Raw genomic sequence first — 274,765 nt, 5'->3', positions numbered from 1 at the left:
AAAGGCGAGGGTCCGGGTGGGATCCTACCAAGTCGAGGAGGTGGGGGTGGTACAGGAAGCAGCTGGTCCTGACCCTAGGGTTAAAGGTGAAGCCTGTAAGAGGAGGGGAAGCCATAGACCTAGAATCTAAAACCTAAAACCAGCGCTGTTTACAACACAGCATTTGTTATATGTTACCACCAGTCCCCACCAGTGGACCAAAACTCTTTTGGAAACAAAACCTCCTTTTAAAATATGTTGTGCATCTTTTAGTCTTATGCTCTGTTAAACCATGTAGATGAACACTGATTAAGTACATTCCAATATCCTTTTGAATGGTTGTTATGACTTCTAATAAAGGTGTCCAAGAAAATCAAAACCAAATAAACCTTGGCCAGGAAAACGAAATAGAATTTTTCTTCAACTAGGAGTTCTCAGTCACAGATTAGGGTGGGCTTTGTTCATCGTTGGGGCTGTAATTTTTCAGAGGTTAAGTGACTGGGCTGTACTTTGTGACCTGCTATTCTGAAAACACATCCTGCAGCGCTCAAGGAATTCAGACCTCGGGGCTGAGAACACAGAGGGTCAGGTGCGGTCCTGCCTCCTGCCTTTGCATGTTCTGTATCCAAAATGGCCTGCCAGGGAGTACGTGCCGGGCAGCATGAGTGTATGGTGGGGCTTACCAGTTCCTTCAACAAACATTATTGCCAGTCCACTGTGGGCTAGCGTGATTTCTAGATAACACGACAGCAAACACCAAAAAGCAGTTCTTTGAAAAAAAAATCATGACTTTGCAATGCATTCAATGACCCGTGCCCCAGATTACTGATAAACCAAAAATTATTTTCGTGGAACTGTCTACAAGGTTTTATAGCAAATTATTTTGCTCACTGTATTTTTTTTTTGATATGGCAAATTTTGTGTGTTTGGAATTTTAGATCTCTTTCATCCACTGTGTTAAAGATTTCATAAAAGGTGGATATGTCTGTTTTGGGTCTTTCCAGTGCAGTGTGCCATTCCTTGTCTTAATTAATGATTTGTTGTCTTTTGCAGAAGATAAAGTGGTAGAATTATCGCTGCTCTGCAGAAACGTTCTCCCACAGGTGTGCACATGTCCCCCCAGGAATGCACCCACAAACACCCAGATTCTATACACAAGCACACTGTGTTTTGTCACACTACCAAATAAAATTGCATTTTCAATTTGTGTCTACAAACCCTGGACAATTCAATAGGCACTTGGGGAAAGCCAATCCATTTGCATGTGGAGGGCTGACCCTCTGAGAAGTTCTCAGGTGTCTGAACTAAATCACATTCTGTTTCACCCTGCAAGGATGAGTCTGGATTCTTTCTGCAAGTAGCCCACAAATGGAGGGGATCCAGTTGCACTCACTTGGTCACAATATGGGGTTCCTATGGTACCAATGGAAACTGGACTGGAGGAACAGCATGTTAGTATGACATCTTGAAAAGTCCTCAGACATCAGTAATAGGAAGCAGTTTTTTATTTATCTTGAGTTGCAAACTCTCAGGAAGATTCACTACATCTCTCCCTCATCCTCAAGAGAGCAATTCCTTGAATAACAGCAGATGAGGGAGAGAGAGAAGATGGGAGGGGAAGGGAGTGGGGATAGTAGGGGATAGGAAAGGTAGCAGAATACAACAGTCACTAATATGGCATTATGTAAAAACGAGGATGTGTAACCGATGTGATTCTGCAATTTGTATTTGGGGTAAAAATGGGAGTTCATAACCCACTTGAATCAAATGTATGAAAGATGTTATGTCATGAGCTTTGTAATGTTTTGAACAACCAATAAGAAAAAAAGAGAGAGAGCGATTCCTGGCTGGAGACAAGTGAGACTATCTGAAAGACAAGAAGGATAAGACAGAAAGTCAGTAAATGGACTGTACAAACTCACTGTAACCTTTATTTTTAAAAAAAACTCTTGATTCTGCTGACTCTTGACCAGCCTGACACCCCAAATTCAAATTTCATATAAAACCGTCATTGAAATTACTAAATATTTGATGTTCTGACTGACACACAAATTGCTATAAACTTTTCAAATGCATTATAGAAAGGCTCCTGGTTGATAATTTGGACAAATGGTCACGGCAAATGCTCCATGTGGCAACTTGTACTAGGTGCGGCGGTGATGGGTATGTGGATACAGTTCCTGTCCTCGTGAAACTGGCTGTGGTGGGGAGAGAGACATTACCATACGGGTAATAGATGAAAACTGTGAAAGGTATGGGGGCCTCCCAAAGCATGTGACAGGGACCCTGAGTGAATCTGAAAGGCTAGGAGGAGGTGAAGGAGTGAACCCGGGGAAGGGGAGGGAGCAGCCCCGGCAGATGGAGGCCTGATGGGAGGCCTGGTGCTGGGAGGAGCTTGGCTCAGTCAAATGAATGAGGCACCTGGGGCTGGAGCCAGAGGCAGGCCATCCAGACAGTGGACAGAGCTGTGGACAGCACCCGGCCCTCTGTGACCTTGACCAGCACAACGTCAGTAGGAGGCAGAGATGCCAGGAGGAGGCAAGAGTAACTAACAACAGCAGGAAAAAGGAAGAGTTGAGCTTTGGCCTTTTGATGAAAAAAAGCATCTTTTCTTTTGCAGGGTGAGAAATGAGACTCACCTAAGATGCAGAAGGCAGGCTGAATGTGTTTGTTCCTTCTCTAATTTCTGAAAGAAAAAGCAAAGACGGTGGAAATCGCTGGTTCAATTCCTGCTTCTCAGCTTGCCAGAGTTTGAGGCCCATTTCCCCTCCTGCTTCTCCGTGTTTGTGAGGGTCACATGAAGACTCTGTGCCCTGCTTTGCCCCCTGGAAACCCAGCTTTTTGTCCTTGCAGTTTGAACAGGGTGGTCCTCCAAAGACCCAGCATAAAAGACAGCTGTAATTATGATTCAGAAGGAAGAGCCCCGGGATGGAGGACACCAGCCTCCAGAATTGCACCACAAATGTCTTGGAACATGACAGAAAGTTCATGTGTGCCTCACACTGAGCCAGAGAGAGGCAGGGGAGGAAGGGCCCCCGAAACGAGGAGATCTTTAACAAACCTCCCTGATTCTCTTATTTTGCACTATAAAACATAATGGAGATTTCATCAACTTGGCAGGAGATCTCGAGCTAATAAAAGAGCCTTGTTACAAAGATCATAAGAAGACAAAGTCATAAAAGAGACTTGGCTGAGTTCTGGCTTCAGGCCTCACTCTCTCCGACTCTGCGGGGACCCAGGCTTCATCAACTCAGTTAATCGAGTGGATGGTCAGGCATTTGTCCTTTCTTGCTTTTGTTCTTTCTTCACATTCCAGGGCGCTTCGCCCACAGGGTGTGCCTCGAAAGGCAGTTAGGACGTGCTGTGGTGTGAAGCCTCCCTGTGCCCGTGCCTTCTGTACCCCTGCTGCTTTAGCTCGGTGCCGTCCCCTGAAGGAGCTGGGCAGCGACCCTCCAGCCAGCTCTTCTTCCCTGGATGTCCACCCTCCCACTGGCTTCCAACCAAAATATCAGCTGCCTTTTCTCTCCTCCTTCCCTGGAATTTGGGACCCTCCTCCCTGCTCCAGTTGTGGAGTTTCTCCCAGGCTCAGCCCAAACCTTCTGAATCAGAATCTACATGTTCACAGATTCCCTGGTGATTCCCGTGCACCTGGAAGTTCCAGGGGGGCCATCTTAGAGTGCCAGGACGCACACCTTCGCCATATCTGCCTTCAATGCTCTCTCAGTTCTGGAAAAGGACCATAGGGTGAGGGTGCCTTCAAGCACAGGAGACCTTGAACCTGCAGGTAAGCACCAAAGCCTGGTCTCAACCTGCTACCTTCAATTGGACAGCAGTCATTGGACTTTTAAAAAGATTTGAAAGCCAAAGTTGGAGGCTGAAGGGGTGAGTTGGCCCCATGTGTATCTAGCAAGCTTTCCCTTGGAAACTATGAAACTCTGGGGGACACCATGGCCACCTTCCGGTGCAGTCTGATGTGGACGTATCAGAAGGAAGTGGATAATGTACTCCCCGGGGGGGTCCTCAGACGGGCTACTGCCCTGCACAGATACATAAACAAGCTGCAGTGTGCTTATCTTAATGTTTGATTTAGATTGCTGCCCCATTGATTCAACTTTGGCTCGGGCAAATGGGACTAAACCAAATTCATGGACTTGCCATGCCGTGGTCCAACCGTTTTTGACTGTACAAGAATGACCACATAAGGGCTGTGCACCTAATTAAGCACTCAGTCAATAACCCACTCCCTCTGGACTAAGTCATTTGCTTTATCCATTGCGGGAATGAGATCAAGCTGGGCAGTGAATGTGAGTAATTCATGCAGGAAGAACTCATTTAAGGTACAGCTGGATTGATTGGAATTAGTTATTGCAGGCAGCAAGAGAAAGTGGGTTCCCTCCTCAGGTGATTCCAATACTCCTTTACAAATGGCCATGCAAGGTCTGAATCCAGATGCCCAGGACCACATGTATGTGAGGGGACCCTAGAGGACCAGTATCCCAATGCAGAGGAGATCGTCTTGCCACAAGAAGCTCAGATACTTGGGAACAGACTTTGCTATTGGTATGCATGGAGCTGGCTGCTGTATGATTTTTTAAAAGTAATTTGATGCGTCTAATTGTTCTGCGGTGAGATAAGAACACTCCATTTTATCTGAAGTCACAGGACAGCTTATTGACTGCACTGTCTTACTGCTGCAGCACATAATGGCATTGTTAGGGGAAATGTCAGCGAAGGCACTGGAGGGTGGAAAAACACGAAATCAAATTTCTCACATGACAATAGCTTGAATATCTGTTGGGCTTTTGCTTCCACTGAATATGGCTGAGCATTCTTCTCCAGCTGATTCGATCAGCCACGGTACAGTGTTTGTCCAGCCAACCTTGCCAGCAGTTACACATTTTAACAAGCCCCCTACTCTCCTGCCTCTCAGGAAGAGGTCTGGACCCTCTTCCCCACACTTTTCCTCCCAGAGAAATCAGTTTCCCAACATCCAGTGTCTATAAGTTCATGCTGTATTCTTTTATCAGCCACCTACCAGGGTAGATGCATCCGCAAGACGTCTTCCTTCGCAGGCATAATTAGAAGAGACTCTCTCCTTTCGAATGTTGTGTTACATTTACATTCAAAGTTATTTTGCCTTCTCTTTGCCCTTGCCCTCAAGGAATTGTGGGAATTCAAGTTAATAGGCTTTTAATGGTTCTGTGATAACTGTGATTATAAACTGTGAATCAGATCAGGGGGAGCATCCAAGTTCAGCGGAATTTCATGCGAAGACTCCACCATTGCTTTTGATCCTTGGTGGAGATCAGTTTTCAGTGTTCAGACACCACCAACCTTTAAAAATAAAAAAAATAAAAATTTAAAGTCACCTCATTTGCTTTGCAATTGCTTTGATAATAATTTTAAAGCCTTTAACTACAATTCTCCTTTTGATATGTTAGCAGTATTTAGAAACACATCCTGTTGCTAAAAATTAAATTTCAAAGTCTACAATTGTATTTCCTGCTTCCTTTTAGAGGGGAAGATGGTGAGTTTATTTAAAACACATGCAACATGTTGGGGTCACACCACACACACACACACACACACACACACACACACACGCACGCACACACACACATGCACACATACCGCCTTCAACCTTTCACTGCCAAATATTTAGAAATAAATTTTTACTGTGTTCTCTGAACATATAATTATTGCTTTGAGGCTAGTTAATGAAAATACACTTTTCTTTGAAACATGTTGGCTCTACTAAATGAGCCTGTCCTTGTGAGTCCATAGATGAATCGGTTGTGAGCCTCCTTGAAAAGAGAGGCATCTGATCATTGTTGCCAGATGTCTCAAGAAAGCCTGCCAAGCTGGGGCTAGAAACGCAGCCTTAAAATAGTAGGCACGTAATTGCACCATCAGCCAATTAGGACCCTTAGAGCAAATTAGCTCTTGTTGCCATTGGCCAGAGCAGCTGCGACTTTTGCCTGGCTAGCCCAGGGCCATTCCCACAAGCCTCGCCTTCTTTGGCCAATTACTGCTGGCATCTGAAGAGGCCACACAGCATGGCAGCCCTTGGTTTTAAAACCAGCTCCCTTCCCAGAAAAATCCCTATGGCCACCCCTGGAGTCCAGGCCATTGTCAAGGCAGAATAACTCCTGTGGGTAGAGTATTCCCCAATGGGGAAGGCCTTGGAAACCAGAGCTTGACTGCAGGGGTGCCCTAAGCTGCAGCACCCCCACCCTCTTGGAGACCTGGAGAATGAGAGTTGAGCAAGCAGCACAGTACTGCCTTCTCCGTGAGCGGGTCTCAGGTTGGAGACTGCATCCCCACAATTTTGAAAGAGACATTTGAATACAAAGCAGTGGGGAGGAGGAGAACCTTCCAGGCGAGTTCATCTGTAGGGAACAAAGAGCACTGAGAGCAAGAAGCCTCCTCCAGCAAGTCTGGCTCCCAGAGCACAGGGCCACAGGGCAGGGAGGGGCACTGTGCAGTTGTTCTGCCAGAAGTGGCACTGGGACCAAGAACCAAGAAATAACTATTGGCAGCAAGGCTACTACTGGTAGCAAAGGCTCCCCAAATCCTTTATGATCCAGTAATTCTACCTCTGAGAATTTACCCCAAGGAAATACCCATGTATTTGCACAAAGATTTATCCCTGAGTATGCTCATTACAGTATTTGTTAGGAGGAAAAATTGAAACATAATATAAATGCAATTGAACCCAATGCAGTCATGAAGAATATGAAAGAATGGGACAGAAAAAATATATTGTTCCATAAAAGAGAAAGGTAAATACACATATAGAATGATCCTAGTTTTGTAAAAATTATATATAAGATCAGTGGAAAAAATGAAGATTACACATATACTTTAGGATTGTTCTTTTTTTCTTTATTGGGACTTGCCAAATTTCTAATAATGAATGCATTTTGCTATTGAGATCAAAAAGAAAGTTAACTTTTTCATACTGGGTATTGAACTCAGGGGAGTTTTACTATTGGGCTACATCCCCAGCCCTTTAAATATATATATATATATATTTTTTTTTTCAGGGTCTTACAAAGTTGCCAGGGCTGGTCTTGAACTTGCATTCCTCTTGTCTTGGCTTCTGGAGTCTCTGAGATTATAGGTGTGCACCATCATACCCAGCTCAGCTTTTAAAAGAAAGCTTTAAAAAGACTTCTTTTTAAAAGAGACAGCGATGGATCAAGCAATAGATTGCCAATGTCTTGCCATCATTCGGGATCCAGACAGGAAAGCCACATAATTAAGCTGCCACATACACAGAATCGATTACGTCTGCTAAGAACGGAGGGCAAGACTGACTACGGTCAAAAAATGAGTTTGCATGAGTCCAGAAAAGTGTTCTGCAGGTAATCCTCCAGATTGCCCCAGGATGAGAGGTGTCCCTGCTCTCAAGGACTCACTGTCTGAGGAATATGTCCCCATTTCCATGGGAGCATTGTCACTCCACCCCTGTGGTGCACAGAAGTTCTCCCGTCAGCTCTTTGGAACCCACTGTGATGAGTCTTGCATTATGGAAAGGGAGATCATGAAAAGCTTCGAGTCTGCTGAGGCATGACACTTGGCTTTGCCCCAGACTCTGAGGAGAGAAGACTTCAAGTCCAGCAACCAGGACTAGCAAAGCTCTGAGCTCCAGCAAAGCCTCTGACGAGAGGCTGAGGCTGGAAATCCAGGACCTCCCAAAATCTCTCCATGGGTTTCTCTGAACACAGTTGTGACACTTTTAAAGCTTCCGCCCTTAGGAACCAGACCCCCAAATGGTATATGTTGTTTACTTTGGAGGGGTGTGGGTGTGTGTGTGTGGGGGGGTGTCCTCTCCCATACTGAAAAACTTTTGCAGCTTTTGACACAATTCTTTGAGTATCAGCACTAATTTTTATAATAATTATATCACCTGATGAATTCTTCCTTATAGGGTTTTGGGCAGGCTACGTGGTCAAGGCCAGGGATGAGTGCCAGGGACTAGATCTTATTTATTTATTTGATATCAGGGATTGAACTCAGGGGCTCCTAACCACTGAGCCACTTCCACAGTCCCTTTAATTTTTTTATTTTGAGACAGGGTCTTGCTGAGTTGCTGAGGACCTTGCGAAGTTGCCGAAGCTGGCTTTGAACTTGATCCTCCTGCCTCAGCCTACTGAGGTGCTGGGATGATAGACATGTGCCACCACATTCAGCCCAGATCTTATTTAAAGGGCAATCGTGGGTCACTTGGAAGTACGAGAAACAGGGGTAACAGGGAGGGTACTTAGTGACTGCCTCTCCAGCACCCCTCCTTTTCCCAGCCATGACCCCCATTTCCTTCTCACCCCCATCACCCTTCCCTGTGGTTTAGGCAGAGCTAACTCTGCCACTTGCTCCCAGACCAGCCAATCAGAGCATTGCCTTCCCCTGAGATGGTTTGTTTACAGAACCAGCCCATGACCCAAATCAGAGCAAGGCAGACTGCATTCCAGAACTCTTACTGGAGCAGAGAAAGAATCTCCACCTTTCCTGACAGGGCTGGCTGCTGTTTCTGCTGCCACCTTCCAGCCCACACCTCCAAGCCTTGAGAATGAGGCCCACTCAGGGGACCTGTGGGAGCCGTGGAGGAAGCTCGGGTCCTGGCCACATGGCTGGAGCTGCACCAGAAGCCAGCGGCTCCCATGAACTGTTCAGGACACGAGGCAATAGAGTCTCCTTCTTGCTGTCAAAAGAGAATTAGGATTGAGGGAGAAGTGGGTAAAGAAAGAAGGGGTAGAGAGAAGGAAGAAAGAAGGAAGAAACTGCAGGTTGGGTTCCTAGATACTGCGTCTCCCCAGGAACAATGCCTGTAGAAGGCTGAGCCTCTATAGGGTGGGAGGAGGGAAGGACTCCCAGGTCCTGGGTGCTCACGGACCCTCCACATGCCCGACTCCAACTCCAGCCCATCTACTTTGGGTTTGAACTCATCCCCAAACACCATCTGTTTCTCCCTGGAAAGGACTACTCTTGGCAAATCCCAGGCCTCCATGACAGCCCCACTGTCCTGTGACTTTGGCTTTTCCTCCAGCTGGCACAGACAGCCCCAGACACTCGCCCCAAGGATGCAACGACCCCTTCTTATTCATAGCACATACTCACTTGTTGGCCACATGACCCAGTTTCTGCCTCTGGGACATGAGCGGCGGGGTATGGAAATCACAATGACTTTAAAAGAGCAAATAGCAAAAACCCGGCAGTCCTGTCACCGAAGGATGTTAAGTTCCATATTAAATTTATTTCCTTACTAATCTTCATATCAGTATCATTAACATAAAGTTGAAATTTTTTCTGTTAAAAAATAGGCACTTGCATGCTGCACCTTTGTTGATCATAAAATGTTCTGGATTTTAGTGCACTTGGACTCTGGTCTGACCCAGTCTCCTGTGGAGGTTTATGCAGAATTGCCTGTTGTCTGTTCTCCAAGTCATACTTGGAAGCAAGCACCACCTGGGTGCTGATGCTTCACTATTTCTCTGAATAGTGGGAAAACCTTCCAGCCTTTAGATAGCAAGCAGAGAAAGCCCTGGGAAAAGCCACCCAGGACCTCTGGGGACAATACCACCCTGTGGGGATCAGCTCGAGTTTCAGCGGTAGACAGCCCGGCCCACCCCTGGCAGTGCCATTTTTGAGATGTACGGTCTTGGGCAGGTTACTTACCCTCTTCCTGCATCAGTTTTCCTGTCTGTAAGATGGAGATATCATAGTGCTTACGTGGACACTGTCGAGGCTGAGGGCAGAAGGCGCAGGGAATCAGAGAGGAGCAGGACAGTGCTGGGAACCTGGTCCAGCCAGGCGGCTCTAAAAGTCTGTCCTGGGTCCAACTGTGAGGTATCAGAGGCTGGGCAGAGGCAGGTGCCCTCCACAAAATCTGAGGAACCACCTAGAAGGTCCGGGTTTTCCTTTCGGGCTTCTCTGCCGGCCCTGCTTGGCCCTGCTCTGGAGTTGCCCCCTGCTCTCATTCCCTGTGGGGCTCAGACACCAGGCCCCTGGCAGCATGGCAGCATCTGTCTTTCTGATGGCTTGGGGCAGGGGGCTTGCAGCCAGGTATCTGGGAGGAAGGCAAGAAGACGTCCTATGGAGAAGTTCCCGGCAATAAATCAGGGGCCCGGAAGTCTCTCAGGCGAATATGGATTCCTTATGGCTCTCCTAATGGAGAGGCTGGTTTCAGTCTGAATTCAGGTCCTACGAGAAGCCATGAGCAGTGACAGGCTATCTGATATGTGTTTCAGTCACAGGCCAAAGATCAAGCTTTGCTGCACCAGAGTGAAGAAAACAACGACCGTGAAACATCTTTGTGGGCACATGGGCTGCAATGGGCTGTCCACAAGGTCATCCTGGAAAGCCAAGGACAGCGCAGACACCTCCTGGCTCCTGCTGTAATGGACGGAAGCAATGGTGCAGATAATCTAGCCAAATGGCGGGTAATCAAAAGCCATTTCTATTTGGCCTTGGGAGAAGTTCCTGTGCTCATTCTGAGTGTGGGTGGACGGGAGCCTCCCTGCCAGATGGGTGTGCACACAGAGATCTGGGCACTGCCTCACATCCAGGCTGCTCTCCAGGGCAGGTGGCCCTGGCCAGCAGCAGCTGGGGGGTGGGCATGGCAGGGAGCAGGTGAGGAAGAAGGGGTTCAGGAGGTGCTTCTCCAGTTGGCCCCCTTTCCTGGCCATTCTCATCCTTTTCAGCTCTGCCCAGAAGTGTAACCCCTGTGGGGAGCGTGGCCTGGGCACCTTTGCTCTCTTGCTTCCATATTGGTTTGAGCCACAGGAGATGGGAGCAAAGAAAGAGAAGCTAGGGCATCTTGCCCTACCTCCCTCCCTCTTCTGGCAAGACTCTCTAGGTGCCCCTGTTGCCCTCCACCCGTCCCTGGCTTGTTTTCAATGGGTATTAGAACATCGTTCTTCCCCATATCCCTTTGGTCTGGGTGTGGTAACAGAGCCGCGCCACTCATAGGTCCCCTAACCTGCCCACACCTTCACCAGATCTTTTCCACTGAGGCATCTGAGGCAAGCTCTAGTTCCTGTCCACGACCTGATGGGAGTGGTACAGGGTAGGACTGCAGGTGGGGCTAGGGAAGTGGGACTGTTTAACCAGACAGGGACCACCTAGGGACCCTGCTTGAAGGGCAGCCCCTTACTACCTAGATCTTCCTGAAGCCCAGGGTCCCTCTTTGTTCCATACTGAGTCAGCCTGCCCCATGTCCCATACAGGTGGGGTCAGGTACCTCCACCTGCAGCTCCATCCAATGTTGGAGGCTGACTCACCTCCTCCTTTGAGTCACCAAAATGGATGCAGCCCTCCAGTATGCTTGGCTTCCCTTGAAAATGATGGTGTCAAGTTTGAAAAGGAGGAATTTTCACAACATCCTCAAAAATTTTCTTTTTCAGGAGCCTCCTCCTCCCATCCTAACCTCTCAAGACTGGAATTGGGAATTTATCAACTGGCCCCTTGGTCCATCCATGATCCTGACACTGACCCTGTTTCTAGATTCATGACTCACATTCTTCCTCCCTGGTCTGTTCGCCTTTCTGTTGGTCAAGGTCATGGCTGCTTCGGTTTTGCTTCTATCATAGTCTGTTTGATCTTGTAATTCTGGTGATAAATGATCCTGTTGTTTCTGATAGTTGTTAAATCTGGTTACTTTCTAGTTACTTACTCCTCCTGGGTCACCACCATCTATACACCAAAGACATCGGTATCATCCTGTCTTCTCCTCCACGGCCCAAATCAAGTCATTCCCAAGTTCTGCTATGTCTCCCGACCCAGCTCCTGACACTGGTGTAGGTCACTGTTGCTTTGCCGCTGCATGACTACCCCCTTCCTAGAATCCCTCTCTTCACACCATCCTCCCCACCAAGCCATGCTTCACCCTGTGGTCTTGGAAAAATATGAATCAGACCATGTCAATGCTCGAAAATCCTGTCAGTGGCCTCCACGACACTGGGCGTTAGAGATGCATCCTGAGCGGGGTGTGTGTACCGTGAGGCTCTGGGCCTGCCTTGTCCTGGCTGCACCTCCAACCTGGACTCCTTCATCATTGTGCTCTCTGCCTGTGCACCAGAGCTCCCCTCCCTTTATCTGTCCCGTGCATCCTTCTGCAGAGAACTGAGAACTCCTCTAGACCAGGTCAAGGGCCCCAGGTCAGTGGGGAAACCCAGACCCTCCTCCGGGGCAGCTGTCACAGTCTGTAATGCGACATGCATTTACACTCCACTCTGGACGGTGAGCGCCAAACCAGAGCTCTCCCTGGTTTTGCCTGCACCAACACCTCCACCGCCTTCTCAGTCGTCCTGTGTGAGTGGTGTTTTTCCATTAAAAACATACCTCAGAGATATTTCATGGCACATTGACCACAGGCTTCTCTTCCCTCTCCTTCTAGAAGTCCTCCACCAATGGGAGTTTTCAAAGATACAGACCCACCAGGACTAAGAAAACCAAGCAGGAGACCACAGCGAAAGGAGCTGAGCGAGTGGAAATGTCAAACGCAGGCAGAGAAACCGTAGTTTGTGCAGAAAAGAACAGCCATATCCCAGGAGCCATCAGGAAGGTAACCAGGAGATACCCAGAGCCCAGGGAAACTGAGACCTAGTAACACAGCAGAGGGGAAGTCAAAGCTGGGCTGAAATGGAAAGTCGCCTAAAATTCTGTGGGTAGAGTAGTTAAGCCCTCGCACCCCCTCGCCCTGTGGAGACAAGCACCCTTTCTCCACCCTTACACCCCCAGAAAGAAAGCAGAGGCTTATTCTCCAAAGAAAAATGAACCTGAGAGACTCCACAGGGGAGAAGCTGAGGCAAAGAAATGAAAGTGCCCGCGGCTGCATGCAGAAGTCAAGCAGGATGGTCGCAGCTGGGGGAAGAGCCCTCAGGTACCAGCCAGAGGGCGCTGAGGGCTGAGAGCTGGCCACAGCTCACAGAGTGGACTCAGCATAGGGGGCAGCATCGTGCCCCTTACCAAGAGCAAAGTTTCCTGTGGAAGCTCAGTCCTATCCTGGGTCAGAAAAAGAGGCAACTATAAAGGAGGACCTGAGAGCTTCTAGGGAAATTGGAATTTGGCCTCTATATTATAAATAACTTGCTAGGATAACACTATTGGGGAAATGTAAGAGAAGGTCTGTGTCCTTTGAAGAGCCACATGGATGTGTTTAGGATGGAAGCCTGATGATGTCTGCACCTGTCAAAAGTTCAACAAATGGATTATGTAATGCAAATGTGTGTGAATATGTGCATAGATAGATAAAGAGACAAAATGGCCCTAAGAGAGAAGAGAACAGAGGAAGCCAATGTACCAAAATGTTGCAATAATGAATCAAATGTGTATTCAGGTGTTCATTGTTTTTTTTCTTTAGTTTTTTTAAAATTAATTTTTAAATTTATATATGACAGTGGACTGCATTATCATTCTTATTACACAAATAGAGCACAATTTTTCATATCTCTGATTTACACAAAGTATATTCACACCAATTCATGTCTTTATATATGTACTTTGGATAATAATGTGCATCACATTCCACCATCATTTATAACCCCTGCCCCCTCCCTTCCCCTCCAACCATTCTGCCCTATCTAGAGTTCATCTATTCCTCCCATGCTCCCTCTCCCTACCCCACTATGAATCAGCCTCCTTATATCAGACAAAGCATTTGTCATTTGGTTTTTGGGGATTGTCAAAAGTTCAACAAATGAATTATGTAATGCAAATGTGTGTGAATATGTGCATAGATAGGTAAATAGATAATGCTAACTTCACTTAGCATTATCTTCTCTAACTCCATCCATTTATCTACAAATGCCATAATTTTATTCTCTTTTATTGCTGAGTAATATTCCATTGTGTGTATATGCCACATTTTTTTTATTCATTCATCTATTGAAGGGCATCTAGGATGGTTCCACAGCTTAGCTACTGTGAATTGTGGTGCTATAAACATTGATGCAGCTGTGTCCCTGTAGTATGTTGTTTTTAAGTCCTTTGGGTATAGATGGAGGAGAGGGATAGCTGGGTCAAATGGTGGTTCCATTCCCAATTTCCAAGAAATCTCTATACTGCTTTCCATATTGGCTGCACACATTTGCAGCCCCACCAGCAATGTATGAGTGTGCCTTTTCCCCCACATCCTCGCCAACACCTATTGTTGTTTGTCTTCATAATAGCTGCCATTCTGACTGGGGTGAGATGAAAGATTAGTTTTGATTTGCATTTCTCTAATTGCTAGCGATGATGAACATTTTTTCATATATTTGTTGATTGATTGTACATCATCTGAGAAGTGTCTGTTCAGGTCCTTGGCCCATTTATTGATTGGGTTATTTATTTTTTTTGGTGCTTAGCTTTTTCAGTTCTTTATATACCCTATAGATTAGTGCTCTATCTGATGTGTGAGGCGTAAAGATTTGCTCCCAAGATGTAGGCTCTCTATTCACCTCACAGATTGTTTCCTTTGCTGAGAAGAAACTTTTTAGTTGAGTCCATCCCGTTTATTGATTCTTGATTTTAATTCTTGCACCAAAGGAATCTTATTAAGGAACTTGGAGCCTAATCCCACATGATGGAGATTGGAGCCTACTTTTTCTTCTATTAGACTCAGGGTCTCTGGTTTTATTCCTAGGTCCTTGATCCACTTGAGTTGAGTTTTGTGCATGGTGAGAGGTAGGGATTTAATTTCATTTTGCTGCATATGGATTCCTAGTTTTCCCAGCACCATTTGTTGAAGAGACTTTCTTTTCTCCAATGCATGCTTTATGACACCTTTGTCTAATATAAGATAATTGTCGTTTTGTGGGTTTGTCTCTGTGTCCTCTATTCTGTACCATTGGTCTACCAGTCTGTTTTGGTGCCAATACCATGTTGTTTTTTGTTACTATGGCTCTGTAGTATAGTTTAAGGTCTGGTATAGTGATGCCACCTGCTTCACTCTTCTTGATAAGGATTGCTTTAGCTATTCTGGGTCTCTTATTTTTCCAGATGAATTTCATGATTGCTTTTTCTATTTCTATGAGGAATGTCATTGGGATTTTTATCAGAATTGCATTAAATCTATATAGTGCTTTGTGTGTGTGTGTGTGTGTGTGTGTGTGTGTAAGTTTGAAATTTTGCAAAATAAAACAGAAAAAAATAAAGAGTAACATAAGATTTCTCAACAGCAAAACTGAGAGCTTAAGACCAAGAACAAGGTTGTTTTATAGGATACTAAGGAAAACTGATCTTCAGCCCAGAATTCGATTCCCAGCTATGCCATCTACCAAAATAGTGAAGCAGAACAAATACATGTATATATATTTTGTTTGTTTTTGTGGTGCTAGGGATTGAACCCAGGACTTTGTGCATGCTGAGCAAATGCTCTACCACTGAGCTACATCCCCAGCCCCAGAATAAATATATTTTTAACACATTTGAAATCTCAAAATATTGATCTCCTGTGTGCTTTCCTTATGAAGGTATTAAGAGATGTAGTTTGAACTACAAAGTTGGGATGCAGGAAACAGCGTCAAAGAAGGGAAGTCTTGGGACACTGGAAAACGGGAGCCACAAGATGGCATTAACACAACTCATACATGCTGGTGGGACTGCAAATCGGTGCAACCACTCTGGAAAGCAGTATGGAGGTTCCTCAGAAACTAGGGGTAGAACTACCATTTGACCCAGCTATCCCACTCCCCAGTTTATACCTAAAAGATTTTAAATCAGCATACTACAGTGATGCAGCCATGTCAATGTTTACAGCAGCTCAATTCACAATAGCTAAGCTATGGAACCAACCCTAGGTGCTCTTCAACAGATGAACAGCTAAAGAAAACGTGGTGTATATACACAATGAAATATTTCTCAGCTACAATGCAGAATGAGATGATGGCATTTGCCAGGAAATGGATGGAGCTGGAGGCTATCATGCGAAGTGAAATAAGCCATCCCCCCAAACCAAGGTTGAATGTTTTCTCTGACGTGCAGAAGCCAATCCAAAATAAAGTGGGGGAATAAAAAGGAATAGAAGAAAAATCAGTAGAGATAGACAAAGGGGGATGAGGGAAGGGAGGAAGAGTGTGAAGTGAATCTGACCCAACCTTCCTGTGTCCATATGTGAATGCACCACAGTGAATCTCCACATCGTGTACATCCACAAGATACTCATTAAAAAATAACTATAGGCGGGCTGGAGATGTGGCTCAAGTGGAGGCGTGCTCCCCTGGCATGCATGTGGCCCGGGTTCGATCCTCAGTACCACAAACAAACAAAGATGTTGTGTCCGCCGAAAACTAAAAAATAAGTTAAAAAAGAATCTCTTTCTCTCTCTCTCTCTCTCTCTCTCTCTCTCTCTCTCTCTCTCTCTCTCTCTCTTTAAAAAAATAGCTATAAGTCAATAGAAAGATCAGTAGAGTAGAGGGGAAGAGAACCGGGAGGGAGCAGGGAAGGGGAAGAGGACGTACTGGGGACCGAATTAGAACAAGTTATGTTCCTCAGGAATTTTCCCACAGCTGGACTTTCATCCACGAACACTCTTGCTTACCCACCGGCAAGACCACTTGGAAGTTAAGCACATGGAATAGTACTCTGTGGTCGGTGGACATTCCAAAGCAGAGAGAGGCCATGGGGCTCCTTTCTGAAGACTTCCATTGACTTGAGCATTTACGGATAAAGTGGGAAGCCGAAGCATCTGTGGTGCCCACCCCTTCTCCCAAATGAGTGGACAGTAGGCTGTGGGATGCTCTGAAGGGAAGATGTGGTCATTTTGACTTGGAAGAGATTTTTCACAATTATTCAAAGAATGCGGTTTTTAATTGAATACATCCATTGCCCTGAATCCACAATCACTTGATTCTTTTGCTAAAATAATTGGTTTCAACAATTTGCTCCATTTGATTTTTTTTCCTTCCTTTTGAATGCTTTTTTTTTTTAAAAGAAATGGAATTAATTATCACAAAAGTGCTCATGGGATAGAGTCAAAAGTCATTGAAGCTAAAGCGGTGACTGAGATGGTCAAGCCTCCTGGGACCCGGCCACTCCATGGTGAACACCAGGCCGGCAGTGTTTCCGGAGCCTGCGCCCTGTCTCAGAGTGGCGACCGGCGCTGTCAGTGGCGTTTCTTTCTATTTCACAATGCCCCCTTGGGTTCTCAGGGTCCTGCTTGCCACCTTTTCACTCCCATAATGCTTCCACAGGTGCCTTGAGAGCCACAGGGTCACACAGAGGAGGGCCAAGAAGATCATTAAGTCAACAAGTTCCCTCCTGGATGGCTTTCCCCAGGAGGAGCCGTTTTTGAGAACGTGTGGGGACGTGGTCTCCCAGGGCTCACCTGGAGCCGACAGGATCAGAGCTGGGTTGGGACCCTTCACAGGCTTCCCAGAGCTCCCAGGGCTCAGTGGAGTCACCACCCTGGATCAGGCCACCCCACTCAAGCCACTTTGGGTCCCTCTGGATGAGACAGCCCAAGCACTGACTCTCCCCACTGGTCCCCAGGAACATTCCTGAAGACTTCCAAACCCACTCTAGGATCCAGGGCTCAACTGACAATCCAGAGGCCCTGGGAGCAGCCGACACAGGGTCCCACTCTCTGCTCACCAGCCCTGGGATGCACACTTAGCAGTGCAGTACCAGAAACAGGGGTCCTGAAGTCGCAGGACCACGAGAGAATGTCTGCTTTAGCAAATCCCTTCTTTTAGATACTGTTTTATACAAAAGACCATCAAACATAAGACACAACATTAACTTTCAATTCTGTTGTTGAAATTCTTAAATGAAAAAAAAATTGACGTTTTCCAAGAAATTCTATTTCTCATGAGTTAACTTGGCAGAAACAAATATATAAACAAAAATGATGTTCACTGTTTAATCTTCACAAAGAATTTCCTAAATACTTAAGATAAAGTAGCTTGGTCATATTTGACCACTGCTAAAAACATAAATGCTACATTAACACGGCCCTCAGGAAAGCGCCCATCCACACCACCTGACAGAAGGCCTCTGGGGCTCTGGAGATACCTGAAGGACACCACCTGTCACACTTGGCATCCTAGATCTAGGCTGTCACATTTGATACCATACCCTAGCTTGTGATATGAGTATCTCAACATTTCTGGATGTTGTTGACCTTTAAACCTCTAATGACGTACCTGTTGATGAAGCAAGAAATGGGAGCATTGATCATAATCCCAGAAATCCTGGGACCCTTCTTGGAATCTGTAAACTCAAGCATTCAGAAAAGGTCTTGGGCTTAATTCTGTGTCTCCCATTCTTGCCTTTGAGAGGCTGCAGTGGTAACAAACATAGAGACTTGACAGAAATCACCTTTCTGAACTAAGCAGAGTGAGGGTTCAGCTGTCATGGCCCAGGGTGGAGCACACACCAAGTCTGGGGTGTAGCCATAATGTGATCTGAAGCCAGGCAAGACGGCACGGACCGGCCATGGACTGGCCAGTCTTCCCTGCCTGGGATGAAAGCCCAGGCAGGCCCAGTGACTCTCTGGATTCACAATAAGCTACATAGTGCCAGCTCAGAAACCACAGGAGTGACCTCCTGACAATAACCACAATGCTGACCTTGAGGAAGGTCACGTCTCACCCTGTCTCCACTGTGGCAGGACAGTGCCAGGGGGCCGTCCTCGACCTGTCTCCTCTTTCCCTCTCCCTCCTGAGTGACTAAGAGCTGCAGGCCCTTTGGGGACAGAGGACAGGAGGGGAACCACAGAAAGGGGGATCCAGAGGTTCTGGAACCACCAAGCCAACTGGTTTGTCTCTGCCTAGAGAATGTCAGAAATCCACGCTGACCTGGGGTCTTGGGGGTGTCTCCCCCTCCTACTAGGCCTCCACTGGTCCCACCCCAGGATGAAGCCCTCTCATAGTGGCTCCTCCTGGCTGCCCTTGGCCCTCAAAAGGGCCCAAACCCACAGCCCCCATGTTGGGCTCTCACTGCCCCCACCCGGTCTCTGTGGGCAGGACTTCCACAGGTCAGCCTGTGTCCCAGGAGGTCACCTCTGCCTCACCCTCAGAGAAAACTGTCATTACTTCCAGGCGCAGCTCCCCTCTCTTGGCCTCTAGTGCCAGGCAGAACCCTCGGGGGAGAAAACTGCTGGGCACTATGTCTCCTCATCCTAAGGCACCATGGGCTTTATGGGTAGCTTAGAAGGTCCTGCGGGCTCGAGGTAGGTGGCTGGGTCTCAGCACTGCTTTCCCTAGGAGTCCTCTTCACCACCTCCCTCCACACCACCAACCCTCACTTTCTCCATGCTCAGGGCCCCGGAGTCACAGAAACCATCTCTGGATCGTGCATTCAGAGGACTTGCACTTGCTACCTGATGTCTTTCTGCAGCCACCTCGGTCAAAGCTAGGATAATGAGAAACCCATTTCAACACTTGGATCTCCTTCTGTCCACCCCTGTGAGTGAAGACATGAAGCCAGCAGCTACAAGCATGCCCCAAATATTTAAAAAGTGAATAAAAATCACCTAGCCTCTCCTTTTTTAAAATATTTTTCTAGTTGTAGACGGACACAAGACCTTTATTTTATTTATTAATTTATGTGGTGCTGAGGATCGAACCCAGCGCCTCACTCGTGCAAGGCAAGTGCTACCTCTGAGCCACAACCCCAGCCCCCTAGCATCTCTTTTTAAATGAAGGCCACAAGCTTTTGAAATCTGTTGGCACCCTTGTTTGATCTTTGCATTTCTGCTTGGTGTTCTTTCCAGACCAGAGGCACAAAGGGTGAAGAGGGTGGGCCTCCTGCTGCCTGCCCCTGACCCTGACTGAGGGAGCTGGTGAGGTGGGAAGACGTCAGTTGCTGAGAAAGGGTAACAGGAAAGGATCTCACCTTCCTTCCACTTGCAATATTGGAAGCTGTACGTTCAGTTAACGCAGGGTCAATCACTAAGTACGCAGCTTGTGGAACACACTGCCCTGTGCCCAGCATCACAGAGTTGAAGGATCATCTCAGGACCTCCTGTAGCAAGAGTTCTCCTTTCTGCTCATGCTCCTCCCTTCTTCTGGAAGCAACTGCCTTCTACATGGGGCAGGGGGGGGAGCTCCCCTCTTGTCCTCCCCAAAGTTTCTCCCTAGTGACTGTCCCAATCCTGTATGCCCTGCCCCCAGCCAAAGATGCTCCACCCGGGGTGGACACCTGATCTTCAGAAGGCCCACGAGAATCCTTCCAGGGGTGCGGGGGGGGGGGGCAGCAGCAGTCCTGGAAGAGCCCTGCTCCAGATAGGGTAATGGGGAGAGCTCTTCCCACGGAGGGCAGCAGGGACAAGGAAAGTCAAAGGACATTTCTGTGGCATTGGAATTCTTGGCTCTAACTGCACCGATGCCAACTGTATGTCTGACTTTCCTGCAGCCACACAAATATTCTAGAACTTCCTTCTCTGTGTCTAAACTAGTCTGTGTTAGAGAGCTGTGACTTGGAGCCAATAGTGCCCTTGTGGATTTGTGTGTGACAAAATAAGCCCTATGTGCTTATTCCAAACAGAGTTAGAGGCAGGTTCAGTAATATATGTAATGATGCAACCACTCCATAGACATCTAGAACATTCTCACCAAACTGGAAGTGGAATCAAGATTCATCAAAAGAAGCAGTGAGGAAAAGGCCACTTGATATGGTGACTTACAAACTGGACCTGGAGCTCACATCTCTAAGAGGCCACTTATCAGAGGTGGGGCGGGAAGCCACGTCAAGCCTCATTTGGCTGAGGAGCATCTCCACTCCAGAACCACCCATCGGGGCGGAACCAGGCAGGGCCCTTCACCTCTGCGCCTCATTTAAGACAGGGGGGGTTCTGTGGAGACCCACCAAGGTAACTGCCAGTTCTTCTTAGTCCCCAAAATACCTGCTTAGGGAATTCTCTTACCTCAAACAGCCATTTTCTGAGAGCAGCAACTGGCAACATTTCTGGTTAATGAAAAAGAAACTCTACACATAAACATGTGACTGAGAGGAAGCCTGGCAGGAGTCATGGGTCCGTCATCCTCAGGGAGGAGGCCCCCTGCCTGGGCTCTGCTCCTCCTGCACAGGCAGCCCTGAGCAGGCCTGTCAGGACAGGAGCTCCAGGAGCAAGTCCCCGGTGCAGGCGGGGAAGCTCACGTGTGTGAGTTGTGCACCTCACGGGAAGTGGGCTTCTCAGCATGTGGCCCCTGCCACAGCCCCTCCTCCAGCCCTCGAAGTGCAGGAGGACCACCGGTGACGCTATGATGAGTCCACCACTGCGACCCTCAATCAAAGCGCCTCAACATGGAAGGGCCTGAAAGGCCTCCAGCTCAACTTCCCACCGTAAGTCCCACCAGACTCCTCCCACACAAGGCAACCACAGACCTCGGGGAGGATCTTTCAGCAGGGAGCAGTTCACGTGGAAGACGGGCCTCCCTTATTGACCCCCCCTTTCTGATAGCCACTCCCATCAAGTCCCGTGGGTTCTGGGAGCCCGGACACGTCTGCCACGACCCCAGTCTTCTCCCCGTGCAGGCCGTTGTCTTCCCACAGCTGCTCCAGACTGGTGTCCCACTCTCCATGCTCTCACGCCCCCTTTGCCTCTGTTCCCATAAATGGCTGTGGTGGAAAGTCCCACGGGGCACCTGTCCTCTGGTCTCAGAAACACCCAGGGCGGGGCGGGAGAGCGTCTCTCACACACTGGAGTATTTCATCTGCCACTTTGTTGGTGGCTGTTCTAGGAGGTTGTGCATCTCCCAGCCACAGCTGTGGTCCCCAGGCAGCCCTCATGGTACAGGACAATCGCATGCCCCCAAAACACTGGGGGAAGACTTGCCCTTCTAACTTGCTTGGCCAATCATGAGAGCAGCAAAAGCTTGCAGCACTGCTATGTGGACGGCCACCTTCTCTTCTCCCTCTGCTGTGAGGCCGCTGTGCCCAGTACCAGGCTGCCCCTCAGCCCACCTACAACCAAGAGGGCTGCCGCAGAGAGCAAGCAAGAAGCCAGTCCTGCTGCACATGGCTGGCTGGGGTGGCCCGCTGGGTGCTGAGTCAAATGGCATCTCCTCCCTTTGAGGACCTCTGTTCTCTGTTGTGGTTCATGTTTCAGAGACCACACTCCTAGGTGGGACCTGGATGTGGCTAATGAGGTCCCTCCCCTTGCACAGTGATTGGCACTGGGGTCCCAGAAGAACCAGGAAGAGAACTTTAGGATCCTCACAAGGAGTGACTAGGAAGGATAGATATTTTTCACGGAATCCCGCATTCATCTGCCTAGAACTGCCACTCACTGTCATCTAGCAAAAAAACAGCTTGACAAAGAATGACAAGGACAAAGAAAAGAGGACCAGAAATGGAGAAGGCCATGAGATGTGGCCCCTGGGACTTGCCACAGTGGGGGAAGTACCAATGCACTGCCTACTGTCTTGAATCAAGACCTGGTTTTGTTTCTGAAACTTGCAACCCAAACCAGTCATGGGTCAAACCACAGCAAGCCAGAATCGAGCTGCGTGTGCTGTTTGACAGACAGCGTCTGGACTGGAAGGGAATGTGACAGTCTCTGTCCTACCCTGCACACAGCAGCTTAACCGGTCTCAGTTGATGACAGCGTATCCGCTGTCACACATGTCCCCAGATGTCTAATCGCGACACACGTCCACGTGTGCCCTGCAGCCCAGTTTACCTCGTCTTTCCTGCTCATGATGATCTCTGAAAGCTTCAGGTGGGAAGTGCTGACAGGATCCCCCTTCATCATGTAACTGCCACCTTCTCCACAGTGCTGAGTCCCACCAGGACCACAGAGGTCGGAAGCAGCTAGGGAACAGTGTCCTGGGCCGCCTGAACAGGGGAGCATCCCGCTGGATGCCAGAGCTTCTGGAGGTCTGGCCAGAAATCCCCATGACTGACAGAAATGAGGCAGCAATATGTAAGCGGGACCCGCTGCTGACAGCCAGCAGCACCTTGGGATGAAGCCTCCCTCTAGGAAGAGTCAGCTGGAAGAATCCACGGCCCAAGGGACTACACTCACTGCAGAACAACCTAGAGTCTTCTGTGGGGTACCTGACTGATGTAGGTCATCCTAAGGGTTCATTAAAAGCACAAAAACCTTCTATTTACCTGAGATGCTTAAGTTTATTTTCTGGCACATGGCAAGACAAGTCATTCCTGAACAAAATTTTAAAATTTCTTTTGGTGACTGTGCTTAACCACATCAGAAAGGCTACCTTTAGCCCAAATCTCCTGTGGCAACAGACCTATTTCTGTCAACAGTCCTACTCCTCATGAGCACTCGGGGACTGCCCTCCTGTACTGTGTGTGTTCAGTACAAAGAAGGTGGCACCCCGGGAATGCTTCAGAGAGAGACACTGCTTCCCCGGGAGAGACCACCTGTTCATCCTCCCTGAAACGTCTTTGGGGAGAAGCGGCCTAGGAGTGGATTTGTTGTGAGCAGCTTTTAAACACTTGCATTACTGCCCTGGGGCTTGCTGTGGCTCCCTAGGTACTGGACACAGTAAAGGAAACTCAGCCCGGGGCATCCAAAATCCTGAGGATGGGGACCACTGTGCCGGATATCAGTTAACAGAGACACTGGGGAGGGCCGTCCATGTGCTTTTCCTCCCAGCTCAGTATGGTGGCTCTGTGCAACCTGGTGGGCATGGGGGAGGGGTGAAAAGCCACCTCAACTCTGCCACAGAGAAGGCCTTTCCAGGGTGAGAAAAGCTGTGCATCCCCCCACCCCCACCCCCGCCCCGCCGGCACCTGTGAGGCCGCTGTGAGAATCTGGGGCTCAGCGGGCGAGCTTCACGCCCTGAGGATGGCCCTTCTTGCTGCACCCAACGGCTTGCCCTGGGCTTCCTGTCTGTGCCAAATACACCAGAAGGCATCACGGGATCACTGGCCCTGGGAACTCTGGGGGAAGGCAGTGAACTGAGAACAACCTGAGGATGTTGAAGTATTTGAATAAAACAAATATGACAATCTAGCACTCAAGAGAATATGTTCCTGCTTCTCTCCAAGTAAAGTGTGCACCCATTTCACAAATGTCTCTAACAGTTTATGTGAAGTGTCGTGTGGGCCAGTTGTTGATTTTGCTCACAGCCACCCTCAGGCCAGGGCCCTTCAGAACGCTCAGCACCGGGGAGACACGGGCTTGGGTCTGCAGAGCTCAAGCACTGGCCCTGCCCGAAGGCTCAGCAGCACTTCATTAGGATGCCCATGGTGTCCCCTCAGGTGCAGATGAGTCCTGGGATGAGGTCACAGGAGGATGAGAGCAGCTGGTGCTGTCATTTAGTTGCGAGGACCAACACTGACACCAAAGCAGAGGGCAGCAGAGGACTTCCTTAGAGCTGCTGCGAGAAGTGGGAGCTCAGATGCACACATGTGGCATGTCAGTGTGCACTGGGGACTTGGACCTCGACCTACAGGGGTGCAGGTCCGGGAGGAATCAGCCAGCGGGTTGCCCAATGTCAGAATGCCGAGGTGTTCTCACTCACTCACACATTAAACAACTACGGGACTGGATACAAGACTCAGGGCCACTTTGTGCCACGTAAATGACCTACGGGAAGTTCTCATGGAATCTCTGTGTCCAGTGAACAGCATCAAGGTGCTCTGGATTTCTTCAAGGAAAAATATGAAACAAATAAATGTGCCTCAAGTAAACATCACCATATTTTGATTCTAAAAAACAGTCAGAATCCACCTGCAAAATTTCCAAGGGAAAGCCTCACGGTCCAACAGCTGAGCAGAAGAGCGGGTGAGCAAAAAGCACCAGAGTAGAACCCACATTTTGTCTTCAAGTCCACAGCACATTCTCACCAGAAGACTTCCTCTGTTATCCGCAGTCATTTGCAGGAACCAGCCCCAACACCAAAATCTCTGATGCACATACCCCACGAACATTTTCCTGTACACTTTAAATCACCTCAAAATGACCTGTCATACCTATCACCTACTGTAAATGCCAAGTATAGTACCTAGTACTGTAATGCCTAGTACATTGTAAATGCCTCATACTTAATACCTAGTACATCATACCTAGTACTATAGTACCCAGTACGACGTAAATGCCTAATATGTAACACCTAGTACATTAATACCTAGTATCTAAGACCTAGTACTATAATACCTAGTACAGTGTAAATGCCTAGTACATACTACCTATTACTATAATACCTACTACAATTTAAATGCTTAGTACATCATATTGAATACATAATACCTGATACCTACCTAATACCTAGTACTACAATACCTAGTATAATGTAACTATCTAGTACTTAATACCAAGTACTATAATACCTAGTACAATGTAACTATCTTAATGCCAAGTACAATGTAAATGTCCAGTACATAATACCTAGTATATAATCCCTCGTACATAATTCCCAGTAAATAATACCTAGTGCAATGTAAATGCCTAGTGTATAATCCCTAGCATAAAACTCCTAGTACATACATAATCCATAGTACATAATACCTAGTACTTTAATACCTAGTACATAATACCCTAATACCTAGTACATAAACCTAGTTCTATAATACCCAGTACATAATACTAGTACTATAACGCCTACTACCATATGCCTACTACATGATACCTAAAACATGATGCCTAACACTATCGTATCTAGCACAATGTAAATGCTATGAGAATAGCGATACTGTGTTGTTTAGGGATAATGATAAGAAAAATGTCTGCACCTATTCAGTACAGACACATTTTTTCCAGACTTTTGATCTGTGGCTGGTTAGGCCCCATGGCTGCAGAACCCTCAGGTACAGAGGGCTGATGATGCGTTACCTGACTTTATTCCCATGCCCACTCTGTAATGCTAAGTGAAGTTAGCCAATCCCAAAAAACCAAATGCCGAATGTTTTCTCTGATACAAGGAGGCTGATTCATAGTGGGGTAGGGAGGAGGAGCATGGGAGGATTAGACAAACTCTAGATAAGGCAGAGGGGTGGGAGGGGAAGGGAAGGGGCAGGGGATTAGAAATGATGATGGATGTGATGGTCATCATTATCCAAAGTACATGTACGAAGACACGAATTAGTGTGAATATAGTTTGTACACAACCAGAGATATGAAAATTTGTCCTCTCTATGTGTAATAAGAATTGTAATACATGCCGCTGTCATATATAAAAAAAATAAATAAAATCTGAGATAAACCACTAAAAAAAGAAATCCCTTTATTTAAACAACAAAATAAAGAGCCCTCATTGCTTTGCTAAGACTCAACCCCCGTGACATTCTAGCTCCTGGGGCTTTTATGAGGGTGCTGGGGAGTTAAATTTTAGTAGTCCTCTCATTCACCCTGCGTAGTTGTCTGGATCTTTCTTCAAATAAAACAGGGCTCACGGCAATGGTGGGATGAAACTGCTCCACTGTTTGCCAGAGATGCAGGGAGTTGGGGTGGGGTGGAGATAGGCTCAAGTGATCTGTCCCTTGGCCTCGTCACAGAGCCCACCAGGTCTGACACAGCACCCTGCTGTCCCTTCTGACCCAGCCTGGCCCTGGATGCCTGCCCTGGACTCCAGCAGTGGCTCCCCTCTAGGTGACCACAGGCAGCTCTGGCCCACTCACACATTTTCTTTGGAACACTCAGTCTTGGCCAGAACAGTGTTTTAAATTTGAATTAGTTGCCAAGACACAAAAGCCCAGGAGAGGCCGGCTGTTTGTGGTCCTCTGGTGCTGCTGCCCCTGGCTTCCAAGGCCTTCGCTGTGCCCCAGGTCAGGCTTGGGCCCCAGAGTCCTCTCCGTGGGTCTGAGTCAGAGTGACACAGGAGGCCCTGGGCTGACTCAGGAGGGAGGGAGGCCTAGTGGCTGCCAGAGCAGCTGAAAACAACACCTGGACATACAGGTCAGAAGACAAACATGGAGGTCTCCGAGACCCGTTCCCCTGGGCAGTGCCTGCTTCAGCGATGGCCACTTCAGGCTCATGAGCCCTGAGACTGCAGAGCTGCCCAGAGATGAGCTTCTGACAGGAGCTGTGAGCAGCACCTGCACCAGGCGCCTCCTCCAGCGACCGCCACCATCCAAGAGTCTTCCTGGACGTCGCAGCCCGCTCTTCTGCAGTGGTGCGGACCCACAGACCCTGTGCTAGAACACTCTGTGCTTGGAACCCATAAGGTAGCTTTTATCTCCTGACCAAGCCCTGCACTGTCATGAGAAGATTTCTTATAAAAGTCGTAGATTTCTGTTTCTCTTGAAAAAAAAAAAAAGTCTTTCAAAAAAATTATAACATCTGGTAAAATCAGGCTCCCACACCTCATGGCAATAACTGACAGACACTTTTGGAGAAGGATGCATCCTCCAGGGACCAGTGGCCACACATGTGTGACACTAAGCCTCTCTAGATCACAGCCACCTGTGCTGTCTGCAACCCCAGAGGCACCTGAACCTTTGGGTGTAATCTGCTTCTTGTCCTCCCAACCCCGCTGCCTCCCTCCTGCTCACGGGTGACGTGGGGTCACATGTGCTAGACCCTCACAAGGCTTCCAGAAGTGCAGCAGTGGATCCCAGGGGACATGCAGTCTACCCCGAGCACCCAAAGTCACGTCCCTGAGGCCTCGCTTGTGTTATCACCAGCTCATGAGAAGCAGCTTCAAGTATTATTTTTATGACAAAACAACTAGGATAAAGTAGACGAAAAATGTGTCTCTCAGAAGATTAAATACAAAAATTCATTGAAATCAGTATCTGGGGCGGTCCTCCTCCGTGGTTCTTGTGTAAGAAAAGCTGAGCCTGAAGGTTTGTGTCCTAAGCGGGTTGTGGCAGGGAACTCCATGACTGAGGCAAACAGCGAGTCCCCTTGGGTGAATCTCTGGGACAACGCCCATTTGTGTATATGTTCACATTGAAGTATACAATCAGAATATAATAGTCTAGATATTTACTATCTTCAGGATCCGACATCTGGATGTTGGATCAGAAAGGGTCAAGGTTGCTTTTTGAACTCTGAGTAATTGAGGTTGTTTTTGTTCATTTGGGTTTTGGGTATCAGGAAGATAGTTTAAAATCGATTAAAATAGCTGTCAGAAATTACCACCGTGGTGGATTAGAGAGAAGCTGATCTGTCCATCAAGGAAAGGCCCAGGCACGACTTCCTGAGAGCAACCCTCAGAACGCACAGAGGCCGGCCACGCTGAAGTAGGTGTCACCAGCAAGACATGCTCCAGTGACCTCCTTTAATCATAGGGCACCACTGAGATTCCAATCTCCAAACTTCACAAGGTCCCCTGGAGGTCACCAGGGTCATGGTGCTTGACCCTGCTGCAGCTCTCAGAGCCACATGACACAGCATGTTAGTGACAGCCGCACAGGAGAGTCGCAAGTCCTGGAATCAGCCTTTGCCAAATTAGGTACAGAAAAGAACCTAAAATAAATTTTGAAAAATGATGCACAGAGTGTTTTACTTTCTTTTGTGAAAGGCCCCACGCCCTGGAGTCCAGAGGAGAGGTGGGTGCTGTCTGCCTTCAGCTGACAGCACACAGCCCAAGACAGCACCCTACAGAGAAGGAGCGGCTGGACCTCTAGGTGCACACCCTGCAGGCTTGGGCCACCATGTGTGAACTGCTGACATGAACCGGCTGATTCACACAATGCAGAAGTAGACCTTTGCCAGGAAGGACAATGCTGGTCTTCACCTGAGCCCTGAGCTCTGTTGATGGAGACCCTCTTCTTCCCCTACCTCATCCCCAGATGAATCCGTGTCTTCAGGAAACAGGTGATGGCAAAGAATCCCCTCCCCACTTCCCCACGTGGCCCAGGTGGGACTCCAGACACAGCCTGCTTACCTAAGAGGAGGCCAGGTGCAAGCCCTCCATGTTCCCAGCCTTTGTTTCATGAATTTATAGCTGCACGGCTGGACCAAGTGGCTCACGATACCCACTAATGAAATGGATTAATGGATCTCATGTTTTATTTGACAACAGGAACCACTCAACCTTCATCAAATAGGTCATCCTCTCAGCACATTCTCCTGAGAAGGGAGGCCCTCCTGGCCACACCCCAACCTGCTTCCAAGGCAGGATAAAGAGGAAAGCCAGGTGCAGAGGTGCCCACGCCTATGCCCGGATATTCTCAGTGTGTGCCTGACAATACAACCTTTTCAGACAGAACTATTAGCATTGTCCTTTTCAATATTTATCAGACCATCCCCTGACTATGATGAAATATTCATGGGGTTTCAGAAGCTACAGCAAAGCCAAGGCTAGGACACCCTGGGTAATGTACGTGGAGCCTCCAACATTAATGTAATGGATGCACCGGGTGATCAAAGACCTTCCAGATTGATAATCTTCAAAAACTATGTGACCAGCCTAATTTCATTACATAACTTAGAATAGAACCTTAAAAATGTTGATGAAGGGAGATGCTATATCAAATAAATGCTCCCTTCAAAGTTTTTAGCCCAGCACACAAGGTCCTCAGGAAACTCCCTCCCAGATGACTGTCAAGCTTCTCTGTTAGGACTCTAGCTATGTTACAGTGGGGCTCTTTATATAACCACAAGAGAGAGGCTCACACAACTACATGCAGTGATACAGGGTTTTTTCAAACTATCAGAAAAAAAAAATGAGATCATGTGGGAATCACCTTCTTATCCCCAAACACTGGATGCCAAGCCTAACAGTTCTCATGAGAAATCCAGACAGCAGCCTGACAGCACTCAAAATGCCCCATTCCTGGGTGAATTCTTCTCTTTGCACACCTCCCATTTGGAAACCCCCAAAGAGAGGACCCCTTCAGACAGCTTGTCACCACCTGTGTGGATGTCTCCAGGGGCCGGCACTCTGTACCAGGCCACTCGGGAGGCATTGCACATACGGCTGGCCTAGGTACAGCTGTCCTCGGGTCAGGAAGGAACCACCACATGATTGGCCAGATATAGCTGTGGAATTGGTCTTCACCTGAGCCTCAAAGGATCTATGCAGGAAAACATCCTGTGGTTCCTTTCAGGAAGCAATTCATGGGTTCATTTCTAGGATGAAGGGTCTCTCATTCCTGCCTTCCTTCTCACCCGTTAGTCCCAGGCAGGTAGGAAAACAAGCACAAGCTGCCCCTCCCACTGCCCACTTGTCTGGTTCCCCCAAGCCCTGAACCCCACTCGGTACTGCTGACCCCATGTGTTGCCTTCTTAGGATAGAAGTCATCCACTTAAAGATTCCTCTGCTCTCACCCACCACCTTGTGTGGTTGGTCTGTTTATATGCACCTTGCCTTCTTCCTGAAAGGACTCACGAAGCCTAGATGTGAGCACATTTTCAACATCATAAACAAGAATGGCTGGACACCAAACAGAAAACACTGCAGGTGGCCACAAGTTTACTCAGCACAGAGGAACAAAGATCAGAATCATTACCATTCATCAAAAGTTCTTGAGGAAGAACTCACTTACTCAGTTATTCGTAACACTCAATCAGGAACAAAGTACTGACCAACATCTCACTTCAATAAAAGTGCCAGTGTCACAGTAAAGTCTATTTTATTTTAGATGAAATGATCAGCCACCTAAAGATCAAAGCTATGTCTTTTTTCTTTACGTGAGCCGCCACAGGGCTGAGGACATAGCTCAGTGGGACAGCACTGGCCTCGCATGTGCGAGGCCCAGGTTGATTTCCTGTACTGCAAAACAAACACACACCTCTATTAGCCATAACAGCCGTCAGCATGGAGTAATGAGCACCTGGGTCCAGTGGTCACAGCACTGGTGTGTGACTCCATGGGCACCTGCAAACCTTGATATGGCTCCTCTGAGTCACCTCTTCTTCTATTTGGATATAATTTGACACACATTTGCTGCATTTCTTATCCTTTTTGTCATTTATCACCATATGGGTAGGCACACTATTTAGATATCATCTAATCCTAATGAGAACCTATGATACGATTATTATTCTTATTTCCATATCAAGAAACTGAAGACAAGGGCTGAGGTTGTAGCTCAGAGGTAGAACGCTTGCCTAGCATGCATGGGGCACTGGGTTCGATCCTCAGCACCACATAAAAATAAAACAGAGATATTGTGTCCACCTATAACTAAAAAATAAATATTAAAAAAATGAAGACAGAGAAGAGACTCAGAGTGGTGGGAACCCTGCTGTGGATCATGCAAATAGTCAACTGGAGCCTGAGATCTGCCTGACTCCAAAACCTGTGCTCTCCCCTCCGGGCCTCTCTGCTTTTCCACCTTGTAAATGGGTCCAGGAACACACAATGACTTCTACAAAGTCTCCCTGAGACAGTATGTCTGCATCCCATAACTCTCCACCCATATTACAGATTATTATATCATAACATACATAAGCATCATAAACACAAATGCCATGTACATGACTAACGAATTCAGACCAATAATTCACAAATGGGGTGCTCAGACATGCATGTTTCAATTGCTCAGGAGAATGGGAATTTTCTTTTGTCCCAAAAGTGTGCATAATCCAGATGCTTCCATGCTGTAACTCAGTCTGCACCATCCAGGTAGGTCCAACCAGTGCTGAAACTTAGGGACCTTGCTACAGACAGACCAAAACAACATTTGGTAAGAAAAAAAAAAAACCGCTGTCTGTGGCTGTCTGTGTCGAATTCAATTACAGCAGTTAGTTATTCTTAACAAATTCCCTAAGAAAGGAAATAATTAATGGCATATCAGTATTAAAAGATCTGGGGCTGGGTTTGTGGCTCAGTGATAGAGCACTTGCCTAGCACATGTGAGGCAATGGGTTCCATCCTCAGCACCACATACAAAAATAAATAAAATAAAGTTATTCCAAAAAAATTTTTTTAAATATTAAAAGAGCCAAAATAAATCGGGAGTAAAATGGATTTATTCTAAAATGCACTATTAAAATTAATTTTTATAAAAGCACAGGAAAAAGAACATATGATTGAAACATTTCAGAAAATTTAATCCTCCTAAATACATGAAACAAAAATAACTGAGAATGCCATTTCAAATTGACTAAGTCAAATTTACTGAGTCTAAACAAGAGCTTAGACGACTCAAAGTGTTTGCTTATAGCATTGGATAAATGAATCCCTGGCTGGGTTCCTGATATCTCTGACTCCTAGACTCCTTCCTCATCAAACTGATATCCACTACATACTTCAGAACTAAAAATTTTCTAACTAGTGTAAAGATGCTTTAAATTGAACACTTATAAGGGTGAGGAGTTTATTAAACTTTTCTATGCCTTTATGTGGAGATTTACTTTGTGAGCAATTTTATAAAAACTTTACTAAATATTTTCACTTTGACTGAGCCAAAGTGTTGGAATCCCCAACAGTGAGGGCACACTCATACGCAGAGGGTCGAGTAGAAAACTATGTCATATTGTAACAACAGAGGAAGATCTATTCTGATGATTAATATTATACTTATGATTTTTTAAAATTTGACATAATGTAAACAATGAGCTTTGTGTGATAACGGTGTATCAATGTAGGCTCACTAGTTCTAAACAAATGTACACCTCTGTTCACCTGTGTGCACCTGTGTACACCTTACAGTCCCAGGGGAGCTATGTGTAAGAACAGGGTCACATGAGAGTTCTGTGCCTATGCCTTCATTTTGCTGTGATCCTAAAACCGCTTCTAAAAGATAAAGTATATTTAAGGAGAAATAAGTTTCATGTACAGTTATAAAAACCAGATATCTAAACAGACCTCCTTCCATTGCTTTTTTATGCTCAAGATATTTCAGACCATGATCCCTGATTGAAGACCACACAGCCCAAGATTGTTTCTCCCACAGTCCTTCTTGATTGGTCTTAAAGTTGAGGAGGAGTTTTTGAATACCCCTACCTTCATTTCCTGTCAGTGGGATTGAATTTTTATATAAGTGGCAACGTCAATTCAAAGCTAACAGAACAAGGAGTCCAAACTCTTTTCCTCCCCCTAAAGTTTTCAGCTGAGAGAGGAAACTTGGCCAGACCTATGTTGAGATGCTCAAGTCACTTGGAGCCCTGGCAAGGCAGGGGCTGGGCTGGTTCCCACCTGCTAAGAGCCACAGCCAAGTAATATGATGCATGGCATTTTTGGTTGAAAGGTGACGCCAGCAAGCCATTGAGATGATATAATTATGTTAAGATCTGCAGTCATATGGATATTGGACTCCTGCTGTCCACCTCGGCCTGCTAGGGACTCCTGGAGAGTTCCCATTGGTTGGGGAAGTGCGGTAGGAGGGAATTCCGGAGGAGGGACTTCCTGTTGGGGTCTGGGAGAATGGCTGCATGAGTTGGTCGGCAATCTTCCCGGGAGCGTATGGGGCATTGGAGGCAGTTTCAAAAATAAAGTTTGTTCCTGCTTGAGTGGCTCATGATTTTGTGCCCAGCCAGACTGCAGCAATTGGTGGCCCGTATGGGGATTGAACCCTCGACCTTGGCGTTATCAGCACCAAGCTCTAACCAACTGAGCTAACCGGGCCAAGGTGGACAGCAGGAGTCCAATATCCATATGAATGCAGATCTTAACATAATTATATCATCTCAATGACTTTCTGGCGTCAGCTTTCAACCAAAAATGCCATGCATCATATTACTTGGCTGTGGCTCTTAGCACCCAACCTTGAAGCCAGCAGGGCTGGGTGGGCTAGAAGGCACATTCCCAGCCAATGCCAGCAGGTGCTGAGACTCCTGGCTCAGAATGGAGACACACCATCTCCTAGGCCTCCGCTGGCTCTCTGCTTGTAAATGAAGCAACGAAATTCTGTGGATACAATGGATACGGTGGCGATCAAGAGAAAATGGGGTTTGTGTTTGGTTTTTGTTTTTCTTCCCCATTTATCTGAAAAAGACAGCGAGTGTCAGCAACAGGTTTTCACATATCACAAATTATCACCAAGAGTAAAAAAAAAAAAAAAAAAAAAAAAAGCTTGAGGGGCTTCAAAGCCATCAGAGAAGCTCAAAGAAACTCACAGGCTGGTTCTGTCAATTCAAGGCCGAAAGTACTGCTCAGGTCACACAGCACCTGGAGCAGTTAGAGTGACTGAGCCAAAGTGTTGAAATCCTCAACAGTGAGGGCACACTCAGAAACCCAGAACCACTAAGACAGGTCCCTCCCCTCCTTTTATTCATCTGCCACTCTCTAGAGATGATGCTTTACAGGTTAGTTAGCTGTTTCCTCTGGAGTATTTAAGAGCTTTGAAGTTTTGGGACATCTGACTGGACAATGACATTTCAATAAGTATTCATCAAAACATGGAATTCAGAAATAAATGCTCACATTCTAAGTGCGTGAGATAATCAAGTCAATATGCTCGTGCATTATAATACTTATGAATTAAGTTTCGTAAGTGATTATTAACACTAAAATAGCCCACAAAAAGTTACTTTTAAAATTTTTCAAAAGAACAAAAATCCTTGTTTAGATTTATCTCTGTCCCTTCAAAATCTTTTTGAATTCAAGAAAGTAGAGCTTTAAATTAATTAAATGAAAATACTTGAAATATCCAATATATCTAAAATAGGGAAATATCGATAAGCATGGGAATGAGATCATGGTAATGGTACACAGCCATTGAAATTAGAACTCCAAAGCCCACTTAGCAAGATAGAAGTAGTATTATGAGATAATACAAACAGAGAAGCGTGCAAATTTTACATAAGTATTGATTGCATTTTTGTGCAAAAATCTATGAATACAGAGGATATCACATGTAGCCCTAAGTGTTCAAAATACTGCAAGAGTATATAGTATGCTAAAAAAAATACATATGTATATGTTGTTTTTCTGAAATTCAAATTTATCTGGGAATCTTTTATTTTTTTCTGGAAACCATGATATTAGACAAAATTCTTGCACTAAAACATAAGCATTCCAAATACTTCAAGTGCTGTATTTAATTAAATTAAGTTTGTGTTCCAGTAAAGTATATGAATAACCATCACAGCCATTAAAAAGAAGCTGTATGCTTCAGTTTGATAAATACAAATACCAATGTGCATTTTGAGAAGAAACTTCAAGGATCAACAGATATTTCACTTCTGTGTTAGTTTAGGATGAAAATCTCAGGTCTAATTTCAGGAGGAAATATCAATAACTGAAAGGAAAGCTATTTCTACAACTTAAAGCTGAATAATAGACACAACAGTAGGCTTGAGAAAGTACTTTATAAAATGAGTCTCCATGTTAACTGCAGTTTTCCAACATTCACCATAAAGATTTTTTTTTAATAATTTTAAAAGTGAAAATATGCCCAATGTTGTCAGTGCCTAGCCTGGCAGATCCCACGTGGTATTTGATTTTGGGAGTTTCTTAAGAATAGTGGCCCCCTGAGAGTCTCCTGAGCCTCTGAGACACTAACAGGAGATATACTTAAGACCCCTGAGTACAAGGCTTGTTTGGCTTGTCCCTTGGGTGTCCATAAATAAATTTGCAAATTCCCTTTGCTACCCAGTGACTCTGAATTGAAAGTCCTTTTTGCTGTAGAGCAAAATATGATTCCTGAAGTTAAAGGAACTCTAGTTAAATGCCAAGGAGATCTTCAAATTGGAAAAACTTCAAAATTCACCCTGGGATAGACACTGACAACCTAAGCTGCAGGAAAGAATGGACATGGATGAAGTGTCATGGGCCATGATTTCACGGAGCACTTCAGGAAAAAAAAAAATGACACTGTCACCCAAGGGCACTATAAAAAGTTGTTCCAGGATACAGGCTTTACTATATGAACCATAAATAACCACCACTAAGGGTTTGTCTGATCGGCTGATAAACACTCACTCAATTCTTTAGGAACTCCCAACTTCACAGCCCCAAACCATCAACAGAATAGTCACAGCATTCCTGAAATTAAGATGCAACTAGTGGCATTAACTACAGCTTTACCTGTGAATAAGGAGATACTGACCATGTGCTGACTTATATAAATGCAACATGCAAGAATGATTTTGTTGAGAACGTTTTCCCCAGCTAGGCATGGTGGCCCACCCCTGTAATCCCAATGACTTGGGAGGCTGAGGCAGAAGTGTCCCAAGTTCAAGGCCAGACCCAGCAACTTAGCAAGTCCCTGCCTCAAATAGAAAAAAAAAAAAATGGGGATGTAGCTCGGTGATAAAGCACCCTTGGGTGCAATTTCTAGTATGCCCCCCCCAAAAAAAGTTTTCCCTAAATTTTACTTATTACTACATCAGTAAATCTTAAAGTTCCCAAATTGAGATGGACAGAAAATTTGCTTTTGAATGTTTGCATATGGGATAAAAATGTGGTATTGACTTGAAAGATACAAGCAGCATTTTTAAAAGGTTGAGGTTGCCAGGTGTGGTGGTGCACACCTGCAATTCCAGTGACTTAGGAGGATGAGGCATGAGGATCCCAAGTTCGAGGCCAGCCTCAGCAACTTAACCATGCCCTAGCAACTTAGCAAGAACCTGTCTCACAATACAAAATAAAAAGAGCCGGGCACTTGGCTCAGTGGTTAAGTGCCCCTGGGTTTAATCCCCAGTACCAAAATAAAAAAAAAAATTAAAAATTAAAGGCTGGGTTTGAGGAGCTGTTGAGCAGAAGGGGTTCTGAGGTGTCATCTTTACCAGGTGCATCAAGGGGTCTGACAGGGCTGTGCAGCAGGTGCCTCTGCCTCCCTGGATGGAATTCCTCTAGGATGTTCCTGTTCCAGGGCAGCTGCTGCAGAACCAAAGGACACAGTGGCTGCATTGAAAGATCAGCATCATGGCTTCTAACTCTCTGAGAACACTGGGCTTCCTGTTTGTTTACTAGTTACATGGCTAAAACTTTATGTTGTCGGCATGCATGTGACAATTTTTATATTTCCTTCAGTCCTTGCAAACTTCTTGACACAGTCCACAGCAGGGACATTATTTTTACCTTGGTTAGGGTCACTGCCTCTCCTTGTACTTGTGTAAATGACTTCTTGGGGTGCTATTGTCATGTAAATAGGCGTAGCTGAAGCCCAGCTAGAGTGAAGATCCAGCCCGCATCTCACTCTCCAGTGCTTTACCGGGAGGGCCAGAGATGCCTGTGCTGTCCCAGGCCAGACCTTCCTGCACACCTGCTTCTTTTCTGATCCCACTGGAGGACTGACTGAGATGCCAGGAGACAGGACTCTGAGATGTGCTAGCACCCTTCCCTTCCCAGTAGCCCTGAGGAGAACAGGCTCTTCCAAAGGGCATCAGGCCATTAGACAACACAGGAAAGCACAATCGATTGCACTGACCTGTGGGGTGCATTTAAATGCCACCCCAGTGCCAAATGTTTGAGAACAAAATAATGTTAAAAGAAAGTAAAAGGAGGGGGAAGAAACAAAAAGTATGAGGAATTTCGCACAAGCCCTGATTTTATTGTAAAATAATTTCTTAAGGATAAATAACTAAAAAACATACATTGTTTAATTATGAGTTTTGCAATGAATGAGTTGGTCAAATAAAAATCATTGATCCATCAGATCAGGTTAATCATACCAAGAATAGCCACGAGCCTGACAAAGAACATACAGTTCAAGTAATGTCTTGGTTGTGATCACAGGCAGTTAGACTCAAGGCAAGAATTTCCGATTATCTATCTTGAGAATATATGGAATATAGAAAAGCCACCCTGGGAGACACCTGTGTCCTGTAGTTACATAGTTGCAGTTTGTTGGTAGAATCTCTAAAAGGTGATAATTTGGTTGGCAGGATGAAGTTGGAATAATCGACAATTTCGCTGAATTATAATAATGCTAAAAAGGGGGGAAGGAATAGTTCTTTGTGAGAAGGGGAAAAAAAACCCAACAGAACAATATTTGTATTTGATTAAAAATAAAACCAGGTTTTTGTGATTCCATTTAGAAAGCATCAACTTCTGTCTTTGCCTAATTATTCTTCAAAAGAACCATGACTTATATGACTTGCTCTGCTAACAGCTGCTTTGACCCCTATGGGTTACATTAGCACAGTGAAATGTTACCCAGCAGCCAGCCGGGTTGAGAGCAGGGGCAAGCCACAAAACTGGGTTCTTCAGCATAAAGGCAAACTTGGCTCACTTGCATGTAGCCCAATGCTCTGTTACAAATACATCTAAATGTTACCTCCTGTCAAGTCCAGCCACAGCACAGGAGGGAAAGGATGTGAGAGGCAACTCTTCAAAGCAACTTTCCTCTCTATGGCTTAAATGTACTAAGCTACTCGACTCAGAGTTTCTTACAGCAAATAAACAATTGTGTAAATACAACAGCAATGAAAAATCAACTGCCACTTAGAATTAGTGACTACTGGATGCTTCATGATCTTGTAGTGGATTTCGTTTCCAAAGACAAGCTTGAGAGGTCAGTTTACCTCTGTATCATCATTTTAAGGGTTACCCTCAAGATAATCAAATTGAACCCAACGGCACCAATCAACACTACATAGAGCCCCAAATGCCCTCAACAAAGTGGTTGCCTCGAAGTCCAAGTGCCAATCAGCACTCCAGAACCATCCATGGTTACAATGACGACAGAGATGGCCTACCAGAGAAGATCAATAGGCCACTGCCCTATGTTACACTTCACATATGTCACAAAGCACCTGCAAGGTCATATCATCACGAGCCATGTGCAAGCTGAAGAGAAGTCTCTTCATTGAAAAATATTTGCCACAAAGTAGGTTCTCCTTGAAAAGATATGTTTTGTTGACTTACATCTTGGCTAAATCATCTGCAGTGCATTCCTCACCTCCCAAGGGAAGCTGGGCATGTCCACATTTCAATAGGATGAATGCATCCCCCCTTCCTGACCCCAGGTCTCAGGGGGCTCCTGCTGTGCACCTCACCATGCCAAAGCAATGGGCCAGGGCGTGTCCAAGCAAAAAAACAACTGATTCCACCCACCACTGCCTGAAAGACGCTGATCCAAGGACTTAAGGCCTTGAGAATAAAATTTTTAAAAAAGAAAGCACCAAAGTTTCATCAATATATGGAAATTCTATTTATCTAAATCTATAGACAAATTTTCATAATCTTAGAAACAGGATTCTGAGGATGTGAGAGTCGAATGTCTGACTATGCCTGGCCATGTGGCTGTTCCTATAGAGTCTGTAGCTTTGTAACCTGTAGTCAGAGAGAATATGTGTTTCCTCTTCCTAAATGTACATTTTAAAAAGTTCAAATATATGCCAATTAAATCCCGTTCAGTTTGAACAAATCACCTTGTGAAGAAATATAAAATTATATTAAAAATACAAAACTCATATCATTAATCAATAAAGTTGATGGAGTGTTTTTTCACTTTCACATATCTGAAGAATTCACTCTGTTCATTAGCTGCTTGCATTCCCCGACATTCCCAATTACCTCTTGGCCAGACTTTCATTGGAATTCCAAAAGGCTTTACAGGTTAAAGTCTTCCCTGATCCCACAGGTAGGCCAGCAGTGGACATGATCTCTAGCCCAGACTCAAATCCAGCAATGAGTGGGCATCTTTGCACCTGCTCTCATGACCAAAATACCAGTGACTTCAACCTCCCTTTAATCTGCAGGTAAGTCCTCCTTGTTCTGTTCCCAGGAAGCCTAGCTATGATGTCCACTGAACATATAAGCACCATCACAAGTTCATGCACCAAACCAAAGGTCTTCTTCCCATCTCACGCAGGCATTTGCAAACCCTCAGTAGACAGATATTACTAAGGTCCAACTTCTGGTGGTCTCACTATAAACAATTAGCCAGGGAATCTTTCTGTAGCCTTCTCCTCAGCAGGTGCAAATGATAATGAATGCCATCACTAAGAATTCTATCGACAAATGTTATCTAAAAAGCAAAACGATTCCTCTAAATACAGACTCAAAGACAACTATTCACACCCACAGCTTCCCTCTCTAGTTTAGACCTGTCATATTATATAGGAAACAAACCAAAGTTTTGAAAAAAATTCAAAGTAACTATTTACAATAAGAGGCTTCTAGTTTAAAAAAAACTGAGGTGCAACTTGTTAGTAACAATAGTGAGCAAGGATGTCTCCTAGACCTTGGCCTTGAATACAGCAAGGTTTCTGCATAAGATGCTTGGATGACATTTCCTTCATCTGGAAACAGCATGAAGGGTCTTTCTAACAAACTGCTAGCTTAATTTTATGAAATCCTTAGACATTAGACAAAAATGATAAATCTTAGCCATTTAATGCCCTGAGAATTAAAGTCAATCAATATATATATATATTTAAAGTAAGCATCATATTTTAACAATATTTTGGAATAAACATGCCTGAATTTACCAAACTATTCTAAGAAAATGTCATTTACCGTAACATCTCTAAAGTAACTCACTCCTAAGAAACTCAAAGTAGTGAAAATTAAGTCCAACAAATCACAAAAGTTTATTGTGGGTTAAGACGGCATAATCATTTATTATGTCAGGCCACGGAAACCCAAGAGCACTGTACAACTGAAAAAAGAATCCAAAAATGCTGTTGAAAATGCCCGCAGGGAACGCAGAAGAGCACACATCTCCTCTGAAGAAATGTGCAGAACATTCAGCACCTCGACCCCGAAGAGCTGAAACTGATGGTTTCCTAAAAGTGGAGAGTTGTTCAAGAGGAGGCACTTCTAGGACCCTGGTATGGGCACCCTTGGACCCAGGAGAAGCTGAATTTTGCACAGGATTCAAACTCCTGGTGGAGTCTGAGAAAACCTAGGAGACCCAGGGCCCTTTGCCTGCCCCTCAGAATAAATGGCACATACCCTGCTCTAAGCATTGTTCTGAGCATGGTCAGACATACACAGTCAGAGCTTATTTTCTAAAAGATCATTCTTGCAGAAATGGAGAAAACAGGTGGGAAGATCCAGATTAGGAGCATTTACAAATACCAATACTTGAGAAAAGCACTTGTGTTGCTAAAAGTATACTAGATGAAAATTGAGTATCTGATGTCCAGGTTCTAGTCCACCACCTTTCTGATAACTGACCCATCAAATAAATAAATGTCACTTAATTTTTCTGAATTTCTGTTGTTGTTGTGAGAAATCTATTTCTTCATTCCACCCTTACCGCGTAAATTCAAGAGTAGTTTCTGTTCTGTAGAGCATTTGCAGCTATTAAATGAGATACCCACCCACCACATATATACACACACTAATATAGTATGTGCATACCCCCCATCTGCCAGGCATCTAAGAGGGGATGCAGTATCCTACAAAACAAGAACACCACAATCCTAGCCCTCTTGAGCTTACCATGCAAAAAACATGTGAACATGTTATAATCTGCAACATGCCCAACAAATAAAGGGCATTGTCTTTAAGTCCTCAGTGTTGTTACAGAATTCACAAAGCTGAATACAGCCTTTCAGCAACTTTAAAACCCAGCTCTGTCTCAAGATGCTTGAGGGAGGAAATGAGCCATTGCTGTCACAGCACAGTTGGGGGACTCTGTTCAGCTGACAAAACGCCTGTGTAACACTGAAGACGGCACACTTCATAAAGCTGTTGAATCGTTTCCTCAATCTGTCTGAGGAAATCAAGACACACTCCATTCTAAATGAAGGACAAACCTTCAGGGAAGAGCGTCCTGGTATTTATAAAGTCCTGCTGTAACCACAATGAATGAGAGAGAGAAAGAGAGAGAGAGAGAGAGAGAGAGAGAGAGAGAGAGAGAGAGAGAGAGAGTCTTCAAAGTCAGGATTGAGAAGCACTGTGCCAGAAAGAGACTCTGGCCCAAGACAGGACATTATAGCTCTGGCTGAAGTAATTTCGTACTCTCTCTTTGAACAGTGCCAATTTTTCCAGAGTGTTTAGATGTCCCTGCCAACCTTGGCTTTCATCGACTTGATTGCATGAAGTGGCTAGGCATGTCCAAGATAAGGCAAGAGAGATATAGGAGAGCCGTTCCATCACCGGTTCATGGGCTTCCAGGGCAGTTACAGTGTACACTGTGGAGGAAATATAGCCACAGGAAGACCAACAGACAAGAGGCACACAGCTAGGGTGGCGTCCAAGTCTGTGTAGTGACTGTAGCTATTCCCCAACGACAATCACCTTCAGCCAATAGGTACTCCTGGGTCTAAATTAGAGTTCTTTTATTGCTTTTTAAAATTTGGTGCTGGAGATAGAGCCCAGGCCCTTGTGCATGCCAGGCAGGTGCTCTACCACTCACACCTGCAGCCCCCAGACTGATGTTAAATCTAGCAGCCAACTGGTTAGGACATCAGGGCTAGATGGAGACCAGTCTGCTCCTTCATTCTGTGTCCACCAAAGGCCAACAGCACAGAGAACTGGCCCAAACAACTCCATGCACAGTTTGCTTTAAAGATTGTCCCCTATTTAAACATATTACCAGAAGTATCAACATATTTTTTTTTTAATTTTTCGGTCACAGTTTTGTTTGCTGATCATTTCTGAAAGTGGGTTTTGATGGCAAGGGGTGGCCTCTAACTGGTCCAGCAGGACTCCCCTCCATCTTCTCATCCTCAATTCAGGACACACCTCATTGCATTGCTCCAGACTGACTCTCAGCTTACTGTGCCCTGGGCCTTGGAAAGAGCCACTGTTGGCTCACCAGGAGCTCTTCCTCCCTCTGCAAAGACCAGTTTCTCCACCACCTCCGAGATCATTCAAAGTGCTGAAGGACAGAAGGCAGAGACCTGATGAACACCACCTGCAACTTTCCATTCAGACTTCAGTGGAGACCCTGGGCTACCTTAGGTCTAAAAGGAATCTCAGAAGCACAGACCAAGCCTTACACATTTTTTTGCATTGTCAGAATCTAGCCATATTCATTGACCAAAATTGATGGATGAAGCAATAAAAGATCACCATCACAATAATTTTTATATTAAGTGCTTAATAAATGCTACCTAGTGTTTAACAACGTGTTAAGGGCATTAATTTTTAATTTTATATTTTTGTGGTGCTGAGAATCAAACCTAGGACCTCATGCTTTCTACCACTGAGCTTCTCCCCTGGCCCCAGATCAATTTCGGTTAGCCTCCCCAGTGATCCTATAAGGTAGGCAATATTATTCCCTCTGTTTTACAGATGGGTAACTGAGACTTAATTGAATGGAGGAATGAAAGAACATGGCAGTTGGGTGGTCATTTAAGGCCAGTGCTGAGTGTGCGCCTGCTTCCCATGGGCCAGACCCCACCTGAGATACTCAGGGCAGAGCCGGGAGATAGCAGGGAACAGGTTCTTCTCTTCTGGGCTCAGATGCTTCAGTCTTAGGAAATCAGAGGGAATGGGAGTCAGAAAGTGATAAATAAGCATGCATTGGCATGAAAGAAGTGAGACAGAACCAGCATGGGGGAGAAGGACAGAAGCAGTGCCGTGAGTGAGCAGGGTGGCCTGGGTGGTGTGCAAGCACAGCCCTGAGTGGGCCATGTGCAAGCTGAGGTCCAGGGAAAGACTGCTCATCAGATCAAGGAGCAAGTACAAAAGCCTCAACACAAAAATAGCTTCCTCTGAATAACAGAAATAATGCCAGGGTGGCTAGAGGGCCAGGGAGCCCTGGGCTTCACGGGCCAAGTTAAGGATTTAGTGTTTGTTGTTTACATTCAATGAGAAAGCACTGGATGTTTAAAGTAGAGGAGTGACATCTGACTTGAGTGTCCCAAAGTCCCAGGTGGCCTGGATGTGGACAGTGGACTATACTACACACGTATTTGTCTTTTTAAATAAACTACAGTACATGTAAGTCAGCAAGCAGGGGTTAACAGGGGAAGTCCCCTTCTTTCTTCTGGTAGTTTTGACAGTGAACATCAGTCAGCGTTGGCTACTGTTCATTTCTACCCCTCTAAACAGATCCAGGGTCTTCTGAAAGGCCACCTTATTCCAAAAATAAAAAAATAAAAATAAAACCATCCTCATTTCCATGAGCATAAGGCTCCAGAAATCCAGAAGGGTCCAATGTACGTTCCCAAAACATGAGCGCCATAGGAGGGAGCAGGAGTCCAGCAGTGGGACGGGGAAGCACACCTCAAACTGACTCAGAGAGATTCCCAACTGCAGCAGACACAAGCCTCTGACCAGCCTTGCTGTGCAGAACATCTGATTTATTTAGCTGGCACTTCTCACAAATACCTAATCATGTAAGTTTCTTAATCTCTCGCTGACACAAAATGCTGACTTAAGACATTGAAAGTCTTCGCAAAATAAAAATGTTTCCCAATAGGAATTGCATCATAAATTCAAAGAGCCCATGAACAATGACTTGGTGGGGAATGGAGAACACAAAATCCTTTAGGGCCTCAGCTCCGAGCTGCAGACTCCAGGGTACCTCATCAACCACTCTTTAAATCCCTCTCCTTATATTGTTTAATTTTGAAGGAGAAAGAAAAAAACAAGGCATGCAAAACAAAGCCTTTTTCTTCTGTTTCTATTAGGAACCAAGATAGGAATAGTGCCAACCACTGACCCAGGAGTCTGAAGATGGGAACTACAGAGATACCTGGAGACCTTCACAATAAGATTTGTAAAAATGGTAAAATTCCATGTACACCTAAAAAATAAATATTAAAAAAATAAAAAATTTAAAAAAGGTCAAATTCCCCTTGAGCAATAGCCAGAAAAGAAGCCTAGAAAACATCAATGCCCACAAAGACAGAGAGCAATCAAGAAAGAGACCTGGGTTTCCACTGGTCTTTGGAGTAAAGAACAGCCTGTTTTAAGATAGCAAAGGAGGGGCACGCGTATTGTCTTAGGTGACTGCATGAATTTTGACAGATTCTGGAAAATGCACATGGATCCCATGAGAGGAGCAGGAAAAACTTGACCAAAACCAGACAGAGGATGATTTTTAAAAACAGACTGAAAGAAACAATCAGCAGTGGACTATCCAAGCCACACCTCAAAAGTGTTCTTGTAAAGAGAATGCTCTCCTTGCATGTTCAAATCTATGGAACATCACAGTGTGGCTCCTGTTACTCAAGTAGCCCAGACAGGTTGCCTGAGCAGCACACTGCTCTGCCCTGGGAAGATCAGCATTACATTTGAAATTTGCATTCTAGGAAGAGAGTTAACACTTGAGAAGGAACATATTGGAACAAATGACCAATCCATACCATAAGCTAAGATCATATCTGCAATTTGTTCCCTTCTGAATAATTTGGGGGAAGATATGCCTTTATTTTCTAGAAATAATTGCTAAAAATATTCTTTTATACGATTTTAAGACATGCCTTTGAGGACTACCTGGCATCCTTTACAGTAGCCCTAGGTGAGAGACTGGCATAACATGCAGGGGGTTCTAACGTGGGAGAACAGCCCAGAGTTGTCTGAGCTGAATCCAGAAAACGAGCTGGTGGTCCGGCAGTGCCCCTAAGGATGGACACTGCAGTGAGCCCTAAAGAGATGCACAAGCAAAGCCCAGAAGGCTTTGAAACTACTGCTGAAGGTGGTTTGTGGCTGTTAATGAAAAATTCTAGGTAGTTGGAGGCTTCTGGAAAACACTGGCTCACAAGACACAAATCCCACTGAATGACTCTCCCTCTTCCCAAAGCCTTGTAACCTGACTCTAGTCCTCTCTCCTGGCTGAAGATGGGTGATCAAAGGCCTGGAGCCACAGCAAGCCTGTCTGGCATGCAGGTAGCATGCCTGGCTTTAGCAGAGAACATTCCAGTGCTTACCAGCGAGACTGACCCCAGGACCAACATAAGTTAGAATTAGCCTGGTGCGTGTGAACCAGCTCTGATTTTTAGTCTGAAAGAGGAGGAGGACGGTGGAGGGCTTTGAATTCAGGAAGCTCACACTCTGTAGCTGGTGCTGAGGCCCTGCAGCACACCTACATGGGGCCTCCCCTGGGACTCCTTTCTATGGGCATCTAAGGATTCTGAGCAGCCTCCTCTTTCTTTCATGAATAATGGAATTATCTAGCTAAGTTCGCCCGAGGTCTACAATGTCATTGTAATGTCATGCTGATTAAATTCAGTGTATTACTCAAAATTTATTTTCCTGACTCAAATCTTATTTAGATAACTCTATGTTTCTACAAGACCATGCAGCCTTAGCTACCCCACACTGTGGCTTGGTTGTCTTCACAGGCATGATTGAGCACAAGCTGGGCACTCCAAGTCCTTTTCTTTTGCAGAGACGAAATGCAATCATGCCTCTTGTTGCTCCTGTTGCTGTCACTGGCGAGGTGAGGTATCTTCCACGCCTGAACGCAGAGCAGGTGAGGGAAGAGCTGCAAAGCCTGGACCAGAATGTCTGTCCCCATGACCAGCTCTGTGTGACATCTGCACTCCCACAGCTAATGGGATAAAAAGCTATTTTACTTAGCAGTCCCTCACCTTCCTTTGAAGCAAGTCTTTAGCCACATAAGTTGGATGGGTATTAGAGACTAGAAAAGTTAGATGTAAAAATGCTGGCTATGAAATGGTGGTTTGTGGTCGCACCTTTCTCACATTAAAAAATGCGTGTGCAGAAATAACCCTGTTAAACCATGAAAGTATTTCTTAGCTTTGAACATCTCATTCTATAGATGATGTAATTGAAGAATGGAGAGTTTCCATGACTTGGCAGAGTAATGAGTGTATTATAAACAGGATCCAGACTTTCTCACTAGACCTGCAGACCAGGGTCCTTCCCAGATTCTTCACTGCCTGTATTTCTAACAAGGGTCCATGTTCCTGCAGCAATGCCAAGCCCAGCACAGCTGGCACACAGGTACAGTGGGGGACAGAGAAGGGAAGGGTGTGACAACTCAATGTGCACACTCCATGGCACTCTGGTTCTGAATCACCATCTTGTTAAGGCTCTGTGTTCTTCCTCCTTTACTGAATCTGTGGCCAAAACTGCTGACCTAGAGGATTTGACCACAAGAAAAAACAGATCGATTTGTGTGGTTCCAAAAGAGCTGAAAACATTTTAAAAAATAATATGCACTTCAAGGATGATGCTCCGGTCAAACTTTACATTGTCAAATGGGTTTTTTCCTTCTCTCCTCACTGCAAAGCAAGTAAAATGCATTAATTGCAATACTGATAAAATTCTCATTTATGAAAGTTAGGGAGAGTGTTACACGCTGTTATGAATTTTATATTCAAAGACTTAGAAACCAACAGCTATAGGAAGGTAGACCTTAACTCTAGGTTCAAATTTCTGAGATATTCAAGAGAAAGAAATTTAGCCAATGAATATTTTAATTAATCAATTGGAAAATATGTGTTCAGTGCTCAGCCCTTATACAGTAATCAGGCACAATAGAAAAACCTACAATTCAAAACCGGCATTTTTTCAAATGGCTGCTCTATGTTAGGAAGTCATTTAGTGCTGGGGATAGCAACAAGAAGCCCCTTATACAGAGTTCCTGAACTTGCCAACACAGAGAAGGGAAGAACTAAGAAGAGAATTTTGTAAGGAGTGTGAACAAAGCACCCTATTGCTAGGCAAGGGAAATTAAGATGTCACAGTTGTCACATTATTTCAAAGATAAAAATGAGCAATGGCACAGAGACCTTCCAATGTGTCTGACTGTGGGGAGGGAACAAGACAGGGCCATCCTCAGCCTTCAACAGTGTCTCAAAGCACCACTTACACTGACTGTGACTCTGAACTCCGCCCATGGGAAGGGGCTGCTCTTGATAGACAGGTCCTCAAACTAGCCCATAAATTCGACCCAACTAACATAATTGCTTAGCATCAGACTGCAAGAATAAAAGCTGCTATTTATTGCACACTAGCACACATTAGCTAGTTAGCACACTCATGCAACTCCCAAGTTGCAGCCTTACATAGTGGAAAGAAGGGTCCTTCCTGCATTTGCTTCCTGCATCCTTCAGCTTGATATGGACCTAATGTCAGGCTGCCTTGAGCATGTCCTGCAAGATGGCAGAGCAAGTACTACATCCCTGGGATGTCTCCTGGAGCAGGGCAAGCGCACCAACTTGACTGCCTACACCTTCACTTCATGTTGGTCTTATCTGCCTCATGCCCTGAGGAACGCATATTGACAAGAGAACTCAGGAACACAAGACCCACCTCTGCTTAGAACCATTTGTCAGTAAAAGGAAAGAGCCCATCTGCTGCCAAGACAGGAATACCAGCTGGTAGGCCACTGGCCCGGTGGTGGGATTGCCTGCTTTGAATGAGGTTCAGGCTGAAAAGCACTCAAGCCCTCAAAGAAGCCCAGGCCCCTTTGCTGAAGAAATTCCTGGAGAGCTCAGAGCACAGGAAAGCACCCTGGGCTTCACACACAGCAAAGGTAGAAAGGAGCCAAGAAGGAGGCCTGAGACTCTCCCTGCTCTGGGACCCAGAGGGGAAGCCACGGCTCCCTGGTGGGCCAAGAAGAAAGAGCAGAATGAACCTGGAGGGACGCTCTGAAGGCGGCTCCTGGTTGGAAAGGGCCTGCCCTTGAGGGCAGGGGCATCGACAGGCTCCTGGCAAACGTGCAGGTGAAGGTGTTGAAAATGGATTGTCCACTCCACTCAGAAGGCCTGAGCGGGCAGAGGAGGCTGCAGGGGACACGGTGTGCTTTGTGTAGTCCCCATTGAACCTGAAGTAGGCTGTGGAGCTCAGAGTTGGAAAACTAGGAGGGGGGCAATCATCTCAGACTGGGTCACAAAACCATTAACTTTCTAAGGAATCAGTTAGTCTTTGAAAAAATCTTCACCCTCAGATAACTAGTGGAATGATACCAGAAGGCCCAAATACTAACTGGCAGAAACAACACAGACCAGATCTGCTTCTGCTTTAATAAAATGTTTTTAGTATTTGCAAATTCACATACAAGAGTCTAAACACGTTCATCATAATAATATCCTGGCTTCATGCTGAATAGTGTGCAAAGAATTCAAAAAAGCAGGTCATAATCAGAAAACTTCTGCATGCTATACATGTCAAATCCATTCAGTTATTTCCATCCTTTCAGTTATTTTTGAGAGTGGGACATAGTATCTACTTCTACAAGGCCGAGAAGGTATGGCTAAAAGCAAAGTTACTTTAAATGCTTTCCAGGGATCCTTCAGCAGCTGGAACCACTGAACAAGGTGGCAGCAGCAAGCCAGACTAACACTGATCAAGAAAAAATCCATGCTGATTAGATTCAAATTAGCTTCATTTGTGAGTCTTGAACTGTGTTTAAGTGGGATTTCAAAATTACATCTGGAAGCCAGGTGCAGTGGCGCACCTCTGAATTCCCAGCAGCTCTGAAGGCTGAGGCAGAGGATCATGAATTCAAAGCCTGGCTCAGCAACTAAGCGAGACCCCTGTCTCAAAATAAAAAATAAAAAATGTTGGGGATGTGGCTCAGTGGTTAAGTGCCCCTGGGTTCCATCCCTGGTATAAAAAGAAGAAGACGGAGAAGAAGATAACTGCTACATAGAGAAAATAAATATACTATAGAAAGAAATTGTGTTTAGAGAGCTAGACCTAGACATATTTCAAAAGTGACAACATATTTTTACTATGATTTTAATGCAGCTATTTCCAAAGGGAATTTTAAAGAATATTCCTGGAATTGCAATATTTTCCAAGTATAATTTTTCCTGGGAACACTGTAGCCTAGGCAGCCCTTTATTTCTCTGCTCTTTCCTCACCTCTCACCCTCCATTTAGGGGGAGCAGGAGCTGGGGTGGGGAGCTACCTAGGTCTCTGTCCTCTGTTCTCCCTTGGTACTGTCCACGTCCAGTGTCCTCCCTTCTCTTCCCTCCCTGAATGTGAGTATGCTGGCTCTTCTGGACAAGACCTTGGGGAACTCCAAGCAACCCTAGGCAAGATGGAATAAACCGGTTGGAGCCAGTGATCAAAATATCCCTAGTCCCTCCTAACCTTGGAACAAACTCAGTCATGTACTTAAAGATGGGTGGGAAAACAATTGTGTAAAAAGAAAAGATATTTGTAAAGTGCTCAACAAAGACCATTTATTGCTATCATTATGAAAGGCTGCATGATATTACAGAAGGTTTTTGACATTTTCATATCTTATGCATAAGGAAAACTCTGAGGGCCACCAAGAAGTCACAGGTCTTTTGGAGATATTCAAATCTGTGGTGGCTATAGATATAGGCACATCTGTCAGCACATGTTCATTTTGGATGATGAACACCACATTCTGTTATGGTTTTGTTTGCTTTGAACACTCAAGAATCAGATAACACCTGCATAGAAGAGCCCTGGTATCACTTATCACTGCCCTTTCATTTCTTTCACAGGGGAAAAAAAATTAGCAACAGATTAAACACAAGACAGTTGGTTCTCACCCCCATCATTAGGTGAAGACATGAGGGCGGAGGCTTCCACATCAGTGCTACAGAAATGGGGGTTTAAAGGGAAGCCAGCCGCAGGATTCTGCCAGGGCTTGACTTTGAAGGCTGCCTTGCCCAAGGTCAAAATAGATGGGGAAGGTGTGAGATCCATTCTAACGGCAAGCAGATTGCTGCACTCCCTGCCCAGGGTGTTAAGAAAGCTGCATGCTTGATTTAGCAGCCCCCTGTGAGTAGATAGATCAGAAAACCCTTCAATAACCTTGAAATCTCCACTTCCTCAAGAAGAGAATCAAGGTGGCAGCCACCACCCTGTTGAAGCTCAACCATTGGAAGGCACCATTAGGCTTCCAGGTGTGGGTTGTCTTCCAGACAGCAGTGAAAGTCCAGCGGAGATTTAGGGCCGCATCCCCAGATGCTCTCCTCCTCCGCCTTCCTGGGGCAGCCAGTCCCTGCTCTCCCTGAACCCACGCCTTGCAGGCTCCTGGGGAAACAACAGGCTCTAGGCTGAGCTGGGGACACCACTAGGCTCCACACCACACACACTCAAAACATCCCCACACACTCCCACTCGTAACATCTCACACACAAAAAACAACACACCACATATCCATAACATCTCTCAAACACTCATAACACTCTACACACATGCTCACACACACAGACTCACACATTTATACTCAAACACAAGCTCACTCAAATGCACACACACATACACTCTTACACTCATAAATACACATGAACACACGCCCTCCCACAGAGAAGTGTGAGCAAGCAGGAAGGAGCAGACCATGTTAAGGCTGCAACATTCCCTGGACTGACTCTGTGGTCCAGGAAACAGAGGGGGCGGGGTTACTATCCCGGCGCCTGGGAGCCCTGCTTCTCCCAAGAAAGCCCGGGGCTCAAGGTGGACTCACATCTAAAGCCCGCAACCTGCGGGCTCAGGCGGGTAGGAGGTGACTCTTCCATGGTGGGTGGGTGCCATGGAAGAGGCGGGATGAGGCAAGAGGCCAGGAGGAGGATGACCCCAGACCATGGGCAGCAGCCCCTGTTCTGCCTCCCCTGGGGGCTCTGGAAGCTCTGGGGCCTCCGCCCAGGGCTTTGCACCGCCCACTCTGTGCCAGAGCAACAATCCTGGTAAAGGGCCTCTCGGAGTGGAAAACCCCAGGTTAGTCAGGATAATTAGGCTCCAGCCTCCCAGACTAGGGACAAGCAAGATGTCCAATAGGAGCCAATGCTTAGGGAGAGGTCACAGGCAATCAAGGGGTCATTCCCCCTGTCATTTGACAGAATGGACCGAACTGGCTGCAGATGACCACGTCTTATTCTTCTAACAGTCACAGAACCCAGCAAGTGCCCAGGGAGAAGGAGGAGGGGAACAAGGAGGAGATGGTGGGTCAGAGAGGGGAGGGAGCAGCTTCTGACCCCAGAGCCACTCCTGAGGACCCCTTCTGGTCAGCATTGGCCACAAGTCGGCCCTCTCTCTAAAAGCACCTCCTTAACTCAGGCACTAGCTTCCAATCAGCAAATACGAAATGTACCGGGCACTCTGCCAGGCTCCAGATGCAGAGGTGACTGCCAAACAGACACCCACTGTGCTGAAAGTGCCTAGAGAACCTTTCCCAAACCAACCTCCAAGTCAGTTTCGCTGAAGATGAGCTCCTCCTGTATGTGAGTTTGTTGACAACAAAGATCCCTGGAAAATGGTCCTGCCTTTAAACTTGAAATGCAGTTTTGAGGATGAGGCCAGCAAACCCCAGAGGAGTCCCTCCTGCTGCCCAAGCTGGCTTTTCCATGGAGGGTTCTCCTGCTCAAGTCTCCCAGACACTTTGCTATCTAAAGGTGTTAATTAGTACTCCACTACAATATCCTGTGGATGGCTTGCCTCGGGGTTTCATACTTTTGAACAAAGAAAACATTTAACACAGGTGTGATTTCGAGTCATTAACCTCTGGCAAGGGGCACAAAGGTGGCCTTTTGTGCAAAGACCACCCTCTCTTTGTAAACACAATTGCTACTTGGTAAAGTGTTCTATTCTCTAGCTCTGGAGTGGGAAGAGGAAAAGCCAAGCACAGTCCCATGGTCCCATGATCAGTCTTAGGAGTGGGATTCAGCATAACATGCAGGATTTGAGAAGAAATTCAGAAACTCCCTCATTACTAGAGGTTGGCTGGTCCTTAGACCAACGCCTACATCCTTTCAACACCCTGCCAGCCTGTAGAATAGTGAGGCACTCCTCTGGGCATCCCTGAGGCTCTCGGTGGCCGGGTCTTCACCCCGCCAGTCCCAAGGAGTTCCAAGCCTGCTTCCAACCCTCTAAGTGCCCGGAGAGGGAGGGCAGGACTAGATAGGTTCTCAGCCTCAGCATCCAACACTTCCCTTGTAAAAGGGGCTTTCCTGGTGCCTAGTCCCTGTTTTTCTTAAAAAAAAAAAAAAAAAAAAAACTCCATTGGATCTTTCACTTCTCCCTACAGGGTGGCTGGGATATGGGGTAGGGAAGAGATGGCCCCTGGTGGTCTGGATGGAGCACCATGTGCTGCCTGTCCCAGGACATCCTGGAGGAGGGGGCCTCAGGCCTAAGCTCAGGTTCCTACCGCGGGGGTCACTGCCGCCTTCCAGGCGACTTGCATCCTCTGTGCACAGGCAGTACTCTGCTTATTAAAAAAAAAAAAAAAAAAAAAAATCCACGCGTGGCTAAATTCAACACAACGGTCTCCAGCACCTGCAGCAGATCTCTGTTACCGGGACTCTGCAGCTGGACGTTGAAGGGAGACACCGGTCCTTTGCCCCAGAGCGGGAAGTGAGAGAGACTTACTGTGATGCCGGGACAGCGCGGCTGTCGCTGTTGCCACCTGGCCCACGCTTCGGGAATCGAATCCGGGAGCACTAGTGCCCTAAACTTTGCTAGGAAGTCCCCACTAAGAAGCCCTCCTCACAGTCCCCGAGTAACCTTGGGGAGCCCACTAGACTCACCTACTGCCAGGCATTTGGGCAGCAGCAGCCTGAAGACCAGCCCGCACACCACTTCCGAGGCCATCGCGTCGGTTCGGCGACTCCGAGCGCAGGGGCGAGGCTCGAGGGTCCCTAGGGCTGGGACGCCAGGCCCATGCCCGCCTAGGGCCTCCTACCACCAGCAAGCCGCCCAGGCATCGCCTCTGCGCTGGCCTCCGGGCTTTCCGCCCCGAGGGCGCGCTCAACGCGCTCTCAGCTGCCCCTTGCCCGCAGGGCTCTGGGCAGCCGCTCACCAGGCTCTTGGCAGCCACCTAGCCAGGCGCCCGACCCTCTGCGGCCGGCCCATTAAGTGTAGAACTCAGGCTCCGGTGGCGGCGGCCTCTTCAGGGGCAGCCAGGGCGGGGGCCCTGGAGGAGGACAGTTTGGGAGAGTCCTAGGGGTCTGGAACAGTGCGGAAAGGGGGCGAAGAGGGAGTGCAGTCCTCTGGCCGGGCTCCGGGGCGTCGCTCAGGGGAGGCCGGGGAGCCTTTTGCGCAGAACCCTTCTGAAGCCAACGAGTCTCTGCCAAAGAAGTTTCAACTCTGAACGGGGTCTGACCAATCCTAGCTAGCCTTTCTCCAGAATGCACAGAAAAACTCAGATGTGCATCCACTTTGTATATCTTGGGGAACTCTTCTTTTCTCTTAGGCTTTGTTTCTTGCTGGTCCTAGCTCTAGAGGAGAGTATGTTGGCACCTATAATATTCCAAAAACCTCCCTTTGCTTATTTGCGAAACAACATCTAGAGAAATCAGCTGAAGCTGCGAGATTCGAATTTGTCCCTTCCCTGGTGTTAAGATTATCCAAGAGTTAGGGATCTGCTGGGGCCAAGGGGAATCTCAGGACCAGGAGGCAGAGGATCTTAGGATTTGTAGAGAGGCCTAGGGAGAACTGGCATTTCCATCCAGGGAGTGGTGGGAGCATTTAACCTCCATTCAGGACTTGCACCTGGGATTACATTGGTTGGAGAGGAGGGATCCGTGGATCCATGAAAAAAGCATGCAAACCATGGTTTTGTCCTGACTCCTTAACCATAACAACTACCTGTGTGGGTACTGATTTTTTGACATAAAGTAAGCATGTGTTTTGAACTCAGATGCCCTCCCAAGTTCTCTGGGAGCTACAGTGCACTTTGTAATGTGATCCATTACCTTTTCTCCCTCCCTTCCTTCCTTCCTTCTTTCCTTCCTTCCTTCCTTCCTTCCTTCCTTCCTTCCTTCCTTCCTTTCTTCCTTCCTTCCTTCCTTCCTTCCTTTCATAAAGACTCAAGATAGTTTAAATCTTGTGCAGATACCCTGAAACTTAATCCACCTATGTGTGCTGCCACTTTCAGGAAACTTAAGGCTGTAGCACTGAGTTCAATCCTTAGCACCACATAAAAATAAACAAATAAAATAAAGGCATGCTGCCATCTACAAAAAAAAAAAAAAAAAAAAAAAAAAAAAAAAACACCAAACACATTTAAAAAAAAAAAAAAGAAACTTAAATAGCCTCTAAACCCAAACTCATCATAAGTCTAATAGTGGGATCAGAGAAGAGGACAGAGCTTTAAATTAGCAGCTAATTACTGAATGTGAATAAGAAATATTTATTTTACAGAACGCTGACATAAATACATCGCTAATTTTGAGGTTCGGAGCTTGTGCTTGCCCCCCCTCCTTCCCTCTCTCTGATATAATTCATTTTGGGGTCCTAACTAAAAGGTGAAGAAGCACTCCTCAGTTTTAAATAATACTGTGTTGTTAATTGACTGTTGTTTTCTCTGAATATCTTCCATGTTCTTACCAGGCTTAACGACTGCCCAGAGTTTTTCAAAAGTTACCATTCTGGAGGCCTAGTGAGGAGACACAACCGTCCCAGCAAACAGGGCACCTGACCAAGCATCCTCTCTGCTTGCCCTGTCTCATGCCTACCAAGCTAGTCCTTCAGTTCCAGAGATGTCAAGAGCTCCATCCCAGTTTTGAGACTTCCAGTGCCTACTCTCCAAGGAACTTCAGTTGTCTGGACAATATTTAATACAAAGTGTTCAATCCCAGCCACATGTTGCTGTCACCTGGGGAGTTTTTGAAAATCCAAATGCTCCTACTCCACACTCCCAGAAATCCTAACTTCACTGGTCTGGTCTGGGGTCCCACACCTATATTTTTTTAAGGCTCTCATGTGATTCTCAGGTATGCAGCCAGGGTAGAGAACCAGAGTCCTCTTTCACACATCAGAACTCAGAAAACATTCCCCTAGATTTCAATACCAACATCCACATGGCCGGACCAAATCCAGCCTTCTGGTTTCCATATCGGATTGACTGGAGCACACCAGTCATTAGCCAGTGGCAGTGTTTTTTATTTATCTTTTTATTGGTGCGTTACAGTGGTGCAAGTGGCAGGCTATGCCACTACATAGTAGTTCATGAACACAATGTAACAACATAATTTGACCAATATCCCTCCCCATTGCTTCCCCCTCCCTCCACCTCTCCCACTCCCTGGTCTCTGTCCTCTATTCTGATCGCCCTTCAGTGGTGTTGTGTTTATAACTGCTATTTTCTCCTCTGTCTCGCCTACCTTGAGGGGCAGGACTGGTGTCTCCACAGGTCCGTCTTGAAGGACCCCACTGGCTCACCAGGGTTCTGATAACAGTGTTCAGGAGCTCTGCTTGCTCTGCAAACTTATCCCCAACCTGAGCATGATGGGAATGAATTCTGAAAGAGCTAGAGAATGCTCTGGTGAGAAGACAAAGTGCCTGCAATGCTCAGCCACATGAGTACACATTTTGATTGGGTGAATACCTGCTGTTTGGGATAAGTGTCCCCCAAGGCTTATTTGGGGGTACACTTATAGACACTTAAAGATGGTTTCCCCATCCCGTAGGACTCTAGAAATATTGTGGGAGCTTCAACAGTTGGCCATGGGGAGAATGCCATTGAATTCATACCAAGCCCTGAGTTGAACTGCCTTCCTCCGCCATGTTCTGCAGCCATCATACACTTTGCCTTCACAGACTCAAAGCAGCAAGACTATTGCTCATGGACTAAACCCTCCAAAACTGTGAGCCAAAATAAACTCTTTTTATTTTTAAGTTGAGTTCTCTTAATTATTTATTACATTAACAGAAAGCTGACTTACATAGCCCTTTGAAGTACATGACCACCAGCTTAGCATAGAGAATGAATTAAATACCAGTTACTCCATGTCTCTCTGAATCTACACTGTCAAATGATGACTTCTTTGCATCATTACTGACTAGTGCCTCAGTTTTTTCATCTAGAAATGGAAGAAATAATCAAACCTATCTAATATGGAGTGCTAACCGATGAAAACCATATATACAGTCCTTAGAGAAATGCCTGGCACATAGCGATTTTTCAGCAAATACTGGCTGCTATTATTACTATAATAATTACTATGACTACTATCATTGTTATTGGAAAACAAGGTCTGGTTCTACATTTTTGAAACTGATCTGCTGAAGCTTTACCTGCTGTGACACTTCAAGAAGGATACACTGGCCCCTCAGGTATGTTCAGAAACTGGTCTAGAGGAGTGGTGGACATTTTCCCAAGTGTTGAAGTCTTTGGCTGCAAGGAATGTGGCGCTTCATGCCTGGTGCAAGTTGCATTGCACCTATTATCTTTTGCCTTTTCTGAACTTGCTTTAGTGCTGCACTGATTGACGACGTTATTCAGAAATGCCATCTTTGTCCCATATGCTAATTTTCTCTATCCAGCTCAATAAGGCAATACAGAGCTAATAATCTTTTTCAGTCCCATATCATCTTTAGTCCCATTATCTTCAATTATCCTCTCAGATACTCTGAGATCTTCTTTTGAGAGATCTCAGGGATGGATATTTCCCAAATGGCAACCTTACAAAGCAATGTCTCCCACAGGGAACATAAAGCTTGTCAACCTGGCATTTTCTTCCCCCAGTGAGATCTGCCAAGATCCATGGGTGCCATCCAGCCTGTGGAGACTGTGGGCCTCTTGCCAGCTCAGGGAGGGTGCCATCCAGCACTGGCAACGTGTCTGCCTTAGTATGTACTAATAGAACATTTTAGATACATTCATTTCCACTTTCCATCTATACTCAGTTTTATTTATGTTATAAGGCGCATTTACTTGGAAATCAGTTTTGTTACGGTCCACATGGTTTGGAGATTTTATACTTAAGAGAATCTGGAAGCTAAATGGAAGCCTTTCCTTTTGCTGACAAAGTTGATCTTCCATACCTGTGAGCTCCACACCAATGGATTCAACCAATTCCAGATCAAAAGTACTAAAACAACAAATCTCATCCATACTAAACATATTGAGACTTCTTTACTTGTCATTTTCCCTGAACAATATAGTAGAGTCATATACAATGTTTATATTGTATTAGGTATCATAAATAATCTAGAGATGATTTAAAGTGTTCAGGAGGATGTGCATAGGTTAAATGCAAATACTGTCCTGTTTTCTATAAGAAACTTGAGCATCCACAGATTTTTGGCATGTATGTAGGGTGGGAGTGGTAGTCCTGGAAACAATCACCCATAGCTACCAAGAGATAACTATCTATTCTATGATTGTAATTTTTGAATGTATCAATTTAAGATATATAGCAGTAGTATTTACAAGATCCCCAAAATGTAAGGACTTAGACAACTTTTGATAATTTGCAAGATGCCCCTCATTATACTTCTGCTAAAGTGGTTATTCTTACACAATATTTGCCAGAGTAATTGACAATGAAAAATCACATCCTGCTGGCTCTACATTAGATTTATACTGTGGTTTTAACTATAATGTATGTGTTACAATATGGATCAGAAATCTGAAGCGGACCACTGATTTCATGTCTGCTGTTTTAAGAATTTTGAAAGTCAGCTAATGGATGTGTATGCACTGATGTGAATGGTGTATGAGAAGATACTTCCCAACTGGATTGTAGGCTTTGAGGACATGGACAAGATTTCATTTATAAGGTAGATCACAAAGCAAGATTTCAAATGAATTGTATTATATTTATGTTTCCAACACATACACACAAACACGCACACGCATCCATAACTTGATAAGAAATGACACCTATGAAAATAAAGGAACATGTAAAATTTTATGTGTTGTTTTAAGGTAAATGCATGGAGGAAGAGATAGTGAATCTGTGGGGAGGCTGCTCTGTTGAAGATCTGACTTGCCTTGGGCACTGCAGGCACCCAGGTGGCAACAGTAAAGTATGGAAACCACTATTCATTATTTATAACCAACATCACCGCAGATTTTTATCTTGGGTTTTCTATCTGCTTTCTGTGTATTTGCTCCTGAAACCTTTGAAGAGGTTGCTGGTTTTAACATGATTTTGTCCAGAGAGGCTATCAAATTCTGGGAAGAGTTTTGCAGAAGGGAACTGGAATTGGGGGAATAATTTTGCAGTGAAATGTAGTAATAATTCAAAGCAAGTTACTAAACAAAAAATATAGCAATACTTTTCTTTACCTGTAACCAATGAAATAAGAAAAATAGACTTTTCTGTCTTCTTAGATATTTATTTATTAATAAACACATGTTTCAGATTAATTAAAATGCAAGTAAGTCACACTACCAGGATTTCTTCCATGATCATGGCAATGTTAATGTATTAGTAAGTCTAGGTGATTTTCCTGTATTGGTCTTCTCAAGGGATTTCAGATGTGTGTAAGCACATGAGTGTGTATGAGGTGGGGAATTCTCTATTCCTAGCTGTTCACATTAGCCAATAACTAGGACCACAGCTGCAGGCAGCTAGTCTCTGGTTTGGTTCATTTTCCTGCAGTGCCACCTTTTGGCTAAAAGTGTATTTAAAAACATGCAAGTACTCTCAGCAGGAAGCCTGCAATCCAGCACAATCCACAAACATCCGAGGCAGCCAATGACAGGCCGAGAGGCTCAGAAATACAGCAGGGGGGTGGAACCAACACAGCGCTGCCCTTGTAAAGTGGCCATTCACCAGGAAAGTCAGACTGTTTGCATCAGTGTAAATAATTAAGTAAATAGGAAGTTGTGCAAAGAACTATAAAGAAGCATTAAACATCACAGAAGAGTGATAAAAGTTAATCTGAGCTCCTCCAGGGAACTAGAGGAAGACAAATCCCTTGGGAAGATGGTGCTTCCAGAGAGGATGTGGATTCCAGGGAATGTCAGCTCCAGGAGGTCCAAGGCTTCTCCAGTGCTATATCCCCAGTAAGACAGGATGGGGCCTATAGCAACCATTGTCTAATATTATAGTTGAGTAAGTAAGTCAGTCAGTCTAGGTGGGAAGGGATATCATTCCCAGCAAGAACAGGCAGCATCCTGGAAGCAGCAGAGGACATGGCCTGGTAAAGAATGTCCAGATTCCATCAGCTGTGATCCTGTGCATCTTAATTTGTTGGATGATACAGTTTCTATGCGTTGCCTGTTTTCTACCACTTATTAAGTCCAAGCAGAATACTTGACAGAGGCAGGCATATCACAGGAATAAGGACAGCTGCCACAGGAGTTTACCGGCCCCTCCCACTATGGTATTCCATCTTTGCAATGCTGCTGGTCACTGCAGAGACATGAGAAGCAGAGACCACTTACAGAAAGTCAAGAGACTGGGGTCACTTCAGCTGGAGCAACTTCTTGCTGATGTGATACTAAGTAAGTCCCTTCAGCTCTCTGAGTTTTGTGTTCTTTTACCATTGTAAGGTTATCTGTGTTTAGTTACTTTCTTTTAAGCCTCCTTGAGCAACTCCCATTTGGGCCTGGAGTGGTTTTTATATTGTCCCTTTACTTGTGCAGAAGGAAAGCAGTGTGGTTCTGAGTGAATGCTCTGCTACACTCTCCAAACAGTCACGACAGCCGTTGATGAGCCTCTTGACTAAGAAGTCCGACACTTCTTCTCCAAGGCCAGTGTCTGGCTTGCTGGATGATGCTATAAACATCACAGCATATTCCAAGATTCTTTTAGGTCCTTCAAATAAGTGTTTTGCTTGTTTGTATTGGGATGTGTGCAAATGGCCCCTCTTACTAAAATAAACATAAGGCATCAGTATCCTTTCCCCAAGTCTGCAGAACGACTTCCCAGGTCAGAATCCATGGGTTGAAAGGGGTCCCCAAGCCCTTTTTTCCTGTATTACACTGTGACATGGCCCTAGGGTCATGTCCCCCATTTGCTATGCATGGAGAAAATGACCTTTCTTAAATTCCGCTAACACAGTTGAGCAAACTAAGCATTTCAAAAAACAATGTGCAACAAATTTAAAGGTGAATGGACCACCAATGATGTGTCTTTCAAAATCTAACTCTCAAAACAGGACGACTTTTTGAGATGCCCCAAGATAGTTGATCTCCCACCTAGGATGAATCCAGGGCCAGCTACAGTTTGTGGGCCCCAATGTAAAAGGAAAACATTGGCTCCTTGATCAAAATGCAGGAACTAAAATGAAGCTATAAGCCACAAAATATAAAACTTTTCCCTTTGTGTCATGGACCGTCTATCTGTCCCTGTCTGTCTCTCTCCTATCAAATTGTCTTACCATTTTTATTTGCCATTTGATGTTGTTCTGGGTAATGAAAAAATAACAATACTTAAATTATTAGCATAAATTTTACCATAAATCTTTATATGCTGCAAATCTAGTTTTAAGTGCAAACACAAGAACTTTTAACTCAGGCAAAATTGTTGAAGTATAGTTTCTATTTTGTGGCTTGTACATTCATGTGTGCTATGTTCTCAGCAAAATGGTTGAAACACTGCATGAAACTAACTCAATAGTTTTTATTTTACTTCTTGACTCACTCCTTTCTACTGATATTCTGCCTTTGATTTACTGATAAGTGAGAAGCAACTGAAATGGAAAGGGACTATGGGTGTCCTTCCCCTCTTTCCTTCCACAGTCATTGTTTTCCCCACAAGTGGCTAACACTGGACACAGGTAAGGCAGGCTATGATAGGGTTCTTCACTCCTTTGTGGTCCTTAGGAACCCACTGCCTTCTTTCTACATTTGAAGAGATTTCTGCTTCAAAGGGACAAGTTTGTGTCCTGAGGCTGGGCTGCCACTGCTCCTCCATCTTACTCAGTCGTTGGTAACCTGTTTACCCTCAATTCCCAAGCATCATGGGTCCACTGGAGTTCTGTAAGCATGCACATCTGGAATGCCACATGGTCATGCAGCTACAAGGAGTACCTATTGCAGTATCACTTCTGCTGCTGCACATGCTCTATTGTCCTGTGGACTTATCTTGCAAAACATTAGTTCAAAGATCATTTTTAAAACGTTTTTATTGACATACATAAATACAATGGTGTCAATAAAGTGCAGTGACATTTGATGTATAGCAGTGTCCTTAAAGTGTACATTTAAAGGAGGTCCCTCATCACTTAGTTTTGCTCATTTTTGAAGTTCATATGAACAATCTGGCATTGCTTTAGGTACTCACTCTCATAGCATCATGTAAGTGAAACTCATCCGTGTTGACGTGTGCACCACGGGTCTTGCTTTCTTATTGCTTTGTAATGTTATTCCATTCTGTAAAAACTTTAAAAACATTTATTTTCTCCTGCTGATGGCCCTTTAGAGTGTTTCCAGTTTGGGACTCTAAGGAACACAGTGTGATCTTTAAGGAGAACTGAAAAAAAGTGTCACAAGTGGCTAAAGGGACTAAAATTCACAACTGGAATCTGATAGCTGGGTCGACCACAAGCTAAACTTTGCCGCTCTTGCCTGGGAAAGTTCCTGTCCCCAGCTGCCAAGATAAAGGCCTGGGAAAATGTCATTTTCCTGTTGAGACCGGACCAATGAGGTACCACCTTCAGCCCTATGTAAATACCTGCCAATCAGGAATGGACGGTGAGGAACACAGGAGACAGTGAGGGCAGGGGGCGGGGCCGAGGGCAGGGGGCGGGGCCAAGGGCTGCGGCTGAGCAGGTGCATAAAGGAACCTGTGGCTGGAGGGAAGCAGGAAAGGTGGATTAGAGAGGAAGGGTGACGCGCACAGGCACAGAACAGCAAGGGAAGGGAATCAGTGAGGGCAAAGCCAAAAATAACTCCCACAGGAGGGAAGCCCTCTGGGAGTGGGCAGGGCCACTGGCTCCCCGTGAAGCCGCCCAGTGGCAGCTCTGCCGACACCCTGGGGAAAGCCGGGCTCGCCCTTCCCCGGGGTCACACTGCCCGCTGGCCACCGTTCAGTGTCTGGGGCGAAGTACAGGAGCATGGAGAAGGAGGGGGCCTCCGTCTCGGTGACCCCCGAGTCCTGAACCTCTATAACCTGAGGAAACAGGCAAAGAGATCTCCCCACCAAAGTCACAGCCCTCCACTAAAGGACCTCACAGATACAGAAGTGGATGACATTCCAGAGAAATATTATGAAAATCTGAGTATTAAAATGTTCAATGAACCAAAAGAAGATCCAAGGAGTGAATTAGGAGAGCAAATAGAAATATGGGATAGAAACCAATTGGAATTCCTGGAAAGGAAAGACACAATGGATCAAATTAAAACTTCACTTAAAAGCATCTGTAACAGATTTGACAGCATAGAAGATGAACCTTCAGTATTAGAAGACAGAACCTCAGGCTTTGAAAACAGGAGACATGAATTTGAGTACACAGAATACAATTAAATGGAAAAATAATAGAACAGATCAGAACATACAGCAACTCTGCCACAACATGCAGAGGCCAAACCTGAGAATCACTGCCCAAGAAGAGAATATGGAGATACAGGCAAAAGGCATAAAGAACATTTTTGGTGAGATAGTTATAGAAAACTTTTCCCATTTCAGAACTGAAATAAACATTTGCATACAGTAGGACTCCCTATTGACTTAACCAGAAAAGTATTCCAAGACACATCATAATCAAAATGTCTAACAGAAATAAAGAAAGAATGTTAAAATCTGAAAGAGAGAAATATCAGGTCACATTTAGAAGCAAACCCATAAGGCTCACTTCTGATTTCTCTGCTCAGACCCTAAAATCAAGGAGTGCCTGGAATGAGATATGCCAGCCAAGATTATTATGCCCATCAAAGCTCAGTTTCAAATTCAAGAGGGAAATAAAAACTGTCCATGACAAGAATAGACTGAAAGAGTTCATGACCACCAAGCCTGCAATACGGGGAATACTCCAAGATAAACTGCACACAGAGGAACCCAAACACAAATCCCAAGTCTCCCAAATAGAGTAAGACCAAAAGAAGAGTGGTCCACTAAATGAGTAAGACAGTATCAAATATAGCAAACGATTCAAAATGGCAGGAATGCACAGACACATGTCTGTACTGATGTGGAATGTTAATGGACTCAATTCCCCAATCAAAAGACATGGGTTAAATCAAAAACAAGATCTGACTATGTGCTGTTTACAAGAGACTCATAGGCAAAGACACCAACTGGCTAAAGGTAAAAGGATGCGAAAAAGTATTCTTCATAAACTGACTCCAAAAACAAGGAGGAGTAACTGTTCTCCTACCTGACAAAGCAGATTTCAGATAAAAATTAATCAGAAGAGACAAAGAAAGCCATTAATCCCAGTAAAGAAAATGATTCAATAAGAAGATATAATGATAGTAAATATATATGCCCCAAATGTCAATGCACAGAATTACATTTAAAAAATACTAGTTGATATTAACTCCCATATAGACCCTAATACAATAATATTGGATAATTTCAGCACACCCCTATCACCAATAGACAGGGCATCAAAGCACAAATCAATGAAGATGAATCCAAGCTAAATAATACTGTAAGTCAAAGGGACCTAACAGACATCCACAGAATATTTAACCCCAACACAACTCTATTTACATTCTCAGAAGCTCATGGAACTTTTTCCAAAAAAGACCACATTCTAGGCCACAATGTAAATCTTAGCAAATACAAAAGATCTGATATAACCCCATCCTATCAGATCATAATGAAATGAAAGGAACTCAACAGCAATAAAAATATAAACACATGAAGATTTAACAATATTCTTTTAAATGAAGAACGGATCAAAGAAGAAATGAGAGAATTCAAGAAATTCTTAGAAACAGATGAAAACAATAATATATCAAAATTTTGGGGACAGTATGAAAAAAAAATTTAATAAAATCTATTGCTTTAAGTGCTTACATCAAGAAAATAGAGAGATTCCAAATAAGTAAGGTAATGCTCCACCTCAACGCTTTTGGAAAGAAAGAACAAACTAACCTGAAATTCAATAGAAGACAGGAAATAAAAACTGATCAAAGCCAAAATTAACAAAATTGATAATAAAAAGCAATACACATGATCCAAGCAACTCAGAGCTGGTTCTTCAAAAAGATAAATAAGGTTGATAAACTGCTTGCCAAACTAGCTAAAGAGAGGAGACCCAATCAACAAAATTAGAGATGAAAAAGGAGATATCACCACAGACACTTCTGAAATCCAGAGAATAACTGAAAACTGTTTTGAAAAGTTATACTCTGATAAACTCGGGCTGGGGATGTGGCTCAAGCGGTAGCGCGCTCGACTGGCATGCGTGCAGCCCGGGTTCGATCCTCAGCACCACATACCAACAAAGATGTTGTGTCCGCCGAGAACTAAAAAATAAATATTAAAAATTCTCTCTCTCTCTCTCTCTAAAAAAAAAAAAAGAAAGAAAAGTTATACTCTGATAAACTGCAAAATCATTGACAAAGTTTTACACACATATGACCTGCCCCAAATGATCCAGGAATATACAGGAAACTTAAACAAATTAATATCAAGTAATGAAATTGAAACAGCAATTAAAAGCCTATCAACAACAAAATCCCATGACCAGTTGGATTTCTCAACTGAATTCTACCAGATCTTTAAAGAAGAACTATTCCCAGTCCTTCTCAAATTATTCCATGAAATGGAAAGAGAGGGAACACTCCCAAATACATTCTATGAAGCTAGTATCACTGGGATACTAAAACCAAACAAAGACACATCTAGGAAAGAAAACTATAGACCAATATCCCTAATAAACATAGATGCAAAAATTCTTAATCAAATATTAGCAAATCACATTAAAAACATTAAGAATATATTACACCATGACCAAGTGGGCTTGATCCCCAGGAATGCAAGGTAGGTTTGACATTCACAAGTCAATAAATGTAATTCACCACAGAAATAGAACTAAGAATAAAAAATATATGACAATCTCAATAGATAAAGAAAAATCCTTTGATAAAATACAGCAATCATTCATGGTAAAAACCTGCAGAAACTAGGGCTAGAAGGAACTTACCTCAACATTATAAAGCCTACTTATTACAAACCCAAAGCCAATTTCATACTGAGTAGAGGGAAAAAAAATGAAAGCTTATTCTCTGAAGTCAAGAACAAGACAAGGGTTTCTACTATTACCAATTATGTGCATTACAGTTCTTAAAACTCTAACCAAAGCAATCAGGCAAGAAAAGAAAATTAAAGTGATACAAATAGGAAAAGAAGTCAAACTGTCAGTGTTTGCTGATGACATTATCCTATATTTAGAAGACCTAAGAAATTCCATGAAGACTTCTAGAGCTAATAAATGAATTTAGTAAAGTAGCAGGATATAAGAATCAACATTCATACATCAATAGCTTCCCTATACTCCAAAGGCAATTCAGCTGAAAAAAAAAATAAGGAAAACATCCCTTTCACAATAACCTCAAAAAATTTGGGAATTAATCTAACCAAGGAGGTGATAGATCTCCTCAATGAAAACTGTAGAACACCAGAAGAAAGAAATTAAAATGACCTCAGGGGCTGGGGTTATGGCTCAGTGGTAGAGCGCTTGCCTTGCACACTAGGTTTGATCCTCAGCACCACATAAAAATAAATAAATAAAATAAAGGCATTGTTTTCATCTACAACTAAAGAAAAATTTTAAAAAAGAAGACCTCAGAAGATGGAAAGACCTCCCACGTTCATGGATAGGCAGAATTAATATTATTAAAATGGCCATATCATTAAAAGAATAATACAGATTCAACACAATCTCCATCAAAATATCAATGACATTCTTCTCAGAACTAGAAAAAAAATGGTCCTTAAATTCACTTGGAAAAATAAGAGACCCAGAATTTTTTCAAAATGAGCCTAAATACTATGCATAATTATAATACTCTAATCAAAATAGGTAAACAAAATATAAAACATAGTATATCAGATTATAAATGTTGCTATGAAGGAAATTTACATTAAATAAAAGATAAAAATTCTTAAAAATGGTCTCCAAACTTGTTTGCATCACATAGATTCAAAAAATATTTTTGTGCATGTGCTTCAATGTGAATAATTATATATTACCAAGTTACAAGTTATACATAGATAGTATGCCTTTTATCTATATGAGGAAACAGTTATATGTATATCATGTCTTATATGCATTGGTGTATGTGTGTGTGTGTGTGTGTGTGTGTGTATAAACTATCATCAACTAATAAACTCACTGAAAACTTAGGGCAAGGATCATCATTAATGAGTCATATTTTAAAAACTTCTTAATAATGTTGAATTTTTGTTGAATTCTTATGAGAGCTGATGAAATTATAGTGGCTTCATTGAGCAAAAATGAATGTTTCTCACCTGCCCAGTGTTCAGATGGGCATCCTTGACTTGAGCAGCTGTACCTCCAGCATCTCAAACCACAGTGGGTTTGTGTATCTGTAACTTTCACATCCACTGATTCAAGCAAACATGAACTGAAACCATTTGGAAAAAAATGTATTCATACTAAACACATACTAACATCTTGTCACTGAATTCTTTTGTGGGGTGGGTTACCAGGGATTGAACTTGGGGGACCCGATCACTGACCTACATCCCCAGCCTTATTTTGCATTTTATTAGAGACAGGGTCTCTCTGAGTTACTTAGTGCCATGCTTTTTGCTGAGGCTGGCTTTGAACTCACGATCCTCCTGCCTCAGCCTCCCGAGCCACTGGGATTGCAGGGGTGTGCCACAGCACCTGGCTTTGTCACTGAATTTTAACAAATTGGTAATTGCTATTTACACACCTTTTACATTGATTAGGTGCAGTAAGTAATCTAGAGAAGTTTGACATGTGCAGGCGGATGTGTATAGCTCATGTGAACACACTAAGTCATTTCATACAGGAACTTGAGCATCCAGGGATTTGGTGGGCTGAGGATGTGTGTGCCTTGATGTTGATCCCTGGAGGGAACTAGGGATGACTGTCCTTTGGTCTTTTCTTCCTGTCAGTGTGAGCCACTGACTTTCTTCTTCATTATGACTTCCACGTGCAAGACGGATCTGCCCCTAGCCCCACATCTTTTCTCAGGGCTGGAAGAGGACAAGGGAGTGGTGTATTCATCGAGAACTTAGTGTGCTCCAGGTACATTTTGAGAAGCAGACTTTAGGTTAAGAGGTTATGTTCTTTCCTCCTTGCTTCCAAACTACTTTTCTTCTCATTCCCAACTAAGGTGACACCTGGAGGTTGACAATTTGGTCCAGGTCTCACAGCCAGTGTGGGACAGAACTAAGCCCAGCCGGCAGGTGGGCAGACCCCTAAAGGAGTCCTTTCTACTCACCTGCAGGACAGCAGGCATGATGTGTTTCCAACAGGAACTGACCACATTCTGTAGGGCTTGGGCCAAGCTCAGCTCCCACGTCCTGGCTGAACCTGACCCTTGAGAGCTACACGGCATCTGCCCCATGTCACTTCTCTGCAGCAGTGTTTACAAACACACCTGTGCAGCTGGAATTACTCCACAAAGTCATTCAGCCTCACCGACTTCCTTCCAGATCCTCCTCACAATGAGATCAGTGACATCAGTAAGCCATTTCTCCCCCTCCGCCCTGGAACCCTGAGAACGTGGGCATCTGCAGGTCTACTTTCAGGTCCCAGTTGTTGGTGTGCTCAGAAACGGTGTGACCTAAGTGGCTCACCTACAACCTTGTGTTTTTGTTTCCCTTAAAATAAAGAAGGAGAAGTGTGACCACCGAGAACAGTAAACTCAGTACTGATGAGGAACAAGGATCTGGCCACCTGTAAAGTAAAGGACTTCAGGAAAGAAAGCCACCGCATCATCTTTTTCCCAGAAGTGTGAAAGTTAAGCAGAATGTAGCTGTGATAACGACAATACCTTGCATTTATCTGGTTCCTGTCTCCCAAGAGCTCAAAGTGCTTCTCAGACATTATCTCATTAGTTTGCAAATCATTCCTGGGAGTTGTAGGAATGAAGCCAGACAGAAGTTTCTAGCTTACCACTTCACTATGAGCCAAAGGTTGAAATGTCCTCTCCTCGAAAGCCAGCACATCCTGCGTGCAAACGTGAACTGTCACTCAAACCCCAGATGTGGAGTATCAAAGTCCAGATTCTAGGTATCTTTAATATAGTCTACCTTTCAGGTGAGTTATTGTAAGAAAAATCTTCCTCTTTTCCTTCTTAACCAATGAAAGTCTTTATACAGTTTTACTCTCAGGAATGAAATGGGCAACCAGTGAAGTTCAAAGCTATTCCTGGATTTTGTGTGCATAAATGTGAACTCCCCACACCCAGCACTGACATGGGGATGCCTGGGGTGTGCCTGCACATTGAGAGGTAGGTTATAAAATTACCATAAAGCCAACAAAGTCAGAGGTAGGCAACGTCACCTTTAATACATAAAATAAGACACAAGCCAACATGCGCTGACTATCCAAAATGAAGACATCATCAGATCCAAAGGAAGAACATGCCAGTCAAAAAGAAAAACATGGAAAGGGAGAAGCAATATTTTCCAGGGACAGAACAAACCCTGAGCAGCTGGAAAGGAGGTGAGATGCATGCACTGCCCATATTGGGTCCCATGAGCAAGGCCACTCCAAGAGAAAAACCTCTCTTGTCCATTGTCCCTATACCCAAGGGCAGTGTGGTAGACACGCGGGCCCTGGATGTAGTGTCTGGGAAGTGTGAGCATCTGGTGGGGCCAGCCTGCCAGAGGAAATGCAAGTCAAGAACAGTGAGGGCTGGCCGCCTGGGGCTCCCTAGATCTGAGCTTTGAGTTTCAGATCTATTTTGGAGCAAGGACACTGAAGCCAGGGACAGTTGAACTGCTGCCCCACCCCGCCTCCTCGGACCTGGGCTCGCTCCGGCTCCCGCTGTCTACTCCGCATGCCGCCACCAGAGGGCGCCGCGAGCACCTGCGTCAGGCCCCACTCGGGCAGAGCGCCCGAATTCTCAGGCCAGGCTCACGGTTCCCTGCCTGCTCTGTCCTCAGCCCCGCGGCTCTTCCTCACTCCCCTTCAGCCGCACCGACCTCCCCACTGCTCCTTAAATGTGCCCGGCATGCTCCTGCCTCAGGCCGTCCCATGATCCTTGTGCGGTGTGCTTTCTGTGCTAGGACAGTTTCCTAAGAAAATCTGCGTGGCCCCCTCTCTCCCCTCCTCCTGCAGCGGTCTGCTCAGATCCTCTGCCGAAGAGGCCTAGGGGACCTCCGTCACCAAGCACCGTCCCCCCACCCATCGCTTTCTATTGACTTCGGCTTTCTCTTTTGACTTAAGTGGTTGTCCCCTATATCACCGCGAGAGGGCGCGCGCACGCCCGTCTTCACCCCTTTCTTTTTGGACTCAGGGTCTCGCTATGTTGCCCACGCGGGCAACTAACTCCTGGCTCCAGTGATCCTGCTGCCTCAGCCTCCCCGGTGGCTGGGACCACAGGCGTGCAGCACCGCACCTCGCCCCTGGCTTCCCTTTCTTTTCTCTCGTGGCCACAGGGTCTAGGGATGTGGAGTTCTGCGGTCCCTGGGGCGGATCCTCCGGTTGGGAGGTGAAGACCATTGGTGATGACCTGGGATCCCCTTGGCACGGGAGCCTTTTCTTCTTCCTTTCTCTTTGCAGAGCTGTGGCTTGAACCCAGGGATGCCCCTCCACTGGCTGCACTCCCGGCCTTCTTTTTTCTTTTAAGACGGGGCCTCGCTAAGGCGCTGAGGCTGGTCTGGAACCTGAGATCCTCCTGCCTCGGCCTCCTGAGCTACTGGAATTACAGGTGGGCACCAGTGCCCTGCCCTTAGGAGGATTTTAAATGTTCCCAACACAAAGAAATCACAGGCGCTGGGGGCACTGGGTGCTGACTGCCCTGATCTGATCACGACACACCCTGATCTATCCCCCGCACACCGCACCCCACAGACACCTGTAATTATTACATGTCAACTTAAAATAAGATGATCTGGGGCGGGGCTGGGGCTCAGGGTAGAGCGCTCGCCTAGCACGTGCGAGGCCCTGGGCTCCATCCTCAGACCCCATAGAAATCAATCAATAAATAAAGGTATAAAATTATAAAAAGAAATATACTACAAACATGTTTCTAGTTTCTCTGGGAGAGAAGAAACCATCTGCTATGAGGGGCTGAACTGTGTCCCCGTCCCCTGCCAAGTTCCTACGGTGCAGCCATCACCACCACCATGGCCGTGGCTGGAGCCTCAGCAAGGTTAGTGGGGCCCTAGGAGGGCAGCTGGTGTCCTGGACAAAAGGGCCAGGGAGGGTGGCCCCTGGGCGCCAAGGCTAAGGCTGAGGACAAGCCTGCGGCCACCCTAGTCCATTGCAGCCACCCAGTGTGTGGTCCTGGTGGCCTGAGCAGACAAACACCTGCGCTCAGGCCAGAGCAGGGCCTCTGACTTCGCCAGCCAGGACGCTGGGCACGATCCTGGCTGAGGCATCTGGAGCCGTGGGTGCTGAGCAGCCTCCCTGCAGGAAGCCACACCCTGCCCACGTGGAGACCCAGGCTGTGGCAGGCCTGCCAGGTGTCCCTGGGTCAGAATGCCCTCGATGGGAACCACCGTCCCTCTGCCCAGTGGCTCTGGGCTGCACTCAGGCTGGGAAAAGCATGGTGTGACCTCTGCGAGGTGGCGGGTTTGTATGAGGCTGCCTTGGGCTTGCTCCTTCTTGGGTACAGAACTACTGGCACTGGGGATCCCGGGGCAGGAGGTCCTTGGCAGGTGGGCAGCAGTCACCCCAGCTGGCTGCCTCGGGTGCTGCCTGAGGGGTCTGCCTCCTGTCTCCCCCGAGTGGTCAGCTGGACCCCACCTCATGGCTGCAGGTGCCCCTGTGTGGGGAACGCAGAGCCACCTCTCGGGGTTCGACACACAGAGGCCACTCCATGCAGTGACAACCAAGAAGGTCCCTGGACACTGGCCAGTGTCCCTGAGGGCGGAACTGCCTCTGCCTCTGAACCTGGACCCCACCTCCCCCGTTCTTCTCGCCGTAGCGCTTGTCACCCTCTAGCTGTTAACTCTACTTGGTGGCTCCCGGGACCCAGGCCTGCAGGATGCCCCTCCACCAGGTGGCTGGCCGGCTCTTGCCTCAGCCGCAGTGTGTATTGTGCCCCTTTCTCCTCGGTGCCTGGGGACAGGGGGTCGCTCTCCCCTGTGGTATCCCAAATGCCGAGGGCAGGGCTGGGCACACAGCAGGTACTCGACTAATGCTTTTGCTCAGAGCCACCATCATGGTCGCCAGTGGGGGCCCCAGACAGGGTGCCAGGAAGCCAGGGCCAGCCGAGGCTCCCGGCTGGGGGAGCTCTTCCAAGGACAAGGCAAGGGTGGCCCTGCCTTGGGAATGCCGTGTGCGGGGGAGGACACTGTGGCCACCAGGTGCTCTGGCCCCTGTTACTGCCCCGCCCGGAGCTCCTGTCCCCCACGAGACCCCACTGCTGCCCATCAGGGTCAGCGCCCTCCAGGGGCAGCCAGGGCTGCGGGTTTACATCTACCCAGGCAGGTGGTGGCTCTGGGGCAGAGGGAGGCCTAAGTCCCTCAGGAGGAGGCCCCGGGTCCAACATAGCATCTAGGACCCAGGGAGGACAGGGGGAATGGCCTTTTCCAGATTCTCCTGGACAGACACAGAGAAGAGAGGGACGGAGGCAGAGGGACAGAGAGGGCCCCCACCTGCCTCCCCGGTGCACAGGGTGGCGACATAATATCTGAGAACCTGCAAAGTGAGGGGGCTCATCTGTCCCCTGTGGCCTAGGCCAGCAGCAGAGGAAGCTCAGGGCGTCCAGGGACGGGGGTGGGCGCCCCCACGGCAGGCTCCAGGGAACCCTGAAGAGGCCGCCTCGGTCCTGTGGCCGGGGACTGAAGGCTCCTGGATAAAGTCACAGCCAAGTTCTTCTGGGTCCTTCAGAGACCAGCCCCGCCTGGCCAAGCCCTGGGCTCCAGCCGTGGAGACCCAAGTGTGGAACTCAGGGCCCTCGGGCATCTGAGAACCGCCTCCTGACACAGGGACATCCGCAGCCACTAAATCTGGTGGTACTTGAGACTCTGAGCTAAATGAGCTGGGGACCGGACCCAGGGCCCGTGCACCTTGGCAGGTGCCCTGCCGACGAGCTGTCCCCGCCCAGCTGCTGTTCTTCATAAGGTTCCCCGCCTCAGGTTATTTCACGACAGTGACAGACATTGGACTAACTCAGGTTGACCGCCCAGGTCTGTGGTCCCCACAGAGGGAGCCGGTGGAGATGAGGCTGGAGGGGTCCCCGCCTCTGCTCTAGAGCTGGGGCGTCTCCTCCTTGAGGCCAGGTCGGTTGAGGCAGCCCCTGGCGGCGGCGGCTCTGTCCTGCCCCACCCCTGCCTCAGGGCCTTTGCGCCTCCGGAGCCTTCTCCCCAGGCTTTTCCCTCTGAACCTTCTTGGGGAGCCCCCCTGTCTACAGGGGTGTCTGGCGCACATGACAGGCAGGACACACTGAGGGTTTGCGGAAGAGTGCCCGGCGACAAAGGGGTGGCATCTCTGCCCTGTGCCTGCTTCCCCCTCCGGGCGACCAGTCGGCCCTGCCCTTACCTTTGGCTATCTTGATGTCCAGGGCTGTGCGGATCAGCGCCATGAGGGTGGAGTTGAAGTGGACGGTGTTGTCATCCGCGACGGGCAAATCCATCCGCAGGAGCCTCTACAGAGAACCCGGGGGAGGGCCGTCACTCTTGGGTCCTCCTCTGGGGTCCCCGGCGAGCCACACCCACCCCATCGGGGACCTCCAGGAGAACTCTGAAGGCCACGGCGGCCCCACGCCCAGCCCCGAGTTTCCCAGTCTCCTCCGGTGGCCGCAGGGAGGGCACAGGGCTCTCCTGCGCGTCCTCGCCCCTCCTCGTCCCGCCGCCCTCCCAGGCGCCCGGCCTCAGAACTCTCCTGGATGGCTCCGTCCCCGTCTGACCCCAGAGAGAGCAAAGCCCAGTCCAGCACGTGCAGCAGCCAGCAGAGGGTCCCCGGCCACAGTGGCAGGCACCCGCCCCGCCCCTGTACGGCTGGACCAGGGCAGCCCCGCTGGACACAGGTCACATTCCTCTGGGAGGCAGCAGGCAGGCGCCCCGCGGGTGGGGCAGGCCCCTCGCAGCATGCAGCGAGGTGACACGGAACAGCACAGACATGCGCATGCAGACTCATTCATAGCTCTGTGGAAAGTGTATCTGGGGGCATGGCCGGACCTGGGCTGTGTGCAGCAGGAGGGGACGGGGTGGGGCATTCCCAGGCCCAGGGAAGATGATATTCCCTGTGTCCCAGCCAGGGGCTCTGTCCCCTGCTGGGTGGTGACGGAGGGGGTGTCAGGCTGGTGTGCACCAGCCCAGACAGAGGTGGCACAGATAGGGCTTTGGGATTCACCAGGGATTTCTGATACACATGGACAGGAAACAGGGAAAGAGGGTAGGGGACAGGAAACCTGGGGAAGGAACAAGTGGTATCTGGGGCAGGTCAGGGAGGGAGGCAGTGGTTAAACACAGAGAGGGTGGGGCTGGGGCTGGGACAGGGGTTTGAGCCTCAGCACCACATAAAAATAAAGGCATTGTGTTGTGTCCATCTACACCTAAAAAATAAATATTAAAAAAAATAAAAGAACACAGAGGGGGGCTTGGTGTACAGCTGTGCATGTTATACACTGCACAAAGGGCTCCCCAACTCAGAAATCATGGATTTGCATATTTAATACAACAGTTCCTCTCATTAGCATAAAAGTATCTTGGTCTGATCACATCCGTGGGTTACAACAATTTCCCAGCAGACAAAGTGTTCTGTGGAAAGGGCGTCCTTTTAAGTTTGCACAAAGGTGCCTTGGAGGCTCTGCATAGAGACGGAGCGAGGGGTCTCCTTCCCTCTCTACTGTGCCCACACACACCCTGAGAGAAGGGACAGGAGAAATGGAACCGGTGTGGTGGTGCACACCTATAATCCCAGTTGCTCAGAGGCTGAGGCAGGAGGATTGTAAATTCAAGGCCAGCCCAGGTAGGTTAGTGAGACCATCTCAAAACAAGAAGGCCGGGTGTGGCTCAGAGGCAGGGCACTCTGGGTTCCATCCCCAGTGTGGGGTGGGGGAGCTTGAGGGGGACAGGTAGGGCGGCTTGTCCTGGCCTCCACTGAGGAGGGGAGGGAGGCTGGCAGACCAGGTGAGAGGGGTGAGGGCGGGGGCTGCGGGAATCACACAGACAGGAGACAAGCAGAAGGTTAGGGTTAGGGTTAGGATTGGACAGGAAGAGGATGAGGGGGGATGGGGACTTGCAGGTGTATGTCCCTGAGCTTCTCAAGGATGAGTGGGGGGAACAGAGCGTTTGTCCTGGGTGCCACGGGAGATTCCAGGGGGGGCCTGGGGCCTGGCTCAGCCGCCTGGTGGCAGCCCCTCACACCCTCAGCAAGCATGCACCCCCCGGTCGGCCACGGCGCCTGCCCGCCCCAGGCCCCGTCAAGGCAGCGTGCATGGCCTGCGTCAGTGTGCCACCGTCCAGGGGTCCAGCTGCAGCCTGCCTGCCCGCTCTGGAACAACGGAGAGGCCGGTTGGGGTGACTTTGGGGGATGAGTGGCGTGGGATGGGGGCTGGGGAGGCACCTCCAGGGAAGGGGGAGCTCTTGGGAGCATCGGATCCCCAAGGCCTGAGTCAGAGATCAGCTTCAGGTGTGTGCGTGGAAGGTCCCCGGGGCCTGGGGACTCAGGTGGCACAGAAGATGGGCCGGGGCCTAGCCTCTGTCCTGCAGGGTCCCTGTCCTGTCCTGGGTGCAGGGGCTGCTCTGGGGTCAGAGATGCCACTGTGACTCCCTGGAAGCAGGTTGTGTGCAATTTGGTTCCCCAGGGACCGAGTGGCCGCCAGGGGACCTGGGTGTCCCCCCCCTCCCTCCAGCATGTCGGCCATAATGGAGTCTCAGAGCACGTAGACACTCATCAGAAAGGACAACACTGTGCTGCTTAGAGTAGAGGGACGGCAGGAGCCAGTTACTCAAGGAGAAAAGAAAAAAGAAAAAACAAGAAGAAGAAAAGAGGGGGGTGGAAGAAGACTCGGTCGGGCGTTTCTGTCGAGCACTGAAAAATCCCCAGTGCCTGGACACCGCAGTCGGCACAGGTAGACTACCTTGTAGGCCACTCTGGCCGGACACTTCTTCCCCAGACCCAGGGGCGGAGACATGTGTCTCAGCATCTGATACATGTCCGGGTAAGGCATGCGGCCCCTGGCAGCACAGAACAGAAAACGAGGGACAGAACCAAGGGAGGGGGCGGAGGAGGGGGAACGGAGGAAAACCAAAACCAAAACCAAAAAAAAAAAAAAAACAAACCACACGAGCCGAAAAAATAGAGAAAGATGCAGAGAAATGATAAAATAGAGATTTCAAACAAATGGAAAAGAGGAGGAAAAAATGGAAGAAAAGGTGATTTAAAATGAGTATTTCACTGCTCACGAGCAGGAGCAGGGGAGAGTCGGGCTCGACCTGGGTTGGAGCTGGGACGTGGCGGGTGCGGAGGGGGGTCTCCTGGCGGGCAGCCGGGAGCTGAGCCTCGCTCGCGGGGTCATTTTGAAAGGGGGGCGACATTCTCTGGTTTGGCTGAGGCTGGTCTCTGAGGGGGCTGAGGGGGAGGGGCCAGGTGGGGAGGGGGCTGGGGCTCTGGGAGTGGGGTACGGGGGAGAGTGGAGCGTGGGGCAGAGCAGAGTCACACCCCACCCCGAGGTGGAGCTGATCTGGGGTGCCGTGGAGACCCCGGGATGGGCGGCCAGCTAAGAGCAAGCAGAGATGGCCGAGGGAACACAGGAGTGTGCGTCCATGCTTCATCGACCACATGGCCGCATTCTGTCGCCTACACGTCTTCTAGTTCAATGCAAGAGAGAGATGGCTCTGTGTTTATATATATATGAAATATATATATTGAAGACCCCAAGCCATGCTCATTCCAGGATGCTAGCAGGTTTTAGTGGAAGTCAAACCTTGCAAGCAACCCTATGAGGACATTTCTTGCCTAGGCCGAGAGCGGGGGAGATTACGCGCAATAAACTGTACATGTCCTTATAATGGATCCGACCGCTGAAAGGGAAGACAGGGTTAGTGAGTGCGGCCCAGGCTGCCTCTGCCCCCGCCCCCAGCCCTCGGCGGGGCAGGGACAGCAGGGGCTGGACCTCCTGGTCTCTGGGACTGCTGCAGGCTTGGGAGAGGAGAGGTCTCTGGGGACATTCGGACACTGGGCCCCGGGCGGGTCTGGTGGCTGTGCTGGGGGTCTTAGACCCGCACCTCCCCCCAGGCCCTTGGCTTCTTGCCTCCTGGCACAATCTATGTGGGCTACACTGAGGGGGCTGGTGACAGAGAAAAGGGGGACAGCAACGGACCTAAAATCGAAAGAGGAAGAGTTAGGAACCCGCGGCACCTCTGGCCTTGGGGAGGGCTTGTCTGGGCTGCGGGGCTGGAGAGACCCATCCTCCCGCCCCCTCCTTGAGGCCTCCCTGCCAGGGCGGTGGCCAGAGGACAGGAGGACTCGGCCAACGAGGCCCCCTCAGTAATGCACTTTCAGGTGCCGAGACCAGCCCCACCTAGAGTCCCCATGGCTGGGGGCTCCAGGCCGCTCCTGGGGCCTCTGAGTGTCTGCAAGGGCCTGGTGTCGAGCGCACTCAGAGCCCACCCAGGTATGGGGGAGCCGAGCTGGGCCCCTCCAGCCCGCAGTGGCCTCTGGTCTCCAGAGATGGACGCTCTTTCTTCAAGGTCATGGGGAGGCAAGGGCCCACCCCCCTGGCCGCTCTAGTGGTTTTGTTTGAATGGTCACTGGGGATCCATCTCAGGGTCACATGACCACTGAGCCACGTCGCCAGCACAATTTTGTCTTTTATTTAGAGACAGGGTCTCCCTGAATTGCTTAGCACCTTGCTTTTGCTGAGGCTGGCTGTGAACTCGGGATCGCCGCTGGGTGACAGGCGTGCGTCACCGCAGCCAGCTCGCTCCAGGTTTTGGAGGGGGTTCTGGGGCTCCCATCTTGTGCCAGATCTTGGCTGCCCAGCTGGGCCAGCCTCTCCCCTATGCCCCAGCGGAGTCCACTGGAGGCTTCAGCTCCTCCCAGGGCCTGCTGCGCTAACCCTTCAGGGCGCAGCAGGGCTCCCTCATTCTCCGAGTGACCCTCCCCTCTCTTCCTAGGGACAGGGCTTTGGCAGGGGTGAGACTCTGAGCACTTAGGCTGCGACGCTCAGGGTCACGGTTCTCCTTCTCTCCTCTGGACCGACGCAGGTGGGGTCCCTGCCAGAGCCTGGGACCCACGCCCAGGACCCGCCTGCCCACGTCCCAGCTCCGGCAGGAGGCCCCAGTGTGGCCGGAGGACCCAGGCACTCCTTACCAAGCGGCAGGGTCGTACTCGGCCCAGACACGCACGTATTCATCCAGGTGGTGGGGGCCTAGGATGGAGGAGTCTCGGGTGAGGTACTCAAAGTTGTCCATGATGACGGCGACGAAGAGGTTCAGCATCTGTGGGGCCCCAGGGGGAGACGGGAGTAGGAGGGAGAGAGCTGGGGTGGCTGGCGGACGCACCCACTGAACTCCCGCAGAGGCCCGGGGACAGAGAGCGGCAGTGGACCCCGAGGAGACACTCGCTGACCCAAGGAGGACAGCGAGGGTGAGCTCCGGTGAGCTTGGGTGCAGACGGGGAGGGAGAAGGGCAGATGGACGGTGGGGGGGCTGGGAAATGGGTCACACCAAGGGGACCACCGCTGGGGAGGACCCCAGATCCTCCCCCATCTGGGTCTCCAATGGAGGGGATCCTGGCCTTCCCCATGGAATGGCAGCAATGTCTGGTGACACTCTTGGCTGTCACCCTATTGCGGGGAGGGACAGGGCTATCAGTTGGATCTGGAATGATCTCCAAAGGCTCTACCTAGTGTTTGGCAGTGTTCGGAGGTGGGGCTGGGGAGGTGACTAGGTCACCTGGGCTGGGACCTCATCAACACTGACCCACTGACAGGGTCATAACCGAAGGTGTTGGAGGTGGTGGAAACAGGAAGTGGGGGCACGCCCGGGGAAGGTCTACTGGGTCTTTGGCTCTTTCTCCATCTCCCTCCACTTCCTGGCTGCATGATGTCCTGCCTCCCCCACTGGGATTACGCTGTGCCTGACTCTCCTTGGGCTGACATGGTCATCTAGTGTCGGGGGCACCCAGAGGGTGCAAGTTGGGGTGCCCCCAAGCTCAGCGGGATCCACACTGGGAAACTTGGGTTCACTGAGCCCCAGGCTGGCTGGGAGCAGCCCTGAAGGAGCAGATTGGTCTCATCCTAGAGAAATCTGGTCCTGAGCCAGAGAGGAGTCCAGGCCCGCCCGGCCTCCCCTCCCGCAGACTCACCAGGAAGGAGCAGAGGAAGATGAAGGACACGAAGTAAAAATAAGCGAACTCGTTGCCGCAGTCGGCTGTCAGGATGCCAGAGTTCTTGTCACATGGCTTCCCACTGAGGCAGGAGAGCATGATGTTGTGCCAGGCTTCCCTGGTGGCACTCCTGAGGACAGGGAGGGGCATCAGGGGCCTGGGCACCCGGCTCTGGCTGGAGGCCAAGGCCTCTCGGGAAGGGGCGTGTGTGGGTCAGACACTGGGCTCTGGAGCTGGGTGGGCTGATCTGAGCCCCAGGTCCACTGCCTCCCCTCCCTAGGACATCGGGTGGACATTCTCCTCCTTGGCTGAGCTTTAAAGCCCACAGGGACTTTTGAAAATGCTGGTGCTGGGTGAGGAGCTGGTCAGGGGCAGAAGGCTCGCTCACACACAAGGCGCTGGGCTCCACCCCCAGGATGGGGCAAGCTGAGGCCCACGCTCCACCCGACAGGCCGGACCCGGCCGGACTGGGCCCAGGGACATCTGCATAACCTAAAAGCTCTCCTCCCTCCAGGTGACTCTCCCCGAGAGTCTTTTCTCCCTGGGTCACTGTGCTCCGGGTGAGCTGGCCCCTCACTGTCCTCAAACGTGCCAGCCATGTCCCAGCCACGATCCCTGTGTCAGCTGTCCCCTCTGCCTGGCCACCCTTCCTGACATCCACATGGCTCCCTCCTCACCTTTGTCCCTCTAACGTCACACCTCCAGACAGGTGTGACCAACAGGCCCTCCATCCCCTTCTATTTATTGTTAGATGAACCTATTTTTTTTTATTGCGGCAAAATTCTTAAATAGACCATTTTAACCACTTCGAAACACACGACTCAGTGGCACCAACTGCTGTCACACCGCCCACCCCAGAACTTTCTCACCCTCCCCAATTCTGCTCCCTGTAAGTAGTAACTCCCTGCTGTCTGCCCCCAGCCCCGCACCCCCTGTTCCACTTTCCAGCTCTGAATTCACCTATTCTAGGCACCTCCCACAAGGGGCATCAGACACTATTTCTTTCTGTGTCCCCTTTCCGCCTCCTTTTTTTCTTTGTGTGTGTGTGGTATTCCTCCTCCACCACTGAGCTACTCACATTCCCAGCCCTTTTTGATTTTATTTTGACACGGGGTCTCACTAAGTTGCCCAGCTGGCCTCGAACTTATGATCCTCCTACCTCAGCCTCCCGAATAACTGGGCTTACCACACCCAAATCCCCATGCCCTCCTGATCTAAAATTTTATCTCCATCTAGGATCTCCTATAATTGTTTCACCAATTATGTGTCTTCCTCATGGGAAAATTAACTTCCAAAGGATAGAAAGTGTTTTCCCTCTCCCTCTGCCGTATCCCGGGGTGTGGCAGTGCCTGGAACACAGTAGCTGCTCAATAAACCTCCGCTCGGGGAATGCAGGACGTGCATCCAGGCTTCACCAAAGAATCAACCTCAACAGCCCTAAGCCTCAGTTTCCTCAAGTGTCGGATGGGGAGTTCAAGCGTCCCCACCTCAGGAGGCAGTCAGGGGGATTCAATCGAGTTGAAGCCTGAAGAAGGCCTTCAGCAACTGCCCTGCCACGGACCCTTGCGCCCTGCACGCCCGTACCAAACCTCCCCAGAAAGGGAGGAGGAGAGTGGGACATTTAAGAGATTAGCGCACGTTCCCCACCGGAAGGGATGGACGTGGGCACACACACCGGAAGAGAAGAATGAAGGCCTCCCCACCCGTGGAAGGGAGAAGCCACGCCCCCTCTCACCAGAAGAGAAGCATGAGCGCCTGGAAGAAGGTCCGGAAGTTGTTGTGCTCAGTGATTTGGAACTCGTCCTCATCACTGTCCTCGTCCTCCATGTCGATGCCGATGTTGCCAAACACCTGCGGAATGGGAGGGTGACCACCAGGGCCAGCCTGCCACCCCGCAGCCCGTGGCTTCAGGGAAGCCAGCTCCATCTCTTTGCCACCCGATTAGGGCTCCACTGGGCCGCTCCTGCCTGGGGGCGGCTGCCCCTCTGGGTGGCCCGACACCTTAGAGTGCGCGCTCACCTGCATCCCGATGATGGCGTAGATGAAGAAGAGCATGGCAATCAGCAGGCACACATAGGGCAGGGCCTGCGGGAGGGAAGGCAGTGAGGGGTGCTGGGCCCCTCGGCCCACCATTTCCTTCCCTTGTCCCAGCGCGACCCCCACTGGTCGGGGGGGGCCACATGCTGCGCAAGTCCCGCCAGCGCTGGTCACTGGGGCTCTGTGATGAGGCCTTCAGAGCTCTGAAGACACCCCAGGGGCAGGAAGTTAGATAGGAGCCCCGAAGATGGCATCCCAGGATGGCTCCTGCACAGAGTCACATCCAGTTTGATTCCTCTGGAGCACAGGAGTCCGCTCTTCTGAACCCTGGGCCAGGGGCAGGGGCAGGGGCTCACCTTGAAGGACTGCACGAAGGTCCAAAGAAGAATGCGGATGGTGTAACCCTGACGGAGGAGTTTGATGAGCCGGGCAGCTCGGAAGAGGCGGAGAAAACTCAGGTTGATGAAGTTATTCTGGGGAGATGGAGGGAGAGGGGTGACCATCCACCCACCCCAGGAGCTCAGAGCTGTCACCACTCACAGAGGCCCCTACATGAAGCCAACCAACAGGAAAAAAGCAAGCCAGACCCCAAATAAGGAGGGAAAGGAGAGAAAGCACTATTAATGCAATGGTGCAGAGGGAAAACTGGAAAAAAGGAAGGAAGTCAGGGGCAGAGGGTGGGAAGAAGGAAAGGCATCAACTCAAAAGCATCCGCCCTCCCTGCCAGCCCCACCCGCAGTGGGGAAAAGGAAAGAAAAGGGGGAAGGAGGAGAAGGGAACGGGGTGGGAAAGAAATAACAAAAGATCAAGGAAAAGAAAATATATCCGAATCATCCAATCAGGAAAAAAATCGAGATGGTTTTTATTTCTCCCAACAACCAAATGCACTGAGACGATAGGACACTGGCGGGTCAAGTTGCGGAACCCATCACACGTGTACGATGCACAAACACCGGGGCGGGGGCGGGGACGGGGTGGGGGTCGCCAGCACGCTCAGGCCTGGAGGACATGTGCGGGTTCCACTCGGGTTACACTCCGAGCCAGAAATGCATCTGTTACGGGACTCACCGGGCACCCTGCCCTGCCCTGCCCTGCTGAGCTGCCCACCCGCTCCTGCCCGCCCTGACCTCACCCCACGGCCAAGAGGAGCAGCAGCTGGAGCCAATGGGGAGAAGCAGAAGAGCATCTTTCCTTACCCCCTTGGCGAGCGGGAATGGGGAGGACGGGAGGGAGCTGGGGCTGTTCGGCTGCAGGGTGAGTCCTCGCTGCCCGCTGAGTCGGAGAAGATGCATTTGGGGCTCTTTTCCCCCCTCTCAGGGATGGCTTCTCAGCTTCTGGGGCTGGGTGGAGTGTCACAGGACCAGGCCTGCGGGAAGCAGGAATGACTCAGCTCCCATGGGGCGGGTGAGCTCCGAATTAACCCCCAGCCCACCAAGGGGCAGGTGCGGGGGGCCGGGAGGTGGGGCCGTCCCTGCCCCCAGGACCTCCCTGGGTGGACTCTGATTTGCTCAAAAAAGCTTGTCTGCTCACCGGCCTCTGTGTCCTCCCACCCAAGCTAAAAGTGGAGCAGGAGGCTGTCAGGAATGGTGGTCACAACTCCTGGGTGTTTACATGACTGTCCTGAGGCTTCAGGGGACCCTGGCTGGGGGGCTAGAAATCACAAGTGGACCTGTTTGGCCAGTGAAGCTAATTTGTTGGGCCTGAGTAGCATCTTGTTATTTGATTATGGAAACTAGTTGACATCGTTTAAAAATAGGATTTGGTCACTGTCTGCTTTGGGGCAGGCCTGGGCCCCTATGGCCCTGGAGGCTGGCCACATGCCCTGCAGCTTTCCCAGGCCCCTCGTTCTAGCAGTGATGCTGGCTTTCCTGGCTCATGGCCTCTGAGTGATCCCTGCCTCGGGCAGACGTGGAAACCTCCCGTCGCTGGCTAGGACTTGGGGGGTGGGAGGCGGGGGGTAGTGGGTCTCCTGCTAAGGGGACCCCACCTGGAGTCTGGCCTAAGGGATTTGTGGGAGCAGCGATTCAGGCCCCATAGCAAGGCCTAGCACTGCTGAGCCCTCACCCCGCGAATGGCGCAGGGCGACCCATAAGGGGAGCCCAGGTATCGGAGCAACCCTCCCGGTTTCAAGCGTGTGCCAATTTGGGCAATGATTACATGGACATTGTCCTTGGTGCTTCTGGGGCACAGGGTTGTGGGGGACTCCCCGCTATGGGGCCTGTGTCTGTCAGTAGCTCTGGCCTGGGAGTGGAATTTCCGAGGTTGGCAAGAGGCCTCTCGGTTGGCTGGTGAGTCAGGTGTTCTATGGGATGCAGCAGCTGGCCCTTAGGCCTGGTGGCCAAAGGGGCTGGGCCCTACCTGACCGCACTGGGCCTGTCAGTGAGAACACCCAAGTTCTCACCAGAGCCCCAGCCCAGCTTGGTTCCGAGATCACCCTCCGTGCCCCTGACCTGACCCCAGCCCTGCCTGGCCACCCAGCTCCACCTGGGGACGGGGCCAACAGCCCAGGTGTCCCCAGCCCCCTCCCGTACACCCCCAGAGTGCAAGCCATCCCTTCCATGGGGCGGATCATAACATGTGGACTCGGGAGCATGCAGAGGCAGGCAGCCCTGGAAGCAGCCTCGGGGCTCAGGATGGAGCCTGCCACCAGGCGGAAGCAGCGGGATCTGGCAGGGAGACGTGCAGACAGCATGCTGCCCCTGGGGAGCCTAGGGAGGAGACACGAGGGAGGTGGGGTAGGGACCGGAGGGGTCTGGTGGGGCCAGGGTCCCGGCAGCCCTCATCCACCCGTCTCTTCCTGCACCACGTCCTGAGTGCCCCCGGAGCCTCCAGAGCCCCCTCCTAGCTTCCCCAGACCCTGCCCTGCCACTGGCCACAGGCCCTGGGGGCATGGACTCCTTCCCTTTGTGGTCCTCTCTCCAGTGACGGCTCAGAGCCTGGTGTCCCTCGAGCATGCAGAAGGACATGGGAACCACCTGCCCAAGGGATGCACAGAAATTCTGCCCTCTGCAGACCCCTCCTCCTGCCCGACCTCAGCCCAAAGCTCCAGACGCCCCACTGCCTGCCTCCCGGGTCCTGCGGGGACCTCAAACTCACCACGCCCACTCCTCCTCCTCCCAGGGCCAGCTCCCTCCTGCCCAGTCCAGCCCCATGCTCTGAGCCAGTCCCTCCAGTTCCCTGCTGCCTCCACTGCCACCTGTCACCTCTTGCTGGGACCTGGTGCCCACCTCCAGCTCAGCCTCATCTCATTGTAGCCAGGCGCTCCCATCTCAACCATTTCAAATCACATCACCGCTTCAATCTTTCCAGGCCTTTCCTGGTGCTTAAGATTCCACAGCAGCATCCCCTGGCAGGGCCCCTCCCTCCCCAGCTCTCCACTAGCTTTCCTCTGCCGCTTTGCTCCAGCCACACTCCCTCACCTGCAGCCCGGACCCCTGCTTTCTCCCCTGCCCCAGGGCCTTTTCACCCACCGTCCTGGGGCCTGGAATGCCTTTTTCTCCCCTCTCTACCTTGTTCATGCTGCTCAGCCTTCAGCTTGCAGAGAAGCTACGATTTCAAGTGGAGGTCAAGGGTTACTGGACCAATACCTGCCACCCCCACCCCACTCAGGCAAGGGGCAGAGACGGTGGCTGGCTCTGCCCACCTTGCAGTTGGTGATCATTCCCTGTTCGGTGGAGGAGTGCGCTGTCCGCAGGGAGGGATCCAGTGCAAAATGCCACCAGTGGGGCCCTTCAGGGGCTCCTTGGTGATGATGGGCAGAAGGGCAGAGGTGGGAGGGGAAGGCGCGGAGTCAGAGGGAGAGATGAAGGAGGTGTGTGCTGGGTGGGGGGCGGCCCTTCAGGGTGGGTGGAAGTAATATAGGAGAGGGACTGCGTGTGTGTGCGTGCATGTGTGTGTGTGCGTGCAAGAGGTAAAGCCATAGAGAGAGACGAGAGGAAAAGTGTGAATTAGAGGCCATACCTGCGCCAGGTGTGCGCTGGCTGAGCACTTACTGGGTGTGGGTGCAGCGTGCACACCTGCCTATCAGGGCTGCAGGGAGAGCCTCAGCGGGCCACCAGACCCGAGTCTGTCCACTCTGGGTTCCCCTGTCCCTAAATTTTTGCTTGCATGCCTCCTCGCCCTGAGGTCTCCCTGCTGGCCTGGGAGCATCTCTATTGATGGAGGCCGGGACAGTGGGCTTGCAAGGGGTTGAGGCTGGAGGCCAGAGGGGAGAGAGTGGAAGAGAGGTGGTCAGTGGGTTTGGGCTTCCCAAGCTGAACCGGGTGGCAGTGTGGGGAGGTGGCTGGGCGTGGTGGGCCTGGGGGGCTGCGTGTGGGTGATGCTGGCGGGCCAGCCCTTGGGTCCAGGATGGAACACTGGGCCAGGCACAGTCCTTTTTCTGCAAATGATGAAAACCCACCCGAATGGAAACCCTCCATCCAGAACCTGCGAGGAACACCCAGAGCGGGAGGGGAGGGCGGGTGGGGCGGGGAGACGGACAGACGGGAGCGGGAGGGAGGGGAGACAGGCACCCCCAGGAAGCCAGGGCAGGCCATGCTTGCGGATGCGAGATGCTTCACAGTTAATGTAAGGCATTTAGACTTCAGAAAGAAGTAACACCAACCGGATTCTAGATGCGGATGTTGAAGATGGAGGGGGGCGGGCGGGCGGGGGCGGTTGGGGGCGGAGTTCAGCGTTTTTTAGGTTGATTTGTAACCAGTGCCAAAAAACCAATGGGTTTCGGTTCCGGGCGGGGAGTGGGGGTGGTGGTGGCGGTGGGTTGGGAGATAAGTCATTGGTGTATGAACACACAGACCACGTCATGGATGAACAAATGAATTTCATAGTGCATTTTGATTGGATGAGTTTTTCAGACGGCGTTGTGCCAATATACAGTTTAAACAGCAGGCATGGAAAGAGACAAGACAAGAAACAGTCATTATCCACCGCGCAGCGCCAACCCGTCCCCAGGCCGCTTGGCACCCTCCCCCCACCTGCCCTCCCGGGGCCTGGCTCCCCACGCCGCAGCGTGGCTGGGCTCTGGCCTCAGACCTGGTGCCTTACCTGGGAGGCAGAGGGGGGCCCTGAGACCTAACAGCTGGGACCTGGTCATGCCCGAAGGCCCAGACACCCCCTGAAGCCTTCCCCTCAGGATATGACCATGCAGGGCTGGCTACCACACTGCCCAGGTACCCACGGCAACAATAGCAATAACAATAATAATAACCACCGTTAGGGAGACTTCCTGGAGACTCTGTGCCAAGCATTTCACGTGGAGCGTCCTCATCTGTAAAAACGCTGCCGCTCCCCCTAGAACACCCGATCTCTGGGAGCAGGTGTCCGCATGCTGCTCTGTTTTGCTTTGCACACACCCCCCCCCCCCGTTCCCCCTGCAGCATCATTACCATGCCTGGCACACAGTAGGCACTCAATGTGTGCATGAATGGGAGTCATATAAGGAACTGATGGGATCAGTTGCACCAGTTCTGCCCACTCTACAGGAGACAGGTGACACAGCTGCCTGCACGCCAGTGGCTGGTACGGAGGGCTGCTTGGCTACTGCGATGTCCTAGTATCTAGGCTCCTATGCCTTCGGGCCAGACAGGACACACAGCTGGGCGTCCGGCCCTGCAGATGTCTCACTGGCAAATGGAAGTTTCAACCAACTTCCTCCACTTGTCCTGGGGAGCTGAGCAGCCCTTCCCAGCCTCCTCACCCAAAGGGACATGGGCTTCAGGCTGTCCTGCGCTCGGTGGGATGGTGAGCTGTTACGACTGCCAGGCAGGGCCCTGGGTCAGACAGTGAGGGTGAAGATCAGGGCCAGACCCTGCCAAGGAAGAGCGACCTGGGGGTCCTGGTGGGGAAGCCTGCAGGTGGGGGAGACTCCTCTAGAGAAAACCTTCAGGGCTGGGGAGGGAGTTCCTGGCTCTGCTGCAGCTGAGGGCACAGAAGTGGCCGTGATGCCCTGCGTGCTGGTGGGGACACATCAGCAAGCCCCCTTCTCTGTGGCAGCCTCCTGGAAGGAGGGTGGGGGATGGGCCCCAGGATCTCCTTCCTGGGTGACAGGCGGGGACGCCCTGGGGCTGCCAAGGTGCTCCCCAGAGTCACCAGGGCCGGGCTGAGGGACCAGGGCGGGTCTCTTCACTTCCCCGGGGTTGCCTAGGCCAGTAGGCGGTGCCTGGGGGGGGTCAGGAGGGACGGTGGGCTGGCCCCTGCTGCTCTGTGGCTTTGGTCTTGGAAGTGGCCCCTCCGCACTTCAGCGCCTGGGCAGGTAACAGCTCCCAGGTGGCCGGCGGCTGGTGGCCCGAGTCCCTTCCCTTCCTCTCTGTCCTTTTCCGGGAAAGGACATCCCCTTGGGGGATTCTCTGGTGCAGGAGCCCGTCCACGGAGACGCTTGGCACAGCCGGTCCTCGGCGGTTAGCATTATTTTTACTGTTATTAGGGCGCCGTCCATCCCACCCGGCCCCACCTCCACACTCTTCTCCCTTCTGCTCCCCCTTGAGGATCTCTTCCCCACCATCTCCCGAGGGTCCCCAAGCCTGGGTTCGCTGGCAAATGGCCAAGGAGAGGGCCTGGGCAGGACCTCTGGGGTCTGGGAACGAAGGAAGGGCTGTGGGCCTGGGACCAAGGACCTGCTGCCTCTCCTACGGGGGTAGAGGAGGGTGGGTGTCCTGGGGACTCTCCTGGGGTCCTGGGAGTGTCATCCCTGCCTTGGCCTGAGGACCAGGGTACCCTCCTGCTTGTGAGCCGCAGAGGGTCTGCGCAGACAAGTGACAGCAGGGGTCTCTCTGGCCCCACTGGGTGTCTGGATGGGCTAGCCTGGGGGCCTTTCGGGGCCTCCGCGGCCCTTGACACACCTATCCGCATTGTTTGTTCACACTCGACGGCCGAGAGGCAGGGAAGCCCACCCTGTAGCGCAGCCCCGTGTCTGGGCTTTGGATGCGCTCATCTCCCTCACTGTCCTCCTAAGGGCTGCCCTGTCCCCAGGGGCCCCGGTTCTCCTTGAGGTCCTGGCCAAGCACTGGCCGCAGCCAACTATGGTGCCAGAATCTGTAGCGTCAGTACCCGCCCCCCGCCCCGCCATGCCACCCCCCAGTCCAGCCCCGAGACCCCAGAAAGAAGCCGGCAGGAGTCTTACCCCAAAGTCGGTCACGAGGATATCTGTAAGGCTGCCCAGAACAGTCACAAAGTCGAAGATGTTCCAGGCATCGCGGAAATAATTCTAGAACAGGGACCCACAAGACAGAGATGCCAACAAGGGCTCCAGGCCCCCGTCCCCAGCTGGCAGGGGCAGGACAGCTGGTGCCCGGGGACAGTCACACCCACTCAAAGGCCCTGCTGCCAATCTAGGGCTGCTGGAGGGCTTCTGCTGAGTCCCCTCCCGGGGCCTCCAGGCCTGGCCTTCCTCTGCTGGGGAGGGGCTGCCCTCTGGGGCTGAGGCCTGTCTCCAACACTTCGGAGGCCCTCCAAGCCCTGCCTGCTCTATAGAGGATGTCACTGCTCCTCACAAGGCCCCCAGAGGGAAAGAGCATCACCCATTTTCACTCAGAGGAGGTCAGCAGCCGAGGGGTGGCCCTGCTCTGCACCCAAGTGAGTCTAGGTTAGGACCCTGCTGTGCTTACAGCACACCCACTAAGGGAGGGAAGGTTCTCGGTTCAAATCCCAGCTCTACTACTGGAGCTGTGTGGCTATGGGCAAGTGGCTTGATCTCTCTGTGCTTCCATTTCCTGATCTGGAGAAGGAGGACAGAGGTCACTGGGCACTGGAGGAAGGGCCTTGAGGCCTTCCAGGCACACACAGGTCTACACTTCCTGGCCCCTGGTTAGATGGGGCTGTGTGGCTGAGGTAGCGTAGTCACTCCTGCCTGTGACCAGCAACATCCAGATAGCAGCTATTCCATAAGCCTGGGTCGTGAGTAAACAGAAGGCAAAAATTCCCTGTGTCGAGTGTGGGGGGGGAAAAAACCCAAACCACCTTTGTTGATTAAAGCCACTGAGAGGTAGGGTTTTTTTGTTACTGCAGCTTAACTTGATCTATACTGACTGATACATCTCTGGGCTGGCAGCTGGCTCAACTCAGACACCCTGGGACAGCTGTGTTGTTAAAATTTTGAAATACCCCACACCATCTGATAAAAAACCCCAGCCCTGAGCCCCCTGCTCCCCTTAACTTGGCACTGAAATGAGGATGCTTGGTCCTTTTGGAGAGGGGCCTTCCTCCAATTTCCTCCTCCAGCACCCTGCTGGGATCTAAGAATTTGGGTCAAACAGACGCCTCCCACCTCCAGGCTAAACGTGGGCCTTGTCAGTGTCCCCCATGATGCAGGCCAGGACCTGGGCCTCACTCTCAGTGGCCAGCGGAGGGCCTGACCCCAGGCAGCCCTGCAGCCTAGAAGGGTCCACATTTCAGAACTACGCTTCCCTGGGAGTTGCAGCATCGGGCCTCGGGGTTCTGGGGGGCAGGGGGTAACAACTGTCGCTACTGAGTATTCAGCAGGCGACATGGTTTGAAAACTGCCTGAGAGGAATGCAGGCACTTCTGGTGTGTGGCAGGGGTTGCTGGGACCCACCCACATTCCCACGCATTTCAGAGGAGATGGGGCGAGTTCAGGGCGGTCTGGCCGTAGACCCCTCTCTGTGGCCCCTGGAAGCAGCTTTGACTGTGACCACAGCCAGAGAGGATGCAGCTCCCTCCTCGGCGCCCTGCCCTCTGCTGCCACCTGGAGGCCCCCAGTGGAACTGATCCCCAGTGGCCTGGACTTCCCTGGCAGGGGCAGCTGCCCTCCTGGCCCTCCCCACTGCCCCTCCCCTCCTGTCCTTGGCGAGGTGACTTTGCAGACACATCCTTGCACTCAGTCCTGTGGCAAGCTCTGCTCCTGAGGAATCCCAGGTGAAGCCAGCCCCCCAGGTGTTTGGGGACCCGCCTTGAGCCCCCGGGGTACAGGGCCCCCCCTCCGTTGCTTGACTCCAACGGGGGAAAGTTGGGGCTTTGTCTAAAATGGGAAGGGGAGCTTTGGGCAGGATTGGCAAGGGCGAGGGACAGGGGGCCTTGGCCCCGCAGGAGAGCCGCTTGGTCAGTGGAGGCCAGCTCCTCTTGGCCTTGGGACCCGGTGCAAGACCTCTTCATTGTCAAGAGCTGGACACCAGGACACCAGAGGACTTGGTTGGGGCCACACAGCTGGCAGGGGGTGGGGCAGTTCTAGGAGCCTGGGCCTTGATCTTCCTGTGATGCACCCCGGGCCACACAGCCCATAGGTGGCACCAGAATTCTGGGACGCCCCCTCCACCAGGCTGGTGCTAATCCCTGTGCTTGACAGTCCTGGTGTGACTCAGATCCCCAGGGTACTCATTGAACATCCACACACCGGAGTCCCAGCTACTCAGGAGGCTGAGGCGGGAGGATCACAAGTTGAAGGCCTGCCTCAGCGATTTAGTTCAACCCCTAGCACCAAAATAAACAAATAACCCCTCCCCCATATTTAGTTGGGCATGGTGGCTCACACCTAGAACCCCAGAGACTCAGGAGGCTGAGGCAGGAGGATCACAAGTTTGAGGTCAGCTTCAACAACTTCGTGAGGCCCTGACTCACGAAAAACAGAAACAAAGCTTTGCTCTACCTCTGAGGGTGTGGCTCAGGGGTAAGGAGAGTCTGCCTGGGCTCAAATCTCAACACTGTAAAGACCACACCACACCGCACCACACCACACAGCGCAGCACCACACACACCACACACACCACACAGCACAGCACCACACACACCACACACACCACACAGCACAGCACATATTGGTGGGCAGAACTTCTGGAGGTGGCCCTAGACCATCATTCCTTTTTTGGGGGGGATTGAACCCAGGGCCTTGGCCTGGGAGGCGAGCACCCTACCAGCTGAGCTGTGTCCCCAGCCCCTGTCATTCAGTTTTAGAGACCTCCCCAAGTGCTGCTGATGGGAGACAAAGCCATTCTCTGGGGGACAAAGGCACTCAGTGGTGGCCTTTCTGACAGCCCTTCCCAGCACCTACTGGTGGTCCTCTGCACAGGAGCCCTGTGGGGGAGGGGCTGGGCGCAGCTCCCTTGGGTAGGAGGGGGGGGGACGACTCCGGCTCCTGAGCGGCTGGCTGAGACCAGGGGCTGTAGGCCCGGGACAGCTGACGTCCTGGTTCAAGGTTCAGCTTGGCCTCTCACTGGGGACCTTCGAGAGGCCACCCTAATCTACAGTTTGGATCTGAATGTGCTCCAAGGCCTCTGTGTTGAAGCTTGCTCTCCAGCTGTGGCTCTACTGGAGGGGGGGAACCCTCAGGAGGAAGTTAGGTTCTTGGGGACGTGCCCTTGAAAAGGATACCGGGACCCTGGCCCTTCCTCTTCCTTTCTCCTTGGCTTCCCAGCTACCTTGTGGGGACCACCTTGCTCTGCCGTGCCCTTCCATGAGCCTCCCTGTAGGCTCAAAGCCAAGCAGGCCCAGCAACCACAGACGGAGACCTTTGAAACTGTGAGCCAGAGTGACCTTTTTCTCCTTATAAGTAAACAACCTCAGGTGTTCTGTCACAGTAATGGAAAACTGACCAGCACATCTACCTTCAAGATGAAAGAAAACATTCGAGTTGAGTTAGCGGCTGGAGAAAAATAAAGAAGTGATTTTCTCCCACCTAATTTCACAGACAGACACCTCCCCCTCCCCCCATCCTCAGCTCTCCTTGAGGCTGAGGGTCCTGGGCTGAGACTACATGCAGTAGAGGAGACGAAATCAAGTTAGCGGGTCATGGAACGCATTTAAAAGAAAAAGAAAAATGGAGTCGAGGAGAATCGACAGCTTCAGAGCACAAGGCAGGCGGGGAGGTTGGACACTGACTTCCGAGGCCTGGCTGAGGCTGTGTCTGGGTGCTGGCTCCACAGTTAGGTGGACTCTCCCAGTGGATTGTGGGTAAAACTGTTTGAATCCCACAGACTTGGCTTCCCTGATCTGTTTCCTTGTCTCTGAAATGGATGACAATTACTTTCCCTCCTTGGGATCCTTTGGAGGAAAAACTGAATCCTTATGTCCCTGGCCCAGCATGTCACCATGGTCTCACTGGTGTCCCTTGAATATCTGGGGAGGGGCTGAAATCACGGGAGCTGTGCAGCCGCCACCTGGGTGGGGCCTGGGGACCAGGTGGGGAGACCCTCAGCCCCGCCCAGAGCGAGCCCCGAGCACAGGGCAGAGCCCAGGCCACTCACCAGAATCCCAAAGGCCATGACCTTGAGCAGGCACTCCAGGGAGAAGAGTGAGGTGAAGACGATGTTGAACTCCCGCAGGGCGTTCTCGTAGGCCACCGAGGCACCGTAGAACTGGGGGGAGGGGGGATGTCAGCAGCAGCGTGCGGCCCTCGTCCTCCCAGGAGTAAGGGCTGTGAGGAGCACGGAGGGTCCAGATCCACCGCCCGGAGTCTTTGCACGCTCAAAGTCAAAACTGTCTTGAGACGGTCTCAGCCTCTGTGTCCTGGGCCTCCTGGCCGCGCAGGACAGTGTCCACCGCCCCCCCGCCCCCCGTAGCACCTCTTGTTCTTTTCCTTGTGCAGCACTGGACTGAGCCCCGGGTGCTTCTCCACCCGCGACCGCCCCAGCCCTTTTCATATTTTTTTGAGACAGAGTCTTGCTTAGTTGCTGAGGGTCTTCGAAGTAGCCCAGGCTGGCCTTGAACTTGCGATCCTCCTGCCTCAGCCTCCCCAGTGGCTGGGGTTACAGCTGTGCCCCCCCCACCCAACTTGCGTTTTGCTTTTTATTTATTTTTTTAAAAAAATTTTAATTCCTTTATTTTATTTATTCATTTTTATGTGGTGTTGAGGATGAAACCCAGGGCCTCACACATATGAGGCAAGTGCTCTACCGCTGAGCCCCAGCCCCAGCCCCTTGTACCACTGGGTTTCATCCTCAGCACCACATAAAAATAAATGAAATAAAGATCCATTGAAAACTAAAAAAAAAAAAAAAAATTAAATTAAAAAAACACATTTATAATTTTTAACTGACACATAATGATTGTACATTTTTATGGAGCACAGTGTGATATTTCTACACGTGTATACAACGTGCAATGATCATAAAGGTAATTGGCGTCTCCATCAGAACCTTAGCATTTCTAGAACTCTCTCACTCTCTCTCTCTCTGAGCAGGGTCTTGCAGTCTGGGGGCCAGTCTAGTGCTCCTGGGCTCTGCGAGCCTCCTGCCTCAGGCGCCTGTGTAGCTGGGACTATGGGGGTGGACCTCACTCAGATTAGATATCTCTCTCTCTCTCTCTGTCTTTCTCTCTCTCTGTGGTGCTGGGATTCAACCCAGGGCCTTTGCATGCAAGGCAAGCACCCTACCAACTGAGCTACAGCCCCAGCCCCTCAGCCTTTTCTTTTTTAAAAGCTTAATATCCATTAAGGTTTAAGTAAATCTTAAGTGAAAAAGTGCAACTGTCTTCATTCTTTTATTTTTTTTTAAATTATTTTTGGTGCCAGGGATTGAACTCAGGGGCCTCGACCACTGAGCCCCTTCCCCAGCCCTATTTTGTATTTTATTTAGAGACAGGGTCTCTCTGAGTTGCTTAGGGCCTCGCCATTGCTGAGGCTGGCTTTGAACTCGGGATCCTCCTGCCTCAGCCTCCAGAGCCGCTGGGATTTCAGGCGCGCACCAGGGGCCCGGCAGAAGTTTGATTTTTAAGGAATACCTCCTGAAGAGTTCAAGGGCACAGTCCTGGTCTCCTGTTTACAGTAATTAAACAAAACCCCAAACAGCTGCAGCGTGAGAGGCACATCACCCAGAGAGTGTGCAGACGGCTGGCCACTGGGTGGGGGTGGCCTCTTGTTGGGGGGGGTGTCCCGATGATGGGCAGGGCGGCAAACTTGGTGAATGTACCAAACGCCACCAATGGTGACTGAATGGTCAGGTTACATTGTGGCAACTGAACGTTAATTTTTTTTTCCTTTGATGCCGCTGGGGTGGAGCCCAGGGCCTGGCACCAGCGCCCCGCCCGGCTCCCCGAGGCCCTGCACCTGGTTCACAGCCTTCATCCAGTGGGTGCGTGGGTTGGGGGAAAGAGCACGGTCCATGCAGGCGGGGTCGGGCTCCTCCTGTGGTTTAGGCATCTGAGGACTGTCTGGGACGTTTTCCCCAGAGCAGGACCACCATGCAGGGGAGGCCTCAGGGGAGCTTGGTCCAGTTTTTTCTCTATCAAGAATTAACAGCCAGGCTGGGTGCAGAGCCCCACACCTGTCACCCCAGCGGCTCGGGAGGCTGAGGCAGGAGGATCGTGAGTTCAAAGCCAGCCTCAGCAATGGTGAGGCCCTAAACAACTCAGGGAGGCCCTGTCTCCAAATAACATCCAAACTCGGGCTGGGGCTGGGGCTCAGCGGTCAGCACCCCTGGGTTCAATCCCCGGCACAAAAGAAAAAGAGACTGGCCAGGTGGTGGACACGTGCACATCGCGCACGAGGCCCTGGGCTCCACTCGGGGCTGGGGAAGAACTAAGAGAAACGCAGCTCCCTCCCTCCCTCCCTCCCTCCCTGGGTCCTCTGTGCCGGGATGAACCCATCTCTGATGCCCAGGGGGGTGGAGGCTGCAGAGCGTCCTCTCCTCACCACCCCTCCTCTCTCTGACGGGGAAACAGACGCCCTGGGGCCAGCAGAGCCCGGGAGCTGGCGCAGAGCTGGACCTGAACCCAGGCCCGTGGACGTGGCTCCCACCCATGGAGGCTCCAGGCCCGAGGCCCCAGCCCTCTCCCTGCACTTCAGCCACCAAACGTCTGTGTGGCTTCTCGCCCCCTCTGACCCGGGCCCTTGCTGAACCTGGGGACTCAGGTCAGGGCTCCCTGGAGCCCTCATGGGCAGGGAAGTCCTCCTGCACGTCCACACTGAGGTCATCACCAGGAGACGGTGAGGACGGGCCCTCTGTGCAGTTCAGGGAGCCAGGGAAGGCTTCCTGGAGGAAGGGTCTGCACATGCAGCTGGGCAGGCAGAATGCGGGAAGCGTGTAGGCAGTGGGAGCAGCAGGTACGGAAACTCACGGGCGTCACCCTGAGTGTAGTCTGGCTGGGGCGCTGCAGTCGACCCCGTTGGCTGGGGGTGTGGGTGGGCCTGGGGCTCACCTTCATCATCAGCACGATGGTGTTGAGGGCGATCATGGCCATGATGGTGTACTCGAAAGGTGGGGACACCACAAACTGCCACATGCGGTACTGGAAGCTGCGCTTGTCCTGCGGCATGTGTCTGGTCAGCGGCTTGGCACTGATGGCGAAGTCGATGCAGGCCCGCTGTGGGGAGGGGGCCCACCGTGAGGAGGCGGAGGAGCGGGGAGGCCCGGCGCTGGGCCCTGCCGATCCCACTGCGGAGGAGTCCAGGTGTGCCTGGACCTCGGCTTCCCTCGTGATCCCCTGGAACCCCTCAGAGAAGGTTCATCAACAGCCTCACTGTCTCGGCCCAGAGAGGCTGAGCCACTTGCCTGAGATGGCTCAGCTGCTGCATGGGCCGAATCTGAATGACAACCGAGGTCTGACTTCGGGGCCTAGCCATTCTTTCTAACGGGCCAACTGGTTTTCCTTCTCCTTTTCTTGGAGGGATAAAGAGAAGGAGAAATAGTGGCCACTGAGTCCGAAGGATCAGTGGCACAAAAGACAGGTGCACTGGGTCCTCTGAGCAGCCTGGGTGATCCCAGAAGGGCAAAGGGCCCCCGTGGTGTTCCCCGGTGACTAGACTTTCATTTGTGACCACTTGCTGGCCCTCCCATGGGAAGGTGCTGCTTCCCCACCCTCCTGACGTCCGACACGGACTTGGGGCTCCCTCGAGCTCAAGAACATGGGGCACGACTCAGGGCCCAGCCTCGAGAGCTGGGCTGCACCTGCTCCTGCTGGGCGCTGAAGCCTCCGTACCAGCCCGGGACAGGACTAGAGATGTCATGGAGAAGAGCCACCCACGGTTCGGACAGGCAACGGGACATGAGCAAGAAGTCAGCGCCTTTGAAAATGCCCGGGGTTGCTCGTTACTGCAGCGGGCCCTGGTCTGAACTGACCGATACAGTGAGGGGTGTTTTCCTCTGGAAACCCCAGCAGGGCTGCCCTCGGTCCCCAGGTGCCCCCAGAAGTGGGGTCCTGGGTGTGTGTGACAGTTTCCACAGGACGCAGGGGACGGCACCTCGTTTTTCTCCAGGCTGTACTCCTCCATCATCTTGTCCCCCTGTTCCTGGAAGGTGATGATGATCAAGGCCACAAAGATGTTGACAAAGAAGAAGGGGAAGACCACGAAGTAGACCACGTAGAAGATGGACATCTCCATGCGGTACCCCGGGCTGGGGCCCTGGTTCTCGAAGGTGGCGTCCACCGAGTGCTTGAGGACCCTGCGTGGCATGGTGGAGGGACGAAGAGGGCGGGAGGGTGAGGGTGGGCGGGACAGGAAGAGGAAGCCCCTGATCCTTGAAAGGCTGATGGTGGCCCCATCTCGCCTGCCGCGGATCTAGGGCCGATGATGTGCTGGGAGGGATTTTCAACGCTTGATTTATTTTCCCAGTGACCGTCTCAGGGAGGTCATTACTGGCGTCCTCCTGCACATGGGGAGCCAAGGCTCAGCAACGAAAGGGACTCGTGGAAGGCACCTACTCAGGAGCAGTCACGTTGGGATTTGAAACCAAGTTAACAGTAATGAATGGGAACAAGTAGGGAGTCACAGGGGCAGGAGTTTGTCATGTTGGGGGGGGGTAGTTTTTAAGCACAGTGTTGGTGGGTGCTGAGAAGGTGTGACATGTGGGGAACACATATGTGCACGGAAGCCCTGTACAGTTGCAAAGGGGGTGCACTGCTTAAGAATTCTGTTTAAGCCACACCTTCAAAGAGTAGATGTGACAGGCTCACGCGTGCAAGATGATATATTTTTTTGGAAGGTCACTATTAGGTGCCTTATTCAAACAAAATCATTAAGTATACTGTAATGGTTCTCTGACAGGTGGGACTAAAGGCTGTCCAAGGGGTGTCTTTAAGAATTCATTCAAAGTGGGCTTGGGGATAAAGGTGCTGACAGCACATGCCAGACTCTGCAGCCTTCATCCTGGCCTTCCCAAGTCCTCTGGGAGGACTAGGCCAGGGGTGAGGAGGGAGACACATTTACTTTGGACACAAATTATGGGGGCTCCCAAAATACAAGAGGTTAAGATAAAAAAAATCTGTGACATTTAAAAACATCAAAATGAATTTCACAAAGTCCACCATAAGCCACATATCATGGTTCCAGGGGTTGAACCCAGGGCCACTTGACCACTGAGCCACCTCCCCAGCCCTTCTTAAATTTTTTTATTTTGAGACAGGGTCTCGCTAAGTTGCTGGCTTTGAATTTGGGATCCTCCTGCCTCAGCCTCGCCAGCTGCTGGGATGACAGGCGCGCCACCACTGGGCCAAATACCAAAATTTAAATAAAGACAGGGTCCACCCGGGCTTGCACGATCAGCTTTTCCTCTCTCACTCTGGTCCTGGCCCGGCCTGGGTGAGAGTGTCACCCTGGCCCAGTGACATCCCCACCTCATCACGGGGACAGGTGGGCGAACCTGCCCCGTGGGGCCCTTCTGTGCAGTGTGCAGTCCCCAGTTGCAGGGGCACATTCGGGGGGGGCTGGGTGATGTCCCTCCTGTCTCGGGAGGTGGGCGACCTGCCCTCCGAGCCCTGCCCAGGAACCCTGCCTGAATCCCCGCCCCCGCCCCGCCCACCGAGCCCCGCCCCAGCCCTGCCACGAACCCCGCCCCCAGCCCTGCCACAAACCCCGCCCTCCGGGCCCCACCCACAGCCTCGCCCTCTGAGCCCCACCCTGAGCCCCACCCTCCGAGCCCCACCCACAGCCCCGCCTTCCGAGCCCCTCCCCCTGAGCCCCACCCTCCGAGCCCTGCCCGAGGGTCACTTACTGTGGCCAGTCTTCTCCCGTGGACACGGTGAAGAGGGTCAGCAGGGCCCACAGCACGTTGTCGTAGTGGAACTCGTATTTCTTCCACTCCCGGTCCCGGGCCTTCACCTCGTTCTTCTCGTAGAGCAGGTACTTGCCGCTGCCGAGGGGGGGGCCGTGAGCCAGTCGGGACCGGACGGGACTCGGCTTGGGCCCCCAGGGACAGGAGGAGGAAGGGGGACACCAGCCCAGAAGCAGTGACCCCGATGGCTCCTCCTGCGCTTTCTGGGGGGCTGTACGTGGGTCTAGATGGGGACCAGGCTGCCTGGAGATGTCCCCACCCTGCACCAGGGAAAGGCCAGCTCCCAAGTCACACCTGGTGGTGTTGGTTCTCGGTGCTGGGCGGGAACCAGGGCTGCTCCACACGGGGCCACATCCCAGCCCTTTTTATTATATTTAATTAAAATTGTGCAGTCCCGGGATTGAACCCAGGGCACTTGACCCCTGAGCCACCTCCCCAGCCCTTTTCATGTATTATTTAGAGACAGGGTCTCCCTGAGTCTCTTTGAGTCTTGCTAAGAGGTCACCGAGAGGCGGAGCGGCTCCCACTGATCCTGCAGCCGCCCTGGGTTCATCCCCAGGCTCAGGCCCAAGAGCCGATTCCTGTCCCCGGGGTGCCCACTCCGGGGGCTGCCTGGGGAGGGACACCCACCGGCAGTCCTTCTCGAACTCCTTGGACTCGTCGGTGCAGTGGAAGAACTTGCCCTTGAAGAGCTGCACGGCCACCACGGCGAAGATGAACATGAAGAGCATGTAGACGATGAGGATGTTGAAGACGTTCTTGAGCGAGTTCACCACGCAGTCGAACACGGCCTGTGGCGGAGGGGCGTGAGCGTGCCAGCCACCGGGGGCGCACAGCGCTCCTGCGGTCGCCACCCAGGGACACCCGGCTCCCTTAGGGAGTTTGGTATCTGAGGGGCATCTTGGGCCAGTCCCTTGCAGATACAGAGGGAGGTCAGGCCCAAGTCACTCAGGGAGGGTCACCTGGCTGGCGGAAGTGTTGGAGCTGCTACTCTCTAGTCTCGGGTGTCCCCCCAACCCCTTCTCTTTGGCACTGAAGGTGGAACCGGGGGCACTCTGCCACTGAGGTACGTCCCCAGCTCTTTTTGAGGCAGGGTCTTGCTAAGGTGCTGAGGCTGGCCTCCAACTTGGGATCCTCCTGCCTGAGCCTCCTGAGTCGCTGGGGTCACAGGTGGGCACCACCAACACCCAGCCTCGGTCTTGGGTTTCCATGCGTCTGAACCCCTGGGCCGGCTGCCCCTTTCCAGGGCCTTTCCAATTTGGCGTGGGGGCTCTTCAGGACCAGGGGAGGATCCTCACTGGAGAGGCCTCAGCCTGTCAATTCTGTGTTCCTGTCACCACAGCCCCGCCTCCTGGTGCCTGGACTCGTGGCCTCCTCCCTCCTTCCTCCCGGGCAGTCAGGGGCTCTCTGGATTTTGAGGTGACCTTGTGCGCATGATGCAAGATGGACTCCCTCTGTGTTCCCCAGGAGCCAGGGCCCACCCCCGGCAGCTCGGCCCCAGCGCTCTCCCGGCCTCGCCCCAGCTCCTCAGGGCAATGCCGGTTCCACCTCAAAGGCACCAGGGGCTGCCACAGCCTCGTGGGACACAGAGGCAGGGTCCCCAGTCGCCCCGGGAGGAGCATCCCCATGCCAGCCCTGACCCCAAAGGGCAGCCACAGTCCCTCTGGTTGTCACCGAGCCAAGAAGGGACGCCATCAACAGATTCCAAATTCCCCAGGGTGCTGCCTCCGGAGGGGACATCAGAGGCCGGTTTGGATGAGGCTGAACCTCGGGTCACAACCTCCTCCCCATCCTCCTCAGTGCCGGGGCGCTGCTCCGACTGCGGGGTGAACGTCTTCCCTGGTCACTCTCTCCAACCCGGGCCCACAGCAGGCTCAGGGCCGCTGGCGCAGCCGTCCTTGGCTACGTTTTAATGACAGGGTCTTATTTTCTTCCAACAGATACGCATTTTACCTTCTGTGAGAGTGGGTTCTGGAACTTGAGAGAGGTGAGGCCGTACTTCCTTTCAAAGTAAATTCTCTTAAGTAAAATTGATAAACTGGCTTGATGGGAAGCCAGTGGCCGGCCTGACATATCGAGAGAATACTGGTGGCCCTTGGGTGGCACAGCAGTTGTTGGAATGCTAGGGTTTGTTTTCCATCTTTTTTTGGAACAGGGAGCTTTTGGGAATGTGGGGTCTGGCTGTTTTGGAACAGGGGTCTGGGGGCCTAGACCAGGCAGGTAAGAGGTCATGTACGACCGGAAACCCAGCTTCCTGCTGCCCTGACCAGGGCTGTGCCCGTCACCCACGGGACACCCTGTGAGGATGAGGGAAAGGGACCCTGAGGGCAACACATTTCACCTGGTGGGAAATCACACCCGGAGGCATTAGGTCTTGCCCTTCACCGCCACCTGCAGGCCATCTGTAGTAACACCCAGACCCGTAGATGAGGGCAGTGCTGAGCTTTACCAGCGGCTCCTTCCATCAGTGGTGGTGGTTTTGAGCAGTGCGTGACTTGTTCAACTGTACACGGCCACCTGACGGCCCCCTCCCCGCGGGCCCCAGTCTCACCTTGAGCTTTGGCAACCGCTTGATGGTTTTCAGAGGTCGTAGCACCCGGAGGACTCGGAGAGATTTGATGGTGTTGATGTCCTTCCCTTTGCTATTGCCACTGTGGACGGATGTGAGGGGGAGAAGGGAAGAGAGGCTGGGTGTCAGGCTGGGAGGCGGGAGGCCCCAGCTCCGGGCGCTCCCACCCTCCCCTTCCCCGCGGGGCTCGTTTCCCACTCCCTGCTCAGGGAGCCGCGAGCACTGGGTCTTGTGGCTTTATTTCCGGGGTCTGCTGAAGGCTCTGCCGCTTGGCCGGACCTGAGCAGGTGCCCCTAGTGGCCCCCGGACCGGCACGGGGCGCCCGCTGCCCCAGCCCCGAATGCTTGCGTGGCCACTTCTAGAAAGCGCCTGGCCTGGGGTCTGGTGGCCAGAGTGTCACTTAGCCACCGTCTTGGGGGCTCTGAGCAGACGGGCGTCCCCTCCGTCCAGCAGAACGGGGGGCATTTAAAGTGGCCCTCAGGCCCAGGCCCCCTCCGCGTCCCCGGCCCACGGGGGCAGCCGCCGCCCTCCCAGCTGCTGGGTCGCGCCTGGTTCCCCGGCACCCGAGCCCTCTCTGCCAGGGAGGTGACAGCAGAGCAGCTGGGGCCTTCGCGTGCCACCCAGAGACACCACACCCTCGGCCACCACCCTTCAGACTCCAGAGGACGGCGCTGGGTGGCCCAGGCTGTCGATGGCACTGACCCAGGTGACCAAGCCAGAACCGGAGGCCGTGCTCAACCACCTGTCCTTCATCTGCACCCCTGAGGTCACGGCCTGAACGTCCCCGTCCCTCTTGGCCACCCTCTGAGGTCAGACCCACCCCCATCCCTGCCCGCCCTCTCCCCCGGCCTGGGTCTCCTCTTCCATCTTTTTTTTTTTTTTTTGGTACCAAGGATTGGACCCAGGGGCACTCGACCCCTGAGCCCCGTCCCCAGCCCTGTTGTGTATTTTATTTAGAGACAGGGCTCACTGAGTTGCTTAGGACCTTGCTGTGGCTGAGGCTGCTTTGAACTTGAGATCCTCCTGCCTCAGCCTCCTGAGCCAAGTGCCACTGCGCCCGGCTCCTCTTCCCTCTTTTCTGTACCAGTGGCCAACGAGGGTGGCCGGCTTGCTGGGGCCTCTGAATTCTCAGAAGAGCAAGTGACTTCCAGGTGTGGCCCTCAGGGCTCCTGGAAACCTGTGCCCACTTACCTTTCCGTGCACCCTGGGCGCACCTGGCCTCCCTGTCCTGCCTCCCTGCCTCCGGCTCAGGCAGCCTCTGGGGCCATTTGGGGAGTGTCTCAGCCTCGGGACAGAAGGTTCCTCAAACCCTCCACCGGGCTGCGACCTCCCCCGTGGCCATTCTCCATGTCACCGGGTTCTTCTCCCCACCCCTCACTTGCTCCTGACATGGGGTTCAGGTCGGAGTCGGGCTGCAGACCCCGACCTCCGGGCTCCAGGGCCCCAGCCCGGCGCCAGGGTGTGCAGCGCGAGAGGGTCTTTCCCGCTATCTGCTCCCTCGGGCTCCCCCCTCTTGTTTCTCAGGGACCCAGGGGCCGCCTGGGCCTGCAGCTCGGGGCCGTGGTTTAAACCCAGGTCCCCTCATGAGCGCAGGGCTGCATCCCGCACGGGAGCATCGAGTCCGTGGGGGCAGCCACAGGGGGGGGGAATCGGGGCAGAGCAGGACACAGAATCCAGCACCCGGTTACTCCTTGGTGGCTTTGGGGCCTTACTACTGAGAGGAGCCGCCAAGGGCTGAGGAGCCCCTGGCACCCACCGGCTCCCTTTGGAGGAAGCACCGGACACAGGTGCAACAGCGCAGGTCTCTGGCTCAGGCCGGCCACCTGGTATGAGTGGCTGAGGCTGGCCTCGAACTCGCCATCCTCCTGCCTCAGCCTCCAGCCACTGGGATTCTAGGTGTGGGCCACTGGGCAGGGCACATGCCCCCTAGAGCCAGCGCCTGCTCCCTCCAGGGTCCTGGGGACCCTCGTGGCTCTCACCGCCACCCTGCCCCGGCTCCCTGGCCCTGCTGAACTTGGACCCCGGAGGACACCCCTGGCCTCGTGTGGTCTCTGCAAGAACCGGCGGGTCGTGGCTGTGGCCCTCGGGAGCAGGTTCTGGTCACCTCCATAGACAGGACAGCAGCAAGGACACAGGCCACGGAAGAGACCCAGAGAATGAGAGACAGAGAGCGAGAGAGACAGAGAGCGAGAGAGACAGAGAGCGAGAGACTTTACCGTGTGCTGCTCCTGGCGAGGTGGCGTTGGAGGGAGAGACAGATCATGAGCGGCCTCAGAACACACACTGGCCACACCTGGGCGTCCCAGCCCCCTGGGCCGAGGGGCAGCCCCCCGGGCTCTGGCTCTGACCCTGGGCTCCATCCTTCCATGGAAGCCCCTCCCCCTGGTCCCCACCCTGGGCAGGCCCAGTCCGTCCCAGTCTGTCCCAGCGGCAGGACGCCCCAGAGCTGTCAAGGTCACTGCCAGGGGCTGTGGGAGCCTCTTCAAGGGGCAGAATTTGGGGGAAGGACCTGGGTTTGAATTCTGCCTGCCTCTGCCTGGCGGTCCTCATCTGTGACGCCGACGGTGGCCTCCAGTGTGCCCCGCGGCCTTGGAGTCACAGGTCAGCAGAGGCCACCCTCAGGGTCCTCTGCACCGGCCGCACCCTCCAGGACCGCCCTGGAACCAGGCTCAGTCTCAGGGCCAGCCTGGGGCAGCCCGAGGCCGGTTCTGGGTCTGTAGCATCCCTCGGGCCTGAGTCCACTCTGGCACCACCAGGCTGGACGAGGGCAGGGCGCGAGGGATGCGGGAGCCCCGGGGCCGTTGGTAGGTGTTTAGGCCGTTCTGCCTCCAGACGTCAGGGCAGGGGCCTGTGGTCGCTCCGAGGGAGGCTGAGGCAGGGGGGTCTCCTGAGCCCAGGAGATCAAGGCCAGCCTGGGCAGCACAGGGAGACCCTTAAAATGAAACAAAAACCTGCTGACTTTAAAAGGGAGAGGCTTCTGAAGTTTCTGCTGCCCTCTCCAAAGCACAGGGTCCTCAGGGTTCAGCACTTGAGAATTAAGTGACACACGTGCGATTGTGTAGCTTCTACTTTCACGACTAGGAGGCATCCGGTGACAGAAATGTTAGCCTCAACTATTGACCAAGTCTTCTGAATGTCACCGCACTTGCCTGCAGGAAGATGGCACCATTATGCCAATTTTCCAGATGAGGAAACTAAAGCCCAGAGAGGGAGACTGATTTCCCAAGGGCACACAGCCAGGAAGTGGCAGGTGGAGATTCAAACCCAGGTGCGTTATCTGGAGCTCTGATGTTCCTCTGTTTCATCAGATATAAGAAAAATGGTGCCCTCCTGGGAGGGGCAGATAGCCTGAGGGCTCCTCTTTGGCTTCCTGGAAGCGCAGCTCCTAAGGATGCAGGAGCAGCTTGATCAGGGTGCTGTGCCAGCTGGGACGGCCCGTGGTCCTGCCCTAGGGGACGAGTGGCGGCACCAGATGGACCCTTGGCAGCGAGGGTGGGATGATGATCTGCCAGCTGCCGAGGAATGTCAGCCGGCTGCCCCATGCATGGGCACAGAGCGGGACACGCTGGCCCAGGGCTGGTGAAATGGTGCGTTCATGGTGGTCACATGGACATGGCTGGTCAGTGATGAGGGACACACACACCACACACAGCAGAGGGCAGGAGCGGGCAGGAGGGTGGAGACGGGCAGGAGGCTTCGACACACCCTCGGGGGACCCACGGCGTCTCCCACACAGAGATGGGCCACAGTCACAGCACTGGGAGGGGTCCCTGCCTCGACCCACCATGGCCGAAGAGCCAGGGGCAGCCTCCTCCTTGCAGCCCGGCTCCCGGGGCCCTGGGTCTCGTCTGTGGGCCGGGAGCTCGCGGTCAGCTCTGTCGCTGAGTCTGTGTCCCTCCCCAGCCCCCCGGGGGTCAAGGCTGCACCCGGGCGACTCTCCTGCCCTCCAGCCCAGGGTCCCTAGCCAGGGGGACACAAGGAACGAGGACACTCAGAGACCTGCACGTCCAACAGCAGCTGGACGCGGGAGCCTGTCCTAGGAGAGGAGGCTGGCCCAGGGCTGGGGTGTCCTGCCCTCTCTGTGAGCAGACGGACACACAGCAGAAGACCTGAGAGGAGAAGAGCCGCACGGGATGACAAGAAAGGACGACAGAGTCCTCACAGGGCCACACGCCTCAGGCAAAGGAAGTCAGAAACCTGCGGCCAGGGGGCGACTTTGGGAACGAGGCAGCAGCAGCTCGAGGGCTCCTGCTCTGGCTGTTTGGAGGTTTGGGTCTCGGGTATGCAGGAGTGGCTTGATCAAGGTGCCCAGCCAGCTGCGCCAGGCACACTCAGCAGGGAGGAGGGCGGGGCTGAGGGGCGGGGCCTCGGCCTCCTCTCCCGCCCACTGTCACCCACTGTCCTGGTTTTAAGGTGCCCCCTGTGGGGCGCTCATCGCTATGAAGCTATATTCTAGAGAATTTCTGGCACTTGCCAGAATGCTTAAAACCTCATGCTCCCACTTCCTGCGAGATCTGCAAACCTGTCAAGGCCCAGGGGAGGGCCTGGCATCCCTGTCCTGACCTTTCTTTGCACAGGAATGATTTAAAAAAGTTTTAAACAGGGCCTTTCAAGGGTGCAGGTGGCTTTGTGTTCCCCCTCTGGGTGCTGGGGAGTGGCCTCAGGGTCTCAGGCCCCTGGGCAAGTGCTCTCCACTTCAGACATGTCCAGATTTCTTTTTTCTTCCTTTCTTTCCTTCTTATTTATTATTTTTTTTTTAAGTTTTGAGACAGGGTCTCACTAAAGTATGGAGGCTGGCCTTGAAACTTGTGATCCTCGGGTCTCAGCCTCCTGGGATCACAGACCTGTGCCACCAAGCCTGGTGCAGGTGCTCGTTCTGTGAGCTACAGGCAATTCTGGATGCCCTTCAACAACTGCACACAGCTGAGCTCTGGGTAAAGACACCTGGCCCAGGTGGCCCAACAGGTTATGACCCCCAGGGACAGGGCAGGGGCTAGTTTGTGTAAGTTTGTTTCATAATGTTTGCAGAGTGACAGAAAGTGACAGAATCATCTTGGGATGCATTTCTCACCCTGTGTCCCCATCGTAAGTGAAGCATGACTGCACTTCAGAGAGTCTAACAGTCCGTTCATCAAGGGGCCGAGTCTGTGCAACCCTGAGGCCCTGGTGGGACCCTCTTCCTCCTCCTCGTTCTCACTGTGGGGCTGCGTGGGACCAGCTCTCGCTCTGCCCAGCCCCTGACACCTGTTTGAGCAGATCGGATCTGCTTTAAAGTGAGGTTCCCAGCCTGCAGACCTGGACGCAGCCTTGGTACACCCGGCCCGGGAGAGCGACCATGGCTAGGGTGCTGGGTCCTCTGCAGCCCCCCTGCAGAAACGGGGTCAGCTTGGGAAGGGGACGTGGCGGGCAGCAGCAGGGTCCCTGGTGTGGAGGACAGAGTGGGTGAGCAGAGGCTCAGCCCGGGGCCTGTGCGCAGAGGGCGAGACCAGCACCCGGCAGTGTGTGTCCCAGCCACCCCACCCCGTCTCCTGAGCTGCTGCATCCTGAGCCCTTGGGGCTGACGCAGACCCTTCCCGAGGCCACCTGTGGCTGAGGCCTGAGCTGGTCCTCCCGTCTGGGCTCTGCCTGGGGACATGTCTCCTGTTGCCAGATGAGGACAGAGTATTGGCCTTCCCCAGGCCACAACTCAGGGTGACCACAGGGGGTGGGAGGAGCATAGGGAGGGGGAGGGGCAGGGGAGGAGGAGGGGGGAGAGGGAAGTGGAAAGGGGGAGGGGGAGGGGAAGGGAAAGAGAGAGGGGAGGGGGAGGAGTGGGAAAAAGAAAGGGGGAGGGGGAGAGAGGGGGGAGAGGGAAGTAGGGGGAGGAGGGAAGGGGAGGTGGAGAGAGGAAGGGGGAGAGGAAGGGAAAGAGAGGGAGGGGGAGGGGAGGGAGTCAGGCAGAGGAGGGAGGGGGGAAAGAGGGAGGAGGAGAGGAAGGGAAAGGGAGGGGGAGGGGAAAGAGGGCGGGGGAGAGGAAGGGAAAGGGAGGGGGAGGGGAAAGAGGGCGGGGGAGATGAAGGGAAAGGGAGGGAGGGGGAGAGGGAGGAGGGAAGGGAGAGAAAGGGGGAGGTGGAGGGGAGAAGAAGGGAAAGAGAGGGAGGGGAGAAGAAGGAGGGAGGGGGAGAGAGGGAAAAGAGGAGGGGAGAGACGAGGGGGAGGGGAAAGAGGGCGGGGGAGAGGAAGGGAAAGGGAGGGGGAGGGGAAAGAGGGCGGGGGAGAGGAAGGGAAAGGGAGGGAGGGGGAGAGGGAGGAGGGAAGGGAGAGAAAGGGGGAGGTGGAGGGGAGAAGAAGGGAAAGAGAGGGAGGGGAGAAGAAGGAGGGAGGGGGAGAGAGGGAAAGAGAGGAGGGGAGAGACGAGGGGGAGGGGCAGAGAGAGAGGGGGAGGAGGAGGAGGGAGAGAAAGAGAAGGGAGGGAGGGGGAGAAGAAGGAGGGGGAGGGGAAGGGAGCTGCCGGTGGAGGGGGCAGCAGGGCTGGGCTGGGACCTGCAGGTGGCTTCCTTAGACATGGCTCTCTGGGCTGAGCCTGGTACAACGTTCTGACTTCCTGGAATCCGAATTTTCTCAGGGTCTTGCCAGGGGACCTACCAGAGACCCTGGGGGTCCTGCTAACATACATGGGGGAGGGACATGGGGCCACATTTCATCACATTCTCATGGACACTACGTATTGCCCAAAAGTATATATATATATCTTTTAAAGTGCTGCTCACCCACAGGAGACAAGTTGTATCTTGTTTGTATCTTACGTCCCCTGGGTTTGCGTCAGTCATCAGCGTTCTATGCCATTTCTGTTTGCATCCTTTGTTATCTATTGTGCTTCAGTGTTTCTTCTTGATTTGTGGTGGTTTTTTATATATTAAGGACACCAACTCCTTGTCTCCTTGGTGGCAACCTTTCTCCCCTAATTTGCTGTGCATTTAGTGACTTGGTCTCCTCCAGAGCATCTTAATGATACTGTAGCTCAACTTCCTGATTATTGTCATTATTGCTTTTCCCCCTCTTTGCTCTGGCTGTCCAGTAAGTCATGGCCTTAAAATGAGGGAGGGAGGGAGGGGGGAGGAGAAAGGTGGAGAGGGTGGGCAGAGGGAGAACAAAGGAAGAGGAGAGGAGTGGGCGGTGTGGCCTGTGGCCAGGAGAGGGACACCGTGTGCCTCTGCCCCGCGCTGGGGCGTCCTGACCCCCTGGCGACCTCCTGGTCCTCTGACCCCATCCTGTTTCCAGGGAAGAACCTCAGCGAGGCCCACTTTCGCCTTAAGCCGGAAATGGCCACTGTCCTGTCCTCTCACAAGCCCAGCCCTTCCTGTCTGGCCAGGAGCCACTCGGGGGACCCCTGCACCTGCCGAGAAGGGAACGAGGAGACGAGGCACGGGGGAGTCTGGAGAGAGGGGCTCCCACCCTGGCCAGACCCTCCCTTCTGGGGCTGATCCACTGTGATGGCTACCGGGGACCTAAGGGTCCCCCAGAGCCTCGGGATGTGTCCCCGTGTTGCAGTCGGGAGATCTCCAACTTGTTCAAGCATCTACAGCACGAGGGGTGCAGGCTGACCACAGGCCCAGAGGGCTGCTGGCTGGTCAGCTCGTGGTCACCATCTTGGAATGCATGTCCAGAATCAGGGTGTCACCTGGAGGTGCCTACCCAGAACTCAGGTGCCACCTGGCAGTGGCTGCTCAGCTCCTGGGAACCATCTTGGAATGGCTTCCCAGACATCAGGTGGCATTTTGGGGTGGTAACTGAGCCCAAGGGTGCCATATGAAACGGTTACCCAGAATTCGGGGGCCATCTTGCAGTGGCCACTTGGTTCTTAGGTACCATTTCAATGGCCAGGTAGAACTTGGGTACCAGTTTGGGACGTCCACCCAGAACTCGGGGGCCATCTAGTAGAATGGTCACCTAGAACTTAGGTTCTAGAACTCAGGAGCCAAACCTTGGAATGGCTGCGCGGCCCTTGGGCACCATCTTGAGATGAGTATCTAGCTTGGGAGTCATTTGGAATGGCTGCCCAGGACTCGGGGCAGCCGAGTCTTGGAATGGACCTAAGGGCTACCATCTCGGAACGGATGCTCAGAATTGGAACCATGGTCACTTAGTTCTTGGGCGACATCCTGAGATGGCTATCTAGAACTTGTGCCATTTTGGAACAGCCCAGAACTTGGACACCTTAGGCTCTAGGGTGCCTCTTGAAATGGCTGCCCAGAACTCGGGTGCCCCTGGGTAGGGCTGCCCGGAACTCATCAGGTGCCATTTTGGAGTGGGTACTAAGCGCCATGGTGGCATCTTGGAAGGGCTGCCCAGCCCCTGGGCACCATCTTGGAGGTGCCATGATCTAGCCCTGCGGAGGGCGGAGGGTCCTAGGCCTGCCAGGAGACAGGGAAGACACAGGGCCATCGGTCCACAGGCACGGGGCCTTCAGGCACGGGGCCTTCAGGCACGGGGTGGGATGTCATGCACACTCATCCATGATTGTCTTTTCAGGGGCACCCCAAAGAGACAGAGGTTCTGGGGGGCTCGCGGAGCAGAGGGGAGATGAGATGTCCTGCAGCACGGCAGGAGGCCGGTGGCGGGCCATTGCCGTGGGAGGAGGAGAAGGGGGATGCCCACTCCTTCTCTCTCCCTGACGTGCACAAAGCCAGTGGAAGCTCCTCCTGGTGACATGCGGCACCTCCCGCCACCCAGAGCCCACGCGCCCCATCTCTACGCCCTGAGAGCAGGTCCCCTGAGCCAGCAGGTGGTCTCAGGCTGAGGATGGGGGCCAGGAGGCCAGCGGAGGCCTCGGGTGGGGACTTACGTGAAGGCAAAGGCCACCAGGGCCCCACTGACCACTATGAAGTCCAGAATGTTCCAGAGGTCGCGGAAGTAGGCGCCCTGGTGCAGGACAAGCCCCAGGTCGATCATCTGCGGGGAAGAGCAGGCGCTGAGGTTCGGCCCCTGCGGCCCGCGGGAGAAAGTGCAGGGGGCAGGTGGACGGACCTCCCCCTGCAGCCTGGGGCAGGAGCGAGGGCCCTGCGTGGGGGGCGGAGGCCCCACCCGGTGACAGGCAGCGAGGGTTCGCTGGTTCCAGACCTTGGGCTGCCCCTCGATCGGGTCCTCAGCCAGCCCTGGGGGCTCTGCCTTCCCAACCCCCAGGAGTCTGTCCACTCCTAGGCCACCAAGCCGGTGCCGCCCGCAGGGTCCACCAGGGACCTGCGCGGGCTTCCAGGTCCGCCCGCCCTCAGGTCTGTCCTGCTCGCAGCCGCCAGAGGGCGCCGGCGCACACCCAGCCCAGCACCCCCCCTCCCTGGGCGCAGAGCCCCGCGGTTGGCCGCCCCCTGCGCGGCTCCTCCAGGTGTCGCAGTCGCCCTTCTCCTCTCCCTGCCCCTCTCCCGACTCTCGTGGCCGCCCCTCGGTCACATGCACCACGTCCAGGCCTCAGGGAAGCCGTCTGCACCCGGAGGGTCCTGGGGGCTCAGAACCCCGCGGGGCGCTGGCGGCTGTCCCCGCGCTCACCTTGATGACCATCTCAAAGGTGAAGACGCCAGTGAAAACGTAGTCGAAATATCGCAGCACCTGCAGGGGGCATGAAGAGGGCAGGGATCACCGACCTGCTCCAGCAGAGACCGACCCCTGTAAATACTGCAATTGCCTATTGGTCTGTGAGACCCCCCAGCAAAGTCCCCAAGGAGCAGAGTTTCCACCCAGAGGAAGCGTATATACGGTTGGGCAGGGCGTGCACTGCACAAAAGCCCCTCCCACCCCTAGATTTGTAGGTTGTGAATGAGACTTTCCAGCAGATGGCAGCAAATCCCATGGAATCCCTCTGTGAGGACGGCGGGCACCGAGGCCAGCATCCAGGGGCCTTGTATATTTGCCCCAATCTCTATGTGTGCTGAGGGGGCCCTGGACAAGTTCAGGGGTAACTGGATCCTGTCCCCACTGCGTCCTGGTTCCGCTGGGTCTCTGGGCAAGGTTTGTTTCCATGTGGTGTCTCCTAAGCACTGGGGCTCACCCGGCTGCTTGCTGTCACCGTCTGTGTCCCATGGCCACGCTCTCACCAGGGTGGGTGATTCTCGTCCGCCCGCCCCACTGTCTCAGCCTCGACCAGTTTCTGCCTGGATGATCACCGACCCTCAGCCCTGACTCTCTCTCCACCGCGCACAGCCCCGCTTGGTGGTGACCCAGGGTGTGGCCTGACCAATGGTGCACTTAAGGGCCTGGTAATTACTGGACACGGCCACCGGAGGGCGCCGGTGAACACCTGCGTCAGGCTCTCGCCCCTTCCTGGCTCCCGCTACTGGGATGAAGTCCAGTCTTCCTGCTGGTCTAGCGGCTCTGCACGACTTTCTGGTCACCTCCCCAGGGACACGGTGCCCTGCTTCCACCCTTCCCTTGCTCCTGGCCTCCTGCCTCCTGGATCCCACCCCAGGGCCCTTGCACAGGCTGTTCCCTCTGCCTGAAACGCCCTTCCCTGCATCCTGTGGGGTCCCCCTCCTCCATGCTTGGCTGGGAATGGCTTTCCCGGCGAGGCTTTCGGCGGCTACCTGTCTACAATGCCACCTCCCGGCCTTGGAATCCTGTCCCCGCACCCCTCATCCTTTCCCAGGGAGCTGTCTGTTATGGTATCAATCATCCCGTTGTCCCCCACATCAGTCCTGCAGAGATAGTCCCCATGTGGCTGCTGCAGCTCCTAGTGCAGGGCCAGGCATACAGCAGGCGCTCAAGGGTGCTTGCTGAGTGGGTGCCCGAGCAGCTGGGGTCGGGCCTGCAGGAGCCGCTCTGATATCATGTCCCGGGTGTGGCTGCCACCAGGGTGCGGGCGCGAGGGGCCGGGCTGTGGTCACCTCCACGTCGGGGATTCTCTGGCTCTGCTGAGCTGGGCGGTCCCCACGGTGGGGCGATGGTCCTGGGCGCCGCCAGGGGCAGCAGGAATCCTGGCCCTGCCCACCCTGCGGAGCTGCGCCCTGCGCCCTCGGCCCTCCTGGCCAGGCAGGGCGCACGGGGTCACCGTGGGCCTCTGAGGACCCGAACTCCCGCTGCGGGCTGGGCGGGGTGCTGGCCGGGGGCCCCAGCAGGCTCTCTGCAGCCCCTGCGTCACCTGCCCTGCCAGCTGGGAGGCCCAGGAACTAGGAGCAGGAGGGAACCTGGAGGGCTGCCGGGTCCGGCCAGGACCCAGCACAGCCTCCGCTGCCTTCTGATTTCCCTCCCTCCGCCCGCGGGCCTCGGGGCACCAGGCCCGGGGGGGGGGGGGGGGGGGGGGAGGGGGCAGGGAAAGCCAGCGAGGCCTCCGAGCCGCGCCCTGGGCACTCACCTACTTAGCATGAGCCCCAGCCTCCGCCGGCGGGTGAGGAGGGCAACTGTGGGTCTGGGCAGGGAGCGGAGGGGACAGGCCAGGGCCCCAGGAGGTGCCCCACCCATGAGGTGAGCCGCTGCCCCTCTCCACCAGGGCCAGGGCTCACTTCTGACTGGCAGATCTCCAGGGTGACCCAGGATGGTCACTTGCTCCCTCTTTGTCTCCCACTCTCTGGGTCTGACCCCTCCTTCATCAGTTGGGGTCACCTGGAGAGGGCTTTGCCGGGATTAGATAAGTCACGGTGGCCAGGCGGTGGCCGGCACCCTGGCCGCACCTGTCATCCCAGCGGCTGGGGAGGCTGAGGCAGGAGGATCGGGAGTTCAAAGGCAGCCTCAGCAACGGTGAGGCCCTAAGCAACTCAGTGAGACCCTGACTCTAAATAAAGACAGCGTGGGGCTGGGGCTGGGCCCAGGCCGAATGCCCTAGGTCCAGTCTCCAGCATCTCCAAAGACTACGAGGACAGACAGACTGGAGGACAGACAGACTGGACGACCGACCGACTGCCCGCCCGTCCAACGGATGTCCAACTTGGGCAGCTCAGGCAGCTGGGCCCGGGGTTGGGCACACACACAGCCAGGGGCCGGGTGGACGGGGCTTAGCAGACCCTGGACCCCGGAGGGTTCTGTTCTCCAAAAGTAAAAGTTTGGGCTGTTTCTGCCCCGGCCTCCCCTTGGCCTCTCCTCTCCCGGCCTCACCCTCGGGCTCCTCCCAGCCCATCCTTCCTCCAAAGCTTCATGTCCTCGTGGGAGACTCCACGGGGAGAGCTGGCTTTTGAGAGGGCACCTCTAAGTCAACCCGGCTCAGCCCCTGTCCCCCTCCATTCCAGGCAGAGCATGATCCTGTCCTGTCCCCGCCACCCCCACCAGGGGACCCAGCCGGGTGGTCCCCTCCAGGGACATCTTGCCCTCAGAGATGTGCCTCCCCTCCCTGCAGACACGGCTGTGCCCGAGGCTGTCCCCAGTCAAGCCCCACCCGGCTCGAGTCTGGGGCTACAGGAGGAAGGGGACGGTGAGGCGGGTCTCACATTGTTGCGGGGCACGTTGGGCTGCACGGGGTCCTCAGCGGCCAGGGCGATGCTGCTCATGGCGATGGCCATGAGGATGCACATCTCGAAGTAGCGCAGGTTGAGGATGTAATGGCACAGGCGGCGAAGGCTGTTGGGGACAGATGGTGTGCAGAGGTCCACTCAGAGCTCAGGATCGCAGGCCTTCTACCATAGCACTGTTCGAAATCCCTAACTTCTAAGGGCCACACCCACCAAGCCATCCTTTACCTAGGGCCCTCTCTGGGTCCTAGGACCCCAAGAAGGCAGGGGAGACCTCCCAAGGGGAGCCACAGACATGTCCGGTTTACCCTGTCGAAGTGGGCCCCTCCCTCCACAGAAAGCCCTCTTCCCCATGCTGATTTTAGGACTGGCAGCAAGAGTCCAGTGTAGATAAACTTCCTATTTTCGTGTCGCCCTGTTTTCTTGGCCACTGGCCGGGAAGATGCCAGCACTCCAGGTGCTGGACACCCCTTACTAGTTTTTCACAAACGCATCCAGTATAGTACTTTGTAGAACTGTGCAAACAAGGCCTCTGGCCCTGAGCTGGGCTTCACAGAGATGTCTACATTTTTAAGATAAGTTACAAATGGGCTCCATGGTGACAGCTGGCAGGGGGAGGAAAGAAAGGGGAGAAGAAGCTCTCCCCTTCTCAGGTGTTGTCCTTGAAGAGTTAACTTGCCCAGAACAGTGAAAGAAAAAGCTGCTTTTCTGTGAACTTCTGCAGACTGTGAACTTCTGGGCCCCTCCCCTGACATGCTGGGGAGAAAACTCTGAAACTCCCTGAACTCGGGGTTCAGGGGATTGATTGATTACAGCAAAAGCTGCGCCCTCTGAGCCTGGCTGCAGCCACATACAACTGTTTCCTGCCGTCTTCGGCACCTGGCCTCGTCTGCCCCTACAACACTGTGGCTCCTAACGACTCTGGAAGTCTTGGTCCCCACACTGGGCTGAAGAAAGGGGGATGAAGGGTGTTGAGGACCCATGGGTCACAGAGATGTCCCTCCCTCCCTCCCTCCCTCCCTTCCTAGAATCAGCTGTGGGACGGGAACTCTCATCTGGAATGTGGCCTGGACCACGAAGACCAGAGGGTCACCAATGCCGGAGTGGGACACAGTGGGGTCTCCAAAGAGGTGGTGACTGAAGCTCTGACTCGCAGCCTGATCAGAGCCCTGATGGCCCAGGGCACCTTCCTGGGTCAGCTCGGGATGCGCTATGACAACGTCCACCTCATACGACTTAAGGACGGGCCACTCTGGGCTGATGGTGGTGTTGGGGGGTGGCTCCCCCTCTGCTCCGGGGCCCTCGTCCCCTCCCGGGGGCCCCGGGCCTACTCACGGGTTGGTGGTGGACAGGATGAACATGGAGCTGTAGGGGGGCATGGGCTGGGGCCCGTCCTCCCCGGGCTCCTCCTGCTCCTCCTTCTTCTCCTCCTCTTTCCTGGGCAGTGGGTCGGGGTTGGCGTTTTTGTTCACTGTGGGGACAAGAACCAGGGCTCCCTCCGTGGTGGTTTCCCAGGAATCTCTGGGCTCCCGCCCACCCCAGGGGCGGGGCGTGTCGCCGCATCCTTACTGACCCTTGTGGGGGGTACTTCATGATCCCCACTGACTGACAGGGAAACGGGGGCACAGAGAAGTGCAGTGACTTGCCTCAGGTCACACAGCCTTGAGGGGACACCTCAACCGCCTGGCCCCAGAAAGCCTGTTTCCAGCCACTCTGTGGCCCTGAGTCTGCTGGGCTCCTCGGGGGCTTTGGTCAGCCCTGTCCCTGTCCCGCCTGACCTACATGCCGAGGCTGGGGGCACCCAGGGGGTGCTAACGGCCCCACTTAGGGGGACATGGGCTCAGGCCACGGCACCCCTTTCCACGCTGTGTGGCTACTGGGCACAGGGCACGTGGCCAGACTAGATGGGGACAGGCTGGGGCGTGGGGGACACTGGGCGTCCAGGACCCAGGGTGAGAAGAAGGCAGAGCGTCTCGTTAACGGTTCAGAAAACACGGTTCGCGGGTCGAAATGGTGACATCTGGATCTAATATCTGAGACACTGACGCTCCTTGGGCCGAAGCAGCGCCTGTCCGACATCCCCGAGGTCCCCGAGGTCCCCGCGGCCGCTCACCTTGGACGACCGTGTGGTTGAGGGGCGGCCCTGGGGGCGGGATGTCCACCGCCGTGTGCTCGGGCCTCCCGGTCCTGGCCGAGGCATCCTGGCCACTGCTGGGGTTGGTGACGATGAGGCTGTTCTCCGGGGCCTTGGGGGCGCCGGGGTGCGACGGGGGCCCTGGGTCATTGGGCACCCGGCGGCCGGCGCTGCTGTGCGGGTTGGCGGCCGGGGCGGGCATGGGGCCAGGGACTGTGCTGTTCCCCATCTTGGCGGGGCTCTGGGGCGCTCCGGCGGGGCCCAGGCTGTCGTGGGGACTGGCCGGCTCCGCAGTGGCCAGCTTGTTGTTCTTCAGGTTGTCCATGTCCTCGGCCAGTGGCGCGTCCTGGCGGCCCAGGTCCTGCTGGATTGGACGCGTGGTGGACAGGTTGGGGCCGGACACAGGGACCCCGGCGCCCTGGTTCTCTCTGAGGAAGGCAGGTCAGCGGAAAAGAACCACAGCAGAGTCAGGACGGTGGGGACAGGGTGGCGCCTGCCCAACACCCAGCAAGGGATGGCCTGGGGTGGCTCAGTGGCAGGGCGCTTGCCTAGCACACACCCACCTGGGGTCACCCCAGAGCCATAGCCAAACCGACAAACCAAGCCAACCCACCAGTCCCACCGCCGCAGCAGCCCAACCACGTCAACCCAACCCAACTAACCCAACCAACCTAACCAACCACCAAACCAACCAAACTAACCAACCAAACCAACCTAACCCAAACAACCCCACCGCCCCACCAGTCCAACCATGTCAACCCAACCAAGTCAACCCAATTAACTCAACCAACCAACCTAACCCAACCAAATCAACCCAAACCAACTAACCAACCCAACCAACTCAACCAATCCCACTGCCCCACCAAGTCAACCCAACCCAACTAACCCAATCAACCAAACTAACCAACCTAACCCAACCAAGTCAACCCAACCCAACCAACCAAGCCAACCAAATCAACCCAACCCAACTAACCAAACCAACTAACCAAACAAACCCAACCCAACCGATCACACTACTCCACCAGCCCAACCACATCAACCCAACCAAGTCAACCCGAACCAACCAACCAAACCAAGAAAACTAACCCAAACCAAGTCAACCCAACCCAACTAACCCAACCAACCAATCAACCTAACCCAACCAAGTCAACCCAACCCAACTAACCAAACCAACTAAAACAACCAACCTAACCCAACCAAGTCAACCCAACCAAATCAACCCAACCCAACCAACCCAACCCAACCAATCCCACTGCCCCACCAGCCTAACCAAGTCAACCCAACCAATTCAACCAAACCAATCAACCAATTCAACCAAACCAAGCCGATCCAACTAACCAAACCAACCAACCTAACCCAACCAAATCAACCCAAACCAACCAACCAAACCAAGAAAACTAACCCAAACCAAGTCAACCCAACCCAACTAACCCAACCAACCAATCAACCTAACCCAACCAAGTCAACCCAGCCCAACCAACCAACCCAACCAACTAACCCAACCAAACCAAGCCAACCAACCCAACCCAATCAACCAAACCAAATCAACTAACCAAATCAACCCAACCCAACCAAGCCAACAAATCAACCCAACTCAATTAACCAAACCAACCAATCTAACCCAACAAATCAATCCAACCAAATTAACCAAACCAAGCCAACCACCCTAACCCAACCAAATCAACCCAACCCAACCAACCAAGCCAACCAACCAATCAATCCTACCAAATTAACCAAACCAACCAAACCCACCAAATCAATGCAACCAATGCAACCGACCCAACTAAACCAACCCTACCAAATCAACCAAACCAACCAAACTAAATCAACCAACCCAACCCAACCCACCCAACCCAATTAACCAAACCAACCAACACAACCCACTCAACCAGCCAAACCAAACCAATCAACCCAACTCAACCAACACAACCAAATCAAACCAACTACACCAACTCAACCAAGCCAACCAACCCAAACCAATCAACCAACCAACCCAATCCAACCAACTAAATCCAACTAACCAAACCAAACCAACCAACCAACCAACCAACCAAATCAGGCCATTCCATGGCGGCTTAGCCACAGGCCAGGGGAGATTCACCGCGTTCTCACTCTGTAGATGAGAAGGGGATCAGAGACTGACGGGGCCCTGCCCCAGGCCACACAGCCAGCTGTGGCAGAGCCAGCGTGGAGCTAGCCTGGAGCTAGTCAGCAGAGGCTCTGCGCCCAATCCCAGGTGGGAGTAGATACCGGCTGTGTGTACCCACACCTCCTGGAAGGAGAAGCCAGGCAGTCCCTCTGTAGTCCCCGCAGGGAAGGCCCTCACCCTCCGTCACGTGGGTCGCATGGACGCTTGGGAGGGAAGTCAAGGAGCTGTGTGAGCCCGAGCAGCCTGACTAACCTCTCTGAGCCTGAGTTCTCTCAGGTTATGTTTTTATCCTTTTTGGTTCCACGGCAGTGGGACCGTCCCCATGTCCTGGAGACTGAAGTGGTGATCCCAGAGGCTACTCGCTACGTGACCCCGGAGAGTCCCTCAGCCTCAGTTTCTCATCCGTAACGCAGAGTGGTGTCCTGGGAGTCCCATGAGGACTAGAGGTGGCCACGGGACACTGTGGGGTGCTGCTAGGCCTTGGGCCAGGGCAGGATTGGTCCTGCTGGGTGTGGGCTCGCCCAGGCCCAGGCCCCCCTCCTCCCTCCTCCCTCTTGCCAAGACAGGTCCCCCGGGCCCGCCAGAGTGACCTCTTTTGGACAAAGGGTCTTTGCAGATGCCATGGAGGATCTCGAGAGGAGACTGGCATGAGCCCAGACCCACGGCAAATCCTCTCGTAAGGGAAGGGAAGGGGGAGACCCGGGGACACAGGTGATCGCCATGTGCTGGCCAGTCAGGGAGGCCACGGGTGGTGCGTGGCATCAGAGACCATCCGCCTCTGCCCTCCGGGCATCGTCCCCGAGTGCGGGTGACGGGAAGTGAATTCCAAACCAGGGCTTCCCCGCCTGTCACAGCGCCCACAGGTGCGTTCTGAGAAGCCAATGTAAGCTGGGAGTCTGGCCGGCGAGACCTTCTGGTTAAGTACCATGTGAGCCTCCCTTGGCCTCCACAGGGGAGGCCCCAGGGCCCCGTGGACCAAGACCCCCAGATGCTCAATCCCCCACATAAAGAAGCACTGGCACAGAATCTGTGGGATCTCCTGAAGACGGTCCACCACTTGCAGACACCGGGGACTCCTAACGTGGCGCTGGGCACACAGTGTTGCTCAGGGGATTCAGAAAACTGTCCCCCCTCAGTGTGGACACGGTTTCACCCCCGCGATTTCTGACCTGCGCCTGGTTGAATCCACCGCCGCAGAACTGCTCGTATGGCGGAGGCCACCGTCTAGATTTTTTTTTTTTTTAAATAAAAGCCATCTTTCTTTCTTTTCTTTTTCTGGGGGATGGGCAGAGCTGGGGATTGAACCTTGTGTACGCAAGGCAGGCACTGTACCAGTTGAACTATTCCTAGCCCCCAACTGTCTAGATTTTTTTTTTAATTTTTTTTTTAATATTTATTTTTCAGTTCTCGGCGGACACAACATCTTTGTTGGTATGTGGTGCTGAGGATCGAACCTGGGCTGCACACATGCCAGGCGAGCGCGTTACCGCTTGAGCCACATCCCCAGCCCTGTCTAGATTTTTAATGAAAGATCTTCCTGCCCCCAAGCAGACCTAGTCAAGTCACAACTTGAAAAGGAGCCCATCCTTCGGTCACCATCTAAAGAGATTGTGTAAAAAAAGTCACACAAGCCATGTGCGGTGGCATGTGCCTGTAATTCCAGCAACACTGGAGGCTGAGGCAGGAGGATCGCAAATTTGAGGCCAGCCTCAGCAACTTAGTGAGACCCTATCTCTAAATTAAAAAGGGCTGGGGTGAGTCGGGGGTACAGCGCCCTGGGTGAAGAGCCCAGCACCAAAACAGAGCAAAACACTCACAGGACAGGGAGGCCGGGACGGCGAGGACCCTCAGGGTGCTTCCTTGCAAGGTGACATTATTGAGGAATGGCGAGGGCCCTGGCCTTAGTTGGCTTTGTCCTTCTTCCTCTGGGTTCCCGCTGGCTGTGGGTCAGGGTGTGTGACCAGGCGCAGGCGCAGAGCCTCCTGCACCTGGGGGGGGGGGCTTCGCTCCAGCATCTCGGAGGCAGGAGACCGCGGCCTCCCCGCTCCTCCCGGGGCTGGCCTCTGTGCCCTGTGCCCCAGGAGGCCATTGCATAACAGCCTGCGCCGTCCCTCCCGCTGGCCCGGCTCGTACTGCTGGGCTGCGGAGCTCCTGCCCCGGACGCGCTCAGACCCCAGATCCAGGGCTGGCCCCCATTATCTGGGGAGCGAGGTAACAGGAACCCCCATTCAGCTCGCTCCACGTACACCTCGCTGACCCCCGATGGCCCCCGATGACCCCTGATGAGGACCGGTGGCCGGGGTGGTGGCCAGCGCAGGAAGGCTGCCGGGGGCGGTCCTCGGACCCCGAGGCCACGGCAGGGCTGGCCGAAGGAAACGGGGCGATGGGCGACTGGGGTGCACGGAGCGGGCGCACGGGGCTGCTTCAGGGCTCAGGGCAGGACAAACCGGGGTTGGGCGTCCTCTGGGCCTGGGTTGCCATGGCGACCAGTGCAGGTGACAGGACCCCGCAGGCCCCTCCCTGTGCCAGGACTGCGGGGAGCTGTTGGGGAGGCGGGGCGCGCCCTGGGGTCACAGGGATTGCATTCACTGGGAATCAGCCAAGCTCCTCCTCACTTTGGCCGCCCTGGGGGGCCCCTGCCCTACACCATGAAAGAGCAGGTGCTGGGGCAAGAGATGAGGGGAGGAGGGAGGTGAGGGGACAGACCTCCGTTGACCATTCCGCAGGGACCAAGCCCTCAGGGAGCGGCTGGGACAGGGCCTCAGGGATGAGGCAGGGATCAGGGGAGGCTCGGGCCTCGGGGCTGCGGCATCATCCCCATAGAGACCAGAAACTGCGTATTATTTTATGTCTGCAAATTAATTAGATTAACGCCTCGTCTTTGATTTCCCCCTCTTAATAATGCTTGAATCAGCCAGATATGGTATGGTGGCCCGGGCTGCAGCCCCAGCTACTCAGAAGGCTGAGGCAGGAGGATGGCTTGAGTCCAGAGGGCGGGGCCAACCTGGGCAACCCCGGGAGACCTCAGGTCAAAAAAAAGAAAAAGAAAAAGAAAAAGAAAGGTTGGGCACAGTGGCTCGTACCCATGATGCCGGAGGCTGAGGAGGCTGAGGCAGGAGGGTCTCGAGTTCTAAAGCCAGCCTCAGCAAAAGTGAGGCCCTAAACTCAGTGAGACCCTGTCTCTCAATAAAACACAAAATAGGGCTGAGATGTGGTTCAGTGGTGGAGGGCCCTTGAGTTCAATCCCTGGAACCAAAAAAAAAAAAAGCAAAATATGCTTTCCTGAGTGTTTATTTCCAGTGAGCATTATGACTTTTTTTTTTTTTAAACCAGCCAACTGACTAACTTGCTTCTCTGCTGGCCTCAGCATTTGCAGTGTCTATTAATAAGGGACCTATCGGTGACTGACTGGTTCCCACGGGATCCACTGAGGCCCTGGTGGAGGTGGGGGCTACTGTCTCCTCTGGAGAGGGGGCGAGGCCCTGGGTGATGGGAGGGCTGGATCTCCATCCTCTCCCCTAGGCTGGTGGCTGGCCGCTCCTGGGAAAAGCCAGTTCCCTCTGCAAAACCCGGGAACTGGAGTGGGGAAGCTCAGGCTGCGGCTCTCAGGCCCTCACCCTGTGTGCTGATGAGAGTGTGGAGGATAACAGGCAGCACTTCCTGGTGCTCCCTACTGCTGCTGAAGCAGCTGACAGTTTCTTTGTGTCCGCAGCACTGGGGACTGAACTCAGGGGTGCCTTGCCACCCAGCCACACCCTCAGCCCTTTGTATTTTATTTGTTTGAAACAGGGTCTTGCTAGGTTGCTGAGGCTGGCCTTGAACTTGCCATCCTCCTGCCTCAGCCTCCCGAGTAGCCGGGATGACAGGGGTGCGCCCCCCTCCTGGCAATAGCTCCCCGTTCTTGAGCACAACTGGCCAGTCTCAGGCATTTTGTGATGACACCATGTCCCCCACCATGTGCCCCCCATCTGTCATTACTTGAGGGAATTCACAGCGTGAGCTTAGCCTACAGTAGGCACTTAGCAAATGGTGAAAGGCTCCATCAGCCCAGTGGGGAAAGCTCGGGAGGGACAAGGACCCACAGGATGGTTTTAGGAAGGCATTGAGGAAATACGGAGACCGAGTGGCGCCAGGGCCGAGGGGCGCGGTGGGCATCTGGGGAAGGGGAGTAGGTGAGGTCCCACCCAGGAAGACACTGTCCTTTCTCCTGGGCGACTCCCTACCCTCTCTCATGCAAATGGAAAACCGGCTTGTAATCATCAGAACCTTTCATTTTAAGCCAACGTGGTTTTGACCAAACTCAGAAAACACTCTTTGTGTGTTTTTAGTGTGAACCGCATTTTTCTGACTGCAGCCCCTGGACGGTACAGGAGGCCTGGCCTCTGCTGCTGTGGAACCTCACCAGGACTTGGCCGGGTCTAGAACACCGCGACACCTTCAGCACCTCCCTTCCTGGGCTCTGAGGTGTCTACAAACCCCAAGTCGTCAGCCTGCGCCTGCGCAATCATGTCCCCGCAGCCACCAGAACCATGTCACTGCGTCCCCAGAATCCCTGCGCTCAAGTGTGGTCTCTGGAGGGCAGCGCTGACCCCACCTGGGAACTGCTCAGAAAGGCAGAATCTTAGGCTCCCCCGAGGCCCAGGTCCTGAATTAGAATCCGAGTTTTAACAAGATTCCCGGGAGAGTCTCTCCCTCTCTCTTTCACACACAGGGTCAAGTTTAAGAACTGCCGGCCTCATTTGGATACCACAAAACAGAATCACTGACCCACACCACTAAGCCAATCAACCCAGAGCCCTACTGGTCACATAAGGGGGGACTAAGGGGACCCTGGTTTATAATGGAACAATGTCCACACCCCCTTGAAGCTGTTGGGCCCCTTTGTGAAGAATCACCTTGAGTACTCTTAAGGAAGGAGGACACGGTCAGGGACCCGGTTAGCCCTGGCCTGGGGACATGCCCAAGAGCCTCTGGTACCCTGCTGCCCCTTCAACTCTGGGGCCCCCAAGAGCCTTCCCGTTCCTGGAACACACCAGGTAGGCCGAGACTCGGCGAGCTGGGAAAAGGTCTAACTTTACTGAGCACTTACTAGGCCCGGGGCCCTTCCAGGCTCCGTGGACTTCACCTCGTTTAACCCCGGCAATGGCCCGATTCCACTCGCTGGGCCTGTTTCCCAGGTGGGAAGACAGGTGCGAGGTCACTTAGGGCCACCAGCAGCAGCACAGGGAGAGCTGGACGAGAGCTCTCCTGCGGGGTGCGGTCCTCCCCGGGCTGCCTGATGTGCCCAGGTGGACAGTCCCCGGGGCTCCAGGCTGCCCGTGGGGCGCTGCCCTTCGCCCCTGTCCTCTCCCCTCTGTGAACCAGGGCTGGGACGCGGCTGAACCCCACTTACTTCCTCCGCCGGTGCCGGCGCTCCTTGTCTTCCCTCCGCGCGTCCGTGTCATAGGTGGCGGGAGGGCCGTGCCGGTGTCGCCTCCTGCGCTCGCCCCCGTCGGGGCCCTCGCCCTCGCCCTCTCCGCCGCGGGCGGGCCGGCTGCTCTCGCGGTGGCGCGCCCGGCGCTCGGGCTTGTCGTCGGCCGCCTCGTCCCCGGGCCTGCGGTGCACGCCTGCGCGGCTCCCCGTCGGCGCCGGTGCGCGGCGACCCGCTGCGGCTGTCCCTGGGCGCCGCCTGGCGGTGCGCGTGCCTGCGGTGCGCGTCCCCGGCCTTGGGCCGCTCGGCCTCGGCCTCCCAGAAGCCGGGCTGCTCCGGGCCTCCCTCGCGGGGCGGGTGGTCGGACTCGCGGCCGTAGGGGCCCTCGCGGCTCGGCTCCTCCTGGCCGCCCGCCCAGGGCCTGCGCGCGTCGGGGCCGGCGGGGTCGCGCGCGCGCTCGCGCTCGTGGTAGCGCGCCTGCTTGCGCAGCAGGTCGTCGGCGCGCGGCGGGCCCAGGCGCGGCTCGTCGGCGGGTTCGGCGGCGCGGCTCTTGTTGGTGTTGTTGTTGCGGTTCTCCTGCGGGTCCACCACCAGCGGCCAGTCCAGGTGCGTCTTCACGTCGGGCCGCAGGTGGCGCGCGTAGGACGCCTTCCAGCGCTCATCGGGGTCCAGGCCGGGGTAGAGCGCCTCGCGGCTGGCCAGCAGGTTCCGCTTGCGCATCTCGCTCCTGCACTGCTCCCACACCGAGCGCGCCGCCTTCTGGTTCCTCTGCTGCTCCTTCCTGCAAGGCAAGGCCGGTCGGCGCCCCAGGACCCGCGCCCCGCGCCCCGCGGTGGATCCCCTGGCGCGGCCGCGCCCACCCGGGTCCGCACGCTCAGCCTGGCCCGACGGGGCGGCCCAGCGGGTGTCCCGGGTGACCTCCCAGGCACCTGGGCCCGAGGCGGGCCTGTCAGCCTGGCCGAGGGCCCTACTGTCTTCTCTACTCTGCCGCCAACGGCAGCGCGGGAACCTCTGGGGTGGCTTTGAGCATCCTAATGGCCTCGGAGATGGCCACGGAGGCCAGCGCGGTGGACATGAGCCTGTGCACGTTCCACATCCCCCAGTGCCCGCGTGGCCTGAATGGGAGTCTGGGGTCACAGAAAGGAACCAGGGCAGCCAGGGTGGGCAGTGCGGGGGCTGGGGTCCCATTCAGGGCCCTCGGAGCCTCCCCAGGGCTGCGGGACACGGGTGGTGTTATAGGGACCCTCGCTGTGCTCAGGCTGTTCCTAACCTCACCTACCGCGCATGCGCCTCCCTGGGCTCCCCTCCTGCAGCCACCACCTCTTAGTTTGGAAAAGCTGCCCCCTCCCCGTAGTCCCAGAATGCAGCGCTCTGCAGCATGAGACCCCCTGAGTCCCCCACCCCACCCGCAAAGGCACAGCTCAGAGCACTGTGTCCTCCGCTTTCTTTATCCAAGGTCTCTGGTTCCTCACTGCCTTGTTCCCGACCCCAGCGAACTGTCTGCTCCATGCACCTTCAGAATCTGTCCAGGATCCTGCTACATCCACACCTCCTCGGCCCCATCTTGGGCCAGTCCCCATCTCCTTTGCAAGGACAGGCTGGTGCCCTCAACCTGCCCTGCTGGGCCACCTCCCTCACTTCCACAGTCCGTTTCCCCACAGTGGCCAGAGGGAACCTGTGAGCACTTGAGTCAGGTCCTGACCCTCCTCTGCTCCTTTGCCAATGATGCAAAACCCAAGTCCTCCCCGTGGCCCCCAAGGCCCTGCATGACCTGCTCGTCACCTCCTTGCCCTCGTCTCTCCCTCCACAGTCCCCTTTCTGCTCACTGGGTTCCAGGCACACCAGCCTCGTTCAGATCCCCTGAACACACCAGGAGTCTGCCTCAGGGCCTTTGCATATACCAGTCCCTCTGCTTGGGATGCATTTTCCCCACATCTCCTCCTGGCTCCTTCCTCACCTCCCTCAGGTCTTGCCACCATCCAGGGGAGGCCTTTCGTGAGTTTGAAAGCACAGCTCTGGGCTGGGGGTGCTACTCAGTGGCAGAGAGCATCCTACCCCCGCACACGCCAGGCCCCGGGGCCATCCTCAGCAGCACCACCCTCTGCACTTCCGCCCTCCCCTCTCCATCTTTTTTTCTCTAGTTCTGTGATCTTGTCATCGCCCCCGCTGACTTGAGAGCTACCCAAGTGGGGCTTTCCAACCTTGCCGGGTGGGAGCGGGGCACCTCCGCCCAGTGGTTAGGGACGGCCCACCCCCGACTCACACAGCTATGGACATGTTGGCCGCCTATAGGGGGCTCACTTCCGCCACCTCCTTGGCCTTCTGCAGCGCGAGCTTCTGGTTGGCGGCCTCCTCCTCCTCTTGTTCTTCCTGGAAGGACACAGGTCTCCTCACAGGCCCACCCTGGGAGGTGTCCGAGCACTGAAGAGCAGGCTGGGGCTTGGCCTGGGGGTCGGCCACGCAGAGCCGGGGTCCCCACAGCAAGGGCCACCCGCTTCACGCCCAGCGGCCTCCGGCCACCAAGCCTGTTCTGACCCAGCCAGGGGCGGCCCGCGGAAGGACTCGCTCTCTTTCCTGCCTCACAGGCCCTTGTCCCCAAGCCGAGTCCCCAGAACACCGAGCGGTGCCCGGTGCAGGAAAGTGCTTTCCCAGGCTCCGCTGGGCACCACCAATAGCCCCAGAAGCGGGCTTGGGCCCCCACTGCCCTGAGCCGGGGTCGCGGCCACTGTCCGGCTGCCTGATGGCCAGGTCAGAGAGGAGCAGGACGCAGGCATGCTGGAGGACACACAGGAAGGGGCGCTTTGGGACTTTCCACCCTTCAGCCGTCACAGGGGGCTCAGCTGTGATGTGCACGTCCCTCGTCCCCAGTCCCCGTGGCCGGAGGCTAAGGCAGGAGGATCGCGAGTTCCAAGCCAGCCTCAGCAAAAAGTGAGGCGCTAAGCAACTCAGTGAGACCCTGCCTCTCAATAAAATACGAAGTAGGGCCGGGGAGGTGGCTCAGTGGTCGAGGGCCCCTGAGTTCAGTCCTCGGTGCCCCCCCCCCCCCAGGCCCCCTCGAACAAAGAAAGAGAAAAACCCACGTCCAGAAACAAACCCACTGTTCAGGACAGCAGGCGGCTCAGACGGCGCCTCCTTCACCCTGAAAGCATGCAATGGAGGAAGGATAGCATCTTCAACAAATGGTGTTGGGAAAACTGGAAATCCATATGCAACAAAATGAAACTGAATCCCTTTCTCTCGCCATGCACAAAAGTTAACTCAAAATGGATCAAGGAGCTTGATATCAAATCAGAGACTCTGTGTCTGATAGAAGAAAAAGTTGGCTCCGATCTACATATTGTGGGGTCGGGCTCCAAATTCCTTAATAGGACACCCATAGCACAAGAGTTAATAACAAGAATCAACAAATGGGACTTAATTAAACTTAAAAGGTTTTTCTCAGCAAGAGAAACAATAAGAGAGGTAAATAGGGAGCCTACATCCTGGGAACAAATTTTTACTCCTCACACTTCAGATAGAGCCCTAATATGCAGAGTATACAAAGAACTCAAAAAATTAGACAATAAGATAACAAATAACCCAATCAACAAATGGGCCAAGGACCTGAACAGACACTTCTCAGAGGAGGACATACAATCAATCAACAAGTACATGAAAAAGTGCTCTCCATCTCTAGCAGTCAGAGAAATGCAAATCAAAACCACCCTAAGATACCATCTCACTCCAGTAAGATTGGCAGCCACTATGAAGTCAAACAACAACAAGTGCTGGCGAGGATGTGGAGAAAAGGGTACACTTGTACATTGTTGGTGGGACTGCAAATTGGTGCGGCCAATTTGGAAAGCAGTATGGAGATTCCTGAGAAAGCTGGGAATGGAACCACCATTTGACCCTGCTATTGCCCTTCTTGGACTATTCCCTGAAGACCTTAAAAGAGCATGCTACAGGGATACTGCCCCATCGATGTTCATAGCAGACAATTCACAATAGCTAGACTGTGGAACCAACCCAGATGCCCTTCAATAGATGAATGGATAAAAAAAATGTGGCATCTATACATAATGGAGTACTACGCAGCAATAAAAAATGACAAAATCATAGAATTTGCAGGGAAATGGATGGCACTAGAGCAGATTATGCTTAGTGAAGCTAGCCAATCCCTAAAAAACAAATACCAAATGTCTTCTTTGATATAATGAGAGCAACTATGAACAGAGTAGGGAGGAAGAGCAGGAAGAAAAGATTAACTTTAAACAGAGACATGAGATGGGAGGGAAAGAGAGAGAAAAGGGAAATTGCATGGAAATGAAGGGAGACCCTCATTGCTATACAAAATTACATATAAGAGGTTGTGAGGGGAATGGGAAAATAAACAAGGAGAGAAATGAATTACAGTAGATGGGGTAGAGAGAGAAGATGTGAGGGAAAGGGAGGGGGGATAGTAGGGGATAGGAAAGGTAGCAGAATACAACAGTCACTAATATGGCAGTATGTAAAAATGTGATGTGTAACCGACGTGATTCTGCAATCTGCATTTGGTGTAAAATTGGGAGTTCATAACCGACTTCAATCTAATGTATGAAATATGATATGTCAAGAGCTTTGTAATGTTGTGAACAACCAATAAAAAAATAAAATAAAAAATTTAAAAAAATTAAAAAAATAAAAATCTTTAAACACAATCCCCGTACTGTACCTCCTTTGTGAGAATATAGTTAGTAGGTTATAGTTAGTAGCAATACTGGTATTACAATCTTGAAATTAATGATTATTGTAGGTTTACATAATAAGAAGAAATATGAATGTTAAGAAAGTTCTAGTGTAAGGTAAAAAGGAAAATTCAATATAAAATAAAATGATTTAAGACACGTCATAATGCCAGACTTGACTTGGACACATCGATGGGTACCTTGTGATTTTAAAAACCCTCATGTGGGCTCTCCACTGATAGAGTCCAGCAGCAGCGATGCCTGAGGGGCAGTCAGCATCCCTCCACCCACTGTCTCTCCCAGAACCATGTCCCACTGCAAGGAACCCAGACCAGAGGACTGGGAGCCCCTGGGTTGCAGGTGGGAAGTACTGGGGAGCTTAGATACCTTATTCTAGGAAGGAAGGCTCAGAGGTTTGCAGGGGGGCAGCCACACCGCCTGGAGACAGTGTGGAGGTACCTGCCCTGGCCGCCTTGGGGATCTGGAACACTAATAAGAATAATAACAATTATGAATTTTAACACATAAAATGTAACACTTTATTAAATGGACAAGATTCTCATATTCTCATAGGCTTCGCAGAGCTGCGAGATCTGTGCATGCTTCTGTGCCACCATAACTCATGCACCTGCTGCTAGGCTTCTGTGATCACAGAGTTATGGCATTTAACACCATATTTTTCCAATTTTGTAATTGTATTATACTATTTGGTAGCGAGGAGGGAAAGTAGCAGAGTGTTTTCTCTTTCCCCTTTTCCCTAAAAAAAGACAAAACTCCAATAGCAGTGAAAGCACTGTTATCATGAACACATTATCATGAACATGGAAATCCAGGTGAGCACAGAAAGCAGGCTGGCAGGCTTGGAAGTCCCCCTGGGCAGTGGTCACTCATTCTGCATCACCGTGTCCCTCCTCCACTTTCCCCTCCCTTTCTTCCCAATTTGTAGCTCTCACTGCCTAATGGAAGAAAAAGTAGGGCCAAACTAGAGATCTTGCTCAAAATAAAAAACAAAGGAGGGCTGGAGACATGGCTCAGTGGGTAAGCACCCCTGGGTTCAATCCCCAAAACCAAAAATTAAAATAAAATAAATTACAAAAGGCTCATTGAGCTCTCAATGTTCAAATTCAGACTCTCAGCTGTGTCTTTTGTTATTACTATTTACAGTTGTTAGTGCATAATAATTGTACAACATAATGGATTTGCTGCAAAATTTCATAGGCACATATGATGCGTTTGGATCTCATGGATCCACTGAAAGCACCTTTTAAGATGAAAACAGGGCCAAAAAGAGTGAGAGAAGTTGTCCCAAGAGACAATGGTGAGAGAGAGAAATGTTCGTGGGAGGCCTGTGAGGAGCAAGGCTCGGGTTGTGGGGCCTCTCCCCGTCCCACAGAAGGACACCTAGGTTGGCTCCACAGATTAGCTATTGTGAATTATGCTGCTATAAACATTGATGTGGCTGTGTCCCTGTAGTATACTGTTTTAAAGTCTTTTGGGTATAGACCAAGGAGATGGACACCATTTAGTTTCATTTTGTTGCATATAGCTTTCCAGTTTTCCCAGCACCATTTGTTGAAGAGGCTATCTTTTCTCCAATGCATGTTCTTGGCACCTTTGTCTAATATAAGATAATTGTAACTTTGTGGGTTAGTCTCTGTGTCCTCTATTCTGTACCATTGGTCTACCAGTCTGTTTTGGTGCCCATACCATGCTGTTTTGTTACTATTGCTCTGTAGTATAGTTTAAGGTCTGGTATAGTGACGCCACCTGCTTCACTCTTCTTGCTAAGGATTTCTTTAGCTATCCTGGGTCTCTTATTTTTCCAGATAAATTTAATGAATGCTTTTTATATTTCTGTGAGAAATGATATTGGGATTTTGATTGGAATTGCACTAAATCTGTATAGTACTTTTGGTAGTATGGTCGTTTTGACAATATTAGTTCTCCCTATCTAAGAACAAGGGAGATCTTTTCATCATCTAAGGTCTTTTTGGATTTCTTTCTTGTGTTATGTAGTTTTCGTTGTGGGGGTCTTTCACCTCTTTTATTGATTCCCTAGTTTTTTTGTTTGTTTGTTAGTTTTTGAGGCTATTCTAAATGGGGTGGTTTTTCTATTTTCTCTCTCAGAGGATTTGTCACTGAGATACAGAAATGCCTTTGATTTATGGGTGTTGATTTTATATCCTGCTACTTTGCTGAATTCATTTATTAGTTCTAGAAGTTTTATGGTGGACATTTTTGGGTCTTCTATGTATATAATCATATTGTTGGCATATAATAGTGCTAATTTGAGTTCTTCTTTTCCTAACCATATCTCTTTAATTTCTTTAGTCTGTCTAATTGCTCTGGCTAGAGTTTCAAGAACTATGTTAAATAGAAGTGGTGAAAGAGGGCATCCTTGTCTTGTTCCAGTTTTTAGAGGGAATGCCTTCAATTTTTCTCCATTTAGAATGATGTTGATTTGGGGCTTAGCATAGATAACCTTTATGATGTTGAGATATATTCCTGTTGTCCCTAGTTTTTCTAGTGTTTTGAACATAAAGGGATGTCATATTTTGTCAGATGCTTTTTTCTGCATCTATTGAGATGATCATATGATTCTTATCTTTAAGTCTATTGGTGTGATTAATTACATTTATTGATTTCTGTATATTGAACCAAACTTGCATCCCTGGGATGATCATGGAGAACTATCTTTTTGACATGTTTTTGTATTCAATTTGCCAGAATTTTATGGAGAATTTTTGCATCTATGTCCATTAGAAATATTGGTCTGAAATTTCTTTCTTTGATGTGTCTTTGTCTGGTTTTGGAATCAGAGTGATATTGGCCTCATAGAATGAGTTTAGAAATGTTCCCTAGTTTTCTATTTCATGAAATAATTCGAGGAGTATTGGTATTAGTTCTTCTTTGAAGGTGCTGTAGAACTCAGTTGTGTATCCATCTGATCCTGGGCTTTTTTTTGTTTTTGGAAATACATTTATTGTTATACAAATCCAATTTCCTACTATTCAGTTCCTCTTGGTTGGTAGGCTTCTGATGGTGTCTTCTATTTTAGTGCTTGAAATTGATCTGTTTAACTTGTATGTGTCATCCTGATTCAGTTTGGACAAATCACGTGACTCAAGAAATTTGTGAATACCTTTGATGTTTTCTATTTTATTGGAGTACAAATTTTCAAAATAATTTCTAATTATTTTCTGTATTTCCGTAGCGTCTGTTGTGATATTTCCTTTTTCATTTATGGATGTTAGTAATTTGAGTTTTCTTTTTCCTTTTCTTTATTAGCATGACTAAGGGTTTATCAACTTTATTTATTTTTTCAAAGAACTAACTTTTTGTTTTGTCAATTTTTTCAATTGTTTCTTTTGTTTCAATTTCATTGATTTCAGCTCTGATTTTAAGTATTTCCTGTCTTCTGCTGCTTTTGGTGTTGATTTGTTCTTTTTCCAGGGCTTTGAGATGTAATGTTAAGTCATTTATTTGGTGACTTTTTCTTCTTTTAAGGAATGAACTCCATGCAATGAACTTTCCTCTTAGTACTGCCTTCATAGTGTCCCAGAGATTTTGATACATTGTATCTATGTTCTCATTCACCTCTAAGAATTTTTAAATCTCCTCTTTGATGTTTTTTGCAACCCATTGTTCATTCAATAGCATATTATTTAGTCTAGTTTGACTTCTTCTTTTCCTATCCATATTCCTTTAATTTTTTTAGAGTAGCTTTTATTTTTTATTTTTTATATTTTACCATTGATTTCTAATTTCACTCCATTATGATATGATACAATGCAGGGTAGTATCTTTTTTTGCATTTGCTAAGAATAGCTTTGTGGCATAACACATGGTCTATTTTAGAGAAAGATGTATGTGCTGCTGAGAAAAAAAGTGTATTCACGCATTGAGGGATGAAATAGTCTATATATGTCAGTTATGTCTAAGTTATTGATTATGTTATTGAATTATATAGTTTCTTTGGTCAGCTTTTGTTTGTAAGATCTATCCTGTAGTGAAAGAGATATGATAAAGTCACCCAGAATTATTGTGTTGTGGTCTATATGACTCTGGAACTTGAGAAGTGTTTGTTTGATCCTCCATTGTTTGGGGTATATATATTTATAATTGCTATGTCTTGTTGCTATATGGTTCCCTTGAGCAGCATGTAGAGTCCTTCTTTTTCCCTTTTATTAACTTTAGCTTGAAGTCTACTTTATTTGATATGAGGACAGAAACACATGCTTGTTTCCACAATCCATGTGAGTGGTATGATTTTTTCCCAACCCTTCACCTTCAGTCTATAGATGTCTTTTCCTATGAAATGAGTCTCCTGGAGGCAGCATATTGTTTGGTCTTTTTTAAAAAATCCAGTCTGCCCATCTATGTCTTTTGGTTGGTGAGTTTAGGCTATTAACACTCAGGGTTATTATTGAGACATGATTTGTATTCCCAGTAATTTTTGTTTAGTTTTCGTATTTAACTTGACTTGGTTTCTCCTTTGATTGGCTTTTCCTTTAGAGTAATCCCTCCCTCTACTGATTTGCATTGCTGTTTTCCATTTGCTCTTTGTAGAATATTTAGCCGAGGATGTTCTGTAGTACAGGCTTTCTGGCTGTAAATTCATTTAACTTTTGTTTTTCATGGAAGGTTTTTATTTTATCATCAAATCTAAAGCTTAGTTTTGCTGGATATAAAATTCTTGGTTGGCATCCATTTTCTTACAGAGCTTGATTTATGTTGTTCCAGGATCTTCTAGCTTTCAGGGTTTGGGTTGAAAAATCTGCAGAGATCCAAGTAGGATTCTCTCTTGTGGATTTTAAAATTCTCTCCTTATTCTGTATGCTAGGCATTTTCCTTATAATGTGCCTTGGTGTGGACCTGTTGTGATTTTGTACATTTGGTGTCCTGTAAGCCTCTTGTATTTGGTTTTTCAATTCATTCTTCATGTTTGGGGAAATTTCTGACATTATTTCATTGAATACATTGCTCATTCCTTTGGTTTGGAATTGTATGCCTTCCTCTGTTCCAATAACTTTTAAGTTTGGTCTTTTTATGTTATCCCATATTTCTTGAGTGTTCTGCTCATGATTTCTTACCATCTTCACTGTGGGATCTATATTCTTTTAAAGAGTATATATTTGGTCTTCATTGTCTGAGGTCCTTTCTTCCAAATGGTCTAATCTGTTGTTGATGCTTTCTATTGAGCTTTCAATTTGCTTTATTGTTTCTTTCATTTCAGGATTTCTGTTTGTTTGTTTGTTTTTTAGAATTTCTATCTCCTTATTGAAGTAATCTTTTGCTTTCTGTATTTGCTTATGTAGCTCTTTATCAAAATGATCTTTTGCTGCCTGTATTTGCTGTCTTATATCATCCTTTAATTCACAGAGCATTTTAATTATGTACATACTGAACTCCTTCTCTGCCATTTCTTCTGCTGTGATAGCCATGGATTTTAATAATGCAGTATATTGATTTGTTTGGGGCACTTTCTTCCCTTGTTTTTTCATGTTGTTCCTGTGTCTTCCCCTCTAGAACTGTGCATCCAAGGCATTACCACTTTTACCCTATAGGCTTATAGTGTCCCTGCAGGGTTCCAATACCTCTCCTCTGAGGTGAAGGACAATGTTAACAGATCCCAATACAGACATTATACAGCCTTAAACCAAATAGTTGCTATTAAGACATTTATAGTTTGGTCACAATATACAGAAATGAGGAGTTCAATTATTATCTACAATATGAACACTAGGTTTGCAAAAGGGTCTACAGTTTCTGATGGTGGACAAGTAACTGGGGTGAGGTGTAGGATGAGATTTTGAGGGGTTAGGAGGTGAGGTTATAGAGTTATTATATCTTAGGAAGTGTGGAAGAGGAATCTAAAGAAGATGGTTAGTAGCAGGAGAAGAGAGAGGAAGTGATTTTGGGTAGACAAGTGGGAAGACAGTTGAATACATAAAACAAACACATGTAAATGTTAAGAAAAATAAAAATGTAAAAAATAGGAGATAAATAATATACACCACAAGTGTAATACACTATTCCGACATCCCAGTCCTCAGTAGCCTAATTCATGCAAAGTACTTGGTTTCACAAATGTTGGGGATGTGAGGGTGGGAGACTTGAGAGGGAGAAAAAGAAAAAAAATCTCGAAGGTAGAAACAAGGATTGTTTTGGTTGGAGTTCAATGTCTTTCCTGCTTCCCTTCTCATCCAGTAGGTGGGTTGTCTGTTGTTTGCTGGTGTCTCCACCCTCAGGATGGTGAAGGTTACCGGGGTGGGAGGGTTGATCTTGGGTGCAGGGCACCTGAAAGTGGAGTATGGTACTAGCTGGTCCCCAATGGGAAACTTCACCCCCAGGATCTCCTGTGATGTGGGCACCTGGCCTTATCTCCTTATATCGCCTGTAGACCTCACAGTTCCTGGTCTCTAATTTAGTCTCTAAACTGTATCTAACCCCCTCCCTTTCTATGTCCTAATTGGGGACTTTCTCTCTGTAGGTCTGGTGGGTTGTACTCTGGGGGCTGCACACCTCTCTTGGAGAACTGTTTTGCATTGGGCAGTCACTGTGCAGAGTTAGTGGCTGCAGAAGAGAGGAGGGAGTTGGGGACTATCTGTATCTGCCCAGCTGGTGTTCCAAGCTGGGAGTTGCCCCAACTAAAGATGGCGTCGAAGGTGTCCAAAGATGGAGTTGGCTGCTTTCAGCAATGGAGTGTCAGGTCAGTGGGGGGGGCAGTGGTGGTGTTGGGTGACATGTTTAGAGATGCTGTCAGTTGTCTCTGGATCCAGTGTGGAGGTGTTGGCGGGGCTGTCTGTTGGTTCATTTCCTTCTGATAAGTAACCTGTCCTGAAGTCGCTGGGCCAGGGTGTAGTTCCACTGGTCAGACTTTGAGGCACCTCCACACAGCTCAGTGTGCATGCTGCTGAGCCACAGTGCCATGCATGACACCATAGATACTGCAGTGTGAGGCCAAGCCCTCTGGCCTTCCTCCCCCCTCAAGGCCCTAGATACACACAGAGGCCATAGAGAGAGCAGCCCTAGGAAGATGGACATGAAGAAATATCTAAAGTATATTAAGGTTATTTGCATAGTACAGAAAGCCACATTATCACATTTTTCCCCCTGTTCTTGTCCCTAAAAAATCACACAGTACATCAAATGCAAAACCAAAGTCACACTCTGGTCATGTTAGAACAAAGAAGAGGTGCAGGGCTCTGAAATGCTGTTCCCACCATGCAAGCCTTTGAGACCTTGAGGGGCAGCGAGGGAACACAGGCTCCTTCATAACTTCTTCCACCTGTGAAAGCAGCTCATGATTTACAAGCTGGCCCCAGTTAGCAAGCGCCTCCTAATCCAGAATGGTCATTATGAAGTGTCTCCTGGTGAGTCTGTATTCCTCAGGTGTGCCACTTGGTAATTTCCATGATGACCTGGCAAAGCCTCTCTCCTCCCTCCAGGACTCTCCAGATCACCGTCTGAAGCAATGCCACATGACTCAGACCATCCCTGGTCCCATGGCTCCTGCAAAACACATCAGAAGGCGGTACAAAGTCCAGCACAGCTCTAGAGAGCCATGCAGTTACAAGGCGTTTTCCTTGGAACTCGGACCTGAAATAACCTCTTCAGTGTCCAGGTCAGGCAGTTCCCCTGGAGCTTCCAACAGGCAGTACAGCCTGGAAACGGAGAACTGGACAACCCCCAAGAAGGACTGAAGGGGTGCCAAGTGAGCAAGCCCGCAGAGCCACAGGCAGACCTGCCCCTTCCTCCAGGCCTGCAGCCTCGGTGACACCTACAGAGTCCTTTCCATTGACACCTGCAGCTGGGTAATGAAGGCAGGTGCCTTCCTGTGAGCTTGGCGTGGAGCTCACTATACACTCACAGTGGCCTCTTTCTTGCTGTCCCCCTACTCAGTTCCAGGCTCCTTCAGCAGAGGACAGTGTCCCGTGCCTGCCAGGTACCACAACATAGTAGGGTGCTCAGCACCTAGCAGGCACTCAACAGAGTGGTCAAATGAATGGACGTGAATGGAGGAGGAGGGAGGGCTTCGAGGCACTTCTGGAGTGTGGACACTGAAAAGCATCCTTTGGGGGCACTTCTTGTGGCCAGAATCATGCTTGTGTTATTCCATTTAATCATAACAGTGCCCATTGTCCCAGCCGGCAGGGGTCACAGCCATGCCACAGCCATGCACAGGGAGTGGCAGAATCGTGACTCTCTGGAACCCAGACCCCCTGGCCCGTCCACCGGAAGCACATGAGAGCAAATGTAGAGGGGTAACACATGCCAGAGCCCTTCCCACTGACTTCTGCGAGGCTGCAGTGGGTCTGATACTCATCAGGAGGGGACCAAGAGGAGGGGAAGTCTACCACAGAGGCCAAGGACAAGGAGAGGGACACAGAGAAACCTCGCAGTCAGTGGAGACAGACGGGGGCTCCTCGGGCAGCAAAAGCAGACCTGTCACTGGTGGTCGGCTGTGTCCTGCACTGGCCGATTATGGCCAGAGTCAGTTGGGAGAGTCTGACGTCTCTGGCTGACTGGGAGCTGAAGGGCCATCCAGAGAGGGAGGGCAGCCGGGTCCCAGCTGTGACTCTGGTTCTCTAGCAACAAGGTGTAGTGGGCTTGGTCCTGGAGACAGGCGTAGAGAGGATTTCAGTCAAAATTGGGAAGAGAGATGAGCGGCTGTGAGGCTGGAGGGCCCAGAGTGAAAGACGGAGCCGCTGGGTGAGGAGGGCGCAGGAGTCTTGGGGTGGAAGTAAGGTGACTGGCAGCAAGACCTCGGTGAGGAGGATTAACTCCACGTCAGATTTTTCCTGCGACTTCTCACGAAGGAGTTTGTGAAGGTCCAGGGGCCCTGAGGAGTTGTCCCAGCCCACCTCATTCTTACTGCAGAGAATCCCTGAGGACACGGTGGTCCAGGAGCTGGGGCTTCTTGGTCCTCCACCCTTCCCTGGGATTCTGATTAGTCTGTAGAACCCAGGGCAAGTGCAGGGACAACGGAACTGAGCCTGCTGGGAGTGCCACGGGCAGCGGCCCCGGCTGGGCTCTGGGGAGGACGATGAGGGCAGGAACCACCACCACCCTGGTGGCACAGTGGCAAGGGAGCTGGCCGAACCTGTCTCATGACAAGCTTTTAAATTTACAGAGCGTGAGAGAATGTTTGCTTAGGATTTTGGAAAGTGAGAAAGAGACCTGGGTCGGTTGGATGGGCCCTCCAGAGGTAGGACATCACACGCTCCGTTAAATGCAGTCTTTTGTGGGTCTCCAGGGCCTCATCCCCTTGCAGGAGCCACTGGCCCCAGCACAGAGGCCCGCTCAGGAGAGGAGAACTTACCAGTGCCCCGTAGCTCCTGGGCACCTGGGACGCATTTGGTCTCTTCCCAGCACTCCCCTGTGGACAAGCACCTGCAGGGATGCCCAGCTGAAGTCAGAGTTGTGGGTTAGAGTACAGCCATGCGGCTTGGGGTGGGCACTGCCTGGGGGTGCCAGCCCTGATGGGTACATACAGGAGAGGCCCTCTGGTGGCTCTGACCCAGCACTGGCCTCCAGAGAGACAACGGAGCAGGATTGTGCTGGGACGTCTGAGGTGCTGCTGAGAGAGAGGTCCTGAGGGCCTCGGGGGGCCTTGGGATGCAGGGCAAGGGTGGCAGTGGAGCCGTGGGAGTGGACACAGGGGAGGAGAGAGGTGAACGCATTTCCCTCAGAACTGCCACTGTTTATGTTTTCTCTTGGAGTCCTCCTTTCTGTCCCTGTAGCCCACTGTTCTGAAGAGAAGTGCGACTCACCTGCAGGACAAAGTCCGCCTGCCGCTGCACCTGTGTTGTTGAAGAACAAGTGGCCACAAAGAGCCCCGGAAAGCCTGGAAGGCACGAGATGGCCATGGGCTTTGCCGACCAGAAAGTCACTGCTCAACACAGAAGGAATTGCTGGTCAGCCCTGCGAGGCAGGGGACAGATGTGGGTGCTCGAACCTCCAGCTGGTGACCTGACTGGGTGTGAGAGCCCGTGACACCATGATTGATCGTGAACCCACCAGGTTCACAGCTTCCCTGGGTTTGCTGGGAGTGCTGCACCTCCAAGCCCAAAGTCCGGCTGGGAAGGCAGGCGGGGCTGGCGGTCTCGACACCCCTCCGTGGTGGGCTCCCTGGCCCTGGGTCCCACAGAGTTTAGCCACAGCTATGTGCTCTTCCTTCCTCTGGAGATCACTTTACATTTCAGAAATAGAAGTAAGTCAAAGGTCCCAAACCTCAGGTTCATTTTTCATCAAGATTTGCTCAATTTTGGAAAAGCAATTTCATTTTTAAGAAAGTCTTTCTCAACTTCATTCACTAATTCGTATTAAAATACAGGAGTAATTGAATAGGGATGTCACTAAATTTCAAGACATTTATAAATCCATGCTTTACTTCAAAGAATAAATAAGTTGGTAAAGGTCTTCCCTGAGCTTGTACAGAGGTCAGCAATCCACAGGTACCACTGTCCTCTGGAGAATCATCTACCTGGAGCCTCTCAGAGAGGCCAACCAGCAGAATGACGTGTGTTCCAAAGGTTTAGTGATATTTCAGTTATTGTGCTTTAAGTCCAGGATAGGAAGAGATGGGTGTCAGTTATATCAATGTTAGGCCAACTCCTTTATTGTCCTCGAAGCAATGGCTTCGAAGTAATGACACATGAAATTATAGCACCTTTGAATCTCACCACAATTTAAAATGGTAAACATCTAGCAAATGGCCGCAGGTTCCAACATTGGATATTAGGGGGGAAATACACACCCCACCTCCTCAGCTCACAGCCTCGTGATCTGGGCCTGAGTGACAGATGTTTGAAAGGCTTCTCTCCCCCGACAGGGCCTCCAGCCTGAAGCCCAGCAGCCATCTGTGGGCTCCTTGGGCTGGGAGCTTCAAGCTGGGCCTGGACTGGGGGGACCAGGGACTGGGAGTGCTGGAGGCGGAAGCCTCTTGTCTCCACCCCCCGCCACCCCCCCCCCAGCCTGCCCTCCTGGCAGGAGCCTGGTGAGCCTTTCGCTGAAGGACTGGCTCTTAAGTTAGAAGTGCATGTGCTTCTCCTCCCTGCACTCAGCAATTAATTTATTATTCGTAATTATCTATCTGGTGCCTTTTGTTCCCATTAGACTCTCAGCTTGAGGAGGGCCAGGACCCTCCCTGCCTGTTCTCTGCTGACCGCTGGCACAGATCCTTTTCCATTCTGTCCACTTGGTTAATAAACTGTATGAAAAAAGAAAAAAAAATGAATCAATGGGTACAATGGAGTCTTAAGAGGAATTTGTCAATTTTATTCTGGCATTGGAAAATTTACTCTCAGGGCCTATTGTTATTTTATATTAGAAGAAACAAGATTTGGAGTGCTTCGTATATGCTTCATGCAATTCTCTCTTTCATAGGCACCCCTCTCAGAGACCCCCCACAGCAGTTTGCATAACACTGGGTGACAGAGGAGGCTGGACATTCAAAGAATGTATTTAAGATCCCAAATATCAGGATGCCTGTCAGACACCCACTCTGAATCAGGCTGCATTGATCTGCAGGGACCCCAGCTCAAGAGGCCTTCCTTCAAAGGACTGGTGAGGAGTGTTGCCAGTTCTCAGAAGTCAGCACCTCGCAGGGGTGTTCTGCTTACCAATCTCAGTCTTGCAGAGCTGTGGCTCATTTCTTGTTGGGAATGGCTGGGCTTTCATCCAACCTGTTCCACTAACCACCTTCATCTACTTAGACCAGGGTGCTTTGCAAGGAGAGTCCGCCTTGGAGACGAAATCAGTGCAAGCAAAGGGAGTCTCCCCGAGGCCTGGCTCATCGAGACTCTGGTCTGCAGGGTCAGGGTCAGGACCACTCTTCGTCCCACTCCTGCTGCATGTTCTGCACAAGTGTCTAGTCGAATTCAGTTATATTCTGGCATCAGTTCAGAGCCTGTTAAACACAAGCCCAGGTGGAGGATGTGTGTTCTGAGAACACTCTCCAACCATTTGGAAATGAGAGTTGTGTTGTAGAGTAATCTCCTGCAGATCTTTAAACCACAGTTCCAGGTAAGAAATGCATTTGCCTTTCAGACTACACATATACATCTAAAATCAGAACAAAACTGTAGCAACTGATGTGTATCCTTGCTCTGTGGGATGTGGTTACTTGCTAACATTTTCTATTCCATTAGATGGAATTTTTCAGGTGTGAGTCATTAACGGATGGAGCCCTCTAGAGCTGGAGGCAATGGCAGACGGCTCTGTGCTTACTGAGCAGAATTCTCCTCCTGACCCCTCATCACGCATCATACCTTCACTGCTACTCTCTCCCCGTGCCACTGAACCCATGCACATTATTGGAAATGACTCAGGCAAACATTCTGCTCAGCTGCCATTCAAGCCAATACTGTGGTATGAGACCCAGCACACCTAGGTGAGGGCTTAGCTTTCTCTTATCTTCTAATAGAGCCTTACAAACAGGGACTGGTTGGTGAGTTTCAGTTCACAGTTCATGTCATGTGTGAATCAATGCATAATACAAAAGAGAATGGGTTAGGTGATTGGGAAGAATATCAGATGTGACATGAATTTCAGTTGTAGTTGTCCTTCAGAACTACAGGGGATTGGTCCCAGGTCCCATTGTGGCTACCACAATCCACAGATGCCCAAGTCTCTTTCATAGAAGGACAAAATATTTGCATAGAATATATGTATATACTCCTATAGACTTAAGTTGTCTCTAGCTTACTTGTAATTCCTACTAGAGTGTGTGTAAATAGCAGTTATACTGTATTGTTCAGGGAACAGTGGCAAGAAGAAAAGTCTGTGCGTGTTCACCACAGTTGAGATTTGGGTAAAATATTTTCCATTCATAATTAGTGTAATCTGTGGATGATGAATCCATGGATGAGGAGGGTCGACTGTACTTATATTTCTAAGATCTCTGAGTCTTTGTGTACTTAAAAGGACAAGAATTGGGACTAGGAGGGTGATAGGAAAACATGTTAAAATAATGCAATGACTCGTCACTGTGGACCAATTATACCTTGAATGTTAAGCTGAGGGGGCACCTGGCTACAAGGCAGGACATGTGGACCAAGGACACCTTGAATGCTGAAGCTCAGGGAGCACTTGGCTCATGGTCCTTCAGTTCAGGACATGGCAGCGGAGCACTCCACAATGCTCCGTGTGTCTGGATGATACTTTATAAACTAGTAAGTGTTGGACTCCTGAGGAATGGCTATGAAACTCTTGAAACTGCAGAAAGGATGTTTAAAATTTCATTAGGTGATAGATGGTAGAACTTTTGAGACTCAGGAAATGTGTGACTTGAAGTCAATCAGACTATGAAACCACTTTGCAGTAGTCTCTGATCCTGCTCTTTGACTCACATGCATGATTTAGTTTTTGGCCACATTTTAGTCTCTGCCAAATAATTCTTAATACCAAATGTTCAGAGACAGATATGCAATACTTAACTGACAGACTATTAGATCCACTTTAGCCTTTTTAAGGAGAACAATAATGGAATTAATAAATGTTGATACATTACAATTTTTAGGGCTATGCAGCCACACAACCAGCTAAAGAGAGTTTTAATTCTAGGATGCGAGGGGTCTTGTACACAACCCTGAACAGCATCCGCACAACTGAGAACAAAGTAGGTGTTTAAAAACTAACAGTTAATTGATAACTTTTGAAGGGTTCATTGTCGAGCTTTTGGTCTTAAGAATGATTGAAAGATGAGCTGGGGGCAAAGTTCAGTATATAGCACTTGCCTGGATATAGAGACCCTAGTTTCCATCCCTAGCACAGAAAAAAAAGACTAAAAGAAATTCTGATAATAAATGGCAAGAGAGGATGTTAATATGGTTTTCACTAAAAACTAGCAACGCTAAAACATCTCAGCAATTCAGGTTATTAATCACCACACTGGAACGTTCCAGAAACATTCTAAATGGAAAGTAGGAAGGACATATTTCTACATCAAGTTGCCAAATTAAAAAGACCTTTGATAGTATATCAAAGCAAAAATCATTATATGACTTTTTATTTGCACTGTTTTCATAAAGAAATCCATCTAGAAGTGCTATATAGTCAAAAAGTTAGTTTAAAACAGAGTATGATGAATTTGATTAATTTTGGACTAAAATGCTGTTGTATAAAAAAGAACCGCTTCCTTAACTATAAAAATGATAAACTTCAGTAGGAAAGTTCCACAATTTCCACATAAATCTGTGATGGATCAGAATGAACTAATGAAATGAAAAGAAAGTAATGGAGCTGAAGCCTACGATCAGGACTCATCATTTCTAACATAATTCATAATTTAGTTCCGAGGAAATGTGGGCCCAGAACACTGGACAATGCTTAATCCTCTGTGATGCTGTGTATAAATTTTTACATGTGGCAAAAAGGATCAGCAAAACAAAACAAAACACCGATCTGCTTTGAATGATTGATGCAGGCTACTTGCTATGGAAATTACCTCTCTAGACCTGACTTAGAACGGCAGATTTAATCAAGGTGATTAGTAAACTCATCACCTCACATACTTTTTATGTATAAAAAAATCCACATTGTGTTCCCAAAATATGTACAATTATGTTTTTCAACTTAAAAACATTTAAAAATAAGTGGGTTTAAAGTTAAATGTTTACTGCCTTCTTATATAAACAATGAAAGTATAATTTATCCCTTACCCAGCTTTCTTTAAACCATAAATTCATAGGGTCTGCCTTCCCAAAAGTCTCCATCCAACTTTTGGATTATGATTCTAAGCATTTGGAAAACCATTCATTTTCATTATTGGCTAAAAGGTTTCAAGAGGTCCAATAAGCTGGGTCATCATTTTGGAAGTTATACAGTAAAAGAAAAGTTAACCACAAAATGCAAACTTGCTTTTAAGTTCAGAGGGCAGTTTATAAAGGTTACTCTTCTACTTACTGCAAATTGAATCACACAAAAGTCAATACATAAAAATATATTGCCCTTGTTCGATAAGAATTTCTCAGTCCTTGCCAATGTTTTACACAGACCTCTGCAACGTCAGCAAATCCACACAGAGTTCAGATCTGTGGAGCCTTCAATTCACTTTTGGTCGTGGGGCAAGGAGAATTATCACAGTGATGTGACAGCCCAAACTCTCAGTCATCTAAGAAATGCTCTGCTGACTTGGCAGCAAGCAGAGAGATGGGTGCACTGTGAGGAACACTTCAGGTGGCTAGCTGCTGGTTTGCTTACTTGTTTTCTTCCCTAATGAGAATATCTTACATGTACAATATTGTGGGAAGCAGTATTAAAATATTTATTATTCTTTGGTGTCCAAAAAGTTAATATAATCCCATAATTGGTTTATACTAAGATTTATAGGAAATCCTGAGTTTAATAGCTATTAAGGATAATAATTGGGGATAAAGCTCCAATGAATGGAATTAGACCCCTGATAGAAGAGACGAGATAGACCCTCACCTGATAGAAGAGACCAGAGAGACCCCTCACCTCATCCTCCATGTGAGATTAAAGCAAAAGCATGACACTTCATGAACCAGAAAACAAACCCTCATCAGACCTGGATCTGTTAGTTCCTGGATCCTGGACTTCTCAGCCTCCAGAATCGTGAGAAGTGAATTTCTGTTGTTTATAAGCCACTTGGTTTATGGTATTTTGTTGTAGCAACCCAAACAGACTAAGACTTCCATAACGTGGGTGGGGCTTGACTGCTTACCCCGTGCTGGGTACTGTGTTGTGAACTCCCCACGCATCTTATCAGCTATCACAAGAGCTTTATTAGGTAGATGTCAACATTATTCCTGTGGTATCTGTATGAGAACCCAGGCTCACTGGGAGCCGAGCTAGGTGGCAATGCATCGGGTCGGCATTTCAGATGCTCCAAGACACGGTTTGGCCAGCAGGTCATACACTCATTCACCAAATATTTCATCAGTTAACAAATACGTCTTGAGCACACACTCTGCCAGGCACCATTCCAGGTAAAAATGATGTAGCACTGATCAGAACAAGATGGTGAGTGAGCTCTCAAAGGGAGTATGATGATCAGCAGTGAATGGTATGTCCAACAAATGTCCATGGGGGCTGGTCACTTGCCCCTGGAAGCCAGGCGCTAACCGAGCATTGGAGCCTGTGAAATCTGGCATATGCGTTCCAGACCTGTGCCAGGACAGCGTCTCTGGGTCATCCCATCCAGGGCATCTGATACACAGAGTGAGGCGTCCACTGCTCACCATATGGAGCCGCTCTGTTTTTATGAAACAAATATAGTCAACATGAAAACTGAAATTTTATCAGCCTTAAAACTTCACTTTATTGCTCCTTGGACATGAGAAGGGAAATAGGGTCAGGAAAAAAAAAGACTATATATACAGTTGAGAGAATCAAGATAAATTACTTTTGTAATGTTCAAAATATAGTAGATCTCTTACTGTTGGACTAGGTTCCAGCTTCTGACCAGAAAGGACACCGTCTAGGGGGAGCAGAGCCACGTAGGTCAGACCGAATGTCAACTGGCAGTTGCTGGCTCTGCTCTTGCAGCTTCAGCCAGGATGACAGAGAATTTTGGCTGGTAGAGTTTCTGCCTGTCATCATAGTTCATATGTGAAAAAAGTTGGGGGCTTAAAAAATGTCACAGCACGGTCATATTTATTTATATCAACTTTTATTCCAAATAATTTGTGGTAACTAAATGTCATAACTTTAAGGATTTAGTAAGAAAATCCCCTGAACATAATTTTAGTGGATTCTCTGAAAGGGGCTTGAACTCCCTCCACCAACTCCCCTAAAGCGCCACAAATCCTCAGAAGGGTTTAGCTTTTAAGAACGCACTTAGAATCCTTTCTCGGTTTGTGCACCATGAATCACCGTGGAATGCCACCACGCAACTCTGTTTTCACTGACTTTACTCATTTTAAAGATCCTATTTTGATGGATTAGCAGGAGGAAGAGCCTCTTTCTAATGAATAAATCACGAACAGTGTGGGTCCACATAACTGAAGGTAGGAAGGAGCTTGTGGTGGATATCAGTGTCCCCCTCTCTTAACCAAAGTCCAGAGGATAATATAAACAGCATTTTAAATGAGAAAAACACCTTAGTGTCACAGGAGTGGTGTCTGCTCATCAACTTTAAGCTTTCCCCAAATAAGCCACGTGATTCCAGGCATGTGGACACCCCGCTGCTGCAGCAGGGCCTCGTCTGCCACAGGATCCTTCCACCATTGAAAGGAAACCTTTGTCTTGTTGGTAGCTACCTTTCTCCCTTAGAACTCAACCTGCAAGGTCTGACTTGTGCTTTGCCACATGCTCACACACCGTCACACACAAGGCCTCACGGTTGCTCCGGATACCCAAAAATGTCAAGCAAGAGAGTGAAAAAAAAGTGGTGGGATTTATATCTCCCTTTGGGGAAAAATACCGTGAGAGAAACAGAACTAGAGAGGCCCGACTGCCGGCAGAGCCTTGGAGGAGGAGGGCACTGGGTTCGAGTGCCAGCTGAGGCCATCCCTGCTGCAGGCCTCAGGCTGCCGAAGCTCCGGGGTCCTGAGAGAAGACACCCTTGTCATCGAGAGTGTGGACTCTGCAGAAAGTCCTGGGTGTGAGGAAAGTGCAACTTCTCCCACTGAAATGTTTGCACTGGGGAGATAATTATAGAAGGAGGAGGTACTGCTTCTCTTGTCTGCTTTGGAAATGAAGGAAATCACATTATAATGAAGTTATAAAGGTATAAAGAAGGAGGATTTGAGTGCTGGGACTCTGAAGCTCAACTTCCATGGCTCCAGAAGACCAGAGGGAGTCTGTCAGCCCTCATCCTCTGCCTGGGGCTAAGGCAAGGACATCATGGTGGTCCGTCCGTCCTTGGTTGGTCTCCTGGTATTGGGGATGACCCAGGGCCTTGCTGAGCCTCCTGTTATTTAACAAAGACATTAGAGCAACGGTGTAAAGCCTAGCCTTGGCAGAGCCTGGCTTTTCTGCAGTGCCTGTCTGCGAGTTTCTCTGGCCTGCTAATACCCGTGTTGTAGAAAGGGGTGGCCCTTATCTATGAGTGCCACGGAGACGGGCGTCTCCTTCAGGCTTACCATACGGAATAGGTGCATGGTCATAGATTATATTTAAATACATTTCTATCATTAACATGTATGTGCAATGATTTCTGATGGGTAAAATGATATTTGTGTTTTTTAAAAAATTGTTTTGTGAAGTTCATTCTACATCTAGGTTTAGGGTGGTAACAACCCCTGAACCTGAAAAGCTGTTATGGAGATTGTATTGCAGATAGTCCACTCTAACTGGAAACGGAGAATGGCTGGCTGGGAACCCTGTGTGTGGAAGGCTGTCCCCAAGGTAGCCGCCCCGTCCCCCTCTGGCCCTCACCATCAGCACTCAGACACACTGATAGCCCTCTCCACGGAGGGCCACTGCAAGCTCCGTAGTGTCCTTCACCCCACTTGGACATGGGGGCCAGATGCACTCTGAGGTCCCCAGGCATCTCTGTCCATCAGGAAACCTGGGACAAAACCAGAAGATCCAGTGAAGGCTGCATGCGCCTGTGCCTCTGTCCTGCCTGCTTTTCTAGAGGGCAGCTCTGCCCGACACCCACTGCTCATTCCTTCCGTGCTCCCCTGGAGCTGGAAACCAACTCCCTTAGGATGTCTTCTTCTTCAGAAGACGCCCTTCTAAACCACATTCCTTATCTCCTGCGTCTGCAATACAGGGGTCTAGAGTATCAGCCGCCGTTTCCCTGCCTGTGCGGAGGCCAGGGCTAGTTCACCGTCCAGTAGAAGTTAAGGCTTGCTTGAGCTCATGAGGTTTGGTCTGTGCTCCAGGAAGACAGGCTGTCTTGATGGGTATTTCACCAGTGCTTTAATGTGTGTGTCTGCCCTCGGGTGGAGCCTTGTTCCACTGGAGCCAACCCAATGCTGTTGGTTTGGGCCGTGATCTAAGGCGAGGCCTGTTAGAGAAAAGTTCTTCTTTTCCTTTGTCTTAGGACATCTTTGTTTCCCTTCATTGATGTATGTGTTCATCTGATGTTGCTATAACAAAATACCTGAAACTGGGTGTTTACAACAACAAGAGGTGTGTGTAGCTCATAGTTTGGGAAGCTGAAAGTCCAAGATTGGTGGCCCCTTCTGTTTGGCCTCAGGTGCAGGTCCTCTTGGCTAGGTGACTACATGGTGTGGAAGTGGGAAGGAAAGAGGCCGCACACATAAGGGGCCGAGTGTGTAAGGTAGACTTGCTCGATGATCCAGTCTTGTGAGAACAAGCTTACCTTCCTAGGCCTGCAGGAATTTCTGCAAGGGAGGTACCCCAGGGCCTCACCGCCTTCCAGCAGGCCCCACCCATTGAGGTCCCACCCCCACACCATCACCCTGGGACCAAGCCTCCAGCAGGCGGACCTCTGAGGGTCGACTCCAGCACGTACTCTCAGCACTGGAAATGCTGCTGGTACTGCTTTCTGGCCTCTGTGGTCTCTGGCGAGCCCCATCTCTAGTGGACGTGGTATCCCCTACAGGTAACATGCCATTCTCTGGCTTCTTTTGGAAGTTTTCTGGGTCAATTTTAATTTTCGTGTGAACTTCTCTGTGTCCTGTTGTGGCTGCTCCAGCTTTTTGAATCTGCAGGTCACCTACAGTTTATGCTTTCCCTGAATCTGCAGGTCACCTACAGTTTATGCTTTCACTGAATCTGCAGGTCACCTAAATTTTATACTTTCCCTGAGTCCGCAGGTCACCTATAGTTTATGCTTTCCCTGAATCTGCAGGTCACCTACAGTTTATACTTTCACTGAATCTGCAGCTCACCTATAGTTTATACTTTCCCTGAATCTGCAGGTCACCTAAATTTTATGCTTTCCCTGAGTCCGCAGGTCACCTATAGTTTATGCTTTCCCTGAATCTGCAGGTCACCTATAGTTTATGCTTTCCCTGAATCTGCAGGTCACCTATAGTTTATGCTTTCCCTGAATCTGCAGGTCACCTATAGTTTATGCTTTCCCTGAATCTGCAGGTCATCTACACTTTATACTTTCCCTGAATCTGCAGGTCACCTACAGTTTATGCTTTCACTGAATCTGCAGGCCACCTATAGTTTATACTTTCCCTGAATCTGCAGGTCCCCCAAATTTTATACTTTCCCTGAGTCCGCAGGTCACCTATAGTTTATACTTTCCCTCAATCTGCAGGTCACTTATAGTTTATACTTTCCCTGAATCCGCAGGTCACCTATAGTTCATCCTTTTGGCCTAATTTGGAAGTTTCCTGCCATTACTTATTTCGATGGGTTCCCAGCCTTGTATTCTTGGTCTTGCCTTCTGGAATTCAGACTGTATGACTTCTGTTAGACCTTGTGTTACTGCCCACAGATACCTGGAAGCCTCTAATTTTTTTCTGTTTTCTCCCTCTTGTTTGACAGTAAATCACACATTGATCTGTCCTCAAGTTCTGGACTATCTTCTGCCATCTCCAGTGGACTTAAAACTCATCCGGTAGGCTGCGGCTGTTACCTTTTGGGTACTGTATTTCCCACTTAATTGATTTCCATTGGGTTCTTTCATAGCTTGTATTTCTTTGCTGATATTTTTTTATTTTTAATTGCTTATGGAAACATTTTTGTAGCTGCTGTATTAAACTCATTTTCAGGTAATTCTAATATCTGATTGTTACTATTGTGATTTTTAAAGAATTCAGGCTTTTTAAAGAGATGTTGAGATTTTCTTTATTTTTTTTTAAACAAATGTTTTTCCATTGTGTGTTGGACTTTCCCAACTTTTTCCTGGGAGACGTAGATCCTGTTGGATGCTTCCTCTTCTGGCATGCCTTTCCTCTGTCAGGTTGAGCCAGTTGTTTCGAGTGATAACTTGGCTTTCAAGGGTGTTCTTGCGGTACGTCCCCTCAGCTGTCCCTCCCTGGCCTCATGAGGCCCCCATTCCATCCCTGCAGGTTCTTCCTGCAGAGAAAGAATGCCCTTCCCTGGCCTGTTCCTCTGGGTGGGTGCAGGATGCCAGTGGAGAGAGCAGCCCTCTAGGCTGCTCGGGGCTGGCAGGACCCAATCCTGCTGCTGCCACCCCAGGGCCAGCTGATGTCTGTGCAGCTGGCTGAGAAGGTCTTCTATCTGGGCCACTTTTTGCTCCTGGGGCAGGAGGGGTGTGCTGGGAAGCCGGCTTCCTATGCCCTGGCTCACAGATGCTGGGCCTGGCTCCCTGGCTATCCTTCTTCTGCTGGGAAAGGGCCAGGAGAGGCCGTCCAGCGATGCCGCCCTTTCCTGGCCATTTGGCTGGAGAGAGCAGGCTTTTTAGTTTTTCCCTCTGCCTATTGGTAACCCTGAGCTGGAGTCCTCTCCAGCACCTAGTCGGGATATTTGGGGATAAAAGAAAACCTGGGGAACAGACTGCAATTACTTCCTGCAGTTTTCCACTCAGGTCCTGGCAGAGGGGTGACTCCTGACCTGTGTGAGCGTGGGTGCTGCACTGCGTGGACGGCCGCTTCCTGGAATCGCACACTTGGATTGTCCTAGTCCACTCTGGGGTTTCCTCCTGTCATTAGTGCCCTCAGCTGGGGACTTGAAAGGACCCTCTGGAGACCTGCAGAGCACCAGCGGAGGCTGTGGCCCGACACTCAGAATGACCAATGCATTCAGCAGCAGAATGGACACCAGCTGTGCCATGTGAGATTCTCGTGTTTATACTCGGATCTGGTCGTGGCTTAGAGTCAGCCATTCTGCTCCTGTGTACCTACCTGAGAAGGGTACTGGCCCATGTGCACAAAACCTCTGCCCAAGCTAGTGTCACAAGGACCTTGTTCTCTGTCTTTTCTTAAAGGTTTTAGCTTTAGGCTCTATGTTGAGGTCTATCGTTCATTGGAGTTAATATTTGTTTTAAGGTGTGGGTTTTAAATTACACTTGTTTTACATATAGACACTCAATTATTTCATCAATGTTTATGAAATAAAGTTATCATTTTTCTCTCAAATTGCATTTGTGCCTTTGATAAAAGATAAATTGACAGCACATCTATATATATATGAATATACATGAATGTATATATATGAATATATATATATATATTTCAAGAGTCTGTATTGAAGTAGACCAAGTGTCCCCACCCCAAAGACCCCTGACATTGTTAAGCTTCTCTTCTTGTCAGAAAGAAGACATTTTAAAAAAAAACATCAACAGAATGTCAGTGGGATTTCTGCAGAGAGTACTGTGGTTTGAAGCTTCTTCTTACTCATAGGTGCCAGATTTCCAGACAAAAGATGTGGTAGTCTGTCTCAAAGAGAGCTTGTTGCTATGCAGAAGATACTACCTCTGTTTACTTGGTAAAAACGTGTAAAACCTCTGTCTAGCCTAAGAATATGGGACCCAGAGTAACTGTTAAGTTCCCACCCACTGACATGGAACCACCTCACTGAGTATAAAATCTAAAGAATTTCCATACTCAGGGTCCAGAGATTTTTAGGCTTAGCCCCTTTGGATCACAGCAGCTAAAATAAACCTGCTTCCTGAAAATTCCTCAGTGTCCAGCCTCATCTGTCCTACATCAATATTCTGTGTCACGAATCTATCACATACTGAATTGATTACTGTAGCTTTAAAATGAGATCAGAAGTCAGTAAATTGAAATCTTGAATTCTGTACTTCTTTTACATTTGTTTGTTTATCTTAGATATTTTTCCTCTTCAAATAAGTTTTAAAATTAGGCCTTTAAATTTTTTTTTTTTTTTACAGACAGAGTTTTTCTAAGTTGCTTAGGGCTTCAGTTGCCAAGGTTGGCTTTGAGCTCTAGATCTTCCTGCCTCAAACTCCAGAGCCACTGGGATTACAGGCTTGCACCACAGCTCCCAGCAAGCTCTTTATTTTTTTTTAATTTGTTCTAATTAGTTATACATGACAGTAGAATGCACTTTGACACATACCTAAATGGAGCATAACTTCTCATTCTTCTGGTTGTACACGACGTAGAATCCCACTAGTCGAGTCGTCATATATGTACACAGGATAATAATGTCCATTCATTCTACTCTCCTTCCTCCCCCCATGCCCCCCCACCTCATCCAAAATAACTATTCTTCCACAGTGCCCCCCACCTGAGTGTGAATTGGCATCTGCATATCAGAGAAAACATTCACCTTTGGTTTTTTAGGATTAGCTTATTTCACTTAGCATATTACTATCCAGCTCCAAAATCAGCCTTTTTATTACTACAAATATGGATTTTGTGACTCTGGCAAAAATTACATTGAATTTATAGACCGATATGAAAATAACTCACATTTTTAATCACATTGAATCTTGATCATCAAACTTGTAGATCTTCACATATATCTATGTCTTTAGTTTTTCTCAATGTTTTCTGGTGTTTCATGAGTAAGTCTTGGAAATATTTTTCAGATTAATTTCCACATATCTCATTCTTTAATGTTATGCACTATCATTTTACAAATAGTTGAATTCTGTTCACTAAGATCTCGTTAGATTTCTGCTTGCATTTTTGTTTAGGAGGGACATTTATCTATAGATGTCCTCTGTTTCTATACCTTTGGTTGATGTTTGAATGAAAATAAAGCCAGCCTCGTGGAATGAGTTGGGAAATATCCTCTAAGTTTCTGTTTTCTGGAGGAATGTGTCTATCCTTGCTGCTATTTCTCCCTCCAGTGCATGGCAGTTAGTGAGGACAGCTGAGCCGGGGCTTTCTTTTCGACTGCATTATTAAACGAATGACATTCATTCTTCAGTTTCTTCTTGAGCCAGCTATGTTGGTGTGCCCTTTCAGGGGCTGTCCCTCTCCTCCTCGTTGCTGACCTGCTGTCAGGAAGCTGTCTGGAAGTCTCCCTTGTTGTTCTCCACACCTGCATAATCATGTCAGTTCCTCTCATTCCCGATTCAGTCATGCTTTGGGTGCTCTCCTTTTCCTTCCAGTCTGAATAGATGTCAATTTTCATTCGATTCAAAATACTTTCTATTTTCTTCCCCACCCCCACCCTTCTTTCCATGAGCTACTTAATTTCCAAATATTGGGGGATTTTCCAGTATTTTTCTCTTGCTGACCTTTAAATTATTTTCACTGTGGACAGAGAACTTATTTTGTATGGCTTGGATCCTTTTAAACTGGGGGGATTTACTTCATGGCTCAGAACCTGGTTAATGCTGGTAAGCATTCTGTGTGGGCTTCTGAGTGCTCCCTGACACCCCATGAGTTATGATGTGCTCCTCCCTGGGGCACCAGGGACAGAAGATGTTCCACCTGGTGCAGGCTCCAGCTTCCTTTCCTCTGGGGGCTCTTTTCCCAGGCTGAGTCATCTCCTCACTTGCATGCAGTGATCGGCAGTTAGCACACAGGCGGAGCCCTCCATCTCCAGGCAGGCTCTTGCTGTTTCTCAGTCTGGGCCTCGTTTCTCTAGATAGTTCCTCTCTGAAGCCTAGCTGTTCCTCTCTCCACAAGACCACCCCTTCCCCAAGTGCACCCTCTCTGCTCAGCCACCAAGCCTAGTTAGCAATGGCTGGGTCCACACCTACGTCCACCTTCCACAGCTACAAGTGCCCCTTGGTACCGTGGGCATTGGTTCCAGGCCCCCTGGCCAATGCAAACCCCTGCAGACGCTGAAGCCCTGGTAGGAACTGGTGAGGCATTTGTGTAGCCTCCACACACTTTCCCGTCACCTTACATCATCCTAGATTCTCCACATTACCTAATGCAATGTGAATATTTGTTATACTGTATTGTTCAGGAAATAATGAATAAGGAGGAAGTCTGTACATAGGCTGAGGTGGTTTTTATCAAATATTTTCAACCACTGGTTGGTCAAATCTATGGACGTGGAAGCCAAGGATGCGGAGGGTTGACTGTTGTTCAGGATGAAATAAATGAAGAAAATCCAAGTCACAGAGAGAGATGTTATATTTAGGAAGATAAGTGATTATTTTAATCGATGTTCCAGACTATGGTAGGTATTCTTATTTGACAGCACACACAATCCTGATGGTCATTTCACAGAGTTCGGCTACACTGAAGGATCTGCAGCCGTATCGGAGGGACGTTCTTGCTGAGCCAACTTCTCAGCTCTGCTTGCAGATGAGCAGACCCCTCACCCAGGCCCAGGAGGCTGCAACGTGCTTTCACTGTGGGGAAAACATGGATTTCGAGGTTCCTACGGTCTCGTGAATGTGGATCCGTCTCATTGAACAATATTAAAATTTGCAGTTGCTACTTCACTACAAACCTCACCATAAATTCTTTAAAAATGGGAGGTGGTCAGACTCACATGAGCTCTTAAAAGTTTTCACAAAATCTAACATTCACTTGAAAGTTTTTAATTTTGGCATTGGCAATAAATGCATTCCATTACTTTCTTTAAACGGACAGACTCACTACATATCTCGAGAAAATTTTTGGCTGAAACTCAAGTCTGAGTCACTGATGTCTGTCACTAGTAATTGCCTTGATGTTCACTGCAGCCATCGCACGGGAGCTTCTGCAGATAGTAGAAAAGGACATATGTCAGGGCTAAAATGCAATATGGTCACGTGGGCGAGCAGTTCTGTCCATGATGGGCTTAAGTCAAACAGGCGTCTTTTTAGAACCGCCTGTGCCACGGGAATTGCAGTGACTAGCACAGTTCTGCCATGGCCTTGAGATTGTATTCAGAGCTTAGCACTTTTTATTTCCCTTTAAAAAAAAATGTGAACATGGTGAAAAGTGCATATGGCATTTCATTTTGGGTATGGAAGTGGTTTTGACCCCACAAATCCCTTGAAAATGTCAGAGAAACCCTAGGAAAACCAAATGTGATTACACTGTGTCACCTCCCAGAGGCCCCTCTCCTGAGCAGGTGGACCCAGCTCCCCTTCCTGCCCTGCCCAGTACCTCTGGGTCTCCTGTCTGCTCTGGTGGGGCTGTGGGTGGGGGAGCGCCAGCAGCAGCCCTGTCTCTCTGCAGCCCAGTCCCACTCTGTGGCCTTCCCTTTAGCCCCCATGTTGGTCCATGTTCCACTGGATCCAGCTTCAGAGCTCAAGTCTTATTCTTTTTCAGAGTTCCACACTCTGTTGCCAGAAGCCAGTGAAGCCAGTCCAGGCAGAGTTTTCTCTCTCTTCATACTGAGGCAAAAGACACAAAGGAAAGACATCCAGACAAAGGGCTCGATGCTGCTGGAATCCTCAGGCGGGACTTACCCTGGAGCTGGAAGTGTGACCCAGCTGGCGACTACCGCCACATCCCAGCCTCATGTGCATCATGGTCACTCCTCCATCTGGCCAGATGGAAAGGAGGGGGGGTGACTTTTCCTTGGGAAAATATAGATGTCCTTCGAAAGTTTAGTGCTGGATACAAGTAAGTTCAGCTAAAAAATATATTAGCACTCATATCTAATTTATTTAATTATTTCAAATAAATTGTATTAAAAAATTAATCATTTGCAAGCTAACGTTTTCATTACTAGGTTTTGAACCAGTGTCCCCGGTTTTTATTACCAGTTGGAAAAAACCTGACCATTCCACCAGGAACTCACTGTGCTGGCCACTGCCCGGCAGTCCTACCCCTTTCCAAGTGGTCTGTATCTGATTGAGGAAAGGAGCCTTGGGCCAAGCAATGGACCTAACACACAGGCATCTTTCTCGTGGAGACATTTTAGAGGTCGCAGAATCCAGGAGAGTTTCACTGTGATTGTGATTTTTGGTCGGATACTGACGTTCCAGGAAGCAATCTGGTTCTGTTATTCAGAGTTAGCATGTCACGAGAGTGTTACTCCAAATGTCCCAGACGAGGTCTCCCAGACCTTTAGATAATTACCTAGGGAGATCTTAAATTTGGGGAGACAAGACTAGTAAAAGTGGTCAAACAGGATGGAGCTAACGGTGCTGCTTGGGAAATCTGGACTCTCCGCTGAAGGTCACTTGGAAAACTTCAAGTGTGTTGTGAACGGCAGGCCTAATGTGAGAGCATCTTTTATTAACAGCCTTTTGAGCCAATATATAGACTATTGTGAAATTACGAAAATGCAAAACTTTTATATTATATATGCATATTTAAAAAAACCTGTCTGTGCCCATTTGAAAGAGCCATAAGATATATTTTTAAAATTCCTTAGAGACTTCTGTTTCCCTGAAAAATTGAAAGGAAGATTCAGAGACCCTATAAGCCCTGTCTCCACAGGTGCTTCTAGGCAGTATTGCAGAAGGTAGAGGGCAGCCTGCTGGGAGTAGGGAAGGAGGGTGGTTGTGAATCTTGGCTGGCCCTTTACTGGCTGTCCACCATGGGCCTTTAGCGGCTTCCAGAGGCCACCATTCCTTGGCTTATGGCCCCTTCTATATTCAGAGCCAAGGACAGCAGACTGTGTTGCTCTCCTGCATTGGATTTTCCTGATCTCCTCTGGCACATCTGTCTGACAGATGTTCTGTCCTCCGTGCTTTTACACTTTTGTGCCACCAAATTCTTCCTTTTCTTCTTCCTTCTTGTGTACATTGTCTCCAGCTTCTGATTCTTAGGGATCTTCAGAGAGCTCACACTTGGTGGTACTGGGGTCTAAGAGATCACCCCCCAGAGCCCCCCCTCCCACCCACCCCTGGCAGCAACACCCTCACCAGCTGCCATCACATAGAGGGATGAGACACAGGGTCTGTTTTATAGCAGATGTTGAATTAAAACCAAAAGGCCAGTTCATCAAGAGCACACCACAATCCTCAGTGTTTATGTACCTAACACCAGAGCTTCAAAATAAAAGAAGCAGTCACTCATATCTTCAAGGAGAAATGGACAGATCCACAATCATCCGCCCCCTGATGGAAAAACTGATGGAATAAACAGGTAGAAACCAGTCTGCATGGAGAAGACTTAGACAACACCATCAATCAGCCTGGCCCAGTTGGCACTGTGGATCCCTCTGGCCAAGGAGAGCTGAATGCACATTCTTTTCAAGCACACAAGAACCTCAGGACCTTTACCAAGACAAATGATGGTTTGTGTCGTGAAATAAGTCTCAGTGAAACCAGATCAACAGATCCAAGCTGTGCAAAGAATACTCAGGGCCCATAATGGGATTGAGTAAAAAAATCAATGACAGAAAGATCTCTGTAAAACCTCCAAATTGGGGAAATGAAACGATACCCTTGTAAATGAGTCAAGGGTCAAAGAAGAAACCAAAAGAACAATTTGAAAATATTTTGAACCAAAAGAAGTTGAAAATGCAAGACGCCTTAGCTTGTGGGGAATGGCAAAGCAGCATATGGGCAGATTATGGTGTCAGGAAGGGTGGAGGTCTCAAATGAGTGACCCCAACTTCCACCTTAAGAAAGCAAAAAAAAAAAAAAGAAATTCAAATTACGTCCAAATAGTAAAAAGAGGAAGTGATAATGTGGCATGTGGAATATGATGCTCTGTAAAGTCCCTGCTGCTTGGTTCCCGCACCCTGTATAAAACTCTCCTCTTGAATGTGGGAAGGATCTCTGAGTATGACAGGATGTCACCTCAAAAATTGTTCTTCTATTTTTATGCAGCAACAGGAGTTTGTCAAGGGTGATTAGGATCTGAGCCAACCAACGGGAAGTTAATCAAGAGGAAGATCACCCTGCGTGGGCCTGGCTTTCTCAGGTGAGCCCCTACAAGATGCTGACATATTGGAAAGCTGCTCCTGTTAGCCTGGAAGAAGAAAGCAAGCGGCCATGAGCCACCAGGGAGACAGGTGGAATCTAGGAGCTGAGTGACCTGCCAATAGCCACCAGGAAAACGGGACCACGGCTGCAAGAAACTGAATTCTATCAACAACCCGAAAGTTCAGATCTGGCCTCCTATGGGCTCCCAACCCAGCGAATACCTGGGTTTCAGCCCCGTGAGACCCTGAGCACAGAAACCCCCAGAAGGTACCTCTGTTATCTTAAGCTAGTAACTTTGAGGTAACTTGCTGTGCAGCAATAGAAAACTAATATAGATTAAAAATGAAGAAGAAATAAATAGAAAACAATAAAAATATAAGAAGGTAATAAAATCAGAAGTTAATGTGATAAAAAGGTGAAATAAATCAATAAGCTTTAATTCATTATTCATAAATAAATGGAGGAAATGCAAATTCCCATTATCTGCAGTCAGAATGATATTATCACTTCAGATTCTACTATTAGTAAAGAATAAGAACAGTAGCATTAAGAGAAAGTAAGGAGATATTCTGAACAAATATATGCCAGTACAGTTAAAAAAATCATACAAAATGGACAAATTCCTTGCAAACCCAATCTTTCCAAAGATGGTATTTACTCAACAAGAATACCTATGTCTGTCTATCTATCCATCTATCTACAAAAATTTGAACTGAGGTAAAAATGGGAGTTCATAACCCACTTGAATCTAATGTATGAAATATGATATGTCAAGAGCTTTGTAATGTTTTGAACAACCAATAAAAAAATTTGAACTGAAAACATTTCACAATGAAATACATAGGGACAGATGTATAATCTACCAACCATTTAAAATATTGAAGGTCTAATTTTACAGAAGTATTTCAGAATATTGAAAAGTAAGGAGTGTTTCCAAGTTATCATATGAAGCCAGCATTCCTATGATATCAAAACAAACAAACACATTTACCCCAAGGGGAAATACAGACCAGTATCTCCTAGGTACATAGATTAAAAGTTCTAAAAAATATTCCAGAAAATTAAATTTTATCTATATAAAATGATAATACAACATAATTAAATGGGATTTATCTCAGGAATGCAAGTTCAGTTTAATATCTGAAAATCAAGCGAAATAATTCTCTGTGTTAACAAACTAAAAAATTAAAGCCACATTATTCATTCAATATATGCAGAAAAAAGAATTTGAAAAATTCTAATATCTATTTCTGATTCACACTTTCAGCAAACTAGAAATCAAAGTGAATTGCCTCAAACTGATCAAAGGAACCTATGAAAAACCCAGAGTGAATGTCATGCATGAGGGTAAAAGACTGGATGACTTTCTCCTAAGTTGTCTGCTTACATCATTTTATTCCACATTGCACTAGAGAGTCTAGCCAGTGCAATTGGACAAGAAAAAGAAATAAAAAGCTTTCTGTCCCTCTGTCTACCATAGCCTTGACATCATCATAAATCTGTCCCTTTCGTGATATAAGGTAGATAGAAAATCGATTCTTCATACTTCCATGTGTATGAATAGCCCCAGGCAGGGGATGGCATGGGACCAGGAGCATATCTTATGTCTAGAAAGACCTTTCCAGAAGCCTCTCTCAATCCACCCTCATCATTAATTGTTACTATTGGGTAATAGTCATTGGAAAAGAGAATAAGGCAGGTTTATCTCCTTATCTTAAGCCACTTATTCAAGTCACGTGCCTTTTACTCAATGAGGGAAGGAGTGGGACAAATATCAGACATTAATCACAATGTTCATGTGCACTGGAAGTTGTGGGCTCACCTCTGCCTTTCTGCGTCTCTTCTGAGGAGCTAGACTAGAAATCTAGGGTGGATGACAATAATGAGATCATGATTTCCAGTGTGGCCATGCAGACAGTAAGGAGCCATAGACTGTTAGAGGAGTAAGAAAACTTCTTGTCATCACCTCCTGGAAGTCCAGCTGGGCAAGTGGTAAGGAAAACATAAGCTCCTGTTTTGTGGAGCTTCCTGTCTGGTTCGAGGAATGAAGGAAGTGTCCATGTGGGAGGGCATATGAGGTGGGCCTTTGTGGGTCAGCATTTGTGGGGCCATGGGACTTAGGACCCTTCACGAGTCAAAGGTGGCAGGAGTACAGCTGTGGCGACAGTAAGTGTAGACTACGTTTGAGGGCAACACAAGTCTTACCCGCCAAAGCAAAGGACATTTGTGAAAAGCCGGTGGAAAAGGAGACCCAGAAGGCCACCCGTGAGATGCTGCACTGGGCCTCAGGCATCAGAATCAAGAGCTCACACTTTGTGGTGGAAATTCAGTTCCACGAAACCAGTCAACGATTCAGAGCAGGAGCGTGAAGAGCTGAAAACTGAACCTTTAGGATCTGACCCCGCAGTGAGCATCACTGCTGACAGGTAATCGAGAGGCTGCAGTTGGAGGACGTGATTCATGACAGCGTTGGAAAGAGAGGACCAGATGCAATAGACGTCATTAAAAGTGTCATCATCACGTTACCACAGGGCTCGACAGTTGGATTTCAGAGGCAGGGAACTCAGGTGAGTCAGAGGGACCAGGGTTCCAGGTCTGGATTCTTAAAGGGACACTGGACTCTTCACGGTGAGTTGGGAGCAGCTGGCCTGGGAAGAACCCCGAGGAGCTTCATTATGTGTGTGCTGATTCCATTCCGCAATGGACTAATGACAGCCAAGGGTCAGAAGCTAGCTGCTCACAGACCTTGACTTCCAGCCAAGGCAGGTGTCAGGGCTTCCTTCACCCGGGAGAAGCCCATCTGCAGCCTTTAGGGACAGGCAGCAGCTTCTCTATTTTAAAAAGCATCTTGGTGACTTTGATGCATAGGATGTTGGCAGCCACAGACCAAGCGCTCATCATCTTTGGCAGGACACTTCTGCAGGGAGCATCTGTGTGACCAATCACACTCACACGCAGAGCTCAGACTAATTCTTTTCTATTTCATGTCAAAAGTCCATTAGTAGATTCCACTGCAGCCATTTCCTCATCACAGAGAGCACACGAGGGCCATTTTAAGGCCTATCGTGTTTCTACAGCTTCAACGCTTTTAAAAACCACAGTATTGCAATTTACTTCTGTGCTGCAAACACTGTTATGAACAATTCAAGCTCGTTGTTTTAACTTGTCTAAACAGTGTACATCGACAGTTGTCGTTACCAGATTTTTAAGGATGGACAGAAATCTATCCTCAATGGTCCCAGGGCACCACTAATTTGAGGTGAAGAGGTCTGAACCACCCAGCGCCACTGCCGGGGTTTTCTGCAGCCTGTTCCAGGTGCTGTTTCCCTACACACCCTTCTGTTCAGCCCGGCTGTTGTCTGGATGTGGAGGGAAGGCCTGTGTGTCCAAGGCTTGGACCCAGCCTGGGTTAGGGTTAGGACTAGGGGGTTAGGGGGGATAGGGGTAGGTTAGGGTTAGGGTTAGGGAGATGGCGAAACCTTTAAGAGGTGGGACCTTGAGGTAGGAAGTGGGGCCTCTGGGATGTGCCCTGGAAGCGGGTTTTTGACCCTGGTCCCTCCTGTCACTCTCACGTTCCACAGATCATGAGGTGAGCAGGTTCTCTGGCCATGTTGTACCTCCACCTACCCAGAGCTTTTGGGCAAATGGCGATGGACAGAAACCTCTGAAATCATGTGTCTTTCCTCTCATAAGTTGATTTTCTCAGGTATTGTGCCACAGTGATGAGTAGCTAACACAATTAGAAGAGAGATCTTTGCAAAGGAAAATGTGTCCATGTGAATGTTCCTGATCTCACTTTTGCCAACAGTAACTCTGTTTCTAACACAAAGAGCAATTATAACACAAAAATGGAATTCTAGTAAGAATCTCCTGGAAAACAGATAAGACTGTATCAGGGTAGGTCAGGAAAATCAACAATTCAGTCTTAAAGATCAGGAACCTGGTAGGAACAAGGGCTCTGTGCTCCCACAGGAAGACTACTTGGGAAGCGATAAGAACATTCAAGAAGCCAAAGTTTGATAATTTGATGCAAGTGAGGGTATGGGAAATCTGAAATTTTGATCCGTGGGTGGCTAGGGTGTAACTGGACACAGGTATAGGGAGTTTGGTGGTTTCTGTTTATATCAAACTATCCAGACCCCAACCTAGAACTGGCTGTTGGCTTGTGCTCCATTGGTGTAAATAGAAACACAAGGGATCTGGTACAACAGTGCTCACCAGAGTGTGGTTTGGACAGTTAAAGTAGCCAAACCTACAGCAAAAAACACTGGGTGGACCTTGACGGGCCTGGCGAGGCTGGCCGTGCTGCAGATCACGGTGGGGTGGCTGAACAAGGAGTCCCATCGTGGGAATTGTGTGGTGAATTTTGTTTGAATAGAGAAGGAAAGTAGCTGGCTGGGATGTGTCTCAGGGGCAGAGGCCTTGCCTGGCCTCAGCAAGCCCCTAGGTTCAGACCCCAGTACCACACACGTCCCTAAAGAGATAAAGAGCAGACCATCAACTGGGACCGTGGGTGCACTAAGCGTGTGCCCTGTAACTGAGCTACACACAGAGCCCCAGGATATAGTTGGTAATTTGACAATAATAAAGTAAAAAACTGTGAAATTATGCAGTCTTTTCTGGAGTGCCCTCTACTTACACAGGGATGGCAGAAGGTGGGGACTGTGTTCTGTGGTGACCGCGGGTGAGTGGGGAGAATTTGAAGTGGTGGTCCGAGGAAACGTGGGCCTGGCGTGCCAGCCTGAAGCCTGGTATCAAAGTGGATGCTTTGCTGTTTCTGGGTAAATCGATTATTAATAATTCAAAACAGCATCGATTATGGGCTGTATCTGCTGCATGCACACGTCTGACAGGAGGGTGCTTCTGATGCACCAAGGGCAACTCTGTAGATGCCTCTACCTCGGCATCTCCTTTCCCCTTATAATTTCTACGTATTTCCCTCAGCAGATGATGGGGGTAGAGTTCCCTTGTGGCTCCTAAGTGGCACAAGCTAAATTAGAAGTGAGTTCTGAGGTCAGGCGAACTGCAGCACTGTGTGTCCCCTTCAGATGATGCTTCCTGCATTAGTCCTGTGTGGTAACATGCCAAAGGCCAGCTCACCTGGGCCAACGCACCCCACTCACCTCAGCTGCTGGAGGCACACACGTTCCTTAGCAGGAAAGCAGGGACCGACTCCTGCCTCCATTCTCAGGCTCCCCAGGCTAACGCAGCCAGACCCACACACATTCCTGAGCTCTGCGCTGGGCAGCTGGACCGAGGGCTGTGACTCTGACATTTGGCAGTCATGTGATAGGCCCTTCGACTAAGTCACCCTGTGATCCCCAAACTGGATCCCTGGCTCCAAAAGAAAATGCCCATGTTAAGATAGGAATTCAGGAGAAGTGTTTTTCTAAATCCACGAAATATGGGATCAGGCTTCCACACCTCCCACCGCATGCACAAGAGTATAAAGCAAATGTACGTCAGTGGGAAGACTGCGCCAAGGCACAGTGAAGCCCACCATTTGTATAATAAATATGTGCAATTTTTGTTAAAAAAAAAAGGCCCCATTCAATTTTATGCAGCTTTATATCGGGGAACACTGTAAAGCCTACTGACATAATCCCAATGGCAGAAGGTTAAAGATCACAGAACCCCGTTGATGAGGTCCTGGCTCTGTGAGCCAAGCGTGACTCTGCTGTCCCTCAGATAGCAATATCTACTGTCCCCACCATATTCCCTTGGGGACAGGACACCAGCAGAAATAGCACTGTTACCGTCTCAGAGGTCGTCAGGAGGTGCTGAGGGGCAGTCCTGTCATCGCAGCACAGTGAGATGTGGAACTGCAGGACCTGCAGACAGGTTGACAGTTCAGATCCTGGTTCACCAGGAAAGAAGGGCAGGACTTCAGGTGAGTCCCCTCATCTCCAACACAGAGAGGAGACCGTCACATCCTCACGGCTGTCATGAGGATTGAGCAGGTTGTGCGTAAAGAACACCTACAACAGTCCTGAGCTCGTTGTAAGTGAGATGTCAGCACTGGCTACCACCACGTTTCAGGTGGCATGGGACAAGCTCGTGGGTACTTGTGGGATCCTGTAAAATCCTAAGACGGTCAGGAAGTCGGCTCCATTTTGCACAGATGAGAAGCTGGATCTCAGAGTACTGAGAAAGCCTTACAGTCATTCGGTGAGTGAGAAAGACTTGCCGGGGGTAAACCAAACCCATGGGAATACCCCGTCTCTGCAGAGATTCCACACACCTTCCAGCCAAGAGGCATCCTACGACCAGGTCCCAATTCTTACGTCAGTGCCCCTAGGGGACACTTGGCACATTTTGCTATAACTCATGTCAAGGGATTGATTACAAAATCTTGCTACCTCTAATCCTTTTTTGAGTTCATCAATCTAAGAGTACATTTTAGAAGTAGCATTTGTCTGGTCCACCTTCACACACCCTTAGGAAACTTCCAGCCCCATAAAATTCATTTGAGTGTGTCTGGCAGTCCTGAGAGTATATGATGTGACCTCACTCACAATGTCTCCTGTCACTTGATGAGTGACCTGTGTTCTTCAGAAGGTGCCACCTGTGGCTTCTATGGCCCTCATCCCCATTTGTACAGCCTCAGCAGAGGCTGGGTGGCCCTGCTGCTCAGGCTGCTGGACCGTCTCCCCACCTGCCCTTTGCCCAGTGCAGGGCATGACCTGAACCTGGCTCAGGCTGGGACCTGCTTCGAATGCAGGAAATCCAGAATATAATTCCTTCTCAGTCAATGCATCAGTTCTTCATTAGCCATAAAATGTTAACGTACAGCCTTCAAAAATGGGAAATCAAGGGTCTTAGGCAAATGCGAAATGAGCATGCGTCATCAAAGGTTTTATTTCTCATTAATGAAAGAGGGAGTCAGTGAGATGCCATGAACCATCTGAAAAGCACTTGAGAAGCCACAACATTTATAGGAGGACAGAGGTCCTTCTTAGACATAAAACTGGTTAATGCCTCAAAGGGCCACCAAGGGACAATTACTCCAATAAAGCACAGAATCTCTCCTGTCAACCAGGACAGAAAAGGTAAAAAAAAAGAAAAAAGAAAAAGAAAAAATTTTATCTTACCTCTTAAGAATTCTAAGATAAATTTATCATCTCAGCAGAGAAAAAGCCAAGTTCATGTTTGTAGGGCACGTCACATCAGAGAAATAGAAACCTATGATAGAGAAAAGGGAACCTAACTTGCAGACTGATGCTCACTTCCTGGTCTTGGGGCCACACATGGCTAAGATAGCGCCTAGCGATCAGCCAGAAGGTGTTACTGTGGGTTGTGATGAAAAATCGGACCACCTCTAGGAGAGGCTCAGAACCCTTCCGTCCTCGTGGACAGCTCATGTCTCCCATGGCGGCCTGTAGGATGGGTATACATGTGAACTCTCCCCATCCTGCTGACCTTTATTCTGATTGGCTCCTGTACATTATATTAGCTGTGTGTACTTCCTCAATAAACGAGCTCCTGCCTTGACTGGTCTCCCTGAAGCATCTGATTGTCCTCCTGCGAGGGAGGTCTGGGTGCGGGCGGTCAGTTGGCCGTCTCCTTTCTTGGCTCGTCCTAGTCGGGGCGTGCTCTCCCCATCTCTCCTGCAGGTCAGGAGGGAATGAGGGCTAAAAAGCCCAGACACATGTTTTAATATAAAAATATTTGGCAGTAAGTTTCACAACATTTTTCCCTTTCCTACAAATAAATGCATCAAAAATGGCACTTGGCTGTGCCTCAGTGGTAGAGTACCCGCCTGGCATGTGTAAGGCCTTGGGTTCAATTATCAGCACTGCATATAAATAAATCAAAGGTCCATCAACAAATTAAAAAGACATTTTTAAAAAGTTACATCTTTTTACAAAAAAGAGCCAACTTTTTACAAAATTGTGATGTGTTTGATTGATCCATTGAGATTTGACTTGAAGCACAAGAAAATTGTCCTTCTGCAAATCATTTACAACTGTCTATATCCACTCAGATTTCGTTTTTCTAAACAAAATTTTATGTTCTGAAAAGCCAAGCAAGGCTCAGCTACTCTGCTTTCTCGATAACCTGAGAAACAAGAGGAGGTTCACATCCTGATGGAGGCTAAGCTGAGGTTCAGATTACAGACGGAGGCCACACTGAGGTTCAAGCCACAGATGGTGGGTACACTGAGGTTCAGGCCACAGACAGAGGCCATGCTGAGGTTCACTTTGGGGACTGAGGCCACACTGAAGCAGCCTCACTTGACTCTGGTAAGCCTGCCTGGGGTCCTGGGAGCCTCTGAGAGCTGAAGGGTAGGTTTTCAAAGAGTAGCATTAAACTTGGGTGCAAAGATAAGAATGTATGGGCGGGATGTAGCTCAGTTGGTAGAGCGCCCACCTCGTATGCACAAGGCTCCAGGTTCGATTCCCACCACCACCAATGTATATGTCATAGTGGCACACCAAAATGTGACCTCAGTGAAGAGGGAACCTGTGTGGATGACAAACACTGAAAGAACATGCTAGAACCATGCTGTTTACAAAAGGATAAGAACGCTTAGCTAGAAAATAATCATAATTATTAATTGTGAAGCTGTCTGTTCTATTGGCAGAAACTATCTATATAGATCCACAGTTCTACAATTTCACATGGACTTTGGTGAAGCCCCGGGCATTTAACAGCTGTAGGATTCTGCACTGTGGACATCACGGGAGTCAGCCCTGGGAGACCTCGGGTGAGGATTGAAAGTTCACACACTTGGTTTTTAAAAACATTTTTTTCTAGCTTGGATGAATTTTCTGATTGTGTCAGGGACATGAGAGAACCACAGCTTAGTGAGAATTCATTGAGCTTTATGAAGACAGGAGGACCTGGAGTTTTGTACAGCCCTGTGCAAGCATTGAGTAGTCTCAGGTCCTGGGGAACCGCGTGTGAGGCACTGAAGTTCTTGTCCCCCCACCCAGAAGCCTTTCTTCTCTTGTTCTGCCTGGATCTCCATGTTGGCATGGTCTCCATTCCCACACCATGCATGGCTTCCAGGAACCAGCAGCAGTCACACACACATGCACGCACACACACTCATGCACACACACATGAGTGTGTAGACACACACATGCATACACACATGTGCACACATACACACACCCACACATGCACACACCCACCCTATTTCCATCCTATTGATTCTGGAAAACACAGAGGTAGGTATATAATGACACCAAATGCTTAAACACAATCCCAAGAATTTTAAAATTTAAAGATCAGAAAAGTGTCAAGAAAGCAGCTGTAAAAGTGGCTTCACTTAATCTGGGGATGGCACTGCAGGGTCTTGCAGTCATGGGGTCCACCCACTGTTGGTGGTTGTCCTGTTTCTGTATTGGTCCCCTCCCCCTTCCTCTGCAGTTTTCTACAGGGCTGAGAACCTTGGTGGCCAAAGCCCCTGACACAACACTCACACACAGAAGCCACTGTACTTATAAGTGGTTTTAAAAAATATAAATAAGTAGACAAACAGGCAAATGAATAATCAAACGCTTTTCCAAAGTCAATGCAGTGAAATAAAATATTGTATTGAAAGAAAAACAAAAAATTGAATTTCAGGCTCCTAAATGACAGGAAAAGGTTAAAAATGGCAGACAGCTGCTCTTCAGAACGCCTGTTGAGGTTTCGCATCTAACAACTTGAATTCACATTCTCGTTCTTTTCAAGTCATATTATAATAGGCATATAAACTTACATTGTCCAATGCCTAGATTTTGAAATCCACTGTAAAAAGTTTCATGAGTCTCAACTTAGATGGACTTTTTTTGTCCTTCTAAGTGTGTGGGGTTCCGTATTGTTTCTAGTTCTAAAAGAAAATTGGCAGCAACTGGCTACAAGTAGCTGTCGAAATTAAAATGATGAGATTCTGATATGAAATGTTTCACGTACTTCATAAGCACAAGGTTTTAGTTGTAGAATAATAATAAAACAACTCTGTTCTACCCTTTAAATACAGAAGCTGCTCATGTGTTGAGATATATGAGAAAAAAAAAATCACAGAAAGAAATCAAAAAGTAACGTCTATTTTAAAATAGAAGAATTTAAAGAAAACAGGCTTTCACAGTTTACCCCACCATCAAGGAGACAAGACTCATCTTAAATGTTGGGTACATCACACGTCCTTCTTTCAGGAAGGAAAGGGCACTGAGTCTAATTGCTCTACCATAAAATATCAGGCTCCATGTGACCAGGGACCCTGGAGGCTCAGGTCAAGAGCCCGCATCTTGATGCAGATATACCTGAAGCTGACTTGGCTGCAACCTGAGGGTGGCTCAGGAGATTTTCCAGTTGCTCTAATGTTTTTCTAAGCAAAACCTAGTTTTTAGGTACCCTACCGAGGGAAAAACTAACTCTAAAATGATTCCACAGCCTAATCCTGATACGAAGTCATTTTAATACACAATTAGAACAAACAATTCTACCCTAAAAATGTTTTAGTGGGGCTGAATGTGGTCACGAATCACCTCAGTGAAGGTGAAGAAGAGCAGAGCCCCCCTAGGGTCTCTCCTCCCTGGACACGGGCAGGCTCCTCCAGGGCCTGGCTCCCTGTCCACACCCTTTCATCCCACCCAGAAGTGCCTCAAGGGGTTTGGGGATGAGATGAGTACTAGGTACTGAGACAATGGAGGGGACCCATGGCGTGTGTCCTGTGGTCCAGGTAATGGCTTCCATGTCCTTCCCACATCTGTGACCCATCTAACAGTGAAGAACAAGAAGTAGGACGGTCAGGCACCTGCTTGGAGGTCAGCGGGTGGGACCTGGCTCAGGGACAGCTTGTCTGGAGCGACTCATGGGTCCCCGGGTCCATCTCCACCAGGGCGGCACTGAGGCCCACCTGTGGCCAGAGGTGTCCTCTGCACAGCTTTGGGCAGCAGGGCTGGAGGTTCTGAGAGCCCTGATCTGTCTGCCCTGGTCCAGGGCTTCCCACTGGCCTGTTCCTCGGACAGTGTGTGCTCTCCTGCCTGTGGTCAGGGATTGGAGACTCCCTCAGACAGAGTGGAGCTCCTGCCAAGTTCCTGGGAGAGTCCAGGAGGCCAGGAGGGTCTCCCAGGACCCAGACACGGCCAGCGTGACTCACAGGGTGCGTCTGACTCTAGATCCACCCTGGGTTCCCAGCACCTCGTCCTGCTCTTTCCTCCCGCCCCGCCCGCCCTCCCACTCTGGCTCCGCAGGGTGGTCCCAGTTCCGCTGGGATGTGCATGTTTTCCTAATGTGGGTTAAGTTCAGATTAATTTTTTAAGTCATAAAATAGTAATTTACTGTTTGTGGCTTAAGGCATCAAATAACTTTATTAAAGGAAAAATAAGCTTGGACTCTTCTTTATCATCAACTAAGATACTAAGTTGATTTCAGTTCTGGCAAATTCCATGACCTTATTATGAAGTGGGCACCCCCTTTCTCCACAGAAAAGCCCTCTTCACCATGGCTGATTTTGGGACTGTCAGCAAAAGAGTCTCTGCAAAAGAGTCCAATGTAGATAAACTTCCTATTTTCATGTCACCCTATTGTACTTGGCCACTGGCCGAGAAGATACCAGCACTCCAGGTGCTGGATACCCCTTACTAGTTTTCACAAACGTATCCAGTATAGTACTTTGAAGAAATGTGCAAACAAGGCCTCTGGCCTTGAGCTGGGCTTCACAGAGATGTCTACATTTTGAAGATAAGTTATAATTGGGCTCCAAGGTAACAGCTGGCGCGGGGGAGGAAAGAAAGGGGAGAAGAAGCTCTCCCCTTCTCAGGTGTTGTCCTTGAAGAGTTAACTTGACCAGAACAGTAAAAGAAAAAGCTGCTTTTATGTGAACTTCTGCAGACTATGAACTTCTGAGCCCCTCCCCTTACATGCTGGGTATAAAACTCAGATAATTGATTGATTACAGCAAAGGCTGTACCCTCTGAACCTGGCTGCAGCCAAATATGTTTCCTGCTATCTTCGGTGCCTTGCCTCGTTTGTCCCTACAACAATTATGGAAAAGGCATGATAAAGCAAAATGCTCTTGTGAGTCCCAAAGCATACCAATGGCTTTAGACTCCAGTTGTTTGTGTGCTCGTTTTTTAACCCATGAACTGTTTCATCTGACACACAGGTTCCTAATATCCATACACTAACTGATATACTATTGGCTGCAATTATATTCCACAAGTGAGTTTCTGAAACAAAATTCTCAGTAGAAAGAAGGATGTGTTTCAGTCTGCTGTCGAATGTTGCTGAGGATCTCTCTGAAGTGCCCAGAAACTGTATGGACAAAGGAAACTAGGACTGGCGCCTTAAAGCAGGCCAGGACCAAGGGGCCAGGCCAGGACCAAGCGATCCTAAAAGGGGAGAGAGGTGGCCTGGGGTGGGATGCGGAGGAGCTGACTTGCAAAGGCAGGAAGGAGCGAGGCAGCGAGAAGGGACACAGGAAGGAGCCAGCGAAGGATCCGCCAGCCTTCACCGATTCTGTGCCCCATAGGTCCTTTCCCCCATGATGTGCACCTGTTCAGCGTGAGGGCAGAATAAAGGTGCCACACGGCTTTATGGGGTTGGTGGGCAACCCCTGTGTGTGTTAAGGTCACTCAAACTGACAGCCCCGTTGGGTGGATGAGCTGTTTTCTACGTGACGATGGCCCCAGTTACCCTGAACACTTGCAGAGTCTTGCAATCAGCGTGGTTTTCCTCTCATCTTAGTTCCTCTAACTGACCCCATAATTTTACTTGCAGGTTGTATCCAATTGAAATACATGAAGCGTGATCTCAGAAAATTGTCCTTACAGTATTCGTGTCATCCATATCATTTAATAGAGAAGGTACATTTCTGAAAACAGACCTTGAGTCTAAGCATAAATGATAATGGAACTTTCAAATAAAACAACCAACGAAGGAGGGTTTAGCTGGCTAAGCAGCGGGTGACAGTATTTGGTTACGTCACAAAACTTCCGATGACGACATTGAACTAAATGGGCATCCCTGCAGCCGTGAGTGACCATTTTAGTCCCCACGTTGCCTGTCTGTCTTCTGAGGCAGCATTTTCCACAGCTTCCTTAAACCCTAGTGCACAAACTGTCTGCGAAAGCTGTGCCATTGTTCCCTCCTGGGGGCGCCTCAGGGGCTCGCCACGTCCTGCAGTGGATGAAGCTGGTCAGCCTCCTTTCTCAGACTCAGGGCTGATGGGTCTTGGAGCATCGAAGGGCCCAGAGCCTCGCCCAGGCCTTATGCCGTCCTCACAGGAGAGCTCCCCTGGCTGTGGTCCCACCCTCCAGGGTGACTGAGCCAGTCACACCCTCCCACAGGACAGGCCCCTCCCTATTGGCCGTAGCTCTGCTCCGGTGCAGCGGTCCTGGGGTCCTGAGTGGTGTGCAGTGCTCCACCCCAGCAGTGGGTCCTGTGAAGTGCTGTCTCTCCTGTCCAGCGGCAGGGCTGGGTGTGGTCACCCCTGGGCTTCAGGTGGGAAATCCGCCCTCCCCAGGGGTGGGTAGGAGCCACCAGGGCATATGGTCTCCCAACCTTCAGAAGACAGGGCCCTTTCTCCCCGTTGGAACTGGACTCTGGTGCGCACACCACACACACAACTGAGAAAGGCTCCTCTCTTACCCAGCAAAGACTCCGGCTAAAGAACCAGCTACGTCAGATTTTCTGGGAAATACTCACTAAATCAAGAGCAGAGAAGAGCCAAAAGCTTTCATGGGGGTTGGGGAGGGAGGGGGGAGCTACATGCAGTGAACTCTCTTACCAGATGGTCTGATGCACAATGTATGACCATCAACTCTCTTACCACAATGAACGGTCTGATGCAGAATGGACGATTGTCAAGCAGCTGACAACATACCATCTGAGTAGACTGGAAATTTTACTTTGGTTTAGCACCATTAAATTTTCCACTGGGGAGTGGTCATGAACAGCCAAAAGGAGTTCAGAAGGGAAGAGGAAAAATTAACCACTCAATGAAAAAGTGGTAGGTTTCAGGCAAGGGAGGATCCAGGAGAAGGAGCATCAGGCCAGGTGGCGCACAGTCCCTGTGTGGTAGCTAAGAGGCCAAGGCTCCTGCTTTGAGCTGTTGTTTTTGGGGAACGGAGGGACATTTCACACAGAGCAGAGGCCTTAGTAGGAAGGAATATGAAGTAAATTGGGAGCAATAGCTATACCACAACTTGGCACAGCATCAAATAACCATCAGAGATGTTGAATCTTACACAGAAAACACTGGAGGGACCAGGGATGGCTGAGTTCAGAAATGGTGCTCATGAAGACCAGAGGGCTCTGATTCTCTGAGACCAGAAAGCTGACATTGAATGGGATGCAGTATGACTACTGGACTTCGGAGCTCAGACGAACATGGGGTTCCCACGGGGCCGTTCAGAAAGTCAGCAATTATGTTGAAATCGTACAGACTCCAACAGAGTGATCACCGAAAATCTCCACTTACTTGGAGGTTAGCAACAACCTTCCCCCAAATCCATGGGTCAAAGAGGAAGTCTCAAGGGGAAGTAGAAAATACTTGAACTGAATAAAATTTCCAAAACTTGTGGGACGTAGGTAAAGCAGTGCCTGGGGAAGATTATGGCACTTGACAGTTTCAGGAGAAAAGAAGAAAGATTTCACATCTTAAACTTCTGCATCAAGAAGCCAGAAAAAGAAGAGGGAGAAAACACTCCAAAACTCACAGGAAAAAAAGAATCTTCTCAATGTTATAATAATACAAATAAGATCACGAATGAAATTGAAAACAGAAAAACAGAAAAAAAAATCCTTGATTCTTGAAAGATTAATAAAGTTGATAAGCTTCTGGTCAGAGTTACAAATAAAGAAAGAAATGGAACAAACGACTACTATCAAGAAGTGAAGAGGGCATATCAGGAGAAACTCACAGACATAAGAACGGGGGTACTGGCTGGGGTACGGCTCAGTACTGGAGTGCTGGCCTAGCATGTGCGAGGTCCTGGGTTAGATCCCCAGCACTGCCCCCCCCAAATATATTAACTGATATGGTTTAGATATTGGGTGTCCCCCAAAAGCCCATGTGTGAGACAATGAAAGAAACTTCAGAGGTGAACTGAGAGCCTCAACCTAATCAATGAGCTAATCCACTTGAATGGATTAACCTGGTGGTAGCTGTAGGCAGGTAGGGTGTGGCCGAGGAGGTGGGTCCCTGCAGCTGTGCCTTTGAGGTGTCTATTTGGTCCCTGCTGAGTGGAGCAGTCTCTCTGGTTCCTGTGCCATGTCCTTAGACACTTTCCTCCGCCCACACACTTCTGCCATGATGCTGCCTCCCTCGGGCCCAGAAAAATGGAGCGGGCCATCCGAAACTGAGTCCCTAATAAACTTTTCCTCCTCTAAAATTGTTCTTGACCCCGGGGGAGGGGGCTGGTAAAACACTGACAGCAACTATCTACAAGGAATTTCACATTTAGGGGAAAGGAGCCATTCCCGAGAAGGTAGAAAAAGTAAACAATGAACACAGTAAAGTTCGCCCAGGATGAAATAGACAACCTGACTAGTCTTGTACCTGCCAATCAAGTTTGCAGCCAAAAATCCTTAGGAAAAACAAAACTCTAGATGGAAATCATTGCAGGAGTACCAAGCATTTAAAGAGATAACACCACCAATCCTGTCGCAATTGCTTTAAAAAGAAAAGAGAAAGGAACATTTTATTCAGTTAAAATGATTTCTGATTTCTCTGGAGACCTCCTCTTTGACACAAGTTTCCTGAAGGAGTGTCCTTTAACTATAAGTATTTGGGGAGTTTCCAGTTATCCTTGTGTAGAGGTCATACGATTTTAACATAGCTGTTAAATTCTGGAATAGATGCTGTGAGAACACACATTGGTGTTGAGATTGTGTATTTGTGTATTTACAAAATTAGGACTCTTTGTGCTTCATAAATTTTATGTGCTCTTGAAGGGCCACCGTGAAGACTTTGAGTTTGCTCTCGGTGACTTGGTAAGCTGAGCGTTTTGATCCCGGAGTGGCACCTGTTATAAAGATCACCCATTGACTGGGAAGTCCAGTATCAAGGGGCCAGAACGTGACAAGGGCCTTCCTGCTCCATCCTAACAGGGTGGAGGAGAAATAGGGAGAGGGAGGACAAACTCATCCTTCTACAATGGCGTCAATACCTCATGGCCTCGTCACCTAGTGGTACTGTAAAAGTGGCAGCTGCATTTTGTCACAGGTCTGGGAGGGGCCGGTGTTCAACCCACAGCAGGAACAGAACAGAAAAGCTTTAGAGACCAGTGTTCATATCAGCACATCAATAGTGCGGCTCCGTTATGTCAGAGGAACGCCGTGGCCGGGCCCCACTCAGGGGACTTCACAGTCGAGGATTCACGGCCAGCATGGTCTACCAGATGCCAGCCGGGGCAGGTGTTAATAGGAATTCATTCCCCATCCCAGAAAGGGATTCCATCTGACATCAGTCCGTCAGCAGCACGTGTGTGGCAGATCAACAATTTGGGCGTGGGATATTTCTAGAAATGGTTGGGTGTGGTGGCACACGCCTGTAATCTCAGCGATTTGGGAGGCTGGGGCAGAAGGATCGCAAGTTCAAAGCCAGCCTCAGAAAGTTAGTGAGGACCTGAGCAACTTAGTGAGACCCTGTCTCGAAATAAAAAGTAAAAAGGACTGGGGATGCGGCTCAGAGATTAAGTCCCCTGGGTTCAATCCACAGTACCCAACCCCCAAAAAGGAACCAGGGGATACCCTGGCTAGAGAGGAGTATCTGCGAAGTGGGCCACTGAACTGGAGGGAAGAAGCTCAAACACCGGGTTGTAGCCTTAATGAAGGAGAGCTCTCTCTGAGCAAAATGGAGCCAACGGCGAAGAAGTCAGACCTTCAGAAGTTGATTTAAAGGTTTGATAAGCGTCCCAGATCTGCAGGAAGCTGGCAGACACACTCTTAATTAGCCACGTCTCTACTGCCAAGAAAAGGGCACCAAGTCAAGCTACCATGTGACCAGTGCCAGCTCTTTACCAAAGCTAAAGAATTGGTGCAAATGATTATTGCAGACTCCTTGGTATCAAAATCACGGGCTTGTGCTTGAGTAAAGAATATTGGAAATCATGTTTTTGCATTTTCAACACAGAACTGCATAACTGAACTAAAAAGTCATTTCTGAAATTAGGATGTACTTCTTTTGTTTTTTAAGGGATGGAATTTATGGACAATAAACTAACAAAAAAATCTAGATCTTTATTTAGGATACAGAAAGCCACTCGTAATCAAACACAGCTTCTTCCCTTTCCCTCCTCACTTTCCTCAGGAAAAATGCATGCAAACACCTCCGTCCATTCTGGCTGCCCCTAGAAAACCCCTGAGGCTAGGCAGTGTGTGTAGGGAAAGAAGTCATTTCGGTGGGTTCTTAGGCTGCAGGCCCCAGTCAAGGTGCCGGCAGGGGGGTGTTGGGAGAGGACCCACCCTCGCGGAGGATGTCTTTCTTGGTGTCTGTGTGTGGCAGCAGAGCTGGGAGGGCCACATGCTCTCTGAAGACTCTGAAGTGCACAGATCCTATTCATTAGGGTGAATCCCTCATTACTTAATCACCCCAAGTCCCATCTCATAGACTATTGCAATGGCCATTAAGTGTCAAAATGAATTTTGGAGGGACTCGAATGTTCAAAGCCTCGAAGAAGCACGTGCACACATATGTACACATGTCCTCCCTATATTATGTGATACTTTCATCAAAAGTGTGAACTATTTGGTTGAACAGAGCTGTACAGCAAGAAGTTGATGCCTGTGTACTTAAAGGATGCCTTGTATTTTTTTCCCTATTTTTACTCGTATAAATGCAGTCCCAGATAAGCTGAGAGGAAACACCCAGGTTAGAGGGTGTCGGGAGAGGGGGAGCTCCCACGGCACCCAGGTTAGAGGGCACTCCCCCCTAGTTGGGGAAACATCCCTGCCCCCTGCCAGGGATCTAAGAACAATGACTGCTGGAAAGAATGCAAATCCAAAGGGTGATTCTCTTCTTTCAGGACGGACTGTCCCCTGCTGGGCCCTCAACACGGCTGCTGTCCTTGCCTGCGCCTGTTTCATGGCTGTCCCAGGGTGTGGAGCAGAAGGCACCCTCACTGCTGGGAACTGGGAAGACAGCTGAGACCTGCACGTGTCTGAGTAACTCATGTAACTGATTGAAAAGCATCTGGTGAAATTTCAGATCCAATCCTGAGCATTGAGCTTAGTGAGTGGCTCACACCTTGGCTGACTTTTCCAGGAAACTTGTGCCCGGGGTCCCAGGTCCTTCATGGTAAACACATGCCCCTTCCCTGGGTAGGTCCTGGCCTCTCCGTGCACCGCCTCCAGCCCAGCCTTGGGTGGCTCTGGTGAGTCATCGGCCATTTCCACGGTGGATCAGCCTAGCGGTGCTCATGGAAATACCGTGACCAGCATCTCATCCCCAAAGCTGGGCCGCAGACCTTTCTAATATCTGTGACTAATCCTCTCCAGCTGCTGGAGCGTGAGCAGGAGTACTCCTCACGCCCTGCAGGCGCAGGACTCATAGCTCCTAGGGGCTCCACAGAGTTGGAAGGAAAATCAAGCAGGCAGCAAGCCAACCTTCACTCACGGGAGAAAAGTGAGGCACAGAGGCAACGAGTCACATGTCCGAGGCCAAACTTCTGGTTAGTGGTGGATGCAGGGCACACTCTGAGCTGGAGGGTGTGTGTGGTGCTGTTCTCCAAGATTTCTCACGTCTTAAAGGGATCCTGGAGAATCGAACCTGCCCTCGGTGTGCCTTGCAAGGGAGTGTGTGGTGTGTGTGTGTGCATGTGTGTGTGTGCATGCGTGTGTGTGCCTGGGTGGCGTGGTGTGTATGTGCACCTGCATGCGGTGTGTGTGCATGTGTGTGTATATGCACCTGCATGAAGTGGGTGGGCGTGTGCATGTGTGTGTGTGTGTGTGCTCATGTGTGTATGTGCCTGTATGTGGTAGGTGGGTGTGTGTGTGTGTGCACGTGTGTATGTGTGTATGTCTGTGTGCTGTGGCTGGACGTGAGGAAGGCTGGGGTGGAAGAGAGGAAGGAAACATGGAGAAACAAATCAAGGTAACCTTCAAAGGCCATCTCAGCCAGTGGGCTCGTGTCCTCTCACACCATCCCTGCTAGGAGCCACAAGCATATATACGATGTATGGCACCTTTGGTTGTAAAGTGACGCCAGCTAGCCACTGAGATGATTATGTTAAAATTTACATTCATATGCAAACTGGACTCCCGCTGTTCACCTTGGCCTGCTACCGGACTCAAGTTACGGGACTTTACGGGACTGCTGGAGAGTTCCCATTGGTTGGGGAAGGATAGTAGGAGGGAATTCCGGAGGAGGTCGGAGGAGACGGGGGGTTCCGGGACGCGCGGTTCCGGTCGGACACCCTCGTGGGAGGACCGGTTTTTGACTTGCTGGCGCTGAGAGTGTTAGCGGCTTTTTCAAAATAAAGTTTTGTTCCTGCTTGATTGGCTCGTGATTCTGTGCCCAGCCAAGACTGCGGCATTTGGCGGCCCGTGCGGGGAACGCCTGAAGCTTAGAGGTGAGTAAATTGCTCGCCCCTGAGGGAAGGCGACAGGATGGATGACCTTCTCAGAAAACAATGTGTTCTTGTTTTGATTTATTTTGTTTTCATTTCGAGCTCCCTAGCCCTAGAATTTTCTCAGGCGAACTGGAAAAAATGGTTGGCTCAAGGTTTGAAGTTATTCAGCCCTGAGAAAGAGAAAATTGATACAACCATTGTCTGCTCCGTCTTTGTTTCATTCTGCTTCGGCTTTGTTTTATCCTACCTTATTGGGTTAGGTTATAGTAGATTAGAATCCAATAAAAAACAAACCGAAAAACTGTTAAGTAAATTGTTAGAGGTCCAGACTATGGTAGAAAAAACGCTAGGTCAAGCAAAAGAGAAGGTCTCTCAAGCTAGTCAGACAGAGGAGAATTTAAAGAAAGCAAGCTTAGAGGACAAGCAGCCATCAGGTGGAGAATTACAACAGGAGGTTGCTACCAACTCCGTTCTATCACCAGAGGGCGTAACTCAGCCAACAGCTCCATCTACCGCTGAGCGGCCCTCAACTACCGTAGTTGATGGACGGAATTCTGAGGCAGGACCCCAAAGATTAGCATGCCCTGTACTTGAGCAGGCAGGAGGGCAACGAATTCACCGTGCTTTAGATTTCAAAACGATAAAGCAATTAAAGGAGGCTGTAACGACCTATGGGCCGCAAGCTCCCTTCACAATAAGCATGGTTGAATCTGTTACCAACTTGGACATGACACCAGCAGATTGGGCTAACATGTGTCGATCTGTGCTAAACGGAGGACAATATTTGTTATGGAAGGTTGCCAATGAGGAATTTTGCATGGAGACAGCTAGGCGAAATGCAGAAGCTGGGTACCCTCAAAGAAATATGGACATGCTATTGGGAAAGGGACCATATGAAGGTCAAAGACAGCAAATTGAATATGACCCTGGCGTATACGCACAAATTGCTGTAGATGCAGTTAGGGCATGGAAAACTTTACAGGGGCATGGAGACTTACAAGGTCAATTATCTAAGGTAATACAAGGAACTAATGAACCTTATGCTGAATTTGTAGATAGACTTATTCAGTCAGCCTCTAGGATATTTGGAAATACAGAACAGGTAATGCCATTTATAAAACAACTGGCTTATGACCAAGCAAATCGTTGCTGCAGAGAGGTCATTAGACCATGGAGACATGAGGATTTAAACACATATATTAAATTATGTAGAGACATTAATGAACAGGGGCAAGTCTTAGCAGCAGTACAACAGGCTTTAGATGCCAGGCCAAGAACATGCTATAATTGTAATCAAACAGGACATTTTAAAAGGAGTTGCCCCATAAGAGGAGGGTTTAACAAAGCTGGATATCAAAGGAATAGAATACCAGGTATTTGCCCACGATGCCGTAGAGGGAGACATTGGGCTAATGAATGCCGTTCTCAAACCACCATAGAGGGTATTCCGTTATCAAAAAACGGACAAGGACCAAGTGTTTACCCACGATATCGTGGAGAAAGGTATCAAGCTCCATTGCCAAAAAACGGACTAGAGGGCCCAATGCCCCGGGGCCCCAAACCACAAATATATGGGGCAATGGAGGAACCCAACAGCCCCATCAAGGTAGTGCCCAGGACGCATTATCCATTAAATCCCTCATCAGACAAACTAGAGGGAGCGCAGGGCTGGACATCTGCGCCTCTGCCAGAGCAGTACTAACCCCAGAGATGGGAATTCAAATCATTCCCACAGGAGTAAAAGGACCTCTTCCCCAGGGAACAGTAGGCTTATTATTGGGACGCAGTTCTTCTACACTAAAAGGACTTATGATAAGTCCTGGGGTAATTGATCCCGATTATGAAGGTGAAATAAAAATTATAGCTAGTTCTCCAAGAGGTATATCAGTAATTTCACCAGGAGATAGAATAGCACAGTTATTAATAATACCCAGCCTGCATGATAAATTTTCCAGTTGTAATGTAGAAAGAGGTTCCAAGGGATTAGGCTCCACAGGTGTAGATTGGGCTATGCTGTCTTTAAATTTAGATTCTCGCCCAATGCTAAAATTAAAAATTCAAGGACATGACTTTAATGGGCTGCTGGACACAGGAGCTGACCTCAGCATCATATCTCGTCAAGAATGGCCAAAACATTGGCCATTACAACAAGCCACTCAAACGCTTCGAGGCCTAGGAGTGGCAACAAATCCCCATAGAAGTGCTATGGTATTAGATTGGAGGGATCCTGAAGGATGTGAAGGAACTATACAGCCCTATGTATTGGATCATCTTCCTGTAAATTTATGGGGACGAGATGTCCTAGATCAATTAGGATTGACATTAACAAATAACATCAATCCTAACGCGCCCACTACTAGGGCTAAACAAGGCTTTAGGAAAGAAAAAAGATTAAGAGAACAAGAACAAGGTATGACAGCACCTATTCAAATAGATCAAGAAATAAATAGACATGAATTGGGTTTTCAGAAAGGGCCACTGAGACAATCAAAATTACTTGGAAATCAGAAAGACCAGTGTGGGTTCCTCAGTGGCCCTTGACTAAAGAAAAGATACAAGTAGCCCATGACTTGGTCAGACAACAGTTAGCGGAAGGACATATACAACCTTCCGTATCCCCCTATAATACTCCCATTTTTGTCATTAAAAAGAAATCTGGTAAATGGAGATTATTACAAGATTTAAGAGCCATTAATAATGAGATGGTTATTATGGGACCTGCTCAATCAGGGATTCCTCAATTGTCTGCTTTACCAAAAACCTGGCATGTTTTAGTTATAGATATTAAAGATTGTTTCTTTTCAATTCCAATTCATCCCGAGGATAGTCCACATTTTGCATTTACTATCCCTGCACTGAATCATGAAGGTCCTGATCAGAGATATGAATGGAAAGTACTCCCTCAAGGGATGGCTAACAGCCCAACTATGTGTCAAATTTATGTTAATAAAGCAATCCAGCCACTTAGAAACCAAAATCCTGAACTACAAATATTTCACTATATGGATGATGTGTTACTGGCACATAAAGATAAAAACACATTACTAGAATGTTATGCCACACTTACAAATTTATTGAAAAATTATAATCTAGAGATAGCAATAGATAAAGTACAATTAAATCTTCCAATTAATTATTTAGGAGTTCTATTATCCTCAACCATGGTCCGTCCACCAAAAATTCAAATACGAGTAGATCAACTCAAATCACTTAATGACTTTCAAAAGTTATTGGGAGACATAAATTGGATAAGGCCTTATCTAGGCATACCAACAGGAGAGTTAGGACCTTTATTTGATATTCTAAAAGGTCCATCAGATCCAAATTCACCCCGCATGTTAACGCCTGAAGCAAGAAAAGTATTAAAAATCATTGAAACATATATGGAAAATATGCATTTGGATAGAATTGATATAAGTTTGCCTTTATTATTTATTGTACTACCAACAAAAAATATTCCTACAGGAGTATTTTGGCAAGAAGGTCCATTATTGTGGATACATTTATCTTATTCCCCTAACACTATTCTTACTAGATATCCTGAGGCTGTAGGACAATTAATACTCAAAGGAATAAAAGCAGCTAAGGGAGTGTTTGGGATTTCTCCCAATAAAATTATTACTCCATATACTATGGATCAAATTGATGAGTTAGCTAATGAGTTAAATACTTGGGCAATAATCCTGTGTAAAACTAGTGTTTCATTTGATAATCACTTACCATCTAATCCTTTGTTGTCTTTTTGGTCTAAACATCCTGTAGTTTTTCCAAAAATGACAAGAAAAACCCCTATCATAAATGCTCCAAATATATTCACTGATGGGTCAAACAATGGTACAGCAGCAGTAGTTACTCCTGATCAAACTTTTACATTTTTAGTACCCAAACAATCAGCTCAAAAGGTAGAGCTTAATGCAGTATTACAAGCTTTTATGATGTTTAAAGATTCTGTATTTAATTTATTTTCTGATAGTCAGTATGTAGTTAATGCTATTAATTCCCTTGAAGATGCTGGTAGGATTTCCCCTTCCTCTACTGTTTTCTCTTTGTTTTCCGCTATACAAAGTCTAATCTGGGACCGAAAAGATCCATTCTTCATAGGTCATATCAGGGCACATACAGGATTGCCTGGAGCCCTTAGTATGGGCAATGAACTAGCAGATAAATCTACACATGACATACATATTTTCTCCACAATAGAAGAAGCTATAAATTTTCATAAAAGGTTCCATGTCAATGCTAATACTTTACAAAAGCGTTTTAAAATAACTAAAGAACAGGCCAGACATATAATAAAACAATGTCAAAATTGTGTGACATTTTTACCACAAGTTAATCTTGGAGTCAATCCTAGAGGACTAATACCTAACCATATTTGGCAGATGGACGTCACACACTTGCCAGAATTTGGAAAATTAAAATATTTACATGTTACAGTTGATACCTCTTCCGGATTTTTGATGGGCTCCCTTCATGCCGGAGAAAAAACTAAAGATGTTATAGCTCATTGCTTACAAAATTTTGCCACTGTGGGCGTTCCAAAACAGTTAAAAACGGACAACGGTCCTGGTTATACTTCCTCCTCTTTTAAACAATTTTGCTCATCATTTGGTATTACTCACATAACAGGAATTCCATACAATCCACAAGGACAAGGCATAGTTGAAAGAGCTCATCAAACTATTAAAATGTACTTATTAAAACAAAAGGAGGGAATTGGAAAGGGGTATATATCCCCCAAAGATAAACTTAAAATAACCCTTTTTACTCTAAACTTTTTAAATTTAGATTCATCGGGACTTAGTGCTGCGGAAAGACATTTGTACCCCAAAAATGTACATAAGCCTAAGGTACTTTGGAAAGATATTCTAACAGGACAATGGAAAGGCCCGGATCCAGTGATAGTCTGGAATCGGGGCGCTGTCTGTGTTTTCCCACAGGATGAACAGCAACCGATTTGGATTCCAGAGAGATTAACTAAAACAATTTCTACAGAAAAAGAAGATGATTTGACTCAAATCCATAACAGCTGACATCCAGAGCTCCAGCTTGGCTATTCTTACATCTGCGACAGTGATTAACCAAGGTTTTTTTTTTTTCAGTATCTATTTTATTATTGCATTTTTCCACATCATAAAGTTCTATTTTATTTTTGAGCTCATACAAACCTAGGTTAATGTTTTTCTGATCAGTTTTATTTTTTGACTGTGTTTTATTTTTTTTTATTTATTTATTTATTTATTTATTTATTTATTTATTTTTTGACTGTGGAGTTTTTAAACATTGCAATGGAGATTTCACCTAAGTATAGTTACAAGGCCTTTATTTACTATTGTCTTATGTGTTGTATGTTGTGTGCACACTTCTGTTTTGTGTTGTATGTCTGTATGTGTGTATGTCCATATTTCTTATATGAGGAGCGCTCATGAAAAAATGGATCCGAATTTTTTCTTTATTCACGTGATTTATATGGTTTAATTTAAATTAGGTGAACAGCTGTTTATGATTGTTGTTAAAGATGGTTAACAGATCTGTTTGTTTACTAATTTAAATTTGGTAAACGGCTGTTAAGGATTGTTTTTAAAGGAGTTTAACAGATCTGTTTGTTTACTTTCACCTTTTCTTTTTATTATATTTAATAATTCTGTTCAGGATAATGTCTCTTTACCATCATTGCCAGAATTTCCATCTCCATCCCAATTCCAGTGAAGACTGAGATAAAACCAAACTACAGCTTCTATGATAGCTATCACAGTAAACTGTATAAACTGATGCATCAATGAATATAACTCAACAAGTAATGCTATCAAGGACTTGATTTACTTTGGGAGGATATGGACATATTGATAGACTCCTCCAATTTGAACTGCTTGCAGAACTTGCCTGGACTATATATCAGTTGCATACATTGTAAAATATCATCTGGTGCACCGAATTGTGGTACTGCTGGCATATCTTTGCTGATGGTGTCACCAGTGATGCAATTTCCTTGCCAGCTCACCCCATGTTTATTGTGGTAATACTGGCATATCTTTGCTGATGGTGTCACCAGTGACGCAATTTTTCCAAGGAGCCATCAATTGGCTTGGTGTCGTGGCATTTCTGTATCCTCCTCCCTTCTACTAGTGATGGTCTAAAATTTGGGGGCCAACAGAGGTGAGGCAAAGAACCTCACCCCCCCACTGGCACCAAGGCAAAATTTGGGGGCCAACAGAGGTGAGGCAAGAACCTCACCCCCCCACTGGTGCATAGGCCTATCCACAAGCATGGCTGAATGCTGGACCGGTAGTCAGCGACGGGTTGCTCTGATTACAGTGGATTCAACCTAAGACAGGAAGCTGACGCCTAAAGGTCAGTTCTCCCATGACGGGTAAGAACCATATGTTAAATTGGACAACCTACCAGGCACGGTCCCTAGCCACATTGCTTGTTGCTTAATTAAACAGAAGGGGGCAGATGCTAGGAGCCACAAGCATATATACGATGTATGGCACCTTTGGTTGTAAAGTGACGCCAGCTAGCCACTGAGATGATTATGTTAAAATTTACATTCATATGCAAACTGGACTCCCGCTGTTCACCTTGGCCTGCTACCGGACTCAAGTTACGGGACTTTACGGGACTGCTGGAGAGTTCCCATTGGTTGGGGAAGGATAGTAGGAGGGAATTCCGGAGGAGGTCGGAGGAGACGGGGGGTTCCGGGACGCGCGGTTCCGGTCGGACACCCTCGTGGGAGGACCGGTTTTTGACTTGCTGGCGCTGAGAGTGTTAGCGGCTTTTTCAAAATAAAGTTTTGTTCCTGCTTGATTGGCTCGTGATTCTGTGCCCAGCCAAGACTGCGGCAATCCCCAGGAGCTGCTGCAGAAGAGAACAGCACCCTGTGTTCTGGTTCTGTTGCCTGCTGTCCCCACCCACTTGTGGACAGGACACCAGGGATAGCCATTGGAGGGGAAATAAGAGGCACAGAAGACTGCAGTGCACAAGGCACAGCCCTTGGTCACTGAGCACAGCGGTGACTGGGTAGTACCACAAGGCCATCACATCCCTAGTTAATATAGTCGGGAACTTAGAATGTGAGCATTAGGCTCCATGTCATAATCCTGTGGCACTAGGTGACAGTTAGCCTTGTCTCAAAACTCCCTTGCAGGGGCCCAGGACACACCACTCATTAGAGCCCCCTGTGTTTGGAGATGCCACAACACCTGCAGGTCACGGGTGTTCACTTGCTGCAGGGAGAGCCTGGGGTCTTCCCTCCATTGCACCATCTTTCCTCACAGCGACTGGACGCAGCACAGCCGAGAGACAGAGGTTACGGGAGGGACCATAGACAAGCTTGCGTTCCTCTCCCTGGCACAGAGCCACCATGAGATGATGGCGACTGTTGGCACCTCACCATGCCTCCCCAAGTTCTCATCTGTGCATGGGACACAAAGAAGGGCTTGGACAGCATGGGAGAAGGCCACCATTCTGCTCCTGTACCCTGCTGGCCTGCGGGCAGACTGACGCCAAGTGGTGGCATCCTGCCTTCCTCACATTGGCATGGTCACAACCCCATGTCCCTCACCCCTCCCTTTCTCACATGGGTGACACTGTCTCCAGCCCCACATCCCTCGCCCCCTTCCTTTCTCACATGGGTGACACTGTCTCCAGCCCCATGTCCCTCACCCCTTCCTGTCTCACATGGGTGACACTGTCTCCAGCCCCACATCCCTCGCCCCCTTCCTTTCTCACATGGGTGACACTGTCTCCAGCCCCATGTCCCTCACCCCTTCCTGTCTCACATGGGTGACACTGTCTCCAGCCCCACGTCCCTCACTCCCTTCATTGGAGAGGGTCCTCTTCCTTCTGGGGCTTCTCCCTGGAGATCTTCAATAAGGCTCTTTCAAACCTGCTCCCTTGGAAAGTCCACTTGTTTTACAAAATCCCTGCTTCTCAGGTCCAAGAAGGCTGCAGCCTGGACAGTTTTTCAGTGTCCTCTTAGTGTTCCTGGGCCCAGTCGCTTCCCAGCTCTTGGCTCCCTGTCCTCATCCAGGCAGGACGCTGGTCTCCTGGGCCAGCTCTGCATCTACTTCTGGCAGTTTCTGACCATTAGCGTCCTTGCCCTGGAGATCGTCCAAGGGTCTTCCATGCCTCCTCTCAGGGTGACCATTGGTGAAGATGGCAGGCTGGGTGGATATAAACAGCCGCAACAGTAGCCATAGGTGGACGTGTGGCTTCCTCCACCTTCCAGGCCAACACCCCACCCACAGTGCCATGAGCTCCGAGGTTCTGTGAGATCCAGACCACCCACGGTCCCACCGGGCAAAGCCTGCGCCTCAGCTGAGCTTGGATGTTACAACACAGCCACATGGTGACCAGACCAAGGATGGGCTGCATGCACATGGGTGGTCCCGAAGGATGATGTCACTGGCTCTCTTAGCATGAGTACACTGTGGCATTCACAGAGGGGGGACTTCCAGATGCCCCATCTCTCAGAAGGTGCTCCTCACGTTAAGTGAGGACTGGAGTCAGGTTCACCCATGCCCCACAGAGCACAGCGCAGGACACAGGTCTGCAACAGGAAGGGCAGGACCGGGACTAGGCCTCAGGTTCAGCCTGGACAAGACGCAACTGACCCAGGGAGGAGGTCACTCCTCGCCCAGCCTCCAGTGCTTCTAGACCCTTCCTCTGTCAGCAGTGGGGCCCTTGCTTCTCCGTGGGCTCCACCACCACCAGAAGAGACCAGTCCCAATGTTTCCCTGTAAAATTCCTGAAGGGTAGATCTTTACTAACCTCCACTGGGTTTCTCACCCACCCTGGAGAGCTCAATAATGGCCAGGAGCTGGGGTAACCATACTCATATGCTAGCGCCTCCCATAACAGTCATCTGAGCAGAGATTGCAGAGGGCAAGTTAGAAAGGAGAGCTCTGAGTTCCTGTTAACCTGCATTAGAGTCTCCACATCTCAGCCCTTCGACTCCACATCTCAGCCCTTCATCTCCACATCTCAGCCCTTCATATCCACATATCAGGCCTTCGTCTCCAAATCTCAGCCCTTCATGTCCACATATCAGCACCATTGTCTCCACATCTCAGTCCTTCATCTCCACATCTCAGCCCATCATCTCTACATCTCAGCCTTTCATCTACAACTCTCTGCACTTTCATCTCCACATCTCAGCCCTTCATCTCCACATCTCAGCACTATCCTTTCCACATCTCAGTGATTCATATCCACATCTAAGCCCTTCATTTCCACATCTTAGCCCTTCATCTCTACATCACACCCCTTCATCTCAACATCTCAGCCCTTCATCTGCACATCTCAGCCCTTCATCTCCACATCTCAGTCCTTTATCTCCACATCTCAGCACCTTCCTCTACACCTCTCAGCACCTTCATCTCCACATCACAGCCCTTCATCTCCACATCTCAGCCCTTCATCTCCACATCTCAGTCCTTCATCTCCACATCTCAGCACCATCATCTCCACCTCTCAGAACCTTCATCTCCACATCTCAGCCCTTCGTCTCAACATCTCAGCCCTTCATCTCCACATCTCAGCACCATTTTCTCCACATTTCAGTCCTTCATCTCCACATCTCAGCCCTTCATCTCCACATCTCAGCCTTTCAACTACACCTATCTGCACCTTCATCTCCACATCTCAGCCCTTCATCTTCATATCTCAGCCCTTCCACGCTACATGTAAGTCCTTCATCTCCACATCTCAGCCCTTCAACTCCACAACTCACCCTTCATCTTCACATCTCAGCCTTTTGTCTCCACATCTAAGCCCTTCATCTCCACATCTCAGCCCTTCATCTCCACATCTCAGCACCTTCATCTCCACATCTCAGCCCTTCATCTCCTCATATCAGCAACTTCATCTCCACATCTCAGCCCTTCATCTCCACATCTCAGCACCTTCATCTCCACATCTCAGCCCTTCATCTCCACATATCAGCACCTTCATCTGCACATCTCAATCCTTCATCTCCACATATCAGCACCTTCATCTCCACATCTCAGCCCTTCGACTCCACATCTCAGCCCTTCCTCTCCATATCTCAGCACCTTCATCTCCACATCTCAGGCCTTAGTCTCCACATCAAACCCCTTCATCTCCACATCTCAGCCCTTCGTCCCCACATCTCAGCCCTTCATCTCCACATCTCAGGCCTTCATCTCCACATATCAGCTCCTTCATCTCCACATCTAGTCCTTCATCTCCACATATCAGCACCTTCATCTCCATATCTCAACCCATCATCTCCACATCTCAGTACTCCATCTCCACATCTCAGAACTTCATCTCCATATCTCAGCCCTTTGTCTCCACATCTCAGCCCTTCATCTCCACATCTCAGTCATTCATCTCCAGATATCAGCACCTTCATCTCCAAATCTGAATACTTCATCTCAACATATCAGCACCTTCAACTCCACATCTCAGCCCTTCATCTCCACATCTCAGCACCTTCATCTCCACATCTAAGCCCTTCATCTCCACATATCAGCACCTTCATCTGCACATCTCAATCCTTCATCTCCACATATCAGCACCTTCATCTCCACATCTCAGCCCTTCGACTCCACATCTCAGCCCTTCCTCTCCATATCTCAGCACCTTCATCTCCACATCTCAGGCCTTAGTCCCCACATCAAACCCCTTCATCTCCACATCTCAGCCCTTCGTCCCCACATCTCAGCCCTTCATCTCCACATCTCAGGCCTTCATCTCCACATATCAGCTCCTTCATCTCCACATCTAGTCCTTCATCTCCACATATCAGCACCTTCATCTCCATATCTCAACCCATCATCTCCACATCTCAGTACTCCATCTCCACATCTCAGAACGTCATCTCCATATCTCAGCCCTTTGTCTCCACATCTCAGCCCTTCATCTCCACATCTCAGCCTTTCATCTCCACATCTCAGCACCTTCATCTCCACATCTCAGTCATTCATCTCCAGATATCAGCACCTTCATCTCCAAATCTGAATACTTCATCTCAACATATCAGCACCTTCAACTCCACATCTCAGTCCTTCATCTCCACATATCAGCACCATCATCTCGATAACTCCGCCCATCACTTCCACATCTCAGCCCTTCATCTCCACATCTCAGCCTCTCATCTACACCTCTCTGCACCGTCATCTCCACATCTCAGCAGCTTCATCTCCACATCTCAGCACCTTCATCTCCACCTCTCAGCACCTTCATCTTCACATCTCAGCCCTTCGTCTCCACATCTCAGCGCTTCATCTCCACATCTCAGCCCTTCATCTCCACAACTCAGCACCATCATCTCCACCTCTGACCACATTCATCTCCACATATCAGCCCTTCGTCTCCAAATATCAGCCCTTCATCTCCACATCTCAGGCCTTAGTCTCCACATCTCACCCCATCATCTCCACATCTCAGCCCTTCGTCTCCACATCTTAGCCCTTCATCTCCACATCTCAGCCCTTCATCTCCACATCCCAGCACCTTCATCTCCACATCTGAGCACCATCATCTATACATCTCCGCCCTTCATCTTCTAAACTCAGCCCTATATCTCCACATCTCAGTACCTTCATATCCACATCTCAGCCCTTCATCTCCACATCTCAGCCCATCATCTCCACATCTCAGACCGTCATCTCAACTTCTCAGCACGTCATGTCCACATCTCAGCACCATCGTCTTCACATCTCAGCCTTTCATCGCCACATCTCAGCATCTTCATTTTCACATCTCAGCTCCTCATCTCCACTTCTCAGACCGTCATCTCCACATCTGAGCCCTTAATCTCCTCCTCTCAGCAGCTTCATTTCCATATCTCAGCAATTTCATCTCCACGTCTCAGCACCTTCATCTCCACATCTCAGCCCTTCATCTCCGCATCTCAGCACCTTCATCTCCACATCTCTGCCCCTTCATCTCCACCTCTCAGCACCTTCATCTCCACAACTCAGCACTTCGTCGACAAATATCAGCCCTACTTCTCCACATCTCAGCCCTTAATCTCCACAGCTCAGGCCTTCATCTCCACATCTCAGCCCTTCGACTCCACATCTCAACCCTTCAACTGCACATCTCAGCCCTTCATCTCCATATCTCAGTCCTTCATCTCCACATCTCAGCCCTTCATATCCACCTCTCCGCCCATAATCTCCACAACTCAGCCCTTCATCGCCACATCTCAGTCCTTCATCTCCACATCTCAGCCCTTCATCTCCATATCTCAGCCCTTCGTCTCCACATTTCAGCACCTTCATCTCCACATCTCAGCCCATCATCTTCACATCTCAGCCCTTCAACTGCACATCTCAGCACCTTCATGTCCTCATCTCAGCCCTTTATCTCTACATCTCAGCTCTTAATCTCCACATCTAATCCCTTCATCTCCACATCTCAGCCCTTAATCTCCACATCTCAGCCCATCGTCCCCACGTCTCACCCCATCATCTCCGCTTTTCTGCCCTTCATCTCCACATCTCAGCACCATCGTCTCCACATCTCAACCTTTCATCTCCACATCTCAGCACTTTCATCTCCACCTCTCAGCACCTTCAACTCCACATCTCAGCCCTTCATCTCCACATCTCAACTCGAAATATCCATATCTCAGCCCTTCATCTCCACATCACAGCACTTAATCTCCACATCTAAGTCCTTCATCTACACATCTCCGTCCTTCAAATCCACATCTCATCACCTTCATCTCCACATCTCAGTCCTTCATCTCCACATCTCAGCACCATCGTCTCCACATCTCATTCCTTCTTCACCACATCTCAGGCGTTCATCTCCACATCTCAGCCATTCATCTCCACCTCTCAGCCCGTCATTTCCACATCTCAGCCCTTCATCTCCACATCTCAACCCTTCATCTCCACATCTCAGCCCTTCATCTCCACATCTCAGCCCTTCATCTCCACATCTCAACCCATCATCTCCACATCTCAGCCCTTCATCTCCACATCTCAGCCCTTCATCTCCACATCTCAGCCCTTTGTCTTCACATCTGAGCACCTTCATCTCCACATCTCAGCAACTTCATCTCCACATCTCAATGATCGCCTTCACATCTCAGAAATTTCATCTCCAAATCTCAGCCCTTGATCTCCACATCTCAGCACTTCGTCTCCACATCTCAGCACCTTCATCTACACATCTCAGCACCTTCGTACCCATATCTCAGCCCATTGTCTTCACATCTCACATCCTTCATCTCCACATCTCAGCCCATCGTCTTCACATCTCAGCCCTTCATCTACACATGTAAGCACCTTCATCTCCACATCTCAGCCCTTCATCTCCACATCTCAGCCCTTCGTCTCCACATCTCAACCCTTCGTCTCCACATCTCAGCACCTTCATCTGCACATCTCAGCACCTTCATTTTCACATCTCAGCCCATCGTCTTCACATCTCATCCCTTCGTCTCCACCTCTCAGCCTTTCATCTACAACTCTCTAAACTTTCATATCCACCTCTAAGCACCTTCATCTCCACCTCTCAGCACCTTCTTCCCAAATCTCAACGCTATATCTAAACACATCAGCACCTTCCTCTCCACATCTCAGCCCTTCGACTCCACATCTAATTCCTTCTTGCCCACATCTCAGTCCTTTGTCTACACATCTCAGAAACTTAATGTCCACATGTGAGACCTTCATCTACAATTCTAAGCCCTTCATCCCCACCTCTCGGCCCTTCATCTCCACATCTCATCCCTTCATCTCCACTACTCAGCCCGTCATCTGCACATCTCAGCACTTCTTCTCCACACCTCAGCCCGTTATCTCCACATCTCAGCCCTTCATCTCCACTACTCAGCCCTTCATCTCCACTACTCAGCCCTTGATCTCAACATCTCAGCCATTCATTTCCACATCTCAGCCCTTCATCACCACATCTCAGCCTTTCGTCTCCACATCTCAGCCCTTCATCTACACATCTCAGCACCATCGTCTCCACATCACATTCCTTCATCTCCACGTTCAGCCCTTCATCTCCACATCTCAGCCTTTCATCTACACCTCTCTGCACCTTCATCTCCACATCTCAGCACCTTCATCTCCACCTCTCAGCACCTTCATCTCCACATCTCAGGGCTTCTTCTCCACATCTCAGCTCTTCATCTCTACAACTCAGCCCTTCATCTCCTCATCATAGCCCTTCATCTCCACATCTCAGCCCTTAGTCTGCATATATCAGCCCTTCATCTACACATCTCAGCCCTTCGTCTCCACATCTCGGCACATTCTTCTCCACATCTCAGCCCTTCATCTCCACATATCAGCACCTTCATCTCTACATCTCAGTCCTTCATCTCCACATATCACCACCTTCATCTCCACCTCTCAGCACCTTCATCTGCACATCTCAGGGCTTCGTCTCCACACCTCAGCTCTTCATCTCCACATCTTAGCCCTTCATCTCCACATCATAGCCCTTCATCTCCACATCTCAGCCCTTCCTTTCCACATATCAGCCCTTCATATACACATTCAGCCCTTCATCTCCACATCTCAGCACATAAATCTCCACATCTCAGTCCTTCATCTCCACATATCACCACCTTCATTTTTACATCACAGTGCTTCAACACCACATATCAGCACCTTCATCTCCACATCTCAGTCCTTCATCTCCACATATCAGCACCTTCATCTCCACATCTCAGCCCATCATCTCCACATCTCAGCCCTTCTTCTCCACCTCTCAGGGCTTCATCTCCACCTCTCATCCCTTCATCTCCACATCTCAGCCCTTCATTTCCACATCTCAGCCCTTCGTCTCCACATCTCAACCCTTCGTCTCAACATCTCAGCATCTACATCTCCACATTTCAGCACCTTCATCTCCACACCTCAGCCCATCGTCTTCACATCTCAGATCCTTCATCTCCACATCTCAGCCCTTCGTCTCAACATATCAGCACCTTCATATCCACATCTCAGCACCTTCATCTCCACATCTCAGCCCATCCTCTTCACATCTCAGAACCTTTATCTCCACATCTCAGCCCTTCGTCTCCACATCTCAGTCCCTTGTCTCCACATCTCAGCCCTTCATCTCCACATCTCAGCCCTTCGTCTCCACAACTCAACCCATCGTCTCAACATCTCAGCACCTTCATCTCCACATCTAAGCCATTCATCTTCACATCTCAGCCCATCGTCTTCACATCTCAGCCCTTCGTCTCCACATCTCAGCACTTCATCTCCGCCTCTCATCCCTTCATATTCACATCTCAGCCCTTCGTCTCCACAACTCAGACCTTCATCTCCACATCTCAGTCCTTCATCACCACATATCACCCCTTCCTTTCCACATGTGAGCCCTTCATCGCCACATCTCACTCCTTCATTTCCACATCCCACGCCTTCATTTCCACATGTCTGCACCTTCATCTCCACACCTCAGCCCTTCATCTCCACATCTCAGCCCTTCATCTCCACATCTCAGCCCTTCATCTCCACATCTCAGTCCTTCGGCTCCACATAACAGCCCTTGTTCTCCACATCTCAGCCCTTCATCTCCATATCTCAGCACCTTCATCTCCACCTCTCAGCCCTTCGTCTCCACATCTCAGGCCTTCGTCTCAACATCTCAGCAGCTTCATCTCCACATCTCAGCACCTTCATCGCCACATCTCAGCCCAATGTCTTCACATCTCAGCCCTTCGTCTCCACATCTCAGCACTTCATCTCCGCCTCTCATCCCTTCATATCCACATCTCAGCACCTTGATCTCCACAACTCAGACCTTCATCTCCACGTCTCAGCCCTTCATCTCCACAACTTAGCGCGTCATCTCCACCTCTCAGTACCTTCATCTCCACCTCTCAGCACCTTCATCTCCACATCTCAGCGCTAAATCTCCACATCTCAGCAACTTCATCTCCACATCTTTACCCTTCGTCTCCCCATCTCAGCCCCTCACCTCCACCTCAAATCACATTCATCTCCACATCTCAGCACCTTCATCTTCACATCTCAGCCCTTCATCTCCACATCTCAGCACATTCATCTCCACATCTGAGGCCTGTATCTCCATATCTCAGACATTCATCTCCACCACTCAGCCCTTTCTTTCCACATCTCAGCACTTCATCTCCACATATCAGTCCTTCATCTCCACATGTCAGAACCTTCATCTCCACATCTCAGTACTTCATCTGCACATCTCAGTCCTTCATCTCCACATCTCATAACCTTCATCTCCACATCTCAGCCCTTCATCTCCACTTCTCAACCCATCGTCTCCACATCTCACACTTCGTTTCCACATCTCAGTCCTCCATCTCCAAATTTCAGACCTTAATCTCCACACCTCAGCCCTTCATCTCCACATCTCAGCCCTTCATCTCCACATCTCAGCCCTTCTTATCCACATCTCAGACCTTCACCTCCACATCTCAGCCCTTCATCCTCTAATCTCAGTCCTTCATCTCCGCATCTCAGCCCTTCATCTCCACATCACAGCCTTTCAACTCCACATCTCAGCACCTTCATCTCCACACCTTAGTCCTTGATCTCCACATCTCAGCCCTTCATCTCCACATATCTGCACCTTCATTTCCATATCTCATCCTTTCATCTCCACATATCTGCACCTTCATCTCTACATCTCAGACCTTCATCTCCACATCTCAGCCCTTCATCCCCACATCTCAGCATCTATATCTCCACATCTCAGAACCTTCATCTCCACATGAACCCTTCATCTCCACCTCTCAGCTCCTTCATCTCCACTTCTCAGCTCTTCATGTCCACATCTCAACACATTCATCTCCAAATATAAGCCCTTCATCTCCACATCTCAGCACCTTCATCTCCACATCAAAGCCCTTCGTCTCCACATTGCAGTACTTCATCTGCACATCTCAGTCCTTCATCTCCAAATTTCAGCCGTTCATCTCCACCTCTCAACCCTTCGTCTCCACATCTCACACTTCATCTCCACATATCAGTCCTTCATTTCCAAATCTCAGAACCTTCATCTCCACATCTCAACCCTCATCTCCACACTCAATACCTTCATTCCCTGATCTCAGCCTTTCATCTCCACATCTCAGCCCTTCATGTACACCCCTCTGCACCTTCATCTCCACATCTCAGCCCTTCATCTTGACGTCTCAGCCCTTCATCACCACATCTCAGCCCTTCATCTCCACCTCTCAGAAACTTCATCTCAATATCTTAGCTCTTCATCTCCACATCTCAGCCCTTCATCTCCACATATCAGCCCTTCATCTCAACATCTCAGTCCTTCATCACCACATATCACCCATTCATGTACACATGTCAGCCCTTCATCTCCACATCTTACACCTTCATTGCCACATCTCTGTACCTTCATCTCCAAATATCAGCCCTTCATCTCCACATCTCAGCCCTTCGTCTCCACATCTCAGCCCTTCGTCTCCACCTCTCAGCACCTTCATATCCACATCTCAGTACCTTCATCTTCACAACTCATCCCTTCATCTCCACATCTCAGCACCTTCATCTCCACATCTCAGCCCTTTGTCTCCATGTCTCATCCCTTCATCTCCACATATCAGCACTTCATCTCCATATCTCAGCCCTTCATTTCCACATCTCAGCACCTACATCCCCAACTCTCAGTACCTTCATCTCCACATGAGCCCTCCATCTCGACGTCTCAGCTTCTTCATCTCCACGTCTCAGCCCTTATTGTCCATATCTCAGCTCCTTCATCTCCAAATATAAGCCCTTCATCTCCACATCTCAGTACCTTCATCTCCACATCGAAGCCCTTCATCACCACATTGCAGTACTTCATCTGCACATCTCAGTCATTCATCTCCAAATCTCAGCCGTTCATCTCCACCTCTCAACCCTTTGTCTCCATATCTCACAATTCGTCTCCACATATCAGTCCTTCATTTCCAAATCTCAGAACCTTCATCTCCACATCTCAGCCCTCATCTCCACACTCAGTACATTCATTCCCTTATCTCAGCCCTTCATCTCCACATCTCAGCCCTTCATGTACACCCCTGTGCACCTTCATCTCCACATCTCAGCCCTTCATCTCGACGTCTCAGCCCTTCGTCTCCACATCTCAGCCCTTCCTCTCAACATCTCAGCACCTTCATCTCCACATCTCAGCACCTTCATCTCCCCATCTCAGCACCTTCATCTCCACATCTCAGCACCTTCATCTCCAAATCTAAGCCCTTTGTCTCAACATCTAGCACCTTCATCTCCACATCTCAGACTTTCATCGCCACATCTGAGAATCTTCGTCTCCACAACTCAGCCCTTTTTCTCCACATCTCAGACCGTCATCTCCACATCTCAGCACTTTCATCTCCACATCGAAGCCCTTCGTCTCCACATCTCAGTACTTCATCTGCACATCTCAGTCCTTCATCTCCACATCTGAGAATCTTCATCTCCACATTTCAGCCCTTCATCTTCACCTCTCAACCCTTCGTCTCGACATCTCACACTTCATTTCCACATCTCAGTCCTTCATCTCCACATCTCAGACCTTAATCTCCATATCTCAGCCCTTCATCTACACATCTCAGCCCTTCATATCCACATCTCAGACCTTCACCTTCACATCTCAGCCCTTCTTCCCCTAATCACAGTCCTTCATGTCCTCATCTCAGCCCTTCATCTCCACATCACAGCCTTTTGACTCCACATCTCAGCACCTTCATCACCACGTATCAGCCCTTCATCTCCACATCTCAGCACCTTCGTCTCCACATCTCAGTCCTTCATCTCCACATATCAGCCATTCGTGTGCACATTTCTGCCTTTCATCTACACCTCTCTGCACCTTCTTCTCCGCATCTCAGCGCTTTATCTCCACATCTCAGCCCATCTTCTCCCCATGTCAGCCCGTCATCTCCACATCTCAGCCCTTAATACCCACATCTCAGCCTTTAATCTCCACCTCTCAGCACTTCATCTCCACATCTCAGACCTTCATCTCATCATCTCAGCCTTTAATCTCCACCTCTCAGCATCTTCATCTCCAAATCTCAGCACCTTCATCTCCACTTCTCAGCACCATCATCTCCACATCACAGCCCTTTGTCTCCACGTATCAGCCCTTCATCTCCACATCTCAGCCCGTCATCTCCACATCTCAGCACCTTCATCTCCACATATCACCCCTTCATCTAAACATCACAGTCCTTCATCTCCACATCTCAGCCCTTCATCTCCACATCTCAACACCTTCATCTCCACATATCACCCCTTCATCACCACATCTCAGCCCTTCATCTCCACCTCTCAGCCCTTCATCTCCACATCTCAGCATATTGTCTTCACATCTCAGCACCTTCATCTCCACATCTCAGCCCTTCATGTCCACATCTCAGCACCTTCATCTCCACATCGCAGCCCTTCGTCTCCACATCTCAGCACTTCGTCTGTACATCTCAATCCTCATCACCACATCTCAGAACCTTCATCTCCAAATCTGAGCCCTTCGTCTCCACCACACAGCCGTTCGTCTCCACATCTCAGCACTTCATCTCCATATCTCAGTCCTTCATCTCCACATATGAGCACCTTCATCTCCATATATCACTCCTTCATCTCCACAACTCAGCCCTTAATATCTACATCTCAGTCTTTCATCTCCACATATGAGCACCTTCATCTCCATATCTCAGTCCTTCATCTTCACAACTCATCCCTTAATCTCTACATCTCACCCCTTCATCTCCACATCTCACGCCTTCATCTCCGCATCTCAGACCTTCATCTCCACATCTCAGAACGTTCATCTCCACATCTCAGCCCATCATCTTCACATCTCAGCACCTTCATCTCCACATCTAAGCCCTTCATTTCCACATCTCAGCCCTTCATCTCCACATCTCAGCCCTTCGTCTCTACATCTCAGCACCTTAATCTCAACATCTCAGTCCTTCATCTCCACATCTCAGCCCTTCATCACTACATCTCAGTCCTTCATCTCCCCATATCACCCCTTCATTTCCACATCTCAGCCCTTCATCTCCACATGTCACCTCTTCATCTCCACATCTCTCCCCTTCATGTTCACATCTCAGACCTTCATCTCCACATCTCAGCCCTTCACCTTTACATCTCAGCACCATCGTCTCCACATCTCAGTCCTTCATCTCCACATGTCAGCACCTTCATCTCCACATCTCAGTCCTTCATCTCCACATCTCAGCCCTTCATCTCCACCTCTAAGCACCTTCATCTCTACATCTGAGCACATTCATCTTCACATCTCAGCCCTTCATTTCCACATCTCAGCCCTGCATCTCCACATCTCAAACCTTTGTCTCTATATCTCAGCACCTTCAAATCCACATCTCAGTCCTTCATCTCCACAACACAGCCCTTCATCTCTACATCAGTCCTTCATCTCCACATATCACCCCTTCATTTCCACATCTCAGCCGTTCATCTTCATATCTCACTCCTTCATCTCCACATCTAACCCTTCATCTTCACATCTCAGACCTTCATCTCCACAACTCAGAAACATCATCTCCACATCTAAGCCCTTCGTCTCCACATCTCAGCCTTTCATCTCCACATCTCAGCCCAGCGTCTTAACATCTCAGCACCTTTATCTCCACATCTCAGCACCTTTATCTCCACATCTCAGCCATTCATCTCCACATCTCAGCCCTTCATCTACACCTCTCTGCACCTTCATCTCCACATCTCAGCGCTTCATCTCCACACCTCTAGCCCATCTTCTCCACATCTCAGCCCATCATTTCCACATCTCATTCCTTCATTTCCACATCTCAGCACCATTGTCTCCACATCTCATCCATTCATCTCCACATCTCAGCATTTTCATCTACACATCTCAGCCCTTCATCTCCACATCTCAGCCCTTTATCTCCACATCTCAGCCCTTAATCTCCACCTCTCAGCATCTTCATCTCCACATCTCAGCACCTTCATCTCCAACTCTCAGCACCTTCATCTCCACATCTCAGCCCATCGTCTCCACTTCTCAGCCCTTCATCACCACATCTCAGGCCTTCATATCTATATCTCAGACCTTCAACTCCACCTCTCATCCCTTCGTCTCCACAACTCACCCCATCATCTCCACAACTCAGCCCTTCATCACCACATCTCAGGTCTTCATATCTACATCTCAGCCCTTCATCTCCACCTCTAAGCACCTTCATCTCCACATCTGAGCACATTCATCTTCACATCTCAGCACCTTCATCTCCACATCTGAGCCCATTGTCTTCACATCTCAGCCCTTCTTCTCCACCTCTCAGCCCTTCATCTTTGCCTCTCATCCCATCATACCCACATCTCAGCATCATCATCTCCACAACTCAGACCTTCATATCGACGTCTCTGCCCTTCATCTCCACAACTTTGCCCGTCATCTCCACCTCTCAGCACCTTCATCTCCACCTCTCAGCACCTTCATCTCCACATCTCAACGCTATATCTCCACATCTCCGCACCTTCATTTCCACATCTCAACCCTTCGTCTCCACATCTCAGCCCTTCATCTCCACCTCTAAGCACCTTCATCGCCACTTTTCAGCACCTTCATCTTCACATCTCAGGCCTTCATCTCCACATCTCAGCACCTTCGTCTCCACATCTCAGCTCTTCGTCTCCAGATCTCAGCCCTTCATCTCCACATCTCAGGCCTTCATCTCCATATCTCAGCCCTTCATCTCCACATTTGAGCCCTTCATTTCCACATCCCACCCCTTCATCTCCACATCTCAGCCCTTCGTCTCTATATCTCAGCACCTTCATCTCCACACATCAGCCCTTCATCTCCACATCTCAGCCCTTGATCACCACGTCTCAGCCCTTCATCTCCACTTCTCAGCCTTTCATCTACACCTTTCTGAAACTTCATATCCATATCTCAGCATCTTCATCTCCACCTCTTAGCACTCTCATCTCCACATATCAGGGCTTCGTCTCCACATCACAGCCCTTCATCTCCAAATCTCAGCCCTTCGCCTCCACATATCAGCCCTTCATCTCCACATCTCAGCCCTTCGTCTCAACATCTCAGCACCCTAATCTCCGCATCTCAGCTTGTCGTCTCCACATATCAGCACCATGATCTCCACATCTCAGTCTTTCATCTCCACATATGAGCACTTTCATCTCCATATCTCAGTCTTTCATCTCCACAACTCAGCCCTTAATCTCTACATCTCAGTCCTTCATTTCCACATATGAGCACCTTCATCTCCATATCTCAGTCCTTCATCTCCACAACTCAGCCATTAATCTCTACATCTCACCCCTTCATCTCCACATCTCACGCCTTCATCTCCGCATCTCAGACCTTCATCTCCACATCTCAGAACTTTCATCTCTACATCTCAGTCCTTCATCTCCACATCTCAGCCCTTCATCTCCACATCTCAGCATATTGTCTTCACATCTCAGCACCTTCATCTCCACATTTCAGCCCCTCATTTCCACCTCTCAGCCCTTCATCTCCACATCTCAGCCCTTCGTTCTACGTCTGAGCACCTTCATCTCTACATCATTCCTTCATCTCCACATATCACCCCTTCATTTCCACATCAGCCCTTCATCTCCATATCTCACCCCTTCTTCTCCACATCTCACCCTTCATCTTCACATCTCAGACCTTCATCTCCACATCTAAGAAACTTCATCTCCACATCTCAGGCCTTCATCTCCACATCTCAGCCCTTCATGTCCTTATCTCAGCCCAGCGTCTTCACATCTCAGCACCTGCATCTCCACATCTCAGCACCTTCATCTCCACATCTCAACCATTCATCTCAACATCTCAGCATTTCATCTACACTTCTCTGCACCTTCATCTCCACATCTCTGTGCTTCATCTCCACATCTCAGCCCATCTTCCCACATCTCAGCCCGTCATATCCACATCTCGACCATTCATCTGTATATCTCAGCACAATTGTCTCCACATCTCATCCCTTCATCTCCACATCTCAGCAACTTCATCTACACATCGCAGCCCTTCATCTCCACATCTCAGCCCTTAATAACCACCTCTCAGCAGCTTAATTTCCACATCTCAGCACCTTCATCTCCAACTCTCAGCACCTTCAACTCCACATCTCAGCCCATCGTCTCCACATCTCAGCCCTTCATCACCACATCTCAGGCCTTCATATCCACATCTCAGCCATTCGACTCCACATGTCATCCCTTCGTCTCCACATCTCAGCCCATCATCTCCACAACTCAGCCCTTCATCACCACATCTAAGGCCTTAATATCCACATCTCAGCCCTTCATCTCCACATCTTAGCCCTTCATCTCCACATCTCAGCAACTACATCTCCACATCTCAGCACCTTCATCTCCACATCAGCCCTTAATCTCTACCTCTCAGATCCTTCATCTCCACATCTCAGCTGTTCATCTCCACATCTCAGCAACTACATCTCCACATCTCAGCACCTTCATCTCCACATCAGCCCTTAATCTCTACCTCTCAGATCCTTCATCTCCACATCTCAGCCCTTCATCTCCACATCTCAGCAACTACATCTCCACATCTCAGCACCTTCATCTCCACATCAGCCCTTAATCTCTACCTCTCAGATCCTTCATCTCCACATCTCAGCCCTTCATCTCCACATCTCAGCAACTACATCTCCACATCTCAGCACCTTCATATCCACATCAGCCCTTAATCTCTACCTCTCAGATCCTTCATCTCCACATCTCAGCCGTTCATCTGCACACCTCAGCACCTTCATCTCCAGATCTCAGCCCCTCATCTACACATCTCAGCACCTTCATCTCCACATCTCAGCCCTTCGACTCCACATCTCAGCCCTTCCTCTCAACATCTCTGCACCTTCATCTCGACATGTCAGCACCTTCATTTCGACATCTCAGCCCATTGTCTTCACATCTCAGCCCTTCATCTCCACCACTCAGCCCTTCATCTTCGCCTCTCATCCCTTCATACCCACATCTCAGCACCTTCATCTCCACAACTCAGACCTTCATATCCACGTCTCAGCCCTTCATCTCCACAACTTTGCCCGTCATAACCACCTCTCAGCACCTTCGTCTCCACATCTCAGCACCTTCATCTCCACATCTCAACGCTATATCTCCACATCTCAGGACTTCATCTCCATGTCTCATCCCTTCATCTCCACATCTCAGCTTTTCGTCTCCACATCTCAGCCCTTTAACTCCACATCTTATCACCTTCATCTCCACATCTCAGCACCTCCATCTGAACATATAATCCCATCGTCTTCATATCTCAGCCCTTCATCTCCACCTCTCAGCACCCTCATCTCCACATCTCAGCCCTTCATCTCCACATCTCAGCACCTTCATCTCCACATCTCCGCACCTTCATCTCCACATCTCAGCACATTAATCTCCACAACTCAGCCCTTCATCACTACATCTCAGTCCTTCATCTCCCCATATCACTCCTTCATTTCCACATCTCAGCACTTCATCTCAACATGTCACCCCTTCATCTCCACATCTCTCCCCTTCATGTTCACATCTCAGCACTTCATCTTTACATCTCAGCACCATCGTCTCCACATCTCACTCCTTCATCTCCACATGTCAGCACCTTGATCTCCACATCTCAGCCCTTCATCTCCACATCTCAGTACCTTCATCCCAATATCTCATTCCTTTATCACCACATCTCAGCCCTTCATCTCCACATCTCAGCCCTTCATCTCCACCTCTAAGCACCTTCATCTCTACATCTGAGCACATTCATCTTCACATCTCAGCCCTTCATTTCCACATCTCAGCCCTTCATCTCCACATCTCAACCCTTTGACTCTATATCTCAGCACCTTCATCTCCACATCTCAGCCCTTTGTCTCCACATCTCAGCCTTTCATCTCCACATCTCAGCCCAGCGTCTTAACATCTCTGCACCTTTATCTGCACATCTCAGCACCTTCATCTCCACATCTCAGCCATTCATCTCCACATCTCAGGCTTTCATCTACACCTCTCTGCACCTTCAACTCCACATCTCAGCGCTTCATCTCCACACCTCTAGCCCATCATCTCCACATCTCAGCCCGTCATTTCCACATCTCATTCTTTCATTTCCACATCGCAGCACCATTGTCTCCACATCTCATCCCTTCATCTCCACTTTTCAGCATCTTCATCTACACATCTCAGCCCTTCATCTCCACATCTCAGCCCTTTATCTCCACATCTCAGCCCTTAATCTCCACCTCTCAGCATCTTCATCTCCACATCTCAGCACCTTCATCCCCAACTCTCAGCACCTTCATCTCCACATCTCAGCCCATCGTCTCCACATCTCAGCCCTTCATCACCACATCTCAGGCCTTCATATCCATATCTCAGCCCTTCAACTCCACCTCTCATCCCTTCGTCTCCACAACTCACCCCATCATCTCCACAACTCAGCCCTTCATCACCACATCTCAGCCCTTCATCTCCACATCTCAGCCCTTCATCTCCACATCTCAGCCCTTCATCTCCACCTCTAAGCACCTTCATCTCCACATCTGAGCACATTCATATTCACATCTCAGCCCTTCATTTCCACATCTCAGCCCTTCATCTCCACATCTCAACTCTTTGTTTCTATATCTCAGCACATTCATCTCCACATCTCAGTCCTTCATCTCCACAACGCAGCCCTTCATCTCTACATCAGTCCTTCATCTCCACATATCACCCCTTCATTTCCACATCTCAGCCCTTCATCTCCATATCTCACTCCTTCATCTCCACATCTCACCCTTCATCTTCACATCTCAGACCTTCATCTCCACACCTCAGAAACATCACCTCCACATCTCAGCCCTTCGTCTCCACATCTCAGCCCTTCATCTCCACATCTCAGCCCAGTGTCTTAACATCTCAGCACCTTTATCTGCACATCTCAGCACCTTCATCTCCACATCTCAGCCATTCATCTCCACATCTCAGCCTTTCATCTACACCTCTCTGCACCTTCATCTCCACATCTCAGCGTTTCATCTCCACACCTCTAGCCCATCTTCTCCACATCTCAACCCGTCATTTCCATATCTCAGCCCTTCATTTCCACATCTCAGAACCATTGTCTCCACATCTCATCCCTTCATCTCCACATCTCAGCATCTTCATCTACACATCTCAGCCCTTCATCTCCACATCTCAGCCCTTCATCTCCACATCTCAGCCCTTTATCTCCACATCTCAGCCCTTAACTTCCACCTCTCAGCATCTTCATCTCTGCATCTCAGCACCTTCATCTCCAACCCTCAGCACCTTCATCTCCACATCTCAGCCCATCGTCTCCACATCTCAGCCCTTCATCACCAATCTCAGGCCTTCATATCCACATCTCAGCCCTTCAACTCCACCTCTCATCCCTTCTTCTCAACAACTCACCCCATCATCTCCACAACTCAGCCCTTCATCACCACATCTCAGGCCTTCATATCCATATCTCAGCCCTTCATCTCCACATCTCAGGCCTTCATCTCCACATCTCAGCAACTACATCTCCACATCTCAGCACCTTCATCTCCACATCAGCCCTTAATCTCTACCTCTCAGTTCCTTCATCTCCACATCTCAGCGCTTCATCTCCACATCTCAGCATCTTCATCTCCACATCTCAGACCTTCGTCTCCACATCTCAGCCCTTCGTCTCCACATCTCAGCCTTTCGTCTCCTCATCTCAGCCCTTCCTCCCAACATCTCAGCACCTTCATCTCCACATCTCAGCACCTTCATCTCCACATCTCAGCCCATTGTCTTCACATCTCAGCCCTTCTTTTCCACCTCTCAGCCCTTCATCTTCGCCTCTCATCCCATCATACCCACATCTCAGCATCATCATCTCCACAACTCAGACCTTCATGTCGACGTCTCTGCCCTTCATCTCCACAACTTTGCCCGTCATCTCCACCTCTCAGCACCTTCATCTCCACCTCTCAGCACCTTCATCTCCACATCTCAACGCTATATCTCCACATCTCCGCACCTTCATTTCCACATCTCAACCCTTCGTCTCCACATCTCAGCCCTTCATCTCCACCTCTAAGCACCTTCATCGCCACTTTTCAGCACCTTCATCTTCACATCTCAGGCCTTCATCTCCACATCTCAGCACCTTCATCTCCACATCTCAGCCCTTCGTCTCCAGATCTGAGCCCTTCATCTCCACATCTCAGCCCTTCATCTCCACATCTCAGCCCTTCATCTCCACATTTGAGCCCTTCCTTTCCACATACCACCCCATCATCTCCACATCTCAGCCCTTTGTCTCTACATCTCAGCACCTTCATCTCCACCCATCAGCCCTTCATCTCCACATCTCAGCCCTTCATCACCACATATGAGCACCTTCATCTACATATCTCAGTCTTTCATCTCCACAACTCAGCCCTTAATCTGTACATCTCAGTCCTTCATGTCCCCATATGAGCACCTTCATCACCATATCTCAGTCCTTCATCTCCACAACTCAGCCATTAATCTCTACATCTCACCCCTTCATCTCCACATTTCACGCCTTCATCTCTGCATCTCAGACCTTCATCTCCACATCTCAGAACGTTCATCTCCAATCTCAGCCCTTCATCTCCACATCTCAGCACCAGCATCTCCACATCTCAGCATATCGTCTTCACATCTCAGCACCTTCATCTCCACATCTCAGGCCTTCATTTCCACATCTCAGCCCTTCATCTCCACATCTCAGCCCTTCGTCTCTACATCTGAGCACCTTCATCTCTACATCATTCCTTCATCTCCACATATCACCCCTTCATTTCCACATCAGCCTTTCATCTCCATATCTCACCCTTTCATCTCCACATCTCACCCTTCATCTTCACATCTCAGACCTTCATCTCCACATCTCAGAAACTTCATCTCCACATCTCAGCCATTCATCTCCACATCTCAGCCCTTCATATCCTTATCTCAGCCCAGCGTCTTCACATCTCAGGACCCGCATCTCCACATCTCAGCACCTTCATCTCCACATCTAAGCCATTCATCTCAACATCTCAGCATTTCATCTACACCTCTCTGCACCTTCATCTCCACATCTCAGCGCTTCATCTCCACATCTCAGCCCATCTTCCCACATCTCAGCCCGTCATATCCACATCTCGACCATTCATCTGTATATCTCAGCACCATTGTCTCCACATCTCATCCCTTCATCTCCACATCTCAGCATCTTCATCTACACATCTCAGCCCTTCATCTCCACATCTCAGCCCTTCATCTCCACATCTCAGCCCTTAATAACGACCTCTCAGCAGCTTAATTTCCACATTTCAGCACCTTGATCTCCAACTCTCAGCACCTTCATCTCCACATCTCTGCCCATCGTCTCCACATCTCAGCCCTTCATCACCACATCTCAGGCCTTCATATCCACATCTCAGCCATTCTTCTCCACATGTCATCCCTTCGTCTCCACATCTCAGCCCATCATCTCCACAACTCAGCCCTTCATCACCACATCTAAGGCCTTCATATCCACATCTCAGCCCTTCATCTCCACATCTCAGCCCTTCATCTCCACATCTCAGCAACTACATCTTCACATCTCAGCACCTTCATCTCCATATCTCAGACCTTCGTCTCCACATCTCAGCCCTTCGTCTCCACATCTCAGCCCTTCCTCTCAACATCTCTGCACCTTCATCTCAACATGTCAGCACCTTCATCTCGACATCTCAGCCCATTGTCTTCACATCTCAGCCCTTCATCTCCACCACTCAGCCCTTCATCTTCGCCTCTCATCCCTTCATACCCACATCTCAGCACCTTCATCTCTACAACTCAGACCTTCATATCCACATCTCAGCCCTTCATCTCCACAACTTAGCCCGTCATCACCACCTCTCAGCACCTTCGTCTCCACCTCTCAGCACCTTCATCTCCACATCTCAACGCTATATCTCCACATCTCAGCCCTTCATCTCCATGTCTCATCCCTTCATCGCCAAATCTCAGCTTTTCTTCTCCACATCTCAGCACTTTGACTCCACATCTTATCACCTTCATCTCCACATCTCAGCACCTCCATCTGAACATATCATCCCATCGTCTTCACATCTCAGAACCGTCAACTCCGCATTCCAGCCCTTCGACTCCACATCTCAGGACTTCCTCTCCACATCTATCCCCTTCATCTCCATATCTCAGCCCATCATCTTCACATCTCAGCACCGTCATCTCCACATCTCAGCCCATCGTCTTCATATCTCAGCCCTTCATCTCCACCTCTTAGCACCCTCATCTCCACATCTCAGCCCTTCATCTCCACATCTCAGAACCTTAATCTCCACATCTCTGCACCTTCATCTCCACATCTCAGCCCTTCATCTCCACATCTCAGCCCTTTGTCTCCACATCTCAGCCCTTCGTCTCCACATTTCAGCACCTTCATTTACACATCTCAGCACCTCCATCTCCACATCAGCCCTTAATCTCTACCTCTCAGATCCTTCATCTCCACATCTCAGCCTTTCATCTCCACATCTCAGCAGCTTCATCTCCACATCTCAGCCCTTCATCTCCACATCTCAGCACCTTCATCTCCATATCTCAGCCCTTTGTCTCCTCGTCGCAGCCCTTCATCTCCGCATCTCAGCCCTTCATCTCCACATTTCAGCCCTTCATCTCCACATCTCAGCCCTTCATAGCCACATCTCAGTCTTTCATCTACACCTTTATGCACCTTCATCTCCACATCTCAGCCATTCATCTCCACCTCTCAGAACCTTCATCTCCATATCTTAGCCCTCCATCTCCACATCTCAGCCCCTCATCTCCACATGTCAGCACTTCATCTCTACGTATCAGTTCTTCATCTCCACATATCAGCCCTTCATCTCCACATCTCAGCCCTTCATCTCCACATCTCACCCCTTCATCTCCACATCTCACCCCTTCATCTCCACATCTCACCCCTTCATCTCCACATCTCAGACCTTCATCTCCAAATCTCAGCCCTTCATCTCCGCATCTCAGCCCTTAATCTCCACCTCTCAGAAGCTTCATATCCACATCTCAGCAACTTCATCCCCAACTCAGCATCTTCATCTCCAAATCTCAGCACCTTCATCGCCACCTCGCAGCACCTTCATCTCCACATCTCAGCCCTTTGTCTCCACATTTCAGCCCTTCATCTCCACATCTCAGAACCTTCATCTCCACATGTGAGCCCTTCATTTCCACATATCAGCCCTTCGTTTCCACATCTCAGCCCTTCATCTCCAACTCTCAGAACATTTATCTCCATATCTTAGGCCTTCATCCCCACATATCACCCTTTCATCTCCACATCTCACCCCTTCATCTTCGCATTACACCTCATCATGTGCTCATCTCAGACCTTCATCTCCACATCTCAGCCCTTCATCTTCACATCTCAGCACCATGGTCTCCACATCTCAGTCCTCCATCTCCACATGTCAGCACATCCAACCACATCTCAGCCCTTCATGTCAACATCTCAGTCTCTTCATCCCCACCTCTCATTCCTTCATCTCCACATCTCAGCCCTTCATTTCCACATGTCAGCCCTTCTTCTCCACATCTCAGCCCTTCATCTCTATATCTCAGTCCTTCTTCTCTACATATCACCCTTTCATCTCCACATCTCACCCCTTCATCTCCACATTACACCAATTCATCTCCTCATCTCAGACCTTCATCACCACATCTCAGGCCTTCATCTTAACATCTCAGCACCATCGTCTCCACATCTCAGTCCTCCATCCCCACATGTCAGCACATTCATCTCCACATCTCAGCCCTTCATCTCCACAACTCAGCCCTTCATCTCCACATCTCAGGCATTCATCTCCACAACTCAGCCCTTCATCTCCACATTTCAGCCCTTCATTTCCACATCCCAGCCCTTCATATCCACATCTCAGCCCTTCATCACCACATCTCAGCCCTTCATCTCCACTTCTCAGCCTTTCATCTACACCTCTCTGAACCTTCATATCCATATCTCAGCACCTTCATCCCCACCTCTCAGCACTTTCATCTCCACATATCAGGGCTTCGTCTCCACATCTCAGCCCTTCATCTCCAAACTCAGCCCTTCGTCTCCACATATCAGCCCTTCATCTCCACATCTCAGACCTTCGTCTCAACATCTCATCACCTTAATCTCCAGATCTCAGCTTGTCGTCTCCACATATCAGCACCATGATCTCCACATCTCAGTCCTTCATCTCCACATATGAGCACCTTCATCTCCACATCTCAGTCCTTCATCTCCACAACTCAGCCCTTAATCTCTACATATGACCCCTTCATCTCCACATCTCACGCCTTCATCTCCGCATCTCAGACCTTCATCTCCACATCTCAGAACCTTCATCTCCACATCTCAGCCCTTTGTCTCCACATCTCAGCCCTTCATCTCCAAATCTCAGGGAATCGTCTTCAAATCGCAGCACTTTCATCTCCAAAACTCAGCCCTTCATTTCCACATCTCAGCCCTTCATCTCTACATCTCAGTCCTTCATCTGCACATATCACCCCTTCATCTCCACATCTCACCCCTTCATCTCCACATCTCACCCTTTCATCTTCACATCTCAGACCTTCATATCCACATCTCAGCCCTTCATCTTTTCATCTCAGCCCTTCGTCTCCACATCTCAGCCCTTAATCTCCACATCTCAGCCCATCGTCTCCACATCTCAGTCCTTTATCTCCACATGTCAGCACCTTCATCTCCACATCTCAGCACCTTCGTCTCCACATCTCAGCCCTTCGTCTCCACATCTCAGCCCTTCATCTCCACATCTCAGCTCATCGTCTTCACATGTCAGCACCTTCATCTCCAAATCTCAGCCCTTCATTTCCACATCTCAGTCCTTCCTATCCACATGTTAGCCCTTCGTCTCTACATCTCAGCACCTTCATCTCCACATCTCAGTCCTTCATCTCCACAACTCAGCCCTTCATCTCTACATCTCAGTCCTTCATCTCCACATATTACCCCTTCATTTCCACATCTCAGCCCTTCATCTCCACATCTCACCCCTTCATCTCCACGTCTCACCAGTTCATCTTTACATCTCAGACATTCATCTCCACATCTCAGAAACTTCATCTCCACATCTCAGCCCATCGTCTCCACATCTCCGCCATTCATCTCCACATCTAAGCCCAGCGTGTTCACGTCTCAGCACCTTCATCTCCACATCACAGCACCTTCATCTCCATATCTCAGCCATTCATCTCAACATCTCAGCCTTTCATCTACACCGCTCTGCACCTTCAACTCCATATCTCTGCGCTTCATCTCCACATCTCAGCCCATCTTCTCCACATCTCAGCCTGTCATCTCCACATCTCAGCCTTTCATCTCCACATCTCAGTACCATTGTCTCCACATCTCATCCCTTCATCTCCACATCTCAGCACCTTCATCTCCACATCTCAGCCCTTAATCTCCACCTCTCAGCCCTTCATCTCCACATCTCAGCCCTTAATCTCACCTCTCAGCATCTTCATCTCCACATCTCAGCACCTTCATCTCCAACTCTCAGCACCTTCATCTCCACATTTCAGCCCATCGTCTCCACAACTCAGCCACTCATCACCAAATCTCAGGCCTTCATATCCACATCTCAGTCCTTCATCTCCACATCTCAGCCCTTCATCTCCACATCTCAGCAACTACATATCCACATCTCAGCACCTTCATCTCCACATCAGCCCATAATCTCTACCTCTCAGATCCTTCATCTCCACATCTCAGCACCTTCATCTCCAGATCTCAGCCCTTCATCTCCACATCTCAGCACCTTCATCTCCACATCTCAGCCCTTCGTCTCCACATCTCAGCCCTTCATCTCCACATCTCAGTCCATCGTCTTCAAATCTCTGCTCCTTCATCTCCACATCTCAGCCCTTCGTCTCCACATCTCAGCCCTTCATATCCACACCTCAGTCCATCATCTTCAAATCTCTGCTCCTTCATCTCAACATCTCAGCCCTTCATTTCTACATTTCAGTCCTTCATCTCCACATCTCAGCCCTTCGTCTCTACATCTAAACACCTTCATCTCCACATCTCAGTCCTTCATTTCCACAACTCAGCCCTTCATCTCTACAACTCAGTCCTTCATCTCCACATATCACCCCTTCATTTCCACATCTCAGTCCTTCATCTCCACATCTCACCCCTTCATCTCCACATCTCACCCCTTCATCTTCACATCTCAGACATTCATCTCCACATCTCAGCCCTTCATCTTTACATCTCAGCACCATCGTCTCCACATCTCAGTCCTTCATCTCCACATGTCACCACCTTCGTCTCCACATATCAGCCCGTCATCTCCACATCTCAGTACCTTCATCCCCACATCTCATTCCTTTATCACCACATCTCAGCCCTTCATCTCCACATCACAGCTTTTCATCTCCACCTCTAGGCACCTTCATCTCCGCATCTGAGCACATTCATCTTCACATCTCAGTCCTTCATTTCCACATCTCAGCCCTTCATCTCCACATCTCAGCCCTTCGTCTCTATATCTCAGCACCATTGTCTCCACATCTCAACCCTTCATCTCCACATCTGAGCATCTTCATCTACACATCTCAGCCGTTCATCTCCACATCTCAGCCCTTCATATCCACATCTCAGCACTTAATCTCCACCTCTCAGCAGCTTCATGTCCACATCTCAGCCCTTCGACTCCAGATCTCATCCCTTCGCCTCCACATCTCAGCCCATCATCTCCACAACTCAGCCCTTCATCACCACATCTCAGGCCTTCATATCCACATCTCAGCCCTTCATCTCCACATCTCAGCCCTTCATCTCCACATCTCAGAAACTACATCTCCACATCTCAGCACCTTCATCTCCACATCAGCCCTTAATCTCTTCCTTTCAGATCCTTCATCTCCACATCTCCGAACCTTCATCTCTACATCTAAGAACTTTTATATCCACAACTCAAACCTTCATCTCCACATCTCAGCACCTTCATCTTCAAATCTCAGCCCTTTGTCTCCATATCTCAGCCCTTCATCTCCACATCTCAGCCCTTCTTCTCCACATCTCAGCACCTTCATCTGCATATCTCAGCCCCTCATCTCCATATCTCAGCACCTTCATCTCCCCATCTCACCACCTTTATCTCTACATCTCAGCACATTCATCTCCACATCTTAGCCCTTCATCTCCACATCTCAGCCCTCTGTCTCCACATCTCAGCACCTTCATCTGACATCTCGGCCCTTAATCTCCACATCTCAGAACTTTATCTCCACATCTCAGCACCTTCATCTCTACATCTCAGCACCTTCATGTCCACATCTCAGCCCTTCATCTCCACATCTCAGCCCATCATCTCCAAATCTAAGCGCTTCATCTCCACATGTCAGCACCTTCATCTTTACATCTTAGATCTTCACCTCCACATCTCAGCCCTTCATCTCCACATCTCAGCCCATCGTCTTCACATCTCAGAACCTTTATCTCCACATCTCAGAACCTTCATCTCCACATCTCAGCCTTTCATCTCTACATCTCTGCTCCGTCATCTCGACATCTCAGTCCTTCATCTCCATATCTCAGTCCATCATATCCATATCTCAGCCCTTCATCTCCACATCTCAGCACCTTCATCTCCACATCTTAGCCCTTCATCTCCACATCTCAGCGCTTCACCTCTACATCTCAGGCCTTCATCTCCACATCTCAGCGCTTCTTCTCCACATCTCAGCACCTTCATCTCCACATCTCAGCACCTTCATCTCCACATCTTCGCACCTTCATCTCTACATCTCAGCACCTTCATCTCCAAATCTCAGCCCTTCATCTCCACATCTCAGCCCTTCATCTCCACATCTCAGCACCTTCATCTTGACATCTCAGCCCTTTGTCTCCATACCTCAGCCCTCCATCTCCACATCTCAGCCCTTCATCTCCACATCTCAGCACCTTCATCCTCATATCTCAGCCCTTCATCTCCACATCTCAGCACCTTCATCTCCACATCTCACCCCTTTGTCTTTATATCTCAGTCCTTCATCTCCACATCTCAGCCCATAATCTCCACATCTCAGCCTTTCATCACCACATCTCTGGCCTTCATCTCCACATCTCAGAAACTACATCTCCACATCTCAACACCTTCATCTCCACATCAGGCCTTAATCTCTACCTCTCAGATCCTTCATCTCCAATTCTCAGGCCTTCATCTCCACATCTCAGTACCTTCATCACCAGATCTTAGCCCTTTATCTCCTCATCTCAGAACTTTCGTCTCCACATCTCAGCCCTTCGTCTCCTCGTCTCAGCCCTTTATCTTCACATCTGAGCCCTTCATCTCCACATCTCAGCCCTGTGTCTCCACATCTCAGCACCTTCATCTGACATCTCGGCCCTTAATCTCCACATCTCAGAACTTTATCTCCACATCTCAGCACCTTCATCTCTACATCTCAGCACCTTCATCTCCACATCTCAGCACCTTCATCTCCACATCTTCGCACCTTCATCTCTACATCACAGCACCTTCATCTCCACATCTCAGCCCTTCATCTCCCCATCTCAGACCTTCATCTACATCTCTCTGCACCTTCATCTCCACATCTCAGCCCTTCGTCTCCACCACTCAGCCCTTCATCTCCACATCTCAGCCCTTTTCTCCACCTCTCAGAACTTCATCTGCATATCTTAGCCCTTCATCTCCACATGTCAGCTCTTCATCTCCATATGTCAGCCCTTCATCTCTACATCTCACGCCTTCGTCGCCACATATCACCCCTTCTCTCCGCATGTAAGCCCTTCATTTCCACATCTCACCCCTTCATCTCCACATCTCACCCCTTCATCTCCACATCTCAGATCCTTCATCTCCACATCTCAGTCCTTCATCTCCACATCTCACGCCTTCCTCTTCCCCTCTCAGCCCTTTGTCTCCACATGTTAGCACTTCATCACCACATCTCAGTCCTTCATCTCCACATCTCACCACCTTCATCTTCACATTTCAGCCCTTTGTCTCCATATCTCAGCCCTCCATCTTTACATCTCAGCCCTTCATCTCCACATCTCAGCCCTTCATCTCCACATCTCAACACCTTCATCTCCACATATCACCCCTTTGTCTTTATATCTCAGTCCTTCATCTCCACATCTCAGCCCTTCATCTCCATATCTCAGTCCTTCATCTCCACATCTCAGCCCTTCATCTCCACATCTCAGTCCTTTGTCTGCATATCTCAGCCCTTCATCTCCACGTCTCAGCACCTTCATCTCCACATCTCAGCCCTTATCTCCACATCTCATCCCTTCATCTCCACATCTCAGCCCATCATCTCCACATCTCAGCATCTTCATCTCCATATCTCAGCCCTTCATCTCCACATCTCAGCACCATCGTCTCCACATCTCAGCACCTTCATCTCCACATCTCAGACCTTTTTCTCCACATATCAGCCCTTCATCTCCACATCTCAGAACCTTCATCTCCACATCTCCGTGCTTCATCTTCACATCTCAGCCCATGTTGTCCACATCTCATCCCGTCATCTCCACAACTCAGCCCTTCATCTCCACATCTCAGCACCATTGTCTACATCTCAGCCCTTCATCTCCACATCTCAGCATCTTCATCTCCACATCTCAGCCCTTCATCTCCACATCTCAGAACCTTCATCTCCACATCTCAGCACCTTCATCTCCACATCTCAGCACCTTCATCTCCACCTCTCAGCACCTTCATCTCCACATCTAAGGCCTTTGTCTGCACATATCACTACTTCATTTCCACATCTCAGAACCTTCGTCTCCACATCTCAGCCCTTCGTCTCCACATCTCAGGTCTTCATCTCCACATCTCAGCTCTTCATCTCAATATCTCAGCACCTTCATCTCCACATCTCAGCCCATCATCTTCACATCTCACCCCTTCATCTCCACCTCTCAGCACCTTTATCTCCACATCTCAGCCCTTCATTTCAACATCTCAGCACCTTCATCTCCACATCTCAGCCCTTCATCTTCACATCTCAGCCCTTCATCTCCACCTCTCAGCATCTTCATCTCCACATCTCAGCCCTTCATCTGTGCATATCACGCCTTAATCGCCACATATCACCCCTTCATCTCCACATGTAAGTCCTTCATCTCCACATCTCACCCCTTTATCTCCACATCTCACCCCTTCATCTCCACATCTCAGAATCTTCATCTCCACATCTCAGTCCTTCATCTCCTCATCTCATGCCTTCCTCTTCCCCTCTCAGCCCTTTGTCTCCACATCTTAGCACTTCATCTCCACATCTCACTCCTTCATCTCCACATCTCAGAACCTTCATTTCCACATCACAGCCCTTCATCTCCACATCTCAGGCCTTCATCTCCATATCACAGCCCTTCATCTCCACCTCTCAGACCTTCATCTCCACATCTCAGCCCTTAATCTCCACATCTCAGCCCTTCATCTCCACATCTCAGTCTTTCATCTCCACATAACAGCCCTTCTTCTCCACACCTCAGCCCGTCATCTCCACATCTCAGTCCTTCATCCACATAACAGCCCTTCTTCTCTACATCTCAGCCCGTCATCTCCACATCTCAGCCTTTCATCTCAACATCTCAGCCCTTCATCTCCTCTTCTCAGAACTTCATCTCCACATCTCAGCCCTTCATCTCCACATCTCAGCCCTTCTTCTCCACATCTCAGCACCTTCATCTCCACATCTCAGCACCTTCTTCTCCACCTCTCAGCACCTTCATCTCCACATCTCAGACCTTTGTCTCCACATATCAGCCCTTCATGTCCACATCTCAACACCTTCATCCCCACATCTCAGCGCTTCATCTCCACATCTCAGCTCATCTTCTCCACATCTTAGCCCATCATCTCCACATCTCAGCACCATTGTCTACATCTCAGCCCTTCATGTCCACATCTCAGCATCTTCATCTCCACATCTCAGCCCTTAATCTCCATATCTCAGCCCTTCATGTCCACATCTCAGCACCTTCATCTCTACATCTCAGCACCTTCATCTCCACCTCTCAGCACCTTCATCTTAACACCTCAGCCCTTTGTCTCCACATATCAGCCCTTCGTCTCCACATCTCAGAACCTTCATCTCCACATCTCAGCCCTTCATCTCCACCTGTCAGCATCTTCATCTCCACATCTCAGCCCTTCATCTCCATATCTCAGCCCTTCATGTCCACATCTCAGCACCTTCATCTCCACATCTCAGCACCTTCATCTCCACCTCTCAGCACCTTCATCTCCACATCTCAGCCCTTTGTCTCCACATATCAGCCCTTCATCTCCACATCTCAGAACCTTCATCTCCACATCTCAGCCCTTCATCTCAATATCTCAGCCCTTCATCTCCACATCTCAGCCCTTCATCTGCACAGCTCAGTCCTTCATCTCCACATATCAGCCCCTTCATCTCCATATCTGAGTCCTTCATCTCCCCATATAAGCACCTTCATCTCCACATCTCAGCCCTTCATCTCCCCATCTCAGCCCTTCATCTACACCTTTCTGCACCTTCATCTCCACATCTCAGCCCTTCGTCTCCACGTCTCAGCCCTTCAACTCCACATCTCAGCCCTTCATCTCCAACTCTCAGAAACTTCTTCTGCATACGTTAGCCCTTCATCTCCACATCTCAGCTCTTCATCTCCACATCTCAGCCCTTCATCTGTGCATATCACGCCTTAATCGCCACATATCACCCCTTCATCTCCACATGTAAGTCCTTCATCTCCACATCTCACCCCTTTATCTCCACATCTCACCCCTTCATCTCCACATCTCAGAACCTTCATCTCCACATCTCAGCCCTTCATCTCCACATCTCCCACCTTCCTCTTCCCCTCTCAGCCCTTCGTCTCCACATCTTAGCACTTCATCTCCACATCTCAGTCCTTCATCTCCACATCTCAGAACCTTCATTTCCACATCACAGCCCTTCATCTCCACATCTCAGGCCTTCATCTCCATATCACAGCCCTTCATCTCCAACTCTCAGACCTTCATCTCCACATCTCAGCCCTTCATCTCCACATCTCAGCCCTTCATCTCCACATCTCAGTCTTTCATCTCCACATAACAGCCCTTCTTCTCCACACCTCATCCCATCATCTCCACATCTCAGTCCTTCATCCACATAACAGCCCTTCTTCTCTACATCTCAGCCCGTCATCTCCACATCTCAGCCTTTCATCTCAACATCTCAGCCCTTCATCTCCTCTTTCAGAACTTCATCTCCACATCTCAGCCCTTCATCTCCACATCTCAGCCCTTCTTCTCCACATCTCAGCACCTTCATCTCCACATCTCAGCACCTTCTTCTCCACCTCTTAGCACGTTCATCTCCACATCTCAGACCTTTGTCTCCGCATATCAGCCCTTCATGTCCACATCTCAAAACCTTCATCCTCACATCTCAGCGCTTCATCTCAACATCTCAGCTCATCTTCTCCATATCTTAGCCCATCATCTCCACATCTCAGCACCATTGTCTACATCTCAGCCCTTCATGTCCACATCTCAGCATCTTCATCTCCACATCTCAGCCCTTAATCTCCATATCTCAGCCCTTCATGTCCACATCTCAGCACCTTCATCTCCACATCTCAGCACCTTCATCTACACCTCTCAGCACCTTCATCTTAACATCTCAGCCCTTTGTCTCCACATCTCGAACCTTCATCTCCACATCTCAGCCCTTCATCTCCATATCTCAGCCCTTCGTCTCCACATCTCAGCCCTTCATCTGCACAGCTCAGCCCTTCGTCTCCACATATCAGCCCCTTCATCTGCACAGCTCAGCCCTTCATCTCCACGTTCAGCACCTTCATCTACACATCTCAGTCCTTCATGTCCACATATCAGCACCTTCCTCTCCATATCTCAGCCCATCATCTCCACATCTCAGCCCTTCATCACCACATCTCTGGCCTTCATCTCCACATCTCAGAAACTACATCTCCACATCTCAGCACCTTCATCTCCACATCAGGCCTTAATCTCCACCTCTCAGATCCTTCATCTCCACATCTCAGCCCTTCATCTCCACATCTCAGCACCTTCATCACCAGATCTCAGCCCTTTATTTCCTCATCTCAGAACCTTCGTCTCCACATCTCAGCCCTTCGTCTCCTCGTCTCAGCCCTTCATCTTCACATCTCAGCCCTTCATCACCACATATCAGCACCTTCATCTCCACATCTCAGTCCTTCATCTCCACATCTCAGCCCTTCATCTCCACGTCTCAGCCCTTCATCTCTACATCTCAGTCCTTCATCCCACATCTCAATCCTTCATCTCCACATCTCAGCCCTTCATCTCCACATCTCAGCACCTTCATCTCCACATCTCAGCCCTTCATTTCCACATCTCAGTCCTTCATCTCCACATAACAGCCGTTCTTCTCCACATCTCGGCCCATCATCTCCACATTTCAGCCCTTCATCTCCACATCTCATTCCTTCATCTCCTCATCTCAGCTCTTCATCTCCACATCACAGTCCTTCGACTCCACATCTCAGCACCTTCTTCTCCACATCTCAGCCCGTTATCTCCACATCTCAGCACCATCGTCTCCACATCTCAGTGCTTCATCTCTACATCTCAGCCTTTCATCTACATCTATCTGCACCTTCATCTCCACATCTCAGCACTTCATCTCCACATCTCAGCCCATCTTCTCCACATCTCAGCCTGTCATCTCCACATCTCAGCCCTTCATCTCCACAACTCAGCCCATCATCTCCACATCTCAGCCCTTCATCTCTACATCTCAGTCCTTCATCTCCACATCTCAGCACCTTCATCTCCATATCTCAGCCCTTCATCTCCACATCTCAGCTCCTTCATCTCCATATCTCAGCCCTTCATCTCCACATCTCAGCCCTTCTTCTCCACATCTCAGCCCTTTGTCTCCATATCTCAGCCCATTGTCTCCATATCTCAGCACCTTGATCTCCATATCTCATCCCTTCAGCTCCACATTTCAGCACCTTCATCTCCACATCTCACCCCTTTGTCTCCATATCTCAGTCCTTTATCTCCACATCTCAGCCCTTCATCTCCACATCTAAGTCCTTTGTCTGCATATCTCAGCCCTTCATCTCCATGTCTCAGCACCTTTATCTCCACATCTCAGCCCTTCATCTCCACATCTCATCCCTTTATCTCCACATCTCAGCCCATCATCTCCACATCTCAGCATCTTCATCTTCGTATCTCAGCCCATCGTCTCCACATCTCAGCACCATTGTCTCCACATCTCAGCATCATTTGAGACACAAAGCACCTTCACAAATTGTCCTCACTTAGACCCTTGAGAACGGAATGCCAGACCACATGGTAAAATAAGCCGCTCTTTCCACTGTGGTGCTCTGAGATTTATCTGGACTCCCGGTGATCCTCCAGAAATGGCTGCTCCCTGATCCCCTCTCAGCAGGTGAGGGCGAGAGGTAACTCCCACAGTGGTTTTGAGTAGAGTGTGCTGTGAAAGGCGTCATATGAAATGGCCACGGGCTTTCAACTGTGTCCTTATTTTTAATATGGTAGAGTGAAAAAGAGTAAGTAGGTTTCATCCCAAGTTCATAACAGTCCTCTTCCCTGTGGAACCTTTGGTGGCCGTCACCACTTCCAGTGTCATGCCAGAACCAATCATGTCTGGTAGCCGCTGCTTCACATCTCAAGAAGGAACATCAACTTCAGGACCAATGGCCCCATGTCCAGGAAGTGACCCAGGTCCAGAAGCACCGCCTGGTGGACAGCAGTACCGAATGCTCTTAGGTGTGGTGTCCTTGGGTTTAGGTTTGCAGCAATGGAGCCTGGATTTAAGCAGTTCTGGTGCTCAGCCTGGGGGAGGCCTGGATCTGCTGTGGAAAATTTGCAACTTGGGAGGTCATTTCCTCTGTGATATCAATTCACAGGTAGCTCTGTGAACTCCTAAGACAAGGCAAATTAACCCCAAAGCATAACCTAGTGATAAAGGGGCCTGCAAGCTCGCATCACTGCCCAAACCACCACCTTGTAGTTGTCATTGGCCTGGATGTTGGTGAGGGCAAGCAGGTGTCTTCAAGGTACCCTCTGTCCAAACCACCGGTCTCGTGCTGCTTGGACACTGTAACAAAACAGCTCTTCTAGGGTCACGCCAGCCACACCCCTCTGCTTCCCTTCAACACTCTGATGTCTCTCACATTGCCATAGTGACAACTTTACCTGCAGCAGCAGCCCAGGGCAATATGGAAAGTGTGTGTGTGTGTGTGTGTGTGTGTATGTGTGTGTGTGTGTGTGTGTGTGGTGTGTGTGAGTGTGTGGTGTGTGTGTGTGTGTGTGTGTGTCTTAGTCCACTTCCCCTTAAAATGTCAGAGATGTAATAAAAGCAACCATAAATCTCTGCCGCAATGTGAAGAGGTAGTTAGATGCACACCACTTACAGGAACTTATAGGAAAAAATTAGCATGCACCAAAGAGATGCCTGAGAGTGATTTGAGATGGAATCCAAGGAGGACAGAAACCACAACAGGAGGGCTTTTCAGCAGCAGTTAGATGGGAATTTGATTTCTACAAAGTAGAAGCAAACAAGAAACAGAGCAAGGCGTCTTTGGGGAGATAGAGGCTCCCAGAGAGGAGATCTGGAGCGGACGGCTGCTTTCTACTTAGGTAAGCTGCCTGTCCCTGTGAAGACGCACTGGTTAGGAGCAGGGCGTGCTCTGGAAGAGTCCAGTTTTTCTCCTTTAGTATGAGACACATCAACAATCCATTTCCAAAGGGCTGCTTCTGTTCACGGCTGCACTGCAGAGGGTCCGTCCAAGTCTGCACCAGCCCTCTCCAAACTCTCAGCTCTTCCCTTCACGCATTTCAATATTTCATTATTCTCTTGAAAGAGGGAAGAGCCCTAATTTCTTGTGTATGTTCCAATTTAATCAATCTGCCATGGCAATTTTCTATTTTATTTGTGGGGATTTTTTGTTTGTTTTTTCCTGCCAAGAATGCTGAGGAGACGCTTCTTTCCTGAGAGGAGGGCTTTGGAGGTGGTTTTTCTTCAGTGGCCCTCACAGAGAGTTCTGATGGTAGCAGTGGTCTAGGTTACTTGAAGGCCATCTTTGTGAAGCCCTTGGGCCCATGCAGATGTTCAAGGAGTGACCCTGTGACACCTGGAGGCTGAACACTCCTCCCCCTGATGTGTAACATGCCGGCTTGTGGACAGGCCTCCTCTGAGGTTCACTTCCGCCCAGCAGGCCACAGAGCCAGTCTCCCTCCTTCAGTCACCCTGATTCTTCACCCTCGTGTCCCCAAACCCCATCCCTGGGAGGTGGACTTGACACTCAGTCTCCGGCTCCGTGTTCAGCTGCCTTGTGAATGAAGTCTCCTTGGCAAACTCTTGGCTGCAGAGACAGGCACACTGCACTGCAGACCAAGCGGCCCGGCTGAGTGAGAGCCTTCTTCCCGCTTCAGTCGTGGTTAGCAACACCAAAGGGACATGTGGTGCCTGAGCTGGGATATGGAGTTAGGCTTGGGGACAGGAAGGACATTCCAGGAGGAAGGACCTGGGAAGAGCTGAGGAGGGCACCCCAAACCCCCTTGATGTGTTTTCCATCACAGAGTCGGTTCCTCCCGCTGTGCTATTTTACTGAGAAGCTGGCCACATCCACATGGAAGGAAGCATTTTGAGAAAGAAGTCCCCAGGCCCCGATCCCGCAGCCCACCCCAGGGAGGAGGGGCTGGTGCTGCAGCTCTGCCTGTGGGTGCCCTTGTTTCCACTCTGGCTCCCAGTTCACCTGGGCTGCCCCTCCTGTGTTGACGCTACCATTTATCTGTTCTAATCCCTCTTTCCTGGGCACACTTACAAAGTAAACTTGGTCCCAGTGAAAGGTTTTCCACCAGAGCCAGATGCAAGCTGATCTTTCCCAGAACCCCGTTACTTTAATAATTCAGCTGATCTGAGAGCAGCACTGCGCTGCGAGCACTCAGGTACTGTTTGTTAATGAGTGGGCGGGTTGCTTCTCTGTTCTCTGAATGGCTGCTGGGCCCTGATCTGCAGTAACATCCCTGAACCCAGAGAAGCTGGCCAGGCCCCAGGCAGCGGTGTGGGGGGTCCCAGAGAAGGACATCAGCAGACCTCAGTCCCCGAGAGCCACATGAAGCCCCCGGGCTGGGGGTGAGAGCTCCTATTTCCCGGGGCTGAGTGGTGGCTGAGAACACGGTCCCTGGTGCCCTCAGAGACACCACAGTTTCTTCATCTCTGAAATGGGCAGAATCACACAGGAAATGCATGACTTTCAGAATAAAATAAAACTTTAAAAAATGAACAGTCGTGAAAATACCCTGAAAACACAAGTAGCCACACACCGTCTGATCCTCATCGGTGACTGTTAACAGCTGTCCCTCATGCCCCCGGCCTGGATGCTCCAGAGCTCTTGGGCTTCTTCTCAGCCCAGCCTGCCTCCCCTGCAGCCCTGCGCAGCCCTGTGTCCTGCCACCCGCCCTGCCTCGGCTTCCCCAAGCTCCGCTGGCACCTGTTCAGGGCAACAAGGCCAGAGGCCTCGTGGGCAGGTGGTGGCGGAGCTCCCCGGGGCACCACCAGGAGGAGGGGTGTGCACACTGCCCTGCTGGGGAGACAAGTCCACCCACCCCCGACTCCCTGCCTGCACTTTTCAGTAACTGAACTGCACCCAATTTTGAAACTAGAACATGATAAAAACTGACAGGAGATATTTGGACATGTGCCTCCATTTCTTCCTTCACCCTGTGGCTCTTCTGCCCTGAATAACCTCATCTCTGTTTCCAAAGTTCCAGAGAAGTTTTGCCAATCCCTAGCTAAGCACAGACTCCACCCATGTTCAAAAGACCCACGTGACGGATTAAGTCACAGGTTGAGGGCAGCTGTGAAACTCGCCTGTGGCACAGTCACGAGTACCTCTGTGCAGCAAGGGCTGTGCCAGCTTCTCTTGCTGGGCTTAGTACCAGAACCCCAGAGAACGTTGCATTGAGCACCCAGCTCGTGCAGGGACATCGGCTGTGCTGTGAATGAGCACGTGGCTTTCCTAGTTGGTGAATTGGAGATTACAATTAAACACTGACCTTGAAGGTTGTTTGGAAGATTAGACTAATGAATATAAATGGCAATCAGCTAGGTAGTGAGATGCATCAGAATCCAGCCAAGGGGCTGGGATGCAGCTCAGTGGGAGGGCTTGTCCTTGACATACATACCCAGGCCTTGGGCTCCATCCCAGCACCTCCCTCAGTATCCAGGGAAGCACTAGGGGTTTTATAAGGTGAGCTGCCTCATGAATAACCTCACAACAGAGATGCGCTGTCTTCAGCTGGAGCCACAGTTCTACAGAGAGCCTGGTCATGGAGCATGGATTCAACCCAAGACTTCACCACCAGGCTCCTTTGACCATTGCTGTCTTCAGACTCAAAATAGCAGCTCAATTCACAATAGCTAAGCTGGGGAACCAACCTACATGCCCATCAACAGATAAATGGATAAAGTAAATGTAGTATGTATACACAATGCAATACTACTCGGCTATAAAGAAGAATAGAATTATGGTACTTGCCAGTAAATGGATAGAATTGGAGACTATCATGCTCAGTGACATATGTCTGTCCCCGCAAAACAAAGGGCAAATGTTTTCTTTGATATACAAATGCTAATTCACAATAAGGGTTGGGGAATAATAAAAGTTCTTTGGATTAGACTAAGGGGAATGAAGGGAAGGGCTGGGGATGGGAATCGAAAAGACAGTGGAATGAATGGGGCATCACTTTCCTGTGTTCACATATGAATACCAGTGTGACTCCACATCGCATACAACCACAAGAATGGGAAGCTGAACTCTATATATGTATGATATGTCACAATAGATTCTACAGTTGGGCTGGAGTTTTAGCTCAGTGGTAGAGCACTTATCTTGCACATGTGAGGCACTGGGTTCCATTCTCAGCACTGCATATAAATAAGTAAATAAAGGTCCATCAACAACTCATAAAAAATTTTAAAAAATAGATTCTACTGTCATGTATATATAAAAAGAAAAAATTAAAAAAAAAACCCATATCCTGCAACAATAAATCTTTCAATGCTATTAAGTCAGTTCGATAGAATTTGTGTGAAACTTGCAAAGCAAATGTACTTGGGCAGGATTGCAAGCCTGTTTCCCCAAACTTAGTTTGTTGGGCCTCAGGACAGGAGGGCAGGGCGGTGGCAGGGAAGGAGATAAAGGGTGACCCTGGGCCCTAAGAGAGGGCGATCCGCCCTAACATTCCTGAGGACCCCGATGGGATTTAAAAGGTCCCTGGAGTAGGATCCTAGTCAAGTGAGTGCGACAGACAGAGGAAAGCTGCAGATGCAGTCCCGCTGGCTAAGGGACAACCAGAACCATATGCACTGTGCACGGGGTGGAGCTGGAGAAGGGCAGGGGTCCTGTGGGGACCGTGACCCGTGTGCGGCTTGTGAAGACGGGCAAGGACCCCAGGGCCCACTGGAGCCCGACCCGACGTGTCCACCAAGCAGGGGGAGCAGCATGTGAAGACCAAAAGGCAAAAGCAAATCAGAGAAATCACGGTCAGAGTCTCCCAAAGGCTCCCAGGGGATGAAGGGCAATAGAAAATGCGGCAGGAATGTCGCGACAGAATCTTAGGGCAGGTCTTGGTTATGGGGCTGAATTTGATGGACTCTTCAAGGCTTGAAGACCTGAGAGGTTTGGACTTGTGCCTGAGAAAAAGTCTCAGAAGCCTCTAGAGAGACCAGCACGGGAAGCGCAGGCACGCTGGGGCATCTCCCCGGGCACCAGACTGAGCGGCAGCTCCCGGGGCATTGGAAGAGAGAGGAGCTGGACAGCAGGAGTAAAGGAGAGAGGCACAGACCTGAGTAGGACCTCGGGCTGAGCCCCTGGGGGAAGGCCTGGGCATCCTCCCGGGAAAAGAAACATCAGACAGCAAGAACCTCTTCTTCCTGGACTTCAGCACACAGAGAAGCAGGGTTGTAGGGCAGAAGGGTGCCATCTTGGGTGGCACCAGGTCCCATGATGGCACCAGCTGGGCCCTTCAGAGGGGACAGCCAACACAGTGGAAAGACACGCTTCCCTCGTAGGAGACTGGAGCACCTGGAGACGGAAACTACATTAAATGCAGAGCAGGCAAAGGGACCAGGCCAAAGATCCTCAGGTAGGACCATGGAGAGGAGCATCCCAGAAACCCATGGGCAGGAACTGGGAGCAGACGTGGGACGTGGGGCTGGGGGCGTGGAAGAAGGCAGGAGTGTGGGCGGCCGGTCACTGTGGAGTGGCAAGAGGAAGGCCGAGGAGGAGAGACTTCTAGGTCATCAAAGCTGTCAGGAAGGAAGAGTGCATTTCATAGTCTCTCTTCCTGCACTAACTTAAGGAGAAAAGAGCCCACACCAAAGAGCCCAAAGCACACTGTCGCTCCCACGAACCCCTCTGGGGACAGGGAATCACGTTGAATGTCAGACGTCACTCAAGTAAGAGCACGAGGACATAGAGTTGTGAATCAAACGAACTAGCCAAGTCATCCTGTTTTTCTATTTACCTCTTTTCTCCTATAAAAGTAGCTTACTTCGTGAAATAGGTGTCCATTTATGTTTTCATGTCATAACTATATTTTTAACCAATCTCTTGGCTTCAGTATTAAAATACTGAAAGAATTGTCTGTGGGTTTGCATTTTTTTCCTTATTCTTTGGGAACTGGTGACTTATGCCTTTGAAGTTTGAATAAACTGAAAAAGTATAAAAAATTTGACAATTTGTCTGAAACAAGAGTGTGTTAAGAAGAAGAGGAAGAAGAAGAAAAGAGATTCCCCAGAGACTTTTTAATACTATTGAATATTTAGTAATGAAGTGGCACCCCCCTTTCTCCGTATAAAAGCCCTCTTCACCATGGCTGATTGTAGGACTGTCAGCAAAAGAGTCTCTGCAAAAGAGTCTAATGTAGATAAACTTCCTATTTTCCTGTGGCCCTGTTTTACTTGGCCATTGGCCGAGAAGATACGAGCACTCCAGGTGCTGAGCACCCCCTTACTAGTTTTCACAAACGTATCCAGTATAGTACTTTGAAGAAATGTGCAAACAAGGCCTCTGGCCTTGAGCCGGGCTTCACAGAGATGTCTACATTTAGAAGATATGTTACCAACTGGGCTCCATGGTAACAGCTGGCAGAGGGAGGATAGAAAGAAGAGAAGAAGCTCTCCCCTTCTCAGGTGTTGTCCTTGAAGAGTTAACTTGCCCAGAACAGTGAAAGAAAAAGCTGCTTTATGTGAACTTCTGCAGACTGTGAACTTCTGAGCCCCTCCCCTTACATGCTGGGTATAAAACTCTGAAACTACCTGAACTTGGGGTTCAGGGATTAATTGATTAGAGCAAAAGCTGTGCCCTCTGAACCTGGCTGCAGCCAAATAAAATTGTTTCCTGCTATCTTTGGTGCCTTGCCTCGTTTTTCCCCACAACAGTAAGAAAAACATTCAAAAATAACCAACATCTGAGGAGCCCTGGACCTGCAGACCTAGAGCTGAATTCCTAAGGAGGAGGCTAACTTTGCGGAGGTGCTGCTCCACCTTGCTCCAGGCTGTGGGGCTGGAACCCAGACCCTTGGATGTGAAGTGCTGCTGAAGGTCTGGTGGGCTATTCACAGCAGGGGACCTGCTCTCTGCTCCTTCCTATGCCAAGGAGTGCTGCAGCCAGCTCTGCAGGTGACCTGCTGCGGTGACCTGCTGGGTGACAGGCTTGGACCTCTGCCTCCAGCTTCCCACTCAGCCAAGGTCACGTCTGGGGAAACGCACAGGTTTCTGCTTTGGAGGTGGAAACCCAGGTTCAGGAGGTTCAGAAAGACATGCTACAGAGACAGATGGACAGGCCTGTTGGGTGGCTTGGGACCTTCAGGACCTCCTGGTCTGGCTGGCTCAGGGCAGCCTGCAGGTGACCAGGTGTGGTTTCTGTTCTCATGGGCTGCACTGTTCCCTTCTCACAGACGGCCCTCCATCAGTACAGTTCAGTCTGATTCTGACATCCAGAGGTGTTCCGTGTTGGTTCCAGTGACCCTCATTTAACTAACATCGTTCCACATACACTTTAACATTACCAACTTTTTTCATGTTTTTTTTAATGTCTTTTTCTAAATATTATTTTTGGTTGTTGATAGACCTTTATTTATTTATATGTGGTGCTGAGATTCGAACCCAGTGCCTCACACATGCCAGGCAAGTGTGCTACAGCTGAGCCACAGGTTTATCTCACTTTTGTAACAACTTGATGAGTCAGGCCAGGCTCCCTAACTCCAACAACCTGCCAGGAACCTGAGGAACAGGGCTGCGACACCTCGACCCCAGCCACACAGCTGCATGGGTGACCCTGGGACCACAGGGGAGACTGGTCAGTTGCCACAAATGCACTCACACATGGCCTCCCACCCAGGCTCTGTACAGCTTAGGACTGAGACTTGAAAACAGAAAGAATCTTGTGAAGTAAAACAGAGCATCTGCAAGCCTAGGAACAAAGATGCAGAATCTCAAGTCAAAAAAGCAAAGAGTCTGACTTCAAAGATGAAGTCAAAGGCCATTGTGTTAGTCAGCTTTCCAGCCCTGTAACAAATACCTGGGGCAGTCAACTGATAAAGAGAAAAGGTTGGGAAGTTCCTGTCCATCCCTGGTTGACCCTGTTGGAGGAGGCAGCACATCACAGCAGGAGCATGTGATGAAACAAAACCACCAAGCAGCTGAGGAGAGGGAGACCAAGGGGCTGGGCCATTCTCCCCTTCCAGGTCACGCCTCCAATAACTCGAAGCCTCCCGCTAGGCCCCACCCCTTAAAGGCTCCAGCAGCTCTCAGAGCCCCCCCCCCCCCAACTGATCCTTTGACACGTGGGTTTTGGAGGTACTGCAGCAGATGGTGAGGGACTGTCGTCTGTAAGCAGAGTCTGTGTCCAAGAGGGTTGGGTCTGAGTAGAGAAAACGCATCTGCCAGTGTTTTCTCCAGTGCGGTTCTGTTCGTGGCTTCTCTCCTCCAGGTGTTGGCAAGTCTTTCTGTCGTGGTAAGTGCCAGGCAGGTCAGACGGCGGCAGAGGTCTTCTGCATCCGACTCTGCTCTCTACATACAGGCTTGATTTACAAAATAGGCGTTGGACTGGTTGTCCCTGCCCACACGGGGCACAGCCTTCCTCAGATCACCAGTTCCTGCTTTCCCACACTCGCCCCGCGCTTCTTCCTCACCCGGACCCCGGGATGGGAGCTTGGAAGGTCAGCAGGGCTGTCCAGCTTCCCAGGGGCCCAACGTCGCACAGCGGCGGCTTTGAGAGGCGAGTCTCCTCCTGAAACTTAACCTCTCAGGGCTTTTCCTACAAATGATTCTATTTCATCAGGGGGAAAGAATGATCTTAATTACCTAGGATTGGAGATTTGAAAGTAGGCAAGTCTCCCTGGTCTCAGCCATGTCCCCGTTCCTACATCCAACTGCCTGTTTCAGGGAAACCCAAAGTCTATGCCACTGCTCTCCTGTGAGGTCATGAAGAGCTGAGCGCATTTGCTAGGCTGGTGCCGTTGTTCCCTTCACCTAGAAAGAGCCGATGAGCCCTGAAGAGGCGACCTGGGCTCCGCTGGGGCTGTTTGGCTTTGTGACTCCATAACTCCCTCTTTCCGCTACTTTCAGCTGTTTCACGTGGTGGCATTTGACAGACTTCCATTTCTTAAATCTCATAATGAGAACAATGTAAATATTCCTTGCCAGAAAATGGGAATCCAGTATCAACAGCAGTCTTGAAGTGGAGAATCTGACATTCCTTAACTCTGTCTTAGGGTGACTTATTTGGCCAGATGCAAGCGATCATGCTCTGGAGCTCAGGAAGAAAAGCTCAAAGATGGAGTTCTCAGAAGTTTAGAAATTGCTTAGGGTATCAGCTTCCGCTGTTTGTGGCTGAGAATTTAAACTCCTTAAGAGAAATACAAACTTGCCTCCATTCATTGAATTCATATTTGAGAAGTTTCTATTTACTTTATTTTTTTTATCTCCTCGAGTGGGTCTCTGGTTAATATCAAATGTTGCTTTGGAATGTTTTGCAAGGATAAGACATTTTTTTTTAAAGAACAGTCTACACTAAACCATAACATCATTAAATCAGGCATTTTATCTCCAGTGAGTAACAGATTCACACAATTAAAAAAAATCCTAAAGTAAGGCATTGGTCCTGATTTAAACCTTGTAAAAATAAAGAAATATATTTGTGGGAATGTGCCTGGTTTTATAAAAGATAGGGCATATCTTATAATTCAATCTTACAACTTAATTTTTAAGGAATTGAAATGTTAGAATATTTTTTAAAAGACTTAGTTATTAAATAATGTTCGGTTTTCTTCAAGGACCTGATGACAAGCCGTGCCTCAGGATTTTCTTCAGGTGCAATCCTGTTACTGAGGGCCCTGCAGCATTCCTTTCCTGTGTGTATGGACTCGTTCCTGTACATGAACGTCCAAAAGCTGTCAGATCAACAGGGAGTCACCCATGTCACACCTGGACAAAGGATGGGGGACGGTTATGAAGGACAGGCTCCCAGGCAAGACTTGCCTGGTAACAGGAGCCATCACAAGGAAGGCGAGCAGCACACGGACAGCTACTGTGGCCTGTCAAGGAGGGGCCAAGCCAAGAGGTGGCCCCCACACAGGATGGCCCAGACCAGGGAGGGCCAAGGGCTGGCACCAGAAGCCAGTTCTACCTGGTCCCAGGTCCCTGGGCTGCCATCATGAGGCACACCACCTGGTCACGAGCCACCAAGGAATGCCCTTGCACACAGCTTCAATCTCACAGTTGGATTTGATGCTTTGGAGCTTAATGGCTCCTCTCTCCCATCCAGAAATTTCCACACCAACCTGACGTGGGCTTCCCATCTCTCCACTGCTTTTGCCAGAGAGAACACTATTCCAGTTCTAGGAACACGCTTCCCGTGGGGCTCCGGCTTCCACGTTTTCACTGTGGGAATGTGCCTGCTTTTATAAAAGATAGGGCATATCTTATAATTCAATCTTACAAGTTAATTTTTTCACAGCCAGGACTTGACCAGCGAGCGCACGCTGATCCTTGGTGGAACCCCACAGGCTGCCTGTCCCCTGACTGTCCCCAGGAGGCTTCTCACCACTCGGGCTGCCCACACACGTTTCACAAGGAGCCGTTGGTTTGGGGGATCCTGGTTACAAAGACCACAGAAACAAGCTGACCCCTAGTTCAGGGGAGCCCGGAATCGTCCATATTATATTTATGCCAAATACATCAGCTGGACCGTTGTTCAGCAGCTCTGCTGAAGCATGTGTGACATACAAAAAAACAAACAAATTCAGCACACGTAGTTTAAGGAGTTTGGATACATGCAACAGATGCACCTCCACCCTTTGTATGATGGTTGGGGAGTCAGGGTTGTGTGGCAAGAGCACTTGGCACCAGGTCTGCCCTCTTGGTGAGTTTTTGGGTGTGTCCTACAGTGCTCGTGGTTGGGGCCTGGCTTTGGGCTGAGGACCTGGGGCACTAGCTGTTTGCGCATCCCCATGGCTGGACGCACCTCCAGCCACACTCCCCATGTCCCCTCCCTCCTCTGCTGGGGGATTTGGGTCACAAACAACAGAAGTCCCCCTTCTAGAGGCTCTTAAAGGAGAGACATCACTGCACAGAGCAGAAGCCTGTGAGGCGCTGTCTTCCAGCCGTCCCCGGGATGGGCCATTCTTTTCCTCCCACACTGAGCCCCCTCCTCGGGCTGGTCCCTCCTGGCTATAAGATGGTGCTAGCAAGTCCATGTGCTGACCCTGGGGTGGTCAGAATGGCCACGGGTAGGACCCTTTTACAGAGTGGAGACTCTCCCAGCATACTATGATGGTTGACTTGGGTATTGACCTGACTTGGAGAAAGGGTATGTCCCAGGCTGCTGACCTGGGGGCTCCCTGAAGGTGTGGGCTCCATCCAGCAGCTGGGGGCCAGGATGCATTAACCCTGGGAAAGAAGCAAAGAGGAAAGTCTCTCTCTCTCTCTCTCTCTCTCTCTCTCTCTCTCTCTCTCTCTCTCCCTCTCCCTCTCCCTCTCTCTCCCTCTCCTTCTCTTTCTCTTTCCCTTCCTCTCCCTCCCTCTCTCTCCCTCTCCTTCTCTTTCTCTTTCCCTCCCTATCCCTCCCTCTCTCTCCCTCTCCTTCTTTCTCTCCCTCTCCTTTTCTCTGTCCCTCCCTCCCTTTCCCTCTCCCTCTCTCTTTCCCTCTCCCTCTCTCTTTCCCTCTCCCTCTCTCCTTCTCTCTCTCCCTCCCTCCCTCTCTCCCTCCCTCTCTCTCCCTCTCCTTCTTTCTCTCCCTCTCCTTTTCTCTGTCCCTCCCTCCCTTTCCCTCTCCCTCTCTCTCTTTCCCTCTCCCTCCCTCTCTCCCTCTCCTTCTCCCTCTCCCTCCCTCCCTCTCCCTCCCTCCCTCTCCCTCCCTCCCTCTTCCTCTGTCTCTCCCTCTCTTTCTTTCTCTCCCTCTCCCCCTCTCTCTCACTCTCTCTCCCTCTCCTTCTCTCTGTCCCTCCCTCCCTCTCCCTCTCCCTCCCTCTCTCTCTTCCTCCCTCTCTCTCTCATCCCTCTCTCTCTCCCTCCCTCTCTCTCCCTCCCTCTCTCTCTATCTCTCTCCTTCTTTCTCTCCCTCTCCTTCTCTCTGTCCCTCCCTCCCTCCCTTTCTCCCCCTCTCTCCCTCCCTCTCTCTATCTGCCCCCCTCTCTTTCTCTTCTCCTCTCCCTATCCCCCTCCTCTCTCCCCCACTCTCCCTTCTGGGCAGGTGTGCGCCCCATGGCTGTTCTTGGACATCAGACCCTGCGTCTGCAGTCTGGGAACCCAGGAGAGCACCAATACTCCTCCAATGGCTCCAGGTCTTCACCGGGGCCTGGGTGGCATCATCCGTCTGCCATACTTGAACTGGGGGCCCCCTGGCTCTCTACCCTGCAGCATCTGTAATCGCATGAGCCCATCTGGTAGGTCCGCTTCTGCCCACAGGCAATCTGCTGCCCCTGCCCTCTGGAGAGCAGTGACCTAGGGCTTACGTCCATCACTCCCCATTCACTAGGACATCATCTCGCGCCCAGAGCAACGCTGGCACAGGAGAGGATGTCACAGAGTGCCACTGAATCGATGGGGATTTGCCCCTAGGCTGTGGTGTTCTTGGACTCCTGGGAGCACTAGCAACCAACACCTAAAGAACTCTGTAGCCAGAGGACATAAGACAACAGCAGGGACTTCCACAATCACCAGGCCACCCACAGGTACTCACTAGGCACCCACGGGTACTCACCAGGCCACATACAGGTACTCACCAGGCCACCCACAGATACTCACCTGGCCTCGCACAGGTACTCACCATGCACCCACAGGTACTTACCAGACACCCACAGGTACTCACCAGGCACCCACAGTTTCTCACCAGGCCTCGCACAGGTACACACCAGGCCACACATAGGTATTCACCAGGCACCCACAGGTACTCACCAGGCACCCACAGGTACTCACCAGGCCACGTACAGGTACTCACCAGGCCACGTACAGGTACTCACTAGGCACCCACGGGTACTCACCAGGCCACATACAGGTACTCACCAGGCCACCCACAGATACTCACCTGGCCTCGCACAGGTACTCACCAGGCACCCACAGGTACTCACCAGGCACCCACAGTTTCTCACCAGTCCTCGCACAGGTACACACCAGGCCACACATAGGTATTCACCAGGCACCCACAGGTACTCACCAGGCCACACACAGGTACTCAGGGAGCTTTCCAGAAACAAAGGAGAAAAGAAATAAAACCACCCATTTGACCCAGACCTTGGTGTATAGAGACTTCACCACAGTCTAATTGGTTAAATCTCTGAACCAGAAGTTCCCCCACTCTCCTGGGTGACGCTATTTAACTTCCAGATGGTGGCCCGCTGCTGTCAGATTTGCTCAGCCTTGTGCATCTGAACAGATGACAGATGACCATGGACACACACCACCGAGTCCTGCTTGTGACTGTGCTGGCACGCACTTCCTGAAGCTCATGTGCAGACTAACTCCAAAGTCACACCAAGGTTTTCTGACAGGGACTCTTTGGCCTCCTCCAGGGTCTTTCATAGTCCCTTAAACAGGATGGAAGGTGTGGCCAGGGAAACTTTTTCTTTGACTCAGAGACTCCTAGTACCACGTTCCTGCAGGATAGTAACCTGCTGAGCCAACAAGTCCACTCAGACCTCGAGACTGCATGTGACAATCTTGCTTTCTGTCTGCTGAGCTGGTGCTAAAACCGTCCACGCCTCCTGCTCCTACCAACATCACTGACGCGGGCTCCAAGGTGGGGTTCAGATGACCTCCCCAGCCCCGGACAAGGCAGCAATGGAAGCAGCCGAGAGGGAGTAGGTGAAATAGTTCTGCGCTCCCAAGAACAACTGGACACTGCTTTTCAACAGGGGAATTTGGGATTTTCGCTTGGATTTTAATGTGGTTTGTCCTTCATTGGCCAACGGGTAGCTGTCATGCACTGGTCACAACCATTTCCAATGTGTTGGGACACCTTCCCTGTAGCTTTTGCATCTCTACCCATCTTACCTATAAAATCATAGATTATAGAATCAGTGACTGTTTTCTGTTTTTGGTTTTGTTCAGCTTATTCTGAACTCCTTTTTAAGAATGTTTTCACTCCTGGAAGTCAGAGGAGTGTTCTCCTCCAGAGCAATGAGCACTCACAACCACTGCCCGGCACCCAGGACACAGGTCCTGTCCTGTAATGCAAATCATAGTGTGTGGGGTTGCCACCTGACCCTCTGGTTGTCGCCCTGGGCAGGGAAATCGGAGCTCAGGAAACGTGCGAGAACTGTCGGTCCTCTGCTTGTTGCTCTTGCTAGGAGTGATAAAGTCCTCTGCTGAACAGCGTCCAGGAAGCCGGTGACCGGCTGAGTAGCCGCTCACAAACAGGGTACAGCCTGAGCCATTTCACAGTTCTTCAGACACAGTGCTCCTCAGTCAGGGAGCGAAGGTGGTCATGAGTCATTACGTGTCCTTGTCCTTTCCCAACAAAACACCCTCTCCTTTAGCCTTCAGTGATGATAATCGCGGGAACTGTCATGTTTTGTATTTTTTTTTTCCTTTTTTCCTTGACTCCTAGAAATCTCAACAGTGAATTGTCCATTGAAATCACCATGTGAATGTCGGCTTGGTGATAATCGTCTTTCATTTGTCGTATGTCATCCTACATTAATAGAGTGTAGGTCATAAAAGTCCATTTTATTTTGAAAAGCACTAATGAATATACAACCCAGAATGTGGCAAATCTGGACTGTTATAGGGCCAGCCATGGTTTAATAGCTATTTTATTGAAAAAAAAAATCCGTCAAGATGTCACAGTGATCTCCCGCAGACAGAAAGTCAGCGCTGCCGGGTCTGCAGTCAGCCCACGTGTGGGGTCTGGGAAGAGCCTTCAATGGCAGCAGCATCCGGAGCTCCTGAAGTCAGGGGGCCACTGCCGGCTCAGAAATGTGGGCTTCTGTGGCTCCTCCCCGAGGGAAGGGCTGGCCATGGTCAGGCGTGGCCCCTGGGTGTGGGAATGACCAGGACTCTCACTGGAGGAAAAGGGCCCCACCTGACCCAGCAAGGCCACGTGACCCAGCAAACACTCCACCAGGTCCTGAGCAGAGCTTTCTGCAAATGGAGCCCATGACCAGGGTCCAGAGCCTGTGGCTTACTGGACAAGTCCTGCTCAGGGGACCCTGTGAGCAGGGAGAGAAGCAGGAGAGGCAGGAACAGGGTCAGGAGAGTGTGCGTCCTGGAAAGTTCACCCTTGCCTGGTCCTTGGTGGGTAGCCGGGCACTTGACTCCCAGAGGCCTGCTGCTGGCCTTGTGGGGAGAAGCAGGACACACCACCCAGCATCGGCACACCCATTAGACAGCAGTTAGCCATTAGGGACTGACACCCACAGCAGATGGGAGTGGGCAGCGCCTAGGAAAGGAGCAGGGCCAGCAGTGTCCATCTTAATTGCGATGATGGTGTGGGGTCAGCCTACATGGATCAGTGGGGTGCAGGCCTGCACAGAACCTGTAGTGCCCTACTGGATGGGACGCAATGGAGCTGCAGGGACCCTGTGGTGTCCTATTGCAGATCACTGCAAAGCTCTGTGTGGACAGTTTGTGGACCCTGTGGCACCTCTGTCTATGAGTGGTCTGTTTAAGGCTTAACATCAATTAGCACTTTATTCCATTTTACGTTTTTTTCAACCCTGGAATTCTAGCTGGCTGAAGTTGTGCTTTGGGTGTTTCCATTTCCTTTCCAAAGGAACAAGTGTCCCCTGGTTCTGAAATCCAGGAGAGTCCGTAGTCAGGCCCTTTTCCGAGGCAGGTGATGTGGTTCACTGCTGAGCAGGGAAAGGTGAAAACCCCCCGTCCACATTTCCTCCTGCTTGAGAAGAAACGTTGAGAAATGAAATCGCCTGGCCACAAATTCAAGAAGAACAGAGCAGCAGCAGGTTGAGCTTCTTGACCACCCAAATTAACGTCTGTCTTTAATTTTTGTATATAAAGCCACCACCACCACGTCTCTAGGGATGTTGTGTCTTCTCAGTCACCACGTCACTAATCCTCTAGGGACACTCAGTCCTTGATTTGCACACACAGAGACCCCTCGAGTCCCACGGGTGTCTCCATTTGCATGTCACAGGTCAAAAGCGCCATGTGAACAGCAGTTGAGATTGAGCACCAAACCACACAAGGAAAGACTTGTGCCCAGACATTTTGAGACGAGAGAACCTCAGATGAGTCCCAGGGGACCGAGTTCTCTGTGAGAAGAAATCATTCCCAGAGCATTACGAAAAGTTCCTCATCAACTAATAGTAAGTGCCTTTTAATCACCCACTGGACATTTTCTACCAGATAAACAACCCAGCCTAGGAGCAGAGAGGCTGGCCAGAGCAAGGTCCCAGGTACGGCAGATCATCTCTCTCCATAGCAGATGCAGAACCACATGGGCCGGGCCCACGGGGGGCAATGAGGAAATCCTAGGTGACCTGGAGATAACAATAGTTGCAAGATGTGGAAATGTTTGGTTTCTGGCTGCAGGTTGGTGTAACACCCGCTATGCCTTTTGGGTGTCCCCGTTCTGTCCTTGACTGTGTGACTCCTCCCAGAAGAGGTGAACCACCATGCAGAGGAGGATGAGCACCTGCTTCCTGAGGATGGAAGATGAGTGGCCTGTCCAGAGAATCCAACGTGTCTCGTAAAGTCCTTTCTTCCTCTATTCCTGTATTTTCCATAAAGAGACACTTAATTGTGTTATCATAAAATGCTACAAATGGAAATGTGGGGAGGTGGAGGAGGATTTAGCAAGTGTCAAATCTGGTCTAGAAACAGGATAGAAAGCAGTGGTAAGGAATGACCCAAGCCCAGGTCAGAGGCTGGATGGAAGGTAACTACACGTGGGCAGAGGAGTTCTGCAAAGTCCCTGCGGGAAATTGAGAAGCTAAAAACAAGTCCCTGGGGTAGGGGGAGACAGGAGAAGGGTCATCAGGAAGCAGGAAATGGAGCAGTCATGTCAGTCTTTGAAAGGTCTTATCCTTAGAGTGAAAAGAAAAGAGAGAGTTGTAAGCAGGGCGCAGACACCTGTGTCAGTCAGTGCCCCATCACTGTGACAAAGCACCTGAAGGAAGAAGTTTGGAGGACAGAAAGGTTTGTTTTGGCTCAGGTTTTGGTCCATGCTGGCTGGACCTTGCTGCCTTTGGGCTGTGGTGAATCACACAGAAGAGGAAGTTGCTCATCTCATGGTGGAAGGAGACAGAGAAGGGGAAGGGCACTTAGCAATCTCCAGTACTAAAAAAAAAAAAAAAAAAAAAAAAAAAGAGTCCTGTGTCACCTGCTCTGCCCTCTTTGCCCTGTGAGGACATTGTGAAGGAGCCACCAGTCACCCCTCACTAGGCCTTCCCTGCAGCACCCCAGTGTCAGGCTGGCGAGCCTTCAAGCTATGAGAAGTAAGAATCTGCTCTTGAGCTACCCAGGCTGTGACAGTTGGGGTGGCAGTGCTCGGCCCAAGATGTGCTGGCAGTAACGCTTGCTGAGGGGGACAGATGACCACAGGCCTGGACCTGGGGGATGTCAGTGCTCTCTGAGAGGCGCTGTGCTTCCCAGGCCGTGCAGCAGGAGAGCTGGCCATTCTCATGGCTCTTAATCAGACGCATGCTTCTCTCCATCTAAAAATGGCTTAGGGTCAGCTTCTCCTAGCAGGGCCCCTGGGTCACGCTGTGCCACAGGCCCGCCCGGCAGGGCACGCCCTTGCTGCGGGGCTCAGGTCAGCCTCCCAGGCTCTGGATGTGTGCCCACAACATTCTATTTTCTACATTAAACAGATCCTCACAAAGAAACCACAGAGTGAAGAAAATCCTCAAGAGACCAGGCATGTGGGCAGCTCACGCTCCTCACAGGAGGCACACTTGCGGGTAAGAGAAGTCATCCTTTCATTTTTGGGTTAGCCTCCAGGGATTTCTCTTCCACTTGAAATGTGTGACTTACAAAGTGTAGCCGCTACACAGATGTTCGCAGATGTGCGTAACTCACACGACAGCGGGTTCTGTTCCCATCCATATGCGGGTAGACCATCAGCTGGGTCTCAAAGCCCACTCTCAGGGGGCAGCCCTGCTCTCAGTGGCTCCTGCCCTCCCCGAGGGCCTCCGCCTTCCTGCCCTGACACCAGACCTGCCACCACAGGTACACAGAGTGGCCACATAGTCATGGAGCCGGGAGCAGACAGGACGTCCAGTCGTGGAAGTCCAGAGGCCGTCCCTGCCCCTGCCGGTGCCCAGGCAGCAGAGGGCCCTGCTCACCTTCTCCGGGGAGGCGGGGCCGTGCTCTGTGAGGCTTAGCTGCAGCCCTGGTGGCTTGCAGTGAGGAGACTGTCCCCATTATGGATGGAAACCATGTAAAACTCACATTCTAGATTGTGTACCTGGACTGTGACCCCCTCGGCCCCCTCCAGCCCACACCGCAGCCTGATGCCTCAATATTTGGCCCAAAGATTGGGATTACAAACCTCAAAGAAACCTCCATCAAACCTGGCTTGACCCTAAAGTCTCTTTACCTGTGTTTACTCAGCCGGGCTTTAAAGCCAGCAGGCCTGCCGTAGGCTCATCGGGAATCGTTTCCCTTCTGGTTAGGTTCTGTATAACTTGCGTAATATCTGTTTCAAAAAAAGAAAAAGATAACTTGGAGATTTAAATTGAGCAAGCTCATTAGAACTGCAAAGAACTGCAATCCTTCTCAAGGCTACAGTGACTAATTACGGACAATCTAGCCATGTATCCTGACAGACCCCTGGAGAATATTCATAGAAATCCTTCCACCGAGTTTATTTTAGGGCTTAAAACTGCAATTTGCTTAATGTTCTCCCTCAGTTTCTGCAGAAAAGACCACGGTCCCTTTAAAGTGAATACTCTAATACTTTCTACATGTTGCATTTGTAAAAAAGCTCACGTGTGAGTGTGTGAAGTTCTGCGCATGTGCAGCATTTCCACACAACATGCAAGAGGGCTGCGAACAGACATGCGGAGTTAAGGCTGCTTGGGGGACAGTTGGCTGGGCCATGAATGGGTGCATTGTAGCTGCCGCAGAAGCCCCCTGTGGGTATTGTACCCTATAAATGTAATTCAGGAAATTCACATAAAGCCTTCTCCAAAGTAACAGTTGACATGTCTTTTTCTAACAGAGGGTCACAAGACCTGCGTGGTCCTCCCAGCACCAGGCAGGGATGCTGTATAAACCCACATGTTGGCTCCTGGCTCATTCCAGGAGGGTGGGAGAGGAGGAGGCTCTATTTGCTTTCCTTTCCTGATATTTATCATAGCGCCAGGTGCCCGTAGGCAGAAGGTGCTGGTGGTTGGACAAACAGAGCCTGGGCCACAGGAATGCACATGCTGCCTGCCCTCTGATGAGCCTGGGAGTGACAAAGAGAGAGGAGTCCACCCTAGGGGCCTGGTGCGCTGGGGCGGCTTTCTGTCCCTCTGGCACTGGGAGCTGGCACCTGGGTTGAGCTGCCTTGAAATGTGCATCGAGGGGATAAAGGAAGGAGTGACATGGTGGCAGGGTTAGGTGTCACAGCCCCCAGTACAGAACAGGAGCAAGGACAGGGGGGTAGAGGGACTGGAGATGCTGAGGCAGAGGGCTCTCCAGGGGAGGGTGGGACCTGGGGGCTTCTCCATGTGTCTGGTGCCTGATATAAAGGCCCCTCTGTGCACTTCCTGTCTCACTTGGCGGTGCAGAAGAAACAGCAGCCCGTCCCTCTCTGTTTTCCTGAGACCTTGGTCCTCATCAGGACCTTTGTGGCCTCTGAACCTGAGTTTTGCACCCAGGGACCGGGCTGCCAACCCACAGGTGACTCCTAGACCTAATGAGAGACAGCGGGGCCCATCCCCGGAGGGAGGGGTGAGTCCTGGCTGTGCACAGCTTTACCTGCCGCCTTCATCCATTTCCACAGGCCCACGGTGGAAGGACCAAGCCTGACGTCAGGGGTGTGGATGTGAAGAACTGTGCTTGGGATGGATGGAGTGGTGGGGTTGATCGGGTCCCACGCAGACCTGCCCCTTTTCCTCACTGCACTTACTACCCATTGGGCATGCGGCAAAGCCCTCCACGCCTGCGTCCTTCCCTTGGACGGACTCCCAGGAAGTCAGCCTCCGTCTTCAGGGCCTCCCTACAGAAAGGCAAGGGAGCCCCTCAGGTTCACTGGGTTTTAAACCGTGTGCAGTACTCAGCCTCATGCCAGCCAGCCTTGGAGAGGGCAGCTGCTGCCCGTGCAGGAGGACCCAGTGGACCCGATACAGTCCACACTGAATCCTGGTTTGTTGGCAAAAGCGAGTCCTGTATGTATTCCTTGTGAATAAATGGCCAGGGCGAGTCCACTGCTAGAAAAATAAACCTGCTCCAAATCCCAGCTGGCAGTGGCTGTGGACAGACAGGACGGGCTATATGGAGCAGAACGAGATGGGATCACACACTTTGAAGTAAGATCTTCAGATCGCTGCCGCTTCCGCTTCCTGGCTTACCCCGCGTGGCTCTGCGGATGGGTCTGGAGGAAGGTCTTGGTCCCACTGTCCTTGGTTATATCCTCTCTGCCCTGAGACCCATGGCCTAAAGCAAACAGGTCAGTTATAGATTCAGAACAGGCTCTGGCTGGACACGGGGCCTGCTGCCTGCTGGCCGCCTGGAGCAGGTGCCAGAGCCCCGAGCTGTGCGGTGGACCTCCACCACCCCTGTGGCTGAGCCTTCAAAATCAGAACTACCCGCAAGCCCTCTGCAGAAGGGAATAGCTTTCCTTATTTCACTTCTGTCAGGAATACTCCTCCCTCGCACACAGATTTTAGCCTGATTTAATTCTTCAAAATTAATTTTATTTGTTCAGGTTCACAAAAGCCTTAAAACAAAACGTTCCCTGACAAATGGTGCATTTGATTGATGCCATATCCAGTCTTGGGCAAAGGAGCTCTGGAAGGGTGGTTTGCAGGAGTCGAGTCGAGACAAGGCTTAGCCTAGAGGAGCCTCTTCTAGCTCAGAATTCTAAGCACTTTTTTCTGAGAGACCTTCCTTCTAAGATGTCTCTTGGTGTGAGGACAAGGGTGCTCTGAGTGGTCCTGAGGGTTGTGGCCACTGATTACAAGGCAGAAATCATTGTCACCTTGACGTACATGAAGGATAACCCCAGGCCGATGGCCAGGGACCACCTTCTGCCAAAGGGGGGCCCTCCTCCTGTGGAAGACACCACGAGGAAGAAGATGACACCCGGGCAGCAGGAAGACTGGCAAGGGATGGCGCAGATCCTCCCTGTCGCCCATCGGCCCAGGAGGGATTCAACCACAGAACTCAGGGTGCGGCCAGCATGCACATGGGCAGCCTCAGCCCAGATCTCTGTGGCCAGCGTCCTCTGAGAGCAGGGTCTGTAGAATCCAGAAGTTGACGGACAGTTCTCCAGGCACTGGCTGTGGACCTTTCTCATGATGCTGCTCTGGTTGGTAGAGAAAGACAGTGGCTAAGGCTCAGGGCAGAGCATTAAGGGGGTGGAGAGGCGAGGTGAGACCGGGTCCTCTCTGAAGCTGAGGAGGCTCCCGAGAACCTGCACATGGCACCTGTCTCCAAAGACAGAGTGACAGGGCTGCTGTGAGTAGAGCCATACCTGCCTGGGAAACACCTGAGTTCGCCATGACCAGACACAGAGGCACCAACCAGCTCGTCCAGGGAGGGTGAGCTCATGGTGCCAGAGACAGAGGCCCAGCTCTGGCCCGGCACCTGCTGCCCCATCTCCAGGGGACGTCCTTGCCTTCATGCTGGGGACCTGACTGCGTATGGGCTCTCCTCCTGTGCGGTGGGTGCTGCTCTGGGACCGCAGCCCAGGAGGCACAAACCCTGGATCTTGACTCACTGACCTCTGTAACCACATGGGGTGAAGACCAAGAGAAAGTCCTGGGGACAAACAGGAGGGCTCTGACCCCAGGTGGTGATGGACAGAGCCAGCCCTCACTGGGAGGGGTCTGCAGGCCCAGAGATAGCACCAGGAACATGGCCCCCCAGGGCATGGCCAGTAGCTGTGCAGGAGAGCAGACCTCATCTGGAGGAGACGATTCCTAAACCATATACCATTAGTATTCCCAGGAAATACAAAAGGTCACAAAATCAGTAAACTAAAAACAGAAGGGCACTCAAATACTCAAACCTGGAGTCCCCTCCTCTGCCCGAAGGCAGTTTTGGAAGGAAGGACACAGCCTGCCACCTTTCCGTAAAGTCTTGTAAATAGATGTACAAACCTTAAAGATCAAGAGACGTTTGAGTGTAACCCAGGGCGTCCAGGAAGAAGACCTGCACAAACCAAGATAATGTTAGGTTCCAAAGAAAACCCCAGAGGGAAAGAAGGAGACGAAGAGAACCTGTGGACAACTCAGATGACCACGGATCTGGGTGTGCCCCTCCCCTGGAGACAACAGGGGGAAAGGCAGACGTCTCGGAAACTGGAAACTGACACAGGACAGAGACAAGAGAGCGGTCAACGTGAGACTTAATATCATGTGGCTAAAGTTCTCACTGTTCCTCTGCAAGATGCACTTGGAGAAATCTCCCCTGACATGCTGGCAAGGGGAAAAGCAATAGAGAAGCAGAAGGAAAAATTTAAAAAGAGCATTATGCCCAAAAGTCCATACGTGTCCAATACCTACCTGAGACGGCTTCCCAAAACAAAGAGGGAAAGCAACTCAGGAAGGAAGGAGCGTCCCTGAGGTGAAAGAAGGTCTGACCTTGGATTTGAACAAATCTGTGGAATGCCAGAAAGGAAGCTGGAAGGAGACAGCTATGTTATTCCTGGATTTTTACTAAAGAAAATTCTTAAAGCTTTTGTCATAGAAAAAACAAGCTTCGTACTTTGATCTACATTGTGGGATTCTGGGTCTGAGGCAAGATAACCACCGTGCATGAGGGTAAACAAGTATTTCCAGTCACAGAAAGACTCCGAAAATTCAGCCTTCACGTATCCTACCTGAAAGCAAAATCACTAATGATAAACTCAGATAAAACAATAAGAAATGAATTGATAACGAGAAACCTTTGGGCCACATGAGTCTGTGATGAGCCAAGTCACCAGCAACACAGATTTAATTTTTATGGTGAAAACTGTGAATGGCTTACATTCATTAACCAAATGAGACACAGACTCATGCACAACACATTTTGTGTCCCTTAATCAAAAATTTGTTTTCCAAAATTAAGATGAAAATTGAAGCTTGGTGTGGTGGCTCATGCCTGTAATCCCAGCAATTCCGGAGGCTGAGGCTCACAAGTTCCAGGAAAGATTAGGCACCTTCTGAGACCCTGTCTCAACAAGTTTTTTAAAAGGGCTGTGATGTAGCTCAGTAGTAAAGTGACAGGGATTCAATCCCCAGTAGCAGAAAAGAAGAAAGAGTGATAAAAGATGAAGGTTGAAAATAAAATGACGAACACAGAAAGCAGATGACTTTTTAAGTGAGGGATTAAATAAAGGGTGTTCAAATCGCAAGCTTAATTTATTAGCTATAGAATACAACTTTAACCAAAATTCCAGCATCATTTACATAAAATGTTAAGTCATTTTAAAGTCATTTTAAATGCATGTGAGTAGAAATTTGGCAAAAATTAGCCAAGATGTATTTTATGTAGAAATGGAATGAGAATTATGCTGTCAAATCATATTAAATAATTATTATAATGATAAGGGTTCAGAATTGAAACAAGAATTGAAGAAAGGCAATCCAACAGACTGAAACCCAGAATAATGTCAGCATTTCACCAAATCATTGTGGAATATTATAAATTAAAAGTGTTTTTAGTTTGGGGGGGAAAAGAACATTTCAATTGCTACATCAAAAAGAAATTCTAGATGCATTAAATAGCTACATGTGGAAAATAAAACTGTAAAGACACTGTCATAAAAGATTGAAGAATATCTAAACAATCATAAAGTGGAGAAGCCTTTTCTAAAGAAGCTGTGAAACCCAGAAATCCTGAAGAGAAGGGATTTGACTATAATAAGATTTAAAGATTTTATGTAAAAAAAAACATGAAAATTAAAACACAAATGAGATATAGTGAACTGAACATTTCACAAAGGAAGGGCTAACCCTTATAAAAAGAGTTCCTTAAAATAAATAAGATAAGGAGAAACCTCATATAAAAACAGGGAAAGGCCAAGAAATAATATTTTTGACACATAACATCAGCAAAAATTCACAAGCTTTGATGCATAGACGAGAACCTCTCAAATACTATAAAATCATCTGAGTGGGTCAGGAGTACTTTAAGGTAACACAGCTGTATCGATACCCACATTTAAATCCTTCATGTTTATTTAAATATTTAAATCACCACTCTGGGGCCTGTGTTTTGATATGCACATATTTTTTTTTTCATTTTGATGTCCAGTTTATCTATTTCTATTTTAGTTCCTGTACTATTTGCACATTTTAATTAGTTGTCTGTACTTTTGTTGTTGAAGGGAAGTTCTTTACATATTATGAACACTAGACCCATATCATATATTCAATTTGCAAACATTTCTTGTATTTTGTGAGTGTCTTCTTGAGCTCTCAGTTTAATGCCATTCAATACGTAAAAGTCTTATATATTTCCATGAGTGTATCTGTATTTTTCTTGGTGGCTTGTGCTTGCAGGGTCACATCTAAGAAATGACTTCCTAACCCAAGACCATACATCTTTGTTCTTTGTGTCCTCATGAGAGTTTCCTAGTCTCAGCACTCCCCTTCAGGCTTCTGTTTTATTTGAGGTTAACATATATAGCTCCTTCATTTACATCTTTGATCTCTGCTTGGGGTGATGTGGGGTATCCAACTCCACTTTTTTTCCTGTGTATATTCAGTTTTGTCCCAGCAACATGTTGCAAAGACTGTTTCCCCAATAAATGAGTTTGGCTTTCTTGTTTAAAAAAAAAAAAACAACAACAACAAATCACCATAGTCCCAAGGGCTTGGGAGGCTGAGGCAGGAGGATCACAAGTTCAAGGCCAGCTTCAGCAACTTAAGTCCTAAGCAGCTTAGTGAAACCTTGTCTCAAAATAAAAATTTTAAAGATGATCTGTGGATGTGGCTCAGTGGTTAGGCACACCAGGGTTCAATCCCAGTACCAAAACAATTGACCTTAAGTGGGAGTGTCGGTTTCTGGACTCTGTTGTACCCATTGATTCTGTGTCTATCCTTTCTGAAAAAAACTGTCTTGATCACTATAGCACTGTAGATTTTGAAAATGTGAAATATGAGTGCTCAGACTCTGTTCTTCTTCACAAATATTTTGGCTGTGGTGAGTTCCTTCAGGTTTGATATGAATTTTAAGATCAGCTTCTCAATTACTACAAAAAAAAATGTAGCTGTGATTCTCTGTCAAGGATTGTGTTGAAGGTGATCAATGAATTAGTTTAGTGGGTAACACCATCTGGACAATATCAAATATTCCAACAGATGCACACAGAGGTCTGTCCGCCAATTTAGCTCTTCCTTATTTTCTTTTAATAATGTTTCACAGTTTTCATGGTATGTCTCACAATGTTCATATTTACTCCCAATATTTTATTCTTTTTGATGCTGTTATAAATGAAGTTTTCTAAGCTTTATTTTTGGGTTATTTTTGCTAGTATATAAAAATACAATTAATTTTGTGTGTTAATCTTATATCCTGTAACTTTACTAAATTTACTCCTTGTCTCTGGTGGGGTTTTATTTATTTACTTTTATTCTTTAGGGGCTTCCACATATACGGATCATTTTGTCTACAAACAGAGTTTGACTTCTTTCTTACCAACTTGAATATTTTTATTTTATTTTCTGATCTTTCAACTCAGCCCACGGTAAGTAGTGAGCTAAGTGTCGAGAACAGACATCCCTGTCTTGCTCCTGACCCCAGGGAAGGGCGGCCAGTCCTGCACTACTACCTGTGCTGCCTGAACCACCTGCATCTTTCATCGACACCCTTTGTGAGATTGCAGAAGCTCCCTTTAATGCAGGTTGCTAAGGCGTTCTTCATACAAACAGGTGTTGGATTCTTTTGACTGATTCCCGTGCATCAGTGAAGCTGCTCCTGTTTTGCCCACATGGATTGACTGACATACATTGAACCAATCTTGTATTCCCAGGATAAATCCACCCGCTCATCTGATGTGATCTATTTTAAATGCGTCAGAGCTTATTTTCTGAGAATTTTGTTGAGGATTTTCCATCAACACTCATAATAGGTAGCGGCCTCTTGTTTCCTACAGAAGTCTTTGTGTCTAAATATGAGGGTAACGCTGGCCTCTGCTATGATTAGGAATTGTTATCATTCATCTTTTAGAAGAGATTGTGGAAAGATGGTTTCAATTCTTCTTTAAATCTTTGATAGAATGTACCAGTGAACACACCAGAGCCTAGACTTTACTTGATGGGAAGTTTTTTGATTAATTAACTAAGTCTCTTCACTTGTAATGAGTCTATCCAGATTTCCTATTCCTCTGTGAGTGAATTTCCAGGATTTTTTTCCATTTCATGAGATCACCTGGTTTTTCAGCACATGATTAGTCGTTGCATTTCCTCGAACTCCTTCTTGTTTCTGAAGGTCAGTACTCCTGACCCCTCTTTCATTTCTGATCTGGTAATTTGCTGCCCCCCCCTCCTTCTTGATATGCCCTTACTTGCTCTATGCACTTTCCTTTTTAAGGTGGAAGTTAGCTTAATGATACAAAATCTTTCTTCTATTTTAACATATTTACATCTAGGAATTTCTCTCTCATTGCCTCTTCTAGTTTTATATATTGTGATGATTTTAATTCATCACCAAGTACTTTCTAATTTTCTTTGTGAATTTTTTCTTCAACTCATTGCTTAATTTTTGGTGTGTTATTTAAATTCCACATATTTCTGAGTATTTGAATTTTCCTTCTATTATTGTTTGCTAATTTTATTTCATTGTGGTCAGGAGAATATACCAAACATATGGTCTTTCCTAGAAAATGTCAGATGTAAACTTAAAGCGAATACGTGCTCTGGTCTTGGGTGGAAAGTTTTTTAGACGCTGTTTGACACAGTCAGGCTGCTGTGCTGCTCAGATCTGCTATTTCCTGTTGATCTCATGCACAGTGTGCTACCTGCTGTTTGCACAGTCATGTTACCTGCTGTTGATGCTCAAGTCCTTGTTCCTGCTACCTTGTCCATTGTCCCCTCAGTCCTACTTCCTGTGCTTGAGGCTCTGAGGTTTGGTGTGTGGACCTTTACCTCGTTACACATCTTTCTTCTCTGGCAACCGGACCTATTTTTCCTAATATTAGGATGACCAGTCCAGCTCTGTTGGTGGTCAACTGCATGGTGTCTCTTTCCCTCACATGTATTTTAACCTACTTGTGTCTTTGAATCTAAAGTGTGCCTCTTGTATACACATAGATGGGTAAATATAGCATATTTATATAATTTTTTTTGGCCCAGTCTTCTTTGAATTGGAGAGTTTCATCCATTTTCACTTAATACAAGTACTGACCAGGTAGGACTTACGTCTGCCATTTACTAGTTTTCTCTAAGACTCACGTCTTTTTCGTTCCTCATTCCTTCAATATTGTCTTCTTTTATGATAAGTGAATGTTTTATAAACTACTGTCTTAATCCCTTAGTCATTTATTTCACTCTCTCTTTTGGAGCATTTTCTTCGTGGAAATTCTGAGGATTACCATTATCATTTTTATAATAATCTAGTTTGGATTAATACCAATTATTTCAATAGTGTTTAAAAAACCTCTTTTTACTGTGTGGCTTTGTCTCTTCAACGCTCTGTGCTATTAATTCCCAGCCACATCTCTGTGCACTGTGTGGCCACCACCTTAGGTCCAGGCTGGTTGCAGTGAGCAGTGGTCTTTAATCTGGTAGGACATATTATACAGGTACAGTAACTGCGTTTATCTTTTCCAACCCTGCTCCTCTCAGGTGGAGCCATCTAGGTCACCCTCCCTGCTCCGCCCTCCCGCCAGGGGAGCCTCACCACCCGCTGGCCCACCAGCCTTGAGTGGTGACAGACACTTATGGTTTTGGTTCCCTGGCCTTAGTTGGAAGTGGTTTTCTTTTCAGAATTATTGTGGCTGTAGATGAAAACATTTTCTATAATTACTATAATAGTCTATGATTGTTTCCTACTTCTTTTTGTGACGTCCTCTTGGTCACCCAGCTCCTTCGTCGGCCGTATCCTGTAGCACTGCCCTTCCCTCTCTGAGCACCCCTTCTTTCTGTGCCAGTTCCTCCCACCTCAGTGCATTTTGTTACTGTGGAAACCACCCGTGGCTCCTCCCAAGGAAAAGGGCCTGCAGCTCACCATTGGGAAGGTTCCGGGCCCCCGTACAGAGCGCCCCCTGATGGCAGAGGACTGAGGTGGTGACACAGGGGACCACAGGGCCAGAGAAGGGACTGAGTGTGTGTGTGTGTGTGTGTGAGAGAGAGAGAGAGACAGAGAGAGAGAGAGAGGGACTGTGTGTGTGTGTAACAGGGACTGTGTGTGTGTGAGACAGGGACTGTGTGTGAGAAAGGGACTGTGTGTGTGAGAGAGAGAGGGACTATGAGTGCGTATGTATGTTGTGTGTGAGACAGAGACTGTGTGCGTGTGAGACAGAGGGACTATGAGTGTGTGAGAGAGGGGGACTGTGAGTGTGTAAATGTGTTGTGTGTGAGACAGGGACTGTGTGTGTGAGACAGGGACTGTGTGTGTGTGTGTGTGTGTGTGTGTGACAAGGACTGTGTGTGTATGACAAGGACTCTGTGACCCTGTGTGTGTGCACACACGCGCATGTGCTCCTCCTCTGGTGTGTCCTTCCCACAGCCTCCAGGGTAATCTCAGGGCTCCACCCTGGTGACCCTTGCAACCCTCACCACCACCCAGGCCTGAACCCCAGGCACCAGGATTGGAGTACATCTCCCCCTTCTTCGTGCCTCACGCTGGGGTTAAATTCCAACACTGGGGCCCTCCACACGCCAACACACCCAAACCAAGCACTACCCTTTTCTGTTTTTTCTCTATGACATAATCTAATAGTTCATTGGCCAAGAGATTCCTTCTCAGGATCGGGAAACCAGACCTTTGACTTACTGCACCTGTTATTGTGATCTCATGTGTTGGTGGCTTTGTAACATAGTAACACATTCCTGAGAAACATACTTAGATGCATGAAGAAATCTTTGAGTTCACTCTTCTAGAATGTGACTCATGATTTTGAAATCTATGTTTACATATGAATTTAGTCTTTAGTTTTCTGTTCTAATCACATTTTTATGAGAATTTAGAAAGCATGAATTAGGTACGTGTCCATGGTTATCTATCCTTTGGCATAATTTATATCTCAGAGGCATTATCTGTTTTTTTGAAGATTTCAAGTTGCCAACCAGGAAAACCAGCTTTATGTGTAAGTCACTGACCCCTCGGCAAGGAAGGCATCTAAAGGCCGGATCTGAGAAGGACAAAACACACTTACAAATTCCTTGTGCAAAAACGCATAACCCAGTCCTAGTCATGGTACACCTCTCTCTCCTTCTCTGGGATTTGAAGACTAGCACCACCTAAAAGGAGCCTGTGCCCTCCAGCTCCCAAACCCAGATCTCCAAAGGCAAATTCTAGCAGCCCCATGACATCTCATGAACCACTTATCAAGCAGAAGCGAACTTTATTTTTAGAACACACATAACAGCACAACACACAGCTCTTCAGGAATTCTCTCAGAGCCCAACTGCCACCACCACTCCTCCTGCTCTTGAGGCCGATTGGCTGGGTTGCAGTGGCAGAGCCAAAAAAAATCCCCCAATGAGCAGCTCCGTGGTCTGAAAGGGCGGGGAAACAGCCCAATGAGCATCACCGCAGAGGAGCCAATCAGCTGGCAGCTAGAAGTTTGCTGGAACCCTGTGAGTCAATCATCAGCTGGAAGTTTGCTGGGGCCCCTTCGCTGTGGCTCTCAAGAACTACGGCCTTTTCCCTACTCACAGCAAACGTAAGTGAAATAATTGCAGAAGCAACCAACATAAACTAAGACCATTTTCCCAGGTAGTAGCCATTGCATTAATCAAGTCGCATGTAAAATGATTTATTTACCAGCATAGCACAGGGAAGGGATTTAAACTCCTTAGTGATTCAGAATCAGAGAATAGCACAAACACGTGTCCTCGGCACAAAGGGAAAGCCCAGGACAGGATGTGGATCAGAAGAAGTGTTTCCTGGCTGGGGCTGTAGCTCAGTGGTAGAGCACCTGCCTTACACGTGTGAGGCCCTGGGTTCCATTCTCAGCACCACATAGAAATAAATAAAGATGTTGCGTCCAACTACAACTAAAAATATTTTTTTTAAAAAAAGAAGTATTTCCCCTTCAGCCTACTGGCCCCATTAAATTCTTGGTAAGAAAAGATAAAGAGGTCATTCTAATCTGAAAACTTACATGAAAGAATTTGTGAATCTCAATAATGACCAAAACTACTAAAAAGTTGGGGACACTCAGACTTGTCAGTTATTAGTGTTAAGAAGAATTTCCACATCGTATACATCCATAAGACTTGGATCCTAATGAGAATAAGATATACTCCTCCAGGTTTGTACAAATATGTCAAAATCGACTCTGCTGTCATGTACACCGAAAAGAACAAATTTGAAACACAGGGTGAGAGAGTCCTCAATGCTGGGGAGTAATTAATTAATTAATTAATAGGACACAATGCTCATGACCTATTAATGCCACACTCTAGTGTTCATCTGTTTGCTGTTACCACACGGGATAATAATGAAAAAGAAATTACTCCTGGAGAATCTTTAACCAAGTTTAAGAACAAAACCCAGGGGGTTACGGAATAAAAACAACCACATGGAAAAAAAATGCCTAGTTTTACAGCTTGAGCAACTGGGCAAGGAGAGCTGTAAGCCAGCAGAGCCTGAGTGGAGGAGACGGGAAGAAGATAGGGAGGAGCAGCACAGGTCAGGAGAGGAACCACACATTGGGCTGAGCTGCCCACAGGAAATTAAAGATGAGAGGTCAGAGACAGCTGGTCAGGCAAATTTAGAATGTTCTAGAAAATGGGAGTCATAAACATATAAACAGTATTAAGTGATGGGAGCCCATGTGGACAGACCCAAGGCCAAGCCCCAAGTTTCAATGAAGGGTCCATGTGCACAGCCATCCGCACCCTTGGGAGCACTGGTTTCAGGGTCCGCCCAGACACCCACTCAAAACAGGCACTTGAAAACGTTTAGTGGAAGGACTGTTTACCAATGTGTGATCAGGGTCAGCAGCAACGAGGTGGCGGAGCACCCAAGGTCACACAGACACTGTCAGCTGGGCCTCAGATCTAGCTGCAGAAGGAGGTGGCCATCGGCGCCCAACAAGACCTGTCTCCGGAGGAGGACGTCCTACTAAGAGTGACTCCTGGCCTCCCCAGCCCTGCGCGGGGCCCTCCTCCTCCCATGTCTCCTACTGACCCAGACTGGTGGAAATCAGCACACGAGGCATGGCCGAGGTGGACCTAGAGCCAGATTCCCAGGGCACAGGGCAGGGAATGGAGGGGCCGCTGAGAATGTCCAGCCTGCGTCAACATCACCAACAGCTGAGATGGACCCGTGGACGTGGTCTCTGTGCACTTTTGGATCCCACCAACCCTGTAGTCCCATGTCACTCAGACTTTGTCCTTCACGTGGCAAACTTGCAAAGTGAACCTGTGACCTAGGCCAGCCTTGCCTGTACCCCCAGACCTGTCAGGCAGTGCTTGGAGCAAACCAGGGCATCTTGTTGCGTTCCCCATTCTTTTTTAAATAAAATGATTGGAAGAATGGAGGTGAAAGCACAGATACTATGCATATGAAGCACATACCTTATAATTTTATCTTGCTGAAACAAAATGGAAAATATGCTAATTAGAAGGCAATTTTAAGTTTTAAACAGAACATGCATGTGAAGGAAAAGCATAGAATGATTTAAATGAGATGCAGGAAAATAATACCAATAATACATATCTACAGAGCAAGGCATGATGAAGGGTTTTGAAATAATTTTGGATTTTCAACCAATTCCTTTCCCAATGTCACTTGAACTCCAGACATAATTTCAAGAAGGCACTGTACCTGGAGCTCAGTAGAACTGGCCTTCTCGTCTCGAGGAAGTTTCCAGAGCCCTCTGCAGGTGCTCCTTCCTCACATAGGCTGGAGCGTGTATGTTGGCCAACAGAGCTTTCCACGGTGGTGGAGAGAGAGGTCCACATCTGTGGGTCCTGCTCGGTAGCCACCAGCCACACATGGCTTGGGGCACTTGGAGTGTGACTAGAGCAAGTGAGAGGGTGAGTTTCATGTCACTCGTGTTGCTGATGTAAGTGGTCACATCCAGAGGAGTCCACAGGTGGGGGAATCACCCCAGGCCTACTCGTGTTGCACACCTGCATGCTGCACAGGCACACACACAGGAGATCGGGCCTGCTCGTGTTGCACACAAAGGTGCTGCACAGGCACACAACAGGCAGAGGAGACCAGGCCTGCTCGTGTTGCACACCCGTGTGCTGCACAGGCACACACACACACACACAGAGGAGACTAGACAGGGCCTGATCATGACCACCTGAAGACACTGCTCACCATTTCCCAAGTCCTTATTGAATTTCTGCCCTCTGACCGGCAAGGCCCAGTGAACAGGCAACACACACCATCCTGACCCTAGCGCTGTGCCCTCTGCCCTCCTGAGCAGAGCCTATTGGGACCAAGAGTGACAGAGTGCTGGTCCTCAGCTCCATGTGTGGAGGAACGGTGGTGATGGGAGAGCCGTGGGCAGAGGCCGGGCCTCCTCTGGGGAGGCAGCCTCCTGGGCCATGGCTCCTGGAGGGCACAGATCCTGGCTTGCTGGGGCGGCCCTGGCTGACGTCTGCTCTGGGCTCTAAGTGAACACCCTGTCTCTGCACCCGCCCCAACGTGGCCTGTGGAGCACATTCCTGGCTGAGCCAAGCCCCTGGGGTCTCTCCTCCCTGGACACCGGCAGGCTCCTTCAGGGCCTGGCTCCCTGTCCACACCCTTTCATCCCACCCAGCAGTGCCTCAGGGGGCTTGGGGATGAGATGAGTACTAGGTACTGAGACACCTGGAGGGGACCCATGGCGTGTGTCCTGTGGTCCAGGTAATGGCTTCCATGTCCCTCCCACATCTGTGACCCATCTAACAGTGAGGAACAAGAAGTAGGACGGTCAGGCACCTGCTTGGAGGTCAGCGGGTGGGACCTGGCACAGGGACAGCTTGTCTGAAGCGACTCGTGGGCCCCCCAGGTCCATCTCCACCAGGGCGGCACTGAGGCCCACCTGTGGCCAGAGGTGTCCTCTGCACAGCTTTGGGCAGCAGGGCTGGAGGTTCTGAGAGCCCTGATCTGTCTGCCCTGGTCCAGGGCTTCCCACTGGCCTGTTCCTCGGACAGTGTGTGCTCTCCTGCCTGTGGTCAGGGACTGGAGACTCCCTCAAACAGAGTGGAGCTCCTGCCAAGTTCCTGGGAGAGTCCAGGAGGCCAGGAGGGTCTCCCAGGGCCCAGACACGGCCAGCGTGACTCACAGGGTACGTCTTTCTCTAGATCCAACCCAGGGTCCCTGTCCTGCTCTCCCCTCCCGCCCTGCCCTCCTACAGGGCTGCTCTCCTGCTGAGCTCCTGCTGGTCTCCAGGGTCCTACCACAGAATGCAGGCCTTATTTTTTAAGGTTGTTCTTTGACCTCAGAGGTAACTTACGTTGAAGTAGCCACCTGTGGCTGTGTGCACCGTGCAAGGGAGAGAACTTGAGACGGTTCCTCTGTGACGTCCATGCCCGTCCTGGGGAATCTAGTATCTTTACATGAAGAAGTCCACAAGAAGTCGTCTTGCTCAGGTATACGACTCCATGCCACCCTGAGTGTCCGTTCTGGCACTTAAAACTCGCCCTAGCTTTGCGACCCAACACAGCGAGGTCTGTTGAAGTCACTGCCCCTGTTGGTTTCGGAGGTTGCATTGGAACCTGGAGATGCCAGATCTGTGTCCCCACATTGCCATGAAGCAGAGCAGTTAAGACAGCAGCCTTGGAATCGGCGGGTGCCGGTCCAATGTCCATTTCTTGCTTCTGACCTTGGGTTCGTCACGTGGACTCTCAAGGGAAGATGACAGAAGTGACTCCATCACATGTTACATATGCTAACGTCACATATGCTAACGTCACATATGCTAATCGTCACATATGCCGGTGCATTTGGTGGCACAATGTTATGTGCAGAGCTCAATGATATGATTGGCTCTTATTTCTGCAAACTCATCTCACATCATTCACCTTGGTCACTGTCGCAGTGTCCCAGAGACCTCTGCCCAGGAGCTCTTCTCCATCCCTCTGTGGTGGCAGTTGGGATGACGGGGTGTCCACATATTTTGTGTAAACCCCAGTAAGGGGACTGAAAACCTCTGGTCCATGTAGTGAGTTCACAAATAATTCTGATTTGGGGCTTGTTTGGTTTTCCTGCCTCAGTAGTGACCGAGGGACAGAGGACAGCTCAGGGATGGCCGGCTGAAGACGAGGGATTTCCTGGTTAGTCCTGAGAACACGGTGAACTGAGCCACAAGGCCAGAGGCCACTGGAGCCCTGAACAGTTTCCAGGGTTCCCTGGGATCCTGTGGTCACAGAGTCCCAGGGTCACGCCCAGATTTCAAGTTCTTCCCCTGGGAGCCACCCCGGAAGCGAGGAAGGGCAACAATCCTGGGAAGGCCAGTCTTCTCTGTCCTCTGCCCCAACATCCAAAGATTCAAGTGCATAGTTTAAAAAACTATGGGGGGGCTGGGGATGTGGCTCAAGCGGTAGCGTGCTCGCCTGTCATGCGTGCGGCCCGGGTTCGATCCTCAGCACCACATACCAACAAAGATGTTGTGTCTGCTGAAAACTAAAAAATAAATATTAAAAAAAACTAATTCTCTCTCTCTCTCTCTCTCTCTCTCTCTCTCTCTCTCTCTCTCTCTCTTAAAAAAATTTGGGCCTCGTTTCTGTGCTGTCAAATATCAGACATTTTCAATATTTTATATTGATTCCACTAATTTATCAGAGGAGTGCATCACACCTAGCCAGGTGTGTGTTCATAACAGGATAAATTAATCTCTTGACTATTACACTAGATTCTGGGGAGTTGCTGACTGCTCTTGGGAAAGCTGAGGACATTTTTCATATGAGGGTTTCCTAAACTCCAGGCAGGTTTTACAGGGTCCACATGTCGAGTTGTCATGAGGAGGGGTGCAAGGACCAAATGGCCTCCCCCACCTCAGATGCCCCCCATTTGTGTCTCAGGGGACAGTGCACGCTGGCCGAGTGGCCCGGCATGGGCACGAAGCAGCTCAGGCTAGCATCCCAACATTCTCCTCTGTCAGTGTAACAAGGATTGGTTGGTCCCAGCAGCAGTCTGGTGGGCTGCAGGAGCCACAGATTTTGAAACCCTTGCCAATCGAGAGCAAGATGAAGTCTGCAACCTGCTTGAGTATGACTCGAGTCCATGGGGCAGGCTTTAGGAGGACCGTGAGCCTCCATCACACTCAACACCAAGGCAGCTTCTGGGTGCAGGTGTGAGGAGGGACTGAGGAGGACCACAGGGCCAGAGCCCTAGACGCAGGAGGACCAAGGGTGTCGCTCCTGCAAAGTGCTCCATCCCTTTCTCACGCTGGGGCTGTGACTGCAAAGGAGAGATCCTGGGCTGTGCAGGGAGCTGGGCTCTCAGCACGTACAGATCCTTGGAGGCTGGGCCTGGGGCAGGCATGGGCTGCTGTGGGGACAGAGTGGCTAGTGACCACGCCGTGAGGAAAGCTTCTCAGGTGCAGCTTAAACATCAGCTGATTGAGTCTTAAACTCATCACTGTGTGTGGTCCCAGGCACTCACCGAGACAGAAACAGCACTCCAAGGCACATGGCGGGCGAGCCTCAGGCGCAGCCCAGGTCCCCAGGGATGGATCAGCATACCGACTACCCATTTCTCATGGCACCTTCATGGAACAAATGTCCTGGGGCCCAGAAGCCGTCACCAGATGCATGGTCACTGTGCTGACCAAAGGCAAGCTCCCGACGCTCCACCTAGGCCCTCCCAGGAGCCAGGAGGAGCCTGAGGAGCAGGTGTGGTAAGGGCAGTGGAGAGACTCAAGGGCATCGTCCAGACGCAGAGAGGAACAAAATCATGGCATCTTAGGGAAACAGGTGGACCTGCGCCCGACTCAGACAAGTATGGGCGCTTCCTCCCACGTGGAACTGGAGAAAAGGCAAGATGGCAGGAGAGTAGAAGGGGGACTTAGGAGGGGACAGGGGCCATGGCATGGGGGTGGCAAGAGGGTATCAGAGGGTACTACAATCAAAGTACCTCGTCTGCACTGTGGGGTCGTCATGGGGACACTCTTTCATGGATACAGCCAATAAATAAACAGATATTGCAGCTGTGGAACAGATAAAGGTGTCCCTAGCAACAGGAAGAAGGTGGCATCCTGGAAACAAGCCCAAGCATCTGAAGGAATCTGGGGACACACAGGATCACCAACACCTTGCTGTAGGTGGCTTTGCATACTTTAGTCCTTGTGGCTTGGGACATGGAGCAGTTCTGGAAAGCCACAATCGTGTGAGACTCTAAGAGAGGTTGGGGTGCATCGTGTCCAACCTTAGAAATGTTAAGTTGGGCCGCAACTGTGAACAAGGAATCAGGAGGCATTCTGCTGTCATCTAGTCCTAATTAGAGTAAACGAATAGAGAGGCCGGGTGGGGTGAATACATTGTGCCTGTGGAACTCTTTGGGAGCCAGGGTGGATTGTGGTAGATGGCACATCATCCCCTAAATATGTCCATGTCCCCATCTCCTACCCTATGGATGCGCCACTCTGTGTGGTGAAGTGGAATTCAGGTGTGATTAGTTTGAGGACTGGAGGGAGGAAGCTCATTTGGATTGTGCTGGGAGGGGGGGGGGGGTCCAGTGGAAAGAACAGAGGCTGTTGGTGGCAGTGTGGGTCAGGAGAGGGACAGAGACAGCAGGGCATGGAGGTGCTGCCTGAGGCTCTGGAGACAGAGGAGGGCCCTGAGCCAAGGAAGAGCATGGCCCCTGGAGCTGGAGAAGCCAGACATGGTTCCCTCCCGGAGCCTGGGCAGATCTGCCCACCTTGACCTGGGAACCTCTGATTTCAAAACGAAAATAAAATCAATCTGTACTGTTTTCAGCCACGTGATTTGGGGTAGCTTGCTTCGGTAGCCGTAGGAAATTTGAAATTCGTACAGCTGTGTTCAGAAACGTGGCACAAGTTTCATTTCAGCTCCTGCCCTTCTTACTCTGGAGAGAACCAGGAAGCAGCATTGGAGTCCAGAATGAGCTCTGCAGTGGATACAGCAGGGTGGTTCACCCACCCAGGAGGAGAACGGGGCTGCGCAGTCCAGCGGATGGCAGGTTCTGCCAGCCGCAGCTGGTTTTCTTGCAGCAAGGACATTGCTAGGTGGCAGAGCGAGGCCAACTCCGTCCCTCGGAGTGATAGCAGAGCAGCCATGGCCCTCCTTGTGCAGAGAGCGCTGACAGTTTGGGTCATCTCTGGTTCAATGAGTGATACTGAGTGCGGCTCCTAGCCGCGGCAGCCTGGCCACTCCACGTCCACCTGAGTCTCTCAGTCTTCTCCTGAGGCTGACTGCTGCACACCAGCTGGCGTCTTCCCGCCACTGTGCCATCTGAACTGGCACCGCTTCTGAGACGTGCGCCCAGGCAGTTAGTTGTTCCAGGGGCCTTGGCCTTCTCAAAGTGCCCGTGCCTGACCCAACTTGATGGCTGCTGCTCCTTCGCCACTTACTACCAGCCTTGGTGTAGTCGGGAGGCCGTGGGCACCAGCAGGATTCTGCCTGTGGGCACAGCACCCAGGGGTGAGTGATGGGTGAGCCCCGAGGGTTGCCACCACCCATGGGCGCATCCTGGTCCAAAAGGCAGGAAGTCTGCAGCTGCGTCCTGCTGATCCTAGTGAATCTGGACCATTGTATTTATTACACTTTCACTTGGTCAAAATAATAATAAAAAACAAGGTTGCAGTCTCCAGCTGTGACCTTCACGGGCGTGCTGACCCAGCTGGGCTACAGGCCTGTGCCGTGCTGTAGAGGTCCAGAAGGAGGATTGTCACCCCTGGGGACAAAGGGACCCTGACCTTCTCTCCATCTGTCTCATGGCATCGGTGGACCTGCAAGGTTCACTTTATGGGCCATAAGGGACCATTTTCAGCCCTTTATATTAGAGATGGAAATCAACATGCCAGAGACTAGTAAATCCCACTGACTCTTCTCAGATGATCAAGGAGGAAAACTTATGGTTCTTTTCCAAAAATGTTAAAGCAGTAATTTTTCTTCTACTAGGAAATATTTGGTTGGCCTAGATTCAATGAAATGGCCTTCACTCTTTGAAAAGAAAACAAGGTTGAACTTGGATGTCGAGTATTTGTGGTGCCTTTCATTATATAAACGACCATTTGGCACCAATGGTTACAAGCTCAGTCTCTGGGTTTAATTGAGAAGAGAGGATGTCTGCGGTGAATACCTTTGTGAGCACACACACAGCATAAATGTACTTCATTATTGTCTGATGCAAGGTCACGGGAGCAGAGTTCTAGTTCAACCCTTCCTACCTCAGAGATGTGCTAGAGTGCAGACAGACGAAAATCAAAGACCCCCAACCAGGCTTCTTATCCACTTAACAAGGTTCTCCTCCGTGGCAGCTGGAAATGAATTTAACGATGACTTGTTATCCTAACAGTGCATGGGCTCCCTAACCTTCCCTAACCTACAAACTCTCCCTCTGAGAGTAAAATGAACTCGATTTTACCTGCACCTACTAATGACAAGGAGGAAATTCTTGGAAGGCTGCATTTCATTTATCTATTTTTAATATTTTTATTAGTCATTGATGGATCTTTTTTTATTATTATTATATGCGGTGCTAAGGACTGAACACAGTGCTTCACGCATGCTAGGCAAGCGCTCTACCACTGAACCACAGACCTAGCCCTGGAGGCCTGCATTTTAAATACAGAATGGGCTTATGGGATCCTCAGTGAAAACCAGGGTCATTTTGGATCATTGGGGTGTTAAAATGATAGCTGATTTTTCTATGAAAGCGTTCAGTATTCAAAAGCAGAGGGAAACCTGAGCAGCTGTCATAGGAACACCATGTGAGAAATCGTGCATGTGTGCACCCCGAAGTGTGCCTCTGTGTGTGTGTGTGTGTGTGTGTGTGTGTGCAGGTATTTACAGGGAGGGAGAGATTTTAAAATGCTCTTGCTGTAAAATTAAGCTTTGTATCTCTGATGGCAAAGTCACGATGCTTTGTAACATCATCATTATGAAGCTACTCCTGGCTCAGATTATTGACACACCCTTGGCCTTTGACCTCCAAATTTCACTCTGGCCAGAATTTAATAATTCTTACCCATAAGATTAGTAGAGTCTTCAAATTAAAAAAGAGTTTGTGCCATTTAGTGTAATCAAGATGAAGCGAGAGTCGGATGAGCAAGTGCTGGATCTGCTTTGTGAAGACACCATGTCTGTTTTCCAGAAGAGAATTGTTGGGGTGCCCGTCCTCCACATTTCTGAGGGCACGGCTTGCCCCATGACAGCCATGGCTTCTCCTTGAGTGCTATCATACTCTGCCATAGTTCTCAAATGTTTTTCCAAAACTGCAGTCTTTATTCTAAATACACACCACATGTCAGGTATTCAATTGGCAAGTGTTTCATATAATGCCTTGTTCCTTAGAAAATAACACAGCAAAATGTAAGTGAAGCATCTGATCAGGTCTTTTGTCCATTTTTTTAAACTGTCTCAAGCTGTTGAATCTTAGAAGATCTTTGCATGTTGGATGGTGGTGATTGCTGGTCACCTGGTTTTGGGTGCTGGGGATTGAACCCAAGGTCTTGTACATATTAAGCACCTATTCTGTCGCTGAGCCACACTCCCAGATAGAGAACGGCTCTTCATCAAGTCTCTCTTGCAAAAATTTTCACCTGGTGTTGGTTTACTCTCTTATACTCTTGGTAAAACTTTTGCAGAGTAAATATTCTGAATGTTAATGAGGCTCAGCTTCTCAGTGATTTCTTTCGTGGACTGTGCCTTCCGAGTATTTTTCAAGTCTTTGCCATATCATCTAGCTATCCTCCCCTGTCACCTGCTGAGAGTTTCGTGGGTTTGTGTCTATAGGTGGGGCCATGGTCCATTTTGAGTTGGTTTCCGTGGAGCTGCATGGTTGATGCAGACCCTGTGCGTGGCTAGTCGACCTTTTCTTCATTGTGTTATCTTTGCGTTTTGTTGAGATCAGCCAACAGCTTGTCTGCAGGTCTGTTTGGGGCTCTCTGTGCGGCTCTGCTGACATGTGTCCTACTTTCTGGTCAGCACCACACTGTCGATTGCTGTGACTCTGGAGCAGGTTAAACTCAAGTGGCTTCAGTCCCCACCTCTGTCCTCTCTTTACATCTTCAGTTGATTGTTCTGTGTCTATGACCTCTCCACGGATACTTTAGAATATTTGTTCAATATATACCAATAACTTCCTGGGATTTTGGGGGAGGGGGTAATGACCTCACTGAATTTATAGAAAAACTTAATAAGAACTGACTCCTAATGATGGTATTGGCTCTTCGAAAACACAGACTGTCTCTCCACTTATTTAGTTTTTTGATTTCTTTCATCAGAGTTTTGTGGTTTTCCTCATACATATCTTATGAATATTTTGTTATATTTGTCCATAAATATTTCATTTGGGGGATTATAATGTAAATAGTGTCATGTTTTTGATTTCAGAGTCAATTTGTTCATTGCTGTAGACAGGACAATGATTGACCGTTTTAATATATTTTTAGTAGTGTATTATGTTGCACACAGTATTTGGGTTCATTTTGACAAAATCATATATGCATAGAATTTGGTTTCAAGCCCCCTTTCCTTCCCCTGCCTCCCCTACTCCCCCTCCTCTGCTCCACTGATCTTCCTTTTACTCCTTTACTTATTTATTTTTAGTGATATTTTTTACATAAACAAGTGAAATTCCCCTTCGCACTGGTCTTATGTTTACGACAGGGTTTTGTTGAATCCATTCCATATTTCCTCCCCTTTTCCCGCCTCCCTCTGGTTCTCCGCCATCTTTCCTGTCTCTCTGTGGCATCTTGTCCCCTCCCTAATCACTCTCTTTCCCTTACTTGGCTCCAGCTTCCGTATGTGAAAGAAAATATTCAACCCTTGCCTTCCTGAGTCCGGCTAATTTCTGTCCGCATGATCTTCCCATTTCAATTCATTTTCTGGCAAATGCCATAATTTCATGCTCCTCTGTAGCTGAGTAAAACTCCATTGTGTATATACATACACCACGTTTTCTCCATCTGTTCATCCACTGACAGGCATTTGGGTTGGTTCTATGGTTCTGCTATTGTGAATTGTGCTTCTATAAACATTGAAGTGTCTCTATCACTACAGCATGCTGATTTTAGTGGGGTTTTTTTGTTTTTGTTTTTGTTTTTGTTTTTTTTGATAAATACAAAGGAGTGGGATAGCTGGGTCTTAGGGGGATTCCATTCTTCGATTTTTGAGGAGCCTCCATCTGGCTTCCAGAATGATATTATTAATTTGCAGTCCCACCAACAATGTATGAGCATCGTCTTCCCCACATCCTCTCCAGCATTTGTTATCATTTGTGTTTTTGATAATTGCCATTCTGACAAGAGTGCGATGAAATGTTACCGTTGTTTGGATTTATATCTCCTTGACTACTAGAGACATTGAACATTGCTTTATACATTTCTTCTTTAGTTCCTTTGCCTGTTTATTTGTTGGAGTATTGGGGTTCTTGGCGTTGAGTTTTTCAGTCCCTGCCGTATCCCGGATATCAGTCCCCTGTCAGAGGACTAGCTGCAAAGATCTTCTCCGGCCTGACAGTTCTCTCTTCATGCTCTTAATCAATTCCTTTGCTGGGCAGAAGATTTTCGTTTTGATGGCTGATTGCTGATTTTATTTCTTGAGCTTTAGGGGTCTGGTTGAGGAAGTCAGCGCCTGCGCCTACAAGATGGAGTGTTACCCTCTGTTTTCTTCTAGCATTTGCAAGGTTTCTGGTCTAATTCCTAGGTCTTTGGTCCAGTTTGATTTGACCTTTGTGTGGGGGAAAAGGAAGCTAGTTTCATTCTTCTCCATTTGAACATACAGTTTTCCCAGCACCTTTTGTTAAAATGCCTGTCTGTTCTGCAACATATATTTTCGTCACCTTTGTTAAGGATCAGATGGCTGTAAATACGTGGCTTTGTCTCTGTGCCTTCTGTGCTGTCCCATGGTCTTCCTATCTGCCCTGTGGCCAACACCAGGCTGTCTTTGCTACTGTGTCTCTGTGGCGTAATCTGAGGTCTGGTATTGGGATGCCTCCTGTGATACTCTTCTTGCCCAGGATGGCTTTGGCTATTCTAGGTCTCTGAATCTTCCAAATGAATTTTAGGTGGTTGTTTTTCTAGTTCTGTAAAGAATGTCACTGGTATTTTATGGGGATTGAATTGAATTTATATATTGCTTTAGGTTGTATGATCATTTTGACACTATGATTTCTGCCTATTCAAGAACATGGGAGGTCTTCTTCAATTTCTTTCTTTTGTGTTCTATAGTTTTCACTGTAGAGATCTTTCACCTCCTTGATTAGATTAATTCCCAAGAATTTTTTTGAGGTTATTATGAAAGAAATGGTTTTCCTAATTTCTTTCTCAGAAGAATAACTGTTGGAGTATAGGAAAGCTATTGATGTATGAGTTTTGATCCCCTTGCCTGAGCAGTTGTGTAAGAGAAGGGCAGGGAATCCCCTTGGCCAAGCAGGCTGTAATGGAGAGGGGCAGGGGATCCCCTTGGCTGAGCAGGTGTATAGGAGAGGGGAGGGAATCCCTTTGGCTGAGCAGTCTGTGTTAGTGAGGGGCAGGGGATCCCCTTTCTGAGCAGGCTGTATAGGAGACCAGCAGGGGATCTCCTTGGCTGCACAGGCTGTATAGGAGAGGGGCAGGGGATCTCCTTGGCTGAGCAGGCTGTGTAAGAAAAGAAAGGTGATCCCCTTGGCTTGCAGGTTGTATAGGTGAGGGGCAGATGATCCCCTTGGCTGAGCAGGCTGTATAGCGGAGGAGCAATGGATCCCCTTGGCTCAGCAAGCTGTATAGGAGAGGGTCAGGGGATCCCCTTGGCTGAGTAGGCTGTGTAAGAGAGGGTCAGGGGATCACCTTGGCTGAGTAGGCTGTGTAAGAGAGGGGCAGGGGATCCCCTTGACTGAGCAGGCTGTATAAGAGAGGGGCAGGGGATCATCTTGATTGAGCTGGCTGTATAGGAGAGGGGCAGATCCCCTTTATTGGGCAGGCTGTATAGGAGAGTGTTAGGGGATCCCCTTGGCTGAGCTGGCTGTTTACACAAGGGGCCGGTGATCCCCTTGCCTGAGCAGGCTTTCTTTGAGAGGCGAGGGGATTCCCTTGGCTGAGCTGGCTGTATTGAAGAGGCCAGGGGTCCCCTTGACCGAGCAGGCTGTATAGGGGAGGGGCAGGGGATCCCCTTGGCTGAGCAGGCTGTATAGGTAGGGCAGGGGATCCCCTTGGCTAGTATGCTGTGTAAGAGAGGTGCAGGGGTCTTCTTGGTTGATCAGGCTGTATAGGAGAGGGCAGGGGATCCCATTGGCTGAGCTGGTTGTTTAGGAGGCAGTAGGGGATCCTTTTGGCTGAGCAGGCTGTATAGGAGAGGGCCAGGGAATCCCCTTGGCTGTGCAGGCCATATTGGATAGGGGCAGGGGATCCCCTTGGCTGTGCAGGCCATATTGGATAGGGGCAGAGAATCCCGTTGGCTGAGCTGGCTGTATAGGAGAGGGCAGGGGATCCCCTTGGCTGATCAGTCTGTGTTAGTGAGGGGCAGGGGATCCCTTTGTCTGAGCAGGTTGTATAGGTGAGGGGAGGGCATCTCCTTGGCTGATCAGTCTGTATAGGAGATTGCTGGGGATCCCCTTGGCTAAGCAGGCTGTATAGGAGAGGGCCAGGGAATCCCCTTGGCTGTGCAGGCCATATTGGATAGGGGCAAGGGATCCCCTTGGCTGTGCAGGCCATATTGGATAGGGGCAGAGAATCCCGTTGGCTGAGCTGGCTGTATAGGAGAGGGCAGGGGATCCCCTTGGCTGTGCAGGCCATATTATATAGGGACAGGGGATCCCCTTGGCTGAGCAGGGTGTATAGGAGAAAGGCAGGGGATCCCTTGGGTGAGCAGACTGTATAGGGGAGCAGCAGGGGATACCCTTGGCTCAACAGACTGTATAGGAGAGGGGCAGGGGATCCCCTTGTACGAGCAGGCTGTATAGGAGAGGGACAGTGGATCCCCTGGGCTGAGCTGGCTGTATAGGAGGGGGGCAGAGGATCCCCTTGGCTGACCAGGTTGTATAGGAGCGGGGCAGAGGATCTTGTTGGCTAACCTGACTGTATAGGAGAGGGTAGGGGATCCCCTTGGCTGAGCAGGCTGTATAGGAGAGGAGCAGCAAACAACCTTCCCCTGTATATTTTCTAAGAAATCTGGGCAGTGTTGTGAAAGTAATTAAAATCTTTGTGGCTTTTGGTTACTTGACACCATCAAGCTAACAATCTGCTCACCCATATTTTCCTAATTCTTCCATCAAACATTCATTTTTTCACCAAGTGGTTTCTGGTTTCTTTTAATGAAGTGCAGAGCTCTGTGAGGGCTTAGCACAGAACACAGGGCAATGCAGACACCAAGAATTAATGGTCGTCGGGAAGGTCAGAGCTTGCTCTATTCCCCGCACCTCAGGGTTCCAAGCAATGAAAACTTTCTTTGTTAGTGTTCCAGCAAGATTACTGTGGGGCTCATCCTTGCTTCTACCATTTCAGGTTAACCCTGTGGCCCAGAAGCTACTGGGCCCAGCAGTGCCCTGCTCTGCCCTGGAAGAATCTCTGTGATAGGGAAGTGGCATGGGACCATGGCCTCATCTAACCCCCACATCTTTAGGGAAAGGAAAGCATATTTTCATCCAGAGACTGGCTGGCAGAGAGTGGCCATTAATGCCACGGTGGTCCATTTCTTTGTTGCACATTCCGATGCTATCTGATGGTCACCAGATGTTCTGTGTTCTGTAAATCTAAAAAATGATCCCTGAGTAGGAGGTCTGATGGCCAGCGGTCCTCTTGTCCCTTTTTTTCTGGGAAAGCTGAGTCTCACATTAATATCTTAATAATTTAGGTGCAGCTTTTCTTTAGAATTTAGAAGCTGTGCAAAGAGAAAGAAAACAAAGACAAATTTGCAGAGGCCAAGCTTCAATATCAGTTTTCCTTCCATAAAGCTGCCCAGCTGTTGTGTGCTTTCCCACATTTTCCAGAGTCCTGCAATGGCTGTTTTTGACAACCGTCCAGTTTCATTATTACTTTTTGTGGAGAAAATTTGTCACTTTGTTTACTCCACCATACCTGAAGTTCAACATCAGCTTCTGAAGTTTTAAACCATGGATATTTGCTGGGTCCTGACTGAGATAGCAGGTATGTATGTATCTCCGTCAAAACTGTAAGAAGTAATCTAAAGGGAATTCCAGACATGCAGAACACTGTCACGGGAGTGAAGAGGTCCCCAGATGGCTTCACCAGTTGAGTGGACACAGCAAGGGAAGCGGTGTTTGAAGATATTCCAATAGAAACTTCCAAATTAGCATATAAAGAGGAAAAAATGAACAAGAAGAGAAAGATCAAGTAACTGAACATGCATGCACCTAACTACAAAGCATCAAACATGAAAAACACCTGATGAAACTCAAGGGAAAATATATAAACCTGTTATTATAATATCAGACTTCAACACCCCTCTATTCACATTGGACGGATTCACCATGCAGAAAATTACTAGAGATGAAATGGCCCACCCCAATGCCACACAGAGTTCCTCAAGTTGAAATGAAGGCTTCTAGATAACAACATAAAGTGTATGTGAAATTATACCACTGTAAAGGTGGGAATATGGTGAAATTTAAAATGTTCTTATACTGGAATAGTGATGTGTAAATTGCTTTCCATTTTAGTATAAATGTTCAAAGACAATAACATTAAAATATCTCATTTCAGGCTGAGATTGTGGCTCAGAGGGAGAGCGTTCACCTCACATTCATGGGGGGGCACTGGGTTCCATCCTCAGCACCACATAGAAAACAAAATAAAGATATTGTGTCCACCTATAATTTAAAATAATATTTTAAAAACCTCATTTCAATAATTTATTGAAGAATTCACAATGTAGAAAAGATGCAAATTATAATTTCAATGACAAAAGCTAAAGTAGGAGAAATGTAGAGTTTGTTTGCATTTAATTCCTGTAATTTGAATTTTTATAACATGCTTATTTCACCTTCCTTCCCAAACGATATTTTTGCTGGGTATAGAATTCTGGTGGAAAGTTTTTTACTGTGACCATTTGGAAGATGTTTCCCACTATTGTCTGTCCCTTGGGGTTCCTGAAGAGAAATTGGGGTCATTTGAATTATCTATCTCTTATATAAACTTTTGGGGTACTGTTTTCCAGATTATCTTCAATTTTGAGCAATTTGACCATAAAAAAATAAAAGGAGAGGGAAAATAAGAATCGTACCTGTCATATTAATTGGTTTTTATGTTTTAATTTTCCTTCAAAATCTGCCTGTGGTTGCTTCTCTCTTAGTGACAGATAACTGACTTTTGTATTTTGATCAGAAGTTTAGTTTTATCAATGGGAGAAGAAGGCAGCGGTGAGCTTATTTTATCCTAGCTGGATCAATCACTTTTAAAAGTCATTACAAGTAAGACAAATGTATTTTTAAATTAACTTATGTTTTCCATTATTTTGAATGAATTCAAAATTTTATATCCAATATGATATATCCCTTATATCTGAGTAATTTCTTTAATTTTATTTTGAAGCCCAGGTCTACTAATAGTCAATTCTCTCAACTTCTTTGTTATTGGTTCTTTGTAGTTATCTATGGCATCAGAATCCATTTTGACATAACTACACAAGCATGGAGTACACCTTTTCCTAGTTAGGACCCCATTCTTCTGGATGTACATGGTGGTGGGATTCACTGTGTGGGGTTCACATATGTACATGGGAGAACTATGTCAGATGCACTCATTGTCTTTCCTCTGCCCCTCCCCTCCCTTCTCTCCAGTCCCCATTGCCTAGTCTACTGCATTTCTACTCTGCCCCTTACCCCTCAGCATTTATCTAGAAAATCTTTCTCCCACTTTCATTTTTGAAAGACTCTTTCTCTGACCATGAATTTCTGCATTAACACTGTTTCCTCTTACCATGTTAAACACGTCAGTTTCTGATAAGAAACCTGATGTACCTCTTAATTTGTGTTGCTATGTGTAACGTGTCATTTTTCTCTGGTTGCCTTGACCATTCTCTTTTCCTTTGGAAAACTCTATGAGTTTTGGAAATGCATAATGTCATGTGTCCACCATTGTAGTGTCATACCAAATCGATCTGCTGCCCTTGGGATGCTCTCTGAACCACTTGTCCTCACCCCCACCCTCCAATCCCCACAGCCCCGAATCCCTCACTGTTTCTGTGGCTCGGCCTCTTCCAGAGTGCAGGAAGTTGGAACCACACTGCTGCAGCCTTTTCAGACCTGCGAGTTCCACTCGGCACCCACAGGGCCAGGGCTCTGCTACATCCAAGAGTGGCTTAAGGGCTCTCTTCTTCTTATCATCAATAATACTGAATTATACAAATATGTAAATGGTTTGTTGTTCTTGCACAAAAGTACATCTTGATTCTTTGCAGTTTGAGATGATAATGAATGAAGCTGCTGTAAACATTCCTGTGTAAACAACATCGACTCATTTGGCTATCAATGATGTCACGATCACATGGTGGGCTCAGGTAGGGTGAGCATACAGGAAAGGACCTTATCATGTGACAGGCTGGGGACATGGTGTGCTCACCCTAGGGGGAGCACATGGGGCAGCTCATTATGTGGCAGGCTTAGGAGATGGTGATCATATGACTTTTGGTAAAGCATGCTTATGATAGGTAAGCCTAAGTTTGTGGTATGGTGGGCAAGTGCTATGTGCCCAAAAGTTGTTGTACACTTATAGTATGGCATACGGCAGTTACACGAATACAGTAAGCAGGTGATGTGTCACACATATGATGAAGTGAGCTTATGACACATTGCACATATAACTCAGTGAGCGTATGATATGCTAAGCATGTGATATGGTGAGCCTGTGATATGGTGAGCATGTGATATGGTGAGCCTGTGATGTGATACACTTATGCTTACTTTGCAAGGAATTTCCTAGCTGCCTTCACAGTGGCCTTGCCACCTGATGTTGCTACAGGCAACCATGCCAACATTTGGCATTGTGCGACTGCGCACTGTGGTTCAAGCCCAGAGTTTCCATATTGATTTTCTGTCTGGAAGATCTGTCCATTATTGAGAGTGGGGCTGAAGTCCCTAGTGTCACTGTACTGCACCTTTTCCCCTCTATTCTATTAACACTGGTATTATATATTCATATGCCCCAAGGTTGGACACACAGGCATCTGGAATTGTCCTGCCCTCTGGGTGAATTGACCCCTTATCATCACAACATGGCCTGTTAGTCTCTCCAGCTAGTTTGCTGTGTGCAGAACCAGCCCTCAGCTTCAGTTCCCGTCACATGAAACACCCTTCTCCGTGGCTTTGCTCTCCACCTCATGTCCTCCAAGGTCCTGCGAGTCCTTTGTAAGGTGCACAGAGCTGGACCTTGTTATTTGATCCATTTGGCCACTTAGTCTTTTGTCTGGTATTTTAACCTGTTTACATTCAGAGCAATAATTGATAGGGTAGGACATACTACTGCCAATGTGCCATTTTCTGTTTTTTAGTTCCTTTCTTGCTCTCTTGCTGTGACCCTCTCTGACACCAGAATCAGCTTAAACATCACAGCGAAACAGATATCAGAAGGATATCTGTAATCAGGCTGGGAAAGCCCAGAATACGTGGCTGTGTGCCGCTTACAGTTAGTGTCCTTCCTACCACCACCAGATGGTGGGCCTCTTAGGGAACAGCTGTGCACCTTCAGAGGGGGACCCTCGAAGTCCATGGAGGTACTGCCTAGGTCCATGGCACAAACCGTAAAAGCCTTGTTGGCTGTGGTGGATACACATTTGATAGATACACGTTTGGCTTCCATCTGGAGTTTAAAATTTCAGTATTGCCAGGAATGTGTGTGTTTGCATATGTGAATATACACATATGTTATGTTGTGTGGTGTTTTTTAACATCCAGATTATTTTGCCAAAATTAATTTATAAAAGAACACTAATTAGCTTAAGGAAAAAAGAAGTGCTTATATAAATTAGCTATTCTCTCACAAAAATAAGAGCTGGCCCGTTGCTTTTCATCTTCACGTGATGTGCAAGATTTTTGGTAAAAAAATAACATTGTTGTCTTAGTGAAAAATAGACTCACTTTCAGAATTGTCAGCATTGAATACAATGCAGACACACCACTTTGATTCTGCCTTGGTTTACCATTCAAATAAGCTTTTGTTACCGCTCCTGGATGTTAAAATTATAAAAATTGTCAAATCAACCCCAAAATAAGATTAAAGTATGTAAGTGACTGTGACTTTCTACATATCAAGCAGAGCAAAAAGAATTGTGCTTGTTTTCATAGGCTTTTGAATTTTAAGTCCTTGCTTCACACTCACATGTTATAAAAATAATAAACAGAAAATAATTGAGATAACAACGAGCTTTGTCCAGTCTCATCAAATTTCCATGAGATAGGATGTGGGGTAGCAATCCTGGACTCCTCAGCCAGAGCCCCAAATCAGAGGGTACCAACCAACCAGGTAAATGGGAAAGGTAATGGAGAAAAGCCTTTCATCGCCATGGCTGTGCTGGCAGGACAGAGGAGCCTGTGTCTCCAATGCCATCTTGGGGGTTCTAACATGTGCTCCCAGATTACAGAGTCGGGGCCTGGTTACATGCAGGCAAGCAGTCTTAGCCACACTGGGTCATTGTCCCAGGATGGGTTGACTGTGGAGAAAGGGGCTGTTGCCTGTTTCAACTCATCACGAGATGTTTATGGATTAGCCCTGTTGTTCCTAGAATCCAAGGCGACTGATTCAAAGCAAAGGAGAAACATGCCAAAGGCAGGCAGAGAGGCCAACTTTTTATCCTGCTTTTAGTCGCCCACTGGATGCTGCAGGCCGAGCACAGTCCTGGTTAAAGTCCTCAGGATGGAGCACTTGCCCAGCATGTATGAGGCCTGCGTTCCATGCAGCACCATCCAAACCAATTTTCTTTTCATAAGTAATCCCCACATAATGGTTAAGAGTAAATTAATTAAATAGATGTGGGTGGGATAAGTGTTTATGAATGAGATTTTCAACAATAATCATGTTTTAGAATGTGCCTACTTATAATTTCCCAGCTCCATTTGGTGATTTACAGCCTTGAAGTTAAGCTTCAGTTAAATGGTGGATATTGGAATATCTAGATGATGTCTAAATAAGAAAAGACACTGAAGTATTAATTTCTAAAAATGAGTTTAAGGCTATCCATTTTGGACTTATGACAGAGGAGCTAAAGAATTCAGGTTTATTTGAAAATGTCCTATGCCACATTGAAAAACTGTATTATGAAGAAGCACATATTTTAGAACTCATTATGTGATGTGCTTTGTCAATTTATCAATCTTAACATTGCTGGTGGGGTACACAGTTCATAATTGCTTACTTCCTAGATTTCATTAGAAGTTACTAATCAGGTTGATGTGAAGTTAAGAATTCTAATCAATACATTATAAAACCACTAGAAATAAGAAAAACAAGAAAGTAGAATTTTGTTTGTTTGGTAAGGAAAGTTATAACATAAAAGGCAGTGTTTTATTGTTGAAAAAAGAAATAAGAGGACTTTTTCCTACCTTAGAGCTCATTCTAAGGTGGAAAAAGAGTGGGGAGAGAGGACCCTCAGCGGCCAGTTGGCTAAAACTGAATGGATTTATGGTGAGGGTTTAAAGATGAACATTAATATTAAAAGTAAACTGATGTGAAATTAGAATTTAGAATTTTCTTTGCTAAAATAAATTTTCTTGGATAATTAGTCTGTTCATGATAAGAGATTGTCAAAAGTTTTTCTTTAGCTTTTGAGAGATCCACCCAGAAAAAACGATTGTGTTTTATCAGCATGATTTCCCATACTTTATATTGTCATAATCAGATTCCAAAAACTGAGTCTCCTTTATTAAAAATAGTAAGGTGTGCTCTTAGTTTTCTTTTTTAAAAAAACAATTTTTTAACTTTTGTCTTTGCCGTTGAAGTCACCCTATCATCACTTGGGTCAAACGGGTAACTCAGTGACCGCAGGGCTGTTGTGGTCCTATTTAATCATGTGTTTTAAACCTTTTGACATTTTCTTCCCCAAATCAAATTCTAAATAAAATCATTTTGGCCTTTAGCTGACTGGGATTTTCCAGAGGGTCCCTAGAAAATTTCAAAATAATTTTTTCTTTCCCCTAAGAAAAGAGAGCTGTTGAATAGTTGGCTTGTGGGATTTGTCACAGGCTGCCTTATCAGGTGAGGCCCTTGCTCTCCCTTCTGCTGTTAACCCAGTGAAAGCTGGGCCTGCACACAGCCCGAATGATTCCCTGAAGCAGGAAGTGCTGACACTGTTTTCCAAGCCTCCGCCATCCCCTGAGGACTGTCTGAAGCAGCCTTTGGAGAGGGGCCATGCAGGGCTGCCCACTCACTGGCTCAGGAGCTTCCGACATCCCAAGCTCCAAATCCCCAGGCAGAATGTGATAATTCCACATCAAAAGGAAATAAGTGACCTGGGAGGAGGCATGCTGGCCATCTATTCCTGCACAAAGGAACCCAAAATGTCCCCTTCCCTCCATCCAGTCAACAACCCTCGACCTTCCTATAAGTCTTCCACTTCCAACCCCCAGGAAGAAGCTTTGAGCTCATTTCTCCACAGATCCTGGCCTCCTTGCCAAACAATCTTGCAATAAAGAGGTTTTTGGGGGGGTTGTTTTGGGGTTTTTTTTCGGGGGGGGGTGCACCAACTTGTGCCATAGAACTGGGTTCTATGCACATTGGCCAGCAAGCCCTTGTTCGGTATCATAAGTGTTTCAGAAACAGTGACATTCCCATAATCTGACCTGTCCAGTTAAAATGTTATTCAATTAATTGCATTATTAATTGCTTTATGATGATCTCTCATCAGACCTTTAACCAGGGCCATTCTGAGTCTTCTTTCATTAACAATTATTGCTTTAATCTGATGCCTTCCTAAAAATTTTGCAAGCAGCCATGATCAGAAAATGCTGTCTCTAAGGAAATTTATGGAGAAGGCTCTGATGGGTGCAGTTTAGGGTAACTCTGAGATCACACCCCTGGCCAGGGCAGGGATTTCCAGGACTCTAAAGAAAAAAAAATGGATGAGTCCATAAAACTGCTAATCCAAGACTTAGCAAAAATAAGAATTGATTACACCAGTATGAGTAAGCTAGTGGAGATGTTGCAATATTGAAGACTTCATGTTTGAAATATTGCTATTTTTTAATGTTTTTGCACATTTAAGGGAAATTTTTCTCTTTTATCTGAAGCAACTTCTAACCTAAAAGAACTGTGGAAGGCTTCACCTTTGTAAGCAAAGCTGACATGGCTGTGGTCTTCTGCCGCCTGGTCTCTTCAGAGAACAAAGACGCTGGTGTCTTGCTGGACAGCAATCCACAACCCACACAGCTCCCTGACAGCCTGTTTTCCTGTAACAGCCAGCAACTGGAACCGTTGCTTCCGTCACCAAGACTGACAGAATGTTGTATTGGAGAGTGATGTTCCCAGCCGGGTATGACAGGAGAGTTACTGAGCTGACTCGGTGAGGCCCACTGACCCAGGAAGCAGGCCTGATGCCCAGCCTGCAGGGTTCCCGGCCCTACAGCTGAGCAAGGAAGCTCAGTTTCTGCAAGGCCCAGGCACTTGGAACACCTGAGGGACCTCAAGAGGGCGGAGAGTCTTATGGTAAGCCCTTGTCTTGAGAAGGTTTTAAGGTCCAATCTGAAGTTCCTTATTAAGAGTCTTGACAAAGTAAAACTCAAAAAGAACTAAATGGTTGTTAGGGTTTGGAAGTGAGGTATCCCCCAAAACTTTCTGAGGTGGATTGATTAGATTATGAGACAGCTAACCTAATCCAGTGGATTAGTCCACTGGTATAGATTAACTGGGTGGTGACTGTGCCCAGATAGGGCGTGCTGGAGGAGGTGGGTCACTGGGCGGTGCCTGGTGAGCACAGCTCTCTCTCTCTCTGCTTTCTGATTGGTAGATCCAGAGCTGTTCTCCTCCACACATCCTGCCGCCATGATGTTCTGCCTCACGTTGGGCCTAGAGCCATGGAGTCAGCTCACCATCTCTTCCTCCTCTACGTTGCTGTTGCCAGGTCTTCTGGTCTCAGTGACTCCCAGTGCTCAGTCACCATTCTATCCACACTATAGGCATAATGCTTTTTCCTATCCGCTCAGGTTTCTCAAAAGTTTGTTGAGTACATTTTCATTTCATTAATTTCTGCTTTTATTTTTTTCTAGTCTCCTTGTCTTGAAATCAGTCATTTTTTTCCCTCTTTCAAAATTATTGAGTTTGATTCTCAAGCCATGAGTTCTTTATTATTTCTTTTCCTTTAGAAAACAGTTGTTAAGCCAAGAACTGTGAAGATCAAGGTGTTGTCCTGTGGGGTGGAGGGCACAGCCAGCGTCTTGGCAGAGTCTACTCCAGTCCTGCACTCGTGATGGAATGCGGATTTGGAGGTGACCAGAAATAGGCAGAACAGCCACACCTGCTACTGGTGTGAGGGCCGGGGTCCTTCTCTCCCAGGGAACATCCACAATGCCTCAGGGGAGTGAGGAAATGGGTGTTCAATCCAAGGCTCCCCATTCCTCCTGTGAACAGCAGGAAGCAAGCTAGACCACAGGGGACAGCAGGGTGATTCTGTCTCTCTGGTTTCCCAGGAACTCAACCTTTGTCCCTCCCAGGAAATGGGGGACTTTTGTTATCTTTTGGGTGGGAGTGAATTAGCTCCAACTTGAAGGAGCTAATACAGCAGTTATAATATCCAGGGATGTGGGGAGTGAGATACGGTGACGACAAAGGAAAAGGGCTCCCACCTCACTATACTCCGCTGGTGGCTCAGGGGCCGGGACTGTGAAGAAACCAGAGAAAGCCAGCAGAGGTGTCCTTGCCCAGGCGTGCATTCCAGGCGTGCATTCCAAGGCCATGGATTTCTGTCTGTTGGCTGATTTAAGGGTAGTCCACAAGTATTGCCCTGGAATTTATATATTCTTCTAAATATATTCTAATTTCTGTTATGATTCCTTCCTTCCCCTCTCTCTCCCTTTATCCTTCTCTCTCTAACCCTTCTCTCTCTATACATACACACTTACACTCACATATATTTATATTTGAAATATTTTTTAAGTGTGCCTCTCAGTCTCCAGACATGTTGGGGAGACACAGATCTCTTTGGCTCTCCGTTTTATTGTTAATTTGAAATTGCAGGTGTGTGGCTGAATGCACTGCGCAGCAGGGGACCTGGTTCTCTGGTTGGGATTTGCTGAGTCTAGTCCAGTCAGCAGTGTGCTGTTCCACGTGCATTGTTCTTTGTTTACTGTGGCTCAGGACAGCCACGCCCAGTGCAGCACCTTGGCAGGAGGGTCTGTCCCACCTTCCACTCACCTTCTCCACAGCAGTCCCTGAAACTCCCAAAGGTGACCTGGACTTTCCCCACCTTCTCCCCAGCCCTGACCACATTCCAGAGCTGCCCTCTGCCCCTGGGGGAAGGAGCATCTTGGCCTCTGTGGGCACAGAAGCTGCCAGGCTGCAGCTCTCTGCCCAGTACCTCTCTCAGACCCTCCTTTGCATTGTCTTTTGCAAACCTAAGCTGAAAGATGCTCACCTCCCTTTTACTTTGGTGCTTCACTTCCTATCGTCTTACTTTTTTGCTGGAGCCAGAAGTCCTAACAAGAACAATCAGAGGAGGAAAGTCTCACCTTGGCTCACAGTCTCAGAGGCCCTAGTCCATGGTTGGCCGACTCCATCGCTCTGGGCCCACTATGAGGCAGAACATCACGGTGGAAGGGTCTGGGGAGGAGAGCAGCTGGGGACATGGCACCAGGAAGCAGAGAGAGCTCCTCTCACCAAGAACAAATAGTAACAAAGGCACACTCTGCTCCCAGGGCCCTCCGCCTCCAGCCTCCACCCAGTTAGTCCACTCAAGTGGACTGAATCACTGATTAGGTCAAGAGTCTCATGACCCCATCATTTCACTCTAAACCTTCTTGCGTTGTCTCACATGAGCTTTTGGGGGACCCCTCCCATCCAAACCATAACATTTATAAAGTCAACCACTGTGACCCACAATTTTTTTTAATTAAATAAGTCTATATGCTTTTCTGTTGTTAATCTGCCTTTTGTAGAGGAACCTCAGCCATGATCCCAGTGATGAGTCAGAAAAAATCCCCTACAACAGTAATAAATATAAATGAAATTTGTCATTGTAGCTGTCTTTATGTGCACAATTCAGTAATGCCAACAGGTTTTGGATTCCAGTTGCTAGTGGCAGGCTTCGGCGTCTCCTGAGTCAGAGTCTCACGGTGCTCAGATCTGTTGTTGACTTTTTCTACTGCTGCTTCTACCTGTTACTGACTGAAGCACAAATCCTACTGTTGTAATGTCATCATTCTCTCCTTACAGTTTGTTGGTTTTGAATCACGTACCGTGACACTAGGTTGTGAGAGCCACAGTTATTCTACCTTCCCAGGAAATTTTCATTTCTTGAGATAGGGATTTAGGATAAAGAGAGGGAAACGCTGAATCCTAAAGGAAACACCCACAGGCCATTGATATGTAGAAAGCTTAGTTGTAAATCTTGAGCAATTGCCCTTGCCCATGCCCTTGCCCATGCCCTTGTCCATGCCCTTGCCCATGTCCTTGCCCATGCCCTTGGCCATGTCCTTGCCCATGCCCTTGCCCATGTCCTTGGCCATGTCCTTGGCCATGTCCTTGGCCATGCCCTTGCCCATACCCCCGCCCATGTCCTTTCCCATGCCCTTGCCCATGTCCTTGGCCATGTCCTTGGCCATGTCCTTGCCCATACCCTTGGCCATGCCCTTGTAAAACGAGGGAAATACACTAGCGCAGGGAAAGGTCGCACAAAATTGTGCAGCACCCCCTCCACCCAGCCCCTGAGACGGCCCTTCCATAAATACGGCCCTTACCACCCAAGGCAGGGCTGCGGGCTCTGCAGATGGCCCACTCTCCCTTGAAGGTGTGTCTACCTTCCTAAGTGACCCTCTTCCTCTGTCTGGGCCTTTGTCTGCTCCTGCTCAAACTCTTTTTCATCACGTGTGCCAAGAGCCCTGCTGGTGCTGAGCTGGGTCCCCTCTGCCCTGGAAACTCCTCAGACCCTTCTCCAGAGACATCTCTTCTCCCGTGACATTATCCATATGTGGCTATTCCTCACACATTTTTGTTCATTTCTTAACAATTCTATTTAATTTTACAGGATGTTACTGCTAAGATCAAGTTGAGTGACTGAAGAAAGTGGCCCTTTTAGTAGATGCAGCGGGATCCGATTTATTTTCCTTTCCACGGAGACCATGTGAAAATAGCTGGGAACCACACAGGGGAGAGGGAATTCTGTGGAATGAAAAACAAAGGCCAGTTTTATGACTCGGTCCCCTGCGGGTCCTGTGTTTCGCTTCTCTGTGGTCAGTCGACTTGGCTCAAAGACACACGCAGGCGGCTGCTCCATGTGACTCTGAGTCACCCTTTTCCAGTGACCTGGGCGTTGGATGCTCTCCGGTACCTGATATTCCTCTTTCCGGCCTTTGTGTCTGGGCCACAGTTGGCTGTGGGAAGGCTCTGTCTCCAGCCCCTCAGTCACCAAGCCCTGGGATGCTGCACGCCACACCTGGGGTCGCCACAGAAGGCGTCCATGGAGACCAAGCCCCCCCTCGGTGGCACGTCCTATTTTGAAGGCACTCTGTGTCCACTGCAGTTCGCCCACGCAGAAGTCCCAGGAGGACAGAGAGCCTGCTTTTCATAGTTATTCTGGTTGAATTAGAAAAAAATTGGAGGGTCAACGAGAGGGCGTTCGGAGTCCACCGGGAGCTGAGTGCACCTCGATGGGGGACCCCGGAGGCCACCCTCTCCAGATTCCCTTGTAAAGGACAAGCAGCCCAGTGCCCTGGCTGACTAGAAGTTCCACTCCTGGAAGGGTGAGATGGGAGGACCATGGGTCTCTGGAGCTCAGGAATTTGCCTGGTGGGAGGGAAGGACGGACGGAGCCCAGACAGAAACACCCAAAAGCCCCAAAGCAGAACTCGAGCCAGGGTGGCCCCAGCCCCACTTTGTCAGCACCTCTTGACCACTTCTCACATCAGAGGAAGCGCAGCTGCTCGTTAGGTCAGGTAAAATGCTGGACGCTCTTTCCCGCATCCCGCTGGTGAGAAACGCAGCCTCCTTCCTGAGGCCCAAGGCGAGGGAGGTCAGCCGCTCTACTCAGAGGGCGGCCCTCCCCACCTCCATCCGCTCTCCTTCAAAGACATTCAGTCTGGCATTTTCTCAGTTGGTCCACCCTCCGAAAACCGTCCAGTCTACGACGCCCCTTGGGAAGCCAAGGGCAGCCCCAGCCTTTGCCGTCTGGGGGTCCCATCATGAGAACCTCAGCCGGCCCCTCCACGGCTCCCTGGGAGTTTTTTCTTTTGTAAAAGGCTCCCCAAATTAAGCCACAGGACCTAAATTCCTGCATTCACTCTCGGGGTGGGATGCGCAGTGCCTGACCTGTGCCCTCTGCAGACCTCTGAGGGCCGCAGGGCACGCCCGCCTGCCATCCTGGAGAAGCAGCCGCAGCTCAGGCACCTTCTGTGAGGAGGCTGTTGAGAAGGTCGTCTCCATGTGGAAGGGTCTCTCTGCTCCAGGAGAAGGAGGGTCGAGCCCTGGAGACTCGAGGGGAGAGGGTCCTCCTCGGCCTGCACAGCGCCGGCTCCTGCCGACCTTCCTCCTGTCCCCCACTCCAGCGCCGTCTCTCCCACGTTCTTTACTTTGAGCTGACATGTGAGGCTGAATTGTAAGTGACCTCCTTGGGCCACTCACTCCCTAGTTTTTTCCCTGTTTTCATGAGAAAAACATGATAATACATTTGTTTGTATTTTTTATTATAATGTGTTATGTATGACGGCAGAATGCGTCACGGTTCATATGACACACAGAGAGCACA

General features: G+C 49.3%; 1 protein-coding gene across 1 annotated transcript; it reads right to left on the bottom strand.

Moving 5' to 3' along the window:
- Positions 1-72,603: 72,603 nt before the first annotated feature.
- Positions 72,604-272,651, bottom strand: LOC308631642 (voltage-dependent P/Q-type calcium channel subunit alpha-1A-like; the record flags this gene model as incomplete). Its single annotated transcript, XM_081263023.1, is given in 26 exon segments — positions 72,604-72,843; positions 75,283-75,379; positions 77,517-77,644; positions 78,513-78,663; positions 80,269-80,384; positions 80,553-80,618; positions 80,927-81,043; positions 87,688-87,771; positions 91,760-91,870; positions 94,650-94,814; positions 95,692-95,893; positions 97,442-97,579; positions 98,132-98,292; positions 100,053-100,152; positions 108,895-109,001; positions 109,593-109,652; positions 112,457-112,586; positions 113,813-113,948; positions 114,591-115,039; positions 122,153-122,362; positions 122,364-122,951; positions 124,434-124,456; positions 124,460-124,540; positions 124,754-124,945; positions 136,656-136,729; positions 272,432-272,651. Coding segments are annotated over 26 exon segments (4,146 nt in total).
- Between the last annotated feature and the right edge of the window lie 2,114 nt (positions 272,652-274,765).

This window comes from Spermophilus citellus, assembly GCF_964194105.1.
Source record: "Spermophilus citellus genome assembly, chromosome: 12".
Taxonomy (NCBI): Eukaryota; Metazoa; Chordata; class Mammalia; order Rodentia; family Sciuridae; genus Spermophilus; species Spermophilus citellus.
The sequence above is the reverse complement of the archived record's forward strand: the minus strand, read 5'-3'. Positions and strand labels throughout refer to the sequence as shown.